Source organism: Phalangium opilio, unplaced genomic scaffold (assembly GCF_054372755.1).
Source record: "Phalangium opilio isolate 3A_F unplaced genomic scaffold, DU_Popi_V2 ptg000217l_1, whole genome shotgun sequence".
NCBI classification, from domain to species: domain Eukaryota; kingdom Metazoa; phylum Arthropoda; class Arachnida; order Opiliones; family Phalangiidae; genus Phalangium; species Phalangium opilio.
This window is the reverse complement of record NW_028324218.1, coordinates 4,906,813-5,178,903: the sequence shown is the minus strand read 5'-3', so window position 1 is coordinate 5,178,903 and position 272,091 is coordinate 4,906,813. Positions and strand designations below refer to the sequence as shown.

General features: G+C 35.6%; 11 protein-coding genes and 4 long non-coding RNA genes across 24 annotated transcripts; 9 read left to right on the top strand and 6 right to left on the bottom strand.

Annotated features, from left to right (window-relative positions):
• The first annotated feature begins 105,894 nt into the window (after positions 1 to 105,894).
• LOC149615853 (uncharacterized) lies at positions 105,895 to 107,564 on the top strand. The gene is made up of 3 exons (XR_016376100.1): positions 105,895 to 106,230; positions 106,365 to 106,559; positions 106,622 to 107,564. It is a non-coding gene; the product is annotated as an uncharacterized LOC149615853 (long non-coding RNA).
• Positions 107,565 to 118,181: 10,617 nt separating this feature from the next.
• On the top strand, positions 118,182 to 127,405 carry Patr-1 (Protein associated with topo II related - 1). Of its 2 annotated transcripts, none has more exons than XM_089856253.1 (17): positions 118,182 to 118,327; positions 118,415 to 118,612; positions 118,733 to 118,835; positions 118,905 to 119,035; positions 119,101 to 119,196; positions 119,261 to 119,326; positions 119,405 to 119,566; positions 121,820 to 122,338; positions 123,188 to 123,374; positions 123,453 to 123,504; positions 124,014 to 124,082; positions 124,157 to 124,379; positions 124,677 to 124,961; positions 125,041 to 125,265; positions 125,385 to 125,633; positions 125,750 to 125,841; positions 126,280 to 127,405. In XM_089856253.1, the coding sequence occupies exons 2-17, from the start codon at positions 118,577 to 118,579 to the stop codon at positions 126,434 to 126,436; spliced, it is 2,652 nt and encodes an 883-aa protein (XP_089712379.1). In that variant the 5' UTR covers positions 118,182 to 118,327; positions 118,415 to 118,576; the 3' UTR covers positions 126,437 to 127,405. The 2 variants fall into 2 exon arrangements, with proteins under 2 accessions (XP_089712379.1, XP_089712380.1); XM_089856254.1 differs by having other exon boundaries at positions 118,195 to 118,414; positions 118,523 to 118,612.
• Positions 127,406 to 128,474: 1,069 nt separating this feature from the next.
• On the bottom strand, positions 128,475 to 130,186 carry LOC149615851 (uncharacterized). Its single transcript, XR_016375764.1, has 2 exons — positions 129,661 to 130,186; positions 128,475 to 129,194 (listed from the first exon to the last, which is right to left on the bottom strand). It is a non-coding gene; the product is annotated as an uncharacterized LOC149615851 (long non-coding RNA).
• A 67-nt stretch (positions 130,187 to 130,253) lies between these two features.
• Cdk8 (cyclin-dependent kinase 8) lies at positions 130,254 to 132,024 on the bottom strand. Its single transcript, XM_089856255.1, has one exon. The coding sequence runs from the start codon at positions 131,751 to 131,753 to the stop codon at positions 130,437 to 130,439; it is 1,317 nt and encodes a 438-aa protein (XP_089712381.1). The 5' UTR covers positions 131,754 to 132,024; the 3' UTR covers positions 130,254 to 130,436.
• Positions 132,025 to 132,431: 407 nt separating this feature from the next.
• On the top strand, positions 132,432 to 152,696 carry Unr (cold shock domain-containing Unr). 6 transcript variants are annotated; one of them, XM_089856247.1, is made up of 17 exons: positions 132,433 to 132,550; positions 134,227 to 134,433; positions 134,511 to 134,723; positions 136,491 to 136,640; positions 136,740 to 136,836; positions 138,002 to 138,156; positions 140,500 to 140,763; positions 140,847 to 140,930; positions 142,552 to 142,721; positions 142,809 to 142,983; positions 143,059 to 143,235; positions 143,962 to 144,339; positions 145,735 to 145,916; positions 145,995 to 146,454; positions 147,598 to 147,788; positions 147,923 to 148,137; positions 149,490 to 152,696. In XM_089856247.1, the coding sequence occupies exons 3-17, from the start codon at positions 134,703 to 134,705 to the stop codon at positions 149,612 to 149,614; spliced, it is 2,844 nt and encodes a 947-aa protein (XP_089712373.1). In that variant the 5' UTR covers positions 132,433 to 132,550; positions 134,227 to 134,433; positions 134,511 to 134,702; the 3' UTR covers positions 149,615 to 152,696. The 6 variants fall into 6 exon arrangements, with proteins under 6 accessions (XP_089712377.1, XP_089712376.1, XP_089712373.1 ...); XM_089856251.1 differs by having other exon boundaries at positions 132,432 to 132,550; positions 134,227 to 134,723; positions 142,812 to 142,983; positions 143,059 to 143,232; XM_089856250.1 differs by having other exon boundaries at positions 132,432 to 132,550; positions 134,227 to 134,723; positions 143,059 to 143,232.
• A 192-nt stretch (positions 152,697 to 152,888) lies between these two features.
• Positions 152,889 to 254,781, top strand: LOC149615843 (uncharacterized). 3 transcript variants are annotated; one of them, XR_016375763.1, is made up of 5 exons: positions 152,889 to 153,113; positions 240,672 to 240,767; positions 240,834 to 241,284; positions 254,507 to 254,599; positions 254,662 to 254,781. It is a non-coding gene; the product is annotated as an uncharacterized LOC149615843 (long non-coding RNA). The 3 variants fall into 3 exon arrangements; XR_016375762.1 differs by lacking the exons at positions 254,507 to 254,599; positions 254,662 to 254,781 and adding an exon at positions 242,328 to 245,326 and having other exon boundaries at positions 240,834 to 241,048; positions 241,206 to 241,284; XR_016375761.1 differs by lacking the exons at positions 254,507 to 254,599; positions 254,662 to 254,781 and adding an exon at positions 242,328 to 245,326.
• Positions 153,397 to 155,869, top strand: LOC149615848 (uncharacterized). Its single transcript, XM_089856257.1, has 2 exons — positions 153,397 to 154,074; positions 155,234 to 155,869. The coding sequence occupies exons 1-2, from the start codon at positions 154,070 to 154,072 to the stop codon at positions 155,622 to 155,624; spliced, it is 396 nt and encodes a 131-aa protein (XP_089712383.1). The 5' UTR covers positions 153,397 to 154,069; the 3' UTR covers positions 155,625 to 155,869.
• On the bottom strand, positions 170,558 to 173,056 carry LOC149615847 (uncharacterized). Its single transcript, XM_089856580.1, has 3 exons — positions 172,495 to 173,056; positions 171,465 to 171,727; positions 170,558 to 170,835 (listed from the first exon to the last, which is right to left on the bottom strand). Exons 1-3 carry the CDS (start codon positions 172,503 to 172,505, stop codon positions 170,699 to 170,701), a joined length of 411 nt encoding a protein of 136 aa, XP_089712706.1. The 5' UTR covers positions 172,506 to 173,056; the 3' UTR covers positions 170,558 to 170,698.
• Positions 180,255 to 185,136, top strand: LOC149615846 (uncharacterized). Its single transcript, XM_089856430.1, has 3 exons — positions 180,255 to 180,998; positions 181,067 to 182,351; positions 182,451 to 185,136. The coding sequence occupies exons 2-3, from the start codon at positions 181,797 to 181,799 to the stop codon at positions 184,902 to 184,904; spliced, it is 3,009 nt and encodes a 1,002-aa protein (XP_089712556.1). The 5' UTR covers positions 180,255 to 180,998; positions 181,067 to 181,796; the 3' UTR covers positions 184,905 to 185,136.
• Positions 186,564 to 190,498, bottom strand: LOC149615845 (uncharacterized). Its single transcript, XM_089856459.1, has 2 exons — positions 189,349 to 190,498; positions 186,564 to 189,249 (listed from the first exon to the last, which is right to left on the bottom strand). The coding sequence occupies exons 1-2, from the start codon at positions 189,901 to 189,903 to the stop codon at positions 186,796 to 186,798; spliced, it is 3,009 nt and encodes a 1,002-aa protein (XP_089712585.1). The 5' UTR covers positions 189,904 to 190,498; the 3' UTR covers positions 186,564 to 186,795.
• Positions 192,158 to 192,661, bottom strand: LOC149615844 (uncharacterized). Its single transcript, XR_016375902.1, has 2 exons — positions 192,550 to 192,661; positions 192,158 to 192,471 (listed from the first exon to the last, which is right to left on the bottom strand). It is a non-coding gene; the product is annotated as an uncharacterized LOC149615844 (long non-coding RNA).
• Positions 254,782 to 255,907: 1,126 nt separating the features above from the next.
• On the top strand, positions 255,908 to 256,862 carry mRpL21 (mitochondrial ribosomal protein L21). The gene is made up of 3 exons (XM_089856784.1): positions 255,908 to 256,059; positions 256,128 to 256,655; positions 256,715 to 256,862. The coding sequence occupies exons 1-3, from the start codon at positions 255,981 to 255,983 to the stop codon at positions 256,816 to 256,818; spliced, it is 711 nt and encodes a 236-aa protein (XP_089712910.1). The 5' UTR covers positions 255,908 to 255,980; the 3' UTR covers positions 256,819 to 256,862.
• Positions 256,863 to 258,980: 2,118 nt separating this feature from the next.
• Positions 258,981 to 260,262, top strand: LOC149615841 (ribosomal RNA small subunit methyltransferase NEP1). Of its 2 annotated transcripts, none has more exons than XM_089857399.1 (5): positions 258,981 to 259,145; positions 259,235 to 259,336; positions 259,394 to 259,535; positions 259,616 to 259,824; positions 260,123 to 260,262. In XM_089857399.1, exons 1-5 carry the CDS (start codon positions 259,005 to 259,007, stop codon positions 260,234 to 260,236), a joined length of 708 nt encoding a protein of 235 aa, XP_089713525.1. In that variant the 5' UTR covers positions 258,981 to 259,004; the 3' UTR covers positions 260,237 to 260,262. The 2 variants fall into 2 exon arrangements, with proteins under 2 accessions (XP_089713525.1, XP_089713524.1); XM_089857398.1 differs by lacking the exon at positions 260,123 to 260,262 and adding an exon at positions 259,885 to 260,025.
• Positions 260,263 to 260,572: 310 nt separating this feature from the next.
• LOC149615840 (F-box only protein 21-like) lies at positions 260,573 to 268,665 on the top strand. Its single transcript, XM_089857397.1, has 7 exons — positions 260,573 to 260,799; positions 260,889 to 261,131; positions 262,024 to 262,304; positions 262,433 to 262,709; positions 264,178 to 264,625; positions 265,496 to 265,724; positions 267,066 to 268,665. Exons 1-7 carry the CDS (start codon positions 260,636 to 260,638, stop codon positions 267,266 to 267,268), a joined length of 1,845 nt encoding a protein of 614 aa, XP_089713523.1. The 5' UTR covers positions 260,573 to 260,635; the 3' UTR covers positions 267,269 to 268,665.
• Positions 268,666 to 268,886: 221 nt separating this feature from the next.
• On the bottom strand, positions 268,887 to 270,690 carry LOC149615839 (tektin-1-like). The gene is made up of 5 exons (XM_089856098.1): positions 270,504 to 270,690; positions 270,275 to 270,440; positions 269,672 to 269,947; positions 269,201 to 269,591; positions 268,887 to 269,116 (listed from the first exon to the last, which is right to left on the bottom strand). Exons 1-5 carry the CDS (start codon positions 270,685 to 270,687, stop codon positions 268,928 to 268,930), a joined length of 1,206 nt encoding a protein of 401 aa, XP_089712224.1. The 5' UTR covers positions 270,688 to 270,690; the 3' UTR covers positions 268,887 to 268,927.
• Positions 270,691 to 272,091: the final 1,401 nt, after the last annotated feature.

The window sequence follows — 272,091 nt, the reverse complement described above, 5'->3', positions numbered from 1 at the left end:
TTCCATCGCGCCTACAATAGAGAGAAAAAATTGGTCCAAAAATATTTCCTACTCTCTTCCCCTCAACCTAAAGACACGGAACACGGACACGGGTGCTTGAATCTAGTTCGGCCGTCTACCGCCGCGAGCCTCTCACGTTTTGGAGAGAAAAGCGCTACCAGAGGGCCAACCGTTGGTGTGTTGGTAAGCTCGATACTTATAGTCCCTTATCTTACTTCTGATTCGAGGTAAAGTGACGCCTGGTGAGGCGCTGTCAAAGGCTTAGTACAGACAAAATAGGAATTAAGATGGAAGTCCTGCAAAATTAACCACCGAGTGTAGTCGATTCTCGCTTCCGTCGTTCCCGCTCGAACTAGCTCGAGCTGTAAGTCTCTAGCATTAATAATTATCATATTTACTGGAATCTATGACATAATGATTGACAAATTTGCGTGTAATGCTGAATATATATATTTTTATTTTGAATTATATAATTATAATGTTATAAAAGTGATCTTCGTAATATTAAAGATGTGCTGCGTGTCCCCTTCAATGTTGGTCCCATGTGCCTTAGTGACTATGATCAGTCCAGTTATACGCTTCTCTATTCGCCAAATAGTCAGCGCGACGAATAATAGGTAGGACTGTAATTTATAAAATTAATGTTTGTAAATTAGAAAATCATGTCGCCCTATGTTCTGGACCCAAGGTCGAGTTTGCTATACTAAGGTCGCTCAGAGATTAAAGGCAGTATTAAAGCACAAGTTTAGGTAAAAGATACAGAATTTGACAGTAATAGAAGCGTAAGTTTATACGCGATATGTTCCATAAGTATAACACCTACCTATACGATTCGTAATGCTACTGAGAGACTTACAGCTCGAGATAACTAGTTCGAAGGAGAGCGACGGAAGCGAGTCAATTGATTGGTTACACTCGGTGGTTAATTTTGCAGGACTTGCATCTAGGTCCTATTTAGTCTGCATTACTAAGCCCCCTTTGACAGCAGCGCCTCAGCAGGCGTTGCTTTACGACTAGAGAATCCATGACCTACCTTGACAAAATCTCAGTAACTAGACACAGACTTATGGAACATATCTTACGGACTTATGCTTATAGGTACATATTTTTTGAAATCAAATTTTTCCAACTCACCATAATCTTTTCCTTGCGAGTCTTCAAGTTCGTTCAGAATATATCAAGCAAACAAAGACTTATATTATTATTACTATACAATAATTGTATAATAATATTATACAATGTCCATAGCCACCAGGGGTAGGGGAGGGGGTTGCTGGGTTAGTTAGTTCTCTTTATTTGAGCAGTCAGAGCCACGTACGTCTCGCATTACCCCAATCTGACATACCACCCTCAATTTGTTTCAAGCTATCGGATTGAATCCGCATTGTGTTCGAAAATTACGGTAATTTAGGAAATACTAGATAATTTTTTTATTAACTAAGGTCATAGATGCGAGTGGCTCAAATATAAAGTGCTCACAATTCAACGTGGTTTAATAGAGTATAGAAATGAAAAATAATAATTAGTATCAATTACCGACAGTCATCTAATTTATCCCAAAATTTTAATCGGTAATTAACCCGGTCAAAATTAATCAAAACCCCATGATTTCATGATAATGAATATAAAATATAGTGGCGTCGCTAGGCCTTTTTTGGGGGGCTATAGCCCCCCCCCCAAATTCCAAAGTTAGCCCCCTCCCCAAAAAAATCCGTAAACCCTACCAAAGAATTGCTGTTAGCATCCTAAAATTCTGTAGCAATATATAAAAAATTATAATGATAGATTCGTTAAGTTTCATCTCTGCAGAGATGAATTTCAATATCAAACAGTACAATTTTGAAGAAAAGAACAGATGGAGAAAAGTAAAATGTCTCATGTTTTTTCGAAGGGAGTCCCAATAGTGTGGACTAAAAGCTAACCAAAACTGAAAATAAACTTATGACGAGTGAAAATCCTTCATAATCGGTTCCGTTTTTATCAATAAAAGGCTGTATGTCTTTAAAATACGAAAAATTTCACGTTGACACAAAATTACGTAGTTTTAAAGGTCTACACATTATCCAATGAACCCATTATGCAATTTTTTTTTATTAAGTTCTTATAATAAATAGTTTGCCCAGATTTAGCCCCCCAAATTTCAAACCCTAGCGACGCTACTGATAAAATGTATTTTAACTAATTTAGAAGTTAGAAAATGTGAGGCATTGAAAATATTTGAGCAGAATATGGTATGTACATGTGGCGTTTTAAAACCTCTAGACTTACTAAATTAGGAACTTTGAACAATGTAAACTTTACTTACGAAGACCTGAATCGAAAGGAGCGTGTAACAAGAAATATACATTAGATGTTAAAAGTCGAAAATATTTGCATCTGACCATAAAAAATTGTCAGATAGTCATTTTTCATCGATTTATATTGATAATACCATACGTTCATAAGATATGTTCCATATGTATGATACTTTACTGTGCAAAATTTACTTACCCATAACTGGACCGAAAGGGGCGTGTAACGAAGAATATACATTAGATGTTTAAAGTTTCAGTTATCGTTAAAACCAATTTAATTTTATAATAAATTTTGTGTCACTAGAAAATACATACTTATCTTGCCTGTTTTACGTAGTTTGAGTGAAAAGAGAGGAAAATGAAATTGTCGAAGCGTAGAAAAAATGTAATGAAGATACTATATTAGTGAGAAAGGATATACTCCTTTTTCTGAGTTTAAAAAGGAATAGAAGTAATTTTAGAAGCAGGAATGGAGAACGGTTATTATTTACTTCAGCCCGACTCATAGCCAACCCAGTATAGAGTCCCTTCCCTTCAACACGTAACCATAAGTTTAAATTATCTTATTGGCTCACTTAAACTACGTTTTGATGACGCTGCTGACGGGGACGGCGAAAAATACGTAATTTCTTATTACCTCTGTCGCTATGACCCTACCGCCTCTTCTTTCATACCCCCCTCCCCCCACTGTCCCGGGGAAGGGGTTCCGGGACTTTGACGCGCGCCCAGATTACTCTGTTCTCCATTCCTGCTTATAAAATTACATCGATCCCTGGTTTAACTGGTAGCATAGCTACTAATGTTGAAACTGAATGATTTGGTTTCTGAAGCATTGCTAATGATTCCTCAATTAAAGGACAAGTTCAGGTAATAACATATCGGCCATTTTATAAATATAGAAGGAAAAATATTAAAATTAAAATAAATGATCTCTTATTACAAAACAACTAGTATTAACACATTAAATTACTCTTAAAAACGAGGACTACTACCTTACCCTTGACTAATTAAATGTACTAATTAGCATATTATAATGGGAGATCATTTATTTATTTTTTGTATAATTTTCCTTTTATATTTAGAAAAAAGTATTTTATGTTACCTGAACTTTCCTTTAATTTTTAGCAGGAATAGGTATGGCCAGGAGTTCATAATAACCTCCCTTATCTATTATCCTGGTATGGCTAATAGCAGAAGTAAATGGGGGGGAGTAAATATCAAGTTGGGTTCGCTTGGCGTCGAGTTATGCTTTTTTTTCACCTTCCCAGAATCGCGTTTTTGAAGGGAACTCGCGGATGAATACACTTCCCCGAAACTATTTTCTTTTCGTTTGTCCAGGTTGAACAATTTTAGTTAGCTTTAATAGTAATAATAATCTAAGCTTTGTCTACACTAAGCCTGCGGCTTATTTACAGATGGGTACCTTTACAAAGCATAGGAGGGTGGTGGCTAGCCCCTATGCCACAGCTAACCTACAGCGCCCTATACTAACTATTACCGTTAACCTCTGCAAGTTTTGATGGAAAGGAGAAACCGGGTTAGACCACGGAGGAAAACTCCTTTTAACAAGCGGGGGAAGGATTTGTTCCCAGATTTTCACCCGGTGCCACAGTCCGGGATCGAACCCGGGATCCTCTTGCTGCGAGGCGAAAGCGCTAACCGCTACGCCACCCCACTCTTTATGGACGTGTGGTGGCGCGTGTAAGAAAATTTCTCTCGATTAGTTGCCTCTCTCTGAATGGAAGAATTCAAATTTTGCGCCGCAGTCCGTGTTGTTTTTTCGGAAAAGGAACGCCTTGCCCTCCCTCTATTTACTTCCGCTAATAGGAATCATTGCGAAGCCATTTTCTCAACGTATCTAGGCGGATTTTGTGGCCAGAGCTAGAATAATCGTGATGTATGGATCACAGTTAGAAAGACGCCATCAGAATTATGAGGCGTGACGGGGATAGGGCCCGGCCCACAAAACCCGCATTGAAAATAACAAGTTATTTATATGGTGGCACAGTAGAGAGTTTAAGCATCCCCTAAACGCGTACGTGTAGCTACCTTCCACAGTGCATTAGACCAATGCATTGTCAAAGGTGGCTACACGTACGCGTATAGGGGATGCTTAAACTCTCTAATGATTCCATTTTTAACGTATTTATTCCTAATTGATTTTTATTTGCCTGAAATCTGATAACTCACACATAAAGACAATTTGTTTATATTTTTTTTCCTTTTTCCATCTCATCATGGTAGTACCTTTAATTTGAATCAGAAAGCGTCAAGCGTATAAATATTTTTTTTATGGTAAAATTCGACAATCTAATTAATACGGGCGTTCAAATTAACCATGGGGACAAACCATTTTATCATTGTATGTCCAATGGTATTACATACAATGGCACTTTTAATTACGTAAGCATAAGTTTAAAAAGTAAATCATACTCACAGAGTCCATCTGATGAAGCGTAATTATTAAATGAAATGATCGTGCACAACATTTCACATTAAATTTAATTGAAATTGAACCCAAGAATTTAGGGGCATTTATAAACAAGAAATGACTCTACTTACTGGCTCTTCCTGAATGAGCGTAATTGTTTATTGAAAGGAGAGTATAAAACATTAAATTTCACATTTAATTGGAATGGGATACAGTATTGAAATTGACTGGTATGAAATCACTTTTCACACTTTTTAGCCACATCGTAGTATACGATGAGGCTCTAGTAATAGTAGTCGTGACCGGAGTTTTCGCTTTCGTTATCGTCAGATTTTAGCTTAAAAGGAACTTTATATTACCACAATCCACCCATTAGGCTCAGTTAGAGATTTGATTTTAATTTAAATCTTTTCAGATCGCAGCCGGGAATCGAACCCGGGTCACTCATGCAGTAGACAGACATTCTACCACTGAGCCATAGAGACTTGATAGAAACCCCGAGGTTTTATCCTTTAGTTTTATCTCTAAAATGTCGGGGTGGTGTGGGGTGGGGTACCTCTTAATCTGTGGGGTCGGATACTTTTGAATTTTTATCTGTGGGGTCGGATACTTATGAATTTGTATGTTTGGGGTTTTTATATTTATTTCCTTTTTATTTATGTGCTAATTAAATAGATAACGATTTTCCCCGTTTCCTACCGCGCTCCTCATGTGTTTCGTTCTCGTTCGGTAGCTATCGCCATCTATGTTATGTTTGACTCGTACGTTTTGGGGTTAATTCAAATGTGGGTTTAGATAGAGCTTACATAGTGTTAAATGAGCGTTATGCGTTTGATCATTTTAGCATTGATAAAGGTAATTCGAGGGGATAATCACTAAAATGGGTAATCACTATAACTAAACTTTCTATTTCAAAAGTTTCTGGGCATAAGTCCTGGTTAGAAATTTATAAGATGCGATAAGTGTGCATCGGCATAAGTCTATGTTGTAAACTCATCGAGGGGATTATCACTAAAACTATCTGTTCTTCGATTCGCCGGAATATTAGAATTACAGTATATGTAAATTTAAGGTGGAATTCATAAACGTCAGAAGCAACGCAATTTAGTACAGGCAAAGGCAGGACGTCGTGCGCAAAAGGGAGGACGTTTGCGCACGACGCCCTGCCTTCGCCTGTACTAAATCGCTTTGCGTCCGACGTTTATGAATTCCACCTCTGATTTTATGCACAGTAAATTATTTAAGCATTGAAAAAGATAGCGCTATTCACTCATTAGGGTAAAGTATAGAGGGGTTATTCACTCGTACGATGTGGCTACTATTACGAGCCCTTGGGCCATCTTGTTTTTAATGTATATAACCAGAGATTTATGCTGTATAATAATATAAATAAATTCCTTCTTGATATAACATAAAGGCCTACATTATTAAAAAGAATGTAAACTTCACTTACCATATTCTGAATCGAAATGCGCGTGTAAAAAAGTGCATGTAAACATTAGATGTTTAAAAGTTTCGGGTTTCATTTGATAGTATTTGCAAATAGGGAGGGGTTCATATTGCGCTAACATACTTAAATAACATCATACCATAAGTTTATAAGACATAAGTCTGACACTACCTTTATACCCCACCTTTAACCAGTGGGCACGCGTGACTTGTTCAATTAGGAGCTTTGGACAATGTAAATTTTACATTAAAGATTATACATCAGATGTTTAAAAGCAAGCGAGAATTGACTACACTCGGTTGCTTTTGCGGGACTTCATCTAATCCTATTTAGTCTGTACTAAGCCTTTGACAGCACCTCACCAGGCGTCGCTTTATCTATGACCTACCTCACTCACTTCGTGACAAGCTCCACTTTGTAACCAGTGACATATCTTATGAACTTATGGTATTATTCTATTATTCGAGCTAAATATTACTTCTGTTACAAATAAATACTTACTTAACCGGCCTGTATGATGCAGTTGGAGACAAAAGTAAAAATGATGTAATTAGATAATGACGTGAAAAATTTAAGAAAGGCAACGAGTCCCTGTCCCTCTCCAACACAATTTATATTTAATTTTAAAAAATGTAAACTTCTCTTACTTTTTAACGGTCTTTTGGTAGGTGCTGTTCATACATTATTTATTAAAGTTTAAGTTTTCATTTGAAATAATTTGCTAATATTTTTAAATAATCGATTAACTATGAGTATGCCAGTTAAAGAAACATTCATGAAAATGCCTAGAGCCCTAGACGAGATGTTAAAATATCCAGTACGCACATACTTGTAGTTATTCATATTCCAGCTATCGCAACTATATATTACATCATAATTTTATAAGGTATGAACCATAAGTATGACACTATCTATACTTCGCAGCGCTAGAGACTTACAGCTCGAGCTAGTTCGAGGGAGAACGACGGAAGCGAGTCAATTGATTGGCTACACTCCGGTGGTGCCTTTTTTTTGGGGGGGGGGGGGTTCCCATTCAACCGAATCTCATTGGACAGAATCGCATTCGACAGAAAATGTTTGGCTAGAATTTCAAAATCTAGCCCAACGGCGGGTTTCAATTGAGGTGGAATATTTTATAGCATTTTTAAAGTTTAGGTTAGGTTTGGTTGTAATTGGTTTATTGATAGGTTATAGGTTTGGTTTGGTTAGGTTAGGTTTGGTTTGGTTTGGTTAGGTTTGGTTTGGTTTGGTTAGGTTAGGTTTGCTTTGGTTAGGTTAGGTAAGTAATATTTTATAAATCATTTAACTATGGTACGCCTTTTCCAAAATATTGATGTTTAGTTTCATTTACTTCTCAAATAATATGCCTTTTCCAAAACATTACTGTTATGTTAGGTTAGGTTTGGTTTGGTTAAGTTAGGTATTTCGGCAGTTATATATATATAACTATATATATCTAAAAAACCAATATTCGAAAATGTCTAGTTAATACTCTAAAACTGCAGCCAAAACCATGTAACGTGATAAATATGACGTAAAATAATAAAACAAATCTACAATTCCCTTTAAAAAGTAAATTTTCGGGTATCTGAAAGTATTTGGTTCTTCTAAACTAAAATAGGTGCTTAATATTTTACAGAATGTTCGCGTATGGTGCTCTATTTCTTTGACCATTATTTTATTACAAGTTTTTCGGTTGATTGGGACTGGTTTCGGCCGAGTGCGATTCGGTCCAATGGGGCAGAGCCTAAATTATCAGGACTTCCATCTTCTCCTATTTAGTGAATTTTAGTCTGTACTAAGTCTTTGACATCAGTGCCTCACCAGGCGTCACTTTACCAGAATCTATGATCTATGTCAACTTATGGTGAACATATCTTAAGAAGTTATGATTACACCTATTACAAGAAAAACACTTACTATAATAGCCTTTTTTATGCAGTTAGTGTGAAAAGTTAAAAAAAGTGATTAGACGAAGACTTGTTCCAAGCATAGTTCATAAATAGCTCATTGCCATCGATATGCGTAAAGACTAAGCCTTTTCGATGTAACTAAGAGGGAAAGGCGCGGAATGAAATCTCTGCCTTCCATCTCGCTTTTCGGCGCCTGCGCTGTAGACGTTTTGGATCCAGTGAGTGCGCATAGACGGCCATAGATCACCCCCCCCCATTTCCTGTATATCCCGATGCTGAGGGTTGCCCAACATCGAAGAGGCTTATTGTGGTCAAGCCAATAGGTCAACTTGTTTTTATTTAAAACCTGATAACTCACACACATCATCAATCGCGCCTTTAAAATTTGTGCCTATAATTAAAATCAAAACGTCATTATTTTAGATTAATGATACTGTTAGTTTTTCCGGTTTTTTTTAGCCACATCGTAGTGAGGCTCTTAGTTTGACCCGAGCCGTAGTAGTAGTAGTGGCCGGGGTTGTCGCTTTCGTTATCGTCAGATTTTAGCTTAAAAGGGACTTTATATTACCACAACCCACCCATAGGGGTCACTGGGCTCGGTTAGAAATTTAATTTTAATGAAATTTTTTTCGGATCGCAGCCGGAAATCGAACCCGAGTCGCCCACGCAGTAGACAGACATTCTACCACTGAGCCATAGAGACTTGATAGAAACCCCGAGGTTTTATCCTTTAGTTTTATCTCTAAAATGTCGGGGTGGTGTGGGGTGGGGTACCTCTTAATCTGTGGGGTCGGATACTTTTGAATTTTTATCTGTGGGGTCGGATACTTATGAATTTGTATGTTTGGGGTTTTTATATTTATTTCCTTTTTATTTATGTGCTAATTAAATAGATAACGATTTTCCCCGTTTCCTACCGCGATCCTCATGTGTTTCCTTCTCGTTCAGTAGCTATCGCCATCTATGTTATGTTTGAATGGAACGTTTTGGCGGTTAATTCAAATGTGGGTTTAGATAGAGCTAACATAGTGTTAAATGAGCGTTATGCGTTTGATCATTTTAGCAGCCTTTTGGGCAAGTTAACGTGGGATCACACTACTATATGTCTTTCGTTTTCGTTAGCTTTTCGCCAAAAATGAAATCATTGTGAGAGTTGGCCTTATCTAAAGTGAGATAAGGTTTGCTTGCGTTGATTCTCTAAGTTTTTTGAAAACTGAACAGAAATAAAAGGTATAGCTTGTTTTGTGTATATCCGTTGCGATCGTCGTAAATCTTCCTTAATAATTCAATAATCCTGGTGAATCCCACTTCTGAGATGTTAGTCGTGTTTATTCGTTGATTCAGGCGTGTGATTAATGACTATTATTTAAGACATCACTAAAATGGGTAATGCATATAACTAAACTTTCTCTTTCAAAAGGTTCTGGGCATAAGACCGTGTTAGAAATTTATAAGATGCGATAAGTGTGCATCGGCATAAGTCTATGTTGTAAACTCATCGAAGGGATTATCAGTAAAACTATCTGTTCTTCGATTCGCCGGAATATTAGAACTACAGCACGGCATCGAGGGGCTATTCACTCTGATTTTACGCACGGTAAATCATTTAAGCATTAGGGTAAGTTATAGAGGGGTTATCCATTCACAAGGGTAGGGTATAGAGGGGCTATTCACTCGTACGATGTGGATACTATTACGAGCCCTTGGGCCGTCTTGTTATATTTATTTTCTTTTTATTCATGTGCTAATTAAATAGATAACGATTTTCCCCGTTTCCTACAGCGCTCCTCATGTGTTTCGTTCTCGTTCAGTAGCTATCGCCATCTATGTTATGTTTGAATGGAACGTTTTGGCGGTTAATTCAAATGTGGGTTTAGATAGAGCTAACATAGTGTTAAATGAGCGTTATGCGTTTGATCATTTTGGCATTGCTAAAGGTAATTCGAGGGGATAATCACTAAATGGGTAATCACTATAGCTAAACTTTCTCTTTCAAAAGTTTCTGGGCATAAGTCCTTGTCAGAAATTTATAAGATGCGATAAGTGTGCATCGGCATAAGTCTATGTTGTAAACTCACCGAGGGGACTATCACTAAAAATATCTGTTCGGAATATTAGAATTACAGCATAAGTAAATTTATACGGTTATAATTTTATGACCGTTTAGAGTAGGGCATCTAGGGGCTATTCACTCTGATTTTATGCACGGTAAATCATTTAAGCATTGTAAAAGATAGCGCTTTTCACTCATTAGGGTAAGGTATAGAGGGGTTATCCACTCATTAGGGTAGGGTATAGAGGGGCTATTCACTCGTACGATGTGGCTACTATTTCGAGCCCTTGTTTTGTATATTAAAATACAGTTCCCACACATTTCGACATATTAATGGAGTTAGTCATTTCAGGGTCATATTGACGTGACTCGGACCCTCCGAAACTGAACTAACTGCCTAATGTGTCACCTTTAGCTAAAAACATAATAAATGCTACTCACATTGGTCTTCTAAAGATGCGTGATTGTTAATTGAAAGAAGCGTGTTAAACAAGCATTTCATATTGGACGTTGACAAACATGAAATGAATCTACTTACTGAATATTTCTGGTGGAAGAGAAATTGTTAATTGAAAGGAGTGTGTGAGACATGAAATTATTAAAATTCAAAATAAAGTAATTTAAGACAGAAGTTCAGAGCGACAGAAATTTAATTTCTGATTTCTTAGGCTACGAAACAGTATCAATCGAGAGGTTATTCAGTATAGGCACGAATTTATTCATTTAACATGAATATATATGTGCATTGACTAGTTAAACTACATATTAAGGGATAATAGGGGCTTAGTATGCGTGACGTCAGAGAATTTCCGGTGGTTTTTTAAAGCAGACGACGCTTAACGCTTCTGGAGCTGTTTTTCATTTACTTTATGGCCAAGGCTTAGTACTTCACCGACAGTTTTCAGTTTGCACGCACTTGCTATAACTTCCTTTAAAGATATTTATTCACGTATCAGCGATCATTTTCAATATTCAATTGACGCAGTTCGGTAAAAATAACTGAAAATTGTACGAGGCTCGGACAATTGTATTAAACTGGTCGTCTGCTGTTGGAACTTAAAACTTCCAGGTGTCTTGATTTTGATTGGCTACCGCGTTGACGTTAAACGCGTGTGTAATAGAAAGGTACCTCCCACCCCAAAATAACGTGATAGAAAGGCTAATGATACACGTATATATTCGTGTTAATGATTAATTCATGGTATAGAGACATGTCAGTACAGGATAAACCCCTCCTACCAGACGTCAGACCTCCCCTAGCCCAATCAGCTTTATTCCTCCACTAGCCTTCTACTTCATGAAATCCTCCCCCATGTAGGGGTAAAAAGGAATAGCCTTCGTGAAGCCCATCCCTTTTGCTGTTTCCCTATAATCTGTAAATCTACCATATTCATTCATTTTATGGAAAATTCGGGAAATGTCAGGGATTTGGTCTAAATCATCGACTTCTATGCCGGTAAAAGTTACGGAATAACCTACAACACCCATTGTCGAATAAATATTACGCTAGACTAAAGAAAAATAATAACACAAACTTCCCGACTTTCACATTTGTTTGAAGTTGATCTTATTCTATTCTACCGAAAAACGTAAATACTTACCCTCTATCGCTGTTAGTGAAAATTGGAAAATAAATGTATTAAAAGAAGTATATAATACAGCTCTTCGAGAGAAGTGTACCACCACAAAGCGGGGTAATTGTATCATGACTTTTTTCGTCTTTTTAGTGTATAAGCTGAATTTTACTTACGTATGAATTCTTGTCATTAAAAGTTGCGTGTAAAACGTAATTAAAATTTAGAATTTTCGAACGTAATTAAAATTTAGAATTTTCGAACGTAACTAAAATTTTGAATTTTCGAACGTAATTAAAATTTAGAATTTTCGAACGTAATTAAAATTTTGAATTTTCGAACGTAATTAAAATTTAGAATTTTCGAACGTAATTAAAATTTAGAATTTTCGAACGTAATTAAAATTTAGAATTTTCGAACGTAATTAAAATTTAGAATTTTCGAACGCAATTAAAATTTAGAATTTTCGAACGCAATTAAAATTTAGAATTTTCGAACGCAATTAAAATTTAGAATTTTCGAACGCAATTAAAATTTAGAATTTTCGAACGCAATTAAAATTTAGAATTTTCGAACGCAATTTATGAAAATAGTTATTCAAATCAAGTTATACTTTTCCATTAAAGCTCTCTAAACACAACTAAATTCAGACTAGGGTAACGTTTTTCTAGTAATTAATTTCGGATAACATTTTAAAACTAACCTGAGTCTGAGTAGACCAAGTGCACATTCAATAGTGCAATAGTGAATACAGCAAAGAGGAGAAACATTTTTGATATTTTTCCCATTGCTGAGGTCGGCTCTAATAAATATATAAATAATACCCTCCTGTATTAAAAGGATTGTGTTTATCCGATAAATCGGTAAATGAACCTTGAACTGATTAATCGGTAAAAATTGGTAAATTAATCTAGAACCGATATAGATATATCGGTTAAAGTACAGTACCATATGGAGCAAAGATATGATATCGGTTTGTGCCCATCTCTAGAAATCACGAAGGAAAATGCTTGGTCGGCCCAGAACACTATGCCTAATATTTGTGCATACGAAAAAAAGTCAAAGTTTTCTTACCGGCAACAAGTTGAAGAGCGTAGAGTTTCAAGTTGACGTTGAAGGGTTCTCCAAAAACGGAATGATTTTTAATTCGCAAAATAGGCCCTTTTATACGATGTTCTCCATGACAACAAATGGTGATTAATTTCATTATTTAAAATTTTATTGCTTTATTCTTCTTGACGACAAGTGGTGATAACATTTTATATTTCAAAATTTATTGCTTTATTATCCTTGACAAATGGTGATAAATATTTTAATTACAAAATAAATTTAATTGCAAATTCTTTTAAACCCGCTCAGCCTAGGCCCTAGGCTGTTTTATTCGGTTTAACTATTTATTAATGAATAATAAATATCTTAAACTATCGTTAAAAATAAATTATTTTAGCACTTTAATTTATCAAAATTATTTAAAAATTTATTGCTTAATACAATTTTCTAGTTGACAAGAGATAATAATTTTATTAGCTAAAAATTTATTGCTTTATACAATTTTCTAGTTGACAAGAGATATTAATTAATTTTAAAAATTATTGCTTAATACAATTTTCTAAATGACAAGAGATTGTAATTTTATTAGCTAAAAATTTATTGATCGTTTTCGAAATTTTCTTCTTCGTCTACATTTCATTACTGTAAATTGAGAGGATATTAATTATTAATTATAATTAATGTATTTCCTATTTGATTTCACCAAAGATTTCGCGATTTCTTCTTCGATTTCGCGAATTCACCAAAGATTTCGTGATTTCGTGTGAAAATTTTCGCGAAAAGCGTACGGGATTTCGTGTAAATGTCGCACCCCTCGCTTATGGTAATAAATAGGGACTTGGCAATTCGGGCTTAACTCCGCCCCCAGCGCCATTATGGTATGTTTTTTTAACAGAATGAAAGCTATATAAGCCCCTCCTCCTGGTATATCTTTTAGCACTAGTGGAAGGTAGCCTGACGTTGCATGACGTAGTACTGCCAAGTCCCTATTCACGGTTATATCGTCTGGCCTCCATAAACCACTCTTCCATATTTACAATCATCTCTGTACGCTCTTCTCACTAAAGCTAGGTTCCCACTAGACCGAAAACTTTAGCGCTGTGGCAAAAAATTGAGTTTTACGCAGCCCTTCGACGGCAAGATTTTAGGTTGGTTCACACATACGACCGAATTCAGACCGGTAGTCACGTGGCACGAACTGGAATTGGGACTCGGAGCCAGAAGAACTTCAGCCTTGGCCTTTGATTTCCCCTTGATGGTATCTTAATTAGGGAGCTTACCAAATTAAGGTCAGAGATTCATATCAGAGGTTTATTACATACAAACACGGCAATAGCGACTCGCGATCAAATTCGATTAGAGAATTCAGACTCAAAAGTTCATGACTTGCAAATGTGGCAATGGCGACTGGCGAGTTAAAAAAATAAACCAAAAAAACTCCCCTATTATGACGTCAACAGAAGCTTCATCCCGAAACGAATTTTCATTGGTTATGAAAATAATTTTACGTCGTCCTCTGCGTCAAAAATAGAACACCAATTTTGTCCGACCAAAAGCTGTTTCGGTCGCGTTCTGCGGAAGATGTTTTGCCGCAGAGGTACTTACGCAGTGTTTACGTCTGGTTTTCGGTCAAGTGGGAACTAAGCTTAACTCTACACAATGGCAAGTGCAAAAATCATTTCGCAATACTCCGTGTGGTTTCCAATGTGCTAAGGTTGTACTACACCCAAGAACGATCTAAGGCTACACGTCGTCTCATGTACACCATTATGTTACGAAGAGTGCCACATAAACTTGAGAACATGCCTGCCCAATTCGATACTCGCGCAACCCAGTGACCACAACATTATAAGCGGCCATTTTTAGCTTAACATACATTTTTTCTCTTCTCCGTAAATCGTAGAAAATCAAAAATAAAACCTTGCAGACTTAACAAATTTCACAATAATATTCGTATTTTAGTTAGGTCAATTTTTCTTAAGTAATTCATAACGTTCCATGAGTCATAATATTCATTAAACCAATTTTCATTTGTGGTATATTTTTCGTTTCAAAAACCCCAACTATTTTATACTAAATTTAAGATTAGTTTAATCATCTTTGGGGAAAACGAAGGTGTTGTTCAAGATGGAAGACCATGCGTAAAGAAGGTGTATTTTTTATCCATTTCAAGTAAAAATTTTGCACCCTGTAAGCATGTCCTTTCTGGGTCAAGAGTTCAAGACGTCCTACTGGGGTTATGAGGCTTTTGGTTTCAGAAACATTTTCCTTCCAACTTATGTATTTTTAAAACCAAATTTTGTAAAATTTTGCTACTCCCTCCAATGTTTTCCCCTTAAATGGGTTTTAGGAAATGTTCTTAATTATCAGTACTTTTAATTAATGTATTGGAATTGGTGAAAAGATGACTGACCAATTTGCATATAATGCTGAATATATATTTTTATTTCGAGTTATATAATCATATTGTTATAAAAGTAATCTTCGTAATATTCAAGATGTGCTGCGTGTCCCATTCAATATTGGTCCCATGTGCCTTATTGTCTTTGAAGATTCCAGTTTACATTGTGCGATAATTATCTTTATTGGCCATATAGGTAGCGCGACGAATAACAGGTTCACCTGTAATTAATTTATTAAATTAATGTTTGTAAATTAGAAAATCATGTCGCCCTATGTTCTGGACCCAAGGTCGAGTTTGTTATACAAAAGGTCTGTCAGAAATTAATGGCAGTCCTAAAGCACAAGTTCGGGTAAAAGATACACAATTTGACAGTAATAGAAGCATAAGTTTATAAGTGATACGTTCCATAAGTATAACACCTACCTATACGATTCGTAATGCTACTGAGAGACTTATAGCTCGAGCTAGAACGACGGAAGCGAGAATTGAAGTCGACTACACTCGGTGGTTAATTTTGCATTACTTCCATCTAGGTCCTATTTAGTCTGTACTAAGCCTTTGACGGCGCCTCACCGGGCGTTGCTTTACGACTCGAGAATCTATGACCTACCTTGACAAAATCTTAGTAACCAGACACAGACTTATGGAACATAACTCACGGTCTTATGCTTATAGGTACATATTTTTAGAAATCAAATTTTTCCAACTCACCTCCAGCATACCACTCCTTTCTGTGCCACCCTTCAAGTTCGTTCAGAAAATATCAAGCAAACAAAGACTTATATTATTATTATACAATCTGCATGTCCAAAGAGGGGAGGGGGGTTGTTGGGTTAGTTAGTTCTCTTTAATTCAGCGGTCAGAGCCACGTACGTCTCGCATTACACCAATCTGACATACCACTCTCAATTTGTTTCAAACTGTCGGATGAATCCGCATAGGCTTCCAAATTGACGGTAATTTTGGAAAATGGTGGTAAATTACGTCGTAATTACCACGGTAATTTACCGATTTAGAACCCTAGATCCTCATTTTTATTAACTAAGGTCAGGGATAGGTTTAATTTTAGAGGTAGGAATGGAAAACAGAGTAATCTAATCAAAGTCCAGGACCCCCTTCCACGGGACGGGAGGGGGGTATGAAAGAAGAGGCGGGTCATAGCGACAGAGGTAAAAAGGAATTACTTATTTTTCGCCGTCCCCGTGAGCAACGTCATCAAAACGTAGTTTAAGTGAGCAGCCAATAAGATAAATTAAAATTTTCGTGACCGGTTGGAGGGAGGGGCTCTATACTGGGTTGGCTATGAGTCGGACTAAAATAAATACTAACCGTTCTCCATTGCTACTTCTAAAATTAAATCAATCCCTGCTAAGATCATGATAGATGCGAGTAGCTCGAATATAAAGTGCTCACAATTCAACGTGGTTTAATAGAGTATAGAAATAAAAATTAATGATTAGTATAAACCGACAGAACGGTCATCTAATTTATCCCAAAATTTTAATCGGTTATTAACCCGGTAAAAATTAATCAAAACCCCATGATTTCCTGATAAAGAATATAAAATGTATTTTAACTAATTTTGAAGTTAGAAAAAGTGACGCGTTGAAAATATTTGAGCAGAATATGGTATGTACATGTGGCTTTTTAGAACCTCTTATTTGACTAACTAAATTAGGAACTTTGAACAATGTAAACTTTACTTACAAAGCTCTGAATCGAAAGGAGCGTGTAACAAGGAATATACATTAGATGTTTAAAGTCGAAAATATTTGCGTATGACCATAAAAAATGGTCAGATAGTCATTTTTCATCGATTCGTAAGATATGTTCCATAAGTATGACACTTTACTTACCCATAACTGGATCGAAAGGAGCATGTAACGAAGAATATGCATTAGACGCGTAAAGTTTCGGTTTTCATTTGAAGCAATTTGCAACTGACCATATGAAATAGTCAGAGAGCCATTTTTAATCGATTTATATTGATAAATACCATAAGTTTACAAGATATGTTCCAGAAGTAAGACTTTTCCTATACTTAGTAATGCCAGAAGTAAGATGGGACTAGAAGTAAAGAGCTCTAGCATTGGTACTAATAGATCCTGGCACTAGTGAACAAATTTAAGAATTTTATGCCGCTTCCATCGCGCCTACACTAGAGAGAAAAAATTGGTCGCGTTCCAAAAACATTTCCTACCCCCTTCCCCTCATCCTAAAGCCGCGGAACACGGATGTGGGTGCTTGAATCTAGTTCGGCCATCTACCGCCACGAGCGTCTCACGTTTTGGAGGGAAAATTCAGAAACCGCTACCAGAGGGCCAACCGTTGGTGTCTTATCAAGAATATTCACTTTCGCCAAGTGAAGAATTTGGTTAGCTCAGTACTTCTAGTCCCTTATCCTACTTCTGGTAGTGCTAGAGACTTACTGAGAGCTAGCCATATTGTTCAATTAAAATCGATTAAAATTGGTTGTCGGACCATTTCGTTCTTCCTTTTAAAAGGTACATTTTATTTAAAATAATTTTGAATGAAATATTCATTTTAGTGCCATGAAATATCAGTTATCATTTAAACCAAATTAATTTTAAAATAAATTACTTGTGTTACGAGAAAATACTTACGTATGCCGCCTGTTTTACGTAGTTTGAGTGAATAGAGGGGAAAATGAAGTGATTAGACATTGTCGAAGCGTACAAAGAAATATAATAAAGATACTATATAAGTGAGAAAGGATATACTCCTTTTTCTGAGTTTAACCAGGGATAGATGTAATTTTAGAAGCAGGAATGCAGAACGGTTAGTAGCTACTTCAGTCCAGTATAGAGCCCCTCCCTCCAACACGTAACGAAAAGTTTAAATTATCTTATTGGCTGCTCACTTCAACTACGTTTTCATGACGTTGCTGACGGGGACGGCGGGGAAAAATACGTAATTCCTTTTTACCTCTGTGGCTATGACCCGCCTCTTCTTTCATACCCCCTCCCCCCGTATCGGAGAAGGGGTTCCGGGACTTTGACGCGCGCCCAGATTACTCTGTTCTCCGTTCCTGCTTCTAAAATCACATCTATGCCCGGTTTAACTGGTAGCATAGCATCTAATATCGAAACTGAATGAGTTGGCTTCTGAAGCATTGCTAATGATTCCTCATTTAAAGTAAAAGTTAAGGCCATTTTATAAATATAAAAGGACAAATATTATAAAAATAAATTATCTCTTTTTACAAAATAATTAGCATTAAATTAGTCTTAAAAACGAGGAGGAATACTGCGCCAACATTGCTTCCACACAAAGATTCAATATTTAATGTGTTTATTCCTGATAGATTTTTATTTGTCTAAAATCTGAAAACTCACATATTTTCCTAGCTTCTTTATCGTTTTCTAACTGTTTCTTTTTGAGCAGACCAAGACCTTTCATTTGAATCAGAAAGCGTCAATCGTATAAATAAAAGACATACCTAGTTAATTAATTTATAGTAAAATTCGACAACCTAACCATGAGGACAAACCATTTTATCATTTTATGTCCAATGGTATTACAATGCCACTTTTAATTACGTATAACCAGAAGTTTAAAAAGTAAATCATACTCACACGTGACATCTGATGAAGCGTATGATCGTGCGCAACATTTCAAATTAAATTTAATTGAAATTTAACCCAAGAATTTAGGGCCATTTTTAAAAAAAGAAATGACTCTATACTTACAGTTTAATTCTGAATGAGCGTAATTGTTAATTGAAAGGAGAGTTTAAATCATTAAATTTCACATTTAATTGGAATGGGATATAGTATTGAAATTGACTGCTATAAAATCACTTTTCACAATAAAGGCCTACTTTATTAAAAATAATGTAAACTTCACTTACTATTAACTGAATCGAAATGCGCGTGTAAAAAAGTGTATGCATACATTAGATGTTTAAAAGTTTCGGGTTTCATTTGATAGTATTTAGGGAGGGGTTCATATGGCGCTAATATATTTAAGCAAAAGTAGGATAAGGGACTAGAAGTAATGTGCTCTAGCATTGGTACTAATAGATCCTGGCACTAGTGAACAAATTTGAGGATTTTATGCCGCTTCCATCGCGCCTACACTAGAGTTCCAAAAATATTTCCTACCCCCTTCCCCTCAACCTAATGCCGCGGAACACGGACGCGGGTGCTTGAATCCAGTTCGGCCGTCTACCGCCGCGAGCGTCTCACGTTTTGGAGAGAAAATTCAGAAACCGATACCAGAGGTCCAACCGTTGGTGTGTTATCAAGAATATTCACTTTCGTCAAGTGAAGAATTTGGTTACCTTGATACTTCTAGTCCCTTATCCTACTTCTGATTTTAGTAAACTCATACCATAAGTTTATAAGACATAAGTCTGACACTACTTATATACCCCACCTTTAACCAGTGGGCACGCGTGGCTTGTTCAATTAGAAGCTTTGGACAATGTAAATTTTACTTACCATAAACTGAATCGAAAGAAGCGTGTAACAAAGAATATACATTAGATGTTTAAAGTTTCAGTTTTCATTTGAAATAATTTGCAATTGACATATGAAATAGTAGTCAGACAGGCATTTTTAATCCATTTATATTGATAATACCATAAGTTTTTAAGATATGTTCCAGAAGCATGAATTTTCCTATGCTTCGTAATGCTACTGAGAGACTTAACAGCTCGAACTAGTTCGAGCGAGAATTGAAGTACTACCTACACTCGGTGGTTAATTTTGCATGCAGGACTTCCATCTAGGTCCTATTTAGTCTGCATAACTAAGCCCCCTTTGACAGCAGCGCCCCACTCACCAGGCCTCCCTCGCTTTACCTTCTCGAATCTATGACCCACCTCACTCACTTCATGACAAGGTCCAGTTTGTAACCAGTGGCAAACTTATGGTAGGAACATATCTTATAAACTTATGGTGACAGGCATCTGATGTAAAGATTTTTTTACTGTTTAGATTATTCAAGTCATAGCAGTTATTATTATTATTCTATTATTCGAGCTATATATTACTTCGGTTACGAATAAATACTTACATGGTTTGTCTGTGATGCAGTTGGAGACAAAAGGAAAAAATGATGTAATTATATAATGACGTGAGAGATTTAAGAAAGGCAATGATTGTCTGTCCCTGTCCCTGTCCGACAGAATTTATATTTAATTTCAAAAAATGTAAACTTCTCTTACCTTTAAATTTTGAAGTGAAAGAAACTGTTCATACGTACATTATTTATTAAAGTTTCAGTTTTTCACTTGAAATATTTTGCTAATATTTTTAAATAATCGATTAACTATAAGTATGGCAGTTAAAGAAACATTCGTGAAAATGCCTATACGAGATGTTAAAATATCCAGTACCCACATACTTGTAGTTATTCTAGCTACATCATAATTTTATAAGGTATGTTCCATAAGTATGACGCTAGCTATACTTCGTAATGCTACAGACTTGCAGCTCGAGCTAGTTCGAGGGAGAACGACTTAAGCGAGAATTGATTGACTACACTCGGTTTTGCAGGACTTCCATCTAGGTCCTATTTAGTCTGCATTACTAAGCCCCCTTTGACAGCAGCGCCTCACTCACTCACCAGGCCTCCCTCACTTTACCTCCTCGAATCTATGACCTCACACACTCACTCACTTCAAATTCATTACAAGCCTTTCAGTTTGTCATGACCAGATATTAACAAACTTATGGTAGGAACATAGCTTATGAACTTATGATTACATCTATTACAAGAAAAACACTTACTAGTCTTGCCTGTTTTATGTAATTAGTGTGAAAATGTAAAAAATAATGTTATTAGACGATGACGTCTTCAAAGCATAGTTCGTAAATAGCTTATTGCCATAGATATGCGTAAGCCTTTACGATGTAACTAAGAGGGAAAGGCACGGGGTTAACCCTCTCTGCCTTCCATCTCGCTTTTCGGCACCTGCGCTCTAGACGGTTTGGATCCAGAGAGTGCGGAGAGATGGCCCAACATCGAAGAGGCTTATTGTGGTCAAGCCAATAGGACAACTTGTTTTTATTTATTTAAATCTGATAACTCACATACTGATAAAGCCAATTCGGATTTAGTAGTATTGCCTGTAATGAAAATCAAAACGTGAATATTTTTAGCCCCAGAAACTGAACTAACTGCCTAATGTGTCACCTTTAGCTTAAAACACAGTAAATGCTACTCACATTTATCTTCTATGGATGCGTAATTGTTAATTGAAAGAATCGTATTAAACAAGCATTTCATATAGGACATTGACAAACACGAAATGAGTCTACTTACGGACTATTTCTGCATGGTGGAAGAGAAATTGTTAATTGAAGCAGTGTGTAAAACATGAAATTTTTAAAATTCAAAATCAAGTAATTTGTAAGTTCAGAGCGACAGAAATTAAAATTTCTCATTTCTTAGGCTCCGAAACAGTGGCTAATCGAGAGGTTATTCATGGTATAGGGACACGTTAGTACAGCAAAAACCCCTCCTACCAAACGTCAGACCTCCCCTAGCCCAATCAGCTTTGTTCCCCCCACTAGCCTTCTACTTCATGAAATCTGCATCCATGTAGAGGTAAAAGGGAGTAGCCTTCGTGAAGCCCATCCCTTTTTGCTGTTTCCAGGGCCGGGCTAAGGAATTTCGCACACGGGGGCCGAGATAATAAGCGCCCCCTTAAGTCTGAAGAAAAAAGGAACAGCAAAGGTTGCTAGGGGGAATAGTTTAACTCAACGCGCCACCAACAAGCCTTGCGCCCGGGGGACAGTGCCCCCCCATTCAATCCGGCCCTGGATGTTTCCATATACTCTGTAAATCCTTCCTATTTAATGTCGGCAAAAATTACGGAATAACCTACCCCCATTGCCAAATATATATATTACGCAAGACTAAAGTAAAATTATAACACAAACTTTCCGACTTTCACACTTGTTGAAGTTGTTATTATATTACTACCGATAAACTGAAATACTTACCCTCTAGCTCTGTTAGTTAAAAATAGAAAATAAATGTATTAAAAGAAGTATATAATACAGCTCTTCGAGAGAAGTGTACCACCACAAAGCTACAAAGCTATCAAGGCCATTTTTCGTCTTTTCAGGCGCTCAAAGTATAAAAGTTGAATTTTACTTACTTATGAGGTCTTCTCCTTAAAAGTCGCGTGTAAAACGTAATTAAAATTTAGAATTTTCAAACGTAATTAAAATTTAGAATTTTCAAATGGAATTGAAATTTAGAATTTTCAAATGGAATTAAAATTTTGAATTTTCAAACGCAATTTATGAAAATAATTATTCAAATTAAGCTATACTTTTCCATTAAAGCTCTCTAAACAGACTAGGATTAACGTTTTTCAAACAGTTAATTTCGGATTGCATTTTAAATCTCAAGTTTTCTACTTACCTCGTGAGTAGACCAACTGCACACTCAATAGTGCAATAGTGAATACAGCAAAGACGAGAAACATCTTTGATATTTTTCCCATTATTGAGGTGGGCTCTAATTAGTATATAAATAATACCCTGTATTAAAAGGATTGTGCGACTTTGTTAGTTAGCACTTGGATTAAATTGATTGGCTTTAATTAATTATTAAATAATACTTTTGAAGTTTAAACAATTGATATCTTAAACTATCCTTAGAAATATATTATTTTAAAATTTATATTCATTAAATTTGAAGATTTTAGTGATGGGTTTTTATTAAGTTGGTTTTTTGGAAATTAACCGATGTCGATACAGATATCACATTTTTACTGGAAACGATACTGATTCTAACCGATTATTCAAACTCGACCGATTTTTAAACCCAATGAAACCGATAACCGCCGAATATTTTAACCCAATGAAGCCCATAACGACCGATTATTTTAACCCGATGAAACCGATAACGACCGATTATTTTAACCCAATGAAACCGATAACGACCGATTATTTTAACCCAATGAAACCGATAACGACAGATTTTTTTAACCAAATGAAACCGATAACGACCGATTATTTTAACCCAATGAAACCGTTAACGACCGAAGTTTTTAACCAAATGAAACCGATAACGACCGATTATTTTAACCCAATGAAACCGATAACGACAGATTTTTTTAACCAAATGAAACCGATAACGACCGATTATTTTAACCCAATGAAACTGATAACGACCGATTATTTTAACCCAATGAAACCGATAACGACCGATTTTTAAACTCAATGAAACCGATTACGACCGATTATTTTAACCAAATGAAACCGATAACGACCGATTATTTTAACCAAATGAAACCGATTACGACCGATTTTTTAAACCGATACCCATTATCAAGCATTTTTTACCGATAATTATTCTATAAATCGGTAAATTAACCTCTAACTGTTTAATTGGTAAATTAACCTAGAACTGATATAGATATATCAGTTAAAGTACAGTACCATATCGGGCAAAGATATCATATCGGTTTGTGACCATTTCTAGAAATCACGAACGAAAATGCTTGACCCTCCAGTCCGACTAATATTCGGACACACGAGAAAAAAAGCCAGTTTTCTTACCGACAGCAAGTTGAAGAGCGTAGAGTTTCAAGTTGACGTTGAAGGGTTCTCCAAAAACGGAATGATTTTTACCATACGCGAAATATGCCCTTTTATACTATGTTCTTGTTGACGACAAATGGTCATTAATTTTATTATTTAAAAATTTATTGCTTTATTCTTTTTGACGACAAATGGTGATAAAGAATTTTTATTTAAAAATTTATTGCTTTATTCTTTTTGACGACAAATGGTGATAAAGAATTTTTATTTAAAAATTTATTGCTTTATTCTTTTTGACGACAAATGGTGATAAAGAATTTTTATTTCAAAATTTATTTCTTTATTATCCTAGACAAATGGTGATAATTTTTTGAATTATAATATTTATTGCTTTTTTTCTCGAAATAAAAATATCCCGTATTAAAAGGATAAAATGAGCACTTGGACATTAAAGTCATATTTGCTGGCCCGGTTTTATTTTATTTATTATTTTTTAAACCGAGCTCGGCCTAGCCGGTTTAATTGGGTTTAATTATTTATTAAAGAATACTTTTGAAGTTGAAATAATAAATGTCTTAAACTATCTTTAAAAATAAATTATTTTAGCAGTTAAATTTATCAAAATTATTAAGCAGTTAAATTTATCAAAATTATTAAAAATTTATTGCTTAATACAATTTTCTAGTTGACAAGAGATAATAATTAATTTTAAAAATTATTGCTTTATTCAATTTTCTAGTTGACAAGAGATAATAATTTTATTACCTAAAAGTTTATTGCTTTATACAATTTTCTAGTTGACAAGAGATAATAATTTTATTATTTAAAAATTTCTTTCTTTATACAATTTTCTAGTTGACAAGAGATAATAATTTTATTACCTAAAAGTTTATTGCTTTATACAATTTTCTAGTTGACAAGATATAGTAATTAATTTTATTAGTTAAACATTTATTGCTCGTTTTCGAAATTTTCTTCTTCGTCAACAGTTCATTGTTATAAATTGAAGGTTTCCTGATTTCCTCTTTGATTTCGTAATTTCGTTATTTCTTCAAAGATTTAGAAATTTCATCTTTGATTTCGTAATTTTGTTATTTCTTCAAAGATTTAGGAATTGGTGTGTAGGAATAAATTTACGATTACGTTGTCTGGTCTCCATAAACCACTCTTCCATATTTACAATCACATCTGTACCTTCTTAGTACTAACTCTACACAATGACCAGCGGTCAAAAGTCGTTTCGAAATACTCCGTGTGGTGTTATTGGGCCTTTGGTTTATATATAATGTAAATAAAACTCGCTATACTCGTACCATCCTTTTTGGAACACCCTCTATTTATGGTCTTTATTATTTAAATATTTTCTAAACTAATTTTTTCAATTTAGTTTATTAAAATTGTATTTAACTGCCAAATTTATAATATTATCATGTGACCCCCAATTAGTTTCCCCCTTAAATGTGTTTTAGGAAATGTTCTTAATTATCAGTACTTTTAATTAATGTGATGGAATTGATGAAAAGATCTTTGAAAAATTTTCATATAATGCTGAATATATATTTTTATTTCGATTTATATAATTATAATGTTATAAAAGTAATCTTCATAATATTAAACATGTGCTGTATTTCCCCATGAATATTGATCCCATGTGCCTTATTGTCTTTGAAGATTCCAGTTTCCAATTAGCGTTATTGAAAACTTAGTTTATCTTTAGTTTCTGCAATTACAATAATAATGTATATGTATTAGCAAGTCTTGTTCTGGACTCTACGTTGAGTTTTCTGTGTACAATTCAAGGCCTATATTGTACTCTGTTCTTGTAGATTTAAAGAACAAAATATATAACTGACTGTGATGTTATTTTTTTTTTATTTTTTTTTTCTAGCGGATCACGTAAATTTGGGGTTAGAGAAACTCTTTTGATTATAAAAGCATCTTGCCTCTGACTTCAAATCAAATCATAAGTTTATAAGTGATATGTTCCATAAGTATGACACTACCCGAATTTTGTAATGCTACTGAGAGACTTCTGTGAGCTAGTTCGAGAAGGAGAACGACGGAAGCGAGTCAATTGACCTCACGCCGTTTTGCAGTCCGTCTAGTATTTAGTCTGTACTAAGCCTTTGACAACGCCTCACCAGGCTTCGTTTTAGGAGAATCTATGGCGTTTTACCCTACCCAAGTCAGTAACCAGTGACAAACTTATGGAACGTATAAACTTATGTTCATACCTAGTCTAAAAAGAGTGTAAACTTCACTTACCTTTTACTGAAACGAAAGGAGCGTGTAAAATAATTTATGAAGATTAAATGTTTAAAATTGCAGTTTCATTTGAATTAATTTGCAAATGAGGAGAAGCCCTACTCGTAATTATATAAAAAAGGACTTGGTTTGCCCAAGCCTGAAAAACAAACCGATAAGAGTTTTTTCCAGTTGACTGAAGCGCGGATATTTTATTTTTCTATATAATTTTAAAGACAATCCGTATGTTACTACTCTTTAGAATTTAATTCAATCTCCTGATTTTACTGGTAATGGATTTATTTCCTATCAATTAATTGAAATAAAAAATTACTTATCTCAGATTTTTCAGGATAAAATTTTACGAAAATGGAATTGTTGAAAAATCTGAGATAAGTAGTTTTTTATTTCAATTAATTTATAGGAAATAAATCCATTACCAGTAAAATCAGGAGATTGAATTAAATTCTAAAGAGTAGTAACATACGGATTGTCTTTAAAATTATATAGAAAAATAAAATATCCGCGCTTCAGTCAACTGGAAAAAACTCTTATCGTTTTGTTTTTCAGGCTTGGGCAAACCAAGTCCTTTTTTATATAATATCTGTTCCTTCAGTCTGCATTTGTATTTATCTATTATAAAACAATTTTTTGCCTGAAATGCGAAATTTTTCACTTCTAGGACGAGGTTAAAAATGGTTCTACACTTCTACTAATTCTTATAAGATACGGCTCACAATTCGTTTTAGAACCCGAGCTTAATAGTCAACTTCAAAACCAACATCCTGCCACGATTTTTAAACTATCAAATCCGTATCTTTTACAGTCCACTCTACGATTACAATTATCCATGACATTGCGTTCACTGCCCTTGTACGTTTACAGTGAGTGGCACCGTGGCCAGTTGTTTTAATAAAAATACCTAGGCCACAGGTCCAGTTTAAAAAAAAAAAAATCCTTATTTCCAACACTGATCCATCTATCCTTATGCCTTACTGAAGGCTACAGTGAAATATCCATGAAGCGTAAGCTTCTATTATAAATCCATGGCCTAAGTAAGGCAACTTAAGCCTTGGTCGAAACTAACATCTAAAATATAAATTAAAAAGGTATCTTAAGTATATAATTTCAACCGAGACACATAATTAAACGAAAAATAGACCCGCCAAAGAAATTTTTAATAAATATAGTGTTATATTTATTGAAAAATATCAAGTTAAAGTTTCAAGGCGGTGAAAGGGCAAATTAGCGTCGTCTACTGTAGAGTAATGAACAATTAGCGTCGTCTGCTGTAGAATAATCTTTTGAGGTACTTACATTTTTAATTAAATTAACATACTTAGACTTAATTAATTTTGATGAAACTTGAAAAAGGCACACCTTGAATAGTTACTTGTTAATTTGAAAGTATTCCGAAACGTAACTTCGCTTTAGTTTTTAAATGATTCGATGTACAGGAACACCAAAAACCCCATGTTATTCCTATGGGAAAATCGGCGAAAATCTGTGAATTTTCATTTAACATTACGGGAGGGTGTGGGATCTTATCTAGAAGGGCCTACCGGCCCTCTAGAATAGCTATAAGTTTGGCAAGGAATACATACAGCTTATAGGAATCATTGCGCCCCAATATCTCCCATTTTAATTTCTATACGGATTTTGCTTGATCTTTAATAAACTAATTTATTTTCACTTTTTCAAAATTAAGTATTATTCTAAATGATCTCTTTGATGGCTAATTATCAAGATGGTCGTTCAAATTTAAGTTAAAAAATTGCCTAAATGCAGCGGAAGTATGAAATATAGTTTTTCCCAATTCTTATGCACTTAATGAAAAAGATAAATTTCACTTACAAATTTCTTATGATTATGAATTAAAAGGTGCGCGTGAAAGATAATTAAAATTAAAGTTTTCTCGGCTTTTTTTATAAACTTAATGGTAAAGATAAATTTCACTTACCACCTTATCATTGTGAATTAAAAGGTGTGTGTAAAAGATAATCAAATTAAATTTTTCCCCGAGTTTTTATGCACATAATGATAAGGATGAATTTCACTTACCTAAACCACCTTATCATTGTGAACCAATTAAGAGGTGCGTGTAAAAGATAATTAAAATTAGTTTTCCCCGCGTCGTTATGCACTCATTGAAAAAGTTGAACTTAACTTACCTGAACCACCTTATCATTTTGAATTAATAGGTGCGTGTAAAAGATTATAAAGAAATTAAAGTTTCCTCCCCCCCCTTTTTATGCACTTAATGAAACAGATGAATTTCACTTACTTTTACCTTTATCATCGAAAAATTAACAAGTGCGTGAAAAAGATAATTAAAATTATTGTTTTCTTCGCTTTTTATGCACTTTGAAAAAGATGAATTTCACTTACAATTAGCTTAACATTGTGAATTAAAAGGTGCGTGTAAAAGATAATTAAAATTAAAGATTTGTCCACACTTTTTATGCTCTTAATGAAAAATATGAATTTCACCAGAAGGGGATAATAAAAGAAGGATAACTGCACTCTGTATCCTCTTAATACTTCAGTTATGTAAGCACATGATTCTTCCCAGGCGAGGGAATTACCATTTTTGTTAATTTGCTCTCCTGCTGCTCATCAAACTTAATTAAGATGGGTGTAATCACGCCGCGTGGTGTTAGGGTGAATTCTATAACTGTTTGGTGGTATTTACTAAATCCCCATTCAGCAATCAAGCAGGCAAAAACCTTGATTGTCTTGACGTGGCGGGACAAAAACGCACAAGCGCATGCATGCGCCTTGGCAAATAGTTAAGCAGCGCTAATAGATATAGTAATGATGAGGGAACTATTTAAAATGGCGTATGTGCATGATTCGGTTTAGTAACCCCATTTGCTATAATAAATGTTAAGGGATGTTGTTGGGGAAGAATCATGTTACAATTACGAGTTACCCCGATTTAGTAAGTATTATATACTTATGATTTAACAGAGAGTAGGGGTGACCCTATAACACCAAAAATTTTACCCCCCTTCCTTCCCCCCTTTCAGGGGGGCGGGGGTAAAATTTTTGGTGTTATAGAGTCACCCTTTGCGTAGGGGGGGGGGGGGATTGGGGGGGGGAATTGATGACGTCACGTGATGGTGTTGGTGGGGGGATGAGGGGGGGGGGAATTGATGACGTCACGTGATGGTGTTGGCGGGAAATTTGAATTGTTGAGCCACCTGGTGGTGGTTTTCTTGACGACGTCACGGCTAATTTTTGATGACGTCACGTGGCTGGTACCTTTAGGGATAGACTTATGCTAAGGTAGGCTTATGCTATAGTGGATCCTGTAAAATTAAGCTTATGCTAGGCTTATGCTATGGTAGATCCTGAAAAGATAGGCTTATGCTAGGTTATTCTAGGCTTATTATTATTAAGAATCGAATTTTAGTCAAAAACCTTTAATGAACACAATCAATTCCAATTAATTCGCGAATGTACGCGTCGTTATTTAAGCAAATGTAGAATAAATTATATAATTGTAGTTTACGCGTCAAGTTTTTGTCACGAACCAAGTTACAAAAATCTTCGAAAATGCTCGAAGGAACTATACACGCCGCTAGGAAATTTTTTACACGGTCGTAATCATTGTGAGACATAGTACCGCGACTTACATAATATTTTTGATATATATCATTCATGCGTTTTACAATAGCTTCGTACATGCATTTAATAACTTCGGCTTGATCATTTAAAAGCTTGAAGTGAAATCTCATAAAACTAAATTTCTCGTTCAGTTTCCCTGCCTCGGCCTTTGTTAGAGTGAATACGCTGCCATCGTCGAATACTATACTCCCCTCCATAACGGTTATTTTTATTTTCAAGTTCAAGTAACGATAATTACCCAGGTCGCCAGTTTCCAAAGCTGAATAGATCTCCGTCCACTCCTCCATAAATTCCTTCAAAACGTCTTCCGAGATTATAACAATATTCCCGTCCTTTTTTGTTAAAAGTAAGCTTGGCTCGAATCCATTTACACCGAAAACGGCATAGCATTCATTACTTAGTCTAACACGGGCGTTCACGCGGTAATCTATGATCTTGGTGGGCATTCTTACGGCAGGTCCTTACGGTTTAAAAGCTGACGACTGAATGATTTTTATTGCGTGATTTTCTTGAGTGCGTAGTTGATAATTAGCCTGAGGGTATATTGACTGGTGCTTTTCTTTTTTTTATTGCCCTTTATTGGCCAGGTGGTTGAGGACCTTAAAGGGGGGCGAGGGTAAACCTTTTGTATATCAATGGAATCTGAGTGATTTATGACTCACACAAACGTGTTAAGACATTCCATCGGCTTTTTATTTATACGTAATATTTATACGTAACCATGGTCAGACGGGTCTATGGCCATAAAAAGGGGCAGAACTTGAACAAAAGAATTTATCCCCATCCGTTTTTATTTTTACTATAAAGACGTGTTTTAATGGGTTTAGGGGTATGGTCGAATCAGTTGTATTGTTATGAATTGAATCTATTTTCGGATTTATTGCTTTGTTAGTCGGTGACTCTTCCTACCACGAAACATTTAATTGTTTCCAGGTGTTTTCCCCTAAGGCATCCTGACAAGTCTCAACATGTTATGTCTTTGTTGCGTTACCCGAAATTAAAGTAATATTTTTAAAATACCAAAATGCAAATTCAACTAGAAATACAGTTACTAGGATGAAAGTAACGGCCAGTATTTTCCCTGGCTTTGAAAGAGCTTCGCGAATTAACGTCTGCTTAGTAACCGCGTCCATTACAATCTAACCTTTCATCCCCTTATTTGGGGATATAAATAGCGTCTGATTTGGTCAGGACCTCATTTGATTGTTAGACACCTCCAGGATAAGATGAATCGAGAAATTACCCGTCTAGAAACGTTTGGCGCATTTGCGAGTACGTTTGTAAAACCGTCAGAACTAGCCCGTCATGGGTTTTACTATTTAAGTTCGGGGACGGACGCTGTTAAATGCCATTTTTGTGACTTAACGCTACGAGGATGGGAACCTAACGACAATGTTTTCGAAGAGCATCAGAAATTCAAGGCAGACTGTCCACTACTTCAAGGATTACCAACAAATAACATACCTATATTCATCCAAAACCCATTGACTAAAGACATGCCGCCAAACAGAAAGTACAGAGATGTCCCTCAAGAAGAGTGGGAGAAAGAAAAAGTCATTCCGCCAACTCAACCCATACCAACAACACTTACTCCGAATGACGATATTGTACTAAGAATTAAACGTGTTAATCTCGAGAAAGCTATAATTGAAATGTTTATTCAAGAACTTTTGCGACATGAAAGTTAGATCCTATTATTGTAATATATTCCATACCTTATTACGTTTCTAAATTATAAAAGAACCAATCAAAAAACTTGAAATGTAACTCGAAATAAATATAATTTTTTCCTTAATTTGTTCTTTGTAATACTATTATACCTACTACAGTCTTGACAAAACCTTTTCAGTGGTGATAGTGTAGGGTGTTACTTAGCTTTTCTCAACACATTTCGTGTTAAAAGTAAAACGTTTTTGAACATTTACATTGCATTGTACACACACGAAACGCGTCATTTAAATTTTCTAAAATCCCATAGGAATACATGTGAAATTGAATAGACCATCTGAACGAAAACAGTCATATACATTACATTTTATCAACACGAAACGCATCATTTGAAAAAAAACATTTCAAATGTTTAAAGCGTTGAAATAAATTCTAACTAAATTTATCAAAATCATTCCTATTTTTAGTCTTGAGAGTTCCTCAAAATTATTTATGGCTTTTAGGGATGGGGGGGGGGGAATGACCTCGGGTCCCTGAGATGCGTGGGAATTTATTTTTCTTTGATTGGGCCACCCCACAGGTTGGTTTATGACCTTGAAAAGGGGGGCGGAACAAAAGCATCTATTCCCTTTGTCTTTCTGGGTCATTTCAAGACTTCTATGGCCTTTAAAAGGGGCTGAACTTGAACAAAAGAATTTATTTTGTCAATTCTTTAATTGGACCCCACACCAGGTGCTTTAGTACCTTAAAAGGGGGCGTGGTCGAAACAGTTGTATTGTTATCAATGGAATTTATATTTAGAGTGTTTTATGACTAGCCCAAACGTGTTAAGACATGTTTATGACATTGAGGGGGATCTATTTTTTTTTCTAATTGTATCACGAAAGTATAAAAGGGCGGATCAGTCTAGGCTACTTATCAGTTTACTTCTGACCGCTGTTGATGCAAGCCAAGAAATCTTCTGCTCCCAAACAAAACTTGTGAGTTTTTCCGTGCCCATATCCTAGTGCTTTAGTATTTTTAACTGTTAGTATTGGTATTTGACTCTTAGTATTTTAACTTAGTTTTCACAAGTGTTTTCAATTTAACTTAAATTTTTTACAAGTATTTTCAATTTAACTTAGTTTTTACAAGTGTTTTAGTATTTTTAACTTAATTTACAAGTGTTTTAGTATTTTTAACTTAGATTACAAGTGTTTTAGTATTTTCATTTAGTTTTACAAGTATTTTCAATTTTTTACAAGTGTTTTAGTATTTTTAACTTAGTATTTTACAAGTACTTCAATTTTTATAAGTACTTCAATTTTTTATAAGTACTTTAAATTTTTTTAAAAGTACATTACTGTTTTATTGTTTTAGCATTAGTGTTTTAGTATATTTTTGTGTTTTAGTATATTTTTGTGTTTTAGTATATTTTTGTGTTTTAGTATTATTATTTAGACCTATTCAGATTTATTATTAGTATTTTGTGGTATTTGTATTTTTAAATTATCGCAATGGCCAACTCTAATGTAGAAATTGAACTCCCTATTGAAGATGATAGTTTTTTAGTCGACTTTCCAGACTCGTTAGAAATAGCCTTTTTAAATGCCGATGACACGTTTATGGCAAACTATTCTACACCCCCGTCTCCCACCCTGTCTAGGGCAAACAATAGCCCTCTTCATCCTTTGTCCCCTCTAGAAGAGGCGTTTCAAAACGACGATGTTTCTTTCTTAGATGGTTATACTACCCCCCCTATAGCTCCATCTCAGAATGAGTCAATGGATGAAGGGGAAGGACAGATAGGGGGTGGGGTTCTTACTCCTCCACCTCCACCCCCATCTCCGCTAGTTGCACCGCCTGGTGTAAACGTACTATCTAGCGGGGTAGTGTCCTTCCCCAATTTTAATCTTGATGGATGGGAAATGGAAGTACAGTTTAACAATAACATCGTTGAATCTGTAAGCGACTTCCTAGAGTACGTTTTGGACGACTGTTTACCCGATGACATGATTGCAATTTCGATGACAAGCATTAATAATCCAGGCATTCAAACCGCGGACTTTAGTTTTAGAAGAAGAGACCAAATAGATATTGGATTTATATTAGAAGTAGTCGCGGATAAGGCGTATAATTCTGAAGGAGGATCCAAGTTTTTTCTCGGTCCTATAGGAATAAACATACAGCGCGTGAGGTTGCCCCAAGGCGCCAAGCGTTGCAAGTCCATTGGTATCTGTACCTTCGAGACTTTTGCCAGGGAGAAAAAATGCATTGTTCAGATCAAGAACAACGATCGGCTATGCCTCCCTTATGCTCTAATTTTTGCTAGAATACATAGGGATCATACAATGTATCCCCTTGACAAAAGCCTCGAGGCAGATTTCAAAACCTTATGTCGTACTGATATTAGGAAAAAAGCAGGAGAGAGGCTTAGGAAGATGGCGGAGGAATTAGCCGTGGCGGCGGAAATACCATTGGACGAATGCGCGGGGGCGGATGCTCTACCAAGATTTCAAGCGTATTTGTCTGATTACCAAATTATAGTTTTTACTGTTAGAGCCAACGTCCCCCACCGTATTTTCGGTGAAGCAAATTTCATTCCCGGTGCCGATGGTAATCCAAAGCCACGGCTATACCTTTTTAACTATCAAAATCATTTTGACGTCATCACTAAACCTAAACCTCTCTTCCATTTTCATTATTTCTGCGAAAGGTGCCTTGTGGGGTATAACCATTTAAACTTGCACGCCTGCAATAAGTATTGTTATTCCTGCCAAAGGGCCGAGGAATGCGAGGGGGGAGAAATTAGATGCGGGACCTGTCATCGCGATTTTAGGGGGCAAGAATGCTTTGACGCCCATAAGGCTAGTGGAAGCAAAACCCTATCAGTCTGTCAAAGGGTTTTTAATTGCCCCCGTTGCGCAAAAACAATAGATATGGGGAAACGCAAGTCACCTCACAATTGCGGTGAAGTCTATTGCGTAATCTGCAATAAATTCAATCCACACCCCCACTATTGTTTCATGCAGGTTACCGACCCTAAAGCCCACCCTGCGGCTAAAAAAGCTAAGACCCATCCTTCGGTTACTATCTTTTATGATCTCGAATGTGTTCAAAATACCCCAGACCCTTCAAACCCTAATGCTTTCCTACACACTCCTATCTTATGTATTTCTCAAAAAATCTGTGATCAATGCATTCTCGAGAAATCCGATCAATTTACTTGCGCCACCTGCGGGCCTCGAGAACGGGTGTTTCTCGGGAATGATCCTGTTCTGGATTTTTTAAATTATCTTCAAGAATTCCACAATTCTCCCAAAATAACCGTTATAGCACATAATGCAAAGGGGTACGATTTACAATTTCTGTACAAAGCCATGTTAGCCATCAAAGCGTGGCGCCCTCAAGTGATAATGACGGGAACGAAGATTATGCAAATTCGATATGAGAATTTGACATTTATAGATAGTTTAAATTTCATCCCATCCCCCTTATCTAGCTTTGTATCCACTTTTGGCTTAGACCCTAGTTTAAATAAGGGACATTTCCCGCACTTGCTCTTCAACTTTGTTCCCGAACACGTGTTTGATCCAAAAGATCCTACGAGTACAAATTATGTCTTGAGGGAAAGCATGCCTCTTTTAGAATCTTACGCGCCAGACAGGCTAACCGAAAAACAACGTTCGGTTTTAATTACATGGTACAACGAGCAAGTTGAAGCCAAAAAAGGTTTCAACTATGTTGAAGAGTTGATACATTATTGCCGTTTGGACGTTAGGATTTTAAGAGAGGGGTGCTTAAAGTACAGGGAGATTTTTGAGAAGATTGCGGACGTTAACCCTTTTAACACTGCCGTGACAATTGCCGGGCTTTGCAACGCCGTTTTCAGGACCACCTAGCGCCAAATTCAATTGGAATTGTTCCACCTCACGGCTATAGAATGAAAGACCCTCAATCTAAAGTAGCCATCGAGTGGCTGAGGTGGGAAGCCCATAAGCGCGGGGTCATAATTAAGTCGGCTTTTAACGGTTCCGAACCTAAAATTTTGAACATTAAAGTCGACGGGCTTCTAGTAGACGATCTTGGCGCAGATCAAAAGGTCGTCTACCAATTCCAAGGTTGTTTTTGGCACGGGTGTAGAGCCTGTTTCCCGGTAAACAGAGACCTGGTTTTGCACGGTGACGTCACCCAAACTTTACACTCCCGCTATACTGATACTTTGAACTGTAATAAGAGGCTTAGGGAGCTGGGGTATAAGGTAATCGAAATGTGGGAATGCGAATTCCACAAATTGAGGGAGCAAAAGCCCGAAATTAACACCTTTCTATCTTCCATCCATATCCAAATCGACGCGTGGGAACCACTTAATCCCCGTAACGCATTTTTCGGGGGGCGTACTTCCGCTCTTTGTCTTCATCACAAGGTTAAGCCGGGAGAGGAGATTCGATATGTCGACGTCACTAGTCTATATCCATGGTGTAACAAATACGGTAAACTACCTTACGGCCACCCTACGATCTTGACAGACAACTTCCCACCCATTAACGAGATTGAAGGTTTTATTAAACTGGATATCCTGCCCCCTCGTAACCTCTTCCACCCCGTTTTACCCCAAAAGATCGGGGGGAAATTGTGCTTTGCCCTGTGTCAGCTGTGCGCTGAAAACAAATATCAGGGGGATTGCACACATTCCGACGAGGAAAGAGTTATTAGGGGGACGTTTGTGGCGGACGAAGTCCATTTAGCAGTTAGAAAGGGTTACGTGGTTGTTAAAATCCACGAAGCCTGGTCGTACAAAATATCTCAGTACGACCCCTTAACAAAAAGTGGCGGGCTTTTTAACAATTACGTCAACTGCTTTCTGAAGCTAAAACAGGAAAGTAGCGGCTGGCCTTCTGACGTAGTAACCCAAGCGCAGAAAGATCAATACGTAGCCGAGTACTACGAAAAGGAAGGGGTAAAACTTGATCATAGCTGTATCGAGAAGAACGCTGGAAAGCGTACCATCGCCAAACTGTGTTTGAATTCGTTTTGGGGCAAATTTGGTGAGAGGACTCGCCTTGACAAGGTAGAAGTCTTTGATGATCCACAGAAGTTCTTTAACTTGTTCTATGACCCAGCAATTGAGGTCAAGACGTTGATACCAGTTAGCGACGACATTTGCGTTGCTAAGTGGTGTTATATCAACGAGATTGACCCAATTAATAAAAATGTCAGTGTTCCGATCGCGGCGTACACCACGGCCATAGCTCGGATTAAGCTTTATTCCTACTTAGACCGCTTGGGTGAGTCTGTTTTATATACAGACACTGATTCGATACTGTACGTTTACACACCAGGGGGCGTAGAAATCGAAACTGGGAATTTCCTCGGTGAAATGACCAATGAGCTTGAAAAGTACGGACCCCAGGCCTACATCGAAGAATATGCGAGTGGTGGATGTAAGAACTACGCATACCGAGTTGTGAACCCTGATACCGGATCGACAGCCGTCGAGATGAAGGTTAAGGGGTTCCGACTTAACCATACCACCAAAGATTTGGTTAACATGGATAGGTTAATGGGGCTTATAGGCATTTACGAACCGCCGGCGGAACCAATCCAAGTACCAATCCCCAAGCAAATACGCCGAAAGGCTGATCACACTGTTATAAGTGTCGACCAGTCCAAGGTTTACAGAACTGTGGTGGATAAGGTCAGATTGATTGAAGATTTCCGCACGCTACCTTACGGTTATCGAGTTTGAGCACATTCGACAGTATCTGTTTCTGTGAGGGGTCTCTTCTTTTTTTATTTATTTATTTATTTATTTATTTATTTATTTATTTATTTATCTAGTCAGTCCCGGTGATATTTATTTATATATTTATTTATCTAGTCGGCATGTATATAAAGTCTAGCCATATTGTTTTTTTTATCAATATTATCAATTAGTCATTTTCGTCTCGGTGAAATGTCCTGTGATTAACTAATTTTTTCGTCAATGCTTCCTTAAATATCCCATGTATTTTCGAAATTGCAATTGTTCATTTTCGTGTCGATCTCTTCTATATATATATATATATATACAAACACTTTACAATCTTTATCTCATTAGTTCGTTGAAAGTCAAAGTGTAAGGTCATGTATCCTTTCTACCATCCTTTTAACATGGTGATAGCAGGCCCGTCTCAAAGCGGGAAAACTCAATTAGTTTTAAAAATATTAGAGAACAGGGAAGCCATGTTTGCCCCTAATATAAGCGAAATACATTGGTTCTACGGTGAATGGCAACCTTTTTTCGAAAGTTTGAGAAAATTTGTGGTTTTCAAACAAGGTATGCCAGATTTATCAGAATATACCGGCGGTAAGCCTTGCCTTTTAATCATTGATGACTTGATGACCGAGAACAAAGGAGAAGTTGGTTCTCTTTTTACCAAGGGAACGCATCATCGCAACTTGAGTGTAATTTATATCGTCCAAAACGTATTCCATCGATCCAAAGACTCTAGAGATGTTTCTTTGAACGCTCATTATCTTATTCTTATGAAATCCCCTAGAGACAAATTGCAAAGTTCAATAATAGCTAGACAAATGTTTGCCGATAAATGGCGTTTCGCTGTCGACGCCTACCGTGACGCTACTAGTTTACCTTTCGGATATTTATTATTCGATCTACACCAAAGATGCCCCGAGAATCATAGACTTAGGACAGGAATATTTCCCGACAACCCTTGCGAAGTTTACATCCCCAAATAATTATAATAGTAGATGGGTGTTTAGCCATCTCTTCATTTAGTCACTATGCCTTATGCCGTTCGGTCACAAAGAAATTTGCTCTCCGTTATTGCCAAATCCCCTCGGAAACAACGTAGAATCATTTTACGTAACGCCAAGAAGCCCTTAATTGACGCAATCGCAGAGTGTGTTGAAAATACTTTACACGGTAACGTTAAATTAAATAAAAGTCAAAAAGCTAGATTAGCTAGGCATTCAGCAAAACTTAGAAAAATTGCTAATAAGAGAATATCTTGGAAAACAAAACGTGATATACTAGTTCAGGAGGGCGGTAGTTTCTTTTCTTTCCTTTTCCCTCTCGTTTCCTCAATTATCGGAGCCATAACCGGAGGTAGTCAGTAAAAAATGCAGTACGCTCAGAAAATGGTCCTTATCCCTAGCTCTACCTTTAAAAACGACCCGTTCCCACACCCCCAACAACAAGTAGTTTCGGAATTGGACAATGAGATGAATGTTATTTTAGCTCGTAAAGATTTAGACGAAGCTTCAAAATGGCGCTTATACGAACAGACTGTACAGAGATATAATAATTTACATAATATCGCTAGGCAACCTATACCTACGGCCCCCCAACCGACCTCCAACTATTATAACTTGGCTTGGTTAGACGATATCCCCCTTAAATATATAGGGCATGTACAAAGTATCGTTGATCAGTTGTCCACTACCCCTGAAAAGCTTAGGTGGACAGATAGTGGGGAAGTTATAGTTAATGATGCAATAATACCCGGCTCGAATATTAGAGATATAGCTTTAGAATTTGTCAAGCCTTCCTCTAACAAAGACCCAAAACCTAGAGGTTTTTACGCATTTACAAACCTACTTTCTAGTTTTTCCCCTCTAGCCTCGTATACAATACCCCAACAAATTAAAATCAAAAGAACTAGAGCTCCTAAAGTTAGTGTCAAGTCAGCAGCTAAAAAACTTAAAACCGAGTCTCCGAGATGGGCAGCGTACGTAAAATCTCCAAAATTTTAGAAGGTATCTACTTTAACCCTTCCCACCCTGCCAGTTTCGGGGGTGCTGAAAAATTATATTTAGCAGTAAAATTAAAGGGGATTAGTAAGAAACAAGTACTAGATTGGTTAAAGGGAAAAGACGCGTACACTTTACATAAGAGAGTTTTTAGAAAGTTTAAAAGAAACAAGGTGGTTGTAACTAACATAGGAGATCAATATCAGGCGGATTTGAACGATATGCGTTCTTTGAGTCAGTACAACGACGGGTACAAATACATATTAACCGTAATAGATTGCTTTAGCAGAAGAGCCTGGGCCGTACCTTTAAAATCCAAAAGCGGTGTTGAAACGGTTGAGGCTTTTAAGTCTGTCTTTAGAGAGAGGGTTCCTAGGAAATTACAAACGGATAAGGGTACCGAATTTAGAAATTCCCAATTACAAGGATACTTGAAGGAGAAAGGGGTTATATTTTTTACAACTGAGAATGACGATATAAAAGCGTGTATGGTAGAAAGATTAAATCAAACTTTAAAGTCACGCATGTACAGGTATTTTACAGAAAAGAATACCAATAGATATATAGATGTTTTAGATGATCTGGTAAATGCTTACAATAACTCGGTGCATTCCGCGATAAAAATGACTCCTTTGGAAGTTACGGGCACCAATGTCCTTCAGGTTTTTAAAAATGTATACGGAAAGTACTTTAGCGAAAAGAAAGTTTACGGGAAAAAATTAAAGGTGGGCGAATACGTCCGAGTAAGTAGAAATAAGATGATTTTTGAAAAAGGGTACGAGCGAACTTACACAATAGAGGTTTTTAAAATAGTGGGGAAAATTGACAGACGCCCTCCTGTATTCAAACTAGAAGATTTAAACGGGGAACCAATAAAGGGGGTGTTTTACGGGATGGAACTTCAGTCGGTAGCTAGACCCGAGACGTACAAGATCGAGAAAGTAATTCGTAAGCGGACTAGGAGAGGACAAAAGGAGCTCTTTGTAAAGTGGCTAGGCTATCCCCCTTCTATGAATTCTTGGATTCCGGCTAAAGATGCAGTCTCCCTTTTACCTAACGCTACCGAGCAACGCTAGCATGAAAATTTATGACAACAACAAGACGTCTTCGTACACTACCAAGTTGCCCCAGGCTATAGAGCTGATCGGGGATGACTGGGAGGTTGCTCTAGTAGAGGTTTTGTACCCAATGTCCTTTTTAATTTTACACGGAATTTTTCCGTTTAAAATTTAAGAAACGGCACCAAAACCCCTGTCCCTGTCCCTGTCCCTGTCCCTGTCCCTGTCCCTGTGCCGGACGCGTCCGCGAAACGAACGCTTACGATAAGAGAGGGAAACCGGTCGCGTCCGCGAAACGTACGCTTACGATGAGAGAGAGAGATCGCTAGCGTACGCGGTGGCGATACGAAGCCCCGCGTAGAGAGAGAACTGCCTGCCTGCTGGTATATTAGTGAGAGGGGGAAGAGGGAGAGGGGGCATCCCGCTCGGAGAGAGAGGAAAGAAAGGTAGTTTAAATCTCGCGGGCTTTTTTGAGTGAAGGGAAACAAGGGAAACAAGATGATAATTTTCGTGCACTACTGCACTTTTTTAATTTTACACGGAATTTTATTCCGTTAAAATTTAAGAAACGGCACCATGCGCGTGATACATCAGAGATTATGCTGAATGGTTAGGTTAGGTTAGGTTAGGTTTCGTAAAATAGAGGGGACGGTTTACGGTCATAGTGATTTCTGGTTTAGGGGATCCAGGATTTGGTTTTAGATACATTATTTGATTCGTATGGTTTTGAAAAATTATACTTTAGTGGGGTGCACAATTTAGTTTCATTAATATTATTTGAAATGTGACGTTATTAGAAATTAAGGGGATACACGATTGCGTTTCAGAAATGTTTTTAGTTGTACGATTTATTGGAGATCAACTATACGGGGGGTCACGTGAGCCGTGTAAAATTACTATTAAGGCCCAGCCCTTGGGCCATCTTGTTTAACATACCCAGTGAGGAAGGTCATGTGCAGGTGGTCTCGCATGAAAATAAAAAAGGTCGGGACGGAAAATCACAGCCTATTGTTAAAGCCGAGGCCTTTATAGTTCCCGGGGGTTATTACAAATCATTAGAAGCCCTACTTAAACAAATAGCTTCAGGGTTAAACGGCTTTCAATACGGTTCAAAGTTTAAATTTGATTCGGATCCCCTCTCTGATTACATTTCTTTAACTATTCAACCTAACGGTATCTTGGCTCTTTCTCCCACTTTGAAAAGGATATTAGGATTTAAAACCCCAAAAGGCCAAAGTACGTCTTTCTCTTGCCCTTCAGATAAAACCAGCCAATCGTATAGAAGCTCTGTTCCCGCTAATTTAAATTATTATATTCCCGACCAATTGTTTATTTATTCCGATATAGTAGCTAATGAATTTATAGGCGATACGGTAGCCCCGCTACTTCGTATAGTAGGCGTAGACAGCGAAAAACCTCACGGTTCGACTATAACTAAATCATTTAACTCTCCCCATTACGTTAAAGTTGCTAAACGTTACTTTGATACTATAGACATTGATATAAGGAATAGTTTAGGCCAAGCCGCGTCATTCGAGTTTGGAACGTCGACCTGTAAACTACACTTTAGACCATGCCAAAACCCCAAACATTAGAGTCTCGTTGCGAGTATAGGAGGTATTATTTAGATCAGGTAGGGGGTGGAGGGGTGTCAAAAGTATTTGTCGGGACACCACACCAAAAAGGACACGGAATAGGAAGCGCCCTGAAAGGGTTATTTAGATGGGCACGCCCCTTATTAATTAGAGGTGCAAAGTATCTGGCACCTAGAGCCATTAGTACGGGACAAAAGATTCTTGGTGACGTAATGCAAGGTCAGAATGTGAAAAGTGCAGCGAAAAAGAGATTGCAGGAAACTTATGAGAACATGACTGCTGCTCAGCAAGGTTCAGGATTAAAGATAAAGAGACGCAAAGTTAAACGCCTGTCAGTTTATCACCGTCATTCAAAGCAGACGCCACGCGATATATTTAGCTCCTGAAAAAAAAAAATCATGTTTTCTCTCCAAGCTCTTAAGAGTGAATTGGACATTTTTGCCCCTGTGCCGATTCAAACTAGTGTCGAACATGCTCAAGGTGTATGGGCCAAACCCTTGGCGGCCATTGGTGATAGCTCTACCCTCGAATACCTCATCTCGGGCAATGGAGATAACTACATCGATGTAGCCCACACCATGCATTACAACAAAGTCAAAATCACCAACGAAGATGGAAGTGATCTTCCTGATGCCGCCGTGGTAGCTTTCGTGAACAATGCTGGCCACGCATTGTGGAGAACTTGCGATGTTTTCTTGAACAATACCCGAGTTTCTTCAGCCGCTCAAAACTACGCCTTCACTTCTTTTATCGAAACTGTCTCAAATTACGGCCCCGCGGCTAAAAAATCTCACCTCATGATGGCCGGATGGGAAAAGGACGAAGCCGGAAAGTTCGACGACTTTTCAAATAAAGGTTTCGTCGCCCGAATGGCTAAAACTGCTAAATCGGCCGTGATTGAATTTTTTACACCAGTGTTTAGTGACGTGTTTAATATTCCCGAATATCTCTTAAACGGTGTGGACCTTAAAGTCGTGTTTACTCGCAACAAGGACGAGTTTGCCTTAATGTGCCAAGAAACAGCCACTCTCAAAAACTGTAAAGTCAAGATACTAGACGCAGCACTAGCGGTACGTAAAGTTAAGCTCAGTCCTAAAATATTGTTAGCGCATGAAGCCGCGCTTAATAACGGTACTGCCAAATATAATTTTACGCGCACCGAACTTAAAACTAAAACTATCTCTACCGGAAGTAGCACCGAGAGTTTTAACAATATATATCTAGGCCCTCAGCCTAATCGCGTCATTATTGGAATAGTTTCCAACGCGGCGTTCAAGGGCAGTTACGCTCTGAATCCCTTTAACTTTAAAACTTGGGATTTAAATTTTTTGTCTCTGTACCTCGATAACGAACAAATACCCTCGAAACCGTTGACTCCTGATTTCGGTAAAAACTTGTATATACAAGCTTATCAAACATTGTTCGCGGGCACGGGTATTCATTATAAAGACGACGGTAACGATATTACTCCCGACGAGTTTGCCAACGGGTTAACCCTCTACGCTTTTGATCTGACACCGGACCTATCTGCTAGCGAAACAAACCACTGGAACCCCGTTAAGCAAGGACAATTAAGATTGGACATGGGATTCGCTAAACCTTTGTCGGAAGCCGCAGTCTGCATTGTATACGCCGAATTTCAAAGCATGATTCAAATCGATAAAAATAGAAACGTAATTGTAGATTATTAAAATGTCAGCAACTACCACCGTAGACTTGATTCTCGCTTTATCAGATACGCCCAACTTTTTGGGTGTTTTCGCGTCAAATAGGTTACCTAAGGTTACCAAATATCCCGCATCGTTAATTATAAATTTAGATCAGCACTATGAAAAGGGGTCTCACTGGGTATCGGTCTTTATAGACGGAGCCCGTGTAGGCTATTATTTCGATAGCTACGGTTTGCCACCATTTCTGCCTAGTATAAGAAGATTTTTATCTTTAAACTGCAGAAAATGGACTTTTGGTAAGCGACAACTTCAGAGGTTAGAAAGTAGCGTATGCGGGCAGTATAGCGCCCTCTATCTTATTCATAGAAGTAAGAAGAAAAGTACGAAAGCTTTCCTAAAAGCTTTTACCGCAAATCGAAAAATTAACGATATGAAAATTGCTAAACAATTTCAAAATCATATACGGCGACTAAAAAAGTGTAAAAGGAGCTTATTAACAAACCGTGTGGTTGCTTGGTGGTAATGCGTCCAGCGCTGTGTTGTTTCAACAACATTTGAGTTTCCATTCCAGGGTTCGACTTCCTACCAACGGCGCTTTATTAGTCCGGTATAGAAAAAAACATCTTCAGATACGGCTTGAATCAAGTTTAAGGAGGTTTTTTTAAATATTTAACTAATTTATTACTATTTTAACTTAATTATGTATGTTATTATCACGTTAATTAAATGTTTTTGACTAAAAAATCCGATTCGTAATAATAATAAGCCTAGAATAACCTAGCATAAGCCTATCTTTTCAGGATCTACCATAGCATAAGCCTAGCATAAGCTTAATTTTACAGGATCCACTATAGCATAAGCCTACCTTAGCATAAGCCTACAATAGCATAAGCATATCCCTAAAGGTACCAGCCACGTGACGTCATCAAAAATTAGCCGTGACGTCATCAAGAAAACCACCACCAGGTGGCTCAACAATTCAAATTTCCCGCCAACACCATCACGTGACGTCATCAATTCCCCCCCTCATCCCCCCCACCAACACCATCACGTGACGTCATCAATTCCCCCCCCCAATCCCCCCCCTACGCAAAGGGTGACTCTATAACACCAAAAATTTTACCCCCGCCCCCCTGAAAGGGGGGAAGGAAGGGGGGTAAAATTTTTGGTGTTATAGGGTCACCCCTACTCTCTTTTAACTTAGTTGGATCTTATAATTGTAAATTAAAGGTAAAAGATATTCAAAATTAAATTTTTCTCCGCGTTTTTATGCACTTAATAAAAAAGTTTAATTTCACTTACTTAGACCTTATCATTGTAAATTAAAAGGTGCGTGTAAAAGGTATTTAAAATTAAAGTTTCCTCTACGTTTTTATGTACTTAATTAAAAAGATGAACTTCACTTACAAGCAGCTTATCATTGCGAATTAAAAGGTGCGTGTAAAAGATAAATAAATTAAAGTTTTCAACAGAAATACTTTCCAATTATATTTAATACCGCTTATATTTATTCGGTAATATAACAATTATTTTTCTGATCGTACCTATAGTAGAATTATTTGGGCTAATAAATTTACGAGTCGAATTGTGACAATTTTCTAAACCTTGTTTCCATTTTTCAAACAAGGTTTCCATCTATTTCTACTCTCTTTATTTTTAGCGTAAATTGACCGTTCAACAGAAAGGAATAAACATTTTCAAACCAAGGTTATTTCAGAGCTTTCTTACCAAGAGGATTTGAATTCGCCAACTGCGCCAGCATGAGAACGGCAATAGTGAATACGGCAAAGAGGACAAACATCTTGTTGGAAAACATCTTTCAGAAACAATTTCTATTACTAATCGGCTATTATAACTATGAAATATCCCGTATTAAAAGGATAGAGTGACGTTCCTTAGTTAGCACTTGGATTAAGGTGATGTGTACTACAGGCTGATGGGCGCTTTTATACTCTTTAAAGTTTAACTCAGACAGCCATGGACAATAGGGATCACGTATTGGCCTATTTTCATAGATAGCTATAACCCCGTTCTCGAAAAGTAAACCATCCCATGGAGAACCTACACGAGAGAGCTGCAGTTCAATTAAACTCTATTTGCACCTATAATACGCTGGAAAAATATAGTTGGCGAGTTTCATAAAATTCCTCTCCATCAGTAGTTGAACGAAATAGGGCTAAATTTTCAAGTACATTGCGTTCCACATAATATTTTTCTAGAGCGTTGTTATGATTAAAATATTCGTGCCATGGCTCTCTACTCTCGTATATGGAACACAACACTACACTAGACTCAAAATTGGGCCATATTTTTCATCTAATATTTCGTATTAAACATAATTTTGGATCATTTTAATTTTAATGATTATGGTAAACGATGGTTTTAATTGAAGTTCCATGGGTGTTTAAGGGGTAAGACGGTGTACAGGAGAAAGGGTTGTACAGGTTTACAGGTTTATTATGGGTGCCATACAAAGTATACCTTTTTTAAGCGGGGCGGCTCCCCTGTTGGGGGAGCTCAGCAAAAAATGACAATAAAGTTTCAAAACAATCTCACAATAAAAGATAAAAAAACTAGGCTTTAAAGCCATTAAAGTCCGAGGCGGATTCGACTGGGTGGGTGCGACGCCATTCCTGGTGTTGGGACCACCACGAAATCAAATGTGACAGCCCGACAGGCCCAGGACGTCGCCTAGGGGTGCATCACCCCATTTGGCACGCCACTCTAACGCCTCAAGGTCGGGGCATATCGCTACGCGCTCCTGAAGGACATGGGTCAGAGTTTCTACTGAACGCCTGTAGAGATTTTTAGCCTCTGAATGAATGAATGAATCTTTATTTGCTTTCTATATGGGGATCCCTTTTGAAACAGGGAGGAGCCACTACTGGCTCGCAAGCAATTGGTACAGACCGTTACAATTTGTTGATCACAAATGTCCAAGGAGAAGACGTCTTCAGGGGCTTGTTTATTTTTTGCCACATCGTAGTATACGATAGGCTCTTAGTTTGACCCGAGCCGTAATGGTAGTAGGGTCAGCAGCCCTAAATTGGAACAGCTCTAATTTGGAATACTTTTCTTAAAATTTTCATAACTTGAGTTTGAGATCTTTGAATGAATATTTTAAGGGCTCATTTGGAAGATTTGAAAATCCCCCTAAACATAAAATACGGACCCAAGACTGTACCATAAAATCCAGAGGGGATACAAGCATAATTAGGCAACCTCATATTTTGCATAATTTATTTATGCAAAAGTAATACCAATAGGGGGTACCTGAGCTCGGTTAGAGATTTTATTCTAATTAAAATTTCGGGGATGGGGTGGTACCTTTTTATCTGTGGGGTCGGATACTTTTGAATTTTTATCTGTGGGATCGGATACTTTTTAATTTTTATCTGTGAGGTCGGATACTTTCGAATTTTTATCTGTGGGGTCGGATACTTTTGAATTCTTATCTGTGGGGTCGGATACTTTTGAATTTTTATCTGTAGGGTCGGATACTTTTTAATTTTTATCTGTGGGGTCGGATACTTTTGAATTTTTATCTGTGGGGTCGGATACTTTTGAATTTTTATCTGTGGGGTCGGATACTTTTGAATTTTTATCTGTGGGGTCGGATACTTTTGAATTTTTATCTGTGGGGTCGGATACTGTTGAATTTTTATCTGTGGAGTCGAATACTTTTGAATTTTTGTTTGTGGGGTCGGATACTTTTGAATTTTTGTTTGTGGGGTCGGATACTTTTGAATTTTTGTTTGTGGGGTCGGATACTTTTGAATTTTTGTTTGTGGGGTCGGATACTTTTGAATTTTTGTTTGTGGGGTCGGATACTGTTGAATTTTTATCTGTGGAGTCGAATACTTTTGAATTTTTGTTTGTGGGGTCGGATACTTTTGAATTTTTGTTTGTGGGGTCGGATACTTTTTAATTTTTATCTGTGGGGTCGGATACTTTTGAATTTTTATCTGTGAGGCCGGATACTTTTGATTTTTTATCGGTGGGGTCGGATACTTTTTAACTTTTATCTGTGGGGTCGGATACTTTTGAATTTGTATCTTTGGGGTCTTTATATTTTTTTTATTTTTAATTAAGTTCTAAATAAATAGATGACGATGTGGCTACTATTTTGGCCGAGCCCTTTAGTAAACTTGTTCTTTTCGTTATGGTTTGTTTAAACTGTTCAGTCAGTGATACCTCGACTAACTAATAATATAATAATTTATGCGTGTTATAGTTATAATTTTGATAATTATCTATCATAGGAACTAGTAATAAATAATGAAAAAATTATTACAGAGATCTTCTGGTTTATATCAAGTTTTTATTCTAGTAATTTTCACTGCTTCTCAAATTATTAAGATTATTTAGAAAAGATGATTGACAAATTTAGTTATAATGCTGAATATATATTGGCTATTTAAATATTTATTTTGAATTATAGAATTATAATTTTATAAAAGGAATCATCATAATATTTAAAGATGTGCGTGCTTCGTGTCCCCTTTCAATATTAATCCCATGTGCCTTATTGTCTTTGAGGATTCGAGTTTCCAATTTGCGAAGCTCCAGTTAAAATACCAGGAGCAGATGACAAAGGAGTCTCGGACGCTAGCTTCCACAATATAGAGGGCAATGGCACCCGCGTACGTCACAGCTGTAGCGGTATCGTTTGCCATAGAGGCGCTATCAGACATTATAGCAGACGATGTTTTTGGTGGACTATATCTGGCACCAAAGTCTGCTGGGAATATTTTTTTTGTAATAACGGGCTAACGGTGGATACTGAGGTTCGTCTTATCCGATCGCGACATAAATATACACAATATAATTACTTTATTCAAACAGCTGTAACCGTTGGTATTAAGATAAAAGATATGACTACATTTTGTGACTTCAACCTACTAAATAGTCAAATTAAGTCCAAACTAGCAGAGAAACCCAGGTAAGCCAAGGCTTAATTAACAATCTGTGCCCACTGGAATGATTGGGGTCGGGTTTTCAAAAGATAAAAGCAAGGTTTTAAAAGATGCCGAAACACAATGTTATATATGTGTTTTAGGGCCAAAATATTCCGTATTTCTTTTGAATTAATTGACAAGAGGTTGGAAACGAAATCACTGTCTCTTACTTTTTGGGTTTTAAAAGATCGTGAGTGATTTCTTTTCCCAACCTCTTGTAGCTATCATTTAATTCAAGAAGAAATTTAGAAAAAATTGGCACCGAAACACATTTTAGTTTTTTAATAGTGTACATACGTTACTCGCTGGGTTTTTCATTATCAATTTTAGTCCCAAAAAGATTAAAAAGCCGTTGAAATCCATTTTTAACTCTAATACTCGTTAAGCCTAGGCTAATTATAAGCAGACGATACGTATTTTTAAAAAGAGTTTCCAGACGCTATTTCCCAGATCTCCTTTCGAGACTTTGCAGCCACGCTATTGGTTGGAAAATAAAGCTCAAATTTCCTACGAGTGGTGGCACTGGCGTAATGATTTTGGTTACTAACCGTGACGTTCGCGGATCCCATTGCCCTCTACATTATGGAAGCTAGCGTCCGAGACTCCTTTGTCATCTGCTCCTGAAAATACCTGTAATTAAATTTATGCGTTATTCTGGAGTCTACGTTGATTTAAAGGGAGGGTGAACTGGAAAATCAATTGATTATTTATCGATTCTTCTACTAATTATAAGACCAACCTGCATAGAGAAACATCCAAGAAATACAGGTTCCGAATGATTTTAAAAAATTCAAATTAGGTTCAGATTTTAAGGATAATTTTAAATTAGCACCTCGGACCAATCGCGTAACGCCCTGCCTTTTTATTAACAAAATTCTCGTGGCACGGTCCGTCTCGAATGAAATTTATCGCGAGATTTGATAAAAATTGCACGCGATGTGACAAATCGTGGCGCGAGACATGGAGCGTGCCACGAGAATTTGGTTAACATTAAACAGTTCGTGTAAAAGATAATTAAAATTAAAGTTTTCTCCGTGTTTTATGCGCTTAATGAAAAAGTGGTATTTCACTTACGCAGAACTTATTATTGTGTATTAAGAGGTGCGTGTGAAAGATAATTAAAATTGAAGTTTTCTCCGCGTTTTATGCACTTAATAAAAAAGATGAATTTCACTCACCCGTAACTTATCATTGCGAATTAATATTTGAGTGTAAAAGAAATTTAATATTAAAGTTTCCTCCATTTTTTTATACACTTAATAAAAAAGATGAATTTCACTTACTCGTAACTTATCATTTGTGAATTAACATTTTCTCCGCGTTTTTATGTACTTAATGAAAAATATGATATTCACTTACTATTAACTTTTCATTGTTAATTAATATTTGAGTGTAAAAGATAATTAATATTAAAGTTTTCTTCGTGTTTTATGCACTTAGTGGAAAAGTGGAATTTCACTTACTTAAAGACCTTATCATTGTGAATTAAAAGGTGCGTGTAAAAGATAATTAAAATAAGAATGTTCTCCGCTTTTTTTTTTGCACTTAATGAAAAAGATGAATTTCACTTACTGACTTTTTATCCATGTGAATTAAAAGGTGCGTGAAAGGTAATTAAAATTAACTTTTTCTCAGCGTTTTTTTGCACTTAATAAAAAAGAGGAATTTCACTTACAGTTAACTTATCATTGTGAATTAAAAATCGCGTGTGAAAAATAATTAAAATTAAAAGTTTTCTACGCCATTTCATGCACTTAATTAAAATGTTTATTTTTACTTACCAGAGTCAGCTAATCATTGTGAATTGAAAAGTGGGTATAAAAAATAATTAAAATTAAATTTTTATCCGCGTTTTTAAGCACTTAATAAAAAAGATGAATTTCACTTACAAACTATTTATCATTGCGAATTAAAAGGTGCGTGTAAAATATAATTAAAATTAAATTTTTCAATAGAAATACCTTCAAGTTGTGTTTAATACTGCCGTAAACTTATGATACTGCCTATATTTATTCGGTAATATAACTAAATTTATTTTCTTGTTGTATAATATCAGATATCCAAGTAATTTTTGAAGCAGGAATAGAGAACGGTTAGTCTTTACTTCGGTCCGACTCATAGCCAAGTTTAGATCCCCTCCCTTCAAAACGTAATGAAAATTTTAATCTTATCTACGTTTTCACGGCGAAAAATACGTAGTTCATTTTTAGCTCTGTCGCTATGACCCGCCTCTCCTCTCATACCCCCCCCCCGTCCCGTGGAAGGGGGTCCGGGACTTTGACGCGCGCCCAGCCACATTACTCTGTTCTCCATTCCTACTTCTAAAATTAAATCCATCCCTGATAGTATAAATTACTTGTGATGCAAAAAAAATTCTAAGTCGAATTGCGGCCATTTTCTAAGCCTTGTTTCCATTTTTTTCTGAACCTTGTTTGAAGATGTTTCCATTTTGCTAGGTGTGGTTCTATGGTGTGAGATAACTGCAATTTTTCGACTTCAAGTTGGTTTCGACCCTTGTTAAGAAAAGATCCTCTTACGGCTCTTGGAAGTATTAGCACATACGAAACTAACACGAATTCACCACCCCTAACCACTCCTAGCTAAAACGTAAATGTTTTTACGTGACTTGTTCAAACAAAGTTTCCATCTCATTCTAATATTTTTTAGGCGTAAATTGACCGTTCAACTTAAATGTATAAATATTTTCAAGCCAAGGTTAATTACTTCAGAACTTTCTTACCGACAAGTGAATTCTCCAACTGCGTCAGCACGAGAATGGCAATAGTGAATACAACAATTAGGAGAAACATCTTGTTGGAAAACATCTCGCAGATATGATTTCTATTACTTATCAGCTATAATAACTATGAACTATCTTGTTCCGAGGCAAGTTTAACATAATTTACCAAAAAAATTGCGTTCTACATAATGTTTTATCTAGAACATTGTAATCATTAACATATTGGTGCCACGGATCTCTACTCTCTTATATGGAGCATAACAGTACACTATCCGCTAATTTAGTTCATTGGGCTAACGAAAAGCAATATTGGGCCATATTTTTCATCAATTTTATTCTTAGTATTAATTCTAATTTCTGATAGTTTTAATTGAAGTTTCATAGGTGTTTAGGGGGAAGACGGTGTACAGGAGAAGGGTTTTACATGTATTTCCTACTGAACGCCTGTAGAAATGATTCAACCCCTGTACAAGAATGTCCAAGGAGAAGACGTGCACAGGGGCTTGTTTGTTTTCCTTTTCGTTATGGTTTGTTTTAACTGTTCAGTCAGTGATACCCCGACTATATATAATAATTAATATGTTTTATGCTTGTTTTAATTTGGTTAATTAACTATCGTAGGAACTAGAAATAATTAAATATAAATTACAACTTGTAAACCCGTTTCCCTTAGGGAAAAATCTTATTGAAAATTTTCGACTCAAATCTCAAAATTTTTGAATAAAATTGGCTATACTCGTACCATTCTTTTTGAAATACCCTCTATTTATGGTCTTTATTATTTAAATATTTTCTAAACTAATTCATTTCAATTTAGTTTATTAAAATTTTTAATAATCACTATTGAGATGCTTTCCAATTATAATTAAATAACATTCATATTAAAATTAGGTTAATTTTCCTTAACTAATTTAACTAACGTTCCATGAGTCATAATATTCATTAAACCAATTTTCATTTGAGGAATATTTTACGTTTCAAAAAGCGCAACTACTTTATACTCCCTTTAAGATCAGATTAATAATTTTTTGGAGAAAACGAAGGTGTTGTTTAAGATGGAAGACCATGCATAAAGAAGGTGTATTTTTATGCATTTCATGTAAAAATGTTTCACCCTATACGCATGGAACTAACTAGCGTTAGTTAGTTCCATGCTATACGCATGAACTTTATGGGTCAAGAGTTCAAGACGTCCTACTGGGGTTATTAGGTTTTTGGTTTGAGAAACATTTTCCTCACAACTTATCTATTTTTAAAGCCAAATTTGTAATATTTTGCGACCCCCCCCCCCCCAATATTTTTCCCCTTAAATGGGTTTTAGGAAATGTTCATAATTATCAGTACTTTTAATTAATGTATTGGAGTTGGTGAAAAGATCTTTGACAAATTTGCATATAATGCTGAATATATATGTATATTTTTATTTTGAATTATATAATCATAATGTTATAAAAGGAATCTTCATAATATTTAAAGATGTGCTGTATTTTCCCGTGAATATAATTCCCATGTGCCTTAGTGTCTTTGAAGATTCCAGTTTCCAATTAGCGTAACTCATCAGTTTATCTACGACCACTTGTAGGACCTGCAATTAGATTAATATTGTTTAAGTATTAGCAAATCATGCCACGTCTTGTTCTCGACTCAACGTTGAGTTTGCTATATACATATCCAGTATTATATTGTATCAGAAGGGAATAAGGGAGAAGGGAGACATTAGAGTCTGCTTTGGTAACGAGAGTCCGACCAACCTCAAGAAAACCGCGAAAACTTTGCGCAAGTACACAGCTTTTAACCAATTTACTGCAAATATAGTTCTTTAAGCTCTCCGCGGTATCAGGCGGCCTATTTGTCTGCTAGATTTTCATTCCCCAAAGGCTTAGGGCTGTCGATGTTTCGTTCTTGTGTAATTATAACCTCAAGTATGTATTTTATTGAAAATAATTTTTATTTTTTAATATTAATTCAGAATAATTAGTTTTCATCTATTTATTACCTTCAAATTATCTGATTTTAGTATGTTCTCAATTCCCGTGTATCTAAATTAATTGCGCATCTTGATTTCGTTTATCAACATGAAATTCGGCCATTTTTATCTCCTTCAATGTAAAGTTGTAAACAAAACTACTTTTTATTCGTCAACCGAGACGTCACCTTCTTATGTGACGTCACAGCTAAGACAGAAGTTAGATAGCCAATCAGTGAAGGGTAGTTGATTTGAGGTTGGTAAGACTGTTGTTACGAGTGTAAAGCATTATGGAGATATAAAGTGTGTCCCTTCTCTCTTATTCCCTTCTGATTGTATTATGAATATGAATGTAGATTTAAAGAACAAAAATATAACTGATTGAAAACGGTTTTTTTTTCTTTCTTTGTTGCATTCCTGATTGGTCACATACATTTCGAGGCAGAGTCACTTTCATCATTGTACACGTGACTTGCAAATACATATAGAACTAGGCCTAGGCTATCTTCAAATTGTATCAATAGCAAACTTATCAATGTGAGTTAAAACGTGGGTGTTAAAGATCCTTATAATTAAAGTTTTCTCCGCGTTTTTATGCACTTAATGAAAAAAGATGAATTTCACGTACCCAAGGCTGATAATTGTGAATTAACAAGTGCGTGTAAAAGATAAAATTTTAAAAATAAAGTTTTATCCCCCTTTTTATGCACTTAATGGAAAAAGGAATTTCTCTTACCTGGACCTAATCATTATGAATTAAAAGGTTCGTGTAGAAGATAATTAAAATTAAAGTTTTCTTCGCGTTTTTATGCCCTTATGAAAAAGTTGAATTTCACTTACTCCTGGCTAATCATTTGTGAATTAAAAGATGGGTGTAAAAGATAATTAAAATTAAAGTTTTCTCCGCGTTTTTATGCACTTAATGGAAAAGATGAATTTCACTTACCACCAACTTATCATTGCGAAATAAAAGGTGCGTGTAAAGGATAATTAAAATTAACATTTTCTTCGCGCGTTTATGTCTTAATGAAAAAGATGAATTTCACTTACTACTGCCTTATCATTGTGAATTAGTAGGTGCGTGTAAAAGATAATTAAAATTAACATTTTATTCGCGTTTTATGTCTTAATGAAAAAGATGAATTTCACTTACGACCATCTTATCATTGTGAATTAATAGGTGCGTGTAAAAGATATTTAAAATTAAAGTTTCTTCGCGTTTTATGCACTTAATGAAAAAGATGAATTTCACTTACTCGAACCTTATCATTGTGAATTGAAAGATTTGTGTAAAAGATAATTAAAATATACATTTTATCCGCTTTTTTATGCACTTAATGAAAAAGATGAATTTCACTTACGTAAACCTAAATCACCTTATCATTTTGTATTAATAGGTGCGTGCAAAAGATAATTAAAATTAACATTTTTTTCCGCGTTTTATGCAATTAAGGAAAAAGATGAATTTCACTTACCACCTTATCATTGTGAATTAGTAGGTGCGTGTAAAATATAATTAAAATTAAAGTTTTCTCCCCCTTTTTTATGCGCGTAATGAAAAAGATGAATTTCACTTACCCGCAGCTTATCATTGAGAATTAAAATGTGCGTGTAAAAGATAATTAGAATTAACATTCTCTCCGGGTTTTTATGCACTTAATGAAAAGGATGAATTTCACTTACCCAGTTCTTAAAATTGGGAATTAAAAGATGCGTGTGAAAGATAATTAAAATTAAATTTTCTCCGCGTTTTCATGCATTCAAGGAAAAATGACGAATTTCACTCACTCAGAACTTATCATTGTGAATTAAAAGGTGCGTGTAAAAGATAATTAAGATGAAAGTCTTCTACGAGTTTTTATGCGCTTAATGAAATGGATCAATTTCACTTACGCTCAACTTATCATTGTGAATTAAAAGGTGCGTGTAAAAGATGATTAGGATTAATATTTTCTCGGCGTTTTTATTTACTTGATGAAAAAGATGAAATTCACTTACTTCTCTCATCTTATCATTGTGAATTAAAAGGTGCGTGAAAAAGATGATTAGGATTAATATTTTCTCGGCTTTTTTATTTACTTGAAGAAAAATATGAATTTCACTTACTTACGAGATCTTATCATTGTGAATTAAAAGGTGCGTAAAAAAGATGATTAGGATTAATATTTTCTCGGCTTTTTTTATTTAATTAATGAATTTCACTTACCCGCAGCTTATCATTGAGAATTAAAAAGTGTGTGTGAAAGATAATTAAAATTAAATTTTATTCTGCTTTTTACGCGCGTAATGAAAAAGATGAATTTCACTTACCCGCAGCTTATCATTGAGAATTAAAAAGTGTGTGTGAAAAATAATTAAAATTAAAGTTTATTCTGGTTTTTATGCCCGTAATGAAAAAGATGAATTTCACTTACCCGCAGCTTATCATTGAGAAATAAAAAGTGTGTGTGAAAGATAATTAAAATTAAAGTTTATTCTGCTTTTTATGCGCGTAATGAAAAAGATGAATTTCACTTACCCGCAGCTTATCATTGAGAATTAAAAAGTGTGTGTGAAAGATAATTAAAATTAAATTTTATTCTGCTTTTTATGCGCGTAATGAAAAAGATGAATTTCACTTACCCGCAGCTTATCATTGAGAATTAAAAAGTGTGTGTGAAAGATAATTAAAATTAAAGTTTATTCTGCTTTTTATGCGCGTAATGAAAAAGATGAATTTCACTTACCATCGCCTTATCATTGTGAATTAACAAGTGCGTGGAAAAGATAATTAAAATTAAAGTTTCCTCCGCTTTTTATGCACTTAATGAAATAGATGAATTTCACTTACCAGGAACTTATCATTGTGAATTAAAAGGTGCGTGTAAAAGATAACTAAAATTAAAGTTTTCAGCAGAAATACATTCAAGTTATAATTAATACTGCTCTTAATTATTCGGAAATATAATTAAGTTTATTTTCGCATTGTTTATTATCAATTATATTTGCACAAAGTCGAATTGTGGCCATTTTCTTAACCTTGTTTCCATTTTTCAAACAAGGTTTCTACCTCTTTCTTTTAGCCGTAAATTGACCGTTCAACTTCAACAGTTACGAATAAGCTTTTTCCAACCAAGGTTATTTTAGAGCTATCTTACCAACAGGATTTGAATTTGCCAACTGGGCCAGCATGAGAACGGCAATAGTGAATACGGCGAAGAGGACAAACATCTTGTTGGAAAACATCTTGCAGATATAATTTCTATTACTAATCAGCTATAATAACTATAAAATATCCCTGATTAAAAGGATAGAGTGACGTTCCTTAGTTAGCACTTGGATTAAAGTGATATTTGTTATGGGCTGACGGGCGCTTTTATACTCTTTAAAGTAAACTCTATTAAGCTTAGACTGACGTGGAAAATAGGGATCACGCATTGCCCTATTTTCATATCATTCTAACCCCGTTCTCGAAAAGTAAGTCATTCCATGGAGAACCTACACGAGAGAGCTGCAGTTCAATTAAAACTCTATTTTGTAACGGTGGAAACTCTAATTCATTCTTATTGTCAGAATTATCTCAAAATTTATAAAACAAATCTATCTTTCCAATTCTAATTTTAAAATTTAAAAAAGTAACCAAATACACAAATATCAATTCAAAGAAACTAAGGGTATTGTTCGGTCAGCTGGGGACTCTTGAATGCGGGCATTCAAGATACCTTGACCAATCCGCCCCTTTGTATCTACCCAAGATGGGAGCGTTCCAACTACTGCAGAGGTTGTTCGCCCCATTCTGTCCATTTGTTCCGCTAAGGTCAGCCTTTGGAACTTGCAACAGTGACCCCTTTATCTTATTCATTCCTAACCTCTCCCCACATGTAAATAGATTTTCCCCCTTACAAAAAATAACTAGAAAAACAAGGTTGCCAAACCAAATATTCTTGTATAGTTGCTAAGAAGTGTTAACAATAAGGACACCTGCAAAATGTTTTTGAACTCAAAAGTCGGGAACGTCCAAAATGACGTAGATAACGCGTAGGTGGTTTTTCCACGAAAAGACTAACGTGTTCGAGAGGACGCGAGGTCCGAAGAATTTTCGAAAACCAGGAGTCCGATCGGATACTTCGAAGAGAGTAGTTAGGTCGAACGTTTTTGGTCCTCGACCCCTTCGCGCGCCACCACCTCGGCCGTCATGATTTTGGGGCTCGGACGATGATGGTGCACCTCAACCGGGACCTTACCGAAAAATGTCGCGCGCTTTTCCGAGAAAAACTTTTAACAAAAATAAAAGAAGTTCCGCAAATGATCGCGCAAACTAATCGCGGAACTAATCCGATAAGCGCAACGGATATATTAAAAACCTGTGCGCGCTAAAACGTTGAAAATCGGTGCGCGAATCGAATAGCGAAAAAGGATTTACTACGTCGAGAACAAGGAATTCGTCGGCCCTCAACTACCGTCCATGGACCTCCTTGGAACTAACCGAACTTAAGTACCTACCCGCTAATCGGGTTCATTTTGATTTAAATAATTTTTATATTTTGTCGTGTATTCATATCGGTTCTACCGAACCTGAATATCTTGTTAATTTCAAGTCCTTTAGCCATGACCATGGTCCACACCCTTAAGGTGTTCTATTTATATATATATTTAATAATTTTTACTAGTGTTAATTAAATTCCTGTTAAATTTGGCAACCTAACCTCTCTAGTTATTTCTCTTATTCTTATATCTAAATTTAAAAATAAATCCCCTAGACAACGTACCTAATTCTTTATTTCTCACGCAAGTCCCAATAGTGAAGGCTTGGCGGTTACCCGGACCATATTAAACAACCTTTGTAGGGAACCACTCTCATACCGTGGGTAGTATGCAAACCATACCATTTTCACTCTCACACTCACAACTCATAATAATTCCCTTACAATTTGCACCTATATACGCTGGAAAACTATAGTTGGCGAGTTTCATAAACTCTCCATTAGTAGATGATCGTAATGCTTTTCCGAGGCACGTTTAAAAAAAATGGGGCAATAGTTTTCAAATAATTGCGTTCCATATATTATTTTTCTAGAACGTTGTAATCATTAACAAATTGGTGTCACGGCTCTCTGCTTATATGGAGCACAACAGTACAATATCCGGTATTTGAGTTCATTGGGCTAACGAAAAGCAATACATAGTTTACACGCAAGGAGGATTCATACCATTTGCAAAAGGAGACCAGGCAACTTAGAGTGTAAAATAGCAGACGATTTTACACTCTAAGTCGCTTGATATCCTTGTGTTAATGGTAGGAATCCTCCATGCCTTTAAACTATGTATATAGTGCCATATTTTTCATCTATTTTTTTCTTAGTATTAATTATGATTTCAGATTGTTTTAATTGAAGTTTCATAGGTGTGTGTTTAAGGGGGAAGACGGTGTACAGGGGAAAGGGTTTTACATGTATTTCCTACTGAACGCCTGTAGAGATGTTTTATCCCCTGTACAAGAATGTCTAAGGAGAAGACGTGCACAGGGGCATGTTTGTTTTTCTTTTCGTTATGGTTTGTTTTAACTGTTCAGTCAGTGATACCCTGACTAATTATTATAATTTATGCGTGTTTTAATTTGGTTAATTAATTAACTATAATAGGAACTAGTATAATTAATTAAGAATTATTACAAAGACCTTCTGGTTTAAATCAACTTTCTATTCTAGTAATATTTAATATTTCTTAAATCTCTAAGAGATTATTTATAAGTCTGCTTATTAGTCTTTAGTATAAATCATTTTAAATTTTAATTATTTTTATTACTCATATTTAAACATAATTTACATCACCACTTATGTCTCGTCCGCAGTCATGATTTATTTAATAATATACTCTTCATTAATTTTGATTTACTAATTTAACTAACGTTCCATGAGTCATAATATTCATTAAACCAATTTTCATTTGAGGAATATTTTACGTTTCAAAAAGCGCAACTACTTTATACTCCCTTTAAGATTAGTTTAATCATTTTTGGAGAAAACGAGGGTGTTGTTCAAGATGGAAGACCATGCATAAAGATGGTGTATTTTCTCTCCATTTCATGTAAAAGTGTTTCACACATGTCCTTTCTGGGTCGGGGTCCAGAGTTGAAGACGTCCTACTGGGGTTATTAGGCTTTTGGTTTCAGAAACCGTTTTCTTCCAACTTATCTAGATTTTTAAAGCCAAATTTGTAACATTTTGCGACCCCCCCTAATTTTTTCCCCTTAAATGGGTTTTAGGAAATGTTCGTAATTATCAGTACTTTTAATTAATGTATATGAATCGGTGAAAAGATCTTTGACAAATTTGTACATAATGCTGAATATATATTTTTATTTCGAGTTTATATAATTATAATGTTATAAAAGGAATCTTCGTAATATTAAACATGTGCTGTATTTCCCCATGAATATTGATCCCATGTGCCTTAGTGTATTTGAAGATTCCAGTTTCCAATTAGCGTGACTCATCTGTTTATCTACGACCACTTGTAGGACCTGCAATTAGATTAATATTGTTTAAATATTCGCAAATCATGCCACGTCTTGTTCTGGAGTCTACGTTGAGTTTGATGTGTACATATCTAGGATTATATTGCATTATAAATGTCGATATTGATATAAAGAACTAATATATAACCGAATGAGAACAGTTTTTTTTTCAATTCCTAGAGGGGCACATAAATTTTAGGGGTCAGAGAACAGAGACACTCTTATGATTTCAAAACATCTGACCACTGACTTCAAATAGTACCAAGAGCAAACTTCAACTCTTTCTTAGACAGGATCTGACTAAACATATTTTCAACAACCTTATAAAGAAATTACAGTATATCATCAGAAGGGGGTAATAGAAGAAGTGTGACACTATGTATCCTCTTAATACTTTAGTTATGTAACATGATTCTACCCCCCAGGCTAGGGAATTACCCTTTTTGTTAATTCAAACTTCAGATGGGCCCATCGCACCTTATAACTGTTTGCTACTAAATTCCCATTCAACATTGATAGTCTTGACGTGGGACAAAAACGCACAAGCGCATGCATGCGCCTTGGCAAATATTTAAGAGTAATGATGAGGGAACTATTTATCGCGTATGTCCATGATTCGGTTTAGTAACCTTACTCCATATGTAAAATGGTGTTTGGAAGAATCATGATACAATTACTAGTTACCCCGCTTTGTGGTTGGTACACTTCTCTCGAAGAGAAGTATTATATGCTTCTGATTTAATTATAGACGATTGTCATGGTCATGCTAGTAGCAAACTTTATATAATTCCTGACTAAAATACCCTTTTTCTAATTTATGTGAAAGTTACAGGGTTCACACTAGGGTTGTAAATTTTCCGGAAAAATAAAACGCGGAAAATTTTCCGCTAATCGGAAAATATAAAACTAGCAATTATGTAAGCTTTGAGTCAATTTATCTAACTTTTAAAGATTTAAAACATTCTCCAGTTATTTTGCCATCTTTAGTAGATTTATTAAAGTACCACCAAATATTAGTGGTTGATTTTCCCATGAATGTTTTGAAAAGAAAGGCGTGTAAAAGACAATTAAAATTTTCCCTGCGTGTTATGCACTTAATGAAAAGGATGAATCTCACGTACCAACCGCTAATCATTGTGAATTAAATGGTGCGTGAAAAATAATTAAAATTAACATTTTCACCCCCTTTTTATGCACTTAATGAAAAAGATGAATTTTTCTTACCTTGCCCTAATGATTGTGAATTAAAAGGTGCGTGTAAAAGATAATTAAAATTGAAAATTTCTCCGCGTTTTATGCACTTAATGAAAAAAAGTGAATTTCACTTACCCACGCCATCTCATCATCGTGAATTAAAAAGGGCGTGTGAAAGATAACAATCATGTTTTTGTTCTATTTTCTTTTAGATACTTGGTCATTTCATTTACAAAAATATTTTTGGAATTAATTTGTTTTAGAAATACTGGTAAATTATTCCATAAGGATATACCTCGAGTTTTAATCTATTTTTGGTTAAATTTATTTGATGTATTTTCCATATATAAGTTATGTAAGTTGCCTCTTGTTATATGACTTTGTTTTGGTCTGTTTAGGGCTGATTTAAAAAGGTCCAATACATACTCAGGGGTTTTACCATTTATGATTTTAAATATTAATACTGCTAGGTGAAGGTTATATCTGCTTGATAAATCCAACCAATCTAACTCCGATCTAGCGTCAGAGGCGGAAGAGCGTCTCCCTTTATGTAATATGCGTCTCGCGCAGTTATTTTGTAGGACTTGCAAATGGTTCAGGTTTGATTTATTAGAGACCTCATAGAATATGTCCATATAGTCAAAGAGTGGTTGGATTAATGCATTGTACAACATACATAGGGTCGTCTTGTTCAGGGCACAGAATAAGGGGTGGAGTAGCCAAATACGTTTCTTAATTTTTTTACATGTATAATCAATATGGTTTTCCCAAGAAAAATCTTCATCGATGTTTAGCCCTAAGTATTTGACTACTTTTTCTCTGACGATACCGGTATTGCCCAACACTGTGATGCCACTGATTTCCAATTTCTTCTTGCGGGTTGGGGAAAGAAGCATTAAAACAGTTTTCTGAATATTGATCGCTAATCCGATTTGACATAATACTTTACGTAGAGCTAAGAAATCGTCTTCAAGTTTAGAGATCAAGTTATTTATGTCAAAGGCAGAATTAATGAGTGCTTCATCGTCAGCATATTCCAATAGACCAGATTCGCTGATTGCGCGATGATTGTCTTTTGTATATAAGTTAAATAGAAGGGGCCAAGTATGCTTCCCTGGGGGACACCAGCCTTGATTTTTTCTAGGGAAGAAGTACTCCCGTTTAAATTAACTTGTTGTCGACGGTTTTTTTAAATAAGAGGAAAACCAATTTATAACATTTGGGTCTAAGTTACAGCTTTCAAGATTTTTTAGCAATACTATGTGATTTACACAATCGAACGCTTTGCTCAGATCTATAAATACGACGCCTACGAATTTACCTTGCTCGAGTTCATTAAGTATTCTTTCATGCAAATTTAAAATTCCAGTTTCAGTGGAATGTCCTGGTACGAAGCCTGATTGCGTAGGGTTGAAAACTTTATTGGCGATAATGAAATCCATTATTTGAGAATGCACCGATTTTTCTAAAATTTTAGACATACTTGGTAGTATAGAAATGCCCCTATAATTGTTTGCTAAAGTAGGGTCGCCTGATTTAAACAAGGGTACGACATTGGCCACCTTCCATATATCGGGAAAAATACCAGTTTTGAAAGAAGCGTTTACTATTTTACTTAAGATAGGGGCTATCAAGATTGCCGTTCCTTTTAGGTGGGCTGTCGAGATCCTGTCAATACCTATCGCTTTACTATTTGGTAGTTTTTTAAAAGTTCGAAAATATATTTTTCAGTGACATCAGTGAATTGAAATTTCGGACCGTTGTGTTCATAGGGCACATAATTAGCTAAATCTACAGTCAATAAGGCCTGGTTACTTGTGAAATGTTTATTAAATAGGTCTGCCATTAAGTTACTTTCCCTTTCTAAATTCCCTTTCCCTTTCTAAATTCCCTACCTCATCTGACTTCAACGCGTTAACAGTGTGCCCTTTGCTTTTAATAAAAGGTTTAAGGTTTTTCCAGGTGTTTTTAGGACTTGAAGGTTGGATAAGGTGGTACTTAAAATAGGCGTTTTTGGCCTTTCGGACCATTAAGGTTACTTCATTTCTTAAGTTACGATATTTTTCGAGTTTTGACGGAGTTTTATAAGATTTTTTCTTTTCTATGTCGCGTAGATGCATTTTATACTTAATTTCATTGTTACGCCACGGACGTATTTACGACGATGAATTAAGGGCATGTAGCGATCAATATTCGTAAGTAAGGCCTTGTTTAACTGTGATACTGCCAAGTTAACTTCGATGACATTAATCTTATCCACGTCCCGCGTTAGAGATGTAATAAAATCCTCCATATTAACATTTCTCATATTTCTAACTTTAGTAATGATTTTTTGAGGTCGCGGGCAAGATTTTTTACGTATAGAAGAATAATGTCATGATCTGATGCACCATTGGGAATAACTTTACTGTGCGTCATATGTTGAGGATGGGTAGTATAAAAATGCTCGATGAGCGTAACACTAGTTAGTGTTATTCGCGTGGGTTCTTTGATTAACTGGGAAAATGAGTTCATAGTCGTTTCAAGTGCCTTATGTTTAGCAGTTAACGGTCGTTGTAGTAAGTCCGTGTTGAAATCCCCCAGTACAATTAACTCCTGAGTAGTGCTCGAATGTATTTTAGATATCACCACCCCCAAGTCTTCGAAAGTAGTTTTATATTCACAGTTAGGTGGACAGTAACAGCAGAGTATATCTAATGGTTTAGAATTCTTTTCGAGGAGAGAGCACCACAAAAATTCAAGTGATGATGTTTCCGGTTGTTCGTGTGTTAATTGATTCTCACATATAGTTAAATGATCCTTAAAATAGAATGCTATGCCGCCACCTCTTTTGCTCTCCCTATCTTTCCGAATCAGAGTATATCCACTGATGGTGAACAGTGTATCCGGCATTAAGGGAGTTAGCCACGTTTCGGTAACAGCTAAGATATCTATGCCATTATTGAAAAGAATGTTAGCTATATCTGTAGTATGGGCTTTTAGGCTTCGTATGTTAACGTGTGCGATGTGCAGTCCTTTTAATACGGTTGACGATGGGATTCGTTTTTATGTTTGATTTCGGTTGTTGTCAATTAATGGTTGTTGAAGTCGCTCTTTCTTTATAGCGTTGGACTCTTATAGGGTGTGGCCAGTTGTTTGGTTCAAGTATGATCTCATCACAGGAAGTAGTACATTCGACAATAAAGCTATGAGTCCAGTTGGAATTTTTTGACGAAGGTGTTATAGTTAAAAATGCTGTTATACCAATATCGGCTAGATGGTCCTTTATCTGATCACTTGTGACTGATATGTCGCAATTGGATATGAAGTATCTCGTTTTTGGATTATGGGAGAGTGCCAGAGCCTCCTGACTTATATTAGTTCCCCAGATTTTAGGGTTAGTTGTAGATTTTCCTAACTCGATACATGAGACTCCCTGAGGCCATATTTTAGCTTGAAGAACTTCATCGGCGGTTGAGGATGTACGTAGGATGTAACATTTGTAAGTAGCAAAGTTAGACTGAGATTTGTAAGTAGGTCTTATTCCAGAGATAGCGAGTCCTTGTTCAATGAGAAAACTTGTAAAGTCAGTTTCTGTGCTCGTTTTGGCACAGTTTCCTATGAAAAAGTCCTTAAGACTAGGAGGCAGTTGAATTTTGCACGAGTTAAGCCTGTTTGCGGGCATTGTGCCTAGTCTTTTGATACTGTTTCAACTGTTGAGTTGAATGAGGTTTAGGGTATTGTCCCGGCGGTTGGAGAATAGCTATTTCAGGATTGTTAACTTGGAAATGTTTGTTACCTTTGTTGAATCTACTAAGAGATATATTATTAGCAAAGTCATTAAAGTTGATTTGCAACGTACTTTGAAGTTGGGACTTGTTTGAGATCTTGCAATATGTGTGTTATATCGGTCTTAACTTTTTCTCTAAGAGTATTAAGTTCTTCGGACATGGAACTTCCTACGCGAGTTAAATGGCACATGCGTGTGTGAATTGTGAAAGATAAATAAAATTAAAGTTTTCTCCTCGTTTTTAAAAGAATCATTGTGCCCTTATATCTCCCATATTCATTTCTATACCGGTTTTGATAGATCTCTAATAAATCGGTTTATTTTAACATTTTCAAATTGAAGTGCGATTCTGATTGGCCTCTCTTTCATTAAGCGTCCACGACTTAACGTCGTTAAGCAGTCTTTTTTTTACCGGGTCGTTCCCTTATGGAATTCCCTACCCAATGATATTGTAATTTCTCCCTCTGCAAAATCTTTTAAAATTAGGCTACCTGGTGTACACTTTAATTTATATTTTAATCTGGCCCATACCTACCAACTATGTCAATGTTTTCCCCGATACTATTATTGTCTAATTTTAAATATGTCTCACGGAGCTGTTATGGCCTGCGCCCTAGCTCCAACCCAGAAAAAGAAAAAAAAAAGAAAAAAAGAATAACTATAAAATATCCCTGATTAAAAGGATATTGTGACGTTCTTTAGTTAAGGTGATGCTCTTGATAGGTTAACTCTATTAAGCTTGGACAGCCATGGAAAATAGGGATCACGTATTGGCCTATTTTCATAGATCACTCTAACACGGTTCTCGAAAAATAAGCCATTCCATGAAGAACCTACACGAGAGAGCCGCAGTTCAATTAAACTCTACTTGCACCTATAGTACGCTGGATAAATATAGTTGGAGAGTTTCATAAATTTCTCTCCATCGTAACGTTTTTCCAAAGAGGAAGGTTTTTCCGAGCCACGTTTCAAAAAACTGGGGCAGCATTTCCCAAATAATTGAGTTTCATATATATTTTTTAGTTTTTAGCGCCATCTATTGATGGGCTAAAATCTAATGCATTTATACCGAAGATTTACTACCCCCCCTTTTACCCCTTTCACCCCCACTTTTTCCCCCTTTCCCCCCTCTTTCCCCCCTTTTTTTTAGTGCCTTTCCCCCCTATATTACCCCCTTATTCCTATGTTACGGCTGGTTGGGCGTCTTAACCCCGCCTTTTCGCGTTAATTTATTCAAATTTATTCATAATTCATAAATAATGCTCTAAAACGCTAACAGATGGACCTAGGGTAGCTAACCTTCTTATTATTTTATTTCGTAAATTTCCAAATCCCCGACGGGACTCGAACGTACCAACGTTAACGCTACAGTTCGGAAACCCGGCACGCTAGAACTGAGCCACGGAATGCTTATATAGACCTTTGCTTTCATAAGATATGAGCTGGGATAGAAATCCATCTCGAGTCTAGTAGGCGCGTTTGCGGCGTTTCGCGCTAAAGGCTCATTTACATGCACGCTTGTAGCTCGTAAAAACAGGATTTTGCTTGAAATATTTTAAATCTTTTCCGCACAAGCTCAAGCTCGGCCATTTACATGACTGCTTGTAGCTTCGCTTGTTCCTTGGTTTGGTTTTTTACAAGCTCAATCCGCAACCAAAACGAATTTGGTTTTTTTCTAGCAAGCGTCAAAAAAAGCTACCGCCATCAATGAAATTTCCGTTTCTAATCATTTTGACAAAATTTTAACTGGATATTAGTCCTCTTTGAAATGGCAAATGTACCGAATTGACGTTATGAATATCAAAGAAATATTTGAATAATTAGGCCAAACACATATTTGTAAAATTAGGCTTAAGAAGAGTTTGAAACATTAGGCTTAAGAAGAGTTTGAAACATTAGGCTTAAGAAGAGTTTGAAACATTAGGCTTAAGAAGAGTTTGAAACATTAGGCTTAAGAAGAGTTTGAAACATTAGGCTTAAGAAGAGTTTGAAACATTAGGCTTAAGAAGAGTTTGAAACATTAGGCTTAAGAAGAGTTTGAAACATTGGGCTTAAGAAGAGTTTGAAACATTGGGCTTAAGAAGAGTTTGAAACATTAGGCTTAACGAAAATCTGAACAATTTCAAGTTATATCTTAAAATATACTTTTAAAAGCATGTAAATCAAAATGCTTGAAGCTTGCGCTTGGGCCTGTAAAAACGTAAATAAAAAAATCTCAAGCTCTGTCACTAGCAAAAAGTTGACGCACAAGCAGATTTTTAGAAACCACGTAAATCAGCCTTAAGAGAGAGAAATTAAATAATCGCCCACTACCACGTTAATATGACGTTAAGTCGGCCTCAAAGTCACGTCTGAAGCTTAGAGTTCTTTTCCTAAAACCTTATCAGTCTTGAATGTAGAGAGAAACGAATTAGCAGGCAAAGTTCACCATGAGTTAACCAATGATATCGTCTCTTGAAAACTCGTCTGCTACTCTACTTACTAGTACTTAGTTAAGCGAGCAGTCCACGTTTACAAGTGAGATTAATGATAACTTTATAAATAATGATGTAGTTTAATTAAGTTTAAAATTAACCGATTGAGGAAGTTACAATAGTTCAATATATATTATTCTGTAATTTAATTAAGATTAAAATAAATATATATTCACGAGTGAGATTAATGATAATTATAGATAATGATGTTTCAAGTAAGTTAATTGAGGAATTCACTGTAGATTAATTAATATTATACTTTAATTTAATAAATATTATACTTTAATTTAATAAATATTATACTTTAATTTAATAAATATTATACTTTAATTTAATAAATATTATACTTTAATTTAATAAATATTATACTTTAATTTAATAAATATTATACTTTAATTTAATAAATATTATACTTTAATTTAATAAATATTATACTTCAATTTAATTAAAATTGAGGAAGTTACAATAGTTCAATATATATTATTCTTTAATTTAATTAAGATTAAAATAAATATAAATTCACGAGTGAGATTAATGATAATTATAAATAATGATGTTTCAAGTAAGTTAATTGAGGAATTTACTTTAATTTAATTAATATTATACTTTAATTTAATTAATATTATACTTTAATTTAATTAATATTATACTTTAATTTAATTAATATTATACTTTAATTTAATTAATATTATCATGATACTATAGTTTATGATAACTTTACAAATAATGATGTAGTTTAGTTAAGTTTAAAACTGATATCAAATCGGTCTAATGAACTGCTTATCGCAGGTGACTTTAACCTTCCCAAAATATGTTGGGACACTTATAGCACCACTTCTGGTTCGAATGCTGTTCACACAGAATTTCTCAATGTATTACACTCATGTGGTCTGCACCAACACATCAACTTTCCCACGCGTCTCAGTCAATCTGCCTCTGCAAGTCTGAGTACTCTTGATCTAGTGATCACAAAAGCCAACGTGCGTCCTTCTGTCACATCTCATTCCCCTGTGGGTGGTAGTGATCACTTCACTATACGTATAGCCTACCCTCTCATTGCTACTGACTCTTGCGGCCCTCCTAAGCAATTCAACCGTGATTTTGATTACAGTCGTGGTGACTATAAAAAGCTTAACGCTTTATTCTTCGCCTTTGATTGGACCCCCTTGGGTCAACTACCCACTGACGCTGCGTGGATGTTTTTTAAAAATACGCTTTTTAGTTGTGTCGAACAGGCTATTCCTCTTTACAACCACAACATTGGCAATAAAACACGTCCATGGATCTCCCGCTCCTCGAAACGCGCAGTGCGAAAAAAAGAAAAACTCTGGAAAAAATTGCGTAAAGCCGCTAGCTCTGATAACCATACTCGTTACATCCATCTAAAATCAGTATACAATGCCCAGGTGCGCCTAGTGAAATCTCTCATATGTGCCGCTACTGATAAAAGTCATAAGAGAAAACTAAAAACTGTTAAAAATAATCCCCGTGCCTTTTACAGATTTGTAAAACACCAGATTCGAAGCCAACCCCCTCGTCTAAATATTCGCCTCTCTACAGGGGAAAAACTGATTCTGACTCCGACATGTCAAATTGTTTAAATGAAACTCTAGTCCAAAACTTTAGTTCTCTACCGCTTGACCTAACTAACTTGCCAGATAGCCTTACAACCAGAATGCCAGACTTCCTCCCTGACTTAGCAGATATTACTATCACTCTAAAAAATTTAGACATCAAGAGTGCTTCAGGCCCTGACGATATCCCAAACCGCCTTTTAAAGAATTGTGCTCTTTCCTTATCAAGGCCCCTTCTTACACTTTTCACGACTTCCCTTGCAGAAGGTGCCCTTCCATCGGACTGGTGTGTGGCACATATAACTCCAATTTATAAGGGTAAGGGTAGTAAGAGTGATGCCGGTAATTACCGTCCCATTAGCTTGACCTCGACAATTTGCAAAGTAATGGAAAAGTGTCTTCGCATTCCATTGCTTAAATTTGTCCTACCCCATCTAAACGCCTTCCAGCATGGTTTTCTACACAATCGATCTGTAGAAACTAACCTTTTATCGGCCTTTAATATTTGGTTATCAGCTTTTGATGAAGGTCACCGGGTGGATGTCATCTATTTAGACATAGCGAAAGCTTTTGACTCAGTGCCTCATCAGCGGCTTTTGGCTAAACTGCAACTATTAGGTATTAATAATAACATCTTTCGGTGGATCAAATCGTATCTCCTATATAGAACCCAGGCAGTACGTGTTGGCAAGTCCTTAAGCAATTTCCTCCCTGTCTTAAGTGGTGTTCCGCAAGGCAGTGTCCTTGGACCTTTGCTTTTCTTACTGTACATTAATGATCTCCCCAATGTCCTATCATCACCGCTAGGTCTCTTTGCCGACGATTTAAAAATATTTCGTGTGATCCATTCCTATAAGGATGTCCTTAGCTTACAATCTGACCTAAACCAACTAGAATCTTGGGCTGCCAACAATGGGCTTAATTTTAATAGTCAAAAGTCAATGGTTCTCTCGCTTCAAAGATCAAAAGTTGATGTAGCCCTGCCATCCCCTTACTTTCTCGGTAATAACAACATTCGACGGGTAAACGAGTGTCGGGATTTAGGAATTCAGGTCTCACACGACTTGAAATTCCACTCTCATATCAAACGTACCTGCGGTCGTGCCAATTGTATCTTAGCAACAATCAGGGCAAATTTCCCTAATCTATCTCCTAGCCTCCTAACGCGCCTCTTTAATTGCTATGTTCGTCCCCTCCTTGAGTTCGGAACTCAAATCTGGAACCCCTACATGACCTGTGATATTCATATGCTGGAAGGTGTTCAAGCTCGTGCATCCAAAATCCCGTCCACTCTGCGTCACCTACCGCGTAACGTAAGGTTATCCACTCTGGGTTGGGAATCGTTGGCAACCCGCCGTACCTACCTTGAACTAGTTAGCCTTTTCCGGCTCTTGCTTAATGAAAATCAGAGTTACTTCACCAATGCACCCCTGCACCTAGTCACTAGAGGTAATTCGCGTAAACTTTTTCTACCCCCCTCTCGTCGTGATCCTATGAAGCACTCTTTCTTCCGACGGGTGATCCCCATCTGGAATTCGCTTCCTGCTGATGTGGTATCCTCGTCTTCAGTGGGCCACTTTAAACTAAGTCTCAAAAAATTTTTAGGTTTGCTTTAACCCATCGTTTTGCATTTCAGGAGTTGTATGGCTATCCCTTCTAATTAATTCCCCATAGTAAATAATTTCTTTTTTTAAATTTCTGTAACTTTCTATTGTCAATTCATTACCAAAATAGTATGTATATATATATGTAATTTTTTTTTTTTTTGGAGCTGTAAGGCTGTTTTAGCCCTAGCTCGTCACTTAAAAGGAACAAAAAAAAAAAAAAAAAATAACCGATTGAGGAAGTTACTATGGGGTTGGTACTGGTAATTATGGACACTTTTTGCAAATCTTTGAATAACTTCCGTGGAGCTAACGTTAGACACCAGAAACTTTCAGGATATGAAATATGATTCTTTATACACAATTCGCTATGTTTTCAGCTTTTTAACTCTCTTAAATTTTGCACAATATCCTATTTCCCAATCCCCTCGGAGGACCCCAATTGTGAACAATCACTGGTAAATGTAAACACCCTGACCCTAAATACTGAAGGAGGTAGTGACTGAACACTGGACCCAAATGTGAACAACAATGATAATCAAATGGGAGGAATAAAAAAGGCCCTAGGAAAGGACAGGGTTGCCACAGTACCTGGAAATCCTGGAAAATCTGGAAAAGTCAGGGAATTTAAAAATGGGCCGAAAAGGTCAGGGAAAAGTCAGGGAATTTGATTTAGTGGGTAAAACTTCTGGGAATAAGTCTTTATTGAAAGAGTAATGAAAGTTTCTCCTCATCCTCTCTCAACACAGAAAACTCTAGATTAATCCTTAAAAATGTCTAGAATTGTTTTTGTAAAGTAAATGCTCTTTTAGACTGTTATTTATAGTTAAAATGTTTCTTATTCATTTTGGTGCAACAAATACATGGGAAAACTTAATGTAGAGAGTTTATTTAATTATAAGCACTTAAAACGTGCAGTAAACAATCACTTTTTCGGCCTAAAAGGTCAGGGAAAATCTGAGAAAAAGGTCAGGGAATTTGGTTCTGAAAATTCCGTGGCAACCCTGAAGGAGCTACCATTACGTAGGGCCTAAATCCATGCACCTAGATTAAAGTTTACGCAGATGTGATAAGTGATAATAGGATAATATAGTTAAATCAATACCCGAGTCAAAATGTTCAATAATTTGTTGAGAAGTCCTATTTATTTCGATACCTCGCATAACAGCTGTCTCGTTTTCTCGCTTTCCCGCCCAATAAGTAGTCGTAGCTACCGCCCTCTTACCGCTAAATTGATAAACTTACTAATGGCGCGAAATTTGAGTCTTTTTTGGGTCAATGATGTATTTTAAAGTTAATATTATAGCTTTTACTTTTATTTTTTAGTAAAATAGCTTAAAAAGGATTCTAATTAACCTTGAAACAATTGAATTTTTACCTGGTTTTTTCCAACTCTAAAATCGAATTCCGAATCGAAACCACAGATATTAATATCAATTTTATAGTGAAAAACGTGATCTATCTAACGATTAAAGGTTTGTTATCGTGGGATTATTTTAACTCTTCCTAGAGCTTATTCCCCGATGGTATTCGAAAACTTGAAATTTGGGGGAAAAAGCAAATTTGCGGAGAAGATATTTGGCGGGTTTTTCTCCTCGCTACGTCACTCACGGCATCTCGCGGAAAAGCCAAGCGCGCGCGCGCCCGAGACTCTCGGAGCCTACTAATGCCGCGCGAATCTGAATAAATTAGGCTTAACGCGGCGCTGAGACACTAACAGGCGTCACGTGAGCGACATCAAGAGAGAAAATTTCTCCTTACTAAGTCATCAAACGAAACAAAATTTAGCTAAGCCTTTTCCAAACACAAAACTTTGATTGCAATTTTATAACTTTCTACGAAACCAGATACAAACGTAAACATATCATAATAAACTAGATTTTTCAAGGATTTTTTTCGTATTTTAAGTTTGTGGATGACGAAAATTATGTCACTAACACTTTAAGTTGATTAGTCCGAGTTGGTGTGTATATAGGTTCGTATCTTTCATCCACGTATTCCTACAATATTCTAACCATTTTTATCGTAATCCTCAATATTCAATCTACAAATAGAGCCCTTTTAAAAGGAATTTAAGCCGCCCAAAAATTAGCTACAAAATGTTAAAGAAAAAATAGAATCGTTCACATTTACCAGTACCGACCCTACTTTAAAAAATATTATTCTGTAATTTAATTAAGATAAAGTTCTGTAGGTTAAGTTTAAAATGAACCTAATGAGTAAGTTACTGTAGTTTATTACTAGATTGATTTTATTCATAATAGGAATGCTATTTTACAAACAATGAAAAAAAAAACCCCGAAATGCTAAATTAGCTGGGGTCATCTTATAATGCATATAGTAATACTAATTCTTGTCACTAGAAGGCGGTAAAAACTATATGACTGGGTCATCTTGTTTTCTAGAACGTTATTATCGTTAACATATTGGTGCCACGGCTCTCTACTCTCTTATATGGAGCACAACAGTACCATATCCGGTATCTATGTTCATTGGGCTAACGAAAAGCAATATTGGGCCATATATTTCATCTACTTTTTGCTTAGTATTAATTCTAATTTCAGGTTGTTTTAATTGAAGTTTCATAGGTGTTTAAGGGGGAAGCCGGTGTACAGGGGAAAGGATTTTACAGGTTTACAGGTTTATTAGAGTGCCGTACAGAGTACACCCCTTTAGAACGGGGCGGCTCTCCTAGTCGGGAGAGCGCGGGATTTGAAAAATACACAATATATATACAAAGTTACACTAGAGAAAAATATATACAACAATGCAAGCGACAAACAGAGGAACGATTAATTAATTAATTAATAGATAAAATTTATGAAACTCGCCAACTATATTTATCCAGCGTACTATAGGTGCAAGTAGAGTTTAATTGAACTGCGGCTCTCTCGTGTATTTCCTACTGAACGCCTGTAGAGATGTTTCAGCCTCTAAACACAAATGTCCAAGGAGAAGACGTCTACAGGGGCATGTTTGTTTTTCTTTTGGTAATGGTTTGTTTTAACTGTTCAGTCAGTGATACCCTGACTAATTAATATAATTTATGCGTGTTATAATTTGGTTATTTATCTATCGTAAAAACTAGTAATAATTAATTTTAAATTACAACTTGTAAACCCGTTTCCCTTAGGGAAAAATGTCATTGAAAATTTTAGATTCAAATCTCAAAATTTTCAAGCAAAACTCGCTATACTCGTACCATTCTTTTTGAAATACCCTCTATTTATGGTCTTTATTATTTAAATATTTTCTAAACTAATTCATTTCAATTTAGTTTATTAAAATTTTTAATAATCACTATTGAGATGCTTTCCAATTATAATTAAATAACATTCATTTTAAAATTAGGTTAATTTTCCTTAACTAATTTAACTAACGTTCCATGAGTCATAATTTTTATTAAACCAAATTTCATTTGAGGAATATTTTACGTTTCAAAAAGCGCAACTACTTTATACTCCCTTTAAGATTAGTTTAATCATCTTTGGGGAAAAACGAAGGTGTTGTTCAAGATGGAAGACCATGCATAAAGAAGGTGTAGTTTCAATCCATTTCATGTAGAAATGTTGCACCTTCTACGCATGTCCTTTCTGGGTCAAGAGTTCTAGACGTACGTCTTACTGGGGTTATGAGGCTTTTGGTTTGAGAAACATTTTTCTTGAAACACATCTATTTTTAAATCAAAATTTGTAACATTTTGCGACCCCCCCCCCAATGTTTTCCCCCTTAATTGGGTTTAGGAAATGTTCTTAATTATCAGTACTTTTAATTAATGTATTGGTATCGGTGAAAAGATCTTTGACAAATTTGCATATAATGCTGAATATATGTATATTTTTATTTCGAGTTTATATAATTATAATGTTATAAAAGGAATCTTCGTAATATTAAACATGTGCTGTATTTCCCCATGAATATTGATCCCATGTGCCTTAGTGTCTTTGAAGATTCCAGTTTACAATTAGCGTAACTCGTCAGTTTATCTACGACCACCTAAAGCACCTGTAATTAAATTAATATTGTTTAAGTATTAGCAGAAGCCTATATCCGCTTCTGGTATTAGCAAATCATGCCACGTCTTGTTCTGGAGTCTACGTTGAGTTTGCTGTGTACATATCTAGGATTATGGTATTATGAATGTAAATGTAGACTAAAATAACAAATATAGGCCTATAACAGACTGGGGCCCTTGTTGGGAGAGAATGTGCCAAGTTTAAAATGTCTTGGCGTTGAATATGATGTGGTAAAAGAATGCGTATACATTGAATGTATAAAATTCAAAAAGTGATTAGGGACTCGGGAGAGGGCGTTTGTCAGGGAGGAAAAGAACATCCGACGTCATTTTATACCTCTACTTAAGGGAGCGTTTGTAGGCGCGATACTGAAATTCCCCCGTTAGGGGGATGGAATCGAGGTAAGAGATATAAGCCTATGACGTGGCAAGAATGAGTTTGCCCTCTCCCTATAGGTGGGAAGCCCTACTCCTAAAAAATTGTAAGTATGGCAAGGAATACAGTTAATGGGAATCATTGTGCCCTAATATCTCCCATTTTAATTTCTATACGGGTTTTGCTAGATCTCTAATAAACTAGTTTATTTTCACTTCTTTAAAATGAAATTTGATTCTGATCAATGTCTTTGATGGTTAATTATCAAGATCATCATTCAAATTTAAGTTGAAAAAATTGCCTAAACGCAGCAGAGCTATGAAATATAGTTTTTCCCAATTCTTATGCACTTAATGAAAAAGATGAATTTCACCCACCCGTAACTTATCATTGCGAATTAAAAAGTGCGTGTAAAAGATAATTAAAATTAAAGTTTCCTCCGCGTTTTTACGCGCTTAAATGAAAAGTTGAATTTCTCTTTCCTGTACCTAATCATTGTGAAATAAAAGGTTTGTGTTTAAGATAATTAAAATTAACATTTTTCTCCGCGTTTTTATGCACAAAATGAATAAGATGAATTTCACTCACCCAGAGCTTATTGTGAATTAAAAGGTGCGTGTAAAAGATAATTAGGGTTTTTATGCACTTAATGACTAAGATTAATTTCATCAGGAGTTGATTTCACGTACTGTCCACTTATCATTGTGAATTAAAAGGTGCGTGCAAAAGATAATTAAAATTAATATTAACTCCTCGTTTTTATGCACTGAATGAAAAGGTTGAATTTTTTCCGCGTTTTCAGGCATTTAAGGAAAAATGACGAATTTCACTCACTCAGAACTTATCATTGTGAATTAAAAGGTGCGTGTAAAAGATAATTAAGATGAAAGTCTTCTACGAGTTTTTATGCGCTTAATGAAATGGATGAATTTCACTTACGCTCAACTTATCATTGTGAATTAAAAGGTGCGTGTAAAAGATGATTAGGATTAATATTTTCTCGGCGTTTTTATTTACTTGATGAAAAAGATGAATTTCACTTACTTCTCTCATCTTATCATTGTGAATTAAAAGGTGCGTGAAAAAGATAATTAAAATTAACATTTTTCTCCACGTTTATATGCACTTAATGAAAAAGATGAATTTTACTTACCAATAGCTTATGATTGTGAATTAAAAAGTGCGTGTAAAAGATAATTAAAATAAAAAAATTCTCCTCCTCTTTTTGCACTTAATAAAAAAGATGAATTTCACTTACTATCACCTTATCATTGTAAATTAAAAGAGGCGTGTAAAAGATAATTAAAATTAAGGATTCCCCCGCCTTTTTATGCGCTTAATGAAAAATATGAATTTCACTTACTAACAACTTATCATTGTGAATAAAAAGTTGCGTGTAAAAGAATACAAAAATTAAAGATTTCTCTGCGTTTTATGCACTTAATGAAAAAGATGAATTTCACGTACCCTTATCTTATCATTGTGAATTAGAAGGTGCGTGTAGAAGATAATTAAAATTAATATTTTATCCGCGTTTTTATTTACTTAATGAAAAAGATGAATTTTACTTACTTACGTCAACTTATCATCGTGAATTAAAAGGGGCGTGTGAAAGATAATTAAAATTAAAATTTTCTCCACGTTTTCATGAATTTAATGAAAAAGATGAATTTCACTTACCCTTATCTTATCATTGTGAATTAGTAGGTCCGTGTAAAATATAATTAAAATTAAAGTTTATTCCGCTTTTTTATGCGCTTAATGAAAAAGAAGAATTTCACTTACTAAGGGCTTATCATTGTGAATTAAAAGGTGGGGGTGAAAAATAATTAAAATTAACGTTTTCTTCTTGTTTTAGGTCTCAATGAAAAAGATGAATTTCACTTACTTCTACCTTATCATTGTGAATTAAAAGGTACGTGTAAAGGATAAATAAAATTGAAGTTTCCTCCGCTTTTTATGCACTTTATGAAAAAGATGAATTTCACTTACCTAAGCCACCTTATCATTGTGATTTAAAAGGTGCGTGTAAAAGATAATTAAAATTGTTGTTTTCCCCACGTTTTTATGCACTTAATGAAAAAGATGAATTTTACTTACCAATGGCTTATCATTATGAATTAAAAGATGCGTGTAAAAGATAATTAAAATAAAACTTTTCCCCACGTTTTTATGCACTTAATGAAAAAGATGAATTTCACTCACTCCTTGCTTGATCATTGTGAATTAAAAGGTGCGTGTAAAAGATTTATATAAATTAAAGTTTCCAAAAGAAATGCTTTCAAATTATATTTAATACCGCTTATATTTATTCGGTAATATAACAATGATTTTTCTGATCGTATAGTAGAATTATTTGGGCAAATAAAATTGCGAGTCGAATTGTGACAATTTTCTAAACCTTGTTTCCAGTTTGAATTTTCCAAAAAAGGTTTTTATCTCTCTCTACTCTCTTTATTTTTGGCGTAAATTAACCGTTAAACAGAAATGAATAAGCTTTTTCAAGCCAAGGTTATGTTCGCAAAAAGTCCAATTGTAGCTATTTTCTTAACCTTGTTTCCTTTTGTTCTGAACCTTGTTTGAAGTTGTTACCATTTTTCAAACAAGCTTGGTTTCCATATCTTTCTATACTCTCTTTGAGACGTAAATTGACCGTTCAATATATATATATACATTTATAATAAGCTTTTTCAAACCAATGTTAATTATTTCCGAGCTTTCTTACCATCCGCTGAATTCGGCAACTGCACCAACATGAGAAAGGCAATAGTGAATACAGCGAAGAGGAGAAACATCTTGTTGGAAAACATCTTGCAGATATAATTTCTATTACTAGTCAGCTGACTGACGTTCCTTAGTTAGCACTTGGATTAAGGTGATGTGTGCTATAGGCTGGTGGTCGCTTTTATACTCTTGATAGTTTAACTTTATTAAGCTTGGACAGCCATGGAAAATAGGGATCACGTATTGGCCTATTTTCATGGATCTCTCTAACCCCATTCTCGAAAAGTAAACCATACCAAGGAGAACCTACACGAGAGAGCAGGAGTTGAATTAAACTCTATTTGCACCTATAATACGCTGGAAAAATATAGTTGCCGAGTTTCATAAAATTCCTCTCCATTAGTAGATCATCGAAATAGGGCTAAATTTTCAAGTACATTACGTTCCACATAACATTTTTCTAGAGCGTTGTTATGATTAAAATATTCGTGCCAGGGCTCTCTGCTCTCGTATATGGAGCACAACACTACACTAGACGTTATTTGAATGCAAAATTGGGCCATATTTTTCATCTAATATTTCGTATTAAACATAATTTCGGATCATTTTAATGATTACGGTAAACGATGGTTTTAATTGAAGTTTCATAGGTGTTTAAGTGGGAAGACGGTGTACAGGAGAAAGGGTTGTACAGGTTTACAGGCTTATTGTGGGTGCCATACAAAGTATACCCCTTTAAAGCGGGGCGGCTCCCCTGTTGGGGGAGCTCAGCAAAAAATGACAATAAAATTACAAAACAATCTCACAATAAAAGATAAAAAAAACTAGTCCTTAAAGCCATTAAAGTCCGAGGCGGATTCGACTGGGTGGGTGCGACGCCATTCCTGGTGTTGGGACCACCACGAAATCAAATGTGACAGCCCGACAGGCCCAGGACGTCGCCTAGGGATGCATCACCCCATTTGGCACGCCACTCTAACGCCTCAAGGTCGGGGCATATCGCTACGCGCTCCTGAAGGACATGGGTCAGAGTTTCTACTGAACGCCTGTAGAGATTTTTAGCCTCTGAATGAATGAATGAATCTTTATTTGCTTTCTATATGGGGATCCCTTTTGAAACAGGGAGGAGCCACTACTGGCTCGCAAGCAATTGGTACAGACCGTTACAATTTGTTGATCACAAATGTCCAAGGAGAAGACGTCTTCAGGGGCTTGTTTATTTTTTGCCACATCGTAGTATACGATAGGCTCTTAGTTTGACCCGAGCCGTAATGGTAGTAGGGTCAGCAGCCCTAAATTGGAACAGCTCTAATTTGGAATACTTTTCTTAAAATTTTCATAACTTGAGTTTGAGATCTTTGAATGAATATTTTAAGGGCTCATTTGGAAGATTTGAAAATCCCCCTAAACATAAAATACGGACCCAAGACTGTACCATAAAATCCAGAGGGGATACAAGCATAATTAGGCAACCTCATATTTTGCATAATTTATTTATGCAAAAGTAATACCAATAGGGGGTACCTGAGCTCGGTTAGAGATTTTATTCTAATTAAAATTTCGGGGGTAGGAGTGGTACTTTTTATCTGTGGGGATGGATATTTTTTAATTTTTATCTGTGGGATCGGATACTTTTTAATTTTTATCTGTGAGGTCGGATACTTTCGAATTTTTATCTGTGGGGTCGGATACTTTTGAATTCTTATCTGTGGGCTCGGATACTTTTGAATCTTTATCTGTAGGGTCGGATACTTTTGAATTTTTATCTGTAGGGTCGGATACTTTTGAATTTTTATCTGTGGGGTCGGATACTTTTGAATTTTTATCTGTGGGGTCGGATACTGTTGAATTTTTATCTGTGGAGTCGGATACTTTTGAATTCTTATCTGTGGGGTCGGATACTTTTGAATTTTTATCTGTGGGGTCGGATACTTTTTAATTTTTATCTGTAGGGTCGGATACTTTTGAATTTTTATCTGTGGGGTCGGATACTTTTGAATTTTTATCTGTGGGGTCGGATACTTTTGAATTTTTATCTGTGGGGTCGGATACTTTTGAATTTTTATCTGTGGGGTCGGATACTTTTGAATTTTTATCTGTGGGGTCGGATACTTTTGAATTTTTATCTGTGGGGTCGGATACTTTAGAATTCTTATCTGTGGGGTCCGATACTTTTTAATTCTTATCTGTGGGGTCAGATACTTTTTAATTTTTATCTGTGAGGTCGGATACTTTCGAATTTTTATCTGTGGGGTCGGATACTTTTGAATTTTTATCTGTGGGGTCGGATACTTTTGAATTCTTATCTGTGGGGGTCGGATACTTTTGAATTCTTATCTGTGGGGGTCGGATACTTTTAAATTTTTATCTGTGGGGGTCGGATACTTTTAAATTTTTATCTTTGGGGTCATTATATTTAATTTATTTTTAATTAAGTTCTAAATAAATAGATGACGATGTGGCTACTATTTTGGCCGAGCCCTTGAGTAAACTTGTTCTTTTCGTTATGGTTTGTTTAAACTGTTCAGTCAGTGATACCTCGACTAACTAATATTATAATAATTTATGCGTGTTATAGTTATAATTTTGATAATTATCTATCATAGGAACTAGTAATAAATAATGAAAAAATTATTACAGAGATCTTCTGGTTTATATCAAGTTTTTATTCTAGTAATTTTCACTGCTTCTCAAATTATTAAGATTATTTAGAAAAGATGATTGACAAATTTAGTTATAATGCTGAATATATATAGGCTATTTAAATATTTATTTTGAATTATAGAATTATAATTTTATAAAAGGAATCTTCATAATATTTAAAGATGTGCTTCGTGTCCCCTTTCAATATTAATCCCATGTGCCTTATTTTCTTTGAAGATTCGAGTTTCCAATTTGCGAAGCTCCAGTTAAAATACCTGTAATTAAATTTATGCGTTATTCTGGAGTCTACGTTGATTTAAAGGGAGGGTGAATTGGAAAATCAAGTGATTATTTATCGATTCTTCTACTAATTATAAGACCAACCTGCATAGTGAAACATCCAAGAAATACAGGTTCCGAATGATTTTAAAATTCAAATTAGGTTCAGATTTTAAGAATAGTTTTAAATTAGCACCTCGGACCAATCGCGTAACGCCCTGCCTTCTTGTTAACAAAATTCTCGTGGCACGGTCCGTCTCGATTGAAATTTATCGCGAGATTTGATAAAAATTGCACGCGATGTGACAAATCGTGGCGCGAGACATGGAGCGTGCCACGAGAATTTGGTTAACATTAAACAGTGCGTGTAAAAGATAATTAAAATTAAAGTTTTCTCCGTGTTTTATGCGCTTAATGAAAAAGTGGTATTTCACTTACGCAGAACTTATTATTGTGAATTAAAAGACTCACCAAAAACATCTCTGTAAAAATATGCCAAGTTGTTTGGCCGTAAAAAGAAGTGAGATCTAAAATACGGCCAAGTTATTATCTCCAGGTGAACCAACATTTTATTCGACTTAAAACTTCTCAAGAATGTTTTTCTGACTTGGCCATTTGCATATCAAGGATTCGTTTAATTCCAGATATGGATCGAAATTAAAATATTAAATCAAATTGGTTAAATATTCTTGATAAGCCTTTGTGGTTAAACTTGTAATTTCCGTTATTAACCTTCACGGGTGCAAAGAAGAAGGATGCAAGTTTGGAATGCTAATGGCCAAGTCAGAAAAACATTCTTGAGAAGTTTTAAGTCGAATAAAATGTTGGTTCACCTGGAGATAATAACTTGGCCGTATTTTAGATCTCACTTCTTTTTACGGCCAAACAACTTGGCATATTTTTACAGAGATGTTTTTGGTGAGATTTCACTCCGTTTTGTACGTGCATGTTCTTGTAGATTTATAGAAGTAGGATTATGAAGTGAAATAAACATTTGTACTTTTAGATTTTTATTTGTTCTTTCCAAGAGTTTTACTTGGCTTTGCCTTTTTCAACTTTTTTGCATTCAACTTCCTTTTTTTTCTCAGGCTGTGATAATTAATTGTTAACGTATTTCTATTCGAAGAACACAATATTGTGGCAAGTAACACTTTTAATCAACAGAATAGATTTAAGAAAAACTAAATGAATCAAAACACGCTTAGAACCATTTCAGACGAAATGAAAAGGAAATGAGTAAAAAATTTAATTACTAAAACATTATGTAAAAAACATAAATTTTGCAAAATACGAAAGAATCATATTAGTAAAAAATATTAATATTAAAATTAAAAGACGAAAAAATTAAATTATAATGTCCTATTACGAGGGGATATAAATTATAAAACCCCCATTTCAGGGGCTAACAGGGGAAAATTCCCGCTTTTGGGACTTTTTCATTTCTTTGTATGCCAAGTCCTACTTGTATGCCAAATTGTATCATTCCTGCAACACCGGAAGTGCCCTAGAGGTTAAGATGATGACTCTAATTCTAAACCCCCATTTCAGGGGCTAAAAGGGGAAAACTCCCGCTTTTGGGACTTTTCCCTTTCTTTGTATGCTAAGTCCTACTTGTATGCCAAATTTTATCATTCCCGCAACACCGGAAGTGCCCTAGATGTTTAGATGATGACTCTAATTTTAAACCCCCATTTCAGGGGCTAAAAGGGGGAAACTCCCGCTTTTGGGACTTTTCCCTTTGCTTGTATGCTTAGTGGTACAAGTATGCCAAATTTCATCATTCTAGCACCACCGGAAATGCCCTAGAGGTTTAGATGATTACTCTAATTTTAAACCCCCATTTCAGGGGCTAAAAGGGGGAAACTCCCGCTTTTGGGACTTTTCCCTTTGCTTGTATGCTTAGTGGTACAAGTATGCCAAATTTCATCATTCTAGCACCACCGGAAATGCCCTAGAGGTTTAGATGATGACTCTAATTTTAAACCCCTCATTTCAGGGGCTAAAAGGGGGAAACTCCCGCTTTTGGGACTTTTCCCTTTCTTTGTATGCTAAGTCCTACTTGTATGCCAAATTTTATCATTCCCGCAACACCGGAAGTGCCCTAGATGTTTAGATGATGACTCTAATTTTAAACCCCCATTTCAGGGGCTAAAAGGGGGAAACTCCCGCTTTTGGGACTTTTCCCTTTGCTTGTATGCTTAGTGGTACAAGTATGCCAAATTTCATCATTCTAGCACCACCGGAAATGCCCTAGAGGTTTAGATGATTACTCTAATTTTAAACCCCCATTTCAGGGGCTAAAAGGGGGAAACTCCCGCTTTTGGGACTTTTCCCTTTGCTTGTATGCTTAGTGGTACAAGTATGCCAAATTTCATCATTCTAGCACCACCGGAAATGCCCTAGAGGTTTAGATGATGACTCTAATTTTAAACCCCTCATTTCAGGGGCTAAAAGGGGGAAACTCCCGCTTTTGGGACTTTTCCCTTTGCTTGTATGCTTAGTGGTACAAGTATGCCAAATTTCATCATTCTAGCACCACCGGAAATGCCCTAGAGGTTTTGATGATGTGTCAGTCAGTCAGTCAGTCAGTCAGTCAGTCAGTCTCATAATGTGTCATTTTCACATAGGATTATCACAGAAACCAAATGAGTTAGAAAGCTGGAAGTTGGAGGACTTCCTAGGATTAACACTGTGCCCTTGAGGTGCAAATATGAGTGGTGTACTATTCCCCAGTACCGAGTTAAGAGGGAGTCAAAATGAGGCTGAAATGTTTCGGGTAAAGGATTGCTGGTAGTGCACGACAACTTGGCGGGTGCACTGCCGTGCACCCAGATGCGTGTGAAAGATAATTAAAATTAACATTTTCTACACTTTTTTATACGCTTAATTAAAAAGATGTATTTATCTTACGTTGATCTAATCATTGTGTATTAAGAGGTGCGTGTAAAAGATAATTAAAATTGAAGTTTTCTCCGCGTTTTATGCACTTAATAAAAAAGATGAATTTCACTCACCCGTAACTTATCATTGCGAATTAATATTTGAGTGTAAAAGAAATTTAATATTAAAGTTTCCTCCATTTTTTTATACACTTAATAAAAAAGATGAATTTCACTTACTCGTAACTTATCATTTGTGAATTAAAAGGTGTGCGTAGAAGATCATTAAAATTAACATTTTCTCCGCGTTTTATGCACTTAATAAAAAAAGATGAATTCACTTACTATTAACTTTGCATTGTTAGTTAATATTTGAGTGTAAAAGATAATTAATATTAAAGTTTTCATCGTGTTTTATGCATTTAGTGGAAAAGTGGAATTTTACTTACTTACTAAATCTTATCATTGTTAATTAAAAGGTACGTGTAAAAGATAATTAAAATAAGAATGTTCTCCGCTGTTTTATGCGCTTAATGAAAAAGATGAATTTCACTTACTGACTTTTTATCCATGTGAATTAAAAAGTGCGTGAAAGGTAATTAAAATTAACTCTTTTACCGCGTTTTTTTTGCACATAAAGAAAAAGATGAATTTCACTTACAGCCAACTTATCATTGTGAATTAAAAAGTGCGTGTAAAAGGTAAATAAAATTAAAGTTTTATCCTCCCTTTTTATGCACTAAATGAAAAAGTTAAATTTTACTTACCATAGTCAGCTTATCATTGTGAATTGAAAAGTGGGTATAAAAATAATTAAAATTTAAGGTGCGTGTAAAATATAATTAAAATTAAATTTTAAAACAGAAATACATTTAAGTTGTAATTAATACTGCTTAAATTTATTCGGTAATATAACAAAATTTATTTTCTTATTATATAATATCAGGGATTCATGCAATTTTAGAAACAGGAATAGAGATCTTTTTGTATTTACTTCAGTCCGACTCATAGCCCAGTATAGAGCCCCTCCCTCCAACACGTAACGAAAATTTTAAATTATCTTATTGGCTGCTCACTTCAACTACGTTTTGATGACTTTGCTGACGGGGACGGCGAAAAATACGTAATTTCTTTTTGCCTCTGTCGCTATAACCCGCCTCTCCTCTCATACCCTCCCCCGGTCCCGGGAAGGGGGTCGTGGGCTTCAACGCGTGCCCAAATTGTTCTGTTCTCCATTCCTACTTCTAAAATTAAATCTATCCCTGACAGTATAAATTATTTGTAACGCAAACAAAATTCTAAGTCGAATTGCGGCCATTTTCTTAACCTTGTTTCCATTTTTTTTCTGAACCTTGTTTGAAGATGTTTCCATTTTGCTGGGTGTGGTTCTATGGTGTGAGATAACAGCAATTTTTCGACTTCAAGTTGGTTTGGACCCTTTTTAAGGAAAGATCCTCTTACGGCTCTTGGATGTATTAGCACATACGAAACCAACACGAACTAACCACACCTAGCTAATACGTAAATGTTTTTACGTGACTTGTTCAAACAAGGTTTCCATCTCATTCTACTATTTTTTTAGGCGTAAATTGAGCGTTCAACTTAAATGAATAAACATTTTCCAACAAAGGTTAATTATTTCAGAGCTTTCTTACCGGCAAGTGAATTCTCCAACTGCGTCAGCACGAGAACGGCAATAGTGAATACAGAAAAGAGGAGAAACATCTTGTTGGAAAACATCTCGCAGATATAATTTCTATTACTTATCAGCTTTAATAACTATGAACTATCTTGTTCCGAGGCACGTTTAATCGAAGTGGAACATTATTTTCCAAAAAAAAAATGCCTTCTACATAATGTTTTATCTAGAACATTGTAATCATTAACATATTGGTGCCACGGCTCTCTACTCTCTTATATGGAGCATAACAGTACACTATCCGTTAATTTAGTTCATTGGGCTAACGAAAAGCAATATTGGGCCTTATTTTTCATCTATTTTTTATCTTAGTATTAATTCTAATTTCAGATTGTTTTAATTGAAGTTTCATAGATGTTTAAGGGGAAGGCGGTATACAGGGGAAGGGTTTTACATGTATTTCCTATTGAACGCCTGTAGAAATATTTTAACCCCTGTTCAAGAATGTCCAAGGAGAAGACGTGCACAGGGGCATGTTTGTTTTTCTTTTCGTTATGGTTTATTTTAACTGTTCAGTCAGTGATACCCTGACTATATATAATAATTAATATATTTTATGCTTGCTTTAATTTGGTTAATTAACTATCGTAAAAACTAGTAATAATTAATTATAAATTACAACTTGTATACCCGTTTCCTTAGGGAAAAATGTCATTGAAAATTTTAGACTCAAATCTCAAAAATTTTCAAATAAAACTCTCTATACTCGTACCAATCTTTTTGAAATACCCTCTATTTATGGTGTTTATTATTTAAATATTTTCTAAACTAATTCTTTCAATTTAGTTTATTAAATTTTTTAATAATCACTATTGAGACGCTTTCCAATTATAATTAAATAACATTCATATTAAAGTTAGGTTAATTTTCCTTAACTAATTCGTAACTTTCCATGAGTCATAATATTCATTAAACCAATTTTCATTTGAAGAATATTTTACGTTTCAAAAAGAGCAACTACTTTATACTCCCTTTAAGATTATGTTAATCATTTTTTTTGGAGAAAACGAAGGTGTTGTTCAAGATGGAAGACCATGCATAAAGAAGGTGTATTTTCTATCCATTTCATGTAAAAATGTTGCACCCTATACGCATGTCCTTTCTGGGTCAAGAGTTCAAGACGTTCTACTTGGGTTATTAGGCTTTTGGTTTGAGAAACATTTTTCTTCCAACTTATCTAGATTTTTAAAGCCAAATTTGTAACATTTTGCGACCCTCAATAAGTTTCCCCCTTAAATGGGTTCTAGGAAACGTTCTTAATTATCAGTACTTTTAATTAATGGGTGAAAAGATCTTTGACAAATTTGCATATAATGCTGAATATATATGTATATTTTTATTTTGAATTATATAATTATAATGTTATAAAAGGAATCTTCGTAATATTAAAGATGTGCTGTATTTCCCCATGAATATTGATCCCATGTGCCTTAGTGTCTTTGAAGATTCCAGTTTACAATTAGCGTAACTCATCAGTTTATATTTCTAGAGCACCTGTAATTAAATTAATATTGTTTAAGTATTAGCAAATTATGTGCCACATCTTGCTCTGGAGTCTACGTTGAGTTTGCTGTGTACATATCTAGGATTATGTTGTATTATGAAAGTCGTTGTAGATTAAAATAACAAATGTAGGCCTATAACAGACTGAGGCCCTTGTTGGGAGAGAATGTGCCAAATTCAAAATGTCTTGGCGTTGAATATGAGGTGGTAAAAGAATGCGCATACATTAAATGTTTCAAATTCAAGTTTCATTTGAAATGATTTACAAATAGGTAGGAAGCCCTACTCCTAAAAACTATAAGTATGATGAGGAATACATACAGCTGATAGGAATCATTGCGCCCCAATATCTCCCGTGTTCATTTTAATACGCATTTTGCTATAGATCTCTAATAAACCAGTTTATTTTCACATTTTCAAATTGAAATGCGATTCTGATCGGTCTCTTTGGTGGCTCATTATCAAGATCGTCATTCAAATTTAAGTTAAAAAATTGCCTAAATGCAGTAGAGCTATGAAATATAGTTTTCCCCGGTTTTAATGCACTTAATGAAAAGGATGAATTTCACTTACGCGGAGCTTATCATTGTGAATTAACAGGTGCGTGTAAAAAATTATTAAAATTAGTTTTCTCCCCCCTTTTTATGCACTTAATGAAAATAGTAACTTTCACTTACGATTAGCTTATCATTGTGAATTAAAAGGTGCGTGTAAAAGATATAGCGATTTCCACTGACTGCTCCAAAGAGTGCTCTCAGTGTCAGGATGACGTAACTGCCCTCAGCGAGTTTTGGAGAGAATAGTTTCGTCAGTGGAACACGATCGAGAGGTCAGAGCGCGCTCTGAATAATCAAAATTGGCGCCGGAGACGAAATTGCAATAAAGTGTGTATATCTTGACGCAAATGGGCCGAAACCAATTAATAGAATTAACATTTCAATTAATTTTCAAAAAATCTATTTTGAATAATGATCGACAACGTCTCTGATATAATTATTGGTTTTAGGAAGAGGCGTAATATCTTTAAAGTAATGATAAAGCCTCGTATTCTTCATCTTCAGAACAAGATGATTCCAGAAATAAATAAGCATAAGCGAGAGCCTGTCTTCTATGAGATACCCCATGGTCCGCCATTTTAATTTTATTACGTCATACTCGAGCACCGTCGCTCCGTCGAATTTTTCAGAGCACGAAAGAGCAATTCTCGGGCAGTTTTTGGGGTCAGTGGAAAACGCGATTCTGGGCGAGTGTTGCACTCGTGTTCCCAGTGGCGGACGAAAACGCGCCGAGAGTGCACTTAGAGTGCTCTAGTGCAGTCAGTGGAAATCGCTAATAATTAATATTAAAGTTTTCCCCCCATTTTTTACACTTTATGAAAAAGATGAATTTCACTTACTTCCATCTTATCAATGTGAATTATAAGGTACGAGTAAATGATAATTAAAATTAAAGATTCCCCCGCCTTTTTATGCGCTTAATGAAAAATATGAATTTCACTTACTCAGAGCTTCTCATTATGAATTAAAAGATGCGTGTAAAAGAATACAAAAATTAAAGATTTCTCTGCGTTTTTATGCACTTAAATTAATTTCTCTTACATTGACCTAATCATTGTGTATTAAGAGGTGCGTGTAAAAGATAATTAAAATTAACATTTTCCTTTTGTTTTGATGCACTTAATAAGAAATAAGATGAATTTCACTTACGACTATCTTATCATTGTGAATTAATAGGTGCGTGTAAAAGTTACTTAATTAATATTAAAGTTTTTTACGCGTTCTATGCACTTATTGAAAAAGATGAATTTCACTTACTCAGAGCTTCTCATAGTGAATTAAAAGGTGCGTGTGAAAGATAATTAAAATTAAAGTTTTCTCCGCTTTTTATTTTTTCCACTCCGTGAAAAATATGAATCCAACTTACCGTCAACTTATCATTGTGAATTAAAAAGTGCGTGTAAAAGATAATTAATATTAAAGTTTTTTACGCGTTCTATGCACTTAATGAAAAAGATGAATTTCACCTACTCAGAGCTTCTCATTGTGAATTAAAAGGTGCGTGTAAAAGATAATTAAAATTAAAGTTTTCTCCGCGTTTTATTTTTGCACTTCATGAGAAATATGAATCCAACTTACCGCCAACTTATCATTGTGAATTAAAAAGTGCGTGTAAAAGATAATTACATTTTCAAAATGAATACAAATTATAATTAATATAATTATATTTATTCTGTAATATAATAAAGTTCATTTTCTTATTGTATAGTATCAATTATATTTGCAAAAAGTCGAATAGTGGCCATTTTCTAGTTTCCATTTTTTAAAACCTGGTTTGAAGTTGGTTCCATTTTTCAAACAAGGTTTCTACCTCTTTCTTTTAGCCGTAAATTGACCGTTCAACTTCAACAGTTATGAACAAACATTTTCAAACCAAGGTTATTTCAAGCTTGCTTACTAAGAGGATTTGAATTCGCCAACTGCGCCAACATGAGAACGGCAATAGTGAATACGGCGAAGAGGAGAAACATCTTGTTGGAAAACATCTCGCAAATATAATTCCTATTACTAATCAGCTATAATAACTATGAAATATCCCAGATTAATAAGATAGAGTGACGTTCCTTAGTTAACACTTGGATTAAGGTGATGCGTGCTATGGGCTGTTGGGCGCTTTTATACTCTTTATGGTTTAACTTTATTAAGCTTGGACAGCCATGGAAAATAGGGATCACGTATTGGCCAATTTTCATAGATCACTCTAACACGTTTCTCGAAAAGTAAACCATCCATGGAGAATTTACACGAGAGAGCAGGAGTTGAATTAAACTCTATTTGCACCTATAATACGCTGGATAAATATAGTTGGCGAGTTTCATAAAATTCCTCTCCGTCGTAACGTTTTTCCGAGGCTCGTTTATAAAAAATGGGGCAACATTTCCCAAATAATTGAGTTCCATATATTATTTTTCTAGAACGTCGTAATCATTAACATATTGGTGCCACGGCTCTCTACTCTCTTATATGGAGCACAACAGTACACTATCCGTTAATTCAGTTCATTGGGCTAACGAAAAGCAATATAGTGCCATATTTTTTCATCTATTTTTTCTTAGTATTAATTCTAATTTCAGATTGTTTTAATTGAAGTTTCATAGGTGTGTGTTTAAGGGGGAAGACGGTGTACAGGGGAAGGGTTTTACATGTATTTCCTATTGAACGCCTGTAGAAATATTTTAACCCCTGTTCAAGAATGTCCAAGGAGAAGACGTGCACAGGGGCATGTTTGTTTTTAATTTTACACGGAATTTTAACTCCGTTAAAATTTAAGAAACGGCACCAAAACCCCTGTCCCTGTCCCTGTGCCGGACGCGTCCGCGAAACGAACGCTTACGATAAGAGAGGGAAACCGGTCGCGTCCGCGAAACGTACGCTTACGATGAGAGAGAGAGAGAGATCGCTAGCGTACGCGGTGGCGATACGAAGCTCCGCGTAGAGAGAGAACTGCCTGCCTGGTATATTAGTGAGAGAGGGAAGAGGGAGAGGGGGCATCCCGCTCGGAGAGAGAGGAAAGAAAGGTAGTTTAAATCTCGCGGGCTTTTTCGAGTGAAGGGAAACAAGATGATAATTTTCGTGCACTACTGCACTTTGTGCTCGTGATACATCAGAGATTATGCTGGATGGTTAGGTTAGGTTTCGTAAAATAGAGGGGACGCTTTACGGTCATAGTGATTTCTGGTTTAGGGGATCCAGGATTTTGTTTAAATACATTATTTGATTCGTATGGTTTTTAAAAATTATACTTTAGTGGGGTGCACAATTTAGTTTCATTAATATTATTTGAAATGTGACGTTATTAGAAATTAAAGGGATACACGATTGTGTTTCAGAAATGTTTTTAGTTGTACGATTTATTGGAAATCAACTATACGGGGGGGTCACGTGAGCCGTGTAAAATTACTATTAAGGCCCAGCCCTTGGGCCATCTTGTTCTTTTCGTTATGGTTTATTTTAACTGTTCAGTCAGTGATACCCTGACTATATATAATAATTAATATATTTTATGCTTGTTTTAATTTGGTTAATTAACTATCGTAAAAACTAGTAATAATTAATTATAAATTACAACTTGTATACCCGTTTCCTTAGGGAAAAATTTCATTGAAAATTTTAGACTCAAATCTCAAAAATTTTCAAATAAAACTCTCTATACTCGTACCAATCTTTTTGAAATACCCTCTATTTTTATGTGTTTATTATTTAAATATTTTCTAAACTAATTCTTTCAATTTAGTTTATTAAATTTTTTAATAATCACTATTGAGACGCTTTCCAATTATAATTAAATAACATTCATATTAAAGTTAGGTTAATTTTCCTTAACTAATTCGTAACTTTCCATGAGTCATAATATTCATTAAACCAATTTTCATTTGAGGAATATTTTACGTTTCAAAAAGAGCAACTACTTTATACTCCCTTTAAGATTATGTTAATCATTTTTTTGGAGAAAACGAAGGTGTTGTTCAAGATGGAAGACCATGCATAAAGAAGGTGTATTTTCTATCCATTTCATGTAAAAATGTTGCACCCTATACGCATGTCCTTTCTGGGTCAAGAGTTCAAGACGTTCTACTTGGGTTATTAGGCTTTTGGTTTGAGAAACATTTTTCTTCCAACTTATCTAGATTTTTAAAGCCAAATTTGTAACATTTTGCGACCCTCAATAAGTTTCCCCCTTAAATGGGTTCTAGGAAACGTTCTTAATTATCAGTACTTTTAATTAATGGGTGAAAAGATCTTTGACAAATTTGCATATAATGCTGAATATATATGTATATTTTTATTTTGAATTATATAATTATAATGTTATAAAAGGAATCTTCGTAATATTAAAGATGTGCTGTATTTCCCCATGAATATTGATCCCATGTGCCTTAGTGTCTTTGAAGATTCCAGTTTCCAATTAGCGTAACTCATCAGTTTATATTTCTAGAGCACCTGTAATTAAATTAATATTGTTTAAGTATTAGCAAATTATGTGCCACATCTTGCTCTGGAGTCTACGTTGAGTTTGCTGTGTACATATCTAGGATTATGTTGTATTATGAAAGTCGTTGTAGATTTAAAGAACAAATTCAAAATGTCTTGGCGTTTAATATGAGGTGGTAAAAGAATGCGTATACATTGAATGTTAAAAGTTCAAGTTTCATTTGAAATGGTTTGCAAATAGATAGGAAGCCCTACTACTAATAACTATAAGTACTGCAAGGAACACATACAGTTAATAGGAATCATTGTGCCCTTAAATCTCCTATGTTAATTTCTATACGGGTTTTGCTAGATCTCTAATAAACCAGTTTATTTTAACATTTTCAAATTGAAATTTGATTCTAATCGGTCTCTTTGGTGGCCCATTATCAAGATCGTCATTCAAAATTAAGTTAAAAATATTGCCTAAACGCAGAAGAGATGCAGAGCTATGAAATATGGTTTTTCCCTAGTTTTTACTCAATCAGTGAAAAAGATGAATTTCGCTTACTTCCAGCTTATCATTGTGAATTAAAATGTGCGTGTAAAAGATAAAGAAATTAAAGTTTTCTCCCCCCTTTTTATGCACTGAATTAAAATGATGAATTTCACTTACGTATTAAACCTTATCGTTGCGAATTAATAGGTACGTGTGAAAGATAATTAAAATTTTAATTTTCTCCGCGTTTTCATGCATTTAAGGAAAAATGACGAATTTAACTCACTCAGAACTTATCATTGTGAATTAAAAGGTGCGTGTAAAAGATAATTAAAATTAAGTTTTCTCCCCCTTTCTATGCATTTAATGAAAAAGATGAATTTCACTTACTAAAGTCAACTATCATTGTGAATTAAAAGGTGCGTGTAAAAGATGACTAGGATTAATATTTTCTCGGATTTTTTATTTACTGATGAAAAAGATGAATTTCACTTACCAATGGCATCTTATCATGGAGAATTAAAAGATAATTAAACTTAAAATTTTCTCCGCGTTTTCATGTAAATGACGAATTTCACTTACCAATGACATCTTATCATTGTGAATTAAAAGATAATTAAACTTAAAATTTTCTCCGCGTTTTCATGTAAAGGACGAATTTCACATACCTTCATCTGATCATTGAGAATTAAAAGATAATTAAACTTAAAATTTTCTCCGCGTTTTCATGTAAATGACGAATTTCACTTACCAATGACATCTTATCATTGTGAATTACAAGGTGCGTGTAGAATTTAATTAAAATAAACATCTTCACGTTATATGCACTTATTGAAAAAGATTAATTTCACTTACCTAAGTCAGCTTATCATTGTGAATTAAAAGGTGTGTGTAAAAGATAATAAACATTAAAGATTTCTCCCCCTTTTTATTCACTTAATGACAAATATGAATTTCACTTACCCTCAGCTTATCATTGTGAATCAAAAGGTGCGTGAAAAGATAATTAATATCAAAGTTTTCCCCCCATTTTTTTACACTTTATGAAAAAGATGAATTTCACTTACCCAGAACTTATCAATGTGAATTGTAAGGTGCGTGTAAAAGATAATTAAAATCAACATTTTCTCCTCGTTTTTATGCACTTAATGAAAAAGATGAATTTCACTTACCTGTGTCAGCTTATCATTGAGAATTAACAAGTGCGTGGAAAAGATAATTAAAATTAAAATCTTCTCCGCGTTTTATGCTCTTAATGAAAAAGATGAATTTCACTTACCAGGAGCTTATAATTGTGAATTAAATAGTGCGAATAAAAGATAATTAAAATTAAAGTTTGCTTCGTGTTTTATTCACTTTGTGAAAAAGTGGTATTTCACTTACCTACACTATCTTATCATTGTGAATTAAAAGGTGCGTGTAAAAGATAATTAAAATTAAAGTTTTCTCCGCGTTTAATTTTTGCACTTCATGAAAAAAATTAATCCAACTTACCCTCAACTTATCATTGTGAATTAAAAAGTCCGTGTAAAAGATAATTAAAATTAACATTTTCTCCGCGTGTTTATGCACTTAATGAAAAGATGAATTTCACTTACCCAGAGCTTCTCATTGTGAATTAAAAGGTGCGTGCGTGTAAAAGATAATTAAAATTAAAGTTTTCTCCACGTTTTATTTTTGCACTTCATGAAAAATATGAATCCAACTTACCCTCAACTTATCATTGTGAATTAAAACGTGCGTGTAAAAGATAATTAAAATTTACATTTTCTCCTCGTTTTATGCTCTTAATGAAAAGATGAATTTCACTTACCCAGAACTTATCATTGTGAATTAAAAAGTGCGTGTAAAAGATAATTAAAATTAACATCTTCTCCGCCTTTTTATGCACTTAATGAAAAAGATGAATTTCACTTACTTAAGCGAGCTTATCATTGTGAATTAAATTGTGCGTGTAAAAGATAATTGAAATTAACATCTTCTCCGCATTTTTATTTACCTTATGAAAAAGATGAATTTCACTTACCTTCCTCTTATCATTGTGAATTAAAAGATGCGTGTGAAAGATAATTAAAATTTAATTTTTCTCCGCGTTTTCATGCATTTAATGAGAAGGACGAATTTCACGTACCTTCACCTGATCGTTGTGAATTCAAAAGTGCGTGTTGAAGATAATAAAAATTAACATCTTCTCCGCATTTTTATGCACTTAATGAAAAAGATAAATATCACTTACTTAAGCCAACTTATCATTGTGAATCATATGGTGCGTGTAGAAGATGATTAAGATTAATATTTTCTCAGCATTTTAATTTACCTTATGAAAAAGATGAATTTCACTTACCTAAATTATCTGATCATTGTGAATTAAAAGATGCGTGTGAAAGATAATTAAAATTTTAATTTTCTCCGTGTTTTCATGCATTTAATGAGAAGGATGAATTTCACTTACTACCAGCTTTTCATTGTGAATCAAAAGGTGCGTGTAGAAGATGATTAACATTAATATTTTCTCATCATTTTTATTTACCTTATGAAAAAGATTAATTTCACTTACCCAGAACTTATCATTGTGAATTAAAATGTGCGCGTGAAAGATATTTAATTAATATTAAAGTTTTCTTCTCGTTTTTATGCACTTAATGAAAAAGATGAATTTCACTTACGCTTTTCTTATCATTGTGAATTAAAAAGTGCGTGTAGAAGATAATTAAAATTAACATTTTCTCCGCGTTTTTATGCACTTAATAAAAAAGATGAATTTCACTTACCCAGAACTTATCATTGTGAATTAATAGGTGGGTGTAAAAGATAATTAAAAGTTTAAAACTAAGATTTTCTCCCCGTTTTTATGCACTTAATGAAAAGATTAATTTCACGTACCAGTAGCTTATCATTGTGAATTAAAAGGTACGTGTAAAAGATGATTAACATTAATATTATCTCAGCATTTTTATTTATCTTATGAAAAAGATGAATTTCACTTACCTAATTCAGCTTATCATTGTGAATTAAAAGGTGCACGTGAAAGATAATTAAAATTTAAATTTTCTCGGCGTTTTCATGCATTTAATGAGAAGGACGAATTTCACGTACCATCACCTGATCATTGTGAAATAAAAGGTGCGTGTAAAACATAATTAAAATTAACATCTTCTCCGCGTTTTTATGCACTTATTGAAAAAGATGAATTTCACTTACTTAAGCCAACTTATCATTGTGCAAATCATATGGTGCGTGTAAAAGATAATTAAAATTAAAGTTTATTCCGCCTTTTTATGCACTTAATGAAAAGATGAATTTCACTTACTTAAGTCAGCTTATCATTGTGAATTAAAAGGTGCGTGTAAAAGATAATTAAAATTAAAGTTAATTCCGCCTTTTTATGCGCTTAATGAAAAAGATTAATTTCACATACCCTTAGCTTATCATTGTGAATTAAAAGGTGCGTGTAAAAGATAATTCATATTAAAGTGGTCTCCGCGTTTTTATGCACTTAATGAAAAAGATGAATTTCACTTACCACCACCTTATCATTGTGAATTAAAGGGGCGTGTAAAAGATAACTAAAATTAAAGTTTTCAGTAAAAATACATTCAAGTAATTATTAATACTGCTTTATATTATATTATATTATTATTTATTTAATTATATTTGCAAAAAGTCGAATTGTGGCCATTTTCTTAACCTTGTTTCCGTTTTTTAAAAACCTGGTTTGAAGTTGTTTCCATTTTTCAAACAAGGTTTCCACCTCTTTCTTTTTAGCGTAAATTGACCGTTCAACAGTCATGAACAGCGTGGGAAATAAGGCGGTGGCACAGGGCAAATGACCAGTTTAAAAATTGCCTGGATCAGTTTAAAAATTATATCGGAGGGGGGTAAGTGGTCCACTTGACCACTAATAAAATTCAAGGGTAGTCAGAGTCCAGACATTATCTCAGCTTCTTTAGTTTAGCAGACGCCGCACCCTGGTCAATGGTCATGGACATGGACCAGTTTATTTATTCAAAGAGAATGGAAGTAGAGGAGTGGAAAGAATGCCTCAACTTGTTGCCCCTTTTTTCCTGGTACAGGGCGACTTCCGGTCTTCCGCTAAGCAAAATTAAACGGGCCGGAAGCTCTCATGTACCAATTTAGGAGCAACATCATTATTTGCGCTTGTAGAGCGGGGGATCTGCCACTCCTTGGGGTTATAGTCTCTATGATTTATTCCAGACAAGGGGGTCGCTAACCCAATGTCCAGTTTTAAAAAAATCCTTATTTCCCACCCTGGTCATGGATAAGCTTTTTCAAACCAAGGTTATTTTAAAACATTCTTACCAATAGGATTTGAATTCGCCAACTGCGCTAACATGAGAACGGCAATAGTGAATACGGCAAAGAGGAGAAACATCTTGTTGGATATCATCTCGCAGATATAATTTCTATTACTAATATAATATCTATAAAATATCCCGTATTAAAAGGATAGAGTGTCGTTCGTTAGTTAGCACTTTGGATTATAGTGATATTTGTTATGGACTGATGGGCCTATTTTCATAGATCACTCTAACACGGTTCTCGAAAAGTAAACCATCCCATGGAGAACCTACACGAGGGAGCCTCAGTTCAATTAAACTCTATTTGCACCTACCTACAATGTGCTGGGAAAAATATAGTTGGCAAGTTTCATAAAATTCCTCTCAATTAGGTCTAGTAGTAGTAGATCATCGTAACGTTTTTCCGAGGCAGGTTTCAAATTGCGTTCCACCATAAGAAAATAATATATAGCTCCCTAAAAGTATGAAACTCTCCATTTAAGCCATGTAAACAGCATTTTCTTCCATTGAAATTTGTAAAAAGTTTCTAATGCCACCTATTAAGAGTTTTTGGCATTAAAAAGATGAAATATTTGTTTGGAAAATTTTCAAATTTTATATTATAATTAAATAGATAAATGTCTATAAGTTATTATTATGATAATTATAACTGATTAAGTACATGTCAAAACTATCATAATAAATTAACAGATGGCGCGAGCTTTGGACGACCGAGGCTAGCGCCTACGAGGTAAGGAGCATCTTGTGTCTCTACGGGCGCGGCGATATTTCCCCGGCCCATCGTGCCTTTCGCGGGCACCTTACGTGGCGGCGATGGTTTCGCCCCCCTTTTACTCTTAGTACCGAAACTTCTCTCACGGGGCGTAAAAGCGTAAGCGCGCCCAATTTGGGAGCAAATGCTGTAGTATGAAAATGTACTACGTTTCATACTTATAGGGAGCTATTATATTATTTTCTTATGGTTCCACATATTTTTTTCCTAGAACGTTATTATCGTGCTAGAGCTCTCTACTCTTGTATATGGAGCACAACATCCGTTATCTGAGTTCATTGAGCTTACGAAAAGCAATATTGGGCCATATTTTTCATCTATTTTTTAGTATTAATTATAATTTCAGAGCGCTTCAATTGAAGTTTCATAGGTGTTTAAGGGGGAAGACGGTGTACAGGAGGAAGGGTTTCACATGTATTTCCTACTGAACGCCTGTACAAATGTTTTAGCCCCTGTGAATGAATGAATGAATGAATGAATGAATCTTTATGTTGCTTTCTATGTGTAGATCCCTTTTGAAACAGGGAGGAGCCACTACTGGCTCGCAAGCAATTGGTACATACCCTTACAATTTGTTGAACATTTGTAAGGTAAAATTAATCAGATTATATACAAAGTGAAATACAGTATGAAAAATTTCAATGGTAATGATACAATTATTTTTTTTCAGAAGTCCATTAAATTAGCCTAGGAAGTAACCAAAAGCGGGGTTTGGGACTCGATCCCTCTCTTGTGTAGCAATACTGAAGAAGGGCGACACATTCGCCCTCTCGCGATAACTTTTCTCAGATCTCCGGTCTATAGTTGCAACTCGTACGCCAAAATTTGCCCTATTGGGAGAGAAACAGCTATTGGCTGAATATGAACGCTGGATCTCTAAAGGGACAAGAAAACGCCCCCTTCCTTTTTATTTTTTTATAAAGCAAACGTGCTATATACAAGGATCTACCCCGTTTTCCGGATCCTTTAGAAATCCAGCGTTCGTGGGCTGAAGAAGTCACGCCCCGCTCTCGTGAAGAAAGACAAGAGAGGAGCTCGAGATTTCTAACGGGGTTAGGAAAGGGGGAAAAACTAACCCCCTTATCTTATCATTGTGAATTAAAATATGCCTGTGAAAGATAATTAAAATTAACATTTTCTCCGCGTTTTTTTTTTGAACTTAATAAGAAGGTGAATTTCACTTACATCCACCTTATTGTTGTGAATGAAATGGTGCGTGTAAAAGATAATTAAAATTAAAGTTTTCCCCGCGATTTTATGCTCTTAATGAAAAAGATGAATTTCACTTACCCAGTTCTTATCATCGTGAATTAAAAGTTGCGTTTGAATGATAATTAAAATTAAAGTTAGTATTAGTAAAATCAAACTACCCGCGAAATTAGACGCGGAAAATAAGCACAACTGGTATTTCTATTAAAGGGGCTGTAAAGTAGTCGGCTGACCTTTGAATAATTTTTTTTTCCCAAAAAGTCAACCGACACCCCTCCCCCACCCCAATCATTGACGTCAGCAGCTGATGAAAAACGCGTTAAAGATGAAATATTTTTAGGGTGTAAAGTGGTTCCTCACATCCGGTTAATCTCTTGTGATTGGTTGTGAGCCGCCCGCTCCGGTGTTTCCCCAGTCCCCACTCCCAAGAGTCCAAGACCCCCCCCCCCGCTGCGTTTCCTAGAACCGTCGACCCTGGCAAAAAGCAAAGGCGCTGTGATTGGCCCAATTAGCCGCCCCCCCCTCGTTACCATGGATTCCGCTACCCCTACGCGGCAAGAGAGCGTCAGTTCTCGCACATGCGTTCAAGCCTCCTTGCTCTAGCCTCATGAGTCATGAGATTGTTTATAATTTCGACAACGGGTCACGTGACGCGCGCCTATATTTCACGTTTCAAAAAGTGCAACTACTTTATACTCCCTTTAAGATTAGTTTAATCATTTTTTTGGAGAAAACGAAGGTGTTGTTCAAGATGGAAGACCATAAAGAAGGTGTATTTTTTTATCCATTTCAAGTAAAAATGTTTCACCTCCTACGCATGAACTTTCTGGGTCAAGAGTTCAAGACGTCCTACTGGGGTTATGTGGCTTTTGGTTTGAGAAACCTTTTTCTTCCAACTTATCTAGATTTTTAAAGCCAAATTTGTAACATTTTGCGACCCCCCCCCCAATATGTTTCCCCCTTAAATGGGTTTTAGGAAATGTTCTTAATTATAAGTACTTTCAATTAATGTATTTGAATCGGTGAAAAGATCTTTGACAAATTTGCATATAATGCTGAATATACCCTATGTATATTTTTATTTTGAATTATATAATTATAATGTTATAAAATGAATCTTCGTAATATTAAACATGTGCTGTATTTTCCCGTGAATATTGATCCCATGTGCCTTAGTGTCTTTGAAGATTCCAGTTTCCAATTAGCGTAACTCATCGGTTTATCTTCTACTACCTGTAATTAAATTAATATTGTTTAAGTATTAGCAAGTCATGCCACGTCTTGCTATGGAGTCTACGTTGAGTTTACTGTGTACATATTTAGGATTATATTGTATTATGAATGTAAATGTAGATTTAAAGAACAAACGGCTGATAGGAATTATTGTGCCCTTATATCTCTATGTTCATTTCTATACGGGTTTTGATAGATCTCTAATAAATCGGTTTATTTTAACATTTTCCAATTGAAATGTGATTCTGGCCCATTATCAAGATCGTCATTCAAATTTAAGTTAAAAATATTGCCTAAACGCAGCAGAGCTGCATAGCTATGAAATATATTTTTTTCCCCGTTTTTATGCAATCAGTGATAAAAATTAATTTCACTTACCAGCATCTTATCATTGCGAATTAAAAGGTGCGTGTAGAAGATAATTAAAATTAACATTTTCTCCGGGTTTTTATGCACTGAATGAAAAGGTTGAATTTCGCTTACCTATTTTAGCTTCTCATCGTGAATTAAAAGGGGCGTGTGAAAGATAATTAAAATTAACATTCTCTCCGCGTTTTTATGCACAAAATGAAAAGGTTGAATTTCGCTTACCAAATTCAGCTTCTCATCGTGAATTAAAAGGGGCGTGTGAAAGATAATTAAAATTTAAATTTTCTCCGCGTTTTCATGCATTTGAGGAAACATTACGAATTTCACTCACCCAGAACTTATCATTGTGAATTAAAAGGTGCGCGTAAAATATAATTAAGATAAAAGTTTTCTACGAGTTTTATGCACTTAATGAAAATGGTTAATTTCACTTACGCGCATCTTATCATTTTGAATTAAAAGGTGCGTGTAAAAGATAATTAAAATTAATATTTTGTCCGCGTTTTTATGCACTTAACGAAAAAGATGAATTTCACTTACCTATATCAGCTTTTCATCGTGAATTAAAAGGGGCGTGTGAAAGATAATTAAAATTAAAATTTTCTCCACGTTTTCATGAATTTAATGAAAAGGACGATTTTCTCTTACCTTCACCTTTTCATTGTGAATTAAAATGTGCGTGTGAAAGATAATTAAAATTAAAGTTTATTCCGCTTTTTATGCGCTTAATGAAAAAGAAGAATTTCACTTACTAAGGGCTTATCATTGTGATTTAAAAGGTGGGTGTGAAAAATAATTAAAATTAAGATTTTCCTCGTGTTTTAGGTCTTAATGAAAAAGATGAATTTCACTTACGACCATCTTATCATTGTGAATTAATAGGTGCGTGTAAAAGATTATAAAGAAAAATGGAAGTTTCCTCCGTGTTTTTATGCACTTAATGAAAAAGATGAATTTCACTTACCTAAACCATCTTATCATTTTGAATTATTAGGTGCGTGTAAAAGATAATTAAAATTTTCTCCGCGTTTTACGCACTTAACGAAAAAGATGAATTTCACTTACCAAAGTCAGCTAATCATTTTGAATTATTAGGTGCGTGTAAAAGATAATTAAAATTTTCTCCGCGTTTTACGCACTTAATGAAAAAGATGAATTTCACTTACCAAAGTCACCTTAACGTCATGAATTACAAGGTGTGTGTAAAAGATTATAAATATTTAAGTTTTCTTCGCCTTTTTATGCACTTAATGAAAAAGTTGAATTTTACTTACCAGATTTCCCTTAACATTGCGAATTAAAAGGTGCGAGTAAAAAATAATTAAAATTAAACTTTTCAAAATAAATACAAATTATAATTAATATTAATATAATTATATTTATTCGGTAATATAATTATATTTATTCGGTAATATAATTATATTTATTCGGTAATATAATTAAGTTTATTTTCTTATTGTATAGTATCAATTATATTTGCACAAAGTCGAATAGTGGCCATTTTCTTAACCTTGTTTCTATTTTTTTTTAAACCTGGTTTGAAGTTGTTTCCATCTTTCTTTCAAGCGTAAATTGACCATTCAGCAGTCATGAATAAACATTTTGAAATTAAGGTTATTTTAAAGCATTCTTACCAAAAGGATTTGAATTCGCCAACTGCGCCAGCATGAGAATGGCAATAGTGAATACGGCGAAGAGGAGAAACATCTTGTTGGAAAACATCTTGCAGATATAATTCCTATTACTAATCAGCTATAATAACTATGAAATATCCCTTTTTAAAAGGATAAAGTGACGTTCGTTAGTTAGCACTTGGATTAAAGTGATAGTTGTTATAGGCTGATGCGCGCTTTTATACTATTGATAGTTTAACTTCATTAAGCTTGGACAACCATGGAAAATAGGGATCACGTATCGGCCTATTTTCATAGATCACTCTAACACGGTTCTCGAAAAATAAATCATCCCATGGAGAACCTACACGAGAGAGCCGCAGTTCAACTAAACTCTATTTACACCTACAATGTGCTGGGAAAAATACAGTTGGCAAGTTTCATAAAATTCCTCTCAATTAGGCCTAGTAGTAGTAGATCATCGTAACGTTTTTCCGAGGCACGTTTTAAATTGCGTTCCACATATTTTTTCCTAAAACGTTGTTGTCGTGCTAGGACTCTACTCTTGTATATGGAGCACAAGATCCGTTATCTGAGTTCATTGAGCTTACGAAAAGCAATATTGGGCCATATTTTTCATCTATTTTTTCTTAGTATTAATTCTAATTTCAGATTGTTTTAATTGAAGTTTCATAGGTGTGTGTTTAAGGGGGAAGACGGTGTACAGGGGAAGGGTTTTACATGTATTTCCTACTGAACGCCTGTAGAGATGTTTCAACCCCTGTACAACAATGTCCAAGGGTAGGACTTGCACAAGGGCATGTTGGTTTTTCTTTTCGTTATGGTTTGTTTTAATTGTTCAGTCAGTGATACCCTGACTAATTAATATAATTTATGCTTGTTTTAATTTGGTTATTTAACTATCGTAGGAACTAGTACTAATTAATTATAAATGACAACTTGTATACCCGTTTCCTTAGGGAAAAATGTCATTGAAAATTTTAGATTCAAATCTCAAAATTTTCAAGCAAAACTCGCTATACTCGTACCATTCTTTTTGAAATACCCTTTATTTATGGTGTTTATTATTTAAATATTTTCTAAACTAATTATTTTCAATTTAGTTTATTAAAATTTTTAATAATCACTATTGAGACGCTTTCCAATTATAATTAAATAACATTTTGCTTAACTAATTTAACTAACGTTCCATGAGTCATAATATTCATTAAACCAATTTTCATTTGAGGAATATTTTACGTTTCAAAAAGTGCAACTACTTTATACTCCCTTTAAGATTATGTTAATCATTTTTTTTGGGGAAAACGAAGGTGTTGTTCAAGATGGAAAACCATGCATAAAGAAGGTGTATTTTTTTATCCATTTCATGTAAAAGTGTTGCACCTTCTACGCATGTCCTTTCTGGGTCAAGAGTTCAAGACGTCCTATACTGGGGTTATGAGGCTTTTGGTTTGAGAAACATTTTCCTTCCAACTTATCTATTTTTAAAGCCAAATTTGTAACATTTTGCGACACCCCCCCCCCAATGTTTTTCCCCTTAAATGGGTTTTAGGAAATGTTCTTAATTATCAGTACTTTTAGTCTTTTAATTAATGTATTGGATTCGGTGAAAAGATCTTTGAAAAATTTGCATATAATGCTGAATATATGTATATTTTATTTCGAATTATATAATCATAATGTTATAAAAGGAATCTTCGTAATATTAAACATGTGCCGTATTTCCCCATGAATATTGATCCCATGTGCCTTAGTGTCTTTGAAGATTCCAGTTTCCAATTAGCGTTACTCATCAGTTTATCTACGACCACTTGTAAGATCTGCAATTAAATTAATAGTGTTTAAGTATTAGCATGCCACGTCTTGTTCTGAAGATGTATGAACCCTGAATTAGCCTTAATCACAAACCCAAGATTACACCTTCATGAACAATATATATTTTGTGTCGAGTTTAAAATGTCTTGGCGTTGAATATGAGGTGGTAAAGAATGTATATGCATTGAACGTTTAAAATTGCAGATTCATTTGAAATAATTTGCAAATAGGTAGGAAGCCCTTCTCCTAAAAATTGTAAGTATGGCAAGGAATACATACAGCTGATAGGAATCATTGCGCCCCAATATCTCCCATTTTAAATTCTATACGGGTTTTGCTAGATCTCTAATAAAGGAGTTCATTTCCACTTCTTCAAAATGAAATTTGATTCTAATTGGTCTCTTTGATGGTTAATTATCAAGATCATCATTCAAATTTAATTTAAAAACATTTCCTATATGCAACAGAGCCATGAAATATAGTTTTCCCCGGTTTTTATGCACTTAATGAAAAAGATGAATTTCACTCACCCGTAACTTATCATTGCGAATAAAAAGGTGCGTGTAAAAGAATACAAAAATTAAAGATTTCTCTGCGTTTTTATGCACTTAAGGAAAAAAATTAATTTCTCTTACTTTGACCTAATCATTGTGAAATAAAAGGTTTGTGTTAAAGATAATTAAAATTAACATTTTTCTCCACGTTTTTATGCACTTAATGAAAAAGATGAATTTTACTTACCAGTAGCTTATGATTGTGAATTAAAAAGTGCGTGTAAAAGATAATTAAAATAAAAAAATTCTCCTCCTCTTTTTGCACTTAATAAAAAAGATGAATTTCACTTACTATCACCTTATCATTGTAAATTCAAAGATGCGTGTAAAAGATAATTAAAATTATGCGCTTAATGAAAAATGTGAATTTCACTTACTCAGAGCTTCTCATTAAGAATTAAAAGGTGCGTGTAAAAGAATACAAAAATTAAAGATTTCTCTGCGTTTTATGCACTTAATGAAAATGATTAATTTCACGTACCCTTATCTTATCATTGTGAATTAGAAGGGCGTGTAGAAGATAATTAAAATTTAAATTTTCTCCGCGTTTTTATGCATTTAAGGAAAAATGACGAATTTCACTCACTGGCAACTTTTCATTGTGAATTAAAAGGTGCGTGTAAAAGATAATTAAAATTAAGTTTTCTCCCCCTTTCTATGCATTTAATGAAAAATATGAATTTCACTTACGAGCAGCTTCTCATTGTGAATTAAAAGGTGCGTGTAAAAGATAAATAAAATTAAAGTTTATTCCGCGTTTTTATTTACTTAACGATAAAGGTGAATTTCACTTACATAATTGAGCTTTTGATCGTAAATTAAAAGGGGCGTGTGAATGATAATTAAAATTAATATTTTGTCCGCGTTTTTATGCACTTAATGAAAAAGATGAATTTCACTTACCCGCAGCTTATCATTGTGAATTAAATGGTGCGTGTAAAAGATAATTATAATTAAAGTTTTCTCCGCGTTTTTATGCACTTAATGAAAAATATGAATTTCACTTACTCAGAGCTTCTCATTGTGAATTAAAAGGTACGTGTAAAAGATAATTAAAATTGAAGTTTATTCCGCGTTTTAATTTACTTAACGACAAAGGTGAATTTCACTTACATAATTGAGCTTTTGATCGTAAATTAAAAGGGGCGTGTGAATGATAATTAAAATTAATATTTTGTCCGCGTTTTTATTTACTAACGATAAAGATGAATTTCACTTACATAATTGAGCTTTTCATCGTAAATTAAAAGGGGCGTGTGAATGATAATTAAAATTAATATTTTGTCCGCGTTTTTATTTACTAACGATAAAGATGAATTTCACTTACATAATTGAGCTTTTCATCGTAAATTAAAAGGGGCGTGTGAATGATAATTAAAATTAAATTTTTCTCCACGTTTTCATGAATTTAATGAAAAGGACGAATTTCTCTTACCTTGACCTTTTCATTGTGAATTAAAAGGTGCATGTGAAAGATAATTAAAATTAAAGTTTCCCCCACTTTTTTATGTACTTAATGAAAAAGGTGAATTTTACTTACTAACGACTTATCATTTTGAATTAAAAGGTGCGTGTAGAAGATAATTAAAATTAAAAACTTTTCTCCTAGTTTTTATGCACTTAATAAAAAAGATGAATTTCACTTACTATCACCTTATCATTGTAAATTAAAAGGTGCGTGTAAAAGATAATTAAAATCAACATTTTCTCCTCGTTTTTATGCACTTAATGAAAAAGATGAATTTCACTTACCACCACCTTATCATTGTGAATTAACAAGTGCGTGTAAAAGATAATTAAAATTGAAATTTTCTCCGCGTTTTATGCACTTAATGAAAAAAAGTGAATTTCACTTACCCGCGCCATCTCATCATTGTGAATTAAAAAGGGCGTGTGAAAGATTATACAAAATTAACATTTTTTCCGCTTTTTATGCACTTAATGAAAAAGATGAATTTCACTTACTCAGAGCTTCTCATTGTGAATTAAAAGGTGCGTGTAAAAGATAATTAAAATTAAAGTTTTCTCCGCGTTTTATTTTTGCACTTCATGAAAAATATGAATCCTACTTACTTTCAACTTATCATTGTGAATTAAAAAGTGCGTGTAAAAGATAATTAAAATTGAAGTTTTCAAAATAAATACAAATTATAATTAATATAATTATTTTTATTCGGTAATATAATTAAGTTTATTTTCTTATAGTTTAGTATCAATTATATTTGAAAAAAGTCGAATTGTGGCCATTTTCTTAACCTTGTTTCCATTTTTTAAACCTGGTTTGGGTAGGATTGCACTTTACGTGACCCACCCAACTAACAATGGTTTCTACGGCCGTATTCTGCAGAAAAGTTAAGCTCCTCCTTCTGCCCTTGGCTCGCTGGTTGGACCGTCAACCACTGCCCTTGGCCTTTTCATTGGCTACGTCTACCGATGACGTTCCATGCCTTGGCTCAGTGATTGGTGCAAATTCCGCGCAGACTCAGATGTAAACTATCAAATTTATACACCAAATTCAAAATGTTTTTTCATAAACTGACAAATGAGTTACCGGTTAAACACCGGTTTTACTGGTTGCTTCGGTAACGCTATGTGCTGAACGCACTTACAGCAGACGACATTTCAACACTTTCTATCAACCTCCCGACGTTGATCAACGTGTCGAGTAAAGTGGTGAGTGTAATTTATGAAGGATTAATTAATTTATGAAGTATTCAACTAAACTCTTTAATTTCCCCCTTAAAAATCCGATTTAAATAAAAACACACCATTTAATTTATTTCTTTTATTATTTATTACTTATTCAGATTGTGTGGCAACTGTCGATCGCAGTATAAAGGTCACTGCAGTAAAAAGGTGAGAGGGCTGATCGCCCGTGGTAACTGAATGGTTAAAGCCTAATTTGAGCACTTAGCATGACCAAAATCGCAAGAGCAACTCCGTGATTCGTTCATGCTCTTGTGGCATTAACAATTTTGCACTTATTATATTCTCATGGAATGGTGTGTTGATGAGCGAGATACACCCATACCCTTTAATCAATATTTATCCTTTCCTCTCTCAGACGAGGTATATCTTCCAACTGCTGACGAAAAAGCTTATCCAGAGTGTCAAGCCATTTGCGTCTCGCAACTAACACTGGAAGTCGCGGAAGCGCTTTACAACTGCAAATCGACATAACTTATAAAACATAACCAGTAACCATATTTACACTGAACAGTTACTTGAAAAGTAAGCATTTCAGTATGCAGCAATTGGTATAATCACCCCTTTGTTTCTCATAATATGAATATGGTAAATCTGAAATAGGTCTAATGAATGACAATAGAATAGTTAAGTTATATTTAAAATAGGTATGTGGTCATGAAGACTTCGGAGGATGTAAATTGCAATCATGCAACAGAAAAAAGCAATGAACTCTTGACAGTCAGAAATATGTAAAATTTAATACAAGTGGAAAATAAATTGCCGAATTTTTGGGTTTGAGAGCGTATCGGGACTGATTGGGTGCTGGCATGCTGGTTATAAATAATGTCATCTTGAGTACAGGCTAGACATCATCAACATAATTCTAATGTGAACAGATTAAAAACATGCCATTAACGGTTTTAAAGCATTAAAGGCGGTAACAGACTTTGTCTTCTTTTTTAAACCCCTCCCCGGCTCCACTTAGCTCTATGAGGATGACGAGCACTATCCACACAGGCTCACAACCCCTTTTAATAACAGTCAATGATAACAAAAATCCAACTAATTTAAAAAATGTTATGAAGTCTATCTAATAAATTATTCAATGCCTGCATATAACCCATGCAATAAATTTAATTGGCTTATTAAATGAAGCGTCTACTAAATTACAATATAAGTTAACAGTAAACTAACACGTATGCGAGAAATAAATCATAAAATACACGCAAATAAATTAAACGCGAAAAAATAACTATTTATAATGAGAGAATCAAAAAAAGTACGTGTCAAATTGGATATTAAAGAAACTTTGGTGAAAATGAATTAATAGAATATCTACAATGAGTACTATAAAATCACAAAGGAGAATACAATAATCAGAGAGAGTTCATGCCGTCATGAAGAGGGTGCATGCCAAATTGAGCATTGAAAATAATCGAAATACAGGGAGACGTTATTCAAACAACCTATCATGGCATTTAGGAAATTATCTACAGTAAAGTAGAACATGCTTCGCTTGAGCATGTCTTCAAAAATCAAAACTAGTCATTATTTTCAGGTTGCAATGTTTCACTTCGGTCATGATGTTGGCTTGAATACTCTCGGTTTCCAGTCAAAACCTTTAATTTTCAAACCTTAGCTTTTCATATTCGTTCCTAGACCTTTCATTTTCAGTCATTATTTGCCAAACAGACGCAAACATGAGTAGGGCCTCCAAACATGCGTTAGCGGAAGCTATGAGCGTTTCTTTGCTTTTCTTACTAGGCAGCGACTAAGCTATAAGAAAGTTTAGCCCATTTATAAATGAAACAATAAAGGAAGGCCATGCATGCTGAAACAATAACAAGGAATGATGGAAAAAAGAACAATGAAATGTTGAAGTGAAGAATAAAATTAAAAGGACACCGCAGTAACTCTTAATGGTTAACTGACTTTCAAGCAACCCTCTATCTCAAAAAAATGTCCAAATGAAATTTTCAGAAGGTGGACTATTATACCCTACATTGAATAGAAACCATTCTTATGACCATTTCTGTGTTCTTCAGTGGCAAGTGGATGAGCACCATGTTCATGGAAAGCAGAAGGCTCTTTGAGGAATCTTCAGCAAAAACTGGAGGAAGGCTATTCAAGAAGCTTGCACCCACCTGCAACAAAAAATAATGTTAATAACATGGTTAATACTTAATACATTACGAGAACTTACCAAATTTGCAATACGCAGAGCTTCACGTTCTTCTATAACAAGTGGAATATTGTTGAGGAATGCCTTTCAATGTCACCTCGGGAAAGGGTTCTCTGTTGGCGGTGGACATCATTTACCTGCTTTGTAATATGTTATCACATCTTTGTCCTCTCTTACCTAAGTCACTAATGACCAACAAGGGTACAACCTTCAACTCATAGAGGGAATGCGGCGCCGTTTTAAGTTTTTTTAAACATGTTTCATTACTATGTATAATTCAATACAATAACTACAAATAAATCTTACCAATTTTAGAACATATAAATATACATGTAATTACAACTTCAAAAGTTGAAGATAAATTACACAGGAATGAAACAATTACTGTTTCACTATTACCAATAAAACTACTGACACAAAAATCTGTGTGCCCTTCACGTTATGCCTTCATTACGCTTAGGTAGTTGTGGTTCGATGTTATCAAAGTAAAAACATGGAAACAGGGAAAGATTTGACGTTTAATGCTTAATTCAGCACTTACAATTGGTTTTTAATTTTTTATACAAATATGTCAAGCACATTATTTACGTGAAAATATATAACTTACTCAACATTAAACGATGTTACCTTAACAAGCGGCTGTCTCAAATACGTTGACGTCATTTAAAATTAAAAAAGAGCAGACGGCACGAAATTACTATTCAGTTCATACGATAGGTGGCGTTAATAGCTTAAACGTTTCCGGTGAAAGGTTGCAGCACTGACCTTTGGCGACAAATTTACACTGTACACTGACCTTACACCGAAATTTGGTTCAACTTGAAACTCAAACTGAACTGAATTCAAAGGCTTATTTTTGCCGGTTGAACCTCCAATCACTGAGCCAAGGCAAGGAACGTCATCGGTAGACGTAGCCAATTAAAAGGCCAAGGGCAATGGTTGACGGTCCAACCAGCGAGCCAAGGGCAGAAGGAGGAGCTTAACTTTTCTGCAGAATACGGCCGCTAGTTAATTAGACTGTGGGGAGTCCGAAAAAAATAGTTAAAAAATTATTTGGCCGCCGCAAGTTAGTTAAAAAATTTTTTGAAAATTTCAAAATCCACTCACTTACCCTCATTGAAGCCGCTATCCGCTTAATGCATTCTGCACTCAATCTTGCAAAATAAGCCGGGGGGGACTGTGAAAAATTGACGTACTCGCGCCGGAAACATTTACGTACTCGCGCCGGAGATATAGCTATGGAATTTTTTAAGCTTACTGAAACTGTTCATTTCTGATAAAAGGACGGAAATATAATGCGAGAAAAATTGCTATGTTTTGGGAAAATCGTTGAATTTTTGGGGAATTCGATAGATGATAACGGTAAATTTTGGTAAATGCCGTCAAATTATTCTTGAATTTGATAAATCTGAAGGACAATATTTTGGAAAAGGTGTCAAATTATTCGGGAATTTGATAAATGTGAAGGTCGATATCATGGAAAAAAGTGTCAAATTAATCTGAATTTGATAAATCTGGAGGACGTTATTTTGGAAAAGGTGTCAAATTATTTGGGTGTTTGATAAATGTGAAGGATGATATTTTGGAAAAGGTGTCAAATTATTTGGGAATTTGATAAATGTGAATGACGATATTTTGGAAAAGGTGTCAAATTATTTGGGAATTTGATAAATGTGAATGACGATATTTTGGAAAAGGTGTCAAATTATTTGGGAATTTGATAAATGTGAATGACGATATTTTGGAAAAGGTGTCAAATTATTTGGGAATTTGATAAATGTAAGGGACGATATTTTGGAAAATGTGCCAAATTATTCGGGAATTTGATAAATGTGAAGGACGATACTTTGGAAAAGGCATCAAATTATTCCCGAATTTGGTGAATGTAAAGGACGATATTTTGGAAAAGGTGTTTACATTTATCAAATTGCCGAAAAATAGGCACTCTTTCCAAAATATAGTTGCAATGACTTCCAAAATATTGCTGAAATAACTAGACGCCTTTTCCAAAATATTGAAATAAATTGACGCCTTTTTCAAAATATAGTTGAAATAAATTGACGCCTTTTCCAAAATATAGTTGAAATAAATTGACGCCTTTTTCAAAATATAGTTGAAATAAATTGACGCCTTTTCCAAAATATAGTTGAAATAAATTGACGCCTTTTCCAAAATATAGTTGAAATAAATTGACGCCTTTTCCAAAATATAGTTGAAATAAATTGACGCCTTTTCCAAAATATAGTTGAAATAAATTGACGCCTTTTCCGAAATATAGTTGAAATAAATTGACGCCTTTCCCGAAATATAGTTGAAATAAATTGACGCCTTTTCCAAAATATAGTTGAAATAAATTGACCAAAATATAGTTGAAATAAATTGGCGCCTTTTCCGAAATATAGTTGAAATAAATTGACGCCTTTTCCGAAATATAGTTGAAATAAATTGACGCCTTTTCCGAAATATAGTTGAAATAAATTGACGCCTTTTCCGAAATATAGTTGAAATAAATTGACGCCTTTTCCGAAATATAGTTGAAATAAATTGACGCCTTTTCCAAAATATAGTTGAAATAAATTGACCAAAATATAGTTGAAATAAATTGACCAAAATATAGTTGAAATAAATTGACCAAAATATAGTTGAAATAAATTGACCAAAATATAGTTGAAATAAATTGACCAAAATATAGTTGAAATAAATTGACCAAAATATAGTTGGAATAAATTGACCAAAATATAGTTGAAATAAATTGACCAAAATATAGTTGAAATAAATTGACCAAAATATAGTTGAAATAAATTGACCAAAATATAGTTGAAATAAATTGACCAAAATATAGTTGAAATAAATTGACCAAAATATAGTTGAAATAAATTGACCAAAATATAGTTGAAATAAATTGACCAAAATATAGTTGAAATAAATTGACCAAAATATAGTTGAAATAAATTGACCAAAATATAGTTGAAATAAATTGACCAAAATATAGTTGAAATAAATTGACCAAAATATAGTTGAAATAAATTGACGCCTTTTCCAAAATATAGTTGAAATAAATTGACGCCTTTTCCAAAATATAGTTGAAATAAATTGACGCCTTTTCCAAAATATAGTTGAAATAAATTGACGCCTTTTCCAAAATATGGTTGAAATAAATTGACGCCTTTTCCAAAATATAGTTGAAATAAATTGACGCCTTTTCCAAAATATAGTTGAAATAAATTGACGCCTTTTCCAAAATATAGTTGAAATAAATTGACGCCTTTTCCAAAATATAGTTGAAATAAATTGACGCCTTTTCCAAAATATAGTTGAAATAAATTGACGCCTTTTCCAAAATATAGCTGAAATAAATTGACGCCTTTTCCAAAATATAGTTGAAATAAATTGACGCCTTTTCCAAAATATAGTTGAAATAAATTGACGCCTTTTCCAAAATATAGTTGAAATAAATTGACGCCTTTTCCAAAATATAGTTGAAATAAATTGACGCCTTTTCCAAAATATAGTTGAAATAAATTGACGCCTTTTCCAAAATATAGTTGAAATAAATTGACGCCTTTTCCAAAATATAGTTGAAATAAATTGACGCCTTTTCCAAAATATAGTTGAAATAAATTGACCATATATATTGATGTTGACATTTGCTAACTGCCCAATAATTTGCCGCCTTTTCCGAAATATTGTTGAAATAAATTGACGCCTTTTCCAAAATATTGATGTTGACATTTGGTTCTTTCTCAATAATTTGTCGCCTTTCCCAAAATATAGTTGCAAAAAAACTAGACTCCTTTTCTGAAATATTGACGTTGACATTTGCTAATTTCCCTATATTTTGACACCTTTTCTCTACGCCTTTTATTTAAATTTTTTTTTTACAAAAAATCATATTTACCAAGGATTTGACACATTTTCCCAAAAATAATGTTGAGTGAATTAAAAAAAATCCCGAATAATTTGACGGTTTTTTTCAAAATTTACCGTTATCAATTATTGAATTCCCAAAAAATTCAACGATTTTCCCAAAACATTTCAGTTTTTCTCGCATTTATATTTCCCTCCTTTTATCAGAAATAAATGTTTCCGTAAGCTTAAAAAAATCCATAGCTATAAAATTCCGGCGCGAGTCCGGCAACTTTTCACAGTCCCCTCTGGCTTATTTTGCAAGATTGAGTGCAGAATGCGTTAAGCGGATAGCGGCTTCAATGGCGGTAAGTGCATGGATTTTAAAATTTTCAAAAATTTTTTTGACCAACTTGCGGCGGCCAAATAATTTTTTAACTATTTTTTTCGGACTCCTCATGGTCCAATTAACTAGAAACCATTGTTAGTTGGGTGGGTCACGTAAAGTGCAATCCTACCCTGGTTTGAATTTGTTTCCATTTTTCAAACAAGGTTTCTACCTCTTTCTTTTAGCCGTAAATTGACCGTTCAACTTCAACAGTAATGAATAAACATTTTCAAACCAAGGTAATTTTAGAGCATTCTTACCAACAGGATTTGAATTCGCCAACTGCGCCAGCATGAGAACGGCAATAGTGAACACGGCGAAGAGGACAAACATCTTGTTGGAAAACATCTCGCAAATATAATTCCTATTACTAATCAGCTATAATAACTATGAAATATCCCAGATTAATAAGATAGAGTGACGTTCCTTAGTTAACACTTGGATTAAGGTGATGTGTGCTATGGGCTGTTGGGCGCTTTTATACTCTTTATGGTTTAACTTTATTAAGCTTGGACAGCCATGGAAAATAGGGATCGCGTATTGATCTGTTTTCATGCTTCTCGAAAAGTAAACCATCCCATGGAGAATTTACACGAGAGAGCAGGAGTTGAATTAAACTCTATTTGCACCTATAATACGCTGGATAAATATAGTTGGCGAGTTTCATAAAATTCCTCTCCATTAGTAGATCATCGTAACGTTTTTCCGAAGCACTTTCAAAAAAATGGGGCAACATTTTCCAAATAATTGCGTTCCAAATATTATTTTTGTAGAACGTAGTTATAGCTAACATATTGGTGCTAGAGCTCTCTACTTTTGTATATGGAGCACAACAGTACAACATCCGGTATTTGAGTTCATTGAGCTTACAGATGAAAAATATGGCCCAATATTGCTTTTCATTGGGCCATATTTTTCATCTATTTTGTAGTATTAATTGTTGTTGTATTTTAAAATACATCAATACTCAGTCAATTTAACGATAACTTGACTAACTAACTAATATGATATATGCTGGTTTTAATTAGTTAATTAACTAAGGTAGGAACCATAGATATAGTAAAACTATAAACGGTCTAGATCCACTTTTTTTTTTTTTTTTACCACCTACGAGCACTAGTGCTTAGCCGTTAGGCCTTGAGCACCAGGAAGAATGAGCGGGAGACCCTACGCGGCCCAGCACAGACGGGGGCCGCTAGGTCGTATGTGGATAAGCAGGGAAGGAAATGAGGTTTACTTGGGAGGTGACGGAAGGTGGAATTGGGGTAAGTCACCTCCGGCGGACACGGGACAGTTGGCACCTATAGGGTAGGATCGCCGACATGTGTCGTATTCCCTCAAACTTTGCCACCCAGAAGCTGGGCTTACAGGAGCGCGCCATACTCCCGGCGTCTAGATCCACTTCGCTGGCTTAGGCTTAACGAAAAAAACGTGGAAGGGGCAACGAGCAGACAGCCGCTATTTTCTGGGGGTAGCCGTATAAAACGCCATCTATCGGGAACTTTCGAAACTAAATTAAGGGATGAGCTTAGAGTAGTGGCACTCTATGTTAACCCCCTATAGGGCATAATAAGTCAAACCCTCGGAGATGCCATTACTCCATTTTATACGAGCTAAGAGCAGAAAAACGTATTTTATAAATTTTACACCTGTAAAATCGTTTAAAAAACACTTGGAACTTGTATTTCTACTAACTTTCGAGGAAATACCACCGTTTTCTGAAGGTAAGAGTCTTTTTTTATACATTTATTAGTAATAAAAACATTTAAGGCGAGCTAAGCCTTGGTCATGGCCATAATGTAGATTTGATTTGCACATAGAGAAAAGAGGCTGTACTTTTGTGACTTGGAAAATTTATTTTTTAGGTTTTTCGAACATTTCTATGGCAAAATGAGGTAGGCCTAGGAGACTAATGAAATATTTAGAGGATAATTTTGGAAGCAAGGTATCATTGATGAATTGGTTGTCTTTCACTATCATCAAGATTTCGATGTTATCGGGTGGCACAAATACTGCCCAAAAGCATACGGGTACGTTACACACGAAAAGCTGACCCTGAATCTGATGATAGACGTTCCAGTTCATCCGTTTCTTCGTCAATGTAAAGGTAAAAGTTACCCGAAGCTGCTTTTCCTCTGATAGTTTCTTTATTCTTGAAAATAGTGTAAGGGCATTTCTCCACTAAGTACAGCTGGTCCTCAACCAGTATAAGGCGATCGGGGCTTGCCCCAAGGAAGCAAAATTGTGGATTAACAATCAAACCCACAGAGGTGTGACACTGGGTATTGACAGAAATACATTCATGTATTTCTGGTATTGATGTGTTGCCTGAATATTTGAAAAAGCAGCGGGTTCATGCTTCAATCCATGATCAAAGGACAACGCTCCCATTTCTTCTAATGCTTCAGATTGTTGCTCGAGAGTCAAATTACGGAGAGTCAGTTTAGGGATAATTTCATCGGTTACATTAATTTGATCTCCAAATTAGGATGGAATCGCGAACCGTACGGTTTGAGCGCTCTACGTAGTCTCTTTCCAGTGGTGGGAAAGAAATCTGATTTTGTAAAATGTTTTGAACAAATCCGTAAACTGGAGATATCAATGGACAGAGGTCCTACAGCTGTTGTTATAGAATTAATCCACTTCTTTCTAGTGGCAGTCTCTTTCGGAAAGTTGTGGTAAGAAAGAAAACGTTCTTTACACCTACAGTTTGAACGCAGCAAACATGAGTTGAAGCCATGATTGTTACATAAATAAGTAAATAAAAACGTTTATGTTATATTTTGTTTTATGCCTTTAAATATAGAGACACACACTTAACAAAGTTTGTTATGGTGGGCACCATTATCGACTCTTATTTTAAGAATATGTAACAGTTTAATGTCCGGATATTTAAATATCAGTACCTTAAAACGTTGCTAACGTTTTTTTAACATGATAAAATGACGTTTTTCAACGCTGAAAACAACGCTAATGGCTAATCACTAATCTGCCGTGTTTTACAAGACCAAGGCTTAGCTCGCCTTAAATGTTTTTATTACTAATAAATGTATAAAAAAAGACTCTTACCTTCAGAAAACGGTGGTATTTCCTCGAAAGTAAGTAGAAATACAAGTTCCAAGTGTTTTTTAAACGATTTTACAGGTGTAAAATTTATAAAATACGTTTTTCTGCTCTTAGCTCGTATAAAATGGAGTAATGGCATCTCCGAGGGTTTGACTTATTATGCCCTATAGGGGGTTAACATAGAGTGCCACTACTCTAAGCTCATCCCTTAATTTAGTTTCGAAAGTACCCGATAGATGGCGTTTTATACGGCTACCCCCAGAAAATAGCGGCTGTCTGCTCGTTGCCCCTTCCACGTCGACCTCCCATTGAATTGTGTATCTACCCTTTTAATATATCTATGGGTAGGAACCAGTTATATCTAATTAAAATTTATTACAAAGGATTTATATAACAAGTTTTTAATATTTCTCAAATCTCTAACACTCTAGATTATGTATAAGTCTGCTTATTAGTCTTTAGTATAGTTCAAAAATTTATAATGATTTAATTATATTTATTACTCATATTTTAACCTTTGTCCCACTCACTAAACCACGTGTAACTGTCTCGGTCGCTCAGCGCACCCACTTAAGTCGCTCTCACAAAGCCAAGGCCTGGCTTCGTTTACGCAATGCAAAGAAACGTGCAGCCTCCTCGTCCACATTGATAAAACTTCGTGGCGACTATTGTGCGGCTCGCAACGCGCACACTACACATTATCGCAATGAACGGCGTCGTTACGAGAACTCACTTGTACGGCTTATTCATAACAACCCTAAGTCCTTCTACTCCCAAATAAATAGCTTCCGCAAATGTCACTTCAAACTCCTCCAACTAACTTATCCTGATGGTTCTCGCACAACCACAGTTCCTCCCCCGCCGTTCTTGCCTTACAAACTTACTGTGTGCCACTAATGACTGGACCCAATGGCTAGACGATGGTTCCTCCGTTGATATCTTATATTTGGACTTTAGTAAGGCGTTTGACTCGATTCCCCACGCAGCCCTCCTCTCAGCGCTTCGTACTGCCGGTATTACTAGTTTCGCGCACGCGTGGCTCGCGAACTACCTCACTGCCCGAACCCAACGCGTTATACTTCAGGGTCATGCGTCCGCCTGGGCACGAATCGATAAGGGGGTTCCCCAGGGCTCTATCCTCGGTCCTCTTCTTTTTAATGTCTTGATTAATTCCATGCCATCTGCGGTTACTAACTCAACCATCATCTTATTCGCTGATGACGCCAAACTTTACCATCCCATCCGCGACTCGGTTGATTGTCTTGCCCTTCAACATGACCTTGACGCTGTCGTTGCATGGGGTTTAGCCCATGGCCTCACTTTTAATGTCGCGAAGTGTGCCGTTTTGCATCTCGGCCGGCGTAATCCGCTCTTCAATTACACCATCAACGGACACTGCATCCCCACCACTAATTGTGAACGAGACCTCGGGGTCCTAATTGATCCCCTCCTCAAATCTACTGCACACTCTAACAAGGTTGCCAAGCGCCTCCGTAGCCTGACTGGTCTAATTCGCCGCAATTTACACTTTCGGTCTCCCAAATTGGTCGCAATCCTATACAACTCCCTCGCGCTCCCCATAATTGACTATTGTTCCCCTATTTGGATGCCTCAAACCTCCACTGACCTACAGGTCTTACAGAAAGCTCAAAACGCCTTCACCAAACTCACTAGTAATGTTTGTAAAAAGCCAGCCCCTACCCGCCTGTCCCTTCTCGCCATTGACCCTGTCTCCACGCGACACCGTATTAATAATCTCTGTTTAGTTCACGATTTCTTCCACCTTAAACTTGATTTGGATTTCTCTGTCTTTTTCACCCGCCATTCCGATTCGCGTACCCGAGGCCACTCCAAAAAGTTAGTTAAGCCTAGAGCCCGTACTTCCTTCCGCCAATCCCATTTCACGTGCACAGTCATAAACGATTGGAATTCTTTGCCAGAAGACATTGTTACCCTAACCAATAAAGCCACTTTCCGGCGCAAACTCTCGAACCATTTTCGCTCTTTCCTCGACTAGTTCAATTTTTACTTTTTTTATTTTTTTTTGTTCTGATTATTCCCTCATACTACCGTTTATTCCATTCCCTTATGTTCCTATAATTTTTGTATTGTTAGTCTACTTAATCTCATTCATTATACTACACTGTTTCTTAGCCCTATATTCATTAATTAACTTGTTTTTACATCTCACTTTGTATCCGATGTTCGTACATAAGCCACTCTGCTGGCTTCATGAACAGTGTTTGATAAATAAATAAATAAATAAAATAAAATTTACATCGCCACTTATGTCTAGTCCAAAATCAAAATTCAAAAATCGTAGTGAAGATTTTTTACACGATGATTGGTCATAAATTGCCGTGTCGTCATAAGATTACGACATAATGATTGGTCATAAATTGCCGTGTCGTCATAAGATTACGACATAATGATTTGCTCAGAGTCAGAAGACAGAAGTTTTACTTTCCCCAAAGGTGAATGATGATGCGCTAGTAAAAAGCAATCATAGATTGAAATTGAAAACAAACAAATTTCAAGATATTTCGTAGTTTTTTTTATAGAAATTTTCTATCTTAGATTCAAATAATCGCATTTAAATTGTTTAAAAAGTTTTCTGTCTTTAAATTTAAATTCCTGAATAAAATACCCATAAACGTCGCGTAAATTAAAGCCAAAGATTTTTCAAGGTAACCATAACCAAGGCTTAGGTATTGAAGCCAAGTTCGGAAGGAAATTTTCAAATTTAAATTAAGTTCCTTGCTAATTTGGATTAAATTAAATATAATTCATTAAAGTTGGGGACTTTAGTTCCAAGATTATGAAGTTAAAGAGTAAAAACACTCTTTCCAATGGATTCTGATTCGTTTTTTAAATTTTCAAATGCTGTAAGTGCTATTTGTAAGAAACTTAAGAATAGATTAGGCCTAAGTAATTTAGTAATTAACGGACCCTTTAACGTAATCTATTAAACTAATTATAAATTACTTAATTATAATTATGTTCAGACGTTTGGAGAATGTAAAAACGATGGCGATTTATTAACAGCCGATGTAGAGGAAGATGTATATGATGCTTTGAATAACGAAACGTTTGGCGATGGAGCTTTTGGTACGCGTTAGTTATTGAGGTCGCGTAAATGGGGTTATAGCAAATTCTAAAGGTAATTTAAACAATTAGACGGTGATTGGGAAGAAGATCATGAGAAATTAGCCAAGATAATCCATCCAGATCGAAATTATAATAAACGTTATGTAGGATTTGAAGATGAACTTATCGGAATAGATGACCATATTGAAAATGGCTCAAAAGTTAGTTTAGTTTAATTCAGATAATATTGGGTTTATTTTACTAATTAAGCTTTGTATTTAATTAGGAAATAGTAGAACAGAGTTTATCCCAACTTGGATTGGAAGATGATTTAGATGATGAAGCGAATAACTCGTTTTCACGTTCAAATAGATCTGTTTCCGTAAATTAATTAATAATTTCCGTAATTAATTAATTAGCTTTTCTAATGATTTAATAAAATTTAGAGACCAATATCATCTATCTTTGGTTCTTCACCACCGCCTCCAGCGATATTAGATGCGGAAGAATGTGTATGTATTGTTAAGTTGGGCTTGTCAATGAACATTGTTTTTAATTATAATAATACTTTTTAACTTTATAATTATCAGGGTTCGCCAAAAACGAGAACAATATGGAGTACCAATACCAGCATTTTACCATCATCAACTCCATTTTCAATTAGTGAAACGGGTGGATTGAATAACTTACTAAAATCATTGCAGAACAAAGGGAATCATATAAGCAATGCACCATTTGTCACACAGATGCCGGTAAAACACTTAATTTTCAAGGTTATACAGGGTTGCCACAGTACCTGGAAATCCTGGAAAACCTGGAAAAGTCAGGGAATTTAAAAATAGGCCCAAAAGGTCAGGGAAAAGTCAGGGAATTTAAAAATAGGCCCAAAAGGTCAGGGAAAAGTCAGGGAATTTTAAAAATTTCAGGAAAGTCAGGGAATTTAAAAATAGGCCCAGAAGGTCAGGGAAAAGTCAGGGAATTTTAAAAATAGGCCCAAAAGGTCAGGGAAAAGTCAGGGAATTTAAAAATAGGCCCAAAAGGTCAGGGAAAAGTCAGGGAATTTTAAAAATAGGCCCAAAAGGTCACGGAAAAGTCAGGGAATTTAAAAATAGGCCCAAAAGGTCAGGGAAAAGTCAGGGAATTTTAAAAATTTCAGGAAAGTCAGGGAATTTGACTTTAGTGGGTAAATCTTAGACTGTTATATATAGTTATTAATTTTGGTGCGGAAAATACATTGGAAAACTTAATGTAGAAAGTTTAATTCAAATTTAAGCACTTAAAACGTGCTGTAAAAATTTACACTTTTGGCCTAAAAAAGGTCAGGGAAAATCTCAGAAAAAGGTCAGGGAAAACCTGGTGGAAAAGTCAGGGAATTTCGTTCTGAAAATTCCGTGGCAACCCTGTTATAGGGTTTTAATTGAGATTAATTCAACTTAATATGAACTAAATCCAGCTAACTTTGAGCTAAATCCAGCTTAGTTTGAGCTAAATCCAGCTTAGTTTGAGCTAAATCCAGCTTAGTTTGAGCTAAATCCAGCTTAGTTTGAGCTAAATCCGACTTATTTTGAACTAAATCCGACTTATTTTGAACTAAATCCGACTTATTTTGAACTAAATCCGACTTATTTTGAACTAAATCCAACTTATTTTGAACTAAATCCAACTTATTTTGAACTAAATCCAACTTATTTTGAGCTAAATCCGACTTATTATGAACTAAATCCGACTTATTATGAACTAAATCCGACTTATTATGAACTAAATCCGACTTATTATGAACTAAATCCGACTTATTATGAACTAAATCCGACTTATTATGAACTAAATCCGACTTATTATGAACTAAATCCAGTTTAATAATATGAACTAAATCCAGTTTAACATGAACTAAATCCAAGTTAACATGAACTAAATACAGTTTATTATGAACTAAATCCAGTTTATTATGAACTAAATCCAGTTTATTATGAACTAAATCCAGTTTAACATGAACTAAATCCAAGTTAACATGAACTGAATCCAAGTTAACATGAACTGAATCCAGTTTAACATGAACTAAATCCAAGTTAACATGAGCTGAATCCAGTTTAACATGAACTAAATCCAGTTTAACATGAACTAAATCCAGTTTAACATGAACTAAATCCAGTTTAACATGAACTAAATCCAGTTTAATATGAACTAAATCCAGTTTAATATGAACTAAATCCAGTTTAATATGAACTAAATCCAGTTTAATATGAACTAAATCCAGTTTAATATGAACTAAATCCAGTTTAACATGAACTAACTTATTATGAACTAAATCCAAGTTAACATGAACTAACCCAACTTATTATGAACTAAATCCAGTTTAATATGAACTAAATCCAGTTTAATATGAACTAAATCCAGTTTAACATGAACTAACTTATTATGAACTAAATCCAAGTTAACATGAACTAACCCAACTTATTATGAACTAAATCCAGTTTAATATGAACTAAATCCAGTTTAATATGAACTAAATCCAGTTTAACATGAACTAAATCCAGTTTAACATGAACTAAATCCAGTTTAACATGAACTAATCCAACTTATTATGAACTAATCCAGTTTAATATGAACTAAATCCAGTTTAACATGAACTAAATCCAAGTTAACATGAACTAAATCCAAGTTAACATGAACTAAATCCAAGTTAACATGAACTAAATCCAAGTTAACATGAACTAAATCCAAGTTAACATGAACTAAATCCGACTTATTATGAACTAAATCCAGTTTAACATGAACTAAATCCAACTTATTATGAACTAAATCCAACTTATTATGAACTAAATCCAACTTATTATGAACTAAATCCAACTTATTATGAACTAAATCCAACTTATTATGAACTAAATCCAACTTATTATGAACTAAATCCAACTTATTATGAACTAAATCCAACTTAACATGAACTAAATCCAAATTAATATTAATTAAAAATCCCAGCTTAATTGGAACTAAATCCTTCATTTCAGCCAACTCCAACTCATTTCATGCCACTTATGGGTCATACAACACCTCCAGCCCCAAATTTACCCGTTACGGCCCGTCGTCTGGAAGATATTGAACGTGATTTATTAACAAGTGGAAGTCATAAACCACCACCACCTCAAGATCTTTCCCAACATTGGAGATCAAGCCCTAAAGTCGCTGCTGTTCGTGCTGAACAATTGGAACAAGAATTATTAGGAAGTACAGCACCATCTAAATCAGCGTGGAACACTAAATGGAGTGAACACCCTCATCCAACACCCCCTTTACCAATTCACGGGGGTGTTAGGACATTGGATGATGTTGAAAGGGATATTTTACATCAAAGAAAGGGGGGTCAAATGGTCGATGACGTAGAGAGGTTTCTTCAAGGGGGTTCTCCTCATATTCAACCTCATCATATGGGAACACCACCTGGTGTTTTGCTGCCACCTCCCGGATTTGCTAATTCTCCTTTGGCAACGAATAGAGTTCCTCAGCCACCAATTGGCACTCCTCCTCAAGTATAAAAGGCTTTTTTATGTTCTGGACCTTTATGTTAATTCCAGTTGAGAGAAACAGAGACCTTAGGGGCGGGTATGGTCACCTTCTTGGGTTATCCAGGTTCATACAAACATGTATTACTCAGGGAAATTAATGGTTGACGGAAAAGTTCAGGGAAATTTATAGTTTTTAGTAAAATTCAGGGAAATCATGGAAATTTGTGGGTTTTGAGTAAGTTTTCTCTGAAGGGGTTGCAAACCACTCCTGTTGTTATTAACATGGGCTTAATTCTATGCAACTTTGGAGTCTCAAAACTCTGGTTCTATTAGAGATCCGGCGATGTCCTTTGACTATGTTATAGTCCCATTTGTCTTCTTTCCAACGGTTGTAAATACTTGGGGTTACAACAAACAGAGGTCGAGTAATTAAGCAAAATGTTTGTTAACATTCCCTCCATAGGATTAAAATGGGCTTAATTACGTTGTACGCAACTTTGAAGGCTCATAACTCTGGTTCTATTAGAGATGCGGCGATGTCCTTTGAGTATGTTATAGTCCTGTTTGTTCTCTTTCCAGAGGTAGTAAATACTTGGGGTTTCAACAAACAGGTGTCGTGTAATTAAGCAAAACATTCGTTAACATTCCCCTCCATAAGATACTACATATATGGGGGGAAAAAATCTTGAAAACTCGGAGAAATAGGTCTTCCAAAAGTTGTATGAACCCTGGATGAAGTAGGCTCTTATGAATAGTCAGGGATATTAGCTAAATTAGGGCAGGGATAAGCTGGAATAGTCCGGGATTTTCAATATAAAAATTTTGACCAAACCCTGACTGATAATATATCATTGACAAATGTCTGACTATTAGAATTTACAGTCCAATGCGATGTCATCTGGCTCTCCTATCAATATGGGTGTAGTTGGTGGTGGTCGTATGTCACCCATGATGGTCAACAGCCCACAGAAATTCTTGCAGAATCCTAATTTTCCACCTCACCCTTTGCTAAACCCAGCTCGGAGCAAGGTGCCATATGCAAATTCCATTGTAGCAAATAGTAAGAAACATCAATTTTAAGTTTAATTTTAATTTTAATCCCTAGCAATTAAATAATTATTTAATTAATTTTGTTAAGACCATGTTCAAATGAATCACCCTCTTGCTATGCAGGCTAACAGAGTTCCAAAGTAATTAATAAACAAATTAAATTTAAAGCTTAGGTAACATAACAGATTATACCTTAAAAGAATGGCTGCTTTTTCTAAATATAAAAGGAATTAAATATTAAAATTAAAATAAAATGAATTATCTCTTATTACAATATGATAATTAGTACATTTAATTAGTTTTAAAAACTATCAAGGACTACTGCGCCGCCACCCGCCATTGGTTTAGTGGCGTGCGTCTGCTAGCCCGAACCTCTTACACCAACGTGATTGGTTGAATTCTCACAGGCTGAGAGATATAGGGTTCTGGGTAGTAGACGCCACTAAAGCAATGGCGGATGGCGCAGTAGTCCTTGATAGTTCTTAGGACTAATTAAATGCCAATTATTGTATTGTAATAAGAGATAATTAATTTTTTAATATTTAATTCCTTTTATATTTAAAAAATGGCCGTTCTCTTAAGATATAATGTTATGTTACCTGTACTTTTCCTATAAAAGCAATTAAACCATATTTAATCCGTCTTTTAGTAGAATGTCTCAACCAGATATCCGACGTCTGCTATATTCGAGACCTATTAGACATCCGTTACTTCAATTGTACGATTTTAATTTAGATTAACTTTGATTAATTAATTTTGAACTAAAGTTAAAATTTTGTTCTCTGCATGTAGAAATTTCAATCCTGCTGTAAATCCCCAATTAAATGTTAATCCCCAACTCATGAGGCCCGGTTTGCACATGAGACAACATGGACGTACTTATTCAGCCTCTGAAAGTGAAGATTATGATGAATATTCGGGACTCATGACGCAAAGAGAGAAGGAATGGTTGATTAAGATTCAAATGTTGCAGTTGCATACTGATAATCCATATGTAGATGATTATTATCATTCTGTAAGTTTAGCTTTATTATATTATGCTATAAATTCGTGAAAGGTCCTATATTATCCTATAATTTCATGAAAGTTCCTATAATATCCTATAATTTCATGAAAGTTCCTATAATATCCTATAATATCCTATAATTTCATGAAAGATCCTATATTTTTGAGACTGTCCTATATTATTCTATAATTTCATGAAAGGTGAGGTGAAGGTCTTATTATAAAGCAATTCCTATTTTTCTTACAAGGAACCTAACTTTTTGGCTGTAATTAACTTAATTAAATGTTGACCACGTTTTAATTTCAGACTTATATAAGGAATAAAATGCAACGCGAGTTAGAAAAGAAAAGCGGGGAAAAAGGGGACAATATCCAACTTGTTTTACCCGAAATTGGAAAGCACGAATCAAAAACTTACGTTCCAGTCCAATTTGAGAACTCATTGGGGAAACTTCAAGCCGTTAGTGTTAATTTCCCAAGACGAGTTCTTGAAATGGATAACCAACACATGTTAGTTGAAGATGATAATAATAGATTACCAGCTAATAAGGAATTACATCGACAAAGGAGACTTCTATATGATATTGAGAAGGTTCGTTAATCATATTCGCAATGTAAAATTATTTAATTAATTATGAGCCGTGTTCAATTTAATTTTAATTTAATTTCAGCTCTATTCCGTTCTACTTGAAGTTGATGATGAAGAGAAACGTATGGCGGGACTACCCGAAGATGCTCATGGGCCCCATAAAGATAAACAAGCTAAACTTATCCTGTCGTTGTATGAAAGTTTGAGTTGCTCGAATTTACGTAGCCCTGATGAGAAATTATCTCAAATTGCTTTAATTCGTAAAGGACGTCATCTCATTTTCCGAGCTATGAAATTATTTAACTTGGTATGTTAATATTGTTATATTTAAACTAAAAGTTCAGCTGACATAACTTATTATACCTTAAAACAGATTAAGTATTATGTTACCTAAACTTTTAATTAATTAAACTAAAACTTTTTCAGAGTCAACAAGTAACATTGTTAGCTTCGTTATTTCGTTTTATCGGAGCGATTGTTCGTCGCGATATACACGACAGTGTCTTGCTGCAATACATTCAACTTGTGAAGAAAATTATATCACAATGTTCATTTTCCGACTTAGTTTTGTTGGGACAAGGCTTAAGGAATGGGTCTCCCATTGACCCATCTTTAACTAATCACGTTTCACCCTCCAGGGAAAGGAGTAATTATATTGCAGCCTTGCATAGTAGAGTAAGTATCAGTTGTTTAAGAAGGTTGCAGGGTTTTTTTGGGTTTTATTTTTAATTGTGTTAATGACGTGATTTAATTATCCCACTGTTATGGTTGTTTTTTTTTTTACTTTTTAGTATGGTGTTACAATTGTATGCAATATGTTTCATCGAGCTGAAGAATTGTACAGTGATAGCTCGAATCTTAAAAACGATTTAGAGTCTGAATGGTGAGTTATATTTTAATATTTTATCGTCTGGGAGGTGATACTTTTTATTTTTATGGGTAGGATGGATATTTAATATTTATTGTGCTCATATTTTGTATGGGAATAGCTTTTACTTATTCTCAAATTTTGTGTGGGAATAGCTTTTATTTATGCTCAAATATAGTGTGGGAATAGCTTTTAGTTATGCTCAAATTTTGCGTGGGAATAGCTTTTAGTTATGCTCAAATTTTGTGTGGGAATAGCTTGTACTTACACTCAAATTCTGTGGGAATAGCTTTTAGTTATGCTCAAATTTTGCGTGGGAATAGCTTTTATTTACGCTAAAATTTTGTGTGGGAATAACTTTTACTTGTGCTCAAATTTTGTATGAAGAGAGCTCAATTCCATACGCATACAAAAAAAAAAAAATAAATAACCGAAGGAATCATCCTGTTTTAGGAAACAAGTGGTATTTCATTTGGTCAATTCAATTTGCTCCGTTAAGGATTTGAGTTTCCATAATAGCGTTACAAACGACCTCTTACTTCATTTAGAAAGATTTTCCATAGACGAAGATAAGAGAGAGATTTTAAATGCTAAAAACATCAAACAATAAATAATAATTTCAATAATTATGTAAAAAAAATAAACACTTGAAAGTAAATAACTAACTTTAACCATCGCGCGAAAAAAAACAAAAAAAAAAAAAATAATTCAAGCCTTCCCTCACATTTCCCGATAAAAAGAAAAGAAAAAATGCAAAAAAAAAATCACCATAAGTTTTTCCTCAAAAAAAATTTAACCCTATAATTTTTTAAAAACAAAATGGTAATATAACGTCAATCCTTAGTTTATTTGCGACGGTATTTCAGAATAACAAAAGAATAATATTTATATTTATAAATACTATAAGAAAAAGAGCCTACATATGGTTTTAAAGTGCTCTTAAAAAAAAGTAAATCCAAGGCAAAATATATGTTTTAGCCGTTTTTGAGTATTTGTTTGTTTGTTTATTTTTCCTTTCACACATCGGAAAAACCCTCGCAAAGAAATTTAATCGTTCAACTATAAATTACCCCCCAGACGCTCCCACAAATATATGGTGTAATATGTCTATTTTTCAATTTAATTCAAATTTTAATGAATAGTTATTATAGGTATTGTTGACGCGCTCAAAACTTTAAACGCGCAAAAAAAAACCAACCCGTTTTTCTATCGTGTCTTTGTTATAATTTTTTTGGATTATACCTTCCTTTCTCTTTATATACTTTTCCGCTTGCTTATCAAAGACGAAGCTCTCCCGATGATCTCTTAGTTTTGTACAAAAAAATGTATATTCGTTTTTTGTAATGATGATTCATAACGAATTGTTTTTAAAATGATTCGGGAGAGGTTTCCAACGTTAATTATTGCTTGTTAATTTTTTTCTTCCTCCTCTTTAATTAGGGGTAATATTCAATCACCCCCCCCTGACCTCTATAAAATTTGTCAATTTTCTTTGGCCCCCTACTTTTTTAGTTTTTAAAAAATTGACAAAGTTTGTCAACAAAGGAAATGAATGAAAAATAATAAAAGATTTATAGCATTTATTCGTTTATTTGGTAGATTTGGATTTTCTTATAGGAAACATTCAGGTAATGTAACGTATTGTGCCTTAAAAGAACGGCCTTTTTCTAAATATAAAAGGTAAAAACTTAAAATTATAATAAATGACCTCTTATTACATAATAATTGGCATTTAATTAGTCTTAAAAACGGGGACTACTGCGCCGCCATTACTATAGTGGCGTCTACCATGCGTCTGCTAAATCGGGATTGGTTGAATTCTCACAGGCTGAGAGCAAGGCTGGAAATAAGGAAAATTTCTTGGACATTCTCTATTGGAGTGTAAAAAATAGTGTCGTATCTATATAGTCAAGCTATCAAAACTTTTGGAAACATTTATTGGTCAAAATGTCCAGTGACCCACTTAGCTTTTAAAAACATTATGGGACATTTCAAAATTTTATGGGACAACGTTATTCCCCCTTCCCGTAAGGCGTAAGGTATAGAGATAAGCAGGGCTGAAAATAAGCAATAAAATTTTAAAATGTCCCATAATTTTCCGAAGTTTTGATAACTTGACTACGAAGATGCAACACTATTTTTGCACACTGTGACTCCAGTGGAGCATGTCCTATAAATTTTCCTTATTTCCAGCCCTCCTCTCAGCCTGTTTAGAATACGACCAAACCCGATTTAGTAGACGCCAATAACAATGGCGGCGCAGTAGTCCTCGTTTTTGAGACTAATTAAATGCTAATTATTTTGCAATAAGAGATCATTTATTTTAATTTTAATATTTTTCCTTTTATATTTAGAAAAAGGCCGTTCTTTTAAGATATAACATAGCCAACTAGATTAGTCAAAGCCCGTGCATGCCCGCTGGAGAGGGGGAGATATTTTACATACTCCTTGCCTAGTTTTAGTTCTCCGGTAGGTCGCTCGATGGCGTGTTATGGACTATGAGTTTCGGGGGTCGGTCATAAAGGTTGAAATTCCAAAAACTTATTAAGGGGCTGTCTATAAAGTGATAAATGTAAGTCCTATAATTTATTTTTATATTGAAAATTGAAATTGAACACCAAATATATTTAAATAAAAAGTACTCATGATTAAGGTTTAAAGCAAAGCTTTATTTTCAAATAGGAACAATTTTTAAGCACTTAAATATTGCTTTACACTATTAAAACTTAGTCATGAAAACTACGTTTATTTATCACCAAAATTTAAACAAAGAACTTGCATATCATAGCAATTGATAGGAACAGTTTTTAATCACTTTAATATTGCTTTTGACTATTAAAACTTAGTTATGAAAAATACATTTATTTATCACCAAAATTTGAAAAAAAACTTTCATATAATAGCAATTGATAGGAATAATGTTTAATCACGTCAATATTGCTTTTGACTATTTCAACTCACTTTACAGCAATTAAATTTATTTATCACAGAAATATTTTATTTGGCTAGAAATATGTTTATTTGAGTATTTCTTTTCTCGTGAGATTCCAATGTCTGTTCTTTACTTAGTTCGCATGAATGGCTTTCAGTGACAGCTTTGGGAAATACAGATGGAATAGCAAATGTCAGTAAAGATTTTCTTGTAGTTGAAATGCTAAAATCAGATGGCTTAAAATGATCACTGCAAACTCTTGCGCCTGAATTGTGTAAATTTTCATCGTTCCTCTCATGATCTACTCCAAATATTGCAACAAGCCACTTCTATCTGTCAACATCCTTTTTCGGGATTCTATGGAAACTTCGGCCTTCCTTCTTATTCCAATCATTACTTTTACAAGTTGGAACAAAGCAATAAACCATTTTTAATACTGAAATAAATTTAAAACCATTTATAAAAATGCATTCAAGGTTAAGACCAAGGCCCCAGACTATATCGTAAATTTTCGCTCAGGATGTCTAGGTTAACGTATTTAAAATTTTAAAATTTTAAAATTTTATCTAAAACGTAGATAAACAAATTTTTACTTTAAAATTAATTCTTACCTGTATCAAGGAGGATAATATGGAGGGCCGACTTAGCCTTTGGGGGGTGTTAAGTGATTTTTGGAGCTCGATCCTGCTGACACCTGGTTCATTTACGGAAAACTATTGGTTTGGCGGGGGGGTGAGGTAGGGGGATATTTCTTTTGGCGAATCGCGATGGCGGACCGAATATGTTGCAGACGACAAAACGTTAGTTTTCCGCAGATGAACCAGGGGCCACTAGCGTAAGCAGGGCTACCAGTCACTTTCCTAAAATTATACTAAGTCGGCCCTCCATATTATCCTCCTTGCCTGTATATTCAACGTTTATTATGTCGAAAAGTAAACGGCCCCGTGCCGCGGACCCGTGGTGGCCGAGCTGCCAAAGCGCTAACCGACATCCGTTAAAAAAATTAAATTTGTGAGCCGCTTTGTTTATAAAATTCATGCTCTTCTGCGCATACTACGTCATCGTCGTCGACGTGCGTCATCATTCATAGTCCATAATACGCTACCTTGCGGCCACTCTTGGCGTTCTTAAAATGCCAGTTTAGAAAAGAAATTTCTGGGCATGCACGGGCTTTATCTAATCTAGTTGGCTATGGATATAATGTTATGTGACTTATGTTACCTGAAACAAAGAAGATACACGCCCCAGGAATGGAAACTGTAGCTTCCTCTAGTGTAAATTTTTGTCTCTCCCCTCCTAGTACGCTCCAAAGGCAGGCTCGGTTGACGGAGGTATTTCCGGCTACTTTGAAATTGCATAGACCGGAAGTTCCTTGATCAGCCCAACCCCGAGACATACCTTCCATTCCCGGAGCGTATATTTTCTTTGCCTGAAAGCCTTTAAATTTTAGCTTGGATGGAATTGATAATTACGGAAGAATTGAAACTCGGGAAACTTTTTAAAGTTTAGAAACATTTATTAACAACTTTTATCATCATATAAAATAGTTATGCAATAAATATGAACAAGAAAAACTACAGAAAAATAACACTTTTTTATTTTGGAAAAAATTTGCATGCGAAAAATTGGCCATTTAAAAAATAAAATCCTAGTTTATTTAACTTTTTTTTTTAAAAAACTAATATCGTTGGGGAAATGTTCCTTGTTGCTGATTATTGGCAACTGTCGTAAAAGGCATGTTAGGTTGGGTTTGAACCCCTCCCATGACGTGATTCTGTACATTAGATGAGGAAGTAGTTGTAGGAGGCGCCATTCGAACTCTCTTGGCATTAGGCCCATGATTATTACTGTCCTGATTCGCTTGATTATTCTGATTATTTTTGTTATTATCAGATTTATCTTCTTGTTCTTCATCAGATAAGAATTCTCGCTTAGGATAGGGTATAGCGTAACCGGCAAAAACATCTTGTGTCGGTACAGGGTCTTCAAGGAAGTACGGATCTCTCATAGCGGTATCGGAAGTGATACGTTTTGTAGGATCCATTAATAGCAATCGTTGCAAAAGCTGAAACGCTTTGCTGTCCTGTTTCACCTTATGTTTCTCCATGTACTTGATCAAGGTACAACTGGAGTAATTGGATTTCTTAAAATCTTTGAGCAAAGTCGGATGTTCCGGCATTTTTTTAATATCTTCCCAATCTTTATCCGCGGGGAAACCCATAACGTTAAAAATACGATCTAACTGATCATGATGGTAAGGGTTACTAGTCTTAATATCTTCTTGTCGACAATGAAAAATTGGTTCTGACGTTAATAATTCGGCAAAAATACAACCAATAGCCCATATATCAATCGCCTTAGTGTAATGGCGAGCTCCTAATAACAATTCGGGTGCGCGATACCAGAATGTAACCACAACAGGATCTAAATCCGCTAAGGGTTTCAAAGGGGAATTGAATAATCTAGCGAAACCCATGTCTGCTATTTTAACGCGGCCTCTTTCTGGTCCCTCACCCATAACTAAGATATTGGCGGGTTTTAAATCGCGATGCAAGACCCAATTGGAGTGTAAGTAGTGTATTCCGTCTAGGATTTGATACAGTAATGATTTAACCATCCCTTTTGGTACCATCACTGGTTTTTTGTTTGCCTTCGCTGCACGATGAAATTTTATTATGTGCCATAGATCATGCTCAGCATAATCAAATAGAAGCCAGACTTTGCGATCAGTATGCGAAAGAAAGACTTTTTGTAGGTTGATTACGTTAGTGTGTTTCAGTTCGCGAAGCAATGCGATTTCTCGACAAGCGGACATTGATATGCCCGTGCCTTCTATTTGCTTTAATGCATAGTCTTTGGGATCTGTTCCATCTTTGGACCTTGCTTTGTAGACGTGCCCGTACGTCCCCCTGCCCACTTTACATCCTTCGTACTCGAATATATCCTCAACTTTTGTCCTTTCCGTTGCCGTTTTGAGTTTAAACTCGTAATCCATAGTCAGGGTTGAACCCGTAAAACCGGAATTACGGTTTTCATACGGAGGCCTTGGTCTCGCAATTTTCGAAGCTGTTTTGGACCCGGTTTTAAAAAGAATTATCCAATCAAAAACGTTTTACGGTGTTGGGAAAGTTTATAGTTTTAAAATGGAAACCATAAAAATTTAACTATTATTTTAAAATTTATAAAATTTCTTAAAAAATCTATTTGTAAACAAATATGTACACTGTTCTCGGAACAAATCTGAAGAGTCTGAAAAACCAGGGATAAGGGAGTCAGATGGATTGGAAATGATGATGGGCGACCTGCGGCACCATATCTCTCCCAATGTACCTCGCGCACGCCCCTACCTTTCCGTAGGCGATTGCTAAGTGCTGCCGCGTAGCGCCATTTTATTTGAATGAGAACTAGCTTCTTTTTTTGAGATAGAGGGAGCGTCCTTTACAATTTCGTCCGGCACGACCCTACCTAACCGCTGGGGATGATGGGAGGACTATGGTGCCGTAGGTGGGGGTACAAAGGCAACGCTTAAGGTATGGGGGTTTCCACTCCATTACTCTCTCCTTCAAGGAAAAACCGCCGGAGCTTCCGTAATCCGTATTCGTAAACTCCTACTGAACTGAAATGAACTATTCTCCATACTCCATTGCTGTCTGCTTTCGAGTTTACATCCAATGAAAATTGGGATTTTAGACACAAGGTAAAAATGGACATCCAATGAAAATCGGGTTTCGATTCGTTGCTCGAATTAGACGCAAAAAATGGCGGCTGTAAAGAGTGCCGTGCGGTGTCGAGGTAAGCTGATCAATTTTCTATTATCTTAATTTATTTGCGACTAGTATTTAAATTTGTATGTGTATAATTAATTATAAAGGTAGTAGGAATATTTCTAGTCTAAAACCGAAAGCTTTGTGTATGAATTTCAATTGAAAACTTTAAATTTTGCTAAGCCTATTTTTGCGGTCATTGCTTTCTACATAGGTATTCCGAGTTACGACCCCCCTAAATTTTACACTGCTTAAAGGCGGGAAAAGGGGGATGTAATCGGGTGGTGTAGAGTAGAAACTGTAGAATCTTCTTCACTAGAAAATTTTTCGCATCGTGTTTCCTTGGGTTTTTTAGTCTAAAACAATGTGATGAATCCGTTTAATGGCCTAGGCCTAATTAAATATAACTGTTAATAATAATAAACTCTTTTTAAATTTATTTAAATACCAAAATTTTTAGATAAATATCTCTCTTATCTTTGTTCTTAAAACATAGGGTATCTTTAGATAGTGTAGTGAAGTCTTTAAAAAATTTATCTAATCTTAAAGATTAAAATGCTTTCACAATTCCAAGGCTATAGTTTACTAACAAGATGGGTGTCTTTAAGGCTACTAATTTGTGTTAGTATTTAACTTAAATTTAATGATTTAGTCTTTAGATAATTGTTAGAAGCCATGTATATTGTTTTTATCAATGTTTAGTGTTTATTACATGAGTTTAGAAGTAAATAATGGTGTTTAGTGTTCAATACATGAGTTTAGAAGTAAATAATGGTGTTTAGTGTTCAATACATGAGTTTAGAAGTAAATAATGGTGTTTAGTGTTCAATACATGAGTTTAGAAGTAAATAATGGTGTTTAGTGTTCAATACATGTGTTTAGAAGTAAATAATGGCGTTTAGTGTTCAATACATGAGTTTAGAAGTAAACAATGGCGTTTAGTGTTCAATACATGAGTTTAGAAGTAAATATTGGTGTTTAGTGTTCAATACATGAGTTTAGAAGTAAATAATGGGTGTTTAGTGTTCAATACATGAGTTTAGAAGTAAATAATGGGTGTTTAGTGTTCAATACATGAGTTTAGATGTAAATAATGGTGTTTAGTGTTCAATACATGAGTTTAGTTGTAAATAATGTTGTTTAGTGTTTATTACATGAGTTTAGAAGTAAATAATGGCGTTTAGTGTTCAATACATGAGTTTAGAAGTAAATAATGGTGTTTAGTGTTCAATACACGAGTTTAGAAGTAAATAATGGTGTTTAGTGTTCAATACTTGAGTCTAGAAGTAAATAATGGTGTTTAGTGTTCAATACATGAGTTTAGATGTAAATAATGGTGTTTAGTGTTCAATACATGAGTTTAGAAGTAAATAATGGTGTTTAGTGTTCAATACATGAGTTTAGAAGTAAATAATGGGTGTTTAGTGTTCAATACATGAGTTTAGAAGTAAATATTGGTGTTTAGTGTTCAATACATGAGTTTAGGAGTAAATAATGGTGTTTAGTGTTCAATACATGAGTTTAGATGTAAATAATGGCGTTTAGTGTTCAATACATGAGTTTAGAAGTAAATAATGGTGTTTAGTGTTCAATACATGATTTTAGAAGTAAATAATGGTGTTTAGTGTTCAATACATGAGTTTAGAATTAAAAACACATTAAAGGGAAACCTAACCAATGGTTTTTAACCCTTTTCATTCGCAGCATGACTCCAAATTAGAATCCATGTACATTTTATTGCGATCCACACTCCATAAGTAGGCTAGAAAAGTCAGCTCGAACACATCTCATCGCACGCACTTTTATACATCTGTGGCACTTCCCATCGGTTTAAAAATAATAAATTTATAAGAACCAAAAAAAAATAATAATAATAATAAAAGAAAATATAACTTCTCTCTTAAATTAAAAGTAAATGAAATAAAATATAATATAAATTATAATATAATTGAAACGTAAGAAATAACAAATATTCTTTCTCGTTAAAGAATTTTTTTTAGTTTATCAAAAAAAGGTATCTTAAATCAAAAAAAGTGATTTAATAATAATAAAAAAAAAACAAAGGAAACTTTAGGGAAACTTAAGAAAAAAAAAACGTAACGTAACGGAATAAAAATAAAAATAAGAATAAAAGTCAGCCAGCCATTTTGTAAACCAAGTCTTTCAAAAACAAATCAGTCATGGCAAGTGCTCAGTGGAAGGTAAGAATATCTTTTTAATTATACTAGAGCTTAATTAAGTTTGAAATTAAATCTTTATTATTGGTTTGGGAAAAAGTATAAGTGTCAAAGGGAGCCCAGTTGTCCTGTATTTCCTATAAAATCCTATATTTTGAACCTATCCTATATTATTCTGTTATAATTTCATGAAAGGTCCTATAATATCCTATATTTTTTAACCTGTCCTATATTATTCTATAATTTTGAACCTGTCCTATGTTATCCTGTATTTTTGAACCTGTCCTATATTATTCTTTAATTTCATGAAAGGTCCTATAATATCCTATAATTTCATGGAAGGTCATATAATATCCTATAATTTCATGGAAGGTTCTATATTATCCTATAATTTCATGAAAGGTAATATAATATCCTATATTTTTATGAAAGGTCCTATAATATCCTATAATTTCATGAAAGGTCCTATAATATCCTATAATTTCATGAAATATCCTATAATATCCTATAATTTCATGAAAGGCTCTATAATATCCTATAATTTCATGAAAGGTCCTATAATATCCTATATTTCAATGAAATATCCTATAATATCCTATATTTTCATGAAATATCCTATAATATCCTATATTTTCATGAAATATCCTATAATATCCCATATTTTCATGAAAGGTCCTATAATTTCTTGAAATATCCTCTATTTTCATGAAAATTCCTATATTATCCTATAATTTCATGAAAGGTCCTGTGATATCCTATAATTTCATGAAAGGTTCTATAATATCCTATAATTTCATGAAAGGTCCTATATTTTTGACTAAGTCCAAGTTTTCGTATAGTTTTAGCATCAAATTTATCCTTTAATTAAAATTTAGTTATGGCACTTTTAAAATAGAGATGACATTTGGGACTAGATTTGACCGAAATTGATCAGGCGGAGTTTGTACTCAGGATTATTTTTTAATTATATTATATCATTTAATTAACTTCATCTGAATTTAATTCAAAGCAAAGAGGGTAGAAAGAGGGGGAGTAGAAGCTAGCGGCTTTGGCAAGGCATTTTGGGTGTTCTCGCTTTTCTTTTTTGTTTATTTGTTATATTTTCCTCCTAATATCCGGTTCACCGTATTTCAACCAATAAGAGGGCAGAGAAAGATGCGCGCGCACACCGGAAGCTTAGAGGTAAACTTTCAAAGCGAGAACACTCCAGCCAAGCCTTCTACTCCCCCTCTTTCAACCCTCTTTGTTCAAAGTAAAAAACTAAAATCCAATTTATATATTTATTGCTCAGATTTTTCTACATAGTTTAAGCCGAAATAGTATTATATATGATCATGCATTTTTAGTCCTATAATTTCCTATAAAAACGCATGATTTTTTCTCCTATAAAATCCTATAATTCCTTAAGAAAAAAAACCCCCCCATTTTTCCTATACTATAAGGTATTTAAATTTTTGACTGGACTCCCTAGCTGCTACGTCACATATTTCTCAAAAAAAAATAATAAAAAAATACATTATGGTCAATAGGAATGATGTATAACATTTAAGGGTCTACTGATTCATCAAACGATAATCATGTTGAACATGAATTTCCCTTGCTAGATAGTATCTGACCTATTGACCCATTAATTGAACCCCTAATTATTGTCATAATAATTACTAAATCATAATTATAATTATAATTATTATATATAATTTATATATGATATAATAATTATAAATATATAATTATTAATTATAAATTATAATTAAATTTGAATGTATATATATATATATATTTCATTGTCAGAATTTCCAGCCGTCAAACCAAGATGGTGCCATGTCTACTACCTACCAGCGTTCTTCATCTTTCAGTAAACAAAGTAACAGTAACCCCGTCTCATCTTCTTCCAATTCCAGCGGCCCGCTTCGTGAAACTGGCATAATAGAAAAACTGCTAGTAAATATATCACTTTTATCGCTGTCAAATTCTGTTTCTTTATCTTTTATTTCAAAGGTGTAATGTAATTTTTTTCCCTTTTTCCTTTTTTTGTTGCAGCACTCTTATGGTTTTATCCAATGCTGCGAAAAACAAGCTCGTTTATTTTTTCATTTTAGTCAGTTTTGTGGAAATATTGACTATTTAAAAGTTGGTGGTTAGTATCTATCTACAGATTTTTATTTTTTAGTAAAGTTTAGGGGATATTTGTTAGGTTTGAGTAAGTTGAGTTGAAGGGGTTGCTTAAACTATGAAAAAGCACTCCCGTTTTTATTACTCTATATATGGGAAAACTCAGGGAAATGTTTGGGAATGAAGCTGGAAAACTCGGGGAAATATATGGGGATAAAGCTGGAAATATATGGGGTGAAAACCTGGGAAATATATGGGAAAAACCTATAAAACTTGTGGAAATATATGGAAATAGGCCTGGGAAACTCGGGGGGGAACCTGGGAAATATATGGGGAGAAAGGCTGGGAAACTCGGGGATATTATATGGGGAGAAAACCTGGGAAACTCGGGGAAATAGATGGGGGAAAAACCTGGGAAACTCGGGGAAATAGATGGGGGAAAAACCTGGGAAACTCGGGGAAATATATGGGGAGAAAACGTGGAAAACTCGGGGAAATATATGGGGAGAAAACGTGGAAAACTCGGGGAAATATATGGGGAGAAAACGTGGAAAACACGGGTAAATATATGGGGAGAAAACGTGGAAAACTCGTGGAAATATATGGGGAGAAAACATGGTAAACACGGGGAAATATATGGGATTAAATGTGGAAAACATGGGGAAATATATGAGGAGAAAACGTGGAAAACACGGGTAAACATATGGGGAGAAAACGTGGAAAACACGGGTAAATATATGGGGAGAAAACGTGGAAAACTCGTGGAAATATATGGGGAGAAAACATGGTAAACACGGGGAAATATATGGGATTAAATGTGGAAAACATGGGGAAATATAATGGGGAGAAAACGTGGAAATATATGGGGAGAAAACATGGTAAACACGGGGAAATAAATGGGAATAAACCTGGAAATCGGTGGTTTTCTAAAAGTTGTATGAATCAGGATTTCATGGTGGTCAGGGAAAAGTCTGGGAACTTGATTAAAGTTGCTAAAATATCTGAGGTTCAAGCATCCAACTTGGTGACATTTTACACACCATTTCAACAATATCACATTTAACTAGAATGTTTTATGATAAATATCCTTAAATTGCGATTTAAACAAAGAAAAAAAGAATTTACTTATATAATAATCATTTTTACGGAAGGTATTTAACATTCGCGGTGGTTGTGACTTTGTTTTTTAGATGCTGTTGAGTTTGAAACGACTTACGATCGTAAGACAGGCAAGCCAATAGCTCGTGAAGTTGTCAAAATCTCGCCAGAATCATTGTCAGACGAGGTATTGAGTGAAGAAAGGGTGTCGGGTTTGGTCACTACTGAAATTAAGAACGGAAACGAGGTGTGTGTCTGCTTTTTAGATGCCTTAACCATCTTGTTAGTCGTTGTTTCTCTCTCTCTCTCTCTCTCTCTTGGGTTGTGTAATCATGGTGTTGTTACAGTTTGCTGTAGATACTTGCGCCGGTTTAGGCTATGCCGTTTTTTAATTAGCCTTATTCTTGATCAGCGCCACCTACCAATAGCGGTGACTTTGAGAACTACTGTAATCGACAAGCCAACCAGATGTCGCTAAAATCTGGTGACGTCATTTTTGGTAAGACCCCGGAGAGTGCCCGTCACTGACGTCACCATTTTTTAGCGACATCTGATTGGCTTGCTGATTACAGTAGTTCGCAAAGTCGCCGCTATGGGTTGGTGGCGCTGATCAGGAATAATTCTAATTGCTGTAGATACTTGCGCCGGTTTAGGCAATGCCGTTTTTAACAGCTTTGGATTGCGCTTAAAAGATCTGTGTGTTTGGTACACCTCTAGGCCTAGTATTTATTTACGCGAGTTAGGGGGATGCAATTGCCTTGCAATCTTTACCAAAGCTGTAGAGCAATTGCTTTTGCCGCTGTTTATGTTTAAATCCCGTTGGATTTTGAAATAGGCGACTTTTTTTTTGGCAAAATTGCAGCAGTTTTTGCCGAAATCAGGCTTGAAATAACTTAATTAAAGGGAGGGTGAAGTAGAAAATCAAGTGATTTTTTATCGTTTCTTCTACTAAATATAAGACCAGTCTGCATAGTAAAACATTCAGGAAATACTTCTGAATGATTTTAAAATTCAAATTAGGCAGTAGCGTCGCTAGGGTTTGAAATTTGGGGGGGGGGGGGCTAAATCTGGGCAAACTAGTTATTATAAGAATTAAATAAAAAAAATTGCATAATGGGTTCATTGGAAAATGTGTAGACCTTTAAAACTATCCGTAAATTTGTGTTAACGTGAAATTATTTGTATTTTAAAGATATACATCCATTTATTGATAAAGAGTATCGGAACCGAACTCGTTTTAAGTTTATTTTTAATTTTGGTTAGCTTTTAGTCCACACTATTGGGACTCCCTTCGAAAGAACATGAAACATTTTACTTGTGTCCATCTGTTTTTTTCTTCAAAATTGTACTGTTTGATATTGAAATTCATCTCTGCAGAGATGAAACTTAACGAATCTATCATTATAATCTTTTATATATTGCTACAGAATTTTAGGTTGCTAACAGCAATTATTTGGTAGGGTTTACGGATTATTTTGGGGGGGGGGCTAAGTTTGGAACGCCACTGAAATTAGGTTCAGATTTTAAGGATAATTTTAAAGAAGGTCCTCCGGCCAATCGCGTAGCGCCCTGCCTTTTTGTTAACAAAATTCTCGTGGCACGTTCCGTGTCCAATGAAATTTGTCACGAGATTTGATAAAATTCGCGCGCGACGTGATAATCGTGGCGCGAGACACGGAGCGTGCCACGAGAATTTTGTTAACAAAAAGGCAGGGCGTTACGCGATTGGCCGGAGGACCTTCTTAAAAATTATCCTTAAAATCTGAACCTAATTTGAAGTTTAAAATCATTCGGAGTTGGTATTTCCTGAATGTTTCACTATGCAGACTGGTCTTGTAATTAGTAGAAAAATCGATAAAAAATCACGTGATTTTCTACTTCACCCTCCCTTTAAAGGAGAAGTTTAGGTTACATAACATTAGACCTTAAAAGAACGGCTTTTCTCTAAATATAAAAGGAATAATATTAGAATTAATTATCTCTTATTGCAATATGATAATTAGTACATTTAATTAGTCTTAAAAATAATCAAGGACTACGCGCCATTCCCCCGACATTGGTTTAGTTGCGTCTGCTAAACAGAACCTCTTACAACAATCCCGTGCGGGTTCTGGCCAGCGGACGCCACCAAACCAATGGCGGATGGCGACGCAGTAGTCCTCGATAGTTTTTAAGACTAATTAAATGTAATAAGAGATAATTTTTAATTTTAATATTTAATTCCTTTTATATTTAGATAATCTGTTATGTTATCTGAACATTCCCCATTAATTAATAAACACTTTTAATGTGCGGATTGATTTATGCACACGGTTTTCAGTTGAAATATTTATTTCTTTTCAGCAAAGCTTTAATTACAAATTGTTTTAAAAAAAATAGCATTGCACGCCAAGTTTGAATGATGAATTATAGTCTGTACTCTTATTTATTTAAGTGATTTAATTTAATTTAATTAACTAATATTAATAACAATAATAATAACAATTACGAATTTATTTATAATCGGGGAAATTGATTGATTGATTGAGGGTTAATTAACGTTTATATTGGGTTTTTTTGTTTCCCTTGCGTTTTCCCTCGTTAATTTCAGGGTCGAATTGCCTACGAGAATCGTGGCGAATGTTTTTTCCTTCCTTATTGTAACGATGATGTAGATTCTAGTATGAGTAGCGAGGACGTTCATTTTCAATCTGGGGATAAGGTCACCTTTTTAATTTCCCCGGATAAGCAAACGGGTAATCCTCGGGCTCGCAACGTTCGTCTCGAAAGACCCATGCCCGAAAAATATCAAGGCTGTATTAATTCCTTAAAGGAAACTTTTGGATTTATCGAAAGGGCTGATGTTGTTAAAGAAGTAAATTAAAAATTTTGTCTTTCTTTCTTCAAAGGCTTAAATTCAGGCGAATTAAATAACCCCCCCCCCCCCAATTTTTTTAGATATTCTTCCACGCTAGCGAGTGTAAGGACTTTAAAAACTTAAATCTTGGTGACGATGTAGCCTTCAATGTTCAAACCAGAAATGTAAATTAAAATTCTTAAAGGGAAAGGTTGGGTGACGTAATATTATGCCTTAAAAGAACGGCTTCCTTTTTCTAAATATGAAAGGAATTAAAATTAAAATAAATGATCTCTTATGAACTGTGGAACGACTCAGGCCGGTGTGAGGCTACAAAATGGGGGAGGAATACACGGAAAAAATGGCGGGCGGTCTTCCTGATTCGTCTGGCGTAGGCCGTCCGCCATTTTTCCGAGTATTCTTCCCCTAGGACGCTAGAAAATGGGGGAGGAATACACGGAAAAATGGCGGACGGTTTTCCTGATTCGTCTGGCGTAGGCTGTCCGCCATTTTTCCGAGTATTCTTCCCCTAGGACGCTAGAAAATGGGGGGGGGGGCGGTCTTACTGATTCGTCTGGCGTAGGCCGTCCGCCATTTTTCCGAGTATCCTTCCCCTAGGACGCTAGAAAATGGGGGAGGAATACACGGGAAAATGGCGGGCGGTCTTCCTGATTCGTCTGGCGTCGGCCGTCCGCCATTTTTTCCGAGTATTCTTCCCCTATTTCTAGCGTCTAACCGGACCTAAGTCGTTCCACAGTTAGCGCGCCGATTTCTCTGAAATTACGCATCCGTGGGACTACTGTGTCGCCATCCGCAATTGATTTAGTGGCGTCTGCTAGCCAGAACCATGGCCTTATCCCTACCTCTCTCAGCCTGTTAGAATTCAACCAATCGCGTAAGGGTAATTGGTTCTGGGTAGCAGACGCCATGCACTAAACCAATAGCGGATGGCGACACAGTAGTCCTTGATAGTGGTTTTATGACTAATTAAATGCTAATTATTAAATTGTAATTAGAGGTCATTAGCATCTAATTAGTCTTAAAAACGAGGATTATTATGGCTCCATTAGTTAAGTGGCGTCTGTTAGCCAGAACCCGCACAGGATTTCAACCAATTCCGTATGGTTAAAGGGAGGGTGAAGTAGAAAATCAAGTGATTTTTTATCGATTCTTTTACTAATTATAAGACCAGTCTGCATAGTCAAACATTCAGGAAATACTTCCGAATGATTTTAAAATTCAAATTAGGTTCAGATTTTAAGAATAATTTTAAAGAAGGACCTCCGGCCAATCGCGTAACGCCCTGCCTTTTTGTTAACAAAATTCTCGTGGCACGCTCCATGTCTCGCGCCACGATTGTCACGTAGCGCGCAAATTTTATCAAATCTCGTGATAAATTTCATTCAACACGGAACGTGCCACGAGAATTTTGTTAACAAAAAGGCAGGGCGCTACGCGATTGGTCGGCAGTCCTTGTTTAAAATTATCCTTAAAATCTGAACCTAATTTGAATTTTAAAATCATTCGGAAGTATACCTGAATGTTTGACTTGCAGACTGGTCTTATAATTAGTAAAAGAATCGATAAAAAATCACTTGATTTTCTACTTCACCCTCCCTTTAAGTGGTTCTGTCTTGCAGACGCCACTAAACTAATGGCGGCGCAGTAGTCCACGTTTTTAAAACCAATTGTCATATTGTAATAAAAGAAAAAGCCGTTTTAAGGCATAATATTACGTTACCCGAACCTTTACTTTAAAGTCCAATGTTCTATTAGAACGTCAGTATTAAGCTTATTCGTTTGTAGAACAAAGAAGTAGCTACCAATGTTGTTTGTCTACCTACGGGCACTGTTATCTTCGAAGACGTATCTTCGGAAGCCGTCATGGGACAAGTTGTGAAAAGCATTGACCGCTATCAGTCTAGGCAAGCTACTAGCGAATTGCCTGGTAGAATTCGATATCGGCGCGAAAATAAGTGAGCCTTAACTTTAAATTGTTCGAAATTAGCGACAATTTTTGAGCGAACTTCGTAGATTTATCGAGCTTTGACGCGATATTGTTGTAGGGAAAATGAAATTCAGTTTGGGGAAAAAGATACCAAGGGTGACTTTACTCTACAAAATGGTGATTGGGTTCAGTTTAACATGGCTGTCGATCGAAGGGACAAACTTCAACGAGCTACTAATATTGAACTTCTGGATGAAAGCTTCATAGTTTCAGGAGAAATACGGGAAAAGGTACATAGTCTTTTCTTCTTCCGATAACGTAAGTTAGGAAGTAGTAGGACAAGGAACGTTTTTTCTCGTCAACAGGGTGTTGTTGCAGCTGTGAAAGATACTTATGGCTTCATAACATACGGACATCCAAGTCAGAGCAAAAGGAACAACAGAGGAGATTCTAACCGAGTGTTTTTCCGCTTTTCCGAGCTGCTTGACCCAGAACATGATCTCAAGCTGTCCGATGAAGTTGAATTCACTGTTGCGCAGGTAGTAAGTTGGACTTCTTTTTTATTATAATTCGGCGCTTATTCCTTAATATAAGCCTGTAATTCGCGTAAATTCCTTAATATAAGAATATAATTCGCGCTTATTCCTTAATATAAGCCTATAATTCGGGAGAAACATCGTATAAAATCATTCGCTTACACGGCAATTAGATCCCGGGTTTCGGCACCATTTTATAATTCGGGAGAAACGTCCTATAAAATCATTCGCTTATACACAGCAATTAGATCCCGGGTTTCGGCACCATTTTATAATTCGGGAGAAACGTCGTATAAAATCATTCGCTTATACACAGCAATTAGATCCCGGGTTTCGGCACCATTTTATAATTCGGGAGAAACGTCGTATAAAATCATTCACTTATACACGGCAATTAGATCCCGGGTTTCGGCACCATTTTATAATTCGGGAGAAACGTCGTATAAAATCATTCGCTTATACACGGCAATTAGATCCCGGGTTTCGGCACCATTTTATAATTCGGGAGAAACGTCGTATAAAATCATTCGCTTATACACGGCAATTAGATCCCGGGTTTCGGCACCATTTTATAATTAGATGAGACCGGGATGATTTGAAACACAGTTTTATTCAAAATATTTTATCATTATTATAACATGGAAAATACCTATAATTCCTATAAATATTTTCCCAAATTCCGCTGGAAGCCCTGGTAACTTACAAAACGCGTTTCACTTTGAAATATTCCAGGACCCTGCTAGTCCAAATCGCTACCACGCTATTAGAATCCGCAATTTGCCACCCGGGACCATTGTCGCCGAACCAGTTTCCTACAATTCCTCGAATCACGATGATCGGTCTTTTGGAACTCCTACTAAAAAAGTGGTTGGTAAAGTGGAGAAGAAACCGACGAAGCCGGGAAAAAGTAAACAACGGAAGACCAATGGCTACAGTCAGGGAAGTAACAGCGAAGAGGATGACAGTTCTCTAAACGGGGATGAATATATGAATGGATATTCGGACGGTTACGATGGCGTCATTACCTACCACTCCAATGGCGAGACTCACAGCGTGTCTTATTCAAAGAAAGATTATGACAGGAAAAATAAGCCAAGAGTCGGTGATAAGGTAAGAGGGGAAGGTGTCTGGGTTCATATAAACCGGGAAATAAAACTCAGGGAAATTAATAGTTGTCAATAAACTCGGGTAATTTAGAATATTTTGTAAAATTCAGGGAAATCAGGTAAGTTTAACATGGGCTTAATTACGTTGTACGCAACTTTGGAGGCTCGTAACTCTGGTTCTGTTAGGGATACATGGATGTCCTTTGACTATGTTATAGTCCCATTTGTCCTCTTTCCAACGGTAGTAAATACTTGGGGTTACATCAAACAGGGGCCGAGTAATTAAACAAAATGTTAGTTAACATTCGCTCCATAGGATAAACATGGGCTTATTTACGTTGTACGCAACTTTGGAGGCTCGTAACTCTGGTTCTATTAGAGATACGGAACTGTCCTTTGAGTATGTTATAGTCCCATTTGCCCTCTTTCCAACGGTGGTAAATACTTGGGGTTACTGGAAACAGGGACCGAGTAATTAAACAAAATGTTTGTTGACATTCGCTCCATATATTTAACATGGGCTTAATTACGTTGTACGCAACTTTGGAGGTTCGTAACTCTGGTTCTATTAGAGATACGGAACTGTCCTTTGAGTATGTTATAGTCCTATTTGTCCTCTTTCCAACGGTGGTAAATACTTGGGGTTACTGGAAACAGGGACCAAGTAATTAAACAAAATGTTCGTTAACATTCGCTCCATAGGATTAACATGGGCTTACTTACGTTGTACGCAACTTTGGAGACTCATAACTCTGGTTCCATTAGAGATACGGAAATGTCCTTTGAGTATGTTATAGTCCTATTTGTCCTCTTTCCAACGGTAGCAAATACTTGGGGTTTACAACAAACGGGTCGAGCAATTAAGCAAAATGTTCGTTAACATTCGCTCCATAGGATTAACATGGGATTACTTACGTTGTACGCAACTTTAGAGTCTCATAACTCTGGTTCTATTAGATATACGTGGATGTCCTTTGACTATGTTATAGTCCCATTTGTCCTCTTTCCAACGGTAGTAAATACTTAGGGTTACTGGAAACGGGGACCGAGTAATTAAATAAAATGTTAGTTGACATTCGCTCTACATATATTTAACATGGGCTTAATTACGTTGTACGCAACTTTGGAGGCTCGTAACTCTGGTTCTAATTAGAGATACGGAACTGTCCTTTGAGTATGTTATAGTCCTATTTGTATTCTTTCCGACGGTAGTAAATACATGAGGTTACAGCAAACGGGGACCGAGTAATTAATCAAAATGTTAGTTAACATTCGCTCTATAGTGATGGGGGAAAAAACCTAGAAAACTCAGATCGGTTTTCCAAACGTTCTATGAACTCTTGAGTGTTGCGCGTTTGTCTGTTCTTTAAAATTGAACGCGAGTTTTATCTTTGAAAAGGTCGAATTTTATATTGAAACTGTGAACAGCCAAGACTATGCCCGAGATATTAGACTCGTTGGTTCACACGCAGTCAGGAATGGTTTTCGTTTTACCCACCGAGGCTATATCGCTGCCTTAAAAGATAGTTTTGGATTTATTGAAACCGAAGAGCATGATCGAGAGATATTTTTCCATTTCAAGTATGTTTAAGGGACATTCTTCTAACGTTGAAAGTCGGAAACATCATCTGACCCACTGCTGTTTGGTCTTTTGTACAGCGTTTATGATGGAAACCCATCGCAATTAGAACTCGGTCAAGAAGTCGAGTACGGAATATCGAACAAAGGAGTGAAAGTCAGCGCCGAAGCCGTACGCAAAATCCAACAAGGAACGATTCCCCAAACGGAGATCAAGGCGGAAGTTTTGAATGGCGTTATTACTCGACCCGTGCGTTGTTTCAATCCGGAGCAAGATGATTATTCGGGTTTGGTCACGCTAACTCCGGACGCTCTACCAGATTTGCCCGAGGAACTTCTTCCAAATGGGGATGAACATCATTCTATGTCGACTAATTTCATGGACCGACCCGTTTACGAATTCGGCATAACCAGCCTGGAAGATAAACACGATTTTCTACAGAAGGGCGATGCGGTTCAGTTTCAAATTGGTCTCTTCAAGATTGACGGCGAGTTGAAGGAACGAGCCATGAGAATAAGAGCCATCAGAACCAAGTTGCAGGTCAGTTAAAACGGATTTATTTTATTTTTGCGCGCGCTTTAGGGCTGGAGAACTATTGTTCCGACCCTTTTTGGCTGGGCGCCTTTTCTCTCCCCCTTTCTTCTCCACTTTTTCGTGTGACCCGATGCATTTTGTTAGGAATAAAGTCCAGAACAACATAATACTAATCTTCGAGAGAAGTGTACTTGTACGCAAAGCGGGTTAATAAGTAATTGTAACATGACTCTTCCCAACATCCCTTAACATTTATTATAGCAAGGCTACTAAACCGAATCATGCATGCACATACGCCATTTTAAATAGTTCCCTCATCATTACTATATCTATTTGCGCTTAACTATTTGCCAAGGCGCATGCGCTTGTGGACGAGGTTTGTGTCTGGTTGATTGCTGAGGATTTAGTACCAAACAATTATAGAATTAACCCCGTGGTGCTATATAATACCCATCTGTAGTTTGATAAGCGGGAGAGCAAACAAAACGAGCAATTCCCTTGCCTGGGAAGAATCATGTTACACAACTAAAGCATTAAGAGGATACAGAATGTCATCCTTCTTTTATTGTCCGATTCTAATAACAATAATAACCCTACGATGCATACGACAAAAGTATTGAAACATTTTCATAGCTAGAAAATTAAATATAAACACGTGGTTCGCACAAAAGTATAATATGGCCGGTGTCATCTTGTTTTAGCTACACAACTAAAGCATTAAGAGGATACAGAATGTCATCCTTATTTTATTGTCCGATTCTGATAACGATAATAACCCTACGATACATACGACAAAAGCATTGAAACATTTTCATAGCTAAAAAATTAAATATAAACACGTGGTTCGCACAAAAGTATAATATGGCCGGGGTCATCTTGTTTTAGCTACACAACTAAAGCATTAAGAGGATACAGAATGTCATTCTTCTTTTATTTTCCGATTCTAATAACAATAATAACCCTACGATACATACGACAAGAGCATTGAAACATTTTCATAGCTAGAAAATTAAATATAAACACGTGGTTCGCACAAAAGTATAATATAGCCGGGATCATCTTGTTTTAGTTACAACGGTTATGACGCGTTTCTAAGCAACTGCGACAATTCCATCGACTTCGGTCTTTAGTGTAGTGATTATTTTACAGGCTATTGTGGAAGCTATTCACGGAAACTTTGGTTTCCTTTCGCACGAAGTTGAAGACGGCAAGAAATTGTTTTTCCATATGTCAGAAGTAAAAGGCGGAGATATTTTGCAAACTGGAGACAGAGTCGAATTTGTTTTGATGCATAATCAACGCACTGGGAAACATTCGGCCTGTAGCGTTGTTAAGATTGGGTAATTATAATTATAATTATTTTAAACATTCGAAGTTAGGCCTAAAGATACTAACTTTACTCCGAAGTTTGATTTGATTTGACCTAAAATTAATTCTCTATTATCTTCATTTCTTTTTGGAATGTATCGAACAGTGAGGTCCAACCCACTCAAAGACCGGAAAGATTGCTGAACCGTTTGCGAACAGTTTCTCTGGACGAAGGACCCAAAGTCATTGTCATTAGACAACCAAAAGGCCCTGATGGATCGGGATTTAAAAATCAGCGTAACAATAGTGTATCGTCAAATCATGCTTCCTCTAACGGCATAAGTGCTTCCATCAATCAGGAAATTTTGTTAAATGGCCAGGGTAAGTGAATATGCCTTAAAATAAAATGTTCATTTCTTGGGTTTGGTAGTTAACTATTAATTGAAGATTTCAGGCACCTATATAGTTAGTTAATGTTCACAGTTTGTGAAAAAAGTGATATTAATATTACTTGACAAAGAAAGCTTTGAATGAGTTGCATTAAATGATTTTTTACTGACTTAATTAGGCAGGGATTGAAAGTTGTGACATTGTTATTAATATTGTCTGAGGCAACTTATAGGGATAGTTAATGTTCACAATTTGTGAAAAAGTGATATTAATATTACTTGACAAAGAAATTACATTGAGGGTATTTCAAAGCTTTGAATGATTTTTTACTAACTTAATTAGGCAGAGATCATCGAAAGTCGTGACATTGTTATAAATATTGTCTGAGGCAACTATAGGGATAGTTGATGTTCACAATTTGTGAAAAAGTGATATTAATATTACTTGACAAAGAGATTACGTTCAAAGCTTTGAATGAGTTGCATTAAATGATTTTTTACTAACTTAATTAGGCAGAGATCGAAAGTTGTGACATTGTTATAAATATTGTCTGAGGCAACTATAGGGATAGTTAATGTTCACAATTTGTGAAAAAGTGATATTAATATTACTTGACAAAGAGATTACGTTGAAAGCTTTGAATGAGTTGCATTAAATGATTTTTTACTAACTTAATTAGGTAGAGATCATCAAACGTTGTGACATTGTTATTAATATTGTCTTAGGCAACTATAGGGATAGTTAATGTTCACAATTTGTGAAAAAGTGATATTAATATTACTTGACAAAAAGATATTTCAAAGTTTTGAATGAGTTAATGTATTTAGTTGTTTTCAGTTCACTTTAATAGTCAGAGGTCAAAAGTTGTGACAATTTTTATTAGTGATAGGTCACAAATTGTGACATTGTTATTAATATTACCTGAGGTTACTGAAAATCACTTGATAGCTCGGTATGATTTGTGACCAAGGGACAGATTTAATGATTTTCGATTAACTTTATTGGGCAGAGATCGAATGTTGTGACAATTTTAATTAGTGATAGTTCACAAATTGTGACATTGTTATTAATGTTACCTAAGGTTACGGAAATCACTTGATATCTCGGGATGAGTTGTATACACTTATTTGTGACCCAGAGATAGATCGGAAAGTTGTGACTGTTTTAATTAATGGCTAATTCACAAATTGTGACAAATTTTGAAACCTAGTCGTGTGGGTACTCATTTTAAAGCTTTTGACGTGCCGAATTCGAAAATCATCATCTCCGCATTAAGAAATTAGGCGTTACTTAGTAAAAACCCGAAAAAAAATTATAAAAGCTTCTATCTCTAAATTTGTTAGAGCATGTACACAGCGGATTGAATGTCGAAGCTCCTATCTTTGGCATGAGTAATGAAAAGAAATCTCTGCACCATGATCCGAACAACTCATTTGAATGTCAGCATAATCAGCAAATATCGGCTTAAGTAGTTAATTTATCTCTCTCTATCTCTATATTAAAAACTCTACACACCAAACTCTTTATCTTGCGATTACCCCCCAAAACAATTCCTGTTAATTATATTTTAATTGTGACAGTTTATATAAATTATTCTCGAGAGCTTTTTCACATCATATTTCAGCTGTTATTTTTTTTTTTTTTTAAATAGTCAGCGACGCGTTTGGTTTTTTTTTTTTAAAAAACTATGAAAACATTAATTAATAAATGCCATTAAAAATAAAACCTATCATTTCGAAAAATTAACCTAAAACAAATCGCCTTCATTTACCTAAACAAATGAAACTTAAGTTTTAATTTAACTCTAAAGACGTGAGTTAAATTACGTAAATTAACTAAAGGTTAGTCTTCTACACTTATGAAACAAAATAGTCCTAAATAATCAATTTTTATATACACTTTACGGCCATTTTTGTTTTTGCGCTTTTGGGGCTGCAAAAGCATTGGTCTGACCCTTGTTGGCTGGCTGGCTGGGCGCCGTTATTTTAACAAAATAGTTTAAATTTGAAAGTAACACGAAAGCAACGACTATTGATGATTTAAATTGAAATTTTTTGCGTAGATATAGCTTTAAATAACGTTGGAAAGTTAAGAAAGTGAAGTTTTAAATAAAAATGGCTGTATCGTGTATTTTCTTTGATTAAAATTAATTTAATTTAAACTTTTGCACCAAATTAGATCGTTGAATGAATTACTAGAATTTTGATTAAGATATTTGTACACATAGGTAAGGTTTTAGTCATTTTGAAAAAGGTAAGCCTTGTCAACATTTTAAACGAATTTAACGATATTTGTACAAATATCTTAATTGCGTAAATATACGCCACACTTGTAGGAGCGTTGTGGCTAAAACATGGGGAGAAAATTAGGTGTTTTTAATTAGGGGAATTAATTTTTTGTCGAAGCTTTCTTTGAACGCTATCGAAGATGTTAATTGATTCCGATAAAACACTACTATTTTATCTCAATTTTTTAAATATTCCTATATATTTCAGTAAAATGGGGGTTATTAATTATAAATGAAACATTAAGTCTACATTATAGTTTTATGTCTAAGTCCTTTACACGTATGCTTACATTAAATTTAAAGAAAATTAAAATTAAAAACCTTTCTCATTCTTAATTTCACGCTAGTTTCTAGGGAAACATTTAACAAACTAAATAAATCAATGATTTAAATAATATTAGGGATTAGAATTTTAGGTTTTTTTTTGTTTGTTACTGCTGTGTATATGTTTTTTACTTTTTAATACTGTTTTAAAAAAATCTTTTGTCCAGTTTTACGTAAACGAAAACCTATAATCCTTCTATATATTAAGTTTTCCAGCTGTTTTCTACCTCGTTCAAATTACACTATACATACACTAAACAAAAAAATGTTTAATAAACAAAACAATTTTATTTATAATTAACATGTTTAAACGTAAAAAGAAAAACCAAAAATTAAATTAAATAGTAGGGTTAACGTGAAAATATAAAGTTGAAAGATTATGACACAACAAAACTTAGATTCAGTGGTTTCTATCGTACTTTAAAAATAAATTGATAATATTTATGTAGTTGAATGTTAGCTTTTTGCATTTTTATCAAAAAAAAAATACGGTAACGTAGGCCTAAATCAATCAATGCAATTTAAGGTTTCAACTTTTACACAGTTATAAGAGTGGTTTTTGGAACAAACAAACTCCGATATTATAATAGTAGCAAACGAAATACAGCAACTATGAAATCTAAATATTACCGCAGTTAATTTATTATAGACTTTTAAGATTAATGTTTATTTTAATTTTAATCAACAGTGTGTGTGTTTGTGTGTGGTGTTCAGATTCTATAGATGTAAATTTTAGTTTCTATTTTCCCTCCTCAATCTACCATATTCCCCGATGTGTGTGACCAAGGCTTAACGCACGATTTTAACTGACAAATTTGATTCAAATTGATGCGTCGTCTGCTTTTCAGTAGAAACGTTTTTACTTCGAAGGCAGACGACGCATAATTTGCCCACTCGATCACGCTTTGGACGACGCGTTAAGCATTGGCATTTTGGCACACGCATCGGGAATAATTTCTATATTCCCTCCTCAATCTACCATATATTCCCCGATGTGTGTGCCCAAGGCTTAAAGGCACGATTTTAACTGACAAATCTGATTCAAAATTATGCGTCGTCTGCTTTTCAGTAGAAAGGTTTCAATATTTTCTACTGCCAAGCAGACGACGCATAATTTTGCCCACTCGATCACGCTTTTGACGACGCGTTAAGCATTGGCACACGCGTCAGGAATAATGAGCTTCAAATCCTAGAACCAAAAATATCCCCCCAATATTCCCTATTTAGGCCTAACGACATTTTTTTAAATTCCTAAAACACAATTTGAATGTAAGCTTCTTATAAAAACAAACGTTTAGCCCTTACTCTATCGACACTAAATAACTAAAAGAGACACGTGGGTTCTTTGTTTAATCATCAAAATACGATTAGCTATAATAGTTAACGATTGTAGCATGATCGTATTTTGTCGTAAGGCGCATTTTATTCCGAATCTTGTCAAAATTGTCGTCGGTATTGTCCAATTAAAAGTGCCAAAGAAACCACTGAAAACTTTGCGAAAAAAAAACTAGGCCTAAAAGTCAAACTTTTAATATCACGACATTGTCGAAAGATATGAATGATTTTGATTTGAGAAACTTTTATTTTTTTTTTTTTTTTGTAGACGAGAATGTGTTTGTTTGATCAATAAGCGATTATTTCAAAAAATGAAATAATTAAGTAATTTTATTGTAAAACATTAAAACAAAAAAAAAAGAGTAACGAATTGTCGGAAGAATTAAATTAAGGAAAACAAACGAATTTGATACAATTTTCTGTTATTTATAAACATGATAAATGATATAAATACAAAAATGTGGGTTTTTTAACGGAGATTATAAAACAAACAAACAAACAATTCCAAATGTTTCTTCTTGACATTCTGGATTAAAAAGAAGTTGAATGGTGAAAACAAAAATAAATAAATAAAAAAAAAATAAAAACAGATTTATGACAATGATATGATTACATAATTGTGTATTTAGTTTTATTATTAATTCATTTATTTATTTATAAAGGGGCTAGAGAAATTTATTCCACCGTTAATTAACTTTAACTGCGCTTTATGGTTCCCAGTAAATTGTGAGAGCATCTCCTGCTGCAGGTATGCAACTAAATGATCTGAATCGAACCGAACTAGCCTACAAGCTTTTTTCAGTCTGCTGCAGATTGCAGTTGAATTGCGCTCATAAATGACTCATCGAAAGCAAGTCGAAACACGCGCATCGTGTGATTCTTTTGTCTTTATTTTGAAGCCAAGGCCTAAATATTGAAAATGTATCGCGAAAATAGATAACCATCAAATCAAATATTGATTACAACGATGAAATATTGTGCCAGGACCAACTTTCGTGGACTTCTTTCTCTACAAGTACCTGTAAGTCCGTTTTTAATATATTTCTTAATTATTTTTAGGCCTTAGCTAAATCAGAATAGAGTAGTGTCGGTAGAGAGGGGAGTAGACGGTGTATCCCTCCCTCTAGGCGCGCTTTTGTAAGAGGGGATACTGTACGCGCCTGGTAGGGAGGGGGATGACACTGAGCTAAGAGATAGAAGGGTATGACGTTTGCATACGTAAACTGACATTACTCTATTGAATCGTGTTTCTTGCATTGCGGCATGCTTAAGGGGTATCGGAGGTACAGGTATGAATGAACTTGAACTAGGCTTATAGTCGGTTAGAATCTTGGAATGAGTAACTTAGCATTGCGAAACAGTTTGAAACTTCGCGTTTTTTACTGAAAGATATGTATAAAATGAAACGGGGCTATTTCCAAATTTAGAAATGAACAAAATTCTACATAATTTCGGTTGAAATAATAACGGTTGTTTCTATTTACGTCTTTTAAATTACGTATTTCCCCTTAAAACAAAAGAAATTCAATCCAAATATTAGTATATAGTTTCCTATTACCATGATTACTACCTTATAAATTTCCCTGTTAATCTATTTCCTTAAGATTAATAGGTGCAATATTTACCACTATCGGCCCGGGCGCTGAATGTTATTTTAACCCACCCAAATTTTAAAAAATAAAAAAGACTTATTCTTTAAGGCATTTAGCGAATTTAGAATTTTCAATTAGACGGTCCATATAAGACGTTCTCCTTGACACAATCACCGTTAGAAAATTCTTTCGGTTCGCGAACGGTTTTTGGTGGACTGGTGAAAGTGTATCGAGAATTTTTTAAGATAAGTTGAAAGAGCTTTACAAGAGTTTTTGGAAAAAATACGAACGTGGAATTTTAGGAAAGGTTTTTTAAAAAAGTACAAACAATTTGGAAGACAGAAGAATTTAATTAAAAAAAAACGAACGAAACAACAATTTAAATATGTGGTAAGTTTTAATTAAATTTCTTAATTGTTTTCAACTTTAATTATTTATTTTTTTTTAACTTTGGGATAACCTACGACCGAGTATAAATAATTAAATATTATAATTGCAGGGTCTTAATGTTTATTTATATTTAGTATTTTAAAATTAATTATTAATATATGTAGTTTAGGGTTAGGGTTATATTGTACCGTTTTTACTTTCCTTAATGTTTCTCGAGTTCTTGTTTTTTTCTCAAGGCAAGGTGAATCCACTCTTTAACATTCAAAAACTGGTTTTAGAGGGCAATCTTCTTTCAGAAATTAGGTTAGCAATTCGATGCTCCTACCACGTGAAAGTGAACCTTCGAAAATGTACAGTGCATCGTGTACAGTTAGGCCTATATACCGCCGGTTTTATATGAAATAAATTTTGCTTCTACTTAATTCATTTATATATTATTTAGTACTCGGTCGTAGGTTATTGTAAAGCTGACAATATTTATTCCACCCCTTAAACCCATATTGTTGTAGATTATTAGATTTGTTAGCCTATTTAATCAGATTAGGCTTAGCAGATTTTGGCGGGAAAAATGTGGTGTTAGGCGGGAAAAATATAGTGTTAGGCTTAGGAACAATTGGTACACAAAGGCTTAGCTGTTTTTGGCGGGAAAGATAGCGTTGGTGTTAGGCGGGAAAAATATAGTGTTAGGCTTAGGAACAATGGGTACTCAAAGGCTTAGCAGTTTTTGGCGGGAAAAATAGCGTTGGGCTTAGGAAAAATGGGTACACAAAGGCTTATAAGTTGCAGTGTTTAAGGAACAATGAAATAGGAAAGAAATAGGTTTAGGAAGATTCAGGGTTTTGGAACTATGGCTATGAAATAAGCTTAGCATGATAGTGTTTATGGGGAATTATTGCTAAGAAGTAGGCTTAAAAAGATGCAGTGTTTATGGAATTATGGCTAAGAAGTAGGCTTAGGAAGATGCGAAATTTATGGAGAAATGATTCGTTCAAAAAAGGCTTAGTAATGTTAGGAAGATACAGCATTATTGAACTATGCAAAATACCAATTAGACTTTTGGACCTAAAACAACTTTCTAGCTCCCATAATAGGCTTAAAACCCCATATAAATTAAATATTAGGCAATATAAAGTAAATATGATATTAAACCATATTACAGGCACCTAATTTATTCAGTTATGGTTTTAATAACCATTCAAACATACGTAAAAGCATCCGAAATGAACACTGCCTTTCGACACGACGCTGACGACAATAAATATTTGGGATTTTTAAAATTTTCCGCTGCTGAAAAACCATTTCAAGCACCGGTTATGGCTGAACCATTTTACGTCGAAACGGAAAATTTACCCACGACGAAAATAGATGGAGTTAGCAGTTCCAACTTAACGCCTACTACAACTGAAACCGTAACGAAACTTTCCCCCAAAGCTGAGGCTTTCAAGAAACACTTGAAAAGTCGTATCTACAGATTGCCTTTGAAATTTCAATCCAATGCTAAGCCGATTAACGTTAAGTTTTTGCAAGTCTTTGATTTGGATAAACAGTAAATGTTTCAAGATATAAACACTGACCTTGAAAACAACCATGAAGGTCACGTTTTGGAAAATCTTTCAATGAACAATGTTTTTTTTTTGGAGAAATTTCCGCTCAAGATGGTTTTTGTGTTGTCAATGTTTTGTGATAATTTGTAGCCATGTGTTTCATTTTAAACTTCTGTATTCTTTAATTTTTTTCGTTATTTTTAAATAAGCTGTATTATGACATTATGGTACAAATAAATGTGTATTTTTTATTTCTGTGTTATTAACAAATTTTAATGATCTCCTATTGTCTCATTTACTAAAATTAGATAGACTACGGTTTGTTTTAATTGGAAAATATGCAATTAATATTTTTATAGTTTCTGTTTGCTGTCATGGGATTATTTTCTATTTTAAAAGAAAATATATCCTTTTTTAATTATTGTTTATTTTAAGTTTATCGTTGTCTAGGTTATTATAATATTTTTAACTTTTCAAATCTATTAGGTGACGTCATGATATCGTAGATATTGTAGGGCATATCCGTTAATTATTCAGAGCCATAACTATTTGTTATGATTTTGAAATATTTATAAACCAACCAAATATAACACGATATAATCTGTGCGAAAAACACCATAATCAAGAAGCGATATCTAGTTTACTAGGGAGAAGGTATAAGATGCCTAAGTATTCGCGCGCCATAGTCCTGCAGTCCCCCTTTTAAAATACAACGGGGGACGTAAAAGGAGGCGCCGGGCTATTTCGCTGCCTCTCCTCAGTCAGAAAATATGACTGTAATTTTCGTCATTCGCGTCGCGCTGACGTGCTTGAGTTTTCAAGAACCAATGAGATGCTGCTGGTTGTAATTTAGAGGCGGCGGGGATTAACACCGGACCTACGTAACGTTTGGACTGGAGATAAAGCTGGAAATGTGGCACGAATTTGAAACTTCTACCTAGTAAACTAGATATCGCTTCTTGCCATAATATACACCTGTCTTGCACACGCCAAGTACAAATTTATAAAAAACATAAATGTCATTCTTACCCTGCCTTGTATCAAATACTGCCCACTACTATATTTTCATATTAACAATTCATAACCATACTCGGGTCATTAAAAATATAAATGTACTGTAACAATACGACACGGACGTGTGTAACAGCGCGTAAAGTGTTATGACGCGAATTCACGTCATTAGTGCCCGAGTTGTGACGTCTAAACTACATAAATTCCCCAATCAATGTAACAAACGACTAGCCTGTTTAATAATTAACCATAATTACTTCTGTTGTTTACGAAGCATGGTATACGAAAATGGCTTAGTAATTTCGAAATAAGTCCTTTAAAGGGCAATTAAGCCTCTGCTGTGGTTTATACAAATGCCACTAGATGCTCCCATAGAGAGCTTTCAGTTGGAGGAGGAGCTGAGTCTCATGACATAATTTACGCTGCCATATTGGTGGGTTTAAAGCAGGAATGAAGCTGAGACCACCCAATATGGCTACCAGAACAGCGGTAAGACTTGGGAGGGTGTGACGTACTACTATCCAATCTGAAAGCTCTCTATAGTAGAGGGGTCGAATTGACTTACCCGCTAAGCTTAGCAGCAAAGGCTAGTTTTAGCTCCGCCCTCTTATCTTAGACGAATTCTGATTGGTTGCTGCCTTTGACAAGGTAAAGTTCTCTGAATGTTTAGAATGTTAGGGACGACATCCGCTTTAAAACAATTTTATTTTTGGAATGGGAAAGAAGTTGGAAATGAATATTCGATTCTCACCTAATTAGGAGGTTTTAAAGGCTTTGCAATTCGAGTTTATTTTGGTATTATTAATCTTTTGCAAATCTCTAAAACGTGCTTCTTAATGAGTCTGAGTTTTACCTGACACCTGCCTTAATTTAACTTTTAATACCCACCCATTTTATATATATTTTAATTAACTGTACTTGCTCAGAAAGACAATTAATAATATCTCGTAGTACTCTCAAAGTTTGGAAAAGGTTTTAGGTTGTCTAAAACACTAATTAAAGGAAAACTTCAGGTAACATAACCTTATACCTACCTTAAAAGAAGGGCCTTTTTCTACTAAGCATTCTTCGAATTTCACAAATGACTTACGCCCTAGCAGGCAGCAGAGAACATATTAAAATTCCGTAAACCGCCCTCCACTTTCATTAATATAAGTCAGTGTAATATGTATAAAAAATAGTATTATTCTTTACCAATATTTCCCATAACTCCAATGACATAACATTCATTCATTCATTCAGTTAGTAACCCAAAATTCTAGGAGAGCGGTCGCTCTCTTAGATAAGACTTGATACTGCCTCTAATGCTAAAGGAGGGTTCTTTGATTGGCCGTAACTTTGTTCGTATTGTGTTTGCAGCTTTGAAATTTTGCCAGTGAACTAAAATTTGGGCCCTAATTATGTGGTTAAAATTTCATAGAGATCCAACTAATAGTTAATTCTATAAAGAAAAAAGTTGTTAAGGGTGGTTTTAGAATCCATAAAATTAATCCGACATTTGGTGAAAGATACAATATTCTTCCATAGAGATAACATGAGATTTTTTTGAAAAATGACCTTAATTGGGATTGTGTATAAAGAAAACTATTCATTCGTTACGTTTGGGAACCATCTTAAATGAAAGATAACAGTCCATAGATGTGCCTTTTCTTAGTTTCATTAAGATCAATTAAATTTAAGTATTGATTTTTATCATTATTAACACATACTTTGACTTACGTTGTTTTGGGTATTGGAATTACGGCGTTTTACCACTGTTAGAGACACGCATTTTAGCCCTAATTTTATATTGGACTTACGGCGTTTTTGTCGTGATTCACGCCGTTAGAGGGATATTAAGCAAGAAAAACATGGCGTTTGAGCTCTTGTAGGTGCTTTGCCTGGGTGCTTGTAGGTGCTTTGCCAGGGTTCTTGTGGGTACTTGTGGGTGCTTGTAGGTGCTTGTAGGTACTTGTGGGTACTTGTGGGTGCTTGTAGGTACTTGTGGGTACTTGTGAGTTCTTGTGGGTTCTAGTGGGTACTTGTGGGTTCTTGTGGGTACTTGTGGGTGCTTGTGGGTACTTGTGGGTGCTTGTAGGTACTTGTGGGTGCTTGTAGGTACTTGTGGGTGCTTGTAGGTACTTGTGGGTGCTTGTAGGTACTTGTGGGTTTTTGTGGGTACTTGTGGGTTCTTGTGGGTACTTGTAGGTACTTGTGGGTACTTTTAGGTACTTGTAGGTACTTGTGGGCTCTTGTGGGTACTTGTGGGTTCTTGTGGGTACTTGTGAGAGCTTGTAGGTACTTGTGGGTTCTTGTGGGTACTTGTGGGTGCTTGTAGGTGCTTGTGGATACTTGTGGGTGCTTGTGGATACTTGTGGGTGCTTGTGGATACTTGTAGGTGCTTGTGGGTGCTTGTAGGTACTTGTGGGTACTTGTGGGTGCTTGTAGGTACTTGTGGGTACTTGTGGGTGCTTGTAGGTACTTGTGGGTGCTTGTAGGTACTTGTGGGTGCTTGTAGGTACTTGTGGGTGCCTGTGGGTACTTGTGGGTGCTTGTAGGTGCTTGTGGGTGCTTGTAGGTGCTTGTGGATACTTGTAGGTGCTTGTGGGTGCTTGTAGGTACTTGTGGGTACTTGTGGGTGCTTCTAGGTACTTGTGGGTACTTGTGGGTGCTTGTAGGTACTTGTGGTTGCTTGTAGGTACTTGTGGGTACTTTTAGGTACTTGTGGGTGCTTGTGGGTGCTTGTGGGTGCTTGTGGGTGCTTGTAGGTACTTGTAGGTACTTGTGGGTGCTTGTAGGTACTTATGGGTACTTTTAGGTACTTGTGGGTGTTTATGGGTGCTTGTAGGTACTTGTAGGTACTTGTGGGTGCTTGTAGGTACTTGTGGGTGCTTGTAGGTACTTATGGGTACTTGTAGGTATAGGTACTTGTAGGTACTTGTAGGTACTTGTGGGTGCTTGTAGGTACTTGTGGGTACTTGTGGGTACTTTTAGGTACTTGTGGGTGCTTGTAGGTACTTGTGGGTACTTTTAGGTACTTGTGGGTGCTTGTAGGTACTTGTGGGTGCTTGTAGGTACTTGTGGGTGCTTGTAGGTACTTGTGGGTGCTTGTAGGTACTTGTGGGTGCTTGTAGGTACTTGTGGGTGCTTTTAGGTACTTGTGGGTACTTTTAGGTACTTGTGGGTACTTTTAGGTACTTGTGGGTGCTTTTAGGTACTTGTGGGTACTTGTGGGTACTTGTAGGTGCTTGTGGGTGCTTGTGGGTGCTTGTGGGTACTTGTGGGTGCTTTTGGGTACTTGTGGGTACTTGTAGGTGCTTGTGGGTGCTTGTGGGTACTTGTGGGTGCTTTTGGGTACTTGCCCCCGTTTCTTGTCCCGGGTACTTGTAGGTGCTTGTGGGTGCTTGTGGGTACTTGTGGGTACTTGCCCCGGGTGCTTGTCCCGGGTACTTGTGGGTGCTTGTAGGTACTTGTGGGTGCTTGTAGGTACTTGTGGGTTCTTGTGGGTACTTGTGGGTTCTTGTGGGTACTTGTGGGCTCTTGTGGGTACTTGTGGTTGCTTGTGGGTGCTTGTAGGTACTTGTGGGTTCTTGTGGGTACTTGTGGGTTCTTGTGGGTACTTGTGGTTGCTTGTTGGTACTTGTGGGTACTTGTAGGTACTTGTAGGTACTTGTGGGTGCTTGTAGATACTTGTGGGTGCTGAAATTTGTTTTCCAAAAGTTGTATGAAGCTTTTTATGGAACATATGTTTTAAACTCATGGTTTTAGTTATATAAAGTTTTACCAAGAAGCGATATCTAGTTTACTAGGGAGAAGGTATAAGATGCCTAAGTATTCGCGCGCCATAGTCCCAGTCCTACTTTCAAAGTACAAGGGGGGACGTAAAAGGAGGCCGGGCTATTTCGCCTCTCCTCAGTCGGAAAATACGTAGTTTTCGTCATTCGCGTCGCGTTTACGTAAGTTTTCTGGTCCGTGACCAAATAAGCATTTTTTAAACTGGACATTAGGCCAGCGAATTTCCTGACTTGGTATAAATAAACTGGTCCGTGACCATTGACCAGAGCACGTCGTCTGCTAAACTAAAGAAGTGGATAATTAAAATATTAGAATTTTAATGTGTGGAGTCTGATTACCCTTGAACTTTCTTAGTTTTCTCGTGGACCACTGACCCCCCCCCCCCTCCGATTTAATTTTTGAACTGGACCAGGCAATTTTTAAACTGGTCATGGGACCGTCCATAAACTACGTCACGCGAAAAAAAGCATTTTTTGACCCCCCCGTCCCCCCAGATCACGCTTCGTCACGCTTTTCTCAGACCCCTCCCCTAAAAACCACGTCACATTTCTTTAACCCCCCCCCCCTTCGCACTATGATTTGTCTTAATTTACAAATTAAATTTGATTAATTTCTTGAGTGATATGCCGCCCTCTCAGAAATATTTTGCTCGGCTGAAAATTCAAGTTCTCTTCCGTTTTAAGCTTTTTCCCTCTGATTGACCTTTAGAATTTTAATGTCTGGATGTGCTTTTTATAAGCTTCAAAAAAGTTCCATAAAGCTGAGTTAAAGGGGCACACTTTTTAGGTTTCGACACTGTCACCGAAAACATACTAATCGAGCTTGAGATTTAGAAAATTTGCTAAAGAATCGAAACCATTTCAATCGGCCGGGGGATTTGACTCATCCTTACAAATAATAGGGGCGAATAAACAGAGAAATAAGAGAGTTTACGCAGTTTATTTTAATTGCGCTATTTAAATTGGCTATATTAAGGTGTAAATAGTAGATAATTGCTTAAAGTTTCTACTATTTAAGTGATGATGGAATAAAAATTTTGCTAAATTATTGTAACGGTGGACTATGGAATGTTGTCTTTCTTCTTCTATAACATAAGAGAGCCAATCGGCCTCTTACTGACTTCGTAACAAAATCAAGCTAAATGTGACGTCACGCATCGAAGAACCCCTCCCTCCCCCTTGTCACGGACCGTCACAAATTTAGAAACCCCCTCCCCCCATAAGAGTGTGACGTAGTTTATGGACGGTCCCCATTTGCAATGCGTCACCGCCTTATTTCATACGCTGGTGCGAGTTGCTTTGCGTTGTCGAGTGCGTGATGGAGTTGGCTATGCCTGGAGTCCCAACCTTGAAGGAGAGAGGAATGGAGTGGAAACCTCCATATCTATAGCGTTGCCTGTGTACCCCCACCTACGGCAACCTAGTCCTCCCAGCATCCTCAGCGGTTAGGTAGGGTCGTACTGGACGAAATTGTAAAGGGCGCTCCCTCTTTCTTCAAAATAGAAGCTAGTTCTCATACATATAAAATGGCGGTACGCGGCAGCACTTAGCAATCGCCTACCGAAGGGTAGGGGCGTGCGCGAGGTACATTAGGAGAGATACGGTGCCGCAGGTCGCCCATCATCATTTCCAATCCATTTCAACTCCCTTATCCCTGTCCCAAACCCCGCGACTTCCAACCACTTGCATAGCCCACTCGATCGCGCTCTCTTTTCCTAGACTACATATTTTGAAGATGGCACTTTTTAGGCATATTAACAATCTTGGATCATCTTTGTGAACTTTTAGGGTAGCCCCGACCATTTTTGTTTAAGGTTTTAAGCTTAATATCAAACAGACGTTAGTTTATGCTACAAAAAAGTTGAAATTGACAATTTCGGATCGTCTTTGTGAAGTTTTAAGGATATACGAAATTGAATTAGGTTAATTACAATAAGAATACAAACTTTTATTGATTTAAGTTTTTTTTGAAGTATCATTATAAATAAACGTCTGTTTGAGCTAAAGTTATGGTCCCCTTTATATATGTTTCTGCTTAGTGCAGATTTTGAAAATGTAAAACAGTTTCTTAACATTCTTAATTAAAATGAAGACTGAAGGAACAGATATTAATCAAAAATGTCTTGATTAGAATCAAGACCTTAAAAGTATCGATAAGACTGAGGTTATCAATTGTCTGAAGGATCAGATATTATTTTTTCTTTTTAATTGAAACTTAAATGCATGCTTAAGAAAAAACAACGTTCCATTACCGTTTTCCGTTGAAATAAATTATTTTACTGGTAATCAATTTCAAAAATTTACTTATCTCGGCTTTTCGACCACAATTCCATTCCCCGAAAACATTTTATCATTACATTAATTACTTTTGGGAGATAACGTGTCAAAATAACCCATAAAACAATAAAAACTGTAATAGCGGTCTGTTTAGCCATGACAACAACCTTTTAAGAGTTACAAGGACTATATAACCCTTTCGAGACTAACAGAACCTGAGCAAACTATAGCTTAACCAGCTACTAGTACGACCAGGGAGAATTGATGTAAACTGGAGTTGAAATTTCATCATGTGCGACCTGCGGCCCAGAAACTCTCCCATAGTCCTAGTGTGTGTAGAACATAATTTTTTCGCTGTTATCTGCCAAAATCAATCTTTCTAGGTATTGCCGCCTCCTCACTTGAATTTTTCATGATATATTAAGGTTTGAACGAACAAAATTCTAGATTACTTTTTTCACTACCATGTCCCTCTGCTACCTTGAAGCAAACTTTCCTCTCTTTTTGCTGCTCATTACCGGTGCCATTCCCTTGACTTTCTGTTCGTTATAACTACTATCATGAGTTTATTTATTTGAAACCAAAATATAAAAAAATGGATTCTTTTTCCTTTTGTGCTACTTAGAATTTACAAATGTATATAACGTTGTGCCGTGCCCTATCAAATAGGCTCTAACCATTGTTAGAAACTGGATAGAGAAATTGGTCAGTAACACTGATCATGCCCTGAACTATGAAAAAGAACAATACGACGGTTCACTAAAGTACACTTGATATTACATCATTTTGCAAAACCGCGAGAAAAATTGTTACTGTCCCTATTGAATTTGGCGCCATTGGTTTTAGAATAATTAAAATGTTCCACTGCGAAGCGTGCCGGTCACGAATGGGGATGTAACGTCTTTAGGAACCTTTTAAAACGAAAACCATACACGTACTCTCCCAAAGGTAATTAATGTAATGATAAAATGTTTTAGGGGAATGGAATTGTGGTCGAAAAGCCGAGATAAGTAAATTTTTGAAATTGATTACCAGTAAAATAATTTATTTCAACGGAAAACGGTAATGGAACGTTGTTTTTTCTTAAGCATGCATTTAAGTTTCAATTAAAAAGAAAAAATAATATCTGATCCTTCAGACAATTGATAACCTCAGTCTTATCGATACTTTTAAGGTCTTGATTCTAATCAAGACATTTTTGATTAATATCTTTAAGAGTCCATAACTGATTTGCTTCGGTGATTTTAATGAGGTCTTTGACTTTCACTATGGATATGTAAAAATACTAAGGTTTTGTGGATTACCATCTTGTACCTACGTTCCACGACACGAGGCATTACGCTTAGGCGCCCGTTCAGCAGAGAATGAACATGACTTGTAACCCCCCCTCACCCAACGTAGTGAGTGAGAGAGAGACAGAAATTCGTATTTTCTATCTCTCATATATCGGCGCGTATTTGGTAACCCGGCTTCTTAGCCTAGTTCAGAATCCTTAGTATTTATTCATATCTATGATGCCACCGACTTTGGAAAAGAAAAAGTAAGATTAAAGAAAGGCCTTAGCGATTGTTATCAGAGACGCTTCGATGATCTAAGTAATGTCAAGATGTTGTATTTAGATATGCCTTGTATTATAAGACCCAGTAATTAGGGGGATAGTTTAAATCTTTTCTCTATCTAGTAGATAATTTAAATCAAACTGTATATACCTATTATAATCTAGATTTTAAAGTTGATGGATGATATTTAAGAGATTAGATTTTGGATGATAAAATTCTTCGGTATTTGATTTATGTTTATGTTTAAAGAAACAGTTGACCTAGAATTTTTAATTTCACTTGTTTAGGGTGATATGACTTAAGTTACTCCACCTATGTTTTTTAATGCTTTTAATGTGATCAAAGTACACTATAGAAGGCTTTAATTAACCACCCTATTGCCTAATTAGTTTCTATTAATTATTTGCTTTGGGAATGCAAAGGTTAAAAGCTTTTCTATTTAAAAGATTAAAAAATAAATTGTAGTTTAAATACAAAGAAATTCAAAAGTTTCCGGGAATCTAAAGTCACAACTAAATTTCAAATTTGTATAAATCGAAAAGCATTGTGTTTTCCGTATTGAAAAATTATAGGCCCAAGTTTAAGGTTAACGTTTAGTTTCTTGAATTTGAGCTCAAGTTTTATTTGTAGTTCAAATTACAGCTTTTCAATTGAATTTTTTTTATTATTATTAATTCCGAGACAAAAAAAGGGGTTAGGAATTTTCGTATTAACTTCAAAAAATGTTCACCACTCAATTTAAAGCGGTGTTAACACGCTATTATTTCTTTAAATCTTATTTAAAGAAAAGCTTGGCGTGTTACTTGAACTGTAACAAAACAGTTCCGGTTGGTTATAGGCTTAGTGATGTGTTTGATATGTTTATTACTAAGTTGTCCCGGAAAAGAGTTGCCCATGTTTTTATCTAATGTAATTTATTGTGACAAAGGTTAAGATTCAAAATTTATTTGCTTGCTTTGATTTGATTGTAGTGTTTGGGTGGTATTTGAGTGTCAGATTATTTTTATTTATGGGGGACATTGAAGTCGTTATTTTAAACTTTTAGGTTTCAATGGCAGTTGAAATGATTTTGAAATTGGCCTAAACAATATCAAGGAATTTGAAATTGTTCTAATAAATGTTTGGGAATTTGAAATTCACCTAATAATTTTCGGGAAATTTGATATAAGTCTATAAAGATTCGAGGAACATTTTTAATTCTACAAGGTTTGTTACAAGTCATGGAAAATATGGAAAATTCCAGTAATTTGAAATTATGCCTTGAAATAGGTTTTATAGAGGTCAAGCTTGAAGTTACTTGAAAATAGGTCTTTTGGAGGTCAATATATTGAAAATAGGTCTTTTGGAGGTCAATATATTGAAAATAGGTCTTTTGGAGGTCAATATATTGAAAATAGGTCTTTTAGGGGTCAATATATTGAAAATAGGTCTTTTAGGGGTCAATATATTGAAAATAGGTCTTTTAGGGGTCAATATATTGAAAATTGGTCTTTTAGAGGTCAATATCTTTAAAATAGGTCCTTTTAGAGGTCAATCCCTTTAAAAATAGGTCCTTTTAGAGGTTAATCCCTTAAAAATAGGTCCTTTTAGAGGTCAATCCCTCTAAAAATAGGTCCTTTTAGAGGTCAATCCCTTTAAAAATAGGTCCTTTTAGAGGTTAATCCCTTAAAAATAGGTCCTTTTAGAGGTCAATCCCTCTAAAAATAGGTCCTTTTAGAGGTCAATCCCTTTAAAAATAGGTCCTTTTAGAGGTCAATCCCTTTAAAAATAGGCCTTATAGAGGTCAATCCCTTTAAAAATAGGCCTTATAGAGGTCAATCCCTTTAAAAATAGGCCTTATTGAGGTCAATCCCTTTAAAAATAGGCCTTTTAAAGGTCAAATCCCTTTAAAAATAGGCCTTTTAAAGGTCAAATCCCTTTTAAAATAGACCTTTTAAAGGTCAAATCCCTTTTAAAATAGACCTTTTAAAGGTCAAATCCCTTTTAAAATAGACCTTTTAAAGGTCAAATCCCTTTTAAAGGTCAAATCCCTTTTAAAGGTCAAATCCCTTTTAAAGGTCAAATCCCTTTTAAAATAGACCTTTTAAAGGTCAAATCCCTTTTAAAATAGACCTTTTAAAGGTCAAATCCCTTTTAAAATAGACCTTTTAAAGGTCAAATCCCTTTGAAAATAGACCTTTTAAAGGTCAAATCCCTTTGAAAATAGACCTTTTAAAGGTCAAATCCCTTTGAAAATAGGCCTTTTAGAGGTCAATATCTTGAAAATAGGTCCTTTTAGAGGTCAATCCCTTTAAAAATAGGTCCTTTTAGAGGTCAGTCCCTTTAAAAATAGGTCCTTTTAGAGGTCAATCCCTTTAAAAATAGGTCCTTTTAGAGGTCAATCCCTTTAAAAATAGGCCTTTTAGAGGTCAATATCTTGAAAATAGGTCATTTTAGAGGTCAATCCCTTTAAAATAGGCCTTATAGAGCCCAATATACTTGAAAACAGACTAGTTAAAAAAAACAATAGGAAATTTGATCACATAGTCCAGCACCAGAAAAGGTCACGAAGTCCAAAACAAATTCCATCACTTATAGTATAAAGTTACAAAAAAATACTTTAGATGTCGCCACTGTAATTTTCTTCGTTATTATTACATCGGAGATTTTCTTTATATAATTTTTTTCCAACGAGTTATTTTTCCGGTTGGATGATCAGTTAAAATCCATCAATTGGGCCTCCGGCAGAAAACCTATCATTTAACTCAATTTGATCTCAACTTGAACGGGCGGCTCTCTTCTTCTTCTTCGATCTCCCTCTTGTAGCAACCGCGCCAAAACGCCAAGACAAGTTCTCTTCACGGACCCTTTAAGGCATAAACTGTCAATAAAAACATCCACGCGAATAACACTCAACGCGTCTTTTTCTCTAGCCTATCTCTCTACAGACCTGTTAACTTACCCACGTCAAAAGTTAACAAATACCAGAGTAAATACTTGAACGAAATATAACAATTTTTAACGTGATGATATTTTAAGACATTTAATGATATTTTATGCTGTTTTGTTATATTTTTGTTGATAAAATGGTATATTTTTATTATTATTAGAAGCATAAGTTTATAAGTGATATGTTTGCTACATAAGTATGCATTATACTAGCTATACGATTCGTAATGCTACTGAGAGACTTAGAGCAGCTCGAGATAACTAGTTCGAGAAGGAGAACGAGGGGGAGCGAGTCAATTGAAGTCCTAAGTACACTCGGTGGTGGTTAATTAATTTTGCAGCTAGGATCTATTCCATCTAGGCACTCCTATTTAGTCTGCATTACTAAGTCCCCTTTGACAGCAGCGCCTCACTCACTCACCAGGCCTCCCTCGCTTTACCTCCTCGAATCTATGACCTACCTCACTCACTCCCTCACTTCAAATGACCAGAGATTAATTAAACAAACTTATGGCAGGAACATATCTTATGAACTTATGCTATAAGGGATTGCATTACGATGTGTAGGTTTTTGTTAATTATTTTCCTCCAATTACCGTACCTTTTAATCGAGGGGCTATTCACTTTTGTCTAAGTGGTCTAACGAATTAATATTCTGGTTTTTGGTATTGAAGAATTTTAATAGTGATTTACCCCTTTGGTTTGTAATCCAATCTGACAAATTGCGCTGTTATCCTACAGTGTAATTAGTTTTTTTCGTTAATAATTATAGTAAGAAACACAAAACTTTCACTGTCTTTCTGTCAGTAACACAAGTTTGGTTTAGCAAGAATACATACAGTTAATTGGAATTATAGTGTTACATACATTTTCACTTAACGTATCTAAGCGGGCTTTGTGGGAGGAGCTATAGACTAATCATTATATATGACGAATTTTACCTAGCGAATTTATAATCTATCTCGATGGCTGTTGCACCGTGCGCACGCCTAGGAACTCGTATTGCTATCCAACCAATGAAAATATCACAGTTTGAAAGATGAGTGACGGGGATAGTAAGTTATCAAGCCGCGCCCACAAAACCAGAGTTCATTAAAATTAACACGGTAGATTTATGGGTGCACAATGATTCCTAGTAGCTATATGTATTCCTTTAATAATTATTATTATTATTATTTATTTTTTTTTTTTTTTCAAATATCCAAATTACTTTTTACCAAAAATTTTAGGAACAATTTTGTAACTTATTTTCGCACCTCTCATTTGACACGCTGTTAAATTGAAATTAAGTAAGTGTCAAATTGAACGTTTCGTCAAATTGATACCTTCAATTTCCTTCATCCTAAAAATAATTTATAACGCGGGGGTCTCTTGACAAAGTTCACCAAATTTTTTAAATGATGTCCCACTTATTTACTGGAGCGATTTTTGTTTTCTCACGACTTTTTCTTGATACTTTTGTTATCACTTCTTCTAAATTTAGTTACGTGTGAGAGTTGTAGGTATTTTAATGGAACTTGGAAACGATTAGAATGTAATTTGCATTAAATTATAGCGTAGTGCCTTATCGTGTTTTTCAGTAACCATTTGAACAATTTTTCATATTGAACTTGACGCATAGTGATACGGTTTTCGCTACCTCTGTGGTTTTTATTAGGTTTTATACCAGGAGGTCAAGTTGTCCGTGAAAGAGGTCAAAATATTCATTAATTAATTTCAAATTTCATTTAATTTCACCAGATTCAAAATTGACATGAAATTGGGGTGTTTTTCTGATACGATTTCTAGTGATTTCGCTTAATTTTCATCTTTTTCAAATTCCGTGAGATTGAAGTAAAACTCCCCCTATATTTCAGTCAAAATTCCCCTAGATTCCAATAAAAATTCCCCTAGATTCAAGTAAAAATTCCCCCGAGGTTCCAGTAAAAATTCCCCCGAGATTCTAGTAAAGTTTCCCCCGAGATTCTAGTAAAGTTTCCCCCGAGATTCTAGTAAAATTTCCCCCGAGATTCTAGTAAAATTTCCCCCGAGATTCTAGTAAAATTTCCCCCGAGATTCTAGTAAAATTTCCCCCGAGATTCTAGTAAAATTCCCCCATAGATTCCAGCAAAAATTCCCCCATAGATTCCAGCAAAAATTCCCCCATAGATTCCAGCAAAAATTCCCCCCTAGATTCCAGCAAAAATTCCCCCTAGATTCCAGCAAAAATTCCCCCTAGATTCCAGCAAAAATTCCCCCCTAGATTCCAGCAAAAATTCCCCCCTAGATTCCCGCGAAAATTCCCCCCTAGATTCCAGCAAAAATTCCCCCCTAGATTCCAGCAAAAATTCCCCCCTAGATTCCAGCAAAAATTCCCCCATAGATTCCAGCAAAAATTCCCCCATAGATTCCAGCAAAAATTCCCCCATAGATTCCAGCGAAAATTCCCCCATAGATTCCAGCGAAAATTCCCCCCTAGATTCCAGCGAAAATTCCCCCCTAGATTCCAGCGAAAATTCCCCCCTAGATTCCAGCGAAAATTCCCCCCTAGATTCCAGCGAAAATTCCCCCCTAGATTCCAGCAAAAATTCCCCCCTAGATTCCAGCAAAAATTCCCCCCTAGATTCCAGCAAAAATTCCCCCCTAGATTCCAGAAAAAATTCCCCCCTAGATTCCAGAAAAAATTCCCCCCTAGATTCCAGAAAAAATTCCCCCCTAGATTCCAGCAAAAATTCCCCCCTAGATTCCAGCAAAAATTCCCCCCTAGATTCCAGTAAAAATTCCCCCCCAGATTCCAGTAAAAATTCCCCCTAGATTCCAGCAAAAATTCCCTCAGTTAACACTCAATATTTTCATAGGATTCCCCCTAAATATTCTAACATAATTACTTCAATTTAATAAAATCAATACAAATTATTTGGACCGACTCATTTCGCATTTTCACTGGTGACTTACCCCTCGTTTTAAGAACAATTCAAATTTATGCAAAGTGTTAGAATTAATAGCGATGCATATGGAAAATCCCATAAGCCATAAAAATTGGCAAAATAATCGTATTAGGCCTAGCACTTACCTGCCATATTAAAATTCATCTTTGTAGGTCTGTAAAACGCCATACTAAAAATAAAAATTCAATAACACTTAGCTCGAAGGCACTATTAAAACTGAAAGTGAATCATTTAGACCAGCGGTTCAATTTAACTTCTTTTTTTGGGCTAATGACAAGCCCGTTGGGCATAATTTGATTCTTAATAATAATCTCTCCTTAACATATGCCATTTGCCCTTTAAATCTAAAAGTTCCCATCATGCCCCGCGGTGATTTTAGAAATAATATTAATTAGAATTATTAAATTTTTTAAAACATTTATTAATATATATATATATATATATATGTATGTCTTACAGATGATAATTACAACAATTATATTTGGTATTATATAGTTAGTTTGATTTTTTTACAATATACAGTTCAAATATTATTTTAAGTAAAGCTTACAGATTTAAATAAATATATATATAATTATATATAATTAAAATTTTATAAATTTATTTTAAAATTTGTCATCGGTTGGAAAATATCGCGTCATTCCAAAGATACCATTTTGTTTACTGCGATCTGAACTCCAAGGGTCATAGGTCACGGGTCTTCTTGGTTTGTAGTCGCTGCTACGAGTACTTAAAATGGGACCTGAAAATTAATTATTGTTATTATTATTAATTAGTTCTAGTAGTAGCTATTCTTAATCATCCGCGTGGCTTATTGTGTTTCTTTTCGTAATTAGACCAAGAAGGGATATCTAGTTTATTAGGGAGAAGGTATAAGATGCCCAAGTATTCGCGAGGGCCATAGTCCTGCAGTCCTCCTTTCAAAATACAAGGGGGGACGTAAAAGGAGGCCCCGGGCTATTTCGCCTAATCTCCTCAGTCGGAAAATATGACTGTGTCAAGAAGTGATATCTAGTTTATTAGGGAGAAGATGCCTAAGTATTCGCGCGACATAGTCTTGTAGTTCCCCTTTCAAAATACAAGGGGGGACGTAAAAGGAGGCCACGGGCTATTTCGCTTCCTCTCCTCAGTCGGAAAATATGACTGTAATTTTCTTGTCATTCGCGTCGCGCTGACGTGCCCGAGTTTTCAAGAACCAATGAGATGCTTGTTGTAATTTAGAGGCGGCGAGGGTTAATTCCGGACACATCTACGTTTGGACTGGAGATAAAGCTGGAAATGTGGCGCGAATTTATACCTTCTCCCTAATAAACTAGATATCGCTTCTTGATTAGTCATTGAACCTTAATAGGCCTTCTTTCGTTATCGTACCTCGATATCTCTCGGAGTAGGTTGATGGCATTGGGTAAATGTTGCGATCGCCCCAATAGAATGTTCTGGACCATGGATGTGTACTTGCGGGTTGTACTCCGTCAGCTGCCGTGTTGCGAAAGAATGAGTTGCGGGAGGGCCAACTGGATTTCCAAGGGGTGTCTTTGGACCAGTCTTGAGAGTATGGGGCGCTTGTACTTAGGCCGAAGAGACTTACGCAAAGGATAATGACTAGCGTATAAGGCCAGAAGTGTTGACTTGTTCTGTGGCACGAAATAAGTTGTTGGTTATCAGACTTGGATGGGCATTTCTACCATAAGTATAACGCTCGGAGAAAATTCAGAAATTCCTACAAATTTCGCGAGATCACTCTAAAATCCGCGAAATTCCCTCATTTTTCACTAGATTCCCTCAAATTTCACGAGAATCCTTTCAAATCCGCGAAATTCCCTCATTTTTTAATAGATTCCCTCTCTAATTTTACGAGATCCCCCTCAAATAAGCGAGATCCCCTCAAAATTCACGAGATCCCCTCAAAATTCACGAGAGTCCTCTTAAACCTGCAAAATTCCCTCAAATATCATGAGATCCTCTCAAATCCGCAAAATTTCCTCAAATTTCATGAGATCCTATCAATATTCACGAGAGTCCTCTTAAATCTGTGAAATTCCTTCAAATTTCACTAGACCCCTTTATTTCAAATGTCACAATTATACCCATAAATATTTCACATCAATTAATTTTATTAGATTCATTGTATAATTAATTCTCTCCGAAATTTTTCAAAGACATTGGATATAATTTAATATACACTGAATTTCACTAGTTACTAGTCAAAAAACAATTACATGCAAGTTAAAATTTCACATTTCAATTTAAAAAAATTAAATGGAACTCGTTAACAGCTAATATTTATTTTGAATCCTTAATTAACTAACCTTTAATGCTAATAAACCAGCAATTATTTTAAAATTCTTTAAAACATTCAGACAAAACCATAAAACACAAAACTATAATAAAAACATCTTACCGATATTCCATAATACTTGTTGATTGAAATAAGTTCTCTTACAGAACCACTTGACTCGACGCAACAAAATGCGAAATAAAATCGTAATAACCTAAGCCCTAGCCTAACCTTTATTTTATGACAAAGTCAGAAAGGAAACCAAATATGCAACAAACAAGCAAACGAATCCCCGAAATCAATTTCCTTTTTTCTACTAAAGAAAAACTTTCACGACCGCAAAACAATTTCCTTTTTCCCTCAACAAGTAGATTGTTGTTAACAACTCTACTGTTCTTCTGCAACTGCAACAGCAACAGCTAGGGTCCGCCACCAAGTACTTACTAACACGCTTAGCCTGTTCCGCTTTGAGTGCGGTCCCCAAACGAAATGGGCCCGATGAGGAATTGTCTTCTATTTCAACCAAGAAATACTTTTAGAGTCGGTTTTCCCGCGCGTTGCCATAGTTACCATTATGGACGTGGGGCAGGTTAGGGTTTGTATACTACCATCCTAGGTTTGCAGTTTTAGCTTCTAGAAGTAAGATGAGACTAGAAGTAAAGAGCTCTAGCATTGGTACTAATAGATCCTGAACAAATTTGAGGATTTTATGCCGCTTCCATCGCCCCTACACTAGAGAGAAAAAAATTGGTCGAGTTCCAAAAACATTTCCTACTCCCTTTCCCTCAACCTAAACACGGACGCGGGTGCTTGAATCTAGTTCGGCCGTCTACCGCCATGAGCCTCTCATGTTTTGGAGGGGAAAATTCAGAAACCGCTACCAGAGGGCCAACCGTTGGTGTGTTATCAAGAATATTCACTTTCGCCAAATGAAGAATTTGGTTAGCTCAGTACTTCTAGTCTCATCTTACTTCTGCGGGGTTTAGTATGTGGGATTGGGTATGATTTAACGTAGTTTTGAGGTGGGATGGGATGAAATGGTAGATAACCTCTGACGTAGTATTGTTTTTAAGTTATTATTACATTTGTGTGTAGGTTGAATTGTTAATTTTGAAAGGGTTATAATACACAGGATGTCCTATCTTTTTCTTTGTTAGAGTTTTTACATTTCTTTTTTTTTAATATTATTTGCAATATTAATTTTCCTCATCATTGATTTTTAATGAATATAATTAAGTTTTTATATTATAATTAAAAAGCTATTGGAAATTTTTGATTGACGGAATGGGGTATAAATATATTGAGCCTTTTGTAACGTACACTATTTACTTTCGTGTGATATTTAACATTATATATCCATACGCCATAACTTCCACAACATTATCAATTGCGTTTGCGAAAAAAACTAAAATATAAAAAAAGGTTTTGATTTAGTTTACAATTAAATTCAAGGATGTTTTTAAATTTGTTTGAGAAAAATAATTTTGGGAAATTGGGTCTATCTAGTTTTGCATAGATGTTCTCAAATGAAGACGTACAACCAAGAAGCGATATCAAGTTTACTAGGGAGAAGGTATAAATTCGCCATATTTCCATGCAGCTTTATCTCCAGTCCAAACCCGTAGGTCCGGAGTTAATCCCCGCCGCCTCTAAATTAATTACAACCAGCATCTCATTGGTTCTTGAAAACTCGTGCACGTCAGCGCGACGCGAATGACGAAAATTACAGTCATATTTTCCGACTGAGGAGAGGCGAAATAGCCCGGCCTCCTTTTACGCCCCCCCCTGTATTTTGAAAGGGGGACTGCAGGACTATGGCGCGCGAATACTTAGGCCTTAGGCATCTTATAAATTCACCCTAGTAAACTAAATATCCCTTCTTGGTACAACAAAATCCCATTAAATTTTAGATAAATTGACTTAATTTAAAATGGCTTAGCTGTACTGTATTTAAAATTGGATTTTGTAAAGGCCGTTTTTATACTGTATAGTATTTTCTCGTGCATTTTTAATGGTTTTGAAAACAATATCTTCCTACGCGTGGTTGGGTTATCAACCGTGCATGCTACGAAAATTGCTAGGACGACGGTGGAGTTTATGAGTGCTAAATAGTGTTCCTAAAAGGGAGGACCGAAGTACATGCAGTGGGATGCATAAATGGGGTTCGATGGGAAATCAATCAATCTTTTATACTTCTATGACCACACCGATTTTATTTGACCCCCCCCCATAAGGGACATGTACTGTAGCACCCCCTAACACATGCTAAAATTATGAACATTGATTGGAAACAGTGTTTTACGGATGACCCCCTTAATTAAATTAGCAATCATTGTCTTTCAGTTTCTTAATTAACTTTAAGTGGCCATCCTATCTCTACTCCCTGTATAAAATTCTAGGATGCGGTGTTAGCAATTCGGACACCTGTTCAAATGACAGACCCATGTATTTACTTGAATAATCCTTGGTTTGATTTGACTGCAAATGGAGTCTCTAATTTAATTATTTTAGAAGCTTATAGTTGAATAGGGGAGTTTAATTATATTAAGTTCGAACCAACTGCCGTCCTTTGCAAGACGTATATGGTATATGGATATACCTTAATTTATTAAATATACTTAAGCGGCTTTGTTTTAGCTCCTGACTAGAATTGTCTAATTCTCAAAGGCTCACCAAAATGAATGAATCTTCAATTTCGAAAGAGGCAGCCTGTAGCTCTGACAAAATCCTGTTACAGATTTTTACCAACTAAAGACGAAACTTGCATAAGTTTATAAGCGATATGTTCCATAAGTACGATTTGCACTACCTATACGATTCGTAATGCTACTGAGAGACTTACAGCAGCTCGAGATAACTAGTTCGAGAAGGAGAACGACGGAAGCGAGTCAATTGAAGTCATAAGTACACTCGGTGGTGGTTAATTAATTTTGCAGCTAGGACCTAATTCCATCTAGGCACTCCTATTTAGACTGAACTTACTAAGCCTTTGACATTGCCTCACCAGGCCTCCCTCGCTTTACGAGAATTTTATGACGTTTCACCTACGTCAATTTACGAGAATTCTATGACCTACGTCACTCACTTCATGACAAGCTCTCAGTAACCTGTTTTCGCTAGTGACTTACCCCTCCGTTTAATCAAGTCCTAGTTATTTTCATTAACTTAACCTTAACCGAATACTGGTCAAAAATACCACAGAAAGAAAGAAATATAGATTAAGTTAAGATTGATTTATTGATAATATGAAACCTCACCCACTAATGCCAAAAAAAAAAAAATAATAATAATACTTTGGTCAAAATGTCTTTTCCCAAGAATGTCAGGTTGAACATTATGGCATAAAGTGATTTTATCGTCAGGGTACGGTCGCCCCTACCAACTGGACACTAGGTTTTACTACCTACAGAGTACAGACCAATATATACCTAGAAACGTGGGCACTTAATCTTAGTTTGCGTTATCGCTCTAGTTATTAATATTATTTGTGAGACTTTCTACGCTAAAAAATAATGACCTTTCTTATTATTTTCTTTATTACATTTCCAAACCTTATTTCTTAAAGGTTGTAAGTTTGTGTAACGTGGGAAAAGTAATAAAAGTGTACCGAGTATAATACCAGGAATAAATACCAAGAAATATGAAGGGAGTTGGTTTTGAGCTTAGAAACTCATGGAAATTCATGTTTTTTTCATAATTGAATAATAATTAGATAAAATAATTTGTGGAAAATTATTTTAGGTTTCAAAGACTGTTTCGATGTTGGAAATTTACCAGTAAACCTGAAAATTTGTTTTATTATTTCACTGAATTTATGGACTTATACATGCCAGCACTTTTAGCGTTCAGACATATAGTGAAATTACATTTTACCTGGAATTTATCAAAAATTTCCGAAACCGCATTGCGATTTGAAAGACGGTGTAATGTACATTAACCTTTAATGACCGTCAAAAAACCTTTACGGAATTGAGAGAGCTGAATTCACAGTGATAACCCTTTCATACCTGAAAACACATTTAGAATTATGGGCGGTTCGTTTATCATTCATTTTTATTTTTTTATATTTCAAACTTAAATAATATTAATTTTCCACCCACTGATATATATTTTATATCATTTTAAAATCTACATTAAGGCCAGATAATGTCTTCATCGACTAGGATGTGCATACAGAGAGTTGCTAGGGTGACCGTAGCTCTGTGGATAAAAGATAAAAGCCTGGGAAGAAACATATTACCAGGGATAGATTTAATTTTATAAGTAGGAATGGAGAACAGAGTAATCTGGGCGCGCGTCAAAGTCCCGGACCCCCTTCCACGGGACGGGGGGGTATGAAAGAAGAGGCGGGAGGGTCATAGCGTCAGAGGTAAAAAGGAATTACGTCACTATTTTTCGCCGTCGTCCCCGTCAGCAACGTCATCAAAACGTAGTTTAAGTGAGCAACCAATAAGATAATTTAAACTTTTCGATACGTGTTGCAGGGAGGGGCTCTATACTGGGTGGTCTATGAGTCGGAATAACTGAAGTAAATACTAACCGTTCTCCATTCCTACTTCTAAAATTAAATCTATCCCTGTATTACATAACTAAAGCATAACATAACTGCTAAGTTAGTTTTATAGTTCATTACTGATTGATATCATGCATTTGTTTGGCCTATTTTTTCTATGGGAAATTCCACGAGATTCCTAAGCTATTGTCTCGTGACGTTATATTCCGTGAAATTCGCTGCAAATTTCACGAGATTTAGATTCGTACATTACCCTGACCGTTACCCTAGCAAATTACAAGGCTTTATTCCATGGAACAGCAGAGAGTTTGCTTTATGGTGTAGTCAATCACCCCATAGCGTATCCAATCGCGTATCAAGGTCACTGTGTAATATTTCACGCTATCCAACAGGGACCCCGGTCGTTCTGACCCTAATTTGGCGGCAGATAATTTAGTCTTAATATTTTCTATATGACATCCATTATCAAAGCGTGCTGGGGGTACCGAAGCCTTTTACTGTGGTTTGTAATATATTAGGTATTCATTCATTATATAATATGAAGTTGTAAATTCTGACTCTAATTAGTAGTTTGAAATTTTGTTTTTAATGAGTTGTGATTGTTAGGCCTGATTGAGTTATTTTAGGGGTTATAAGGGTGTGTTTGATAAGTTTGCCATGAATTTTGGGTGATGATTTTAGAGACTTGGAATTACAATCTATTTAATTAAACTTTAACTGCATTTATTTTTAATTTAAATGTTATCTCTTGAAATATTAGGTTAAAATGCTATGGAATTTACTAGCATTTATGGGTTAGAATAATTTTAAGGTTTTTTTTTGTTAAATTTAAAGGTATTTTTTAATCATTAATTATCCATTAAAGATAATGCCAAATTTAAATATATAGTTAAGGCTAGTTAACCCTTTACTACCCAATACGATACGCTCTCCTATAAATTCTCAAATCTCAAAGTAATCCAATGACAAACCTAAGCCTAACTTACTAAGTCCCTAAAGCGAATTGGATTGGTCGGCAAAAACCTTAAGCTAACACATTACGTAAAGAGACCAGACTGTTTTTAACTCCCAATTGATACTTCATATAATACTACAGCCATATAGTAAAGCTTCCCTTACGACAGTTATACAATACCTTCAAACGTAGTACCAACTCATATTGAAAAAACTTATTATCTCCTCGAACTAATATTTTGCCAAAGAACATCACCCATTAATATCTAAACAAAAAGAACGTTAATAACGTAACAATCTTATCTTGGTAAGTACTAGGGGCCTCCCTACTCGATGTAACGAAGTTGGTTGTCACTGGGTAATACGTTAAGAAATATAATAAATATTGTACAAAAATGGACAAGATACATTGTATGTTCTCCCATATCTCTTGTCTGTAAGTTTAGCGTTTCTTTAAGTACTGTATTATGCTTTCATAATACTGACAAGTGACTGTGAGAAGGATTATATGAAAAAAGCTATCAACTATTGTATCCTGAAGATATTTGGAGTGATTGCTTGTTGTATGTACGAGAGCCTCTCAAAATGATTAATTGCTACATTATTACATAGATAGAAATTTTCAAGAATGGTTTTGTGAGAGTTAGTGAAGACCTCCTGCAGTTAGATTTAAGTTTAACACCAGGGGTAATGTTTAGAATTTATGTTACAAGTCTTAATTTAATGTATAAATATTTAATTAGAGGACTTGCTATAGGATTCGTAATGCTACTGAGAGACTTACAGCAGCTCGAGATAACTAGTTCGACTCAAGGAGAACGACGGAAGCGAGAATTGAATTGAAGTCCTAAGTACACTCGGTGGTGGTTAATTAATTTTGCAGCTAGGACCCAATTCCATCTAGGTCCTATTTAGTCTGCATTACTAAGCCCCCTTTGACACCAGCGCTCCACTCACTCACCAGGCCTCCCTCGCTTTACCTCCTCTCGAATCTATGACCTACCTCACTCACTCACTCACTTCAAAATTACAAGCCTTTCAGTTTGTCATGACCAGATATTAATTAAACAAACTTATGGAAGGAACATATTTTATGAACTTATGTTATTTCAAGAAGTGATATCTAGTTTATTAGGGAGAAGGTATGAGCTGCCTAAGTATTCGCGCGGGTCATAGTCCTGCAGTCCCCCTTTAAAAATACAAGGGGGGACGTAAAAGGAGGCCCCGGGCTATTTCGCCTCCTCTCCTCAGTCGGAAAATTTGATTGTAATTTTCGTCATTCGCGTCGCGCTGACGTGCACGAGTTTTCAAGGACCAATGAGATGTTGGTTGTAATTTAGAGGCGGCGGGGATTAACTCCGGACCAACTACATTTGGACTGGAGATAAAGCTGGAAATGTGCACGCGAATTTATACCTTCTCCCTAATAAACTAGATATCACTTCTTGGTTATTTCTAAAAATAATAATAATGTTAAACTTTTCATTTGAATCGCTCTGTTAGTTACTGAAACCGAATTATATGTTTTCAATTACACAGCATTAATACACGATAACCACCACATTTAGGACCTTAGAATGACCATGAAAAATAAAAATACCGCTAAATTACCACGTAATGTAGGCCCATAACCCAGTGATCCAAAATAGCCAGCTTAGCCTCGTGTTGTAATATAAGTTGTTAAGTATAGCCCTCTAAAATGACCATAACACGATAAATCGTGATTTTCACTCTGATATTATGATTTTAAATTTCCGTTTTTAAGGTGAAATTTCTCCACGAGTTAACTACATTGACCCATTATGGAGCTAATATGATGATAGGTGTGCGTTTTACAGCTAAGTACCCTGATTATTATTATATAGTTTGAAATAGAAATACTTTTATGATTTTGTAGGACGCGTTTTATTGGTGCGGTGCGGTTGAACGAATTTTATTTCGTGTTTTAAAAATTTGTGATTGCGTACTTGGGAAAATTTTGTAAAGTGGTATGATCTATTTTAAAGTTTATTTTGAAAGTCAGTGTTATATCTTACATCAGGGTGGTTTTTTTGTTTTTTTTTGAAAGTCAGTGTTATATCTTTCATCAGGGTGTTTTTTTTTTGTTTTTTTTGAAAGTCAGCATACATCAGGGAAATACATATTTATTTGATAATTTTAATATAGTTGCACTGCCATGAACTTATATATTTGTAACTTGTTAATTTTGATAGTTAGTCCGGTTAAGATACCACAACATTCTGACTATTCTACAAATAAAATAATTCTAGAGGCAGGGAAATTTACTTCAAATGGTCCATCCATCAAATGGTCCTTGAAAAATTAGGGAATTTTTGAAATAGTTTCAAATATAATTTAAAATTATTGAATTGTGTTTCAACAGGAGTAGGGTTCATAAGAGTCTCCCAGCCCAAGCACTGTGGAAGGCAGGGGTGGTGCAAGTGGTGGGTGGTGCAGAGTGGTGCAGAGTGGTGCGGGTGGTGCGGGTGGTGCGAGGGGGGAGCAGATGGCGCCAGTGACGCTGGAACTTTCGAGAAGTTTAATTTTATCGCAAATACTAAGATAAGATAAGGGATAAGAAAAATAAAAAATTGGAATTCAGATCAGTTCAATTCTAGTGTAGTTTAAAAATGAATTTCTTAATGCTGATAAGATAACGGGGATATCTCGGAGAAAAATAAATCAATACAGTAGTGGTATGTTATATACCATAAAATTCAATATAGACAAAGGTTGATAACACTCTATTTGAAATGAAACGCGTTCGCTTCTCAGGGTGCATAGTGCATATAATACCATATGAAGATAAGGTCAATTATAATGCAAGAAATAAACGACTCTTCAATATGTTAATTAGATTAAAATTCGAGCCATTAATTTCCCCCGTATTAATAAAATGGCGAATGAATGAGGGAAATCCCAATGTGTGAAACCTATTGTGGGGGGGGGGGGTAATACCCCGGAAAGAGTGCCACGGGAAAATATTCTCAAACCCAGTTGCAACATGTGGCGCCCCAGAAAACCCATTACTCACCCCCAAGTTAAAGCTACAATGACGTAGAATTGAATGGCCGTAAAAATAGTCAGACCAGGCAAAGTAGAAAATCATTCCAACCTCAAGTTCGTAGAAAGGACGAAGAAGGAGACCAACAAGTACCATGTAAGTACTTAACAACACAATTACATTTCATCACCCCGGAATAGTAATAACCCATATGCTCATCCTAGGTTTAAAAACTCAATCGTCGTTGACTTTGAATTCTTGGAAGGTCGATCAACGGTGGGTGGACGAGAGAAAATTGTAAAGGAAGCGGCTGCAACAACGGTCGAACTAACGCCGAGGGTAGCATCATGGTCCTTTGAACCACCATACTCGGATCAGGAACTCTCGCAGGAGGCCAAACAACAAAACCGATGGATTTGCCACAATTTACACGGTCTCCCCTGGAATCACGGAGTTACGTCATATAACAAACTGGAGGCATGTTTATCTCAAGCTGTCCAAGGATACGAAAGGGTGTTTTGTAAAGGCGAAGAAAAGTGTTTTTTTCTCTTAAATATAATTCACCGAGACGTTATTGACTTAAATGGTGTGGGGTGTCCCAAAGCATCCGATATCGACGAGCATGGACCCATGATCACTTGTTTGGTGGGTCATAAGACAATTTTTAAAAATGGGAAATATGTATGTGCCCTATCTAAATGTATACTTTATTCTGAATGGTTGTATAAACACCAAGATGATGTATATTCACAAATAGATTGAAAATAAATAAAAATTCACTTATTGTTGTTTGAAATAAAAATAATTCTAAGATTTGATATAATATTAGTTTTTTGATTAGACACATTCGGGGTTGAAGCGTTCACATGCTAAGTTTAAAAAGTCACGTGGGGTTTGACGTGTAGTGGGAAATACAATCTACGCGCGGCGTATTTCGAAACCCCCAAAAAACTCATGTCTAAGAAAGCTATTCTTAATGTTAAAAACCATGATAATAAGTGTTTTCTATGGTCAATTTTAGCTCATTTACATCCTGTAAATTTTAGAAATAACCCGAATTGCGTAGAAAATTATCTCCCTTTTCAAAACGAGTTAGAATTGACAGGAATCACATTCCCTGTACAAGTTAATGTAGCTGTTTTAGAAAGGTTTGAACAGGTTAATAACTTATCAGTTAGCATCTATGGTTATGAGGATGAGGTTTTCCCCCTTTATGTGAGCTCGAACAGGGTCGACGATGCGCGTCAAATAGATCTGCTGCTACTATCTCAGGGGGCAGAGAAGCATTTTTGTTTGATTCGTAGCTTGAGTCGGCTTCTATCGTCATTCACCGCACATAACGGTAGAGCCTTCTACTGTCGTTATTGTCTGCATCGTTTCTCCGGCTTCGGCTCAGAGCAAAGACATGAAGAGCACGTCAAAGAGTGTAGCTTACACGACCCCCAGAAAATCAAAATGCCTGTCAAGGAGCCCATCCTAGAGTTCAAAAACATCGCCTGGGAGCAAAAAGTAAGTTTTGTCATCCACTTTTGGTTTTACTAATACATAAGAAGCGCGCGATAAAGTGTGCCATGGAATAAAATGTTTCCAATTTTTCTGTTCCATTAGGTGAAGTTCGTCATCTACGCGGATTTCGAGTCAATCTTAAGTAAAATACAGGGATGCGATCAGGACGCTACCCTCTCTTCTTCCACGAAAACCTCCCAACACGTTGCCTGCGGGTTCAGCTACGTCATCGTTGGACAAGACGGTTCAGTGTCAAAACCAGTGACGTACAGAGGAATGGACGCGGCGGAAAGGTTTTTACAAAACCTTATTCGTGAAGATGAAATCATCCAAGGGAAAATAAAAGCCAACGTACCCATGAACCTGAAAAACTCGGAAATGACGGAATTTGTATCAGCCCAAGTCTGCTACCTATGCGGGAAGGCGTTCACCCATGATAACTGCAAAGTTCGGGGCCACGACCATACAGATGGGTCCTACAGAGGAGCGGCTCATAATACCTGTAACCTCAAGTTGAAGACATTGAAATTCGTTCCGGTGTTCATGCATAACCTATCCCGCTATGATGCTCACTTGATAATGGACAAAATCGGACTCTTTAAACATCAAGAAATTAAGTGTATCCCGACGAATTCCGAGACTTACATTTCGTTTTCTCTGGGAAATCTACGCTTTCTAGACTCTATCAGGTTTATGCCAGCCTCGCTCGACTCCCTCGTTTCCAACTTGGCCAAGGGAGGTGCGGAAAAGTTTAAATGCCTAAACTCTGTTTTCAAACCGGACGAAGTGGAGCATTTACTGAGGAAACAAGTCTACCCGTATGACTATTTCGATCGCGAGGAGAAATTTGACGAGACGGAGTTACCACCGAAGGAGGCTTTTTTCAACTCGCTCACCGATGAAAAGGTTAGTGACGAGGATTATTCCCAAGCCCAAACAGTTTGGGAAAAATTCAGGATCGCTAACCTCGGCGAGTACCATGATTTATACGTCAAAACCGACGTTTTACTCTTGGCTGACGTATTTGAAAACTTCCGAGCCATGTGCTTGGAATATTACAAATTAGACTGCGCTCACGCCTTTACCGGTCCCGGTTTTGCTTGGCAGAGCGCTTTACGTATGACTGGAGTTAAATTAGAACTTCTTTTAGACCCTGATATGCACCTATTTATCGAGAAGGGAATTAGGGGAGGAGTTTCTCTGATAACCCACAGGTTGGCTGAGGCGAATAACAAACATCTTCCTGAAACCTACGACGCTTCGAAACCTAGTTCCTACATCACTTACCTGGACTGTAACAATCTTTATGGAACAGTAATGTGTCACCATTTACCTATGAGGGGTTTCCGATGGTTGCAGTCATGTGAAGATTTCACCAGAGAAGTTATTCTTAACCAACCCGACGATGACCCTCAGGGTTTCATTCTAGAGGTGGATCTTGAATACCCGGACAGTTTACACGTAGAGCATAATTGTCTCCCCCTCGCCCCTGAAAGACGTGTTGTTACCGCCGGCGAACTATCTCCATATTCAATAGATCAATTGAACAAATTAAAACTGAAAATTAAAGATAGTCTTCCCAAATTAGTCCCCTCGCTTTATAACAGAGAAAAATACGTGCTCCATTACCGAAATCTAAAGTTCTACCTCGCTAAAGGTATGAAATTAGGGAAGGTTCACCGTATTCTCACGTTTGAACAAGGGGCTTGGTTAAAACCCTTTATCGAGTTTAACACGGAGAAGCGGAAGATGGCCGCTAACGCGTTCGAAAAGGATTTCTTCAAACTATGCAACAACTCTGTGTTCGGGAAGACGATGGAGAATCTACGTAACCGCATAAATTTCGACCTTGTGCAAACCCGGGAGATGGCAATCAAGAAGGCGAGTTCTCCGGCGTTCGAAAGGTTTACAGTTTTCAAGAACGACCTAGTTGGAATTCACCAACTGAAGAAATCCTTAACCTTGGACCGACCCATTTATACGGGCTTCACCATTTTAGACTTGTCTAAACTGGTTATGTACGATTTCCATTACAACACCGTGAGAGCAAAATATGGGGAAGCCGCCAAGCTTCTCTTCACAGACACAGATTCCCTGACCTACCAAATCTTCACCGACGATCTGCCCCGAGACTTTGCCGAAAACAAGGAGATGTACGACTTCTCCGATTACCCTCGAGACCATCCCTTGTTCAGCGAGGAGAACAAGAAAGTTCTCGGCAAGTTCAAAGACGAGCTTAATGGAGTACCGATTCAGGAGTTCTGCGGACTCCGTCCGAAGATGTACTCCATCTTGTCGTCGAAGGGGGAAAAGAAGACGGCGAAGGGAATTTGTCGTCGTGTGGTTAAGAAGAAGATTCGTCATGCCGACTACAAGGAATGCCTACTTCAACGTAAACTCACCGTGGAAGAGATGAAAAGAATTGTGAGTTTGAAACATGAACTGTTTTCCGTCACCCAAAAGAAACTCGCATTGAACCCGTGCGATGACAAGCGATACATCATCGACGGTGTGGCTACTTACTCGTTAGGACATTTTAAAATTAGGGATCTATAAAAGCGAGTTTTCCTCCGTGGCATAGCCCGGTTTCTCGCTTTATGTAAATTATTTTTACAAATATCTTAGAACTGTGTAACTTTAATATCTTAGAATTTTATAACTTTTTTTTTTTAAAAATATCTTTCGTAAATTTGTATATGTAAATATTTGCAAACTCGCTATTTTTTTTTATATATAAATTTTTGAATGCTGTTGAAAATAAAATAAATATAATTATAATTATGTTAAAGTATTCTTCTCCAAATTTTTCCTACTCTTATTCATTTATCATGTACGAGGAGGAGAGAGGGGCCCGGCCTACCCTTCCGTTCAAAGTTTCACAGTTTGCGTTCAAAGTTTACTATTTCTTTTCAAAGTTTCACTATTTCTTTTCAAAGTTTCCCTATTTCTTTTCAAAGTTTCACTATTTCTTTTCAAAGTTTCACTATTTCCGTTCAAAGTTTCACTATTTCCGTTGAAAGTTTCACTATTTCCGTTCAAAGTTTCACTAAGGGATTGATTACATCACTTTACATACAGTCCACCAAAAATGCACTTATTCTCCTAAACAAAATTTATCGTACCATCAATGATTGTTAAGTCACAACTCTTACAGAGAAGGGACTGATTTCCGAATTCCAAGTGCTTTATTTGTTTACTTCCTTATCAGCATGATAAGGAACTGTCGGCGGAAAATTCAAAAATCGTACCCTATATAATCAGTTCAGTTCCGAGTTTAATTTTAATTCAGTAGTTGAGCAATTGACGATAAATTTGAAAATGTCAATCCTATACGAAACGTGTGTTTGTTTTAAGACCCCCCATTTAACTTGGGTTTATAGGACCTTGGGTTATCAGAAACTTTTGAAGTGGGCGAATTGGCGACTGATAAGATAGAACCTTTGCAGGGGAGGATCAGATCTTCGAATTCCATTATCCAGGGGGGGGGCAACCACCCGCCTAGTTTAAAAAAGAGCCCCCCCCCCCTGGATAATGGAGTTCGAAGATCTGATCCTCCCCTGCAAAGGTTCTATCTTATCAGTCGCCAATTCGCCCACTTCAAAAGTTTCTGATAACCCAAGGTCCTATAAACCCAAGTTAAATGGGGGGTCTTAAAACAAACACACGTTTCGTATAGGATTGACATTTTCAAATTTATCGTCAATTGCTCAACTACTGAATTAAAATTAAACTCGGAACTGAACTGATTATATAGGGTACGATTTTTGAATTTTCCGCCGACAGTTCCTTATCATGCTGATAAGGAAGTAAACAAATAAAGCACTTGGAATTCGGAAATCAGTCCCTTCTCTGTAAGAGTTGTGACTTAACAATCATTGATGGTACGATAAATTTTGTTTAGGAGAATAAGTGCATTTTTGGTGGACTGTATGTAAAGTGATGTAATCAATCCCTTAGTGAAACTTTGAACGGAAATAGTGAAACTTTCAACGGAAATAGTGAAACTTTGAACGGAAATAGTGAAACTTTGAAAAGAAATAGTGAAACTTTGAAAAGAAATAGGGAAACTTTGAAAAGAAATAGTGAAACTTTGAAAAGAAATAGTAAACTTTGAACGCAAACTGTGAAACTTTGAACGGAAGGGTAGGCCGGGCCCCTCTCTCCTCCTCGTACATGATAAATGAATAAGAGTAGGAAAAATTTGGAGAAGAATACTTTAACATAATTATAATTATATTTATTTTATTTTCAACAGCATTCAAAAATTTATATATAAAAAAAAATAGCGAGTTTGCAAATATTTACATATACAAATTTACGAAAGATATTTTTAAAAAAAAAAAGTTATAAAATTCTAAGATATTAAAGTTACACAGTTCTAAGATATTTGTAAAAATAATTTACATAAAGCGAGAAACCGGGCTATGCCACGGAGGAAAACTCGCTTTTATAGATCCCTAATTTTAAAATGTCCTAACGAGTAAGTAGCCACACCGTCGATGATGTATCGCTTGTCATCGCACGGGTTCAATGCGAGTTTCTTTTGGGTGACGGAAAACAGTTCATGTTTCAAACTCACAATTCTTTTCATCTCTTCCACGGTGAGTTTACGTTGAAGTAGGCATTCCTTGTAGTCGGCATGACGAATCTTCTTCTTAACCACACGACGACAAATTCCCTTCGCCGTCTTCTTTTCCCCCTTCGACGACAAGATGGAGTACATCTTCGGACGGAGTCCGCAGAACTCCTGAATCGGTACTCCATTAAGCTCGTCTTTGAACTTGCCGAGAACTTTCTTGTTCTCCTCGCTGAACAAGGGATGGTCTCGAGGGTAATCGGAGAAGTCGTACATCTCCTTGTTTTCGGCAAAGTCTCGGGGCAGATCGTCGGTGAAGATTTGGTAGGTCAGGGAATCTGTGTCTGTGAAGAGAAGCTTGGCGGCTTCCCCATATTTTGCTCTCACGGTGTTGTAATGGAAATCGTACATAACCAGTTTAGACAAGTCTAAAATGGTGAAGCCCGTATAAATGGGTCGGTCCAAGGTTAAGGATTTCTTCAGTTGGTGAATTCCAACTAGGTCGTTCTTGAAAACTGTAAACCTTTCGAACGCCGGAGAACTCGCCTTCTTGATTGCCATCTCCCGGGTTTGCACAAGGTCGAAATTTATGCGGTTACGTAGATTCTCCATCGTCTTCCCGAACACAGAGTTGTTGCATAGTTTGAAGAAATCCTTTTCGAACGCGTTAGCGGCCATCTTCCGCTTCTCCGTGTTAAACTCGATAAAGGGTTTTAACCAAGCCCCTTGTTCAAACGTGAGAATACGGTGAACCTTCCCTAATTTCATACCTTTAGCGAGGTAGAACTTTAGATTTCGGTAATGGAGCACGTATTTTTCTCTGTTATAAAGCGAGGGGACTAATTTGGGAAGACTATCTTTAATTTTCAGTTTTAATTTGTTCAATTGATCTATTGAATATGGAGATAGTTCGCCGGCGGTAACAACACGTCTTTCAGGGGCGAGGGGGAGACAATTATGCTCTACGTGTAAACTGTCCGGGTATTCAAGATCCACCTCTAGAATGAAACCCTGAGGGTCATCGTCGGGTTGGTTAAGAATAACTTCTCTGGTGAAATCTTCACATGACTGCAACCATCGGAAACCCCTCATAGGTAAATGGTGACACATTACTGTTCCATAAAGATTGTTACAGTCCAGGTAAGTGATGTAGGAACTAGGTTTCGAAGCGTCGTAGGTTTCAGGAAGATGTTTGTTATTCGCCTCAGCCAACCTGTGGGTTATCAGAGAAACTCCTCCCCTAATTCCCTTCTCGATAAATAGGTGCATATCAGGGTCTAAAAGAAGTTCTAATTTAACTCCAGTCATACGTAAAGCGCTCTGCCAAGCAAAACCGGGACCGGTAAAGGCGTGAGCGCAGTCTAATTTGTAATATTCCAAGCACATGGCTCGGAAGTTTTCAAATACGTCAGCCAAGAGTAAAACGTCGGTTTTGACGTATAAATCATGGTACTCGCCGAGGTTAGCGATCCTGAATTTTTCCCAAACTGTTTGGGCTTGGGAATAATCCTCGTCACTAACCTTTTCATCGGTGAGCGAGTTGAAAAAAGCCTCCTTCGGTGGTAACTCCGTCTCGTCAAATTTCTCCTCGCGATCGAAATAGTCATACGGGTAGACTTGTTTCCTCAGTAAATGCTCCACTTCGTCCGGTTTGAAAACAGAGTTTAGGCATTTAAACTTTTCCGCACCTCCCTTGGCCAAGTTGGAAACGAGGGAGTCGAGCGAGGCTGGCATAAACCTGATAGAGTCTAGAAAGCGTAGATTTCCCAGAGAAAACGAAATGTAAGTCTCGGAATTCGTCGGGATACACTTAATTTCTTGATGTTTAAAGAGTCCGATTTTGTCCATTATCAAGTGAGCATCATAGCGGGATAGGTTATGCATGAACACCGGAACGAATTTCAATGTCTTCAACTTGAGGTTACAGGTATTATGAGCCGCTCCTCTGTAGGACCCATCTGTATGGTCGTGGCCCCGAACTTTGCAGTTATCATGGGTGAACGCCTTCCCGCATAGGTAGCAGACTTGGGCTGATACAAATTCCGTCATTTCCGAGTTTTTCAGGTTCATGGGTACGTTGGCTTTTATTTTCCCTTGGATGATTTCATCTTCACGAATAAGGTTTTGTAAAAACCTTTCCGCCGCGTCCATTCCTCTGTACGTCACTGGTTTTGACACTGAACCGTCTTGTCCAACGATGACGTAGCTGAACCCGCAGGCAACGTGTTGGGAGGTTTTCGTGGAAGAAGAGAGGGTAGCGTCCTGATCGCATCCCTGTATTTTACTTAAGATTGACTCGAAATCCGCGTAGATGACGAACTTCACCTAATGGAACAGAAAAATTGGAAACATTTTATTCCATGGCACACTTTATCGCGCGCTTCTTATGTATTAGTAAAACCAAAAGTGGATGACAAAACTTACTTTTTGCTCCCAGGCGATGTTTTTGAACTCTAGGATGGGCTCCTTGACAGGCATTTTGATTTTCTGGGGGTCGTGTAAGCTACACTCTTTGACGTGCTCTTCATGTCTTTGCTCTGAGCCGAAGCCGGAGAAACGATGCAGACAATAACGACAGTAGAAGGCTCTACCGTTATGTGCGGTGAATGACGATAGAAGCCGACTCAAGCTACGAATCAAACAAAAATGCTTCTCTGCCCCCTGAGATAGTAGCAGCAGATCTATTTGACGCGCATCGTCGACCCTGTTCGAGCTCACATAAAGGGGGAAAACCTCATCCTCATAACCATAGATGCTAACTGATAAGTTATTAACCTGTTCAAACCTTTCTAAAACAGCTACATTAACTTGTACAGGGAATGTGATTCCTGTCAATTCTAACTCGTTTTGAAAAGGGAGATAATTTTCTACGCAATTCGGGTTATTTCTAAAATTTACAGGATGTAAATGAGCTAAAATTGACCATAGAAAACACTTATTATCATGGTTTTTAACATTAAGAATAGCTTTCTTAGACATGAGTTTTTTGGGGGTTTCGAAATACGCCGCGCGTAGATTGTATTTCCCACTACACGTCAAACCCCACGTGACTTTTTAAACTTAGCATGTGAACGCTTCAACCCCGAATGTGTCTAATCAAAAAACTAATATTATATCAAATCTTAGAATTATTTTTATTTCAAACAACAATAAGTGAATTTTTATTTATTTTCAATCTATTTGTGAATATACATCATCTTGGTGTTTATACAACCATTCAGAATAAAGTATACATTTAGATAGGGCACATACATATTTCCCATTTTTAAAAATTGTCTTATGACCCACCAAACAAGTGATCATGGGTCCATGCTCGTCGATATCGGATGCTTTGGGACACCCCACACCATTTAAGTCAATAACGTCTCGGTGAATTATATTTAAGAGAAAAAAACACTTTTCTTCGCCTTTACAAAACACCCTTTCGTATCCTTGGACAGCTTGAGATAAACATGCCTCCAGTTTGTTATATGACGTAACTCCGTGATTCCAGGGGAGACCGTGTAAATTGTGGCAAATCCATCGGTTTTGTTGTTTGGCCTCCTGCGAGAGTTCCTGATCCGAGTATGGTGGTTCAAAGGGAGTTGTCCCATTACGCCGAATCCCGTTAAACCGAAATCCCAATAAATCGAATCCCGTTAAACCGATTCCCAATAAATCGAAATTTTAAGTATTGCTTTTCTCAATCAAGCCCGTTGGGCGGTTTCTGTCTATTGGGAATTTTTTATCAGAAATGTTATCTGTTGTTAGTGTTTTATAATTCTTCGTCAAAAGTTAATTAAGCAATGGTGGTTTCCGTCTCACCGTGGCCTAGTGGAAGAGTATCGGACCATCAATCGACAGACCCTGGATCGAATCCTCGAAAGGAAAAGTAAGTTTCGTAATACTAACATTCGTGTGTTTGCATACTAAAGTCATTATAAACTAAATTAGTTGCATCTGCCTTACGGTTAGGTTAGGTTAGGTTAGGTTAGGTTAGGTTAGGTTAGGTTAGGTTAGGTTAGGTTAGGTTAGGTTAGGTTAGGTTAGGTTAGGTTAGGTTAGGTTAGGTTAGGTTAGGTTAGGTTAGGTTAGGTTAGGTTAGGTTAGGTTAGGTTAGGTTAGGTTAGGTTAGGTTAGGTTAGGTTAGGTTAGGTTAGGTTAGGTTAGGTTAGGTTAGCTTAGCTTAGGTTAGCTTAGGTTAGGTTAGGTTAGGTTAGGTTAGGTTAGGTTAGGTTAGGTTAGGTTAGGTTAGGTTAGGTTAGGTTAGGTTAGGTTAGGTTAGGTTAGGTTAGGTTAGGTTAGGTTAGGTTAGGTTAGGTTAGGTTAGGTTAGGTTAGGTTAGGTTAGGTTAGGTTAGGTTAGGTTAGGTTAGGTTAGGTTAGGTTAGGTTAGGTTAGGTTAGGTTAGGTTAGGTTAGGTTAGGTTAGGTTAGGTTAGGTTAGGTTAGGTTAGGTTAGGTTAGGTTAGGTTAGGTTAGGTTAGGTTAGGTTAGGTTAGGTTAGGTTAGGTTAGGTTAGGTTAGGTTAGGTTAGGTTAGGTTAGGTTAGGTCAGGTCAGGTCAGGTTAGGTTAGGTTAGGTTAGGTTAGGTTAGGTTAGGTTAGGTTAGGTCAGGTCAGGTCAGGTCAGGTCAGGTCAGGTCAGGTCAGGTTAGGTCAGGTCAGGTTAGGTTAGGTTAGGTTAGGTTAGGTTAGGTCAGGTTAGGTTAGGTTAGGTTAGGTTAGGTTAGGTTAGGTTAGGTTAGGTTAGGTTAGGTTAGGTTAGGTTAGGTCAGGTCAGGTTAGGTCAGGTTAGGTTAGGTCAGGTCAGGTTAGGTTAGGTTAGGTTAGGTTAGGTTAGGTTAGGTTAGGTTAGGTTAGGTTAGGTCAGGTTAGGTTAGGTTAGGTCAGGTCAGGTTAGGTTAGGTTAGGTTAGGTTAGGTTAGGTTAGGTTAGGTTAGGTTAGGTTAGGTTAGGTTAGGTTAGGTTAGGTTAGGTTAGGTTAGGTTAGGTTAGGTTAGGTTAGGTTAGGTTAGGTTAGGTTAGGTTAGGTTAGGTTAGGTTAGGTTAGGTTAGGTTAGGTTAGGTTAGGTTAGGTTAGGTTAGGTTAGGTTAGGTTAGGTTAGGTTAGGTTAGGTTAGGTCAGGTTAGGTCAGGTTAGGTCAGGTTAGGTTAGGTCAGGTTAGGTCAGGTTAGGTTAGGTCAGGTTAGATCTGGTTAGGTTAGGTTAGATCTGGTTAGGTTAGGTTTGGTTAGGTTAAAGAATTAGTCTCAATTATATCATTCCAGTTATTAATTTTTATTTCCTTTATGAATATTTGATACATTCCATTCAAAATTTTTAAACATCCGTTACAATATTTGATGATATGGCATCCAGTAATTTCGTCGCGGCACTGATTTTACATTCTTTGGGATTTTCAATGGCGGCTTGATATTTTTTTACAGCATTGTTGTACCTTTCGTTGAACTGAAGAAATTTTGTTTTCGCTGGTTTCGGAGGTTTCCCAGCGTCATTATCGAGCTTCAAGGATCGGCATTCTACGTGTAGCTTTTGCAGTATTTATATATATTTCAGAATATAACCAGCTTAAAAAATATATTTAAGACATTGAAATGCCAATCTTAAGAAAAAGAACCCGCCAAAGTATGAAAATTAACCCGCACATTTGGCGTTTTCGGTCCAATGGGATTCGGTTCAATGGGACATTCGATCTAATGGGATTCGGTCTAATGGGACTTTCGATCCAACGGGATTCGGTCTAATGGGACGGGAGCGTTCAAAGGACCATGATGCTACCCTCGGCGTTAGTTCGACCGTTGTTGCAGCCGCTTCCTTTACAATTTTCTCTCGTCCACCCACCGTTGATCGACCTTCCAAGAATTCAAAGTCAACGACGATTGAGTTTTTAAACCTAGGATGAGCATATGGGTTATTACTATTCCGGGGTGATGAAATGTAATTGTGTTGTTAAGTACTTACATGGTACTTGTTGGTCTCCTTCTTCGTCCTTTCTACGAACTTGAGGTTGGAATGATTTTCTACTTTGCCTGGTCTGACTATTTTTACGGCCATTCAATTCTACGTCATTGTAGCTTTAACTTGGGGGTGAGTAATGGGTTTTCTGGGGCGCCACATGTTGCAACTGGGTTTGAGAATATTTTCCCGTGGCACTCTTTCCGGGGTATTACCCCCCCCCCCCCACAATAGGTTTCACACATTGGGATTTCCCTCATTCATTCGCCATTTTATTAATACGGGGGAAATTAATGGCTCGAATTTTAATCTAATTAACATATTGAAGAGTCGTTTATTTCTTGCATTATAATTGACCTTATCTTCATATGGTATTATATGCACTATGCACCCTGAGAAGCGAACGCGTTTCATTTCAAATAGAGTGTTATCAACCTTTGTCTATATTGAATTTTATGGTATATAACATACCACTACTGTATTGATTTATTTTTCTCCGAGATATCCCCGTTATCTTATCAGCATTAAGAAATTCATTTTTAAACTACACTAGAATTGAACTGATCTGAATTCCAATTTTTTATTTTTCTTATCCCTTATCTTATCTTAGTATTTGCGATAAAATTAAACTTCTCGAAAGTTCCAGCGTCACTGGCGCCATCTGCTCCCCCCTCGCACCACCCGCACCACCCGCACCACTCTGCACCACTCTGCACCACCCACCACTTGCACCACCCCTGCCTTCCACAGTGCTTGGGCTGGGAGACTCTGAGAAGCGAACGCGTTTCATTTCAAATAGAGTGTTATCAACCTTTGTCTATATTGAATTTTATGGTATATAACATACCACTACTGTATTGATTTATTTTTCTCCGAGATATCCCCGTTATCTTATCAGCATTAAGAAATTCATTTTTAAACTACACTAGAATTGAACTGATCTGAATTCCAATTTTTTATTTTTCTTATCCCTTATCTTATCTTAGTATTTGCGATAAAATTAAACTTCTCGAAAGTTCCAGCGTCACTGGCGCCATCTGCTCCCCCCTCGCACCACCCGCACCACCCGCACCACTCTGCACCACTCTGCACCACCCACCACTTGCACCACCCCTGCCTTCCACAGTGCTTGGGCTGGGAGACTCTGAGAAGCGAACGCGTTTCATTTCAAATAGAGTGTTATCAACCTTTGTCTATATTGAATTTTATGGTATATAACATACCACTACTGTATTGATTTATTTTTCTCCGAGATATCCCCGTTATCTTATCAGCATTAAGAAATTCATTTTTAAACTACACTAGAATTGAACTGATCTGAATTCCAATTTTTTATTTTTCTTATCCCTTATCTTATCTTAGTATTTGCGATAAAATTAAACTTCTCGAAAGTTCCAGCGTCACTGGCGCCATCTGCTCCCCCCTCGCACCACCCGCACCACCCGCACCACTCTGCACCACTCTGCACCACCCACCACTTGCACCACCCCTGCCTTCCACAGTGCTTGGGCTGGGAGACTCTGAGAAGCGAACGCGTTTCATTTCAAATAGAGTGTTATCAACCTTTGTCTATATTGAATTTTATGGTATATAACATACCACTACTGTATTGATTTATTTTTCTCCGAGATATCCCCGTTATCTTATCAGCATTAAGAAATTCATTTTTAAACTACACTAGAATTGAACTGATCTGAATTCCAATTTTTTATTTTTCTTATCCCTTATCTTATCTTAGTATTTGCGATAAAATTAAACTTCTCGAAAGTTCCAGCGTCACTGGCGCCATCTGCTCCCCCCTCGCACCACCCGCACCACCCGCACCACTCTGCACCACTCTGCACCACCCACCACTTGCACCACCCCTGCCTTCCACAGTGCTTGGGCTGGGAGACTCTGAGAAGCGAACGCGTTTCATTTCAAATAGAGTGTTATCAACCTTTGTCTATATTGAATTTTATGGTATATAACATACCACTACTGTATTGATTTATTTTTCTCCGAGATATCCCCGTTATCTTATCAGCATTAAGAAATTCATTTTTAAACTACACTAGAATTGAACTGATCTGAATTCCAATTTTTTATTTTTCTTATCCCTTATCTTATCTTAGTATTTGCGATAAAATTAAACTTCTCGAAAGTTCCAGCGTCACTGGCGCCATCTGCTCCCCCCTCGCACCACCCGCACCACCCGCACCACTCTGCACCACTCTGCACCACCCACCACTTGCACCACCCCTGCCTTCCACAGTGCTTGGGCTGGGAGACTCTGAGAAGCGAACGCGTTTCATTTCAAATAGAGTGTTATCAACCTTTGTCTATATTGAATTTTATGGTATATAACATACCACTACTGTATTGATTTATTTTTCTCCGAGATATCCCCGTTATCTTATCAGCATTAAGAAATTCATTTTTAAACTACACTAGAATTGAACTGATCTGAATTCCAATTTTTTATTTTTCTTATCCCTTATCTTATCTTAGTATTTGCGATAAAATTAAACTTCTCGAAAGTTCCAGCGTCACTGGCGCCATCTGCTCCCCCCTCGCACCACCCGCACCACCCGCACCACTCTGCACCACTCTGCACCACCCACCACTTGCACCACCCCTGCCTTCCACAGTGCTTGGGCTGGGAGACTCTGAGAAGCGAACGCGTTTCATTTCAAATAGAGTGTTATCAACCTTTGTCTATATTGAATTTTATGGTATATAACATACCACTACTGTATTGATTTATTTTTCTCCGAGATATCCCCGTTATCTTATCAGCATTAAGAAATTCATTTTTAAACTACACTAGAATTGAACTGATCTGAATTCCAATTTTTTATTTTTCTTATCCCTTATCTTATCTTAGTATTTGCGATAAAATTAAACTTCTCGAAAGTTCCAGCGTCACTGGCGCCATCTGCTCCCCCCTCGCACCACCCGCACCACCCGCACCACTCTGCACCACTCTGCACCACCCACCACTTGCACCACCCCTGCCTTCCACAGTGCTTGGGCTGGGAGACTCTTATGAACCCTACTAACAGGGATAGATTTAATTTTCGAAGTAGGAATGGAGAACGGTTAGTATTTACTTCAGTCCGACTAAAAGCCCAGTATAGAGCCCCTCCTTCCAACACGTAACGAGAAGTTTAAATTATCTTAGTGGGTGCTCACTTAAACTACGTTTCGATGACGTTGCTGATGGCGACGGCGAAAAACACCTAATTCCTTTTTACCTCTGCCCTGTCGCTATGACCCGCCTCTTCTTTCATACCCCCCCCCATGTCCCGTGGAAGGGGGCCCGGGACTTTGACGCGCACCCACATTACTCTGTTCTCCATTCCTTCTTCTAAAATTAAATCTATCCCCGGTTTCAGTAATATTTGAAAATGCCTTACAACAAATTCACTTCATTTTCAATCAAATTTAATGATGTTTCCCTAATTGTTAATAAATAACAATTGTTTAACCATGACTATAATTTTAAATAGTATATAATTTCAATCCATTAGTATACAGTACAGTAGGCAACTGTCAAAAAATATTTTATTTATTATTTTGGGTAACAATAAGATGACAAAAACCTTTAACCTCGTATTAAAAACCATTAAGTTAAAATTTTAGTATGCTCCCGTATGGGGCCCCGCCATTATGCGATGAAGTGTAATAAAGGAAAAGGTTTGGAATTCCAAATGAATCTCAAAACTTGGTTGTTGTAATTTTGAAATTGTTCAAGAAGTCAATGCCTCTTTGATAACAATTTATGAGAAACACCAGTGATAACTGGGTCATCTAGTGTTATATTTATTATTGTGATTTTTCTGGCCCCTTACGAACAAATAGCCTAATAAATTGTTTTAACGAAAGTTTATAAGGACTAATTGAAATTCAGTTGCTACTAAAATGGCCAGCGTTGAACTTATATTATAATAAAAATTTATCAGTTGCAAATTAAACTAATACTTTATATATTTACACCATAAGTTCCTAAGATATGTTATGTTCCATAAGTTTGTTTAATTAATCTCTGTTCATGACAAACTGAAAGGCTTGTAATGAATTTGAAGTGAGTGAGTGAGGTCATAGATTGGTGGAGGTAAAGCGAGGGAGGCCTGGTGAGTGGGGCGCTGCTGTCAAAGGGGGCTTAGTAAGTTCAGACTAAATAGGTCCTAGCTGCAAAATTAATTAACCACCACCGAGTGTACTTAGGACTTCAATTGAATTCTCGCTTCTATCGTTCTCCTTCTCGAACTAGTGATCTCGAGCTGCTGTGTAAGTCTCTCAGTAGCATTAAGAATCGTATAGGTAGTGTCATACTTATGGTGAACATATCACTTATAAACTTATGATATAACTAGTTGTAATGAAACCTGGCGTTGTCTGTTAGCTGGTTGGGATATTTTTATTAGTTTTTTTGGCCGCCATTTTTAAAGATGGCGTAAGGAATATCGAACGCCAAAATCTTAACTTAAAGCCCGTCTATAGGTTATAGGGAATCAATGTACTAAATATTATAGAAATCTGTTGAAATGCTCGGACGTTATTCCTCAAAGAAGGTTTTTACATTTTGGCCGCCATTTTCCAAGATGGCGGAGGGAAAAATCTAACCATAAAAGCTTACCATAAAGTCGGTCTATAGGATATATTGATTCAATGTACTAAATATTATAGAAATCTGTTGAAATGCAAGGACGTTATTCAATTAAAAAGATTTATTTACAAGTTAATAAATAAATAAAACTATGCTAGTACAATCAGGTTAAAATCAACTAGGGTAGTTTTTGATAAATATTAAAACAACAGAGAAGTTAATAATTTTGATAGAATTTTTCCCTGTAGATTAAAACGTGACTATTTATTAAAAGACCGTTTAATAGTCTTTAAACTTAAATGATAATTATAGCTAAGTTAACATCCTTTTCATGATAAAACGCTCTCGTTCAGCCAAAACCAAAGATCGTAATCAAATCAAAAGTTTAGAACTTAACTTATATTATTTAGTTACAAGAAAATCAAACCCCTATCCAACTATCAAATGAAATCAGGAATCAATTCCTCTTTGAGGAAATAGATTGTATCATAAGTTTATAAGTGATATGTTGCATCCATAAGTATACATGACAGACACTACCTATACGATTTGTAATGCTATGCTGAGAGACTTACAGCTCGAGATAACAGGTTTGAGAAGGAGAACGACGGAAGCGAGAATTCAATTGAAGTCCTAAGTACACTCGATGGTGGTTAATTAATTTTGCAGCTAGGACCTAATTCCATCTAGGTCCTATTTAGTCTGCATTACTAAGCCCCCTTTGACAGCAGCGCCTCACTCACTCACCAGGCCCCTCCCTCGCTTTACCTCCTCTCGAATCTATGACCTACCTCACTCACTCACTCACTTCAAAATTACAAGCCTTTCAGTTTGTCATGACCAGATATTAATTAAACAAACTTATGGAAGGAACATATCTTATAAACTTATGATTGTATTGGACACAAAGTAATCGTATAGATTGTTATCAAAGGCTTAGCCTATGTTATTTTCACACGAAGCTCGGATTTTATCAAACTTTCTAATCTCTACAGAATTTTCTACCGAATTTTCTCTCAAGATATAAAAGGAAATGTGGTTTTATTATTATATTTTGTGTGTGGTTATTTTTCAAGGGCCTCTCGAAACCCGCATTAAATTTTTTGGGTAGACCTAGCTAATCTTGATTTCAAGATCTGATCTTCATTTCAACAATTGATGGAAACGAAATTATGATGATGAGGCTTAATGATAAGTTACGTTTATCATTTATCATATGTAGATTTTAATTTACTAACCTTGAAACCATAAGTTTATAAGATATGTCCTACCATAAGTTTGTTTAATTAATATCTGGTCATGACAAACTGAAAGACTTGTAATTTTGAAGTGAGTGAGGTAGGTCATAGATTCGAGGAGGTAAAGCGAGGGAGGCCTGGTGAGTGAGTGGGGGCGCTGCTGTCAAAGGCTTAGTACGTTAATTAGATAAGGGGCTTCAAAGTTACCAGTCCTGATTAAACCAAAGTATAGTCCTTTTGTTTGTGAAGCCATATCTTAATTTACAAGTCTTTGTTGTCCACGTACTTATTTGAGTCCTATCTATGTTCATTCAAGCATGGACAATATTGCGGCTGACCTTTTGAAAAGGGTTTATTGGTCAGTTTAAGTTCTGAAAAGATGTTGGGGAATTCACGCCTCTTAAGCCTTAGTTTTCAAGCCAATAAAGTTCAAAGTCTGTCCCGAATTTAATTTAGAAGTTAATCCAATCAAATAAATTAGAGACTTGAAAAGAGAAAGACGGTTTTTGTATTTGCCAAGCTCTTACCTTAAAGAATACCTTTTACCAATACGAAGGCACGTGATGCTATAAAAATTATCATAAGTTTATAAGTGATATGTTCGCTCCATAAGTATGACATTCACTACCTATACGATTCGTAATGCTACTGAGAGACTTACACAGCTCGAGATAACTAGTTCGAGAAGGAGAACGACGGAAGCGAGAATTCAATTGAAGTCCTAAGTACACTCGGTGCCTGTGGTTAATTAATTTTGCAGCTAGGACCTATTCCATCTAGGCACTCCTATTTAGTCCGCATTACTAAGCCCAAATTTCACAGCAGCGCCCCACTCACTCACCTGGCCTCCCTCGCTTTACCTCCTCGAATCTATGACCTACCTCACTCACTCACTAACTTCAAAATTACAAGCCTTTCAGTTTGTCATGACCAGATATTAATTAAACAAACTTATGGAAGGAACATATCTTATCAACTTATGGAATTATCGATTACGTAACGAACTTGGAGACGAAGTGTTTGCCCACCCAAGCTGCAAGAAGATAAAAGAACAGCAGTAGAGCTCTGCTCTTATTAACTTTGTTAAACTTAAGTGCAATTGTACTTGGTATTAACTACTTTCTGGGGAATAGGATTTAACATAGAGTATTCTTACACCTCAGGCTTTGTCCGTGTAATCAAGTACATTTGTAACGATTTATAGGAACTAAAAGAACTTTGATGTCTTTTGAAATGATAAGGTTAAGAGTCACAATACGTTGTTGAAAATTAATTTAATTTCTTTTAAAAAGAAATTCAAGAAATTTAGGCAAACATTTTATTTTATTTAACAGAACTTTTCGCTACAAATTTAACATAATCAGAAGGGGATAATAGAAGGATGTTAATTACAATCACCACGCTTTGTGGTGGTACATTTCTCTCAAAGAGAAGTGTTGAAATACTTCTGACATAATTTATGCACACATTTAGTTTAATTTTGATTTTAATATAGATGAAACTTTGGGTTACAAATTTAACATAATTTATGCAGACATTTAAATATTTTTCATTTTGATATTTGAGGGAAACATTACGTTACAATTATTTTGTTTAGTTAAAGCAGGGATAGATTTAATTTTAGAAGTAGGAATGGAGAACGGTTAGAATTTACTTCAGTCCGACTCATAGCCAACCCAGTATAGAGCCCCTCCCTCCAACCAACACGTAACGAAAAGTTTAAATCATCTTAACTACGTTTTGATGACGTTGCTGACGGGGACGGCGAAAAATACAGAGGTAATTCCTTTTTACCTCTGTCGCTATGACCCGCCTCTTCTTTCATACCCCCTCCGTCCCGTGGAAAGGGGGTCCGGGATTTTGACGCGCGCCCAGATAATTCTGTTCTCCATTCCTACTTCTAAAATTAAATCTATCCCTGACTTCAAGAAATAAAAATCACTATGAAAGCATTGCGCTATTTTAAATTGCAAACAAATTTAACGAAGTCCTTTCTTGCAATTGCTTAATTGTGTTTAATCATTGACAAAATAAATAGGAAATTCGAAAAGGAGGCCATAAAAACCCCACCTATGAACTCCAAATCCAACTTTGCACTTTTCATAAGCGTAAATTGAAATGGGGTTGTTAATATTTTATTTCTGAGATAGTTTTCCTCGGCCAATGAAATGTACGTCTGTCGCGATGACGTAGTAGTACCCTTTTTACCGTACCGCCAATTACAAGCGCTTAACAACAATCCGTTACAATTACTCATTAAACAAAGCGTAATTAAAAATATCCCCGTACTCAAAACGGGTATGCAGTAATTTGCCAAATAAAAAATTAATATTTCTGGTTGTCTATCAGTTTGATTACGAATTGTGTACTTGTCTAGACGTTCGTAAATTAGTGCAATGCTGTAAAACAGATTAGCGGCCCATTTTATCAGAGAAATACATATAATTTCACTCAAAGTTGAGTCCAGTTTGAGTACAGTTGAGTACAAGTCCGTGTGTTGTTCACAAAGCTCTTTCACATTGTTACGCGCACATTTTACGCGATTTGACAATTGTTTCACGCGATATCTGACACATTCCGAAATGAAAATCAACATTGCCTCGATTAAAAATTGTACCATGTACGTGAACATAATAAATACCAAATTTATACATCTTATAAGTTGAACAATATTGGGGTAATTGTAGAAGAATTTTATATTGTACAAGTAATCTCGAATGTAATTTGTAATTGTTATGTTACCATTGGTACTGTTGATCCAAGCTCTAAGTATTAACACGTAAATAATGTTAATGAAGAAAAAAATCATTAGGTAATTAAAAAATTTCGGTATTTTAACTTTGCCATTTCCATAATCGTAATTAATTGTACATTTTTTTAAAATTTCTAAACATTTTTTGTTAAATTTTTTATTTAATAAAAATAAATTTACCGTATATCCAATTGATCCGAATTTAATAATTCGTTGAATTAAGTATAAATTTGATGGTACGTTAAAGTTTATTTCGACACCTTGAATTTTGTAGAAGAAACACTGACATAATTCTTTAATTATGTATAAATTAATTACAACGAATGTAATGTAAAATCCAATACGACTTTTAATTGATTTTGTTTCATAATTAAATAATCCCAATATATTTGATAGGCTAAATACAACGTTAAATATTGGGTTGTCTTTAATACAATTTGGAATTTTGGAGACGCGCAACGACATGCTTTAAAAGTGAAATATTTTAACGACTAATCGCCTTTAATTTATATCTTTAAATGTCAAGGGTACAAAAAATTTATGGGGTATTTTTATTGTGCCACACCTTTATTGACGTGAAACAGCAAACAATTTCCAGTACGTTTTTCAAAACATCCAGTTTTGTCATATTTCGTATGAAAGTGTTTATATTTAATTTTCTAGTCTTAAAAATGTTTCAAAATCTTTTGTTATTTCATACATAAGGTTATTATTGTTATCAGAAGGGGATAATATAAGAAGTGTGACACTCTGTATCCTCTTAATATGCTTTTGTTATGTAACATGAATGATTCTTCCCAGGCGAGGAAATTACTCTTTTTGTTAATTTGCTCTCCCGCTCATCTAACTTAATTAAATTAAGATGGGTAACGCATGGCATCGTGCTAGGGTGAATTCTATAACTGTTTGGTATTTACTAAATCCCCATTCAGCAATCAAGCAGGCACAAACCTTGATTGTCTTGACGTGACGGGACAAAAATTAATCCACAAGCGCATGCAATGCATGCGCCTTGGCAAATATAGTTAAGCAGCGCTAATAGATATAGTAATGATGAGGGAACAATTTAAAATGGCGTATGTACATGCATGATTCGGTTTAGTAACCCCAATTGCTATAATAAATGTTAAGGAATGTTGTTGGGGAAGAATCATGTTACAATTACGAATTACCCCGCTTTGTGCAATTAGTAGAGAAGTATTATATTATATTAAGTATTTTATGTTTTAATGATCGAAACCATGAATGTCCAATAAGAAAACACTGCCAGGAATAGACTACCCAATAATTGCGTGTCTAACGTGACGTAATTCAGTACCGTGAATTTTATTGGCGCCGTGTTCATTTTATTCCATAAGTACGATTCGATGGCCAAGCTTTCGTGCGATTTCCCAGTGACCCTTGACCTAGAGTGTCCAGCTGATACTAGTAATCCGTTGCAATTATTCATTAAGGATAAAATAAATAGGATTATCGTTAGACTGCAAATTGGAAATAAGAATAGGCTCATCTCGTAGGTAAATACTAACGTGTTTAACGTGATTTTATTTAGTTCTAATTTTAAAAACATTGCCGTTAAACTAAGCAAAATATTCGAACACCATTTTAATAGTAAGATGCTAATTATGTATTGAAACTTTGAGTTTAATTCTAATGTGGTAGCGAATAATTTGGTGTGTATTTCGGCTAGTTGTTGGGTTGTGGCTGAATTGTTGCACCAGTTATTGAACGATGCTTGGTTAGGTAGGTCATTGTCGCACGATAGCTTATGAGCCAGATCGTTTGTTAGTGAAAAAATATTTGTGGAATCTTTTTTAAACGATATTTTGTTGGGAATATCGTTGCTAGACGATATTTTGTTATGAATATCGATGCTAGACGATATTTTGTTGGGAATATCTTTGCTAGACGATATTTTGTTGCAAATATCGTTGCTAAACGACATTTTGTTATGAATATCGTTAATTGACCATATTTTGTTGGGAATATCGTTGCTAGTCGATATCTGATTGGTAATATCGTCATTAAACAATTTTTCATTTGCTCGACAATTTTTAAACAATCTATTGGTTAAGGCCTTTTCGACATTAGACGATATTGCATTGACAGTTTCAAGATTTTCCGATACTTCATTTGTCAGTTCGATATTAGACGATATTTCATTTGTCAGTTCGATATTAGACGATATTTCATTTGTCAGTTCGATATTAGACGATATTTCATTTGTCAGTTCGATATTAGACGATATTTCATTCTTCGATTCGATATTAGACGATATTTCATTCTTCGATTCGATATTAAACGATAATATATCGTTCATAGAAATATTCGAAACATTTTCAGCAAAATTCTTTACCTTTGCTCTTAAACTTTCTGACAGAAAAATTATCATTACAATAATCAAATACTCCAAAAAATTCATTATTGGACCAGATGACACGTCAAAAATAATCAAAAACTTTGCCAGATTTAATCGATGTTTTAAAAACTCGAAATTATATAATCGAATTGGTATCAAGTTTTGAGGGTCTTGGTCGATATAAAATATGCAGGATATAATTTCAAATGACAAAGTAAGGCATGAAATTACGGTTAACATTACCAATATCGTTGTCAGAATTCTCGATAATTTAAAATTCGATTTATGCCACGATTTAATCGATTTCACGCATTTGTTCGATAATATATTTTTGCGTAGGCAGAAGTTGATGACGTAGGCGGTCGCGTACAAGTTTATTATACGGCTAATCCAACAGTAACTATCCATGTCGCCATGTTGAATGAAGTTATGTTGATATACGATCTTGCATGTATAGTGTATTGTATAACAGTTTACAATCACAATGGTTATCCAAAATCCAAGGTTCAATTTTGATTTGTTGTGACGAAATAATCCAAATAAGTTCAGGAATTTTAGTACTAACCAAATTAGCGTGTTACACTTCGCGCAAATTATGTCCTGCTCGGTATTGGGTCTTAGGAACCGTTTCAAAATTTGCATTAATTTTAAATAAACGAATGAAGTAAATTTTAAATTCTTGTTAACTTTTTTATGCACCATTTTGCGTACTGCAACTCAAGTTATGGTTTAGACTAAAACACGACGAATTGTATTTTTGGTTCACGGTTTTGCCGAAATGGTTTAATAGTTTACAGAAGTTTTCCTTTCAAACAATGGAAGGCGAAATTTAATTGATAAAATGTTACGTTACCCCATTGCTTTGATGACAAAAAGGTGTGACAGATTATATTTTGGGGCGTGACATTGTTATTATTGATTACAAACCTATAGTCATTTTTTAACTTAAGAACAGCTTCGAAAAACACTTTTAATATCATTCTTATTTGATGTTATAGACAGTTAAAGCTAACGTATTTGTTATGGTTTATACATAGCAATATGGCAGTGAGTACATATGAGAAGGAGGTCCAGAGAGACAGGATTCTCCGTCCCTTTCAAAACCGGTTCTGCACATGCGCAATCGGCGCAACAGAGAGGAAAAAATATCAGAGGAGTTTATTTACTGCCGAGGCTACAGTTAACCACGCTGATCTCTGGTGTCTCAAAGCCTCTAACGGTTTTTTTCAAATTTACTCTTTTTGAATTTCCTTCATAACGGATCACGTGACGTCTGGCTCTGCGCCGAGTCAGGTGCGCGTGAGAGAGATACCAGGATGTGCCGTAATAGTTACCTTCCCTTTTTGACGCTCTTTCTAATATGTGCGCACTGATTAGGATTAGGACAAGGGCTGGGCGGTAGTTCACTTTGCATTATAGAAAGTATAAATAGAAAATTAGAGAACAAGGTCACGAATAAATTTCCGAGGAAAGCTAAATCAATTATGGCTGCTTTCATTAAGGTAAATCTTAACGGGGCCACATTAATTTTGTTCCATAGATACAATTCATTAGATGACGTAATTGGGGTATCGTTACCATCGCGCAGTTTTCTCTTATATGAGCGCGAGTGACAGGCTGACAAAAGAGACCCGTTACAATTGTGCATAAGTGACAAAATGATCAACATCAGTGCTTTACTCAAAACGGGTAAAAATTCATATATTATGTGACTTACAATGAAGCACGTTCTGAAAATGGAAAACGCTTCAACTCTCCTTTCATACTTCATATTGGCATATGCATATAGCATTGCAACGTTATAAAATAAATTAACGGACCATTTCACTATAGATACGGATATTATCCATTTTAACATTAAGTCCAATTTATTGACCACTGCAAAAAGCTGCGTGTGTTGGACACCAAGTTGACGGACGTTGAAGCCGTGGTTTGGAATGCGTCTAATAAGGTGCTCGGCTTGATTTCTAACGCTCTCCGTGGTTAGAATTATAAGAACTTCGATTAAATGTTCAACCAGATTTGAATACCTATTGCCTATTATTACTAATATTCTTAAAGCATCCAGTATATTCGGATGTGAGGATAAACATTGTAAGTTGTAGAACAATATTCTTAAATAAATACTTGTACTCGTTCTGTTTGTATCGTAAAACAAAAACACGAAACTATAATAAATGAAGTTGTTTAAAATTGCGATGAATATCGTCACGATCATAATGTTTAAAACTCGGGATATTTTGTATTTGGAACTCATCTGAGAGCAAACTCTTAAGCTTTGCAAGATATTTTTAGTTAAATCTTTGTTAAATAAAAATACGTTTATTATGTAAGCGGTTGCACCTAAGTTCAAGTTTTCGTTAAAGTACTGTAAAAGGAGACGGGGTGACATTTTAGAATTTATGAAGTTTATATTGTAAACGAAGAGACTAGTTTTATGTAATAAATAGGCGTCGACTATTATTAACGTGATCCAAAATCCCGGGTGCCAATTGTTCTCGCGAAAAACTCCCAGTATTTGTAATATGCGAAACAACACTTTAAACAATAGATTTTGTCTTACGCAAGCTGGAATTTCGTCCTTCTTTAATTTGTCCGTGTTGTCAAAAGCACGAACTCGGGTTTTTCGACGTTTTGTACGCCAAGTCTCTTTAGCACCGTACATTTTAACAATTATTTCGTACTATTCACTTTGTGTTTGCTTTAGCAAGCTGGTGCAAGGTTTTCAAATAGTTTCACAAAACGATCATGAACAATTTTTCACGGACAGAATTTACTTTCGGTTTTTATTAGTTGCAAAAATGCGTCACTACGAATAATGTGCTTAGGTCACGGTTCTACGGCCGAAATGGTTTAATTGTCTAGGGAAATTTTATTTTAAACATTTGATTGTACGAAAACAAAACTAAAATTGATAGAATATTACGCCTTTACTTTGACAGATTATATTTTATAGTATGGCACTGTTATTATTGATTACAAGCTATTGTTTTTACAAATTCTTTCTAATAATTATGTAAAATGTAAACAGATTTATCAAAATGAAATGTTTTTAAATTTTAATTTTGATGGGATATAGTTACGGTGACGTCAATACCCTTTAAAAACTGTTCCCATCTCAAATCTCATCGCCTCTTGATACTTTAGAAGGGGAAGCAATTTTCAACCCCATCTGTTCGTAAAAAAGAGAAATTTCGAAAAATTTTCATCGGCAACATCGTAACATTTTAATCAAATGATTGGTCTAACTTTTTTTTATTTGTCTTGGAGGCTTAGGCCTAGGCGTTCATTTAGTTTCCATTGAAGAGAAAGTTAGAGAACAAGGTGACGAATAGATTTGCGAGGAAAGCTAAATCAATAGTGGCTGCTTTCATTAAGGTAAACTTTAACGGTGCCACGTTAATTTTGTTCCATAGATACATTTCATCCGCTGCCGTAATTGGGGTGTCGTTACCATCGTGTAATTTTCTCTTGTACGAACGCGAATGACAGGCTGACAGAAGAGAGCCGTTACAACTGCACATAAGTGATAAAATAATCAACACCATTGATTTTCTCAAAACAGGTAACAGTAAGTTCATCATGAAATTTACCAGGACCCATATGCTTATAACGGAAACCGTTTTTTGGTCCCTTGAATATTTTTTAATTGAACCGATATTTTTGTATATCAATGCGACGTTATAAAAAAAATTGACTGACCATTTCACAAAAGAAACGCAGATTACCACTGCGAAAAGCAGCGTGTGTTGGGCACCAAGTTGACGGTCGTTGAACCCGTGGTTCGGAATGCGTTTAGCCAGCTGTTCGGCTCTATTTCTAACACTCTCCGAGGTAAGGATTATAAGAGCTTCAATTACGTGTTCTACCAGATTTGAATAGCTATTGCCCATGAATACTAGTATTCTTAAAGCATACACTATGTTCGGATGTGACAATAAACCTTGTAAGTTGTATAAACTTATTCGAACATAAGAGCGTCTCGTTGGTGTCGTTGAAAGTTTGTAAGTATCGTAAATGGCCTGGTTTAAAATTGCTAGGAATATCGACATGATCATTAAGTTTAAAACTCGAGATATTTTGTAGTTGGAACTCATCCGTGAACACACTCTTAAGCTTTCCAAGATGTTTTTAGTTAAATCTTTCTTCAACAAAAATACGTTTATTGTGTAAGCGGTTGACCATAAGTTCAAATTTTGGTTTAAGTACAGTAAAATGGTACGGGGTGATATTTTATGTTTTATAAAGTTTATATCGTAAACGAAGACACAAGTTTCATGTAAGAAATAGGCGTTGACTATTATTAACATTATCCAAAAGCCCGGGTGCCAATTGTTCTCACGAAAAACTCCCAGTATTCGCAAAAGGCGAAACAACACGTTAAACAATAGATTTTGTCTTGCGCATTCTGGAATTTCGTCCTTCTTAAATTTGTCCGTGTTGTCAATAGCACGAACTCTGGTTTTTCGACGTTTAGTACGCCAAGTCTCTTTAGCACCGTACATTTTAACAATTATTTTGTGTTTGCCTTAGCAAACTGGTGCAAGGTTTTCAAATAGTGTCTCAAACCTATGAACAATTTCTCTGGAACTGAATTTACTTTCGGTTTTCATTAGTCGCATAAGGCGTCACTGGTATTCACTGTACCGTGCCTTCAGTTTCCAATAAACTTATTAAATTGCTTGTAGTTTCTTAGCACAAGCTACGACTCAAAATATGGTGACTTTTATTGATTTTCACAGAGTACAGAGTTTAAGCGAATAATTTTTCTTCTTCATACCATTTTTCTCGTTTCAATTCTTTACAAGGGGCTAAGGTGATCTATTGCGAAACAATGAGTGTGATTATTTTTGGGCACAGTCTAGTTAACCGAATGTTGAAATATACAATATGATTAAATTATAACATGAAATTCGTTCCATGGCTCAGTTGTAAACGCCAATAACTCGTTATTAGTTCTTGCCATGCCTTATATTACAAAACATAATAATTAAACCTTTGAAAATTGAAAATAGCGCCACTAATTAAATACGTTTTCCTGATAAGGAATTATTTTATTATATTTTACCAGGGATAGATTTAATTCTAGAAGTAGGAATGGAGAACAGAGTAATGTGGGCGCGTCAAAGCCTCGGACCCCTTTTACGGGACGGGGGGGGGTATGAAAGAAGAGGCGGGTCATAACGACAGAGGTAAAAAGGAATTACGTATTTTTCGCCATTCCCGTCAGCAACCTCGTCAAAACGTAGTTAAAGTGAGCCAATGAGATAATTTAAACTTTTCGTTACGTGTTGGATGGAGGGGCTCTATACTGGGTGGGATATGAGTCGGACTGAAGTAAATACTAACCGTTAAACTCCATTCCTACTTCTGAAATTTAATCTATCCCTGATTATATCTATAGGCTTTATCTAACTCTTAGTGACATTCCTATTTGATCGTGTAGACAGTTAATGGTGTTTGTTATGGTTTATGTTTAGCATTATGATTAGGACAAGGGATGGGCGTTGGTTTATTTTGAAGTTATTGAAAGTATAAATAGAAAATTAGAGAACAGGGTCACGAATAAATTTCCGAGAAAAGCTAATTCAATAGTGGCTGCTTTCATTAAGGTAAACCTTAACGGGGCCACATTTATTTTGTTCCATGGATACAATTCATTAGATGACGTAATGGGGGACTCGTAACCATCGCGCAGCTTTCTCTTATATGAGCGCGAATGACAGGCTGACAAAAGAGACCCGTTACAATTGAACATAAGTGCCAAAATTATCAACATCAATGTTTTTCTCCAAACGGGTAAAAGTCCACTTATTATGAGACGAACCATATTCTGAGATCGGAAAACGTTTCATTTCGCCTAAATAATTTTCCCGCAATATTGACATTATTGTATATCATTGCAACTTTATAAAAGAAATTAACGGACCATTTCAACAAAGAGACGGATATTATCCATTTTAACATTGAGTCCAATTTAGTGACCATTGCAAAAAGCTGCGTGTGTTGGGAACCGAGTTGACGGACGTTGAACACGTGGTTCGGAATGCGTTGAGCTAGTTGTTCGGCTTGATTTCTAACGCTCTCCGAGGTTTGCATTATAAGAGCTTCAATTATGTGTTCTAGCAGATATAAATAGCTATTGCCCGTGAATACTAGTATAAACAAGGCACGCAGTATATTCGGATGTGAGGATAATCCTTGTGAGTTGTAGAAACTTCTTCGTATATAAAAGCGTGTCATTTTTCTGCTTGAAGTGAAAATTGGAAACATGAAACTATTGTACACGAAATTGTTTATAATAGAGTAATGGCACCCCATGTTATTTCCCCATAGAGCTTAATACAGTCAAAGGCAGAGGGCTGCCATTACCCTATTGCGAGAAATATCGACACGATCATTATGTTTAAAACTCGAGATATTTTGTAGTAGGAACTCATCCGTGAACACACTCTTAAGCTTTCCAAGATGTGTTTAGTTAAATCTTTGTTCCATAAGAACACGTTTATTGTGTAAGCGTTTGCGCATAAGTTCAAGTTTTGGTTAAAATACCTTAAAAAGAGACGGGGTGTTATTTTAGGATTTATAATTATGTTGTGAACGAAGAGACAAGTTTCATGTAAGAAATAGGCGTTGACTATTATTAACGTTATCCAAAAGCCCGGGTGCCGATTGTTTTCGCGAAAAAATCCCAGTATTCGTAATAGGCGAAACAACACCTTAAACAACAGATTTTGTCTTACGCATGCTGGAATTTCTTCTTTCTCTGCATGTTTTGACAATTTATCCTGGTTGTCAAACACACTCACTTTAGTTTTTCGACGTTTTGTACGCCAAGTTTCTTTGATACCGTTACCGTACATTCCGCAACTCTTCCAAAGCAATATATCCAGTGTTTAAACTAACCAATGGTTTGAAATTGAGTCGCAACTAAAACCTCTCAGTTGTTTTTCTTCAGTTATGCTCCTTACTGGCAACATGCAACGCTATTTATTTTAGCGTGAAAAATAAATGAGGTTAAAGGCCAACTTCCAACGAAAAGTGTTTTAGCAAACCGTGCCCATATTCGAATCCCCTCTGGGGCTGTTGGAAGGGTTCTAGCTAGGTGAAAGCTGTGCAATTTGGTTCAAGCGAGCTGAAGATACACAATAGAGAATTTCCTTCAGAGGAAAGCGAAAATTCGAGAGGAAAAAAAATTAAAAGGGTTTCTATTGTGCATCTTTAGTTAGCTAGAGCCCCTCCAACTTTTGCCCCATCGGGGATTCGAAAATCGGCAAGGCCGCTCCATTGTTAGTCTCAATGCTCGGTTTTCAGTTCGCTGGAAGTCGGCCTTTAAGGGCGATCCATTTTCTAATGTTCGGAGAAACTGAACTCGAAACTTTTATAATTTGGTTGCTACATAACAATACCTTAATTAACTCCATTCCCCACTTTTACCAAGTTCTTGCAAACACATATTAGCTAGTATCAAAAGTAAATAGAAATATTAGAAAGTGAAGCAGTAAGGAGAACGAAATCGACATGTGATTCTCGTGGCCTCTGAATTCCCCGCCCTTCGGTAAACAAACCCCATTACAATTCCCAGTTTTGCACAACTTAATCTATGATCACGAAGAACCAAAAATGTTGTAACGCCCTTAATACCTTAAAATCGAACTACTGTCGTCGGAGAGAGGAAATAGATAACATAATAACATGGAATATTGAAGTACGACGCGATTGGTTGATCCATAATGGTGCTAGAGAGAAAGTGACGGAAGGCTTTCAATCCACTACAGTTACTTACTTCATGTTCTTTTCTGTTTGACTGCGCTTAAGCCTAATTGAGTTCTTGGGACTTTTATAATTTAGTTTTGTTTTACTGATGCGTGAAATGTGCGTTCTGTGTTAATGAGAAACGCCAGGAACCGTAGCATTGATTTCAGCAACTTTTTTCAATTATCAAAAATGTGGTATTGACATAAACATATATGTTTATGAAACTAAGTGTGATTTAATATTTTGCGAAATGTAAAATGCAGTTTTCTGAAGTATTAAGCCATTAGTAGATATTTTATTGTGTAACGCAATTACAAATTATATTTCCAACATACACTAGTTTTCATAAGCAATAGTTTATTGTGAAACGCAATAACAAATTGTTTTCAACATACATTTTGACAAATTACTGAAATGTTTCGTTTATTTGAACAGTTTTTTTTTTAATTTAAGGTTATTTCAATTGTAATATTTCGTTAGTTAGTGATTTATGTGTTTATTATTTCTAGATTACAAAGTTTATACTGACAATTTTAAAAGTTGCATTTAACAGTTATACAGTGACTTCAAACGTGAAGTATTATATTATAGCATGGATAGATTTAATTTTAGAAGTAGGAATGGAGAACAGAGTAATCTGGGCCCGCGTCAAAGTCCCGGATCCCCTTCCACGGGACGGAGGGGGTATGAAAGAATTAAGAGGCGGGTCATAGCGACAGAGGTTAAAAGGAATTACGTATTTTTCGCCGTCCCCGTCAGCAACGTCATCAAAAAGTAGTTGAAGTGAGCAGCCAATAAGATAATTTAAACCTTTCGTTAAGTTTTGAAGGGAGGAGCTCTATACTGGGCTATGATTCGGACTGAAGTAAATACTAACCGTTCTCATTCCTACTTCTAAAATTAAATCTATCCCTGATTATAGCAATAAATCTCGTTGTGAAACTTGGATATGATTACGTATTGAGCATTATAAGGTGAACTAAATTGTTATTAAAGGCTATAGTTATTGTCGTTGTAAATTTTAGCAAACTGGTTTCTTTGCAACAGGTCTGTATATCATTGTAAGTATGAAGGTAAAGTTAGAGAGCAGAGTCAGCAAGAAATTTGAAAGAAAGGCCAAATCTATCGTGACTGTTTTGAAGACAGTAAATCTCAGATGAGTTACGCTAATTTGATTCCACAAATAGGACTCTTCGGCTATTCTTAGGAGAGACTTGTCACTTTCTATCGATACCCTCCTGTAGAAACGCGAGTGACAAGCTGACAATAGTAGACCGTTACTCTGGCTAGTTTTTGATAATTTGGCAAACAATAAACCCATGGTAAACAATGGGCAAAATGAAAATGCAAGGCCATACAAGAAACCCCAACTGCTAACCATGGCATTATTTTGTTTCAAGAAATAAAATATATATGACATATTGTAAAAGAAATTTGTTACCCATTTTACTAAATACATAAAAATGGTAAATCTTAACGATTTGTCTAGGTCCTGCACGGATTCGCAGAGCTCTGTGTGTTTCATAGATAATTGAAGAACACTGAAGTTGTTATCAGGAATGCATTTCGCTAGTTTTATAATCTTACTATTAAGGTAGTCAATGGTAATCACGATCATAGCCAGTAACATTTCTTCTAACACTGATAGCAAATTAAAACCCAGTAAATTCCGGAACATTACCAATATGTATGCGAAACGCCAGTAATAGTGTAACCAGTTTGAGTCGTAGAAATACAATCTTACGAAATATTTACTTAAAAATTTCGGTTCACGTCGTAAATTCAAAACCAGTAAAAAAATATATTGGTATACTATCATAATGAATATAAAGACAAGAATGATATTTAGAAATTTGAAACTCGGCCGCATGGAAGAAGAGTTCGTCCATGTTCTCAAGCAGGTTTTGATCAATTTTGAGTCAAAGAAGCTTACGTTGGCTATCGAAATAGCTGAGAGTATATTTAAAAGGAAACTTAAAAGTTCGAAAAATAATTTTAAATATAATTTAGTGGTCCACGTATAGTGGCAAAATGCAAGCACACTGTGTATACCGAAGACATTCAACACAGTAAACGTTATCCAAAATCCCAAATGACAGTTACTTTTCCGAAAAAATCCCATTAAGCGTAGCAATCGAAAGAAAACATGAAGCACCACACTTCTTCTGATAATGCTTGGTATACTGTCCACCTTCCTCACTGGTCGTTTTTTATTTGAAATCACTTGAGTAGAACAATTAACCCTACGTTTTCTTCGGTTACTGAGATCCCGCAACATTCTGCTAACGTTTTTGCCCATGAAAATTCCTTACGTTGGTTCTAGTACAGTGCCTAATTTCGGTTCAAGTTTTACCGAGTTTTACACATCGATGTCTCATTTGCAAGTTGTATATTTTAGCGTCACTTATTCCATGACTTTGCCAACATACCTCTTTGAGGCGGAGGTTTTGTTGGCGAACCTTGCTAGGTTTCTTCCTTCACTAAGTTCAGTTAATTGAATCGCTGTTAATTATCCATATACAAGTAAGACCTTCTCAAGGCTTAATTGCTAAGTTCTAAGACGTTTTTTCAGTACCTTAACTTTTTTCGCGCTTAAGTCGGTATTCGATCTCTTTTTTGTTTCGAGAGTGGCAATAAATATGTTTTGGACATACATCAGCGCGTTTCGACCCGCTTCATGCCAAGATTAAGTCAGCGTAGCCCTGCTTGCAGTGAGGACGTATTTGGAGGAGACTTGGAGAGACTTAATGCTACGTCAGCTAAGCTGTGGCTCGGTGTCCGAGTTCCACAGATGCGCAACCGGAGTAACAGAGAGGAGAAGAAAATCACGTATCACGTGACGTCTGGCTCCTCGGATGTGCGCCAAGGTAGGTGCGCCTGAGAGAGAGATCGGGCTGTGCCGTTATGGTTACCTTCCCTATCCCCTCTTTGATTCTCCTTCTTATACGTGCTCACTGCTGCTAGGCAAAAGCGTGGGTTTCTTGGGACTTGCCTGTTTTAAGTATCTGAATATCCTTCACTAATTTCAGGTCACCAAGTTAAGTTAATTGAATTTACCAAGTGGAACTTATTGTACTTTTATTCGTGACTATGCATTTCTCCAAATAATGTCAGCTAATTATGTTTCCCTGAAGCGTGAACCACCTGTAGATCAATATTTTTACTTAATTTACGGAGTTGTCCATGCATTCAACAGAGATCCCAGCGGTCCTATAAAAATTCCTATAAAATTCTGTATTTTTGAACCTGTCCTATATTATTATGCTATAATTTCATGAAAGGTCAGACTATAATGTCCTATATTTTTTGACTTAATTTGGGGAGGTTTTCATATAGTTTAGCATCAAATTTATCATAAAATTAACTCTTTTATCGAGATCATATTTGACTAGGATTTTTTATACATTCTATTTTAATTAAGTTCCTCTGAATTTTCAAAGTAAAATCCCATCTTTTTATTATTATTTTTTTTACATTTTTCTACATAGTTTAAGCCGAAATAGTATTATATATGAGCATGCAATTTCAGTCCTATATTTTCCTATAAAAACACGTGATTTTTTTTCTCCTATAAAATCCTATAATTCCTATAAGGAGTTTAAATCTTTGACTCAACTCCCTGATGTAAGACTGATTTTACATTTTCGAAAAAACATTTGCAAGCACAAGTTAAACAAATCGATTAGTTTTCAGTAATTGAAAACATTTAAGCTTAAGCCTTTGATTTAGTTGAATTCTTGCACATATTTTGAAGCGCCTGCTCAACCTCTGCACTGTTAATATGCAACAACGAAAGAATGAACAAAAAATTTGAGAACAAAGCCACGAATGTATTTCCAATGAAAGCCACGTTCAACGTTGCGCATTTTAAAATGGTAAACCTCAAAGGAGCCACGCTAATTTTTTTCCACAAGTAGGCTTCTTCCGCAATTGCAACTAACGACTTATCACCACCATCTTTAGCAATTCTGTTAAGTGAACGCGATTCGCACGCTGCCAGTAGCGTCCCGTTGCAATTATCCATAAACGACAATGTTATTAACGTTAACAAGATACTGAAAACGGGGACAGCGTGTTTAGTCGCCACGAAAATGTACCATAAACTATCACGTGTTTCTTGACCAGACTTAACCGTTTGAGAGATATGAAACAATATGGCGAAATTGAAAAAGAAATTAGCAGCCCATTTCAAAAAGTAAATTACGATTTTAGGTTTCAACGTTTCGTCTAGGGCTTGTACAATTGAACAAATTTCAGTATGTGCATTTGCCAATTGTCGAATATTGTAATTATTAGGGATGCGTTTAGCTAAGGTGTTTGCAACATTTATAACAGAGTCAATTGTTAATATTATCATTGCTTGAATAACGTATCCTACCAGAATTCCGAATTGAGTTGATGTGAACTGGAATATTTTCAAAGCGTAAGCTACTTCTTTGTGATTATGCAAGAATTTTGAGTCAAAGAGATGCAGGTAGACGTAATCTTCAATGCTAATTTTCGAAGCTTCGCTAACCGAATACAGAAATTGGTACGTGAATGATGCAAGAATTACAAACAGGAGACAGTTTAGTATCCGCGAGTTTTTATCTGTCCCCATGATATTCGAACATTGCTTCAAATAATTCTTGCTTAATTTACTAAACATTAGTGTATTAGTAATTATTGTTGATGAAAAACAGTCGACGTAGGTGTTGGTGTGAGGTAGGAAATTGTCCTTTTTCTCTGGATAGATTTGTCTGTAGATTAGAAGGCTCATTTCAAGGGCGCAAAGTCCATTTACCGTTGCAACTGTTATCCAAAATCCAAGATGGCAATTGTTCTTGCGAAAGAATCCCAATAACCGTAGAAACTTGAATATAACGTTTAGAACTACACTTCGGTTGCCATAATTTAGTATTTGATCTTTTGAGTTATTTTCAATAGCGTTGAAAACGCGAATTTTAGTTTTTCGACGTCTGATGCGAGATGTTTCTCCATTTCCGTTATCGTACATGGTTTTGATTGGATTATGAATAGTTTAACCTAACCGCACCGTGCAAACTCTAACGAATAATTGCGCGTTGTTTCTACAGTTTCACGTGCGCAATTTAACGGTCCGGTAAGTTTTTAATGTCGTTAATCGTTATTCATTTACAAAGAGTCTGTTAGAATGGAGGGGAATTTAGTGGTAGTCGCTTTTGGAGGCGATGCAATTAAGATGGATGAACAGATTTAAATATAAATTTGACAGATTGATATTATTATTATTATTATTATTATTATTATTATTATTATTATTATTATTATTATTATTATTATTATCCTGTAATTGTATTCAACACTCTACTGTGCATAATCTAGTGAACTACTTGTATAGTTTTTTTTATGCACAATAAAAATCAATTTCATTCATTATTATTATCAACACTTCCTGTAAAAAACGCCATTTCCACTGTGTACAATCTCGTGAACCATGTAATTAGTTTTTATTGTGCACATTAAACAAACTTTTCATTCATTATTATTGATCACAAACTATTATTTTTTAAATTTCTTGTAATAATTGTTGTCACTTTTTGTAATAGGGGATTGTAGAAAAGAAATAGGTCACGTGAAAGTGTTTTCAGTACTGCCAGATAACTTTGAAAAGAAGGCTGGACATATTTAAAACGTTCTACTACACCCCCTCCCCCGCCCATAATCTTTTTTTTTTTTGGTGGGACAAGGCCTAACTGAAAACTTTATTTTGTGGATTTGGGCGCTGCAGATAATTAAACGTTTTAATTTAAAACTGAAGGTGAGTTTTTCTTTTACTACGTGCAATATGAAGTACGTTTGCATTACATTGATGTTCATTTTTTATAAATAAAGGTCCAACTAAAGGAGCGTCTGCTCAAAGGTTCAAAGCAGCTGCACCACGTGACGAAACACTTTTTAGTGCCTTCCCCCCTATTTGTTTCCCCTCCTAATCTTTTTTACAATCCCCTATTAATGTGAAGTGTAAACAGCTTTTACAAATAATTCCAATTTAATTTTATCTTTCCATAAAAAATGAAAGGTTTTTGTTGGAATTTGGGTTTAGTGGTCGTGTAATGTTTTTAACTGAAGAACGCGAAGGTGTTAAAACAGCTTTGAAAAACACTTTTAGTGACATTCATATTTGATGTTATAAACAGTTAAAACTAAAGTATTTGTTATTGTTTATGTGTATCATTATGCTTAGAACAAGGATTGGGCGTTGGTTAATTTTACATTATAGAAAGTATAAATAGAAAATTAGAGAACAAGGTCACGAATAAATTTCCAAAGAAAGCTAAATCAATAGTGGTTGCTTTCATTAAGGTAAACTTTAACGGTGCCACGTTAATTTTGTTCCATAGATACATTTCATCAGCTGCCGTAATTGGGGTATCGTTACCATCGTGTAATTTTCTCTTGTACGAACGCGAGTGACAGGCTGACAAAAGAGACCCGTTACAATTGTACATAAGTGACAAAATGATAAACATCAGTGCTTTACTCAAAACGGGTATCAGTCCACGTATCATGTAACTTACAAAGTCCCACATGAAGAGGTTAATTGAAGACCCTTGACTATGTTCAAATATTGCAAATTTTCTGTTTAAAGCCTTGGCATATTTATATAGTACTGTGACGTTATAAAAGAAGTTAACGGACCATTTCACTAAAGAAACGGATATTATCCATTTTAATTTTAAGTCCAATTTATTGACCATTGCCAAAAGCTGCGTGTGTTGGGCGCCAAGTTGACCTACGTTGAACACGTGGTTCGGAATGCGTTTAGCCAGCTGCTCGGCTTGATTTCTAACGCTCTCCGAGGTTAGCGTTATAAGAGCTTCAATTATGTGTTCTAGCAGATTTGAATAGTTTTTGCCCGTGATTACTAATATTTGCAAGACGCACAACATATTATGATGTGGGGATAATCCTTGTAAGTTGTAGAAATTACTTCGAATATAAGAGCTTGAAAATGATCCGTTTGAAATGTACTTAGAAAAGTTGTAACTCTCGTAAATGAAGTTGTTTAAAATTGCGAGGAATAGCGACACAATCATTAAGTTTAAAACTCGAGGTATTTTGTAGTTAGAACTCATCCTTGAACACACTCTCAAGCTTTCCAAGATGTTTTTAGTTAAATCTTTCTTCAATAAAAACACGTTTATTGTGTAAGTTATTGCGCATATGTTCAAATTTCGGTTAAAGTACTTTAAAAAGATACCGGGTGTTATTTTAGGATTTATAATTATATTGTGAACGAAGAGGCAAGTTACATGTAAGAAATAGGCGTTGATTATTATTAACGTTATCCAAAAGCCCGGGTGCCGATTGTTCTTGCGAAAAACTCCCAGTATTCGTAATAGGCGAAAGAACACGTTAAACAATAGATTTTGTCTTACGCATGCTGGAATTTCTTCTTTATCTTTTGCATGTTTCAACAATTTATCTGTGACATTGTCGAATGCGAGAACTCTAGTTTTTCGACGCTTAATACGCCAAGATTCTTTGATACCGTTACCATCCATTCCCAGATTGAACTTCCCAACACCAGCACCGTGTTCAAATTTTTTCGTAGTTATTAGCAAATGAATATTGCGAAACTTTCTATTTAAATGATTTATCGAAATATTCCCTTTGTTTTGGATAATTATCGACAATTTGACAGTTGCAGCTATTCTGAAAGATTGACTTTGCCATATAACATATAATTACCATTGTGGGGAAATATTAACTTTCTTTCGCGTTCTAGTTTGGTAATCATAGTTTTCCAATACTTACGTAAACCGAATTTTATAGTTGCTAAGCCCAAGCTTACGACTAGAAACGTGGGTAATAAGAAGTGGATAAAGTCCACAAAAAATAAGTGGATTTTTCGAGGGGTCCGACATTTACACGAAATCCCGTACGTTTCTTGCAAAATCGCGAAATATTTGGTGAAATCAAAGAAGAAATCACGAAATCTTTGGCGAAATCAAAGAAGAAATAACGAAATATTTCTCGAAATCACGAAATCTTTGGTGAAATCGTGAAATCTTTCTCGAAATCACGAAATCAAAGAAGAAATCCCGAAATTTTTGGCGAAATCAAAGAAGAAATCACGAAATCTTTGGCGAAATCGAAGAAGAAATCACGAAATATTTCTCGAAATCACGAAATTTTTGGTGAAATCGCGAAATCACGAATTCCCTTACGCTTTTTTGGGAATTTCGGACCCCTCGGGATTTTTGGGCTTGTAGTGCAGTGAACTAATTGATATACCATATAAAAATTCATATTAATTTCTCTCCGTGGCGTTATATAGAAACGAGTTATAATTATCCAACTTCTAGAAATCGATTAAGGAATCGATGTTTTACCAAAGTTTGCACCAAAGTTATATAGGGGTAATTCACGACTTCCATAGATTCCATTTGTTTTGTTGTGATATAAAAATTGGGACGAATTACATTAATAATCTAAGTTCTTTATTCAACTGAAAAACTTTCTCTCATACACAACTGTGTTCCGTAGAGGCGCGAATCATTCTTTTTTGTTTATGGTTTTTCCAATTCCTGCATTCTCATCTTATTGATTTCTAATCTTATCACGCCATCTATTTTAATCTTAGGAAGTATACAAAATTATCATCTCTTATTTAATATTAACATTGTTATGCAAATTTACTTTATAACATGGAATTAAACATTTATATAGAATTAATTAAGGATACGAAAGTATTAGTTTTATCATTATTCAACATCCTTCCCTCAAGTTCAGAGATCCAGTCTTACTGGTTTAATAATCGCGCGACCCGACCTGGTGCGATAAGGCTCTGGTGATTCATCCTGTTGTGGTGACAATTGTTGTGATGTCGGGACGGGTGAATTTTCTTGCTCTCCTTGGTTTTGTTCATCTGGTTCTTGTACTGGACCTTTGGACGGTTGTCCATCAGGCTGCTCTAGAGCGGCATCATCTCTGTCCTGTCTGATGGGTATCAGATGATATCTGTTGCGACGGATGGTACCCTTTGGGGTGTGGATCATGTAGGAACGTGGTTCGGGTGCGCGTTCGGCTACTGTTCCTTGCGTTCTCATGTCTGTTATCCATACTGTTTCGCCCTTGTTCAACTCACGGAGCGTTTTCACATTATGACGAGTGTCATAATTTTTCTTCTGTGAGGCCTTTCTACGTTCTTCCAAGTCAACGACTTGTTCTCGTGGTAAATGGGACGGATATAAGTGAGTGCTAGCGATCGGTAGTGTGGATCGTACCTTGCGACCCATCAACAGTTCAGCTGGGCTATAACCGTTAGCCAACGGAGTCGAACGGTAAGCCAATAAGGCTTTATACGCGTCTTCAGATTTCTTCAGCTGTTGTTTTACGATCTTCACTGCTGCTTCTGCAAAGCCGTTACTCTGAGGATAACGTGGACTGGATGTTACATGCGTAAATCCGTAATTCTCCGCAAAGCGTCGGAATTCTGACGTCAATGTAGGATTGAATTGAGGACCGTTATCTGACTTGACTGTCTCAGGTATGCCATGGGTGGCGAAGATTGACTTGATGCGGTCAATTACCGCAGCGGTGTTTAATTCACTGAGCGGTCGTATCTCAAAGAAACGCGAATAATAGTCCGTGACCACCAGGAACCATTTCTTTTCTAGATGGAATAAATCCATAGCAACTATTTGCCACGGGCGATCAGGAAATTCTGTAGGTATCATCGGTTCGTGCATATTTTTGGATTCCTTGATACACGCGAGGCAACGTTGAACCTTTTCTTCGATTGCTCGAGATAATCCTGGCCACCATACTGCTGATTTCGCTCTTGCGCGGCACTTGGTAATGCCCTGGTGACCATGGTGTATTTGTTCCAATACGGTGTCTCGTAATAGTTCGGGGATCACGAGCCGAGAACTCTTCATGAGCAGGCCGTCCGTTTCTGACAGCTCATCGCGATAAGCATAATAGCTTTGACATTCTTTGGTTACTTGACTTTTCTGTGGCCACCCGTGTTGAATGTAATGTAGCAGTTGTATGCATACTGGATCATTTCTTTGTTTCTGCCATATTTCGGCCAATCTAAGGTCTGTAGCGGGAAGGGTTGACGTGATGAGTTGTATGTAGGCAGATACTTCTTCATCCAATTCTACCGAATCGTGTTCTCCTGATAGGGGGGCACGCGAAAGTGCGTCGGCGGCATGTAACTCCTTTCCCGGAACATATTTTATAGTATAGACGTAACGCATCATCCGTAACCGTATTCTTTGGAGACGAGGGGACAAATCGTCTATTTGCTTTGTCGTCAAGATCGTCACTAACGGTTTATGATCTGTTTCAAGATCAACGCTAATCCCTGTTATGTAATCCTTGAATCGATTACATGCCCACGCCAATGCTGTGGCTTCTTTCTCTATTTGCGCGTATCTCTTTTCTGCATCTGTTAACGTCGTAGATGCGTAAGCGACTACGCGCCGTTGTCCATCTGTATGAACTTGACTTAGGACAGCGCCTATTCCCCAAGATGACGCATCAGCTGAAATAATTGTTGGCAGCTTCGGGTCATACACCGCCAGTACTGGATGATTAGTTAACAATGCTTTGATCTTGATAAACGACTCGTTCTGTGGGTCTCCCCACGTCCACTCATTTTTCGTGCTTAAGAGTTCATGTAACGGTCTCAGTGTATGAGATACTTCCGGTACAAACTTTGCTAGAAAGTTAACCATCCCTAGGAAACGCTTCAACTCTGTTGTATTTGTTGGCGGTGGCAGTTTGTTGATAGCGGCTATCTTCGCTTCGTCTGGATGTATTCCTGCTTCATCTATGACGTGGCCTAGAAACTTAACTCTTCTGACAGAGAACTCGCATTTGGCTCTATTAAGTGTAATTCCAGCTTCTGTCAGACGTTTTAATATCTGTCTCAATCTCTCGTCATGCTCTTGCACGTTACATCCCCATACCAAGATATCATCTTGCAGGTGAACAGCTCCTGGTATTCCAGCGAGACAGAGTCCTATTTTTCGTTGGAAATGCTCTGACGCAGAACAAATACCAAAGGGCATTCTGTTAAAATAATATCGCCCGAAAGGCGTGATAAAAGTTGTCAACTTCGCTGACTGAGGCGCCAAGGGAACTTGCCAATAACCGCCCGTAGCATCTAATTTCGAAAATATGGTGGCTCCCGCCAATTGACCCAAGATGTGATCCACCGAGGGAAGTGGATATCTTTCTCTCTTAATGAATTTATTTAAATCAGTCAAATCCACGCAAATGCGTATGCTTTTATCCGGCTTGGGAACTATCACCATCGGAGCGCAGAAGTCTGTCGGTTCTTCTATAGGTGTTATAATACCTTCTGAAACCATGCGGATCAGTTCATCTTTGGTTTGCTTCATCAGTGGAATGGGAACTCTTCTTGGCGTGTTTAATGCAGTTGGTTGAGCGCCAGGCATTAATGCAATCTCATATGGTTCGACGGTCTTGCCTATTCCTTCAAAGAGATGAGGAAACTCCTGCAAGATCAACTCAACTTTAGTGGCGGCTGATTCCATTCCATCTACTCTCGCTATTATGTTTAATTCTTCACTCGCTTTCAGCCCCAAAAGCGGTCTTTCTAGGTCTGGGATCACGTAGACGTTTTCAACTATTCTTGCATTTTTATATTCTAATGTCGCAGCTATCATCCCTACGCATTCGATTCTCTTACGGCCTGGGCCATATAAGGTTCTATCTGAGGCTACCAATTTACTTGCTAGAGGCATTGCTCGGGCCATTTCTTCCGGTATGACACTCACATCAGCTCCTGTGTCAACCTTAAACTTAATTCGTTGTTTATCAACCAAGATGGTGGCATGCCACTGCCGGGAGGGTTTGCTCTCTACTGATCCCAAAAATGCATTGTTCAAGGATGTATCGCTGGTTACTTCTCTTATAGTATTCATTGAATTTCGGCACTGTTTCGCAAAGTGACCTCTTCTCTTACATTTATGACATGTAGCGCTGTAGGCTGGACATTGTTCTCTGGGATGATTTCTCGAGTATCCACAACGTTTACAACGTTCTTGCTGTTGCTGAGGTTGGTGTTGTCGTAGCGTTGACATATTTGGAGGTGGCTGTTTGGCCGTTACGTGGTTCCGCCATTGACCTTGCATGTTTCTGCTAGTACGCGATGCAGGTTTACCCGTGTGTATTCTATCTACATTATGCGCATTTTTCTCGGGGTACAACTCCCGTTGTTGCGATTTGATTTGTTCATTTTGTCTGGCTTTCGTGACAGCACCGTCCAATGTCAGTTCTTTGTCCAACTGCAGTCGCTCTGATAAGGCCTTGTCTTTTAACCCAACTACCAGTCTGTCACAGATAAGTTCGTCCCGCATTGTTCCAAATTCACAATGTTCTGATAATGCGTGTAATGCGGTAATGTATTCTTCTACGCTCTCGCCATCTCTTTGTTGACGATTATTAAATTTCGCTCTCTCATACGTGCGGTTGCGCCGTACAACGTAGTGTCCTTCAAAACGATCTCTGACGTTCTCATAGACGCTCTCTTCCTCCGTACTCAATTGAAACGAGTCGAAGATATCATCGGCCTGAGGACCCATGAAATAGATTAAGGCATTTACTTGTTCCTTATGAGAACTTCGACTCAGACCCGAGGCCTGGCGAAAGCGTTCAAATCTTCTAATCCATTTCGGCCATTCTCCCGCTCCTGTTAACGGTTCGGGGGCAGTGATTTGAAAGGTAGGGGCAGGTACGGGGGGCACTCCCGTTGGTACGCTCTGTCCACCTTGAACAAGTTCCAAGTCATTCGTGTCGTCTTCGGACATGTTAAGTCGGGTGTCCTTTGTTTACTAGCGAGTAGTGGTATTTTCTTCTTCTCACTGACGCTGTATCACTAAGCCTTTGACCCTAATATCCCCTTTCCAAAGCGACGGGAACGGCGAAAAAACTGACAAACGCGGCGGGAAGACGCGGGAAACTTTAATCTGACACCATGTTTTGTTGTGATATAAAAATTGGGACGAATTACATTAATAATCTAAGTTCTTTATTCAACTGAAAAACTTTCTCTCATACACAACTGTGTTCCGTAGAGGCGCGAATTATTCTTTTTTGTTTATGGTTTTTCCAATTCCTGCATTCTCATCTTATTGATTTCTAATCTTATCACGCCATCTATTTTAATCTTAGGAAGTATACAAAATTATCATCTCTTATTTAATATTAACATTGTTATGCAAATTTACTTTATAACATGGAATTAAACATTTATATAGAATTAATTAAGGATACGAAAGTATTAGTTTTATCATTATTCAACACCATTGAGAAACCAACACACACAGGCTTAGCGCCAACCGAGAGGCAATTAATATATTGAATTATTTTATTAATGAAAAATATTCACGATAAGTGTTTAAATCAACTTTATTATCTATACATATATTATTTCTTACAATCTCAAATTGAACCTTTCGCGCGCTTAAAGGGAGGGTGAAGTAGAAAATCAAGTGATTTTTTATCGACTCTTCTACTAATTATAAGGCCAGTCTGCATAGTGAAACATTCAAGAAATACTTCCGAATGATTTTAAAATTCAAATTAGGTTCCGATTTTAAGGATAATTTTAAACAAGGACTGCCGACCAATCGCGTAACGCCCTGCCTTTTTATTAACAAAATTCTCGTGGCACGTTCCGTGTCGAATGAAATTTATCACGAGATTTGATAAAATTAGGCGCGCGACGCGACAATCGTGGCGCGAGACATGGAACGTGTCACGAGAATTTTGTTCATAAAAAGGCAGGGCGTTACGCGATTGGTCGGCAGTCCTTGTTTAAAATTATCCTTAAAATCTGAACCTAATTTGAATTTTAAAATCATTCGGAAGTATTTCCTGAATGTTTCACTATGCAGACTGGTCTTATAATTAGTAGAAGAATCGATAAAAAATCACTTGATTTTCTACTTCACCCTCCCTTTAAAAACAAATACCCTTACTTAATTTATATGAATTTTTAATTACAAAATGAATTTAATACAATGAAGAAAAATTTACCAAAAATTCTTCGCGAACTGCGCGAATTTTATAGTTCAGTTCAGTGATCATAAAATATGGCGATGAGTTAATTGTGCAATTAATATGAAGTGTAAACAGCTTTAACCAATAATTTCAATTTAATTTTATCTTTCCATAAAAAATTAAATGCTGTCTTCGAACCCAGGTTTGGTGGTCATATAATGTTTGTAACTTAAGGACACGAAGTTGTTTTGAAAAACAGTCTTAGTGACATTCTTATTAGATCTCATAGACACTTAAAGCTAAAGTATTTATTACAGTTTATGTGTTGCATTATAATTAGGACAAGGGTTTGACGTTGGTTAATTTTGAAGTATAGAAAGCATAAATAGAAAATTAGAGAACAAGGTTACGAATAAATTTCCGAGAAAAGCTAAATCAATAGTGGCTGCTTTCATTAAGGTAAACTTTAATGGGGCCACGTTAATTTTGTTCCATAAATACAGTTCATTAGATGACGTAATTGGGGTGTCGTTACCATCGTGTAATTTTCTCTTGTACGAACGCGAATGACAGGCTGACAAAAGAGACCCGTTACAATTGTACATAAGTGCCAAAATTATCAACATCAAAGCTTTACTCAAAACGGGTAAAAGTCTAAAAATTATATAAGTTACCATGATCCATATGCTGACAACTGAAAACGTTTCATTTTGCCTTGAAAATGTTTTCAATCCATCGACATTTCTGTATATCATTGCTAAGTTATAAAATAAACTAACGGACCATTTCACTAAAGATGCGCAGATTATCCAATTTAATATTAAATCCAATTTATGGACCATTGCGAAAAGCTGCGTGTGTTGGGCACCAAGTTGACCAACGTTGAAGCCGTGGTTCTGAATGCGTTTAGCTAACTGTTCGGCTTGATTTCTAACGCTCTCCGAGGTTAGCATTATAAGAGCTTCAATTAAGTATTCTAAGAGATTTGAATAGGTTTTGCCCATGCATACTAGTGTACTCAAGGCGTACAGTATATTCGGGTGTGAAGATAATCCTTGTAAGTTGTAGAAGAACCTTGTTATATAAGGGCGTGTTGCTGATCTCGTAGAAATTATGTAACTACCGTAAATGAGTTCGTTTAAAATTGCGAGTAATATCACCGCGATCATCAAGTTCATAACTAGAGAAATTTTGTAGTTGGAACTCATCCGTGAACACACTCTTAAGCTTTCCAAGATGTTTTTAGTTAAATCTTTGTTCAATAAAAGTACGTTTGTTATGTAAAAGGTTGCGCATGAACTCAGATTAACGCTAAAATACGTTATAGACAGTTCGTTTATCATGTTCTCATTTCTATGATAATGAACAAATGCACAAGTTTTGTGTATGAAATAGCCGTTGACTATTATTAACGTTATCCAAAAGCCCGGGTGCCTATTGCTGTTGCGAAAAAATCCCAGTATTCGTAATAGGCGAAACAACACGTTAAACAATAGATTTTGTCTTACGCAAGCTGCAATTTCCTCTTCCACTAATTTGTCTCTCAACTTGTCACACTCGCGAACTTTAGTTTTTCGGCGTTTAGTACGCCAAGTCTCTTTGAGAGCGTTGCTGAACATTCCAAATGTTTTTACGGCCGATTTTTTGGTCGCCTTACAAAGTGGGAATGGTTTGCAGTAGTGAAATAACCGTAAATTTTTCGAAGTTATTTAAACAATATTTTGAAATATGCCTTTGTTTTTGATAATTAGCGACAATTTGACAGTTGCGGATACTGTAAGATTGACTTTGCCATAACAAAATTCACATTGTGGGAGGTATTTACTTTCTGATGCGTCGTTCTAGTTTGGTAACAATATAGTTTCCCAATACTTTATAAGTCGTAACTTTTAGTTGCTTAGCACAAACCTACGGTTAGAAACGTTAGTGACTACTTATTGATTGTCTATAAGCAAGAAGTGATATCTAGTTTATTAGGGAGAAGGTATTAATAAATACACATTTCTAGCTTTATCTCCAGTCCAAATGTAGACGTGTCTTGAGTTAATCCCCGCCTCTAAATTACAACCAGCATCTCATTGGTTCTTGAAAACTCGTGCACGTCAGGGCGACGCGAATGAGAAAAAAATTACAGTCATATTTTCCGACTGAGGAGAGCGCCCGGAATAGCCCGGGGGCCTCCTTTTACGTCCCCCCTTGTATTTTGAAAGGGGGACTGCAGGACTATGGCGCGCGTATGCTTAGGCATCATATACCTTCTCCCTAATAAACTAGATATCACTTCTTGCTCTAAGTAAAGGAGATGAATTTTTATTCTTTAGTAACTTTCCAAGGTGCTAAGATGATAGAGTGTACAAAAATAATTCGATTTTTTTGGCTTGTAGCGTAGTGAAATGATTGATATATCTTACATATTAAGTCAAACTTCTACATATTGATTAAGGAGTCAATGTTTAACCAAACATTGCGCAGATGTTATATTGTTCACGACTGTCTAAAATGGATTACCCATACTTTTATTAATAGACAATTCCATTAAATACTTGAAGAGAAACTAACACACATGTGGGAGGCTGCCATCTTAAATTTCTTATTTCCCTGGCGCCAACCAAGAGGCAACGCCATCTGACGGAGAGCCCTCGCGTTGCCCTCTAGCGGTGGGTCCTTCTTGGCTCCAGAGAAGTAACCAGTTTGCGAAATAAGGATTTTTTATAACTGGACATTGGGCCAGCGACCCCCCTGGCTTGGAATAAATAAACTGGTCCATGACCATTGACCAGGGCGCGTCGTCTGCTAAACTAAAGAAGTGGATAATTAAAATAGTAGTGTTTTAATGTCTGGACTCTGGTTACCCTTGAATTTTCTTAGTGGTCCTGTGGACCACTGACCCCCATCCGATTTCATTTTTAAACTGTCCAGGCAATTTTTAAACTGGTCATTTGCCCTGTGCCACCGCCTTATTTCCCACGCTGGAAATAACCCAACCAAGAAGGTGACCTCCTCAGCCTCTGATGGTGTTTGCTTCTCTACTGGAATTAATGTAATACTCTATGGTTAATAATTTTCAAACGAAAAAAATTCACGATAAGTGTTTAAATCAACTTTATTATCAATATATTATTTCTTACAATCTCAAATTGAACCTTTCGCGCGCTTTAAAACAAATCCCCTTACTTAATTTATATGAATTTTTAATTACAAAATGATTTTAATACAATGAAGAAAAATTTACCAAAACATTCTTCGCGAACTGCGCGAATTTTATAGTTTAGTTCAGTTCAGTTCAGTGATCATAAAATATGGCGATGAGTTCATTTTTGTTTAGTAGTTATTTTCGTTGATCAATTTAAAGTTTTAGACCCTGCAGTTTATTTAAACTGTTAAATTTATTTAAAACTTATTATTTAATTAATTATGCTATTTAAAAACAATTCGATTACAATATTTAAATCGAATTTTAATTCTAGAGAGTTTAGTCCTTGCATTTAATAATGCAATTGCAATAATAACGTAGTCAGGAAGTTTATTTGTAAAATACTGCAATTACTAGCAATAATTTTACACGGTTTTAATTTCATATTTAAAACCTTTCCAGTTCATAGCAAAGGCAGATAGGAACAATAGACTGTAAGGTGAGATGGAGTGGTAAAGTAGGTGTGGCCATAAACGTTTCCCAGAGTACCTTGCGCACGTAACTCCTTTGGTAGGAGATAGTTAAGTGCTGCCTCCTAGCGCCATTTAAAATTAGAAGCTAGTTTTCATTAATTAGGTTCTATTTTAAGACACAGTTGGCATCTTCGACGTTATCGTACGCCCTCCACTGGGAGGATTTCGTTGCCTTTGCCATAGATGGGGGTACAGAGGAGATTTCTACTCCATATTACCTCTCCTCCAAGATCATACACGAGTACGCAGTCAAACCGTCCGAGTCACATTTCATCCACATATCTTACTTTCTAATATTTCTATTTGCCTCTGTCCGTAATTAGAAGTTTTTATTTGAACGTTTTCGCGCTAAACCTAACACCAGGTTGTTTAGCGTTGAATTTTGTTGACTGAACTTGCCGTTATATTGCGTTTTAATTGCACCGAAACAATTGAGTACGTCGCGAATCCCGCACTAAAATTGTCTGTTGTACGTTGGAAACGTTGCCACGTCAAGATGCACTAAAACATGAATGGGTTGAAATTAACACCGTACGGTTTAGCGTTCGACATGAATTGCAATGGCAAATTAATAATGTTTGACGTTGACAAAAATGGATTTTGTCCGTGTAGTACCGAAACTCCCATTGGTTTTGCGTTTGACATAAACGTCAACGGCAAACGTATAATATTGGACATTGTAGGATATTTATTGACGTTGTTGAACGAACTTATAGCGTGGTTTATAAAAGTTTGGGATGAGTGTAATTTAATTCCATTTGGTTTCCCATTCGACATGAATTTCATTGGTAACTTAAAAATATTGGAAGATGGCCGACTGGAACTCGACACTAAGCCTTGTATGATGCCAGTAGGCTTAGCGTTTGAAATTAGTTTTAAGGGTAGCTTATAGATGGGGCTGTTGTAGCTACCGGGACGTTTATTACTGGTTTTAATTAGTTTTTTGACGTAATACATTGGAGATGATTTCATAGTTCTGGCCATAGTGTCGCCAATATCCGCTAGGGTGCGTAGGTGCGATAGGAAACTGACCGTTGTGGCTTTTGACGAGGTTACGCCTTGGTTCATGTGAAATATGACGATGACTAGAAGACAGAAGGTGATTGGCGCGTAAGTCCCGGACATGATTGGCTAGAAGTAAATAAAAATTTATTGTTAGTGTAAATTTTGATTTATTTTGATTTTATTAGTAGTTCGGAAAATTCGCGGAAACAAAATTATTACGAGTAGGAATACATACAGCTACTAGGAATCAGTGGGTCCCCATATCTCCTATGTTAATTTCTATGAGTTCGGGTTTTGTGGGTATACCGGGCTTGAGAACTTACCATTCGTCACGCCTCATAATTCTGATGGCGTCAGTCTTACTGCAATTTCATTGGTTGGTAGCAACGCGAGTTCCTAGGCGCATGATCGCGAGGTGCAAGGCACAGCTGAGATAGATTAAAAATTCGCCAGGGTAAAACTCGTCATACATAACGATTAGTCTAACTAGCTCCTCCCGCAAAATCCGCCCTATATACGTTGAGTGAAAATGGATGGTTATACACAATTATTCCTAATAGCTGTATGTATTCTTGTTATGAGTGATCAGCCCCCAGTTTATTTCAGCCAATTATTCAATGTTATCATCACGATATGGTTCAAAGAATATTCTTTAAAAATAATAAGCAAACCCAAAACTGGCCTCTGTGCATGCAACGTAGCCACTGAGCTTACATATTGATACAAAAGCCTGTAAATAGATACACTTCTTGAATCACTTGAGTGAAAGGTTAAAACATGTTATTATATTAACAAGTTCCGTATTCTCACGTTATTAAGAAACTTGTCTATATACCTTAATAAAATATAACGTGTAATTTAGATGGGGTCGACGTTTTGGGGAGCAGTTTACATTAGAGAGTTTAAGCATCCCCTATACGCGTACGTGTATCCACCTTTGACAATGCATTGGTCTAATGCACTGTGGAAGGTAGCTACACGTACACGTTTAGGGGATGCTTAAACTCTCTATTGTATCGCTTCACCGCAGCTTAAATATAATTAATTTGCGAAGTATACGTGAAATTATAAAACAATTGTTTAATATGCTAGGTCAGAGGTAGATTTAATTTTAGAAGTAGGAATGGAGAACAGAGTAATCTGGGCGCGCGTCAGAATCCCGGACCCCCTTCCACGGGACGGGACGGAGGGGTATGAAAGAAGAGGCGGCTGGGTCATAGCGACAGAGGTAAAAAGGAATTACCTCTGTATTTTTCGCCGTCCCCGTCAGCAACGTCATCAAAACGTAGTTTAAGTGAGCCAATAAGATAATTTAAACTGTTCGTTACGTGTTTGAGGGAGGGGCTCTATACGGGGATATGAGTCGGACTGAAGTACATACTAACCGTTCTCCATTCCTACTTCGAAAATTAAATATATCCCTGGCTAGATAATTAAGCATTTTAGGCTTAAAAATAATTTTGAAGCTTAAATCTAATAATTTCATTTGAGGATAACTTTATTGGTAAAATAGTGTAGGTCTTACATGATTTAATTTCTTAGCATTTGTGTCGCGTTTCCAGCATACTCTTTACAAAGATCGTGAAAATGTGACGTGTTTAATTGTATACACTCTTGCACACTTTGTTTGGGCACCAGTGTTAACGTGAACATGAAGTAAGATACAGCCCCTAAAAATATTGACAGCAAAAACTCACGATCTAATGGGATACAACCCAAGAAAGTAAAGTTCAAAGGGGCTCTGATTTTAGTAGACAAGTAACGTTCAGCAGTTTGAATATCTTGTGACGTGTCTCTATGATTCAGTGTCCGTTTATTGCAACACCAGCTCAAGTACTCGGTGCAATCCGACATTAAAGACAGCGCAAATGCAAGAGTTCCGGTTTGAAGCATGTTTATTATGGTGTCTATTATTTTCAAAAAGTGTACGTTGTCACTCTCAAATATTGTGGTCCATTTAAAACAAAACATCAAAACCCATTCAACAGTAATAATGAAAACTGCTAATCGTAACTTCGAATCCAATTCCGAAATGATTTCCAAATATTTATTATGAGTTTTTGCTAAAATCTGGACGTCAATTCGCGCAGTAGACAGGAATTGTCCCCAGTTTATGACGTCAGTCTTTAGGGTAATGGCTGTGAAGGCGATCAGAGCTTGCGTCGCTTGCACGAAGATTGGCATCAACAGTGAGCTTATGAGTAGCAGAAACCAGAAGATGTAGACTAAGTACGGATAACTCGATATAATTTGAAATTCCATATAATGTGTATCGATAATTGAACGCGTGTTCGTTATTGTCATGTCCAATGCAATGTATGAAATATACACCATTTCAAACAAGAAAAAGGTTACTTCAACACCACTCAGGGTTGTCATTTTGAAGTTGCCATTGCAATAAGTTTTCTTAAGTTGTCGTAGGCAACACTTGGTTAAATCTCCGTACAAAGCGCTGTTGACAATGTAAATCCACTTCAGTATAAAGCATATATGGTAAAACCACTCGAATAGACGAACTGAACTCAAATTATTGTACATTGCCATTATTGCAGTTTTCAAACAGTTCACTAGGAAAACGTTAATGATAATTAGTCTTATTGCAGATATAATTCGACCTCTTCTAGTAAGGGGTTTTTGGTTGAATGCGCCAAAAATTTTAAGAAATTTGTAAACGATTTTGAATACTAGATTTTGTTTTATGCATAATGGTATTTCATCTTCAGTGAAATTTTGCGTCATCGTCTTGCGTTGGTGATTCATTTCAAATGCCGCGAACTCAGGTTTTGAGAAAACTTTTCTGAAGATTGAAAATTAGTTATGCAAATTGTTGGGTTGGGTTGTGAAAGAAAATATTGACAAAATAACCGCGTATTTTTATGTCATTCAACAGCTTGGAAATTTCTCATAATTATCCCAATTTTTGGAAATATAACTTTCTAGTATTTTTTCTAATATTATGTTTCGTACACGTAAAATTACAAATAATAAGGTGAAGAAATCCATTTTTCCATTTATTATTTATTCATTTCATAGAAGTACAGCCTATAATCAGGGATATATTTAATTTTAGAAGTAGGAATGGAGAACAGAGTAATCTGGACGCGCGTCAAAGTCCCGGACCCCCTTCCACGGGACGGGGGGGGGATGAAAGAAGAGGCGGGTCATAACGACAGAGGTAAAAAAGGATTACGTATTTTTCGCCGTCCTCCTCAGTAACGTCATCAAAACGTAGTTTAAGTGAGCCAATAAGATAATTTAAACTTTTCGTTACGTGTTGGTTGGTGGGAGGGGCTCTATACTGGGCTATGAGTCGGACTGAAGTAAATACTAACCGTTCTCCTTTCCTACTTCTAAAATTAAATCTATCCCTGCTGTAATCTAAGACCTGGGAATTATGGCGCTGTGGTCTGAGGTACCGCCATATTGGAAAAGTTTGAGATCGTATAATGATTTATTGGTACAGCCATAAGTTCATAAGATATGTTCACCATAAGTTTGTCACTGGTTGCTGAGAGCTTAGCATGACACGTTTCCAGCATATGTTTTACAAAGGTCGTGTAAATGTGACGTGTTCAATTGTATACACTCTTGCACAGTTTGCTTGGGAACCAGGGTTAGCGTAAACATGAAGTAAGACACGCCTCCTAAAAATATTGACAACAAAAAGGCCCGGTCTAATGGCAAACAACCCAAAAAAGTAAAGTTCAAAGGGGCTCTCATTTTAGTTGACAAGTAATTTTCGGCAATTACCATATCTTGAGACGTGTTTCCATGTTTTACTGTCCGCTTATGGCAACACCAACTCAAATACTCTGTGCAATCAGACATTAAAGACAATGCAAACCCCACAGTTCCACTTTCAAATATGATAATTATCGCGTCTAAAATTTCCATTATAGATATCTGATCGCCCTCCAATATTGCAGTCCATTTGAAACTGAATTTCAAAACCCAATTAACCGTAAAAACGAAAACTACTAATCGTAACTTCGAATCTAATTCCGAAATAGTTCCCAAATATTCATTATGAGTTTTTGCTAAGATCTGAACGTCAATTCGCGAAGTTGACATAAACTGTCCCCAGTTTACGATATCAGTCTTCAGGCTTGCGGCTGTGAACACAATCAGAGCTTGCGTCGAGTTTATAACGGTGTACATGAACAACATGCCCACAAGTCGCAGAAACCACAATGAATACAATAACATCGGATAATTCAATATAATAGCGAATCCAGTGTAAAACATATCGATAAAGACACTCGTGTATATCGCCATTGGAATTAATACCAAAAGAACATAGATTTCATTAAACGAAAAATAAATTAATTCAACGAGACTCAGGATTGTCATTTTAAAGTTGGCGTTGCAACGCGTTTTCTGAAGTTGTCTTAAACAACACTTGGTTAAATCTCCGTACAAAGTGACGTTGACCATGTAGACCCATTTCGATACAATGCACATGTGATAAAAGCACCGGAGTAACTGAACTGAACTCCAGTTATAGTACATGCGGAAAATGGTGTTTCGCAGTATATCAGCCATAAACAAATTAATTACGAGTAGTCTTATTGCAGCTGTAATTCGACTGCGTTTTGTAACACGTTCGTCGAACGCTCCTAAACATTTCAGCCATTTATAAACGATATTGAAAACTACGTTTTGTTTTATGCATAATGGTATATTTTCTTGCATCATGAAATTTTGTTCCATTTTGTTTCATCGGTGATCCAATTCGAAAGGTTTAAAAACTGTTGAGTAGTTGTCGGTCGCTATACAAAAATCTTTACAAACTAATTTCATATTGCGTTACCATATTTCTGGTAACAGCATGCATATTTCTCATAGTTATTCCAAATATTGATTTTACTTCATATTACCATAAGTTTATAAGTGATATGTTCCATCCATAAGTATGATATGCACTACCTATACGATTCGTAATGCTACTGAGAGATTTACAGCAGCTCGAGATATAGTTCCAAAAGGAGAACGACGGAAGCGCGAATTCAATTGAAATCCTACACTCGGTGGTGGTTAATTAATTTTGCAGCTAGGACCTATTCCATCTAGGTCCTATTTAGTCTGCATTACTAAGCCCCCTTTGACAGCAACGCCCCACTCACTCACCAGGCCTCCCTCGCTTTACCTCCTCGAATCTATGACCTACCTCACTCACTCACTTCAAAATTACAAGCATTTCAGTTTGTCATGACCAGATATTAATTACACAAACTTATGGAAGGAACATATCTTATGAACTAAGCAGTAAAATGACAAAAAAAAGTCACTGTCAAATGTTTTCCATTCATTTCAATGTAAGTAACAAGTTATGAACGGTTTCAGAGTGGTATTGATCTTTCAAAATGAGTATAATTATATTGTCATTCTGAAATATCGATTACAATTCTCGTAAAAAATTTGACGTGTTCTTGAAAAGACTAACAGCAAAAGTAGAGGTCAAAGGGTGCTTCATTTTAGCGCGAATGCATTAGGCCTACTATTCATTAATAAGCCTTGGTTTTAATTTTTAAAATTTTTCGGTAGAATTAATGTCTTTTGAATATTAGATTAAATTCCAAATGTATCTCACAGAAATCTTTAAAACTTTCTATGCATATATGAGAACACAATGACAAAGGTAATAAAAAACTAAAACACAATAAAACTCTATTGTTAGGCGTTATGGCTATAAGGCGGGAAAAATTGCCGTGCGGCGCATGGTTCTAATGACATAGTGCCTCTGACATATTTTCACACTACATTAAAGACGCATTAAGATACCGAACCGCGCGTTACCGGACTGTGATATGCCGCGTCAGTTTTACCTGGCATTGGGGGAAATTTTGAATTAAACTATTGTGAAAGTGAAAATGCGAGATTCAATTACGTATTAATAAAAATTCGGTATCATAATTCTAATTTGCAAACCCTTTCATGCTCAAATTTAACGTTTTCAATCGTGTGTTTACCCTAAACATGGTCATGAACTCATGGAGTGACGTAGGAAATAGATTTTTGCAAAGCGACACCTGGTGTTGAGCTGTCAAAGGCTTAGTAGCGGGGATAGTACGTTATCAAGCCCGGTATACCCACAAAACCCGAATTCATAGAAATTAACATGGGATATATGGGTACACAATAATTCCTAGTAGCTGTATACATTCCTGGTAAAACAAATGCGATTAAACCTTTGAAACCCAGATATGAACTGAATCGTATCGAATCGGACGTGATTTCAAATCTTCCGAAAACCGCATGGTGCTATTAAGATTTTTTAAATATATATTAAAGCTTAATGACCCTGAAATAGGACCCACCTAAATTACAGCAATTAAAATTTTAATTACGAGATTTTGTTCCATATCTTGATTAATTATTACAGCGCGAACAGTTGCGTATCCTTTAATTAGTCGTTAATTTGTCAATTAAGTGTTCTAATTCAGTTAGAAACAGGAGTTGATAATTATTTGTACACCAAATTGAAAATTCTCTATTGAAATTCGTTGGCCTCTAATTTTAACAAAAGCAAATATAAGTAACAGGAAGTGATAGATTACTTTATATTATTTATGTTTGATGATACGTTACCTTGTAATATTCATCATAACTTGTGTTAGGGAGTGTAATATAGAACAATTTCGACTCAAAATTTGTTGATTTAACATAGAACCATGCCACTGCATGCACTTGGGTCCTACCCTTTTTCTGACACTCACACTTTTCTTTATAAACTCTTGGTAATACTCATATCAAAATAACTAAATTATCAAAACATAAATTCCCCATCAAAATAAATAATTATTTTTTTTAAATAAATTAAGGTTTATTTTCTCAATAAACAGAACTTAAACGCTGTGTAAATTCAAATTCCTAATTTCTAAAATTAACATTTTAATTTAAAATCAACATCCTTGGTTGAGTTTCGATGTCTGGTATTAAAGTTAATTTATTTTCTTTAAAAATACGCTACTAGAAGCTGTCCTAAATTCTTTTTTAATTTTTTTAGAGAGAGATACCTTAATATTGTGGGCATGTTTATCTTTACGAGTAAAACAGAAGCTATTTCAAATCCCTTATCGGAAAACACGATTTCGGTATTTAAATATGTTATTTTTAAAATTGGGTAACTTAAAATAAATAATTCGGGTTTATCACCAAGTGCTTAAGGAAAAGGATTATTATTAATATAAATAAATGGGAAAATTAATGGTTAAGGAAATATTTAAATTAATTTAATTTTTTTTTAATATTAATTTTGATATCTTTAGTTGAACCACAGCCCACTTTTAATCCAACGCAATATCACGAGTAAATCTTCTATGATTACAAGGGAACTGGCCACTTCTTGGTAGGATGCATTAAACTAATTATCAGGATAATCATAATTTACACATTTGATCAATTTAATTACCAAGTTTTGATCTATGAAATCGTAATTTATTCCGTCTAAACACAATATGCCATTCTATTTTGCAAAAACTACAAAAATTACTTAGCTTAATTAAGTCAGTTTCAAAATTAAGAATTTAGTTTGCAAGAAAATATGAGAGCCCAATGCTTTTAAATATATACTGCATTCTTTGTTAAGACGCTCTGTTTAAATTTATGAAAAAAATAAAAAAAAAAATTAACCCACTACCTCGGTAATAAAGAATCAAAAAACCCCCATCTGAGAATACTAATAGCCTAATTATAGTTCATTAAAAATACGTTAAATTCATAACTCTCCACTCTACTGGCAACTTGTGGGGAAAGTGCACTTTAAATTCTACCCCCGGGCCATTCAAAAAATCAAGCGTACTTGGTCGAGCATACTTTAAAGAAGTCACTATATCATCGTGAAGCGTGAAATGTGGGAGGGTTGAAATTTTAAAATGATTTGGCCCATCCATGTCATCAGGAATACATACAGCTACTAGGAATCATTGTTCCAAAATATCTCCCATGTTAATTTCTATGAATTCGGGTTTTGTGGGCTTAGGAACTTACTATAAAATACACCACGCCTCATAATTCTGATGGCGCCTTTCTAACTGTGATGGTTTTCATTGGTTGGTTGGGTATCAACGCGAGTTCATAGGTGCGGCCGCAAGGTGTAGTAGCCAGCGATATCTATCTGTATCTATATAAATCAAAGTCCTGACTGACTGACTGATAATCAACGCCCAGCCCAAACTGCTTGCCCTAGAAGGCTGAAAATTTGCAGGAACGTTACTTGTAAGTAGTAGGCGCGTACTCAGAAAGATTTTTTCCAATCCGCCGCCATCTTAATAAATGGCGCCCCGAAATGTAAAAAATCTTCTCTATGCAACAAAGTCCGCGCGTTTCACCCCGTTTCGCAAATATTTAGTACATTGCTTTCCTTTAACCTATAGACGGGCTGAATGGTCTTTCGGGTTCAATTTGATGCCATCTTTTTAAATGGCGGCCAGATATTTAAAAACCCTTCTTTATGGAATAATGTCCGCGTGAAAAGTAATAATAAAATGTCCCGACTGGCTGACGGGCAACGCCGAGTGCCTTCACTCCTAGGGTGCTACAAAAATTTAATTAGTCATCTACCCATTCTTTATATCATTTTGATTGAAGTTCTTATTACACGCGAGCGACGCCGCGGGTATCAGCTAGTAAATTGTAAATTCGCTAGGGTAAAATTCGTCATACAAATCCGTCTAAGATACGTTGAGTGAAAATGACTGGATATGCGCAATTATTCCTAGTAGCTGTATGCATTCCTGATGATATGGATATGTAGTCTATCTCCTAGCTCATATTAAGGCCACTAAAGCTATAAAATAAAAATGTCCTTCACAAGGTAGCTTATAGCTTAACGTTGCTTGCTGTCGAAGAATTTTAACTTCAAACTTAGTTGGTGTTATCGTACATGTAATTTATATGGTTGAAAAACGGTTCTCGTGGTTGCCGGCGCCGTTCGAACGCGTCAATGAACTTGAATTGATCTTTTTTTATTTTATTTAAAATATGGTTTGAAAATAAAATTACATATCCCGGAACTAACACCTTTCGAGTCTGTGAGTGAGTGGAGTGTTTTTTGAAATAAATAAATGAATAATTTAGCCTACAATATCGAGATTTTTTTAAGAATGTAATTAATTATTATATTTTATTATTTTTATTTGTAAGAAATGTTTTTAATTTTAATTTTTATTTTTGTGTGTGATGATTTTGGTAATTGGGTTCAGTTTACGCATGAATCTATATAACTATGAATATACAGCTGCGTTACGCTGTCTAACCTCTCGATAAGGTTTGGGCGGGGCTTAGCGAAAGGATACATCAGTCACGTGTCTGCTAGTGTTAGGAGCGGGAGAAGGAAGGGGGAGTCCGGGGGTGTGTAAATTCGAAACGTCACTTCCTCTTGTCTTGTGATTGGCTATTAGAGCTAGGAGGGTAACACCCAAACCAAATCGACATGATAGAAGGGGCGTATGATAGAGCTGTATATTCATAGTTATATAGATTCATGGTTTACGTCGCTAAAGATGGTTTGATTGATTTAAATTATTGTTTTAATTTAATTTAAGATGTTTATAAGGTTTGTGTCGTGATCAAGGGCGTATTTCCAAAGTTACTAATACGTGGTTTGAGATGTTTGAGGTCATAGGTCAATTTTTTTACTGCAAAATTTACTTCAGAAGTATTTTTAATTTTAACAAATAATTTCGTTTCAATTTTATTGCCCAAAATCTATATTAAATTACAGGGAATATTTATTCAATAATTCTACACGTGGTTTGAGATATTTCAGGTCATAGGTCACATTATTTAAAGCAAAATTTAAGTCAGAAGTAGGTATAGTTGTTAAAAGTTTTAATTGAACTGCACAAATCATATTTTAATCTGCAAGTATGTAAATTTTGATAATAAAATTCTACACGAGGTTTGAGATATTTGATGTCATAGGTCACATTATTTAAAGCAAAATTCAAGTCAGAAGTATAGGTATAGTTGTTTAAAGTTTTAATTCGATTGCCCAAATCATATTTTAAAAGTAAGTAAATTTTGATTAAAAAATTCTAAACACGTGGTTTGAGATATTTGAGGTCATAGGTCACATTACTTAAAGCGAAATTTAAGTCAGAAGTATAGGTATAGTTGTTTAAAGTTTTAATTGAATTGTCCAAATCATATATAAAAGCATGTAAATTTTGATTAAAAAATAATAAACACGTGTTTGACATATTTGAGGTATTTACTGCAAAATTCAAGTCAGAAGTAGGTATAGTTGTTTAAATTTTTAATTGAACTGCCCAAATCATATTTTAAAAGTATGTAAATTTTGATTAAAAAATTCTAAACACGTGTTTTGAGATATTTGAGGTCATAGGTCACATTATTTACCGCAAAATTAAGGTCAGAAGTATAGGTATAGTTGTTTAAAGTTTTAATTGAATTTTCCAAAACATATTTTGTTTCAGTCAGGAATTTCGATGTGCAGAAAGGAAATTAAAGGATGCAATTTAAGGAATCGAAAGAATGCCATACATTCCAGGAAAAGCCAAAGTATTTTTTAGGTGACAAAAACAAGGTACAGTAGGACCCAGTTTATAAAAAGGTACGTAACATTTAACCCTTTACAGACAAGATGATTCGACTTAACGTCGAAAGGGAAACCAGTCTACCACCACATTTTTTTATCATATCATCTCTAGAGATATCAGTTTATAAAAAAAATGAATGAACATTATCTGGTTTAAAAAATCACAAAATTTAGGTACGAATTCCAACAACCGTATTTTTTATCAGCCATTTGTTATTCCAGCACCGAAATAGCTTTAGAATGAGATTATAAGTGGTAAGATTCAACTTTCTTTTTCAATTTAAGGAACTTAAATTCTTTCCTTGTTTGTCATACGATATAATTCTTAACGTACGTCTTAAGTGATTAAGGTCATTCTGAAAAATATATCAATATTTATTTTAACATTTTTTTACGACTCTGTTATGCATAGAGTGGTACTGAGAAGGGGAACATGACGTCAATATTTATATAGTCTAAATACTACTTCCAATATGGTCGCCAAATGCAAGGTAAGAGATAGGAGGATGTGACGTCACGAAATGGTTCATAATAGCAGACTATAGTGCAAGGAAAATTGTTTATTTATTTTAACTAAATTCTTTTTAAATTGCGATATATTTATACTTCAAAGAATTAATTAACGTTAGCAAATTAGGAATGTCCTTTTCACTATAAATCCTGGCTCTACATGATGAAACGTTTCATGGGGAAGTTTGTTTAGTGCCTTCTGCTAAACCGAACCTCTTACCCTTACCTCTCTCAGCCTGTGAGAATTAAACCAATCCCGTTCGGATAAGAGGTTCGGGCTAGCAGAAGACGCCATGCACTAAACCAATAGCGGGGAAGTTGGTTTAGTGCCGTCTGCTAAACCGAACCTCTTAGCCTTACCTCTCTCAGCCTGTGAGAAATCAACCAATCCAGTTCGGATACTAGGTTCTGGCTAGCAGAAGACGCCATGCACTAAACCAATGGCGGGGAAGTTGGTTTAGTGCCGTCTGCTAAACCGAACCTCTTACCCTTACCTCTCTCAGCCTGTGATAATCAACCAACCCCGTTCGGATTATAGGTTCTGGCTAGCAGAAGACGCCATGCACTAAACCAATGGCGGTGGAATGGCGACACAGTAGTCCTTGATAGTTTTTAATCATGACTAATTAAATGTACTAATTATAATAAGAGATAATTCGTTTTATTGATTAATTTTAATATTTAATTCATTTTATATTTAGAAAAAGGCATCCATTCTTTTAAGGTACAATGTAATAAATAAAAATTAGGCCTAGTTACGAAGACCTTTAGATTAAGCCTTGGCTATATTCTAATCGATGCATTATTTGCGTGTCTGTATCTATTATAATCTAAAGTATAAATTAATCAAAGTTAAATAAAAGCAAGTCCCTTGGAGCAAAAATACGAATAGTATTATAATACTTAACCCCTTTTAAATTATACAAAAGACTAGACATTGAAAAGACTTTATATCTTAAAGAATAATAGTAAAAAAAAACATCTGAATTCATCCGTTTCACATAAAGATTTTTTTATATTTCAGACTTTGTCCGCCGCTCTGTGGAATTAAACTCAAAAGAAGCATGCAAAAAATGGCGTTAAATCATGATTAATCGTTTCAAATTTAAAGTGACTGTAATAGTACAGGTGAAAGAATGAACCGTGCGCGAGTCGCAATACGATTAAGTTAAATGACAATTTTCACGGCGAATAAAATTGTCGCCTAGGCTTAGCTCGTGACAAAGTCTTTTTAAAAAAGAATGACTTCACGCGCCGCTTAACATTGTAGGTTTCTGGAGAGAAAGAAAGTTCTAACTTTCACTTGTTTCGGGCTGAAGACATAGATATTAGATATATGTATTTGGTCAAGATCTCTCTTTACTTGAATGAGATCTTGATTTGGTAAGTGAGGGTTGTTTATGTTTATGCTAGATTCACCGCCATTTTATTATATGGAAAAGGGTTTAAATAAAATGTCTATACTATATACAGTTGTAGTTAAAGGTAAAACTAATCGGTGTAAAAAAATGTAGGAGGGTTCGAGAAGTGTCTGTGACATTTATGGCCGCCATTTTCCATAATGGCGGTGGATTTGAATCAAAATCTAAGCAGTTTTAGTTAAGTATGTATTGAATATGTGTGCCAAAGTTTACTTGAATCGGTTGAGATTTAGGCGAGTTATTGCTTTACAAAGTTTCGGTTACTTTATAGGTCTGCCATTTTTTAAGATGGCGGCGTATTTAAACCAAAACCAACGCAGATCTTGTACAGAATATAATCAACCAATTTACAAAATTTCATTCGAAACAGTTGGAATTTACGCGAGTTATCGCTTCAAAAAGTTTCGGTTACTTTTAAGGTCCGCCATTTTTCAAGATGGCGTGGAATTTCACCCATAACTAAATCAGATCTTGTAAAGAATATTATGAACTAATTTACAAAATTTCGCTGGAATCGGCTGAGATAAAGGTGAGTTATCGCTTAAGAAAGTTCCTATTACTTTTAAGGTCCACCATTTTTCAAGATGGAGGCCGATTTAAACCATAACCAATACAGACCTAGCGAAGAATATAATGAACCAAACTAACAAAGTTTCACTCGAATCGGTTGATATTTACCAGAGTTATTGAAGTAGAAACGCTCCGGCAAAGCTGTTCTAAATATAATCATGTCTAAATATATATATTTCTAATGTCTATATAAACATTTCATTAATATTGAAGGATGTTTAGGGCATTGACTGTTGTGTTGTCTGTGGGTACTCACACTTAATGGTTTCATTTTGGTGAGAAATTGAAAGTTTTGATTTTTTTTTTAAATAACTTTCAGGATAATAATGGTTTGAAAATACGCGGTTATACAGCATCTCTAAAGACAGTCATTTTGAGCTAAATTTAAAAGAAATATTTACCTTTTCCTAATTGAGTTTTTATATTTTTTTTAAAGCGTTAAAATTGGTGGTCTGTAGATAATACAATTTAATGCTTCGATTTACAAGAATTCACAAAATTCGTGATTGTACAATTAGGCGCCTGTATCTTGTTATTGACTTTAGATTTCTAAAAATGCTAGCAGTGTTAAGTTAGCTATATTATTACACATTGTTTTCATAGCACATGGAATTAACTTGAAGTCCTGGACTAAGTTATTGAATTAGAAAATGATTACAAAAATTCTCATGGAAAAATCCGAGCTAATTTTAAAGTTTTAACCAGGAATGCATAAAGTTAATTGGAATAATTGTACCCCATATGTCCCCTGCCTGTATCTTGTTATTTACTTCAGATTTTTAAAAATGCTAGCCGTGTTAAGTTAGCTATATTATTACACATTGTTGCCATAGCACATGGAATTAACTCGAAGCCCTGGACTAAGTTATGGAATTAGAAAATGGGTACAAAACGTTTCATGGAAAAACAGCTAATTTTGAAGTTTTAACCAGGAAGGCATAAAGTTAATTGGAATAATTGTGAACCCCCATATATCCCATGTTAATTTCTATTAATTCGGGTTTTATGGGTATACCTAGCTTGAGAACTTACTATTCTTGCAAAGTACAAGGTTTGTCATAGCACATGGAATTAACTTGAAGTCCTGGACTAAGTTACGGAAATTTGAAGATGATTACAAAAAATTCAGGGAAAAATCAGCTAATTTTAAAGTTTTAACCAGGAATGCATAAAGTTAATTGGAATAATTGTGAACCCCCATATATCCCATGTTAATTTCTATGAATTCGGATTTTATGGGCTGGACAGCTGGGCTTGAGAACTTACTATCCTTGCCACGCCTCAAAATTCTGATGGCGTCTCTCCTCTCCTCTCGTTTCATTGGTTCGTAGCAAAGCAAGGTTCAATATGCAGCGAGATAGATTATAAATTCGTCATACATAATGATAAGTCTAGCTAGCTCCTCCTACAAAATCCGCCTAGATACGTTGCGTGAAAATGGCTAGGTACACAATAATTCCTAGTAGCTGTATGGATTTCGAAGTTCATGGTACTCCGCACAATATTCTAAACTTTCTACAAATAAAAGTGAATTACCCCTCGTTCATAAAAGTCAACTTCTTCAAAGCCTGCATGTACTCTTTTAAAACTAATTTTTATCTTTAATGAAACTTACTTAAACATACAAGGCCGACCTTCCTCTCTGTTTTAAAAGCATTTTGACTGCACCCTTACGCATTAGGGAGTCTCATTTGCATAAATATACTTTAATTAACGTATTAATATTCCCATGTACATTCCACAAATGCTTTTACGTTTACTTATCAATCCCCAAAAAGTCCCAACCCTAGCTGCGATGCTTTGCCAAAAAATGCAGAACTTGATATTTCCCAAAACAGGATATAGTCTTAACTATCTTTTCAAAAATCTCATAAGTACTGTACATATCGGCGCCCAGGAAATTTGGGTGTACGGCCCAACATTTTAACTTAATCTTTTTAACTTGTTTTAGACTTAGTAAGGTTTTGAGGAAGGTGATATCTACTTTGGCTACTTTGGAGACCATTGACTTTCTAAAATTGAATTTTATTTTTTTTAAAAAAAGAGGGGGTGCGAGGTGATATTTGAATTTGGGGTGTTTATTTGATTTGTTACACACTCCCTTTTTTAGGCTTAAGTTATTATTTTGCGACGTATAGTAGATGTGAGAATTGCTAGACTAGACCTCGGTTATTAATCTGAGATTAGACAAACACTGAGAGTTTAAAATCAGTGTTACTGATTTAATATGGTGATTTAATTGGTCGTTAACACTGTAATTAATATATTTTACATTAAGTGTTAATTAAATATGATTCTGTTTTTTTTAAGGGATGCGTAACTAAACTTAAGGATGTAATAGACCAATATTCAGAATTTCATCAAAATCGGTTCAGTATTACGACAGTTATTGCGTTGGTTACTTTTGGCCGCCAATTTCCAAGATGGCGTCCTATTAAAATCAAAATTTGTACAGTTCTGCTATAAGGTATAATGTACAAGTGTGCCAAATTTCAAGTAAATCGGGTAAATTTTGGGGCAGTTATTATATTGGTATGATTGGTTACTTTCAAGTCCGCCATTTTCCAAGATGGCATCCTTTTAAAACCAAAATTTGTACTACACTTATGCTTTAGGGTTTAATGAGCAGTTGCATCAAATTTCAATTAAATCGGTTACATTTTGCGGCAGTTATAGCATTAATAAGATTGTGGTACATTTATGTCCGCCATTAAAAAACATGGCGGCCGATTAAAACGAAAATCAACAGGACTCTACTATAGGGTTTAATATACAAGTGTAAAAAATTTCTTTCCGATCCATCGAATATTTGGCAGTTATCGCAACTTAAATTAGTTTTGTTATTTAATGTGCACCATTTTCTGATATGGTAGCTAATTAAAATTGCATATAGTTTAGATGGATCTGTTAGTAATATATCCTAGGTTCGAACAATGGCCCGACATTCGTCCTAGCAATTCTAACAGTCTTTACGTGGTATATTTATGCGTATGCTAAGCTTAAAAGATTGGGTTTGTAAAAGCTTCAAAAACACCATTGCAAAGTCAACATTGAATTTGCATTTTTGTGTAGGTAGCATTTTAAAAAGAGAAAACTTTTATTTACGTATAGAGGCCCTGTTATTTTACATACTGCTAAATACAGAAGATCGTAAATTGAAGAATAGTGTACTAATAAAAGCCCACGCGAGGTATTATGGGATAATAAATGAATTTAGTCTGAATTTAATTTAAAACTATATTTTGTCTTCAAATTATGGGTTTTATTTATAAGGTCAAAGAATTTAAAGTAAAGTTTACTTTCATATATAGGCCTAAATTAATATTTTACAAATTACATTTGCATAATTTAAAAATCATTAACCTAAATTTTGGAAAATTTATGTTTATATGCCATTTTAAATTATTGAAAGTTCATACTACTCAATTTGAAATTTGACAGCTTCATATGGTCTGGTAGTTTTCAACAATACCCTGAAATTGATTTACAATGTAATATATTTCGCTTAACACATTTAATTTTTTTTTATTCTAACACTAAACGCTGTCTAGTATTGGAAAAATTGTATATAATAAATTTTAACCAAGTTTATGAGAGTAGTATAGTTCAAGTAGGGTTCGGACGAAATTTTTATAATTAAAATCCCTGACTTTTCCATCCATTTCCCAAATCCCTAACTTATCCAGGTTCCATACGAACCCTGAAATGGTCCTGAACTTGATGTTTGAAAATTAGCAGTTATAAAAGGGGCCATTTACTCCAAAAAGGCCAGGCTTTCAAAATAATCTTTCTTAGAGTATAATTTCTAGAAGTAATTTAGGTAAATAAAGCGGTTTGAACTTTGAACTGGGCGCTAATTTGATTATCATTTATCAGGGATAGATTTAATTTTAGAAGTAGGAATGGAGAACGGATAGTATTTACTTCAGTCCGACTGAGTCATAGCCCAGTATAGAGCCCCTCCCTCCAATCAACACGTAACGAAAAGTTTAAATTATCCTATTGGCTGCTCACTTTAACTACGTTTTGATGACGTTTCTCATGGGAACGGCGAAAAATAGTGACGTAATTCCTTTTTACCTCTGTCGCTATGACCCGCCTCTTCTTTCATATCCCCCCGTCCTGTGGAAGGGGGTCCGGGACTTTGACGCGCGCCCACGTTACTCTGTTCTCCATTCCTACTTCTAAAATTAAATCTATCCCTGCATTTATTCAATTAATTCTTCTTTAATAGAAATTAATAGATTTTAAAATTATAAATCTAACAATTAAACCTTTAAAATTTTAAATAATTCCTCAATTTGAAAAAAAAAAGTTTGAAAAGGTACTTATGTAACGCGATGCTTGTTTCCTGAAAAAAAAACGCACATTTTCTCACAAGGTTAAAGAGTGTTTACCACAAAAAACGGACAGCCTATGATTAATTTCCCTGGCTTTGGGCCTAATCGTGACATTAGAGTTTCACGCGGACGCGGTAGCCAAAGAAGAAAGGTGAATTACGTTCATTCTCTAAGTGTTAATACAGTAAAACGCTAGTATACCCTAAAAGACATAGAAGACAACCCAATTTCCTGCCTTTTCCTTCAATACTTCTTTCAAATCAAATGTAACGTAAAGACAGATGCATCAAAAACATGGACAACTTTCAATTTCTTCTACAAAGTTTTTTATTTAAGGTATATAAATTCAAATTTTTGGTTTGTAAATGGCGTCTTTAAGTCTGGCACGCGATCTCTAATACTAGAATTTTTTGACAGTTGCTGAGATTTAGGTCCTAGTAAATAATAAATGTTTTGAAATATGCTACTGCGTTTTTATATTTATGAAGAGTGTCTATCAGGATATACCGAGTTGTAGTCTTGGTTTGGGTTGGTTTTGTAGCTGTTTAACTGGTTATTTATGGTGTTCACGTTCCTTTCTAAGGCTGCGTTTGATACAGGGTGTTTCTGATAAGTCTGAATGGTATAAATTAAGGGATTGTGTTAATTGTTCTTTGGGAAAACAATTTAATTTTGAGTCGAAAATGTTCTATACTTCTATTTCTATTTTGTTAATTTGCCACAAGGGACAATGTTTTCGAGAATTATGATTTAATGAGTGTTTTAGGGACGACCCCTTAATTAAATTAAATTAGCCCCAATCATTGTCTTAATCAGTTAAATTTAAGGGGTCATCCGTAAAATACCCCAAATCATAATTCTTGAAAACAGTGTCCCTTGTGACAAACAAAATTGAGATAGAAGTATAGAACAATTTCGACTCAAAATTTATTTTCTAAAGAACAATTAACATCCCCCTTAATTTAAACCAGACTTATCACAAACACCCTGTACATATGACCCCCATTTAGGTCTACAGACTTCTACCTAAATATTATTTGCTTAAACATTTCATTATTTTTAAAATAACCCTGAAATCTTTCTTATATTTATTATTACAAATTTTTATTTTTTAAAAAAACCCCAGCTAGTTTTATAATACACGGAAATTTAAAACGGAAAAATTGTGATTACAAAAGCGTGTAAAGTATTAATATAAACAATGGTTCTTTTGGAGAGAGATGCTTAACTAAGAGTATTGTACATGTACGAAATATGGGTAACCAAGGACAATGACGTAACAGAAGCTTTAACTAAATAATGTAGTAGTAGTAGGCTTTCTGTCAAAATATTTCACGTCCCGTTGCCCTGTTCAACGAAAGCGAAAGGCGCTGTTTTCGTTACTCGGTACACTAACTTGAATATGAAATTTAGGTTTTATCAATGGTAGATAGAGTTAACAGAAAGTAAGGCAATTGAGAGAAGCGATGTTGCCTCGTGAATACTAGCGCCATCTACGAAATCTTTTTGTTATTATATTTTAAAAGGGATTCATACCGCTAATTATAGAGAGATTTCAGTTGGAGGAGGAGCTGAGTCTCGTGACATAATTTACGCTGCCATATTGGTGGATTTAAAGCAGGAATGAAGCTGAGACCACTCAATATGGCTACCAGAACAGAGAAGACTTGGGAGGGTGTGACGTACTACTATTCCATCTGAAAGCTCTCTATAGAGCTATCTCAGTTGTGACGTCAGTGCCTTGGTAAAACGTTAGATATGGCAGTGGGCGGCCATGTTTGGTACCGCTTTGGTTCGATGGGAAAATAGCGTGAGTGACGTCACTCTAAGGCTTCTGAGATAGCTCCATAGGAGTTATTGTATAGCCTTATCTCCCATGTTAATTTCTATGAATTTGGGTTTTGTGGGCCGGGCTACCATACGTCACGCCTATTAATTCTGATAATGGCGTCTTTCTAACTACGATTTCATTGGTTGGTAGCAACGACAGGTCCTGGGCACGAGCAAGGTGCAACAGGCAGCGAGTAGATTATAAATTATCCAGGTTAAAATTCGTCATATAAAATGATTAGTCTAGAACTTCCCAGAAAAAAAGCTGCCTAGGTATGTTGAGTAAAAATGGCTGTACACAATGATTCCTAATAGCTGTATGCATTCCTGGTACTACCGAAGGCTCTCAATTTCATTAACTTCCCCACTCTCACTTTCTTTTATTCCATATTTGCTTTTAGTTTAATCACATTTTTACAAATGTATATTTTCATAAGTTTATTTTAGTTTTTGAAGCGAATTTTTATGCTAATAAGTTCAAATAGTAGGATGTATTGAAAGTTGCATCAAAACTGTAGTCGTGTTTTTATAATACATATATATTACCATCGTTTTTGTATCATTATTTTGAAAAGCCAGGTGTGTTTAGGTTTATAAATTTCTTATTATATTTTTCGTGAATTTAAAAAACAATATTTTTTTCATTAATATCCATTAATTTCTAATTTATTCAAGGTTGAAGTGAAGCTAAATTATTTTTTTTTAGAATTGTGGATGAAGTAGGGCTCATATCGGTTAAAATATCTATGAATTTTTACAGACTACTGAACATTATTTTTCTTGCGCCTACAATTACAAATAAATATTACCTGACATGAAATGAAATAAACTTGTTAGCCATGAATTTATTACCCATAAAACAAAATAAATTTACTACCTACCCATTAATATCCCACTAAAATTAATAACTAAAACCAGTTTTCTATAGATGCACTTTAAAAAATCAAAACCATATAGCTAAAAACTTTCTAACAGTCTAAAACAAAATTTCTGTAGAGCAGTTAATTAAGTTTGCAATGTACAGAAAGCTAGGGCGGATTAACACTCATTGGGTAAACATAAAAATAGTCATTCGGCCCCGAACAATACCTTCCAATTATTTAAAACAAAGCATTATCTTACCTTTACAAATTCACTTGTTTTTCTATTTAACACAAATTCCGCTTAGGTTGCACCAATTATCCCAACAAAAAAATGTGGTAATTTCAAACAATTCCACTTTTTCGTCGACGAATTGAAGTCACTTTCTCAAATACTTCGATCACAAAATACATAACAATTAACCCTCCGTAAAACTACTTAAAAACTCCACGAATCTATGTACACCTCTCCCCGGCAGTTGAATTCAAACTGTCACAACTCTCACCACGATTCTGCCATTTTAAAAGCATCGCATCCTAGCGCCCTAGATTTTTTTCTTCTAGAGATTGTTGCATTCCCCCTTCAAAAATGGTTAGAGATCTAAGCCTAAACATCACAGAGTGTCAGTATTCTAGTAACTTTCGGAGAAACTTCACGAGATAACAAAAATAATTGTCGGAAAATTTTTCTACTCTAAGCATTGTTACGCGCCTTATTTTTTCCCTGTTTATGTACAGCCCCCTACGCGATATTGATACAGGAGGTGGATCTTCAACGGTCTCGATTCTGATTGGTCAAAAGTTGCGTTTAGGTGGGAAAAGTCGATTTTATTTATAGTTGCGTATCTTTTATGAAATTTTAAGGTTTATGTTCAGCAGTGCATTCGAGATTGAATTTTATTTTTATTTTACAAGAATATCATCTCCTTGTAAACATAATTTGACAGTTTTCACGGTTCAGATTCTTCATTTTTCCGTAAGAGAGACCTTGATCAATATGATTCTATTTTTAGGGGTTTTTTTACAGCCAATTTATACGTTTTTTGACTCTCTATTGTTGTATGGGATATACCATACGTTTTAAATTTATTTATTATTTAAACATAAAGTTAGGATTTAAATTATGGTCGAACATTAAACTTTACAGGTATTAGTTTTGTTTGTAAGAATTTATGGTGATTTTAGACACTATTTTTAGGGTAGAAACTTTGAAGTTTCAAGTTTATGAGTGTATTTATTTAGTCGTAAAATATCGAAATAAGTGGTGTTTTATTTTATGTAGTATAATCTAAAATAGGCCATACTTTAAATAAATTTTCGTTGGTTTAGTTTCATCCCGATATATCGAAGGAATTAATTTCTTTGAAATGATAGGCGTAAATTAAGATATTTCTTCAAACAACAAGGACTATACTTTTGTGCAGGACTGATTACGTTGAAGCCATCCATATCTATTCCTAGCAATGTTCCGTCTTAGTCTTAACCCTAAATTAAGCAGACGATATTATTCCCCGCCCTCTAGTAAAGAGTCTATTGGCTCCACCGTTTGATGACGTTGAGAGTGAAAAATACGTACATTTTTTACCTCGGTGTCCTTACTCAGTCCCTAGCAAATAAGACCCGCCTCTTAAGGGGGCGTGAACTATAAGTCCTGCTATTCATTCATTCCTTCTTGTGTAAAATACATCAATTCCTGTTAGAACTTGTAAAGAGTCTATTAACTCCACGTTTTGATGACGTTGACAGTGAAAAATACGTACACTTCTTTACCTCAGTGTCTGTACTCCTTATCAAATAAGTCCCGCCTCTTAAGGGGCGTAAACTATACGTCCTGTTATTCATTCATTCCTTCTTCTATTAAATACACGAATTCCTGCTGAAACTTTAAAGTGGCCGTTCTGAAACCATTGAACTATTTATTATTAACTAAGTTTTAAAAACATATATAAAACAAATATGGGTGCGATTTCAATTTGCTTACTGCCTTACGCAAAATAACTTTACATTCATATGGAAAACGCCCTATTTTTAAACTTTTATAAATCAATCAATAAATTTAAAACAAATAAGATCGAAAATAAATTTGGGTCGCCTACTGCAACTGTTTGCACGCCTCAAAATCAATATTGTTAAACTTATTTGTATAATAATTTAAAAGCAAGCAAAGTAACGATCAACAATGAACTCATATTGCATCCCAGTGAGTAGTGGGGGGTTTTAATTTAATTTCCACTAGAGTGTATGGTCTGTAGTATTTGAGCGTCTTGTACCATACCAAATTTAAGTTGTAACACAATCTATCAATGGCAATATAGTTTGTTATCGTACGGTACAAGCTGCTTAAATACTACTTTATGAGAAGCTCTTTAGAATAACACCCCGAGTCATATAATTTATTAAAACTGTAAACAAATTTATATTATTAAAATTATTAAGCTGGTATTTTAATTTTAGGAGCTGTAGTTCACTGTTGATTCAATTTTAGGGTATTAATATTAGAAAACCGTGGTACCGTTAAGTAAATTTAATATATTTCAGTATTTCAGTATTGATCTAGTTTTAAAATAATTTGTTATAGATTATATTTATATATTTGCATATTTATTTGAATTATTGAATATTTATGATAATTTTGATATCGAGAGTGGTGAAATTTAATGTATTAAGTAAGCAATTGCTTGTTATGAAGTGACATAGATGAACGTCATAGATTCGAGGAGGTAAAGCGAGGGAGGCCTGGTTGATGAGTGAGGTGGCGCTGCTGTCAAATTTGGGCTTAGTAATGCGGACTAAATAGGACCTAGATGGAATTAAGTCCTAGCTGCAAAATTAATTAACCACCACCGAAGTGTACTTAGGACTTCAATTGAATTCTCGCTTCCGTCGTTCTCCTTCTCGAACTAGTTATCTCGAGAACTGTAAGTCTCTCAGTAGCATTACGAATCGTATAGGTAGTGCATATCATACTTATCATGTAACATTTCTTATAAACTTATGTTTTAATCAATAATTTTGAATAATCAAGTTCTTTGACCTTCAATATGTATGCCAAAAATAATCTCCGATATAAATATCTATAAAAAGAAATCAGATTTATTCGTTAACTATAAAAGAAATAAAGAAAAAAAACCTTATTCAATATCAAATTCCTTTTGTAATAAGGAATTTAAGGATATGAAGTAAACCGTAACAAAGAGGCAGAAAATTGAAAATGAAGCTGCAGTATGACCCTTAAAATTAAGTATTTTATATAAAGATTACGTACGTCCAATTGATTTTTATTATTTTTTATCCGTGGCACGTATCTTTATAAGCAGCTTTACCCGTAGCAAGAAGCGATATCTAATTTACTAGGGAGAAGGTATAAATTCGTTCATCCACATTTCTAGCAGCTTTATCTCCAGTCCAAACGTAGACTTGTCCGGAGTTAATCCCCGCCGCCTCTAAATTACAACCAGCATCTCATTGGTTCTTGAAAACTCGTGCACGTCAGCGCGACGCGAATGAATGACGAAAATTACAGTCATATTTTCCGACTGAGGAGAGGCCTCCTTTTACGTCCCCCTTGTATTTTGAAAGGGGGACTGCAGGACTATGGCGCGCGAATACTTAGGCATCTTATACCTTCTCCCTAATAAACTAGATATCACTTCTTGCCCGTAGATTGTGAATGAATGAATGAATTAGAGAGAGGTTTAGGGTTAAATTTAGATATTTCTTTTCCGAAATTAACGGTACGCAACCATGCGGAACTATTAGAATTAGTAGTTTTTTGTATGTAGTGTGTATGTGTCAGTGCCATCTACAGAAGTGGCATTGGGTTATTCAAATATTTACGATTTATCTTTCATTTTACTTTTTTGTTGAAGGAAAGCGGTTTTTGTAGGATGTATTTCTAATAATGAATATTCGATTTGTGTAATTAAGCGGATGAGGAAATATCTCTCTGATGGATGGTATTTATGTACATGTCGTTAAATTATCTATGGTTAGAGGTACAGGGAAATCCTTTGAGTATGTTTATGTTATAGATTGACTTCTCCACTTTCAAATGCTACCTAATACGTGGAGTTATAACAATCAGGGTCCGAGTAATTAAGGAAAATGTTCATGAACAAACATTCTCTCCATAGGATTAACATTGACTTATTTACACGATATCTTTTAACTCTGGTTCTATAGGAGATACATTGAAGTCCTTTGGGTATGTTATAGCCCTATCTCTCCTCTTTCCAATAATACCTAATACTTGGGGTTACAACAATCAGGACCCGAGTAATTAAGCAAAAATGTTAATTAAGGTTCTCTCCATTGGATTAATTTGTGATTATTTGCAGGACTCCATTTAACTCTGGTTCTATATGAGATGCGAGGCAGTCCTTTGGGTATGTTTTAGCCCTATTTCTCCTCTTTCCAACGGTACTAATTTCTTGGGGTTTCAACAATCAGGGTCCGAGTAATTAAGCAAAATGTTAATTAACGTTCTCTCTATGATTAACTTGTGATTATTTGCAGGACTCCATTTAACTCTGGTTCTATATGAGATACGAGGCAGTCCTTTGTTTATGTTATAGCCCTTTTTCTCCTCTTTCCAACGGTACTAATTTCTTGGGGTTACAACAATTAGGGCCCTTGTAATTAAGCGAAACGCTCATAAACATCATCTATATAGGATTACCATAGACTTATTTAAACGATATCTTTTAACTCTGGTTCTATAAGAGATACAGACTAGTCCTTTGACTATGTTATAGCCCTATTTCTCGTCTTTCCAAAGATACCTAATACTTGGGGTTAAAACAATCAGGCCTCGAGTAATTATGTAAATTAACAAAAGGTAGCTAAGCTTTAGTATAAAAACTAAAAAATGCAGCTCGAACCCTTTTTTTAAAAAGACTAGACTATTTTGATATTGTTGTTGTTTACGAGCTTGTTATAAAACTTGTCATGTTTTGACAGTTACGTAAATAGTGTGTGTTCCGAATTAAGTAGTTTAAAAGTTATTTTAACGCGTCTAGTTTCGTATATTGTAAACAATAGCATGATAAGTTGAGCGTGAAGGGTACAATTATCTTTGATATATTAGGACAATTTTACGCTTCAAAGGACAACGAAATTCCCTTTCGATTATGGAACGTTGTTGTTGTGGTATCATAATCATCTTGCTTATGGTTTCTTTATTATCTTTTACAACGATTTGTTATCTTGGTTGGTACAATAACCGAATTTTGGGTCAATTAGAATATTTTGGATTTTGAACTAACTCCTGGGATTGTTTAAAAATATTTTATTATTTGGAAAATCATATAATATTGGTTTGGGTAAAGTTAAGCCTATTTTAGAAGTGGTATCTAAGCCTAATTTGAATTGTAATAGGCTTAATGAGACAAATGTGGAGTTGTAACTCTTTACGCAGTTTTTATACTTTAAATTCATCTAATTCTACCCGAAATTTTGGCTAATATGTTTAGATTCTTATATTTAATAAAAATATAACGTTATTTATAAATTTGTCAGTAAATTAAGCCTTTGAAAGTAAGTTTCGAACTCGAAACAAAACTTGTCATCGATTATCGGTGTTTGAATTTTCCGCGGTTTGAATAAAAGAACTGAACTGAACCTGATTTATAGAGTCAGAAATAGAAGCCTGAAGAAAATGGCCGCACTCATTGGACGCCGTCTGCTACGCGATTCGGCGAAATTATCAAATATTTTTAGTAAATTGACATTAAATGGTAAATATTATATTGAATTAGTGGTTTATAAACGTAATTTAAGTGTTTAATCATTGGTTTTATTACAGGTATTGAAAATACCTCGAATATAAATAAATATAAAATTGCCCTACCCACTTTAGGCCTAAATTTTGAACACAAAAATGGTCTTAGAACCCGAGCATTCACTGAAAATAACGAAAACCCGAAATTAGGTAAAGATTTCAGCACGAATGCGTTACCGAAATTGCAAAACGATGCTTCAAGTAAGGAAAAAGAAGCATTAATATCCCAAGCTGTTGTTGACAACATCAATAAACAAATCATTGAAAAGTCACATGGCAGATTATTTGCCATTGTGCAAATAGCTGGAAAACAGTTTAAAGTCACAGATGATGACTTAATAATTGTTCAGAGCCATATTGCGCCTGATGTTGGTGAAAGAATTCGTTTAGAGAAGGTTTTATTGTTGGGATCAAAGGATTTCACGTTAATTGGAAGGCCAATGCTTAATAAGGATGTTGTTAGAATTGAAGCCACTGTTTTTGAAAAGACACTCTCACATTTGAAAACGCATTTTCGCTTTAAAAAGAGGAAAAATTATAGAAGAATGCATAGTAAGTTTGGTTTATAAAGGAATATTTAGGTTGGTTTTAATTGAATTGTTTATTTCCAGATAGAAAATCCCCATACACAATGTTAAGAATTAACACAATAGAGTTGACAGGTTTAGTCAATGAATCAAAAGATGTTGAAGGCCTTGATGATGTTTTGCTTTGAATTTTTGTAGCTTTATAATGAAATAAATTGGTGATTAGTCGGAATTAGTGTCTATTTATTTATTAGATTATGTTCAGCCCTGAATTACGCTTTTCTCCAATTGTATATATACTCCTTGGTGTGAAAATGTCTAAGCAGACGACAAAAATGGGGAGCAAGACAGGGCCGGAAATAAGAAAAATTTCTTATAGGACATGTGTCCAGTGACCCCCCCCCCGGTTTGACTGGAAAATTTATAGGACATTGTCCACTGGAGTGTGCAAAAATAGTGTTGCATCTTCATAGTCAAGCTAACAAAACTTTGAAAAATTTATTGGTCAAACTGTCCAGTGACCCCCTTAGTTTTTAAAAAATTTATGGGACATTTTAAAATTTTATTGGACAATGTCCAGTGTCCTGTGCTTATTTCCGGCCCTGGAGCAAGATGACGATGGAGAGAGAAAATGAAGGAATAACTAAGAAAATTGGAGTTCTGTCTCATATAAACAGCATAATAAGGCTAATTATCATATTAGACCATTTTTAATCTAATAAATCAGTGAAAAGGCGGAATTAGTGTCCATTTATTTATGGGAATATGTTCAGCCCTGTACAAAGTTTTCTATTGTATATATGCTCCTTGGCCAAGGCGGGCGTATTCGGCGTTGGGATTTTACGGTTTACCGTTCTAGCTACCTCTCTCGTCTAGCTCTTTTCATTGACGTCATACGTGGGCGCCAAAGCATACGCGAGCTGTCTTATGCGAGATATAAAGTTTGTATGTCCGGAAAAATGAGAACGACGTTAAAGGCCTCTGTATATATTTAGAGAATACATGTAGGTCTGTTTGTATTCAAAATAGCTATATTTAATAATGTTCATAGTTATTTAGGATAATTATAATGTAGTTAAATGTACCCATAATAGACCTACATTTAAAAGGAAAAGACCAAGTAATGTGTAACAAATTTTATTTTAAGTAGTGATTTTTTATACTTTTAGAACCTTGTAAAATATTGAAACAATTGGATTTGTAAAACCCTACCATAAGCCGACCCTACATTAAATTTATAGTTCAAGACATAAATATTTACCTTTCAAAAAGAATTAGTTTGAAAGCCATGAAAGCATGAAAGGCGAAGCGCAACGCGCCGTTACCGCCGAAGATTTGAATTTCTATCGCATGATCGGCCTCGCCCTAAACCGTTGAAAGTTAGGTAGGGGTGAAGAAGAAATGGGGTAAACAATTTTCAGAGTAGAGAGAGACGCGAGGAGAGACGTTTTCTCTCTGGAAGCAGCTAACGCGGATACTTGTTTCTTGCCCACGTAAGACGTCATAGTAAGGGAAAAAATTACTAGAGCCCCCCTACTACAAAAAGGAGAATCTCCCGCTTACCACCCCTGAAGGATGCTCCGACCTAATAATGCGAAGCGGTATACAGACCTTGCTCCTTGGCAGTCTGGGAAATAGCACACTTCCTCTGGCCCAAAACCAGTTTATTAATTGCTTGGACTAGTTTTTTAATTCAAGAAGTGGGGGTTACTGGTCCTCAGGACCAGTTTATTAATTGCAAATCTGTAGGAGAACAAAGGCTGGGACCAGTCCGGAGACCAGTTAATTATTTCGGGGACTAGGGGGGTCACTGGTCTCAAGGACCAGTTTTAAAAATATCCTTATTTCCCAGACTGCTCCTTGGCGGTGTGAAAATGTCTAAGCAGACGACAAAAATGGGGAGCAAGATGACGATGGAGAGAGAAGATGAAGGAATAATTAAGAAAATTGGAGTCACAGCTCATATAAAACAGCAGTTAAAAGTCTTATTATCATTTTAGATAATTTTTAATCTAATAAATCCGTGAAAAGTGGGAATTAGTGTTCATTTATTTAGGAGAATATGTTCAGCCCTGCACTACGCTATATACTCAGGGCCGGAAATAAGCACAGGACACTGGACATTGTCCAATAAAATTTTAAAATGTCCCATAAATTTTTTAAAAACTAAGGGGGTCACTGGACAGTTTGACCAATAAATTTTTCAAAGTTTTGTTAGCTTGACTATGAAGATGCAACACTATTTTTGCACACTCCAGTGGACAATGTCCTATAAATTTTCCAGTCAAACCGGGGGTCACTGGACACATGTCCTATAAGAAATTTTTCTTATTTCCGGCCCTGTATATACTCCTTGGCTAAGCAGACGACGAAAATGGCGAGTAAGAGAAAGCAAGATTTTGACGATGGAGAAGATGAAGGAATAATTAAGAAAAGTGGAGTTCCGGCTCATATAAAACAACAGGAAAAAAGGCTAATTATCATATTAGAAAAAGCCAATTTAGAAGCTGTTAAAGTAATTACCATAATAATATAATTTCATCCCTGAAGCTTGTATTGTGTTAAGCCTTGGACCCATGTGCTTCTGCCTTCTAATTCTTCCAGGTCGGGAAAAATTTTGAATTATTAAACTGTGATGACCACAAATCTCAATTAAAGAAATATAATAAAGACGTGTCGTTATGCAGACCAGATATAACACATCAAGTAAATTAATTTTAAATCAAAGTTTAACTATGATTAACTTAACAGGTCTTTTGTTAGTGTTTATTAATGCTATTAGACAGTCCATTAAATCGTGCTGGACTCCTCCAAGTGTATATACACACTGATAAAAACGTATTAATTGAAATTAATCCTCAAACAAGGATACCAAGAACATTTAAACGTTTTGCTGGTCTAATGGGCAAGTTTTAAATTAAATTAAATTATAATAATTAAAAATTATTTACTTATATTAAAATTAGTTTTAAATTATATTCACAGTACAATTATTACACAAACTAAGCATTAGAGCTGTAAATGGTCCGGGAAAACTTTTAAAAGTTATTAAAAATCCAGTTACCGATCATTTACCAGTTGGTTGTAAAAAGATCGGTACTTCATTCCATAGCAAGAAACTGGTTCGTGCCAAAGAATTGGTTCCATCAGATGAACCAATCGCGATTGTAGTTGGAGCCATGGCTCATGGAGCTGTAAGTACTTATGTCCTGTCATGTTGTCCGTATTTCATGACTCAATATGAAATAATGCAGGTCGATGCTCCTTATACTGAGGAAACAATATCGCTTAGCGAATATCCACTTTCCGCTGCTTTAACATGTACAAAATTGTGCTCTGAGTTTGAAGAAGCTTGGGGAATTCATTAAAATTAAAAATATTTTATGAAATACCGAGTTTTGTGTACATTTTTTTTGGTTATGTCCTATTTTTACGTAGCTTATTTCCAGCATTGATGGTTTTAGTTACTTAGTAGCAGACGACGGAAAAAAGGTTGATGCTCCTTATACTGAAGAAACAATATCACTTAGTGAATATCCGCTTTCTGCAGCTTTAACATGTACAAAATTGTGTTCTGAGTTTGAAGAAGCTTGGGGAATTCATTAAAATTAAAAATATTTTATGAAAAACCCAGTTTTGTGTACATTTTTTTTGGTTATGTCCTATTTTTACATGGCTTATTTCCAGCATTTATGATTGTAGTAGCAGACGACGGAAAAAAGGAAAATAAATATGGAGGTTTATGTAATCGAGTAGTAGAGGTTAATGAATATCCACTTTCCGCAGCTTTAACATGTACAAAATTGTGCTCTGAGTTTGAAGAAGCTTGGGGAATTCATTAAAATTAAAAATATTTTATGAAAAACCCAGTTTTGTGTACATTTATTTTTTGTTATGTCCTATTTAAATGGCTTATTTCCAGCATTTATGGTTTTAGTAGCAGACGACGGAAAAAAGGAAAATAAATATGGAGGTTTAGGTAATCGAGTAGTAGAGGTTTTAGAGATGACTTCCTTAAAATTAGACGATTTACCTGTAGAAATATTAGAAAATATACTTTCTTTTCCATTTATAACCGAAAAGGATTTATGTAAAGTGTCTTTAGTCTGTATTAAGTTTAAAGAAACTTGTAATAGTAACGAGTTATGGCGGAAGAAGTTTCAGCAAAAGTGAGTGCTAAGCCTTGGTCTTTCCGATTTGATTTTAACTTAACGTAATTTTGTTTTAATTATATCTTAACACTTAAATTTAATTACAGGTGGCCTGATTTGAAACGATTATATCTTAAAGGACTTACTTACGATTGGAAAAATGAGTTTATGCAATGCTATATATGCGGAGAAATTATGTACAGGAAAGTTTCACAGATGTCTAGTCAGTTTTATAAACAAGATGAGATGTCACACGAAACATTTGCTCATTTTGAAACGATAACGGATCATCCTTTGGCGTATTATTTCTCTATTCAGGAGTTGGAACGAATATTGCATTCAGGAGATAAGTAAGTTTGGTGTCTATTAATGGCCTATTTATATTTGTTAGGCCTAACTTTCAAGCATTAGTTTGATTAGGGTTAGGGTAAGGTAACTAAGGTTATAATCCACCTTATTCCCTATCACTGGAAGTTAGGCTTATCTGGGAGTTAGGCTTATCTGGGAGTTGGGCTTATCTGGGAGTTGGGCTTATTTGGAAGTTGGGCTTATTTGGAAGTTGGGCTTATTTGGAAGTTGGGCTTATCTGGAAGTTGGGATTATCTGGAAGGTTGGGATTATCTGGAAGGTTGGGCTTATCTGGAAGGTTGGGCTTATCTGGAAGGTTGGGATTATCTGGAAGGTTGGGCTTATCTGGAAGGTTGGGATTATCTGGAAGGTTGGGCTTTTCTGGAAGGTTGGGATTATCTGGAAGTTGGGCTTTTCTGGAAGTTGGGCTTTTCTGGAAGTTGGGCTTTTCTGGGAGTTGGGCTTGTCTGGGAGTTGGGCTTGTCTGGGAGTTGGGCTTGTCTGGGAGTTGGGCTTGTCTGGGAGTTGGGCTTGTCTGGGAGTTGGGCTTTTCTGGAAGTTGGGCTTTTCTGGAAGTTGGGCTTTTCTGGAAGTTGGGCTTTTCTGGAAGTTGGGCTTTTCTGGAAGTTGGGCTTTTCTGGAAGTTGGGCTTTTCTGGAAGTTGGGCTTTTCTGGAAGTTGGGCTTTTCTGGAAGTTGGGCTTTTCTGGAAGTTGGGCTTTTCTGGAAGTTGGGCTTTTCTGGAAGTTGGGCTTATCAGGCTCATCTGGAAGTTAGGCTTATCTCGGGATATTGGCGTCTGTCGTCTGCTGCTGTACATATTTTAGGCCTTTGTAGCAGGAGTGGATAGGGAATAAGACTAATTGGAACACTTTCTGTTCATTTTATTGTTTAGAAATGAATATCTAACGGATAAATACTATGCCATGAGAGTTTTGCGTCATTTAAAGCATCAGCATTTGAAAGAGGAATGGATGAAATTTCTATCATTGCCTGAAAATCAACAGTTATTGGAAACGGGAGCCGTGCTTTTAGCTCAATGGTGTCAACCATCGGAACCCATTTCTAGTGATGAAATAGCGGCGGAATTAACTAATCTGGCTAAAGATGTACAAGATTACATTAGAGTTAACCATCCCAAGCATCCTGTGGTCAATCATATAATTAAAAATCCTGGTAAGTTTAATTAATATTAAGCCTAAAACTAATTAATTCAATTAAAAATGGTATTCCGAAGTATTGAAGTTTTAAATTAAAATTAAGTAAATTAAATTAAATCAAGTTTAATTTAATTTACTTATCAGAAACGGCTCTAACTCAATCAATTTGGAGTACTGATGAGTGTCAGACTGTTCTTTTGTCCATGAATGAAATTATGTTTCAAAGGCATAAGTTTGTTGGCAATAGAGATGATTATTACAATGCTTCAAATTCCTACATAAATGAAGTTTTGCAACACAAACGCGGAATCCCTATCACTCTGTGTCTTGTTTATGGTGCTATTGCCCATCGGTTGGGTGTTCAGTGCCTACCTGTCAACTGTCCTGGTCATTTTTTGCTAAAGTGGCTTTCTCATCCACAGTAAGTAATAGTATTAAGCTTACTAAGCCTTGGTGTTGCGCTTTAATTGAGCCAAAATCCTAAGCCTTGGCGTTGCCCTTTAATTGAGCCAAAATCCTAAGCCTTGGCGTTGCCCTTTAATTAAGCCAAAATCCTAAGCCTTGGCGTTGCCGCGTTAATTAAGGCCAAAATCCTAAGCCTTGGCGTTGCCGCGTTAATTAAGGCCAAAATCCTAAGCCTTGGCGTTGCCGCGTTAATTAAGCCAAAATCCTAAGCCTTGGCGTTGCCGCGTTAATTAAGCCAAAATCCTAAGCCTTGGCGTTGCCGCGTTAATTAAGCCAAAATCCTAAGCCTTGGCGTTGCCGCGTTAATTAAGCCAAAATCCTAAGCCTTGGCGTTGCCGCGTTAATTAAGCCAAAATCCTAAGCCTTGGCGTTGCCGCGTTAATTAATTAAGGCCAAAATCCAAAGCCTTGACAAGGACAATTTAAGCTAAAATCCTAAGCCTAGGACATGACAATGTCCAGTCCAGTGTCCTGTTATTTCCAGCCCTGGTTACCACAACCATAGCCCACCCACTCACAGACGTGATCGAGTTAGCTGTGGCCAAAAAAATCCCTCTCCCCATAAATGTCCAGTGTCCTATTCTCATTTCCGGCCCTGGTTACTCAAACCATGGCTCACCCACTCACGGACGTGATCGAGTTTGCTATGACAAAACAAAATCGCTCTCCCCATAAATGGCTGCTGTCCAGTCGACTGTCCTATTCTTATTTCCGGCCCTGGTTACTCCAACCATGGCTCACCCACTCCCGGACGTGATCGAGTTTGCTATGACAAAATAAAACCCCCTCCCCAGGGCCGGAAATAAGAAAAAATTCTTATAGGACATGCGTCCAGTGACCCCCTGTTTGACTTGAAAATTTATAGGACATTGTCCACTGGAGTGTGAAAAATAGTGTCGGATCTCCATAGTCAAGCTATCAAAACTTCGGAAAATTTATTGGTCAAACTGTCCAGTGACCCCCTTAGTTTTCAAAAAAATTATGGGACATTTTAAAATTTTATTGGACAATGTCCAGTGTCCTGTGCTTATTTCCGGCCCTGCCCCTCCCCATAAATGGCTGTGGTCCAGTCGACTGTCCTATTCTTATTTCCGGCCCTGGTTACTCCAACCTTGCTCACCCACTCACGGACGTGATCGAGTTTGCTATGACAAAATAAAATCCCTCTGCCCATAAATGGCTGCGATCCATTCCAGTGTCCTATTCTTATTTCCGGCCCTGTTTACTAAAACAACGGCCCACTCGCTCAGGCATGTGATCGCGTTAGCCATGACAAAACAAAATTCCTCTTCCCAAAAAATGGCGGCCTATCACGTGATCATATTTTTCCCGCTGAAAACGCCATAACCCTAAGCCTTGGCTTTCCCGCGTTGATAATTATGAAGCGAAAATCGTAAGCCTTGGCGGTTGTTAATTCAATTGAAGCTTGCCATCACCTCACAACTACACATTTATCGACGTATTTGGAGAAGGGAAATTTATGGGAACTGAAAGTTGCCATAATTCAGTGCCTGGTCACCCTAACACCGGTCCCTCAAAGTGCAAACCCCCCGCGACCAAACCCGTTCAAGTCTTTCATCGAATGTGTTGGAATTTGGTTGAAGTTGGGAGACAAAGGGAAAGAATCGGAGACGGAATCATGTTCCTACAGAACATCTTAGAACTCTTATCACTACTAAATCCTGATGGTGTCGAACATAAGTTGTTGCTGGCCAGAGTTTACCTTCATTTGAATGTCAATCTGAAAGATGTCATTGTTATCTTGCAAGAAATTGAACAAAGAGATCCCGCCTCTCAAGGAATTGTTAATTATATGCAAAGAGCAGCTAGGAGTCAATTGGCGTCGCTGGATGCCAAGATGAAGATACCAATGGTAAGAGGACTTCGTTTTTATCTTTAACTTATCATTTTCATATCATTTTTAAATTAAAAGTAGATGTAGATCACGTGATATAACTGATTATACTTTAATTTAAAAGATCGGCTGCTTTTTCTAAATATAAAACGGAATTAATATTAAAATTAATCAGTAAAATTAATTATCTCTTATTACAATATCTGAACATGGATAGATTTAGTTTTAGAAGTAGGAATGGAGAACAGAGTAATCTGGGCGCGCGCGTCAAAATCCCGGACGGACCCCCTTCCACGGGACGGGGAAAGGGGGGTATGAAAGAAGCTAGGCGGGTCATAGCGATAGAGGTAAAAAGGAATTACGTCACTATTTTTCGCCGTCCCCGTCAGCAACGTCATCAAAACGTAGGGTTTAAGTGAGCAACCAATAAGATAATTTAAACTTTTCGTTACGCGTTGGTTGGAGGGAGGGGCTCTATAATATGGGCGCCCGTCAAAGTCCCGGACCCCGTTCCACGGGACGGAGGGGGGGAGGGTATGAAAGAAGCTAGGCGGGTCATAGCGATAGAGGTAAATAGGAATTACGTCACTATTTTTCGCCGTCCCCGTCAGCAACGTCATCAAAACGTAGTTTAAGTGAGCAGCCAATAAGATAATTTAAACTTTTCGTTACGTGTTGGTTGGAGGGGGGGGGGGCTCTATACTGGGTGGTCTATGAGTGGGAATAACTGAAGTAAATACTAACCGTTCCGTTCTCCATTCCTACTTCTAAAATTAAATCTATCCCTGATAATAATTAGTACATTTAATTAGTCTTAAAAATAATCAAGGTTTATTTAGTAATTTATGTTAAAGCTAATGGTTGGGCCCCCCAATATCTTTAATTTAGATTGTACCTAAGTACAGACACAAGAGTCCAAACGTTGAGTACGCTGTTGGCATGATCATGACTCATAAAAAGTACAACTATTCTTGCTTGATCTTTGGATGGGACCCCGTTTGTGCCGCCAGTCGTGATTGGATATTTCAAATGGGCGTCTATAATCTTCCCAATAAGGATAAACAACCGTTTTACAATGTTCTGGCTGAGGATGGATCGAACAGATACGCTGCTCAAGGTAGGACACATTTGTTTCATTATTTTTTAAACCTGCAGTTGCATGCTTGGTTGGTTTTGGTTTTTTGCAACTTTATGTTGTACCATTGGTCATTGTCGCGAGGTTTATTTGATCATTTGGGGTTGTACTGGTTAGAATTATCTTTGCAAAAGTTGCAATTGACTTACTTACCATAGAGTCATCTTCATACATTGGTTGTTTTTGGGCTTTTTGCAACTTAATGTTGTGTCATTGGTTGTACTATTAATATTGTTGCAAAAGTCGCAATTCACTTACTTACCATAGAGTCATCTTCATACATTGGTGGTTTTTGGGCTTTTTGCAACTTAATGTTGTGCCATTGGTCATTGTCGCGAGGTTTTTCTTATCATTTGGGGTTGTACTATTAATATTGTTGCAAAAGTCGCAATTCACTTACTTACCATAGAGTCATCTTCATACATTGGTGGTTTTTGGGCTTTTTGCAACATTATGTTGTGCCATTGATTGTCGCGAGGTTTTTCTTGTCATTTGGGGTTGTACTGGTTAGAATATTGTTTGCAAAAGTTGCAAGTAGCTCACTTACCATATAGTACTTACCATCTTCATGCATTGGTTATTTTTGGTTTTTTGCAACTTTATGTTGTTGCCCTTGGTAATTGTCGCGAAGTTCTTTGATCATTTGGGTTTAAACGTACTGGTATTGCTTGCGAAAGTCGCAAGTGGCTTACTTACCATAGAGTACTTACCATCTTCATACATTCGGTTGTTTTTGGTTTTTCGCAACACTATGTTGTACCATTGGTCATTTGGGTTTAAACGTACTGGTATTGCTTGCAAAAGTCGCAATTGGCTTACTTACCATCTTAATATATCGTTTGTTTTTGGTTTTTTGCAACTTTATGTTGTAACATTGGTTAAAGCTGTGGCATTTTTGCTCATATCGGTGTAGAGTATCGTTTGCAAATGGGGTCTAACTTGTACCATAGTCATTTCCATACACTGTCAATTTTGTCGCATAATTTGCATTTAGAATCACAATTCTTTCAAACCTCTAAATCACTTTTCAAAGAATTCTGTGAATCCTACTAGTAACACTAGTATTTAAAATAAATTTCCTTCGAACGTTTGCACTCAGTTCTTTCCTGAATCATGTTTACCGTCCCTAAACTACTTGCATTGAACTATTTTATTTGCATAAAATTATTGCATTTGCTATATAACACCACAAGTTGATGTTTGGTTGCTTGAAATTCATTCATTTGAATCACTTCATTAAAAAACGTTAAAAAACATCGGAAACTACGACCCAATATTGAAAGTATCAAAACTTATTTATTTTGACCATCAAATCGTGATCAGAAAATTTGGCATTTGCGACTGATCCGAAACCGTTGACTCACAGCGAAGTTGGAAAATTCTTCCAACACTATAAAGGCACCCATTATGTCCCTAATATTGAGAAAGCCATGGAATATCCCGAGGATGGCGAAACCAGAGATAATATTGTTCGAAGGATTTACCCCGACTTATGTTCGTCAACGCCGAGTGAGGAGCGATCTTGAATTGTAAATTATTATATCATTGCAAATTTGTGCTAAAGTTCAAACAAACTGTTCAAACAAAAAATGCGTTTTTCTTAAAATTATTACTCAAAAATGGTGGGGTTTTGTTGTATAAAGTGTGATGCTTCTTCGGAATTTTATTTGATATCTGAATCTTCAAGCAGTTCGCTGATTTATCAGGTGCAATTGCCAGGTACTAATGTGTTGTTGAATTTAATATCTGGTTCTTCAGGCATTAAGGCATATCGTTGGTTTAGGTTCAATTGCAGGATATTATTTGTGCTGTTGAATTTAATATCTGGTTCTTCAGGCATATCGTTTGTTTACGTTCAATTGCTAGATATTTGTGCTGTTGAATTTAATATCTGGTTCTTCAGGCATATCGTTGGTTTACGTTCAATTGCTAGATATTTGTGCTGTTGAATTTAATATCTGGTTCTTCAGGCATATCGTAGGTTTACGTTCAATTGCCAGATATTTGTGCTGTTGAAATTAATATCTGGTACTTCAGGTGCAATTGCCACATAGTATTTGAGCTGTTGAATTTAGTATCTGGTCTTCAGGCATATCGTTGATTTAGGTTCAATTGCAGGATATTATTTGTGCTGTTGAATTTAATATCTGGGTCTTCAAGCAAAGGTTTCTAGGTGCAATTGTTAGATATTCTGCTAAGATAAATTCTTCGATTTAACAGGTGCAATTGCTCGATGTTATTTGTGCAATTGAATTTAGTATCTGGCTCTTCAGGCATATCGTTGGTTTAGGTTCAATTGCCAGATATTATTTGTGCTGTTGGATTTAATATCTGGACTTCAAGGTGCAATTGCTACAAATTCTGTTAAGATGAATTCTTCGATTTAACAGGTGCAATCGCTCGATGTTATTTGTGCAATTGAATTTAGTATCTGGTTCTTCAGGCATATCGTTGGTTTTGGTTCAATTGCCAGAAACTACGTGTGATGTTGAATTTAATATCTGAATCTTCAAGCAAAGGTTTTTAGTTGCAATTGCTTGATATTCCGTGAACATAAAACATTGTTCATTAAGAAGCATCACACTTTAATTAAAATTACATCACTCATTGATGGTAATTAAACAAAATTTCCGAAGCCTTATGCAATAATTTTGTATTAAACAAAATAGATTTAAATTTTTTGTAAATAGCTTGCAGATTTTTTTCTTTCCTTTTTGAATCTTTAAAAACAAAATATTAATTATTATAATAATAATATATCAATTTAATAATTGCACTCTTTAAATGCGCCTAATTTCACAAAGGCTTAAATAAGAAATTAGGTGCAATCTAAGGTTGTAAAGGAATATAGATAGACTCATGGTAATGTATATGTATAGTTAAAAAGATTTTCTACTATAAAAATTATTTGAAAGAAAAACAAGGTGTTTGTTTTTTATTTTGAAAAATCGAATATTTATATTTTTTATTTTCAAAAATATTTTACATTGAAAGCATTAATTTTTTTTATTTATTTATTTTCGCGGACTTGAACTTGTGTGAATGAATTTAATTAAGCTTATATTATAATGCTTCCATGAATATCTAAACAAACGTAATTCATGGAAATTAAAAGGTATTATGAACAACAATGACAGTCTATGGTTTTGATGGTAATTTTAATTTTTAATTATTTTGTTCTAATTTTAATGGGGTATAACAACGGGACCCGATAACAGACTTAAACATTGAACTTCGTCGATGTAAAGAGTGTTGGTCTTTATACGAATTTCTTCTTCCAATGAACGTTTGTTTTGTAGCAAAACCCGTAACATTTCGCGAGCTTCAAACTCCTTTTGTTGAAGAATTGAAATTGCCTTTTCCAATTCTTTCACCTGCAATTAAAGAAAACAAATTCTGTTGTTACTTCCTTCTTTTATCCAAATTCTGAAACTGCTTAAACGTTACGTGGCAATTACCTCTTTCTCGAGCTCTATCAATGGCTGATCTCTGCAATTTTCCACATTAGGTCTTTGCCGTCTGGTTTGCAGCTTTTTTTGCGCCACACTTAACATTGGTATCTTATGCGACGCTGTGAATTTAATTTGACTTAATGTGTGGTCCACTTCGTTCATTTGTCTGGTGACTTTCGATAACCTCGTTTCGAACTCTTCTTTGGCCCTACGCGCCTCTTGAACTCTGACCTCCATGGACTTTGTTACTCGTTCGTGTTGTTGTTTGATGTCCGATGCTGTACGGTTTAAAATTTCGTCAACAACTGGGTACAGTTTTCGCGATCTTTTGATTTCCTCCTCGGCTTTCCTGATGTTCATGTTGGTATTACTCTCCCATTCTTCAACAGTTGATTCCCTGTTTTAAAGATAATTTCGTTGGACAAATTACAATTAAACATTTCAGCCAATTAAAATGCATGGTCTTACATACGGTACCTTGAGCCAGGTCCTATACTGTGTAGTCTAACTGGCTCTAATGAAGCTGTTAGTGGTTTGACAGCAGTAGCTCTCAAATCAACACCCAAGGCAACACCTTTATCGGCTACGTCTCTGTTAAGTTGTTTTATCGCGGCTTCGTTTAATCTGAGTTGTTCATTTATTTCTTCTATTGTATGTCGGATTATGTTTTGCGCGTCTTGAATAAGAGAGATTTCACGTTCTAATTGACGTTCTGGTTCGTCGTAGACGTGGTCTATTCCTTGTCTACTTTTTCTGTAAAATATACTGAGCTGTTTCAGAGGTATTGCGGCAGTTCGATCGAAATGGTTTTAAAATTAAAATGTCTACATGCAAGCAATAAACCTATCAAGTTATTCCCGATGTGTGGGCCAAGGGTTAACGTGTTTTGTTTTTTCAATATTTAACGGACAAATTTGGGTCAAAATTATGCATTGTCTGCTTCACAGTAAAGTATTTCAACTTCGAAGCAGACTACGCTTCATTTTGACCTATATTTCTCAGTTAAAAATAGTGCGTTAAGCCTTGTCACACGCATCGCGAATAACTTGGATTAGAAATTACGTTGACAAACGTTCTGACCTTTTTTGTTGACACTGTTGCGAAATATACAATGGTTGTTCGCAAGCGGTTAAGGCATCTTGTAGCTTGTGTTTGTAAATGTGTAGTTTGTCAACTTCGTCATTCAAAGCTTCGATTCTATTGGATATTTCTCTTTTCAAATTATTCACATCTTTAATTCGTTGATCTACAAAACAAAAACCATTTGCGATTTTATAAAATGCGAAATATGTATCAGATTATCCTTTACCAAATGCAAAATCGACTTCTTTCTTTTGCATCTCAGCATTTTCATCGCTAAGATGGCACATTTTTTTGCATTCCGATACTAAATTTTCCGCAGTTGAACATTTAGTATCCGCATTCTTTATGTTCAGTTCGTTTGTGTATTTCCAGTCGTGTTCAGTATAAAATGAACGATTGTTGTGCGCCATTTTGTTTCTGAAAAACTTAAATAAAATTAAAAAAAATGTAAATTTATTTTTATGGAAGTCATAATTTTATTCAGCGAGAAAAAATCTGATGTGACATCATAAAAATCAGTTAGGCTCAATTACTAGGTTAAAACGCCTTTTTCAATCTTCATTAATTACGTGCAGTCTAACCCCATCCATGGTCTAACCTATTTGATAATCAGCGCGTGTAGGACAGTTGACCCAGATTTGACCAAGCGAATCCCCTAACGCTAACCTTGGTAGCATCATAAGTTTATAAGATATGTTCCTTCCATAAGTTTGTTTCTGGTCATGAGAAACTGGAGGGCTTGTAATTTTGAAGTGAGTGTGTGAGTGAGGTAGGTCATAGATTCGAGAGGAGGTAAAGCGAGGGAGGCCTGGTGAGTGAGGGGGGCGCTGCTGTCAAAGGGGGCTTAGTAATGCAGACTAAATAGGACTTAGATGGAATTAGGTCCGAGCTGCAAAATTAATTAACCACGTGCACCGAGTGTACTTAGGACTTCAATTGACTCGCTTCCGTCGTTCTACTTCTCGAACTAGTTATCTCGAGCTGTAAGTCTCTCAGTAGCATTACGACAAAGTATAGGTAGTGCATTTCATACTTATGGTGAACATATCTTATAAACTTATGCTAGTAGAATTAATGCCCTACTGGACATTGAGGTCTGAATCGAGTCACATATAATATTTGTTGTATATCAGAAACCGTAGATTTTAAAATATTATATTAAAATTTAGTAATTAGCTGGGAATTTATTGAGCCTATTGCAACTAAAAATCAGAGAAAATCATGATATATTTTTGAACTTTAACCAAAATTATTGAAATGGACCCCAAAGGTGAATAGTAAAAATCATAATTTGATATTTAATTGCATTTTACTTCGCCGCAAGTCGAAAAATATAATAGTTTAATTTAAATTAGTGCTTGAATAATTGCATCTCAAAATTTGTGAGGTGCTGATAAAATTTAAACACCCAAGTTAATATAATTTAATGAACACACTATTACATACCTATTTAGGTAATTTTAATCCGAACAGGGCGTTTCCTACGTATAGCTGCTATGGTAATCTTGATAATCCCGAAATTTCACGAGATATAACTTTCTTCTTATTGAACGCGTGCTTGATTTGAAATATTTTTTGGTAACACGAGATTGTAGTCTATGGGACGGCTTGGCTTGTATTACTATTACCATTACGTTTGTTGACCATCACCATGGCAACCGACAATAGGCCCTCTTTTGGACATAAGTCCAACTATTATTGATTATAATCTTGACTTAATTGAACCCTTTGTTTTTCCTCCACTGTTTTTGCGTGACAGAATTGTAACACAGTCAATGAAGCCAATTCCATAATGTGTAATTACTTTAATTGTT

Excerpts from the sequence above, each read along its gene's own strand:
- Patr-1 (XM_089856253.1), top strand. The coding sequence starts at position 118,577 with ATGGATTCTGATTCGTTTTTTAAATTTTCAAATGCT. Across the intron at positions 119,197-119,260 it reads GTTCAAATAGATCTGTTTCC|AGACCAATATCATCTATCTT; the intron begins GTAAATTAATTA and ends AATAAAATTTAG. Across the intron at positions 123,375-123,452 it reads AAATTCCATTGTAGCAAATA|ACCATGTTCAAATGAATCAC; the intron begins GTAAGAAACATC and ends AATTTTGTTAAG.
- Cdk8 (XM_089856255.1), bottom strand. The coding sequence starts at position 131,753 with ATGGATTACGAGTTTAAACTCAAAACGGCAACGGAAAGGACAAAAGTT.
- Unr (XM_089856247.1), top strand. The coding sequence starts at position 134,703 with ATGGCAAGTGCTCAGTGGAAG. Across the intron at positions 142,722-142,808 it reads CGATATCGGCGCGAAAATAA|TAGGGAAAATGAAATTCAGT; the intron begins GTGAGCCTTAAC and ends GCGATATTGTTG. Across the intron at positions 148,138-149,489 it reads AATTTTGTTAAATGGCCAGG|AGCATGTACACAGCGGATTG; the intron begins GTAAGTGAATAT and ends TAAATTTGTTAG.
- LOC149615847 (XM_089856580.1), bottom strand. Across the intron at positions 170,836-171,464 it reads CTACTCCGAGAGATATCGAG|GTCCCATTTTAAGTACTCGT; the intron begins GTACGATAACGA and ends ATTAATTTTCAG.
- LOC149615846 (XM_089856430.1), top strand. The coding sequence starts at position 181,797 with ATGTCTAAGAAAGCTATTCTTAATGTTAAAAACCATGATAATAAGTGT. Across the intron at positions 182,352-182,450 it reads ACATCGCCTGGGAGCAAAAA|GTGAAGTTCGTCATCTACGC; the intron begins GTAAGTTTTGTC and ends CTGTTCCATTAG.
- LOC149615845 (XM_089856459.1), bottom strand. The coding sequence starts at position 189,903 with ATGTCTAAGAAAGCTATTCTTAATGTTAAAAACCATGATAATAAGTGT. Across the intron at positions 189,250-189,348 it reads ACATCGCCTGGGAGCAAAAA|GTGAAGTTCGTCATCTACGC; the intron begins GTAAGTTTTGTC and ends CTGTTCCATTAG.
- mRpL21 (XM_089856784.1), top strand. The coding sequence starts at position 255,981 with ATGGCCGCACTCATTGGACGCCGTCTGCTACGCGATTCGGCGAAATTA. Across the intron at positions 256,060-256,127 it reads TAGTAAATTGACATTAAATG|GTATTGAAAATACCTCGAAT; the intron begins GTAAATATTATA and ends GTTTTATTACAG. Across the intron at positions 256,656-256,714 it reads AAATTATAGAAGAATGCATA|ATAGAAAATCCCCATACACA; the intron begins GTAAGTTTGGTT and ends GTTTATTTCCAG.
- LOC149615841 (XM_089857399.1), top strand. The coding sequence starts at position 259,005 with ATGGCGAGTAAGAGAAAGCAAGATTTTGACGATGGAGAAGATGAAGGA. Across the intron at positions 259,536-259,615 it reads ACGTTTTGCTGGTCTAATGG|TACAATTATTACACAAACTA; the intron begins GCAAGTTTTAAA and ends TTATATTCACAG. Across the intron at positions 259,825-260,122 it reads GAGCCATGGCTCATGGAGCT|GTTGATGCTCCTTATACTGA; the intron begins GTAAGTACTTAT and ends GACGGAAAAAAG.
- LOC149615840 (XM_089857397.1), top strand. The coding sequence starts at position 260,636 with ATGACTTCCTTAAAATTAGACGATTTACCTGTAGAAATATTAGAAAAT. Across the intron at positions 262,710-264,177 it reads AAGTGGCTTTCTCATCCACA|CTTGCCATCACCTCACAACT; the intron begins GTAAGTAATAGT and ends ATTCAATTGAAG. Across the intron at positions 265,725-267,065 it reads GAACAGATACGCTGCTCAAG|AAAATTTGGCATTTGCGACT; the intron begins GTAGGACACATT and ends AATCGTGATCAG.
- LOC149615839 (XM_089856098.1), bottom strand. The coding sequence starts at position 270,687 with ATGGCGCACAACAATCGTTCATTTTATACTGAACACGACTGGAAATAC. Across the intron at positions 269,592-269,671 it reads AGTATAGGACCTGGCTCAAG|GGAATCAACTGTTGAAGAAT; the intron begins GTACCGTATGTA and ends TCTTTAAAACAG. Across the intron at positions 269,117-269,200 it reads TGATAGAGCTCGAGAAAGAG|GTGAAAGAATTGGAAAAGGC; the intron begins GTAATTGCCACG and ends CTTTAATTGCAG.